The 260,372-nt window shown below is 43.2% G+C and overlaps 2 long non-coding RNA genes across 3 annotated transcripts; both read right to left on the bottom strand.

The window, feature by feature from the left end:
• Window positions 1–9,017: 9,017 nt before the first annotated feature.
• LOC124799293 lies at window positions 9,018–9,418 on the bottom strand. Its single transcript, XR_007017009.1, has 2 exons — window positions 9,306–9,418; window positions 9,018–9,117 (listed from the first exon to the last, which is right to left on the bottom strand). It is a non-coding gene; the product is annotated as an uncharacterized LOC124799293 (long non-coding RNA).
• A 14,627-nt stretch (window positions 9,419–24,045) lies between these two features.
• Window positions 24,046–212,729, bottom strand: LOC124799292. Of its 2 annotated transcripts, XR_007017007.1 has the most exons (3): window positions 212,490–212,729; window positions 140,110–140,168; window positions 24,046–24,145 (listed from the first exon to the last, which is right to left on the bottom strand). It is a non-coding gene; the product is annotated as an uncharacterized LOC124799292 (long non-coding RNA). The 2 variants fall into 2 exon arrangements; XR_007017008.1 differs by lacking the exons at window positions 140,110–140,168; window positions 212,490–212,729 and adding an exon at window positions 24,334–24,446.
• Between the last annotated feature and the right edge of the window lie 47,643 nt (window positions 212,730–260,372).

Genomic DNA, 260,372 nt, shown 5'->3' with positions numbered 1-260,372 from the left:
ACTTCAGCAAACCCTCATCCTGTTCGATAATGGCCATGCAATTTTTACATAACGCCTCCCTCTTTTATACGACAACTAGTTGACAAATTCGGCATTGCCCGGATATTCATTTCTGCCATTTTTTAAATTAGAAACGAAACCTTGTATGTACTGCAGTCGACCCGGTGTGAGATGACACCGGACAGTTTCTGTACGTTGCGTGTCTAAAGTGCGATTTTGTAAACGTCTCTATGGCAACGTCTCTTCATAACACTACAGCCGTCTGCACTGCACGTTTGAGTATTGTCAAAAGCGCTGCCACGTATCCGGTATTTCCTTAAGTTGATTAGACTGTAGCAGCGTCTCAGTAGTTTTAGAATAAATGAATTAAAACTTCACGCATGATGCGGCATTTTTCACGCATATTTATGACGTCATATCTTATGAGCTGTGTGTCCTACCGTGATATACTTTGGTAGAAAAATTCAACGGTAAATGTGGATACTGTCTAGGAAAAATGCTGCGAATACATTTTGTAGTAGAGAAGTAATAAATTTAAACGTCACGCGTTATGCGGCAGTTTTTCAAGCATTTCAGTGTTTATGACGTCATATCTTCTGAACTATTTCGGTTCCGTGATATATTTTGTAGGTTCCTTTAGTTGTATATATGAATACTGTCTGCGAAATTCATTGCGAATGGAGTTAGTAGCTCAGAAGTAATAATTTGAGCAGTAATGACTGAGCAATAATGATTGAGCAGTTTTCCACGCATCTAATTGTTTATGACGTTTTATCTCCTGAACTATGACTGGTAGGTAATTCTTACCTCCACAGCGACTGTTGCCTGACAGTATGGAATATACGTACCACGTTTAGTTGAAATCAGTTCAGTGGTTTTGGGAGCAGATACGGGAAAAACACACACACACACACACACACACACATACACACACCACACACACACACACACACACACACACACACACACACACACACACACACGCACATTCCTACATACCATTTTGTATATGTATGGATTTACTACACAAGCACTCACTCTCTCTCCCTCTCTCTCTCTCTCTCTCTCTCTCTCTCTCTCACACACACACACACACACACACACACACACACACACATACATTCCTTTTTATAATATGTATGGATTAGGCTACAGTTGATGTATCAGTAGCAGATGTATGCGGGATGCACTGCAGTCCCTTCCGTAGAACCTTCACCACTGTTGACTTCGGTAACTGCAACTGTTGGCTGATCCTGCGTTCTGACTTTGCTGCCTTAATATGAAACTCTCCGGACTGCATGGGCTACACGTCCGTCGCGAAATTATCTGCACCAGTTGACTAACGTCAAGACAGTACTCTAGCAAACATCTCCTGAGAGTGATCGGTAGTGCCACTATCTTGTCAAACAGCAAACAAGTACATGTCTCCTTCTGTACACGATGTGCATTCGAATGCTAACAATGAAAATTTGCATTTCCTTCTGTCAGATGATGGTAATGTCACCTATTTATGTTCGATGCTGGTGCAAATACACCATTGTGAAACGATCAATAATCTGTAATCATCATGCAGAATTTCTAATTAATATACAGTTTAAACATTTCAGTTAAAACTTCCGCGACGAGAGGCTGCGATCCAAGTACAAAAACTGCCATTTCATCTACATCGGCGGGAATAATTTTTCAGAGAAATCGGCAAATGCTTGGGGAGGAAGAGAACGTCCGTGAATAATTTTATACTTCGACGACTGCCTGTCAGTCCGAAAGGTTTAAAAGAAGCTCTTTTTTTTTAGTCTTCAGTCTTCTGTCTGCTTTGATGCGGCCCGCCACGATCTCCTCTCCTGTATCAAGCTTCTCATCTCAGAGTAGCAGTTGTACCCTAAGGGCCTACACTCTCAATTACACTACTGGCCATTAAAATTGCTACGCCACGAAGATGTCGTGCTACAGACGCGAAATTTAGCCGACAGGAAGAAGATGCTGTGATACGCAAATGATTAGCTTTTCAGAGCATTCACACGCCGGTGGCGACGCCTGAAACGTGCTGACATGAGGAAAGTTTCCAACCGATCTCTCACACACAAACAGCAGTTGACCGGCGTTGCCTGGTGAAACGTTTTTGTGATGCCTCGTGTAAGGAGGAGAAATGCGTACCATCACGTTTCCGACTTTGATAAAGGTCGGATTGTAGCCTATTGCGATTGCGGTTTATCGTATCGCGACATTGCTGCTCGCGTTGGTCGAGATCCAGTGACTTAGCAGAATATGGAATCGGTGGGTACAGGAGGGTAATAGGAACGCCGTGCTGGATCACAAATGCCTCGTATAACTAGCAGTCAAGATAAGAGGCATCTTATCCGCATGGCTGTAACGGATCGTGCAGCCACGCCTCGATCCCTGAGTCAACAGATAGGGACGTGTGCAAGACAACAACCGTCTGCACGAACAGTTCGACGACGTTTGCAGCAGCATGGACTATCAGCTCGGAGACCGTGGCTGCGGTTACCTTGACGCTGAATCACAGACAGGAGCGCCTGCGTACTCAACGACGAACCTGGGTGCACGAATGGCAAAACGCCATTTTTTCGGATGAATCCAGGTTCTGTTTATAGCATCATGATGGTCGCATCCGTGTTTGGCGACATCGCGGTGAACGCACATTGGAAGCGTGTATTCGTCATCGCCATACTGGCGTATCACCCGGCGTGATGGTATGGGGTGCCATCGGTTACACGTCTCGATCACCTCTTGTTCGCATTGACGCCACGTTCAACAGTGGACGTTACATTTCAGATGTGTTACGACCCGTGGCTCTATCCTTCATTCGATCCCTGCGAAACCCTACATTTCAGCAGGATAATGCACGACTGCATGTTGCAGGCCCTGTACGGACCTTTCTGGATACAGAAAATGTTCGACTGCTGTCCTGGCCAGCACATTCACCAGATCTCTCACCAATTGAAAACGTCTGGTCAATGGTGGCCGAGCAACTGGCTCGTCACAATACGCCAGTCACTACTCTCGATGAACTGTGGTATCGTGTTGAAGCTGCATGGGCAGCCATCCAAGCTTTGTTTGACACAATGCCCAGGCGTATCAAGGCCGTTATTACGGTCAGAGGTGGTTGTTCTGGGTACTGATTTCTCAGGATCTATGCACCCAAATTGCGTGAAAATGTAAACACATGTCAGTTCTAGTATAATATATTTCTTCAATGAATACCCGTTTATCATCTGCATTTCTTCTTAGTGTAGCAATTTTAATGGCCAGTAGTGTATTTATATTTGCTTGATGTATTCGAATCTCTGCCTATCTCTACATTTTTTACCGTCTACAGCTCCCGCTAGTACGATGGACGTTACCCCCTGATGCCTTAGCAAATGTCCTACCATCTTGTCCCTTCTTCTTGTCAGCGTTTCTCATGTGTTCCCTTCCTCAACGATTCTGTGGAGAACCTCCTCACTCCTTACCTTATCAGTTCACTTAATTTTAAACATTCTTCTGTAGCACCACATCTCAAAGGGTTCGATTCTCTTCTGTTCTGATTTCCCCAGAGTCCATGTCTCACTATCATACAATGCTGTGCTCTCAACGTACATTCTCAGAAATTTCTTCCTCAAGTTAAGACTTATTTTTGATACTTCTCCTGGCCAGGAATCCTTTTTTCGCCAGTGACAGTCTGCTTGTCCGCTTTTTATGTCCTCCTTGCTCCGTCCGTCATAGTTTAGTTTGCTGGCTAGGTAGCAGAATTCCTTAGTTTCATCTACTTTGTGGCCCCCAAAGTTTCTCGCTATTCTCATTTCTGCTACTTCTCATCACTTTGGTCTTTTTTCTATTCACTCGCAATCCATATTTCGTACTCATTAAACTATTCATTCCTTTCAGCAGATGCTGTAATTCTTCTTCACTTTCACGCAGGATAGCAATGTCAAAAGCAAACCTTATGATTGATATCCTTTCACCCTGAAGAAGTAAATACCAGCCATGAAATGTAGATGGTGTTAAAGTAAACACTACCCAACCTAGGAGCTGGGTGATGAACCAGTCAGGAAACTAAGCAGATGTACTACCTAGGTATTTTGGTCAGTGGAATGTTATTCATTCCTCTTAATTACTGCAATATTGAGTCAAGCAGAGATATGTAACATACGAGGACAGCACTTCGTATTTACCTGCCATCACGGTAGTTGTGGGGTCATGCTCATATTTAGAGAATTAATCCTCAAGGACTACAAGATCTGCTACATTAACAGCCGTTGCAGGACAGTACGACACTAATTCTCACTCGTCACGATATTACCAACTTAACACTGTACTTGTGTAGTAGTTATGTAACGGAACTGCGGTTCTTAAAGGGCTTTACACATCTTCGGTTTAGCTGTGCTGTTTATCAAATGTGACGTCATATCCGAGTGACAAACTGTACGACTAACGGAAGGAACTGAGCAATTCACGCAGGCCGTACGCCTGCGTGAGAGACGTCTTTTGAAACGATTAACTGTGCAGTTCTCTCCTGTGATAGTACAGTTCGCAGTCTTGTCACCAGTCAAGTGAACCTCAAGCAGCTTTTGTCATCACAATCTCCATTAAAAATAAAGCACTTCTGTGGTGCAGCAAGTCGACGTGGCATGGACTCAAGTCATTGGAAGTCCCCTGCAGAAATATTGACCCACGTTGCCTCTGTAGCCGTCCATGACTGCGAAAGTGCTGCCGGAGCAGGGTTTTATACGCGAGCTGACCTGTCAGTTATGTCCCATAAAGGTTCGATGGGATTCTTGCCGGAAGATCTGCGTGCCAAAATCACTCGCTCGAATTGACCAAAATGTTCTTCACCACTCAAGAACAATTGTGGCCCGGTGACTTGGCGCACTGTCATCCGTAAAATTTCCATCGTTGTTTGCGACGTGAAGTCCACGAACTGCTTCAAATGGTTTCCAAGCAGCCGAACATTTACAGTTGGACCAGAGGACAAAGTCCATTCCATGTAAACACAGGCCACACCATTATGGAGCCACCACCAGCTTGCACAGTGCCTTGTTGACGACTTGGTTCGATGGCTTCGTGGAATCAGCGCCGCACTAGAACCCTACCATCAGCTCTTACCAACTGCATTCAGGACTCGTCTGACCAGCCCACGGATTTCCAGTCGTCCAGTGTCCAGCCGAGAAGTTCAAGGGGCCCAGGAGAGGCGCTGCAGGTGATGTGCTGTTAGCAAAGACCGCGTCAGTCGCCTGTTGCCACAGACCATTAACGCCAAACTGCCCCACATTATCCCACCGGATACGTTCGTCATATGTCCTACATTGATTTGTGGGGTTATTTCAAGCAGTGTTGCTTGTCTGTTAACACTGAGAACTCTACGCAAGCCCCGTTGCTCTCGGTCATTAATTGAAGGCCGTCGGCCACTGCGTTGTCCGTGGTGAGAGGTAATGCTTGAAATTTGGTGTTCTCGGACACGCTCTTGACACTGTGGATCTTGAATATTAAATTCCTTAACAATTTGCGAAATGGAAGGCCCCATACGTGTAGTTCTGACTACTTACACTGCTTTCAAAGTCTGTTACTTCCCGTCGTGCGGCCATAACCACATGGGAAACCTTTTCACAGGCATCACCTGAATACAAACGACAGCTCTGCTAATGGAATGCCCTTTTATACTTTCTGTACGCGATACCAGCGCCATCTGTATAAGTGCTTTTCGCTAGCCAATGACCTTGTCACCTCAGTGTACAACTGTATAGAAGAGCAACTGCAACTGCATTAATAGAAATAAGTGAAGAAGCAACACGGCTGCAGCCATGCAACAAATTACGGCTATCCTTTTTCTGCCACCCGTTGGCTCTTTATCACCACGGACACCAAGAACTGAGAGACCTACGAACGGTACTGCGGAGAAAACTGGATGCAACGTGGGCTACGGACACACGAGCGTGCTTTTCACCCAGCGAGTGATCCGTGTTCCACGCAACACAAGCGGCATCAGTAGTGCGTTGTGCAAGCTACGACAAATTTACTGTGCGCAGTTAGTATCAACTTTGAGTGGAATTTCATTAAATAGGAAAGAGATCCTTGCTTTATGTACTGAGACAGTTGTCTATAGGCGTCGGAAACGATGGCATGAGAACAAAATAAAAAAATGCTGGATTCAACCGATATTAAGCAAGAGATCAAGAGAGGGAAAGTTTGTCATTCTACACAACAAGCTAAAGACAACCCCAGACAAGTTTTTCGAATACTACAGGACGTCGGATAACTCATTTGAAATCTTTTTCATCACGGTCAGGGACGGAATCTCTGTAAGGAAACAACAATGAGGGAGTGTACCAGTGCAGAGGAAAATCTCGCAGTTAACTTTAAGGTACTTGTATTTTTTTTGGTCCTTTGTGACAGTTTATGCAGAAATATTAATTTAATTAGTTTTCGCCAATGTTGAAATTCTTTCCGCTCAAATAATTCAGAAAATTTAGGAGGATGTTCAATAAGTAATGCAACACTTTTTTTCTGAAAGCAGGTTGTTTTTATTCAGTATACAAGTACACCATTTTATTCCCCACTCTATTGGCTACAAAAACCTACTTTTTAACACAATCTTCTTTCGATGCGACGGCCTTACGCCACGTTATTGAGAGGGCATGTAAGTTCACATGGTACCGCTCTATTTGTCGACGTCGGAGCCAACGTCTTGTTGCATCGATAATCTCCCCATTATTCACGTATGGCTTGCCACTGAGTGCATCCTTCATTGGGTCAAACAGATGGAAGCCGAAAGGCGCGAGATCCGGGCAGATGAGGAAGAACAGTCCAACGAATTCTTCTGAGCTCCTCTCGGATGGGCAGACTTGTCGGACGTCCAGTTGAGTAGCAAGGTGTCTGATTGTAATCTGTTGATCACCTCGAATGAGCCGGCCGCTGTGGTCGAGCGGTTCTAGGGGCTTCAGTCCGGAACTGCGCTGCTGCTACGGTCGCAGGTTCAAATCTTGCATCGGGCATGGATATGTGTGATGTCCTTAGGTTAGTTAGGTTTAAGTAGTTCCAAGTTCTAGGGGACTGATGACCTCATATGTTAAGTCCCATAGTGCTCAGAGCCATTTGAACCATTTTGAACCGCGAATGAGAGTCTCCGCACATTCCAAAGTCCCACAACAAATTCTGCATTTTTCAATCGAAATTGGCCGAGAAAAAATTTGTTGCATTACTTATTGAATGCCCCTCGTAGAAGCACTGATCAAAAGTGTGACGAAAGATTATTCATTGGCTGTCTCGCTTTGTTCGGTGCCCTGTGAGACACTGCTTTGATAGTCTTGTGCAGAAGGCTGATTAACTCTGAAAATGCTGCCACTTGGAGAAGACGGAGGAGAGGAAGATGTGGGTATTGTGTATGGCTGTAAAAGCTGAATGACTTTTAATTGAAGAGGAAATTTGTCCTGTTGTTTCCATTTCCTAATCAGGTCTCATCCGCATGAACCTTATCAGAAATACATTGTGCCAAATCTCCTTTCAACACCTGTACCATTTCTCTAAACGGATCCTGTTTTTTCTTTTTTTTTCTTCTTATAATGTGGCCTCAGCGTACTTTCTGTGGATGGAGGTTCAGGTGCAGGTATCGTGTCGGTACTCTGAACACTTCCGCAGTGTTGCTCGCTACTCAGACAGAACAGAAAAGGTTTTAGATGGTGCTGAGTCACAGACATGCAGTATTTTTTGAAAGAATACACCACTATTTGACTACATTTTATTGTATTTTTCGTCTGTACAATGTAGATTTCGGTTTTCACGCCATTATCGAGAACAATGTTCTTACACCATTAATATAATTTTGTTGTCATCCTGCACAAACAAGATAAAAGCTTGTTAATGGGCTGCGAATATTGTACTGGATAATGACGTGAAAGCCGAAATCTACTCATAGATCGTACAGAAGAAAAATGCAGTAATATACAGTCAAATGTCGGCGTATTCTTTCAAACAAAGAAAAAATCACAGAAATGCAACTAGTTTCCCGCACGTGTGTCCTACGTCAACTAGCCCGTGGCGTGCAAAAAACGCAAAACCAATGGAGCCCTTCGCGTTGCGTGAACGCAGTCAGTCCTTGTGGACAGCCCCATTCAACAAAGCGTGGTCTATTCCGGCACAGACGCGCGTGGATAAAATTCTCCTGTGGCTGTAGCCTCATTGCCGGTAGGCCATTAGGTTGCCTATTTGTAGCGTCTCGCGCCGAGTTATTTTGCTGTCTGGCGGCGACAGCGTGCACGCCGACTGACGCAACGCTGGCATCGACGAGTCGTTACCAGGGTGTTGCTACACATTGTCGTAGTGCGTGGGGTGGTTTGTTGGTCGGATGCGTCGCATCTTTGGCACATGAAGTGGATCTTCGTGTCTTGAAATTCCTCTGCGCCGCGATATGTCGTACATATTGCAGCACTTGATTCTGCCGATAACGTGTGTCTGACTCGTTGTAGGTCGAATATGGGCTAAGTGCCGCTCCTTTCGTATACTCCGTGCATTACCAGGCTCCACTGCATTACAGCCAGTGGGGACATGCTTATAGGTGTCATTACTGACATGTCATCAAAGTCTTCGATGTGCTCCTCTGACGATAACCGTAGCAAATGCTGTACATCATACACACATCAAAAAAAGTTTTGCATCACCTCGGTTCCGAGAGTTCCGGAACCTGTACAGAAAATTGGAAAAGAGATCAACATAAACATCATTTCCGCCCTTTTTATTGCTCATGAAAGCCACACATTGCATGTTGTGTCACCACACAGCGAGACCTTCAGAAGTGGTGGTCCAGATTGCTGTACACACCGGTACCTCTTATACTTCATCAAGGCACTGTTGGTCCAGATTGTCCCACTCCTCAAGAGCGATTAGGCCTACATCCCTCAGAGTGGTTGGTGGGCCACGTCGTGCATAAACAGCCCTATTCAATCTATCCCAGGCATGTTCTATAGGGTTCATGTCTAGAGAACATGCTGGCCACTCTAGTCGAGCGATGTGTTATCCTGAAGGAAGTCATTTTGTTTCAATTTAAATTCTTTTGGTAACTATTTAAACTGTGATGAGACATAAATTTAGCTTCATTTAGCCATTCTTCAATCCGCGTTTTTTGACCTGCGGCAAAACAAACATATGCAACAGTCTCTGAAGTATGATTTGAACAATGGAAGAAATCTTTCAACAAGTTCCCACAAAAACATTCCCTAACGTAATACTTAAACCATATAAGACATAATTAATATTAAAACCCAATATTATTTACAAACAAACTGAGATGTGTCTAGAAAATTATCGGAACTAACTTTACGAATCGCGATTAGCAACATATTTCCAAAATGCTTCGCAAAATCCTCACTCTAACACGTATCGCACTCAACTGTACTCCAACTTCGCTACGAGAGCGATGCGTGTCAGAGATTTGTGATAAAATGGGAGCTACCAACATCTGAAAAATGAATGATTCAAGTTGGTATAATGTATGTCAGTTGATTATTCGCTGTGATTCTTGTTGCTAAAGTGAAGATTGTTCATTTTACTCTTAAGCAACAGTGCAAAATGCTCACAAATTACACCCTTAAGTTGCCAAATCCACAAATTCTTCTTACGGAAGTAGTTCGACGAACTAGTTAAAAAGAAACTACATAGTTCATTTTTACTGTTAAAGCACCAATAAATAAGAGTCCTGAGAAAAACCCTTTAACTAATAAATTTGCAGCTAAATTTATCGCCTGCAAAAACTAAATGAACTTTAGGAACAGATCCAGTGTGTGTATTTGTAATAAGTGTTCTTTTTTTTTTTTTTTTTTTTTTTTTTTTTGCACGTGCAATCTTTTAATTAGGAAGGGCTGAATGCATTTAATTATAACCCAAGCCTTTACTTGGGAAGTTGGGTAGTGGGAAACTCTAAAAATTAAAATATTCGCATTGTCACCAAGAGTGTTTATCTGGCGTTTCTTTTCTGACAGGGTCCGGCAAAAGGAAAAACTCATTTAACTGTTAACAAAAATGAATTCTTATGATGCGAAAAAAATATTTAGATAAGGGTACAGTAAATAAAGTGTGCAAAAACAATAAAACTATGTAGTAAGTGTAAACAGGGCTCTAAGGAGGAGAAGGTCGGAATTGGAGCCTGAACTAAGATAAGTGAACTACTGGAGCGAATTTGGTCTACCAGTCTGACACAGTTCAAACTGGAGCCTGAGCTGAACTAAGTGAACTAACGGAACTGTGTCGGACTTCTGATCTAACGCTGTCTTTGGGTTCAGCAAGACTTAAAGTAGGACACACATATAAATAACTTGTGTAGAAAACTATCTTCTGTGTGCTATGGCCTAAGAATTTTAAAGGCTACAACAAGCAAAACAACAGTACAGCAGGCATACTATGCACAGTTCCACTCACTAATCCAATATGGGATCATTTTCTGGAGATACTCAACTCGCAGTGTAAAGGTTTTTAGAATGCAAAAAAGAGCTTTAAGAATAATTTGTGGCCTTAAAAAGATGGAGTCCTGTAAATCCCATTTTACTGAGCTTGGTGTTCTAAATGTTCCAAGTTTATTCATTTATGAAACTATCTTGTTCACTAGGGACTACCTCCTGAAAATAGGCAAACTGCTACAGAACAAAAGTGTACACAACTATAGTACCAGAAGGGAATTAAATATACATCAAAAATATCACAGAACAACCACCTATCAGAGGAGCATAATTAACATTGGTGTAATACTACACAATAAGATACCAGAGGAAATAAAAAATACTACTCATCCAATATTTAAAGCTAAACTAAAGGCATTTCTAATAAAGCACTGTTTCTATTCTGTCAGAGAATTTCTGAATAAGTAACAAAATTAATTGTAGTAGGTACCTAATTTTAATTGCTAATACTATGTATTATTGTAACTTATCTTTGACCTGTCCAATATCAATTGTACAATTTGTGCTATATGATAAAACTGGACCAATAAAAAATCAAATCAAATCAATTCAGAACTGCAGCCTGAACTGTCAAGTCATAAGAATGGTACACATATTTCCATCTCGAGAGCCACAGCCGTCAGCAGGGTGTATTTCTGATACTTCGCTCATTGTCGAATGTCGTCAAATTGAGACCGCGATCGTAATATTTATTTGTAAGTACAGTGATAAAAAATATATGTGGCCGGCTTCCTAGGATGATGATTCTGCCTATGCCTTATTGGTGCGCAGCGCCGGTGACCTGTGGCGGGAATGATTCACGTTTCCGGCTAATGGTAGGAACTGCCAGAATGGAGAGGCCTGTTGGGGTGCAGGAATGTGGCTGACTTAACCGTGTCGTCCTAACTAATACTTAGTATGTGTCAGACAGCTTTCATGATCACGTGGAAATTTGAGAAGATTCATTATGGACATGTGTTTACGCTGATCCATTATTCCCTCCCATGTAAATTGTCCTGTTGTCTGCTTCTGTAAATTTCGTGCCTTTATTTAGTTGAGGGAACATTGAGTGTGGTGTGTGCATCTAACAGGAGAAAGACAGGTGGAAGACACGTTTGCTGGTTCTCTAGACATGAGAAACACCTTAGGTGACTTTGTAAATTATAGGGATGATTTGGAATCTGTTACATCATGGACACTGGTATTAGCCGACCACAACTTTGTACAACAGTTTGAGGGTGACTTCGGTCTGCTGAGGGCGCTCTGGTCACATGTCAGGAGTGGATGACCGCCTGACGTCAAGGGAAATATCTAGTGCAGCGAGGAGTATACCTACGGTGCATGTGCTTATGCTGTCTGTCTTCGCGGTATGTGTACGAGTGTCTGGCAGCCAATAGCTATATGCATGATGCAAAAGGGGCGATTTTGTATGGCTCAGGATACAAATTGTATGTTTCTACATCGACATGATAAACGATGATATATTGCCGGGTTGTATATCGGTTTCACACTCTAATATTCAAGCTTCCATTCTCAGTGGCAGAGCAGTGTAATTGAGCAACTGTCTTACCATATTTGATGATCTGTAGGTCACTTTGCAGCGTTTAACTGTCAGTGCAATAAGGCTATCTGTACAAAATAGGTTTTTGCCGCTGAAAGTCTCGTCTGCAGAAAGAAAAATGCGGACAGTGCTTACACACCGGCAGCATCAGTAAGTTGTCGGGTAAATTCAGTAAGAGCCCATCAGACTGTTCCATTCATTTACAAGACATCCTTTGTGCCAGGACATGGGAGCCTCGACATAGTGGTGAGAATGGTTGCATTTCAGAGATGTTTGTTGAAAGTAGAACTTAACCATTTCCAGGGAGGGTTAAAACGTAATGGATGGGATGCCACATTAGGACCATCAGGGGGGATGCATTCTGCGTTACTCTGGGCTATTTTCGTAAACAAATACTGTTAGGACAAGAATTTTCATGCATACAAGCTGAGACATCATGAAAGCTTCTACAAAAGCAACCATTAACTTTTGTGACACTATACAATTTCCGAGAGATCGTCTTGGCTCTTATTTACATAGCCATGTGACATCAGTATAACAATGTGAACCTTTTAGATGCGCTTGCGATGGTGTGTAGCTACGTGAGCATTTTGCAGTACTGAATCAGCCACACTTAGCTCTAAACGCGTGCATGGTTAGATGCAGCTCGCATGTCCCATTAGTATCACTGGGAACAGTGCAGCCTGTGCTGTTGTGGGACACGTTGGAACAGATTTCTATAGCGCGAGCTGTGACGTCATTACCCAACGGTAGAGGGGTATCACGCCAGCAATGGTAAACACCTGTGCACGCGTATGGGACTTGCGTGAGCCCGCCGCCCGGTGTGTGCGCCTTGGAGTTCTGTAGGGGGGCAATTTGCTGATATGTCGCGATTGACGATAGTTCGAAAGCGGTTTTTACGTGCAGTGAGTGTTTGTACACTGCGTTACTTTCACCTGTTTAAGCGCTGTGAGAGTGTTTGCATAGCATTACACATACTTTATCTTTTGACAATTGTGAATTGTTTTCGTGTCTGTTGCTATATTTTGTGAACAGGTGTCAAGGTTGTGCCATGCATGACTCCGACAGTTGACGATTACCAAGCGTGTTTGCAGAGCCTTTTACCTGCATTATTTTGACAATTTATGAGTTATTTGCATCTCTGCACATCAGTGTATTGCATTATTTCGAGATTTACAAGTAGTTTGAAGGTCTGTAGACTATTTACTGTGACTTCAAGCATGCCGGGGTGAGTGTTTAGTATCAGTGTAATAAATAAACTACGTGAAATCCGTCACTAAATAAACTGTTTGCATTATTTCGATAGTTTATAATTAGTGAGTGTGTCTGTACATCAGTGTACTGCATTATTTCGGTGATTTACGAGTAGTGTTTTGTTCAGTGTAATAAATAAACTATGTGAAATCTGTCTCTAAATAAATTGTTCCAAAATAAATAAAGTACACTCCTTCCTCCCTCCAGCAGCCCAACAGAGGCTGAAGCATTTTCCCGCCATTTTTCCCCCAGACCGTCATGGGATGAATGTGCACTCTGGTGGCAGTACTGTGTGCTAGGTCAGTAGGACTCCAGACGTCATGGTGGACACACTGATCGGAGCTACTGCATCAAATTGTTTAAATAAAGACTGCCTGCAAAATAGAAACTTACCTTCATCCTATCCAGCATTCCAGCACAGGCTGAGTTCTTTCCCCACCAATTCCTAGGAAGAGGTGGCGGTCGGATGGCTTAGGTTAGTGGAGGTAGTCCAAGTGATCTATTTTTCCGCCACTTCTTAGGTTAGTGGAGGTAGCTGTGGTGTGTTGCATTGTCCTCCTGGAATTTGAACATCCCGCCATTATCTTGGAGAGCGGAGAAGGGGAGGGTGTTAGGTTAGTGGTGGTAGCCTAATTGACCTATCTTCCTGCCAAAATTTGAACTTCCGGCCATGTCATCATGGCGACAATGCCATATCCATCGCCGCCATCTTGGACGCCATGCCGGCCGCGGTGGTCTCGCGGTTCTAGGCGCGCAGTCCGGAACCGCGCGACTGCTACGGTCGCAGGTTCGAATCCTGCCTTGGGCATGGATGTGTGTGATGTCCTTAGGTTAGTTAGGTTTAAGTAGTTCTAAGTTCTAGGGGACTGATGACCACAGCTGTTAAGTCCCATAGTGCTCAGATCCATTGGACGACATCTTGAATAAATTTGGCAATAATGGAGAGTGGGGTTACGTGCAGGTTGCGCCACTACTGACTTTGGTTTTGACGTCGACCAGTAGAGTGTTACGTACCATGCAAGCATACAGGGCTTCCCAGTAAGGCTATGTAAGGTCGTTCCACTGAAAGGAGTATGTGTTAAAATATAGGGTTTTGCAGCCAAAAGAGTGGGAAGTAATATGATGTAGTGGAATCCTGAATAAAACCTAGTTGATTTCAGAAAAAAGTATTTCTTTACTTGTTATTCGCACATTCACATCTACAACTAAATTCCCTGAAAGATGAAACTTTGACAATACCAACCATTCGAGCTGGCGAAACATGAGAAAAATCGTCTAACAAACATCGATGAATGCTGCAGAGACTGGCAGTTGATCCTGAACGTAAATAAACGTAACATATTGCGCATACATAGGAAAAGAAATCCCCTACCGTACAGCTACACTATTTATGACAAACAGCTGGAGACAGCGTCTGCAGTAAAATATCTAGGCGTAATTATCCAGAACGACCTTAAGTGGAATGACCATACTAAACGTTGTTCCTAATGTATGGCGCAATTTGCTTTCCAAAGTTAATTATTGTGTACGTCTCTTTTACCACGTAAATTATGGAGTAAGAAGGATTTTACGTTCAATAGCCAAGAACGTTAGTCGTCTAGCAAGTTCAAATTAATAGTAATTATATGGGATCTGCTGGGTAGTCTCGGCGAAGACAAATAGGTCAAACTCAGGTCTTTTCGAAAATGTACAAAACAGGTTGTCTTTAGGTTGTCAGCTATCAATTTCGTATCCTCATATCTGCACACTGACTTTTTTATGTAAATATAATTCCGGCTCGTGACTCACAATCATATACTTCAGCAAACCCTCATCCTGTTCGATAATGGCCATGCAATTTTTACATAACGCCTCCCTCTTTTATACGACAACTAGTTGACAAATTCGGCATTGCCCGGATATTCATTTCTGCCATTTTTTAAATTAGAAACGAAACCTTGTATGTACTGCAGTCGACCCGGTGTGAGATGACACCGGACAGTTTCTGTACGTTGCGTGTCTAAAGTGCGATTTTGTAAACGTCTCTATGGCAACGTCTCTTCATAACACTACAGCCGTCTGCACTGCACGTTTGAGTATTGTCAAAAGCGCTGCCACGTATCCGGTATTTCCTTAAGTTGATTAGACTGTAGCAGCGTCTCAGTAGTTTTAGAATAAATGAATTAAAACTTCACGCATGATGCGGCATTTTTCACGCATATTTATGACGTCATATCTTATGAGCTGTGTGTCCTACCGTGATATACTTTGGTAGAAAAATTCAACGGTAAATGTGGATACTGTCTAGGAAAAATGCTGCGAATACATTTTGTAGTAGAGAAGTAATAAATTTAAACGTCACGCGTTATGCGGCAGTTTTTCAAGCATTTCAGTGTTTATGACGTCATATCTTCTGAACTATTTCGGTTCCGTGATATATTTTGTAGGTTCCTTTAGTTGTATATATGAATACTGTCTGCGAAATTCATTGCGAATGGAGTTAGTAGCTCAGAAGTAATAATTTGAGCAGTAATGACTGAGCAATAATGATTGAGCAGTTTTCCACGCATCTAATTGTTTATGACGTTTTATCTCCTGAACTATGACTGGTAGGTAATTCTTACCTCCACAGCGACTGTTGCCTGACAGTATGGAATATACGTACCACGTTTAGTTGAAATCAGTTCAGTGGTTTTGGGAGCAGATACGGGAAAAACACACACACACACACACACACACATACACACACCACACACACACACACACACACACACACACACACACACACACGCACATTCCTACATACCATTTTGTATATGTATGGATTTACTACACAAGCACTCACTCTCTCTCCCTCTCTCTCTCTCTCTCTCTCTCTCTCTCACACACACACACACACACACACACACACACACACACACATACATTCCTTTTTATAATATGTATGGATTAGGCTACAGTTGATGTATCAGTAGCAGATGTATGCGGGATGCACTGCAGTCCCTTCCGTAGAACCTTCACCACTGTTGACTTCGGTAACTGCAACTGTTGGCTGATCCTGCGTTCTGACTTTGCTGCCTTAATATGAAACTCTCCGGACTGCATGGGCTACACGTCCGTCGCGAAATTATCTGCACCAGTTGACTAACGTCAAGACAGTACTCTAGCAAACATCTCCTGAGAGTGATCGGTAGTGCCACTATCTTGTCAAACAGCAAACAAGTACATGTCTCCTTCTGTACACGATGTGCATTCGAATGCTAACAATGAAAATTTGCATTTCCTTCTGTCAGATGATGGTAATGTCACCTATTTATGTTCGATGCTGGTGCAAATACACCATTGTGAAACGATCAATAATCTGTAATCATCATGCAGAATTTCTAATTAATATACAGTTTAAACATTTCAGTTAAAACTTCCGCGACGAGAGGCTGCGATCCAAGTACAAAAACTGCCATTTCATCTACATCGGCGGGAATAATTTTTCAGAGAAATCGGCAAATGCTTGGGGAGGAAGAGAACGTCCGTGAATAATTTTATACTTCGACGACTGCCTGTCAGTCCGAAAGGTTTAAAAGAAGCTCTTTTTTTTTAGTCTTCAGTCTTCTGTCTGCTTTGATGCGGCCCGCCACGATCTCCTCTCCTGTACCAAGCTTCTCATCTCAGAGTAGCAGTTGTACCCTAAGGGCCTACACTCTCAATTACACTACTGGCCATTAAAATTGCTACGCCACGAAGATGTCGTGCTACAGACGCGAAATTTAGCCGACAGGAAGAAGATGCTGTGATACGCAAATGATTAGCTTTTCAGAGCATTCACACGCCGGTGGCGACGCCTGAAACGTGCTGACATGAGGAAAGTTTCCAACCGATCTCTCACACACAAACAGCAGTTGACCGGCGTTGCCTGGTGAAACGTTTTTGTGATGCCTCGTGTAAGGAGGAGAAATGCGTACCATCACGTTTCCGACTTTGATAAAGGTCGGATTGTAGCCTATTGCGATTGCGGTTTATCGTATCGCGACATTGCTGCTCGCGTTGGTCGAGATCCAGTGACTTAGCAGAATATGGAATCGGTGGGTACAGGAGGGTAATAGGAACGCCGTGCTGGATCACAAATGCCTCGTATAACTAGCAGTCAAGATAAGAGGCATCTTATCCGCATGGCTGTAACGGATCGTGCAGCCACGCCTCGATCCCTGAGTCAACAGATAGGGACGTGTGCAAGACAACAACCATCTGCACGAACAGTTCGACGACGTTTGCAGCAGCATGGACTATCAGCTCGGAGACCGTGGCTGCGGTTACCTTGACGCTGAATCACAGACAGGAGCGCCTGCGATGGTGTACTCAACGACGAACCTGGGTGCACGAATGGCAAAACGCCATTTTTTCGGATGAATCCAGGTTCTGTTTATAGCATCATGATGGTCGCATCCGTGTTTGGCGACATCGCGGTGAACGCACATTGGAAGCGTGTATTCGTCATCGCCATACTGGCGTATCACCCGGCGTGATGGTATGGGGTGCCATCGGTTACACGTCTCGATCACCTCTTGTTCGCATTGACGCCACGTTCAACAGTGGACGTTACATTTCAGATGTGTTACGACCCGTGGCTCTATCCTTCATTCGATCCCTGCGAAACCCTACATTTCAGCAGGATAATGCACGACTGCATGTTGCAGGCCCTGTACGGACCTTTCTGGATACAGAAAATGTTCGACTGCTGTCCTGGCCAGCACATTCACCAGATCTCTCACCAATTGAAAACGTCTGGTCAATGGTGGCCGAGCAACTGGCTCGTCACAATACGCCAGTCACTACTCTCGATGAACTGTGGTATCGTGTTGAAGCTGCATGGGCAGCCATCCAAGCTTTGTTTGACACAATGCCCAGGCGTATCAAGGCCGTTATTACAGTCAGAGGTGGTTGTTCTGGGTACTGATTTCTCAGGATCTATGCACCCAAATTGCGTGAAAATGTAAACACATGTCAGTTCTAGTATAATATATTTCTTCAATGAATACCCGTTTATCATCTGCATTTCTTCTTAGTGTAGCAATTTTAATGGCCAGTAGTGTATTTATATTTGCTTGATGTATTCGAATCTCTGCCTATCTCTACATTTTTTACCGTCTACAGCTCCCGCTAGTACGATGGACGTTACCCCCTGATGCCTTAGCAAATGTCCTACCATCCTGTCCCTTCTTCTTGTCAGCGTTTCTCATGTGTTCCCTTCCTCAACGATTCTGTGGAGAACCTCCTCACTCCTTACCTTATCAGTTCACTTAATTTTAAACATTCTTCTGTAGCACCACATCTCAAAGGGTTCGATTCTCTTCTGTTCTGATTTCCCCAGAGTCCATGTCTCACTATCATACAATGCTGTGCTCTCAACGTACATTCTCAGAAATTTCTTCCTCAAGTTAAGACTTATTTTTGATACTTCTCCTGGCCAGGAATCCTTTTTTCGCCAGTGACAGTCTGCTTGTCCGCTTTTTATGTCCTCCTTGCTCCGTCCGTCATAGTTTAGTTTGCTGGCTAGGTAGCAGAATTCCTTAGTTTCATCTACTTTGTGGCCCCCAAAGTTTCTCGCTATTCTCATTTCTGCTACTTCTCATCACTTTGGTCTTTTTTCTATTCACTCGCAATCCATATTTCGTACTCATTAAACTATTCATTCCTTTCAGCAGATGCTGTAATTCTTCTTCACTTTCACGCAGGATAGTAATGTCAAAAGCAAACCTTATGATTGATATCCTTTCACCCTGAAGAAGTAAATACCAGCCATGAAATGTAGATGGTGTTAAAGTAAACACTACCCAACCTAGGAGCTGGGTGATGAACCAGTCAGGAAACTAAGCAGATGTACTACCTAGGTATTTTGGTCAGTGGAATGTTATTCATTCCTCTTAATTACTGCAATATTGAGTCAAGCAGAGATATGTAACATACGAGGACAGCACTTCGTATTTACCTGCCATCACGGTAGTTGTGGGGTCATGCTCATATTTAGAGAATTAATCCTCAAGGACTACAAGATCTGCTACATTAACAGCCGTTGCAGGACAGTACGACACTAATTCTCACTCGTCACGATATTACCAACTTAACACTGTACTTGTGTAGTAGTTATGTAACGGAACTGCGGTTCTTAAAGGGCTTTACACATCTTCGGTTTAGCTGTGCTGTTTATCAAATGTGACGTCATATCCGAGTGACAAACTGTACGACTAACGGAAGGAACTGAGCAATTCACGCAGGCCGTACGCCTGCGTGAGAGACGTCTTTTGAAACGATTAACTGTGCAGTTCTCTCCTGTGATAGTACAGTTCGCAGTCTTGTCACCAGTCAAGTGAACCTCAAGCAGCTTTTGTCATCACAATCTCCATTAAAAATAAAGCACTTCTGTGGTGCAGCAAGTCGACGTGGCATGGACTCAAGTCATTGGAAGTCCCCTGCAGAAATATTGACCCACGTTGCCTCTGTAGCCGTCCATGACTGCGAAAGTGCTGCCGGAGCAGGGTTTTATACGCGAGCTGACCTGTCAGTTATGTCCCATAAAGGTTCGATGGGATTCTTGCCGGAAGATCTGCGTGCCAAAATCACTCGCTCGAATTGACCAAAATGTTCTTCACCACTCAAGAACAATTGTGGCCCGGTGACTTGGCGCACTGTCATCCGTAAAATTTCCATCGTTGTTTGCGACGTGAAGTCCACGAACTGCTTCAAATGGTTTCCAAGCAGCCGAACATTTACAGTTGGACCAGAGGACAAAGTCCATTCCATGTAAACACAGGCCACACCATTATGGAGCCACCACCAGCTTGCACAGTGCCTTGTTGACGACTTGGTTCGATGGCTTCGTGGAATCAGCGCCGCACTAGAACCCTACCATCAGCTCTTACCAACTGCATTCAGGACTCGTCTGACCAGCCCACGGATTTCCAGTCGTCCAGTGTCCAGCCGAGAAGTTCAAGGGGCCCAGGAGAGGCGCTGCAGGTGATGTGCTGTTAGCAAAGACCGCGTCAGTCGCCTGTTGCCACAGACCATTAACGCCAAACTGCCCCACATTATCCCACCGGATACGTTCGTCATATGTCCTACATTGATTTGTGGGGTTATTTCAAGCAGTGTTGCTTGTCTGTTAACACTGAGAACTCTACGCAAGCCCCGTTGCTCTCGGTCATTAATTGAAGGCCGTCGGCCACTGCGTTGTCCGTGGTGAGAGGTAATGCTTGAAATTTGGTGTTCTCGGACACGCTCTTGACACTGTGGATCTTGAATATTAAATTCCTTAACAATTTGCGAAATGGAAGGCCCCATACGTGTAGTTCTGACTACTTACACTGCTTTCAAAGTCTGTTACTTCCCGTCGTGCGGCCATAACCACATGGGAAACCTTTTCACAGGCATCACCTGAATACAAACGACAGCTCTGCTAATGGAATGCCCTTTTATACTTTCTGTACGCGATACCAGCGCCATCTGTATAAGTGCTTTTCGCTAGCCAATGACCTTGTCACCTCAGTGTACAACTGTATAGAAGAGCAACTGCAACTGCATTAATAGAAATAAGTGAAGAAGCAACACGGCTGCAGCCATGCAACAAATTACGGCTATCCTTTTTCTGCCACCCGTTGGCTCTTTATCACCACGGACACCAAGAACTGAGAGACCTACGAACGGTACTGCGGAGAAAACTGGATGCAACGTGGGCTACGGACACACGAGCGTGCTTTTCACCCAGCGAGTGATCCGTGTTCCACGCAACACAAGCGGCATCAGTAGTGCGTTGTGCAAGCTACGACAAATTTACTGTGCGCAGTTAGTATCAACTTTGAGTGGAATTTCATTAAATAGGAAAGAGATCCTTGCTTTATGTACTGAGACAGTTGTCTATAGGCGTCGGAAACGATGGCATGAGAACAAAATAAAAAAAATGCTGGATTCAACCGATATTAAGCAAGAGATCAAGAGAGGGAAAGTTTGTCATTCTACACAACAAGCTAAAGACAACCCCAGACAAGTTTTTCGAATACTACAGGACGTCGGATAACTCATTTGAAATCTTTTTCATCACGGTCAGGGACGGAATCTCTGTAAGGAAACAACAATGAGGGAGTGTACCAGTGCAGAGGAAAATCTCGCAGTTAACTTTAAGGTACTTGTATTTTTTTTGGTCCTTTGTGACAGTTTATGCAGAAATATTAATTTAATTAGTTTTCGCCAATGTTGAAATTCTTTCCGCTCAAATAATTCAGAAAATTTAGGAGGATGTTCAATAAGTAATGCAACACTTTTTTTCTGAAAGCAGGTTGTTTTTATTCAGTATACAAGTACACCATTTTATTCCCCACTCTATTGGCTACAAAAACCTACTTTTTAACACAATCTTCTTTCGATGCGACGGCCTTACGCCACGTTATTGAGAGGGCATGTAAGTTCACATGGTACCGCTCTATTTGTCGACGTCGGAGCCAACGTCTTGTTGCATCGATAATCTCCCCATTATTCACGTATGGCTTGCCACTGAGTGCATCCTTCATTGGGTCAAACAGATGGAAGCCGAAAGGCGCGAGATCCGGGCAGATGAGGAAGAACAGTCCAACGAATTCTTCTGAGCTCCTCTCGGATGGGCAGACTTGTCGGACGTCCAGTTGAGTAGCAAGGTGTCTGATTGTAATCTGTTGATCACCTCGAATGAGCCGGCCGCTGTGGTCGAGCGGTTCTAGGGGCTTCAGTCCGGAACTGCGCTGCTGCTACGGTCGCAGGTTCAAATCTTGCATCGGGCATGGATATGTGTGATGTCCTTAGGTTAGTTAGGTTTAAGTAGTTCCAAGTTCTAGGGGACTGATGACCTCATATGTTAAGTCCCATAGTGCTCAGAGCCATTTGAACCATTTTGAACCGCGAATGAGAGTCTCCGCACATTCCAAAGTCCCACAACAAATTCTGCATTTTTCAATCGAAATTGGCCGAGAAAAAATTTGTTGCATTACTTATTGAATGCCCCTCGTAGAAGCACTGATCAAAAGTGTGACGAAAGATTATTCATTGGCTGTCTCGCTTTGTTCGGTGCCCTGTGAGACACTGCTTTGATAGTGTTGTGCAGAAGGCTGATTAACTCTGAAAATGCTGCCACTTGGAGAAGACGGAGGAGAGGAAGATGTGGGTATTGTGTATGGCTGTAAAAGCTGAATGACTTTTAATTGAAGAGGAAATTTGTCCTGTTGTTTCCATTTCCTAATCAGGTCTCATCCGCATGAACCTTATCAGAAATACATTGTGCCAAATCTCCTTTCAACACCTGTACCATTTCTCTAAACGGATCCTGTTTTTTCTTTTTTTTTTCTTCTTATAATGTGGCCTCAGCGTACTTTCTGTGGATGGAGGTTCAGGTGCAGGTATCGTGTCGGTACTCTGAACACTTCCGCAGTGTTGCTCGCTACTCAGACAGATCAGAAAAGGTTTTAGATGGTGCTGAGTCACAGACATGCAGTATTTTTTGAAAGAATACACCACTATTTGACTACATTTTATTGTATTTTTCGTCTGTACAATGTAGATTTCGGTTTTCACGCCATTATCGAGAACAATGTTCTTACACCATTAATATAATTTTGTTGTCATCCTGCACAAACAAGATAAAAGCTTGTTAATGGGCTGCGAATATTGTACTGGATAATGACGTGAAAGCCGAAATCTACTCATAGATCGTACAGAAGAAAAATGCAGTAATATACAGTCAAATGTCGGCGTATTCTTTCAAACAAAGAAAAAATCACAGAAATGCAACTAGTTTCCCGCACGTGTGTCCTACGTCAACTAGCCCGTGGCGTGCAAAAAACGCAAAACCAATGGAGCCCTTCGCGTTGCGTGAACGCAGTCAGTCCTTGTGGACAGCCCCATTCAACAAAGCGTGGTCTATTCCGGCACAGACGCGTGTGGATAAAATTCTCCTGTGGCTGTAGCCTCATTGCCGGTAGGCCATTAGGTTGCCTATTTGTAGCGTCTCGCGCCGAGTTATTTTGCTGTCTGGCGGCGACAGCGTGCACGCCGACTGACGCAACGCTGGCATCGACGAGTCGTTACCAGGGTGTTGCTACACATTGTCGTAGTGCGTGGGGTGGTTTGTTGGTCGGATGCGTCGCATCTTTGGCACATGAAGTGGATCTTCGTGTCTTGAAATTCCTCTGCGCCGCGATATGTCGTACATATTGCAGCACTTGATTCTGCCGATAACGTGTGTCTGACTCGTTGTAGGTCGAATATGGGCTAAGTGCCGCTCCTTTCGTATACTCCGTGCATTACCAGGCTCCACTGCATTACAGCCAGTGGGGACATGCTTATAGGTGTCATTACCGACATGTCATCAAAGTCTTCGATGTGCTCCTCTGACGATAACCGTAGCAAATGCTGTACATCATACACACATCAAAAAAAGTTTTGCATCACCTCGGTTCCGAGAGTTCCGGAACCTGTACAGAAAATTGGAAAAGAGATCAACATAAACATCATTTCCGCCCTTTTTATTGCTCATGAAAGCCACACATTGCATGTTGTGTCACCACACAGCGAGACCTTCAGAAGTGGTGGTCCAGATTGCTGTACACACCGGTACCTCTTATACTTCATCAAGGCACTGTTGGTCCAGATTGTCCCACTCCTCAAGAGCGATTAGGCCTACATCCCTCAGAGTGGTTGGTGGGCCACGTCGTGCATAAACAGCCCTATTCAATCTATCCCAGGCATGTTCTATAGGGTTCATGTCTAGAGAACATGCTGGCCACTCTAGTCGAGCGATGTGTTATCCTGAAGGAAGTCATTTTGTTTCAATTTAAATTCTTTTGGTAACTATTTAAACTGTGATGAGACATAAATTTAGCTTCATTTAGCCATTCTTCAATCCGCGTTTTTTGACCTGCGGCAAAACAAACATATGCAACAGTCTCTGAAGTATGATTTGAACAATGGAAGAAATCTTTCAACAAGTTCCCACAAAAACATTCCCTAACGTAATACTTAAACCATATAAGACATAATTAATATTAAAACCCAATATTATTTACAAACAAACTGAGATGTGTCTAGAAAATTATCGGAACTAACTTTACGAATCGCGATTAGCAACATATTTCCAAAATGCTTCGCAAAATCCTCACTCTAACACGTATCGCACTCAACTGTACTCCAACTTCGCTACGAGAGCGATGCGTGTCAGAGATTTGTGATAAAATGGGAGCTACCAACATCTGAAAAATGAATGATTCAAGTTGGTATAATGTATGTCAGTTGATTATTCGCTGTGATTCTTGTTGCTAAAGTGAAGATTGTTCATTTTACTCTTAAGCAACAGTGCAAAATGCTCACAAATTACACCCTTAAGTTGCCAAATCCACAAATTCTTCTTACGGAAGTAGTTCGACGAACTAGTTAAAAAGAAACTACATAGTTCATTTTTACTGTTAAAGCACCAATAAATAAGAGTCCTGAGAAAAACCCTTTAACTAATAAATTTGCAGCTAAATTTATCGCCTGCAAAAACTAAATGAACTTTAGGAACAGATCCAGTGTGTGTATTTGTAATAAGTGTTCTTTTTTTTTTTTTTTTTTTTTTTTTTTTTTTTGCATGTGCAATCTTTTAATTAGGAAGGGCTGAATGCATTTAATTATAACCCAAGCCTTTACTTGGGAAGTTGGGTAGTGGGAAACTCTAAAAATTAAAATATTCGCATTGTCACCAAGAGTGTTTATCTGGCGTTTCTTTTCTGACAGGGTCCGGCAAAAGGAAAAACTCATTTAACTGTTAACAAAAATGAATTCTTATGATGCGAAAAAAATATTTAGATAAGGGTACAGTAAATAAAGTGTGCAAAAACAATAAAACTATGTAGTAAGTGTAAACAGGGCTCTAAGGAGGAGAAGGTCGGAATTGGAGCCTGAACTAAGATAAGTGAACTACTGGAGCGAATTTGGTCTACCAGTCTGACACAGTTCAAACTGGAGCCTGAGCTGAACTAAGTGAACTAATGGAACTGTGTCGGACTTCTGATCTAACGCTGTCTTTGGGTTCAGCAAGACTTAAAGTAGGACACACATATAAATAACTTGTGTAGAAAACTATCTTCTGTGTGCTATGGCCTAAGAATTTTAAAGGCTACAACAAGCAAAACAACAGTACAGCAGGCATACTATGCACAGTTCCACTCACTAATCCAATATGGGATCATTTTCTGGAGATACTCAACTCGCAGTGTAAAGGTTTTTAGAATGCAAAAAAGAGCTTTAAGAATAATTTGTGGCCTTAAAAAGATGGAGTCCTGTAAATCCCATTTTACTGAGCTTGGTGTTCTAAATGTTCCAAGTTTATTCATTTATGAAACTATCTTGTTCACTAAGGACTACCTCCTGAAAATAGGCAAACTGCTACAGAACAAAAGTGTACACAACTATAGTACCAGAAGGGAATTAAATATACATCAAAAATATCACAGAACAACCACCTATCAGAGGAGCATAATTAACATTGGTGTAATACTACACAATAAGATACCAGAGGAAATAAAAAATACTACTTATCCAATATTTAAAGCTAAACTAAAGGCATTTCTAATAAAGCACTGTTTCTATTCTGTCAGAGAATTTCTGAATAAGTAACAAAATTAATTGTAGTAGGTACCTAATTTTAATTGCTAATACTATGTATTATTGTAACTTATCTTTGACCTGTCCAATATCAATTGTACAATTTGTGCTATATGATAAAACTGGACCAATAAAAAATCAAATCAAATCAATTCAGAACTGCAGCCTGAACTGTCAAGTCATAAGAATGGTACACATATTTCCATCTCGAGAGCCACAGCCGTCAGCAGGGTGTATTTCTGATACTTCGCTCATTGTCGAATGTCGTCAAATTGAGACCGCGATCGTAATATTTATTTGTAAGTACAGTGATAAAAAATATATGTGGCCGGCTTCCTAGGATGATGATTCTGCCTATGCCTTATTGGTGCGCAGCGCCGGTGACCTGTGGCGGGAATGATTCACGTTTCCGGCTAATGGTAGGAACTGCCAGAATGGAGAGGCCTGCTGGGGTGCAGGAATGTGGCTGACTTAACCGTGTCGTCCTAACTAATACTTAGTATGTGTCAGACAGCTTTCATGATCACGTGGAAATTTGAGAAGATTCATTATGGACATGTGTTTACGCTGATCCATTATTCCCTCCCATGTAAATTGTCCTGTTGTCTGCTTCTGTAAATTTCGTGCCTTTATTTAGTTGAGGGAACATTGAGTGTGGTGTGTGCATCTAACAGGAGAAAGACAGGTGGAAGACACGTTTGCTGGTTCTCTAGACATGAGAAACACCTTAGGTGACTTTGTAAATTATAGGGATGATTTGGAATCTGTTACATCATGGACACTGGTATTAGCCGACCACAACTTTGTACAACAGTTTGAGGGTGACTTCGGTCTGCTGAGGGCGCTCTGGTCACATGTCAGGAGTGGATGACCGCCTGACGTCAAGGGAAATATCTAGTGCAGCGAGGAGTATACCTACGGTGCATGTGCTTATGCTGTCTGTCTTCGCGGTATGTGTACGAGTGTCTGGCAGCCAATAGCTATATGCATGATGCAAAAGGGGCGATTTTGTATGGCTCAGGATACAAATTGTATGTTTCTACATCGACATGATAAACGATGATATATTGCCGGGTTGTATATCGGTTTCACACTCTAATATTCAAGCTTCCATTCTCAGTGGCAGAGCAGTGTAATTGAGCAACTGTCTTACCATATTTGATGATCTGTAGGTCACTTTGCAGCGTTTAACTGTCAGTGCAATAAGGCTATCTGTACAAAATAGGTTTTTGCCGCTGAAAGTCTCGTCTGCAGAAAGAAAAATGCGGACAGTGCTTACACACCGGCAGCATCAGTAAGTTGTCGGGTAAATTCAGTAAGAGCCCATCAGACTGTTCCATTCATTTACAAGACATCCTTTGTGCCAGGACATGGGAGCCTCGACATAGTGGTGAGAATGGTTGCATTTCAGAGATGTTTGTTGAAAGTAGAACTTAACCATTTCCAGGGAGGGTTAAAACGTAATGGATGGGATGCCACATTAGGACCATCAGGGGGGATGCATTCTGCGTTACTCTGGGCTATTTTCGTAAACAAATACTGTTAGGACAAGAATTTTCATGCATACAAGCTGAGACATCATGAAAGCTTCTACAAAAGCAACCATTAACTTTTGTGACACTATACAATTTCCGAGAGATCGTCTTGGCTCTTATTTACATAGCCATGTGACATCAGTATAACAATGTGAACCTTTTAGATGCGCTTGCGATGGTGTGTAGCTACGTGAGCATTTTGCAGTACTGAATCAGCCACACTTAGCTCTAAACGCGTGCATGGTTAGATGCAGCTCGCATGTCCCATTAGTATCACTGGGAACAGTGCAGCCTGTGCTGTTGTGGGACACGTTGGAACAGATTTCTATAGCGCGAGCTGTGACGTCATTACCCAACGGTAGAGGGGTATCACGCCAGCAATGGTAAACACCTGTGCACGCGTATGGGACTTGCGTGAGCCCGCCGCCCGGTGTGTGCGCCTTGGAGTTCTGTAGGGGGGCAATTTGCTGATATGTCGCGATTGACGATAGTTCGAAAGCGGTTTTTACGTGCAGTGAGTGTTTGTACACTGCGTTACTTTCACCTGTTTAAGCGCTGTGAGAGTGTTTGCATAGCATTACACATACTTTATCTTTTGACAATTGTGAATTGTTTTCGTGTCTGTTGCTATATTTTGTGAACAGGTGTCAAGGTTGTGCCATGCATGACTCCGACAGTTGACGATTACCAAGCGTGTTTGCAGAGCCTTTTACCTGCATTATTTTGACAATTTATGAGTTATTTGCATCTCTGCACATCAGTGTATTGCATTATTTCGAGATTTACAAGTAGTTTGAAGGTCTGTAGACTATTTACTGTGACTTCAAGCATGCCGGGGTGAGTGTTTAGTATCAGTGTAATAAATAAACTACGTGAAATCCGTCACTAAATAAACTGTTTGCATTATTTCGATAGTTTATAATTAGTGAGTGTGTCTGTACATCAGTGTACTGCATTATTTCGGTGATTTACGAGTAGTGTTTTGTTCAGTGTAATAAATAAACTATGTGAAATCTGTCTCTAAATAAATTGTTCCAAAATAAATAAAGTACACTCCTTCCTCCCTCCAGCAGCCCAACAGAGGCTGAAGCATTTTCCCGCCATTTTTCCCCCAGACCGTCATGGGATGAATGTGCACTCTGGTGGCAGTACTGTGTGCTAGGTCAGTAGGACTCCAGACGTCATGGTGGACACACTGATCGGAGCTACTGCATCAAATTGTTTAAATAAAGACTGCCTGCAAAATAGAAACTTACCTTCATCCTATCCAGCATTCCAGCACAGGCTGAGTTCTTTCCCCACCAATTCCTAGGAAGAGGTGGCGGTCGGATGGCTTAGGTTAGTGGAGGTAGTCCAAGTGATCTATTTTTCCGCCACTTCTTAGGTTAGTGGAGGTAGCTGTGGTGTGTTGCATTGTCCTCCTGGAATTTGAACATCCCGCCATTATCTTGGAGAGCGGAGAAGGGGAGGGTGTTAGGTTAGTGGTGGTAGCCTAATTGACCTATCTTCCTGCCAAAATTTGAACTTCCGGCCATGTCATCATGGCGACAATGCCATATCCATCGCCGCCATCTTGGACGCCATGCCGGCCGCGGTGGTCTCGCGGTTCTAGGCGCGCAGTCCGGAACCGCGCGACTGCTACGGTCGCAGGTTCGAATCCTGCCTTGGGCATGGATGTGTGTGATGTCCTTAGGTTAGTTAGGTTTAAGTAGTTCTAAGTTCTAGGGGACTGATGACCACAGCTGTTAAGTCCCATAGTGCTCAGATCCATTGGACGACATCTTGAATAAATTTGGCAATAATGGAGAGTGGGGTTACGTGCAGGTTGCGCCACTACTGACTTTGGTTTTGACGTCGACCAGTAGAGTGTTACGTACCATGCAAGCATACAGGGCTTCCCAGTAAGGCTATGTAAGGTCGTTCCACTGAAAGGAGTATGTGTTAAAATATAGGGTTTTGCAGCCAAAAGAGTGGGAAGTAATATGATGTAGTGGAATCCTGAATAAAACCTAGTTGATTTCAGAAAAAAGTATTTCTTTACTTGTTATTCGCACATTCACATCTACAACTAAATTCCCTGAAAGATGAAACTTTGACAATACCAACCATTCGAGCTGGCGAAACATGAGAAAAATCGTCTAACAAACATCGATGAATGCTGCAGAGACTGGCAGTTGATCCTGAACGTAAATAAACGTAACATATTGCGCATACATAGGAAAAGAAATCCCCTACCGTACAGCTACACTATTTATGACAAACAGCTGGAGACAGCGTCTGCAGTAAAATATCTAGGCGTAATTATCCAGAACGACCTTAAGTGGAATGACCATACTAAACGTTGTTCCTAATGTATGGCGCAATTTGCTTTCCAAAGTTAATTATTGTGTACGTCTCTTTTACCACGTAAATTATGGAGTAAGAAGGATTTTACGTTCAATAGCCAAGAACGTTAGTCGTCTAGCAAGTTCAAATTAATAGTAATTATATGGGATCTGCTGGGTAGTCTCGGCGAAGACAAATAGGTCAAACTCAGGTCTTTTCGAAAATGTACAAAACAGGTTGTCTTTAGGTTGTCAGCTATCAATTTCGTATCCTCATATCTGCACACTGACTTTTTTATGTAAATATAATTCCGGCTCGTGACTCACAATCATATACTTCAGCAAACCCTCATCCTGTTCGATAATGGCCATGCAATTTTTACATAACGCCTCCCTCTTTTATACGACAACTAGTTGACAAATTCGGCATTGCCCGGATATTCATTTCTGCCATTTTTTAAATTAGAAACGAAACCTTGTATGTACTGCAGTCGACCCGGTGTGAGATGACACCGGACAGTTTCTGTACGTTGCGTGTCTAAAGTGCGATTTTGTAAACGTCTCTATGGCAACGTCTCTTCATAACACTACAGCCGTCTGCACTGCACGTTTGAGTATTGTCAAAAGCGCTGCCACGTATCCGGTATTTCCTTAAGTTGATTAGACTGTAGCAGCGTCTCAGTAGTTTTAGAATAAATGAATTAAAACTTCACGCATGATGCGGCATTTTTCACGCATATTTATGACGTCATATCTTATGAGCTGTGTGTCCTACCGTGATATACTTTGGTAGAAAAATTCAACGGTAAATGTGGATACTGTCTAGGAAAAATGCTGCGAATACATTTTGTAGTAGAGAAGTAATAAATTTAAACGTCACGCGTTATGCGGCAGTTTTTCAAGCATTTCAGTGTTTATGACGTCATATCTTCTGAACTATTTCGGTTCCGTGATATATTTTGTAGGTTCCTTTAGTTGTATATATGAATACTGTCTGCGAAATTCATTGCGAATGGAGTTAGTAGCTCAGAAGTAATAATTTGAGCAGTAATGACTGAGCAATAATGATTGAGCAGTTTTCCACGCATCTAATTGTTTATGACGTTTTATCTCCTGAACTATGACTGGTAGGTAATTCTTACCTCCACAGCGACTGTTGCCTGACAGTATGGAATATACGTACCACGTTTAGTTGAAATCAGTTCAGTGGTTTTGGGAGCAGATACGGGAAACACACACACACACACACACACACACACATACACACACCACACACACACACACACACACACACACACACACACACACACACACACGCACATTCCTACATACCATTTTGTATATGTATGGATTTACTACACAAGCACTCACTCTCTCTCCCTCTCTCTCTCTCTCTCTCTCTCTCTCTCTCTCTCTCTCTCTCTCTCACACACACACACACACACACACACATACATTCCTTTTTATAATATGTATGGATTAGGCTACAGTTGATGTATCAGTAGCAGATGTATGCGGGATGCACTGCAGTCCCTTCCGTAGAACCTTCACCACTGTTGACTTCGGTAACTGCAACTGTTGGCTGATCCTGCGTTCTGACTTTGCTGCCTTAATATGAAACTCTCCGGACTGCATGGGCTACACGTCCGTCGCGAAATTATCTGCACCAGTTGACTAACGTCAAGACAGTACTCTAGCAAACATCTCCTGAGAGTGATCGGTAGTGCCACTATCTTGTCAAACAGCAAACAAGTACATGTCTCCTTCTGTACACGATGTGCATTCGAATGCTAACAATGAAAATTTGCATTTCCTTCTGTCAGATGATGGTAATGTCACCTATTTATGTTCGATGCTGGTGCAAATACACCATTGTGAAACGATCAATAATCTGTAATCATCATGCAGAATTTCTAATTAATATACAGTTTAAACATTTCAGTTAAAACTTCCGCGACGAGAGGCTGCGATCCAAGTACAAAAACTGCCATTTCATCTACATCGGCGGGAATAATTTTTCAGAGAAATCGGCAAATGCTTGGGGAGGAAGAGAACGTCCGTGAATAATTTTATACTTCGACGACTGCCTGTCAGTCCGAAAGGTTTAAAAGAAGCTCTTTTTTTTTAGTCTTCAGTCTTCTGTCTGCTTTGATGCGGCCCGCCACGATCTCCTCTCCTGTATCAAGCTTCTCATCTCAGAGTAGCAGTTGTACCCTAAGGGCCTACACTCTCAATTACACTACTGGCCATTAAAATTGCTACGCCACGAAGATGTCGTGCTACAGACGCGAAATTTAGCCGACAGGAAGAAGATGCTGTGATACGCAAATGATTAGCTTTTCAGAGCATTCACACGCCGGTGGCGACGCCTGAAACGTGCTGACATGAGGAAAGTTTCCAACCGATCTCTCACACACAAACAGCAGTTGACCGGCGTTGCCTGGTGAAACGTTTTTGTGATGCCTCGTGTAAGGAGGAGAAATGCGTACCATCACGTTTCCGACTTTGATAAAGGTCGGATTGTAGCCTATTGCGATTGCGGTTTATCGTATCGCGACATTGCTGCTCGCGTTGGTCGAGATCCAGTGACTTAGCAGAATATGGAATCGGTGGGTACAGGAGGGTAATAGGAACGCCGTGCTGGATCACAAATGCCTCGTATAACTAGCAGTCAAGATAAGAGGCATCTTATCCGCATGGCTGTAACGGATCGTGCAGCCACGCCTCGATCCCTGAGTCAACAGATAGGGACGTGTGCAAGACAACAACCATCTGCACGAACAGTTCGACGACGTTTGCAGCAGCATGGACTATCAGCTCGGAGACCGTGGCTGCGGTTACCTTGACGCTGAATCACAGACAGGAGCGCCTGCGATGGTGTACTCAACGACGAACCTGGGTGCACGAATGGCAAAACGCCATTTTTTCGGATGAATCCAGGTTCTGTTTATAGCATCATGATGGTCGCATCCGTGTTTGACGACATCGCGGTGAACGCACATTGGAAGCGTGTATTCGTCATCGCCATACTGGCGTATCACCCGGCGTGATGGTATGGGGTGCCATCGGTTACACGTCTCGATCACCTCTTGTTCGCATTGACGCCACGTTCAACAGTGGACGTTACATTTCAGATGTGTTACGACCCGTGGCTCTATCCTTCATTCGATCCCTGCGAAACCCTACATTTCAGCAGGATAATGCACGACTGCATGTTGCAGGCCCTGTACGGACCTTTCTGGATACAGAAAATGTTCGACTGCTGTCCTGGCCAGCACATTCACCAGATCTCTCACCAATTGAAAACGTCTGGTCAATGGTGGCCGAGCAACTGGCTCGTCACAATACGCCAGTCACTACTCTCGATGAACTGTGGTATCGTGTTGAAGCTGCATGGGCAGCCATCCAAGCTTTGTTTGACACAATGCCCAGGCGTATCAAGGCCGTTATTACGGTCAGAGGTGGTTGTTCTGGGTACTGATTTCTCAGGATCTATGCACCCAAATTGCGTGAAAATGTAATCACATGTCAGTTCTAGTATAATATATTTCTTCAATGAATACCCGTTTATCATCTGCATTTCTTCTTAGTGTAGCAATTTTAATGGCCAGTAGTGTATTTATATTTGCTTGATGTATTCGAATCTCTGCCTATCTCTACATTTTTTACCGTCTACAGCTCCCGCTAGTACGATGGACGTTACCCCCTGATGCCTTAGCAAATGTCCTACCATCCTGTCCCTTCTTCTTGTCAGCGTTTCTCATGTGTTCCCTTCCTCAACGATTCTGTGGAGAACCTCCTCACTCCTTACCTTATCAGTTCACTTAATTTTAAACATTCTTCTGTAGCACCACATCTCAAAGGGTTCGATTCTCTTCTGTTCTGATTTCCCCAGAGTCCATGTCTCACTATCATACAATGCTGTGCTCTCAACGTACATTCTCAGAAATTTCTTCCTCAAGTTAAGACTTATTTTTGATACTTCTCCTGGCCAGGAATCCTTTTTTCGCCAGTGACAGTCTGCTTGTCCGCTTTTTATGTCCTCCTTGCTCCGTCCGTCATAGTTTATTTTGCTGGCTAGGTAGCAGAATTCCTTAGTTTCATCTACTTTGTGGCCCCCAAAGTTTCTCGCTATTCTCATTTCTGCTACTTCTCATCACTTTGGTCTTTTTTCTATTCACTCGCAATCCATATTTCGTACTCATTAAACTATTCATTCCTTTCAGCAGATGCTGTAATTCTTCTTCACTTTCACGCAGGATAGCAATGTCAAAAGCAAACCTTATGATTGATATCCTTTCACCCTGAAGAAGTAAATACCAGCCATGAAATGTAGATGGTGTTAAAGTAAACACTACCCAACCTAGGAGCTGGGTGATGAACCAGTCAGGAAACTAAGCAGATGTACTACCTAGGTATTTTGGTCAGTGGAATGTTATTCATTCCTCTTAATTACTGCAATATTGAGTCAAGCAGAGATATGTAACATACGAGGACAGCACTTCGTATTTACCTGCCATCACGGTAGTTGTGGGGTCATGCTCATATTTAGAGAATTAATCCTCAAGGACTACAAGATCTGCTACATTAACAGCCGTTGCAGGACAGTACGACACTAATTCTCACTCGTCACGATATTACCAACTTAACACTGTACTTGTGTAGTAGTTATGTAACGGAACTGCGGTTCTTAAAGGGCTTTACACATCTTCGGTTTAGCTGTGCTGTTTATCAAATGTGACGTCATATCCGAGTGACAAACTGTACGACTAACGGAAGGAACTGAGCAATTCACGCAGGCCGTACGCCTGCGTGAGAGACGTCTTTTGAAACGATTAACTGTGCAGTTCTCTCCTGTGATAGTACAGTTCGCAGTCTTGTCACCAGTCAAGTGAACCTCAAGCAGCTTTTGTCATCACAATCTCCATTAAAAATAAAGCACTTCTGTGGTGCAGCAAGTCGACGTGGCATGGACTCAAGTCATTGGAAGTCCCCTGCAGAAATATTGACCCACGTTGCCTCTGTAGCCGTCCATGACTGCGAAAGTGCTGCCGGAGCAGGGTTTTATACGCGAGCTGACCTGTCAGTTATGTCCCATAAAGGTTCGATGGGATTCTTGCCGGAAGATCTGCGTGCCAAAATCACTCGCTCGAATTGACCAAAATGTTCTTCACCACTCAAGAACAATTGTGGCCCGGTGACTTGGCGCACTGTCATCCGTAAAATTTCCATCGTTGTTTGCGACGTGAAGTCCACGAACTGCTTCAAATGGTTTCCAAGCAGCCGAACATTTACAGTTGGATCAGAGGACAAAGTCCATTCCATGTAAACACAGGCCACACCATTATGGAGCCACCACCAGCTTGCACAGTGCCTTGTTGACGACTTGGTTCGATGGCTTCGTGGAATCAGCGCCGCACTAGAACCCTACCATCAGCTCTTACCAACTGCATTCAGGACTCGTCTGACCAGCCCACGGATTTCCAGTCGTCCAGTGTCCAGCCGAGAAGTTCAAGGGGCCCAGGAGAGGCGCTGCAGGTGATGTGCTGTTAGCAAAGACCGCGTCAGTCGCCTGTTGCCACAGACCATTAACGCCAAACTGCCCCACATTATCCCACCGGATACGTTCGTCATATGTCCTACATTGATTTGTGGGGTTATTTCAAGCAGTGTTGCTTGTCTGTTAACACTGAGAACTCTACGCAAGCCCCGTTGCTCTCGGTCATTAATTGAAGGCCGTCGGCCACTGCGTTGTCCGTGGTGAGAGGTAATGCTTGAAATTTGGTGTTCTCGGACACGCTCTTGACACTGTGGATCTTGAATATTAAATTCCTTAACAATTTGCGAAATGGAAGGCCCCATACGTGTAGTTCTGACTACTTACACTGCTTTCAAAGTCTGTTACTTCCCGTCGTGCGGCCATAACCACATGGGAAACCTTTTCACAGGCATCACCTGAATACAAACGACAGCTCTGCTAATGGAATGCCCTTTTATACTTTCTGTACGCGATACCAGCGCCATCTGTATAAGTGCTTTTCGCTAGCCAATGACCTTGTCACCTCAGTGTACAACTGTATAGAAGAGCAACTGCAACTGCATTAATAGAAATAAGTGAAGAAGCAACACGGCTGCAGCCATGCAACAAATTACGGCTATCCTTTTTCTGCCACCCGTTGGCTCTTTATCACCACGGACACCAAGAACTGAGAGACCTACGAACGGTACTGCGGAGAAAACTGGATGTAACGTGGGCTACGGACACACGAGCGTGCTTTTCACCCAGCGAGTGATCCGTGTTCCACGCAACACAAGCGGCATCAGTAGTGCGTTGTGCAAGCTACGACAAATTTACTGTGCGCAGTTAGTATCAACTTTGAGTGGAATTTCATTAAATAGGAAAGAGATCCTTGCTTTATGTACTGAGACAGTTGTCTATAGGCGTCGGAAACGATGGCATGAGAACAAAATAAAAAAATGCTGGATTCAACCGATATTAAGCAAGAGATCAAGAGAGGGAAAGTTTGTCATTCTACACAACAAGCTAAAGACAACCCCAGACAAGTTTTTCGAATACTACAGGACGTCGGATAACTCATTTGAAATCTTTTTCATCACGGTCAGGGACGGAATCTCTATAAGGAAACAACAATGAGGGAGTGTACCAGTGCAGAGGAAAATCTCGCAGTTAACTTTAAGGTACTTGTATTTTTTTTGGTCCTTTGTGACAGTTTATGCAGAAATATTAATTTAATTAGTTTTCGCCAATGTTGAAATTCTTTCCGCTCAAATAATTCAGAAAATTTAGGAGGATGTTCAATAAGTAATGCAACACTTTTTTTCTGAAAGCAGGTTGTTTTTATTCAGTATACAAGTACACCATTTTATTCCCCACTCTATTGGCTACAAAAACCTACTTTTTAACACAATCTTCTTTCGATGCGACGGCCTTACGCCACGTTATTGAGAGGGCATGTAAGTTCACATGGTACCGCTCTATTTGTCGACGTCGGAGCCAACGTCTTGTTGCATCGATAATCTCCCCATTATTCACGTATGGCTTGCCACTGAGTGCATCCTTCATTGGGTCAAACAGATGGAAGCCGAAAGGCGCGAGATCCGGGCAGATGAGGAAGAACAGTCCAACGAATTCTTCTGAGCTCCTCTCGGATGGGCAGACTTGTCGGACGTCCAGTTGAGTAGCAAGGTGTCTGATTGTAATCTGTTGATCACCTCGAATGAGCCGGCCGCTGTGGTCGAGCGGTTCTAGGGGCTTCAGTCCGGAACTGCGCTGCTGCTACGGTCGCAGGTTCAAATCTTGCATCGGGCATGGATATGTGTGATGTCCTTAGGTTAGTTAGGTTTAAGTAGTTCCAAGTTCTAGGGGACTGATGACCTCATATGTTAAGTCCCATAGTGCTCAGAGCCATTTGAACCATTTTGAACCGCGAATGAGAGTCTCCGCACATTCCAAAGTCCCACAACAAATTCTGCATTTTTCAATCGAAATTGGCCGAGAAAAAATTTGTTGCATTACTTATTGAATGCCCCTCGTAGAAGCACTGATCAAAAGTGTGACGAAAGATTATTCATTGGCTGTCTCGCTTTGTTCGGTGCCCTGTGAGACACTGCTTTGATAGTGTTGTGCAGAAGGCTGATTAACTCTGAAAATGCTGCCACTTGGAGAAGACGGAGGAGAGGAAGATGTGGGTATTGTGTATGGCTGTAAAAGCTGAATGACTTTTAATTGAAGAGGAAATTTGTCCTGTTGTTTCCATTTCCTAATCAGGTCTCATCCGCATGAACCTTATCAGAAATACATTGTGCCAAATCTCCTTTCAACACCTGTACCATTTCTCTAAACGGATCCTGTTTTTTCTTTTTTTTTCTTCTTATAATGTGGCCTCAGCGTACTTTCTGTGGATGGAGGTTCAGGTGCAGGTATCGTGTCGGTACTCTGAACACTTCCGCAGTGTTGCTCGCTACTCAGACAGATCAGAAAAGGTTTTAGATGGTGCTGAGTCACAGACATGCAGTATTTTTTGAAAGAATACACCACTATTTGACTACATTTTATTGTATTTTTCGTCTGTACAATGTAGATTTCGGTTTTCACGCCATTATCGAGAACAATGTTCTTACACCATTAATATAATTTTGTTGTCATCCTGCACAAACAAGATAAAAGCTTGTTAATGGGCTGCGAATATTGTACTGGATAATGACGTGAAAGCCGAAATCTACTCATAGATCGTACAGAAGAAAAATGCAGTAATATACAGTCAAATGTCGGCGTATTCTTTCAAACAAAGAAAAAATCACAGAAATGCAACTAGTTTCCCGCACGTGTGTCCTACGTCAACTAGCCCGTGGCGTGCAAAAAACGCAAAACCAATGGAGCCCTTCGCGTTGCGTGAACGCAGTCAGTCCTTGTGGACAGCCCCATTCAACAAAGCGTGGTCTATTCCGGCACAGACGCGCGTGGATAAAATTCTCCTGTGGCTGTAGCCTCATTGCCGGTAGGCCATTAGGTTGCCTATTTGTAGCGTCTCGCGCCGAGTTATTTTGCTGTCTGGCGGCGACAGCGTGCACGCCGACTGACGCAACGCTGGCATCGACGAGTCGTTACCAGGGTGTTGCTACACATTGTCGTAGTGCGTGGGGTGGTTTGTTGGTCGGATGCGTCGCATCTTTGGCACATGAAGTGGATCTTCGTGTCTTGAAATTCCTCTGCGCCGCGATATGTCGTACATATTGCAGCACTTGATTCTGCCGATAACGTGTGTCTGACTCGTTGTAGGTCGAATATGGGCTAAGTGCCGCTCCTTTCGTATACTCCGTGCATTACCAGGCTCCACTGCATTACAGCCAGTGGGGACATGCTTATAGGTGTCATTACCGACATGTCATCAAAGTCTTCGATGTGCTCCTCTGACGATAACCGTAGCAAATGCTGTACATCATACACACATCAAAAAAAGTTTTGCATCACCTCGGTTCCGAGAGTTCCGGAACCTGTACAGAAAATTGGAAAAGAGATCAACATAAACATCATTTCCGCCCTTTTTATTGCTCATGAAAGCCACACATTGCATGTTGTGTCACCACACAGCGAGACCTTCAGAAGTGGTGGTCCAGATTGCTGTACACACCGGTACCTCTTATACTTCATCAAGGCACTGTTGGTCCAGATTGTCCCACTCCTCAAGAGCGATTAGGCCTACATCCCTCAGAGTGGTTGGTGGGCCACGTCGTGCATAAACAGCCCTATTCAATCTATCCCAGGCATGTTCTATAGGGTTCATGTCTAGAGAACATGCTGGCCACTCTAGTCGAGCGATGTGTTATCCTGAAGGAAGTCATTCACAAGATGTGCAGGATGGGGGCGCGAATTGTCGTCCATGAAGACGAATGCTTCACCAACATGCTGCCGATATGGTTGCACTATCGGCCGGAGGATGGCGTTACGGCGCCTTCCATGACCATAAGTGGCGTACGTCGGCCCCACATAATGCCACCCCAAAACATCGGGGAACCTCCACCTTGCTGCACTCGCTGGACAGTGTGTCTAAGGCGCTCAGCCTGACCGGGTTGCCTCCAAACACGTCTCCGACGATTGTCTGGTTGAAGGCATATGCGACACTCATCGGTGAAGAGAAAGTGATGCCAATCCTTGCGGTCCATTCGCCATGTTGCTGGGCCCGTCTGTAGCGTGCTGCATGGTGTCGTGGTTGCAAAGATGGACCTCGCCATGGACGTCGGGAGTGAAGTTGAGCATCATGCAGTCTATTGCGCACAATTTGATTCCTGTGGCTGCATGAAAAGCACTATTCAACATGGTGGCGTTGCTGTCAGGGTTCCTCCGAGCCATAATCCGTAGATAGCGGTAATCCACTGCAGTAGTAGCCCTTGGGCGGCCTGAGCGAGGCATCTCATCGACAGTTCCTGTCTCTCTGTATCTCCTCCATGTCCGAACAACATCGCTTTGGTTCCCTCCGGACGCCTGGACTCTTCCCTTGTTGAGAGCCCTTCCTGGCACAAAGTAACAATGCGGACGCGATCGAACCGCGGTATTGACGGTCTAGGCATAGTTGAACTACAGCCAACACGATCCGTGTACCTCCTTCCTGGTGGAATGACTGGAACTGGTCGGCTGTCGGCCCCTCTTCGTCTAATAGGCGCTGCTCATGCTCGGTTGTTTACATCTTTGGGCTGGTTTAGTGACATCTCTGAACAGTCAAAGGGACTATGTCTGTGATGCAATATACAGGGTCAACGTCTATCTTCAGGATTTCTGGGAACTGGCGTGATGCAAATTTTTTTTTGATGTTTGTACTTAGGAAATAAGGCTGTGATCCACACTCCGTAAAAGCTCTGCTGAAAGGCGCAGAATCCAGTGACCATGCGGAATATTGCTTTCAGTCTCAGGTTCCAGTGTGTAAACAAAGCAACAATCGCCTTAGAGTAGTTTTATTGGAAAAATAGCAATGATCCCATCTTTATGTATGGTAAAGGTGTCCTCAAACCGGAGTCCCTGTAAGGACCAGGGAGAACTCTGGGTGTTATACTCGCCCTCATAACCAATAAGTCTGAGGTGCTGTCTTCGACTGAAGCTGAAGCTGTCAGACACACTTCACCTGTTGGATGCCAGGATACATTCTGGTTCGAGCTACCAGAGATGACGGTCATGCGTGCGTGAGATACGCTTTCTTGTGTGAATGAATGTGTGTGTGTGTTTCTCTTCCTTTCCTGATGAACGCTGTGGTCGAAAGCTAACGTGTAAGTTGCTTCTGATTATGCCTGTCTGAATCTTAACGTGCCATCTTTACGGTAAGTAGCAATCAATCTTTTCCTTACATTGGTAAAAATCAGTTGCTGTTGTCGTGGGATCACTACTGTTGTCGGAACACATTGCTTCGCTTCTCCAGTATAAGATATTGAGCTCTGTATGAGTTCATACCTTTATTGTGTGATAAACGAAGTTTCTAGGACTGTTTTCACATTGTGTTAAGTAAAAGTTAATATCGGTAACAAATATAATTTAAAAATCAGTTATATCATTTATTGTTCGTCTCACAATCGTTCTTTACCTTTCGTAGCAAAAAAACGTCGAAGAAGCACATCTGTACAAAGAAACAGGCGCCAGAAGAAGCACTGGAGTTGCTATTTTCACTACCTAGCGATCCTGAAGATTCTGAAACAGAAAGGGAAAAAGCTACACAAGATAAATTCGTTTCGGACATTGCGTAGGACTCTGATACGTGTTTGGTTCCATGGTTCCCGCGCTATTGTCATTGGTACCATAAGGTGACACTGCTGTTTTCGATATGCTTGAAGTTAATACACAAGGAAAAACATCTGTCAATCGTCCATTGATAAAACAGTACGGAGACGGACTACTTCGTTTCTTTAATTACCACTGAGATGCTAGAGTATGTGGTTCAGCAGACAAATCTGTGTACAGAGCAGTTGAAACAAAAGCGCAATCTGGTCAGTCTGTAAGTGAAGCGACAAACAACTTGCCAAATTTATCTGTAGACGAGTTACAGACCTGGGCTGGATTGCATATCTTGACAAGAGAAGTGTACTACTAGAGTTCATAACCTAATTTAAGCAATTCGTAAGCCGTACACTGCCAGTTAAGTGTAGGCTGTGGATGAAAGCATGATATCTTTAAAGGGACATACATTGCTCAAGCAGTATATGCCATTGAAGTCAATCAAACGAGGATGCAAAATGTGGCGTTTAGGAGACTCAAAGATAGGCTATGTCACGAAGTCTGATATTTACACAGGAAAATTAGACGGTGGATCTACAGAAAATTCTCTGGGAGAGCGTGGGGTCATTAGCCTGACTCAAGACCTGAAACATACTGACAGTGTGGTAGCATTTGACAACTTCTTCACCATTGTGAACCTAATGCAATTTGCTGTTGAACAATGGTATCCATCCTACAGACACTGTAAGAACAAACCGGAAAGGGCTCCTTCATTGCTGAAAGAGAAATGTACCTTGAAAAAAGGAGAAGTTCAATTCCAACGCAAACGTGGTACTGCAGCTATGAAATGAGCGAACAACACAACTTTGACAACTTCAAGGAACCGCAGAGAAGCTACACTTCTCTCTAGGAAGAATAAGGATGGGCGCATTATTATTTGCCAAAAGCTGTAGCAACATACAATAATGTAATGTGAGGCGTAAATCACTTCGATCAATTTGGAAAACGTTATTTAATAGACTGCCGTAAGATCTCCTAAGCGATGGCATCGGATTCTCTGCTTCCTACTGGACATGGCAACTGTGAACACTTTTATATTGTACAAAATGAATAAAGAACAAGAAGGATACGAAGATCAATTGAACTTTTGATTACAACTCGCAAAAAATTGATTGATGGCTTCACATCCCACACAAAGAAAGACCGTCCAGTAACCATTCTGATCAAGAAGAACACAGTAACAGATTATGATCAACTGGTAAAAGCAGCAGTTCATATGGCTGTCAGTAACAGATTATGATCAACTGGTAAAAGCAGCAGTTCATATGGCTGTCTGCAAAAAACAAACAAACCGTGCCGAAAGTGTTCTACAAAAGCTCGAGACAAGAGAACATAGTAAATATGCTGGTCCTACAGAGTGCCCCTGTGTATCGAACCATGCTTCCACCAGTTTCGTGGAAAATAAAAAACTGTGACGATCATTTGAACATTTATTTCAGAAAGAGACATTACGCGTATACAGGCATTAAGTTGTTCTAGTTGATGTATACACCACTTGTAAACATGAAACGTAAATATTTTTGAAATAAAGTACAGTATTTCAGAGACGAGTTTAATAATTCTTGACTGCATGTTTAAAGGCATGCGAGTTCTTGGTAGCATATGAGAAAATTGAGGCCTTTAGAGGGTACCTTTTCAATTAAATATTGACGAGCCGAGCGTTCGCGAAGTGTGGCAGGCAAGCGAACTAGTGTAACTACACAAGTTCATTACAGTACCCGTATATCTGGTGGGCCCTGTACACGGTGCGGTTTTCCGTGTGAAAGTTTGGTAGATATCTTTAACCCGTCATATTTTATGCATTTCTCTCAGATTAGATCGCAGCCGTAGAGGTATTGAGATAGGATAGTAGCAACTATGAGGGCATCCTGTAAAGTAATGCTCCAGAAATTTTTATGTGAAAACTTTTAAAGCTTTTTAAATAAAACGAACTCTATTAATATTCTACGTTCTTATTCTTCATGTCTACGTACTTATGTCTCAACATAGTCATCCTGGCGACGAACAAATTTCTCCCAACAACAGACCAGTTTGTTGATATTGTCCCTGTAGAATGTTTTACTTCGTTGACGGAGCCACAACCTCATCGCTACGCGCACCGCTCCATCACCATCAAAGTAAAGTTCTCGAAGGTATTCTTCAAGTTTCGGAAACAGGTAAAAAAGGAATGGGAACAAATATGGACTGTACGGAGGATAATCGATGATAGTGGACATAAGGCGTTGGATAGTTATAGAGGTCGCAGCGCTCATGTATGGTCTGGAACTGTCATGCTAAAGGAAGGGGAACTCCATGTATGGATGAAGTTTTCTACTGTTAGAAACTCGATTATAGCCAGCTGTTTCTCACGCACTGACAGCTACGTCACACACCGTCATGTCCCACGCTACAATTCGGAGTCCTCTAGCGGCAGAGGGCTGCAAATATTTAAACATGAAGAGTAAATATGGAGAATGTTAATAACATTTGTTTTGTTTAGAAAGCATTAAGAGTATTAACATAAAAAATTGGAGGCATTACTTTTCAGCATGCGCCTGTAGAACACTCTTCAGAAATATTATTTAAAACGCAACTTATCTTCCACGAGATTACTTGTTTCATCTTCCAGATTTTGTAAAATGTGCAGCTTTGGCTCTTGATGCTATAAAAAACAACCTTTATGTCATGTGGTATGGAGAAACAAACATTGAGGATGAAAATCTACAAAGGAAAATAGACACCACTACAGAGAAATGTGCATTTATTTTGGAAGTATAAGTACTTCGATACAGTGTTTTGTACAAGACAAATTTTAGTGTATTGGTTTGAGAAAATATTTCCCAAAAAGTGACACACTTTTTCAAATATTTTCATTCACCTCTTTACCACAAGCACACGCCTCAGAAAAGCGATTATAGTCAAGTGTCTAGAAGGTGTTTAAATATTTCTCTATGATTTCCACTGCTTACGAACAATCTTTCAGAGTGATCAGATATTAATGTTTGAAACACTTTGTATTCTTTAACGAAAATTTCTTTGAAATATTACATAAGATTGTTGCTTCTTGAAGCTAATGCACAAATTGAGTAAATATAAATTAATGTCAATAGACACTCGCTTTCAGTGAAATCGCCACTGGCAATACGCACTTTACGTTTATCTTACCTATTAGGACTATTAATAAAAATGCGTTACGAAACCTCTTACACAGGAAGTACATTTATATCATTCAGAGTGTCACCTAGTGTTTCTGTCAATTTGTGATGAGTTTTCTGATATGCAGACACAAAAATCAATGAACAAATTTAACTCTAAGCAGACGATTGCCTTCGCACAATCTTTGAACCTTGCTGAAAGCACGGACTGGTACTGTAAACTACGGAACTTGAAGATTACAGCGGGATTTCACGTAGGACCCGGCCTGGTATGGCACCAGCTTCGTGGCGTCAAGGGGCTATAGCCGATTATGCCCCTGTATCATATACGAATATGTCCATTCAAACTACTTTTGCACGCAAAGTGCGCTGTATTGCCTGTTAACATCGTATGCATCTTATTCCATACGCTGAAGAACGGCCACGCCAAGTACTTGAAATCTGAGAAAAACCAAAGTATGAGCGAGCGGCATTCGATTTTTATATATGGCCATTCTCGGCTCCAACAATATTTTATTGTACATAGGACGCGCATATCAATTGTAATAATTAACCGTTTTTTTGTAAGTTGAGGATCTGTTGAGTACCACACTCTTTTTCTTTAGCATTTGCGAATCATACAGTGAATATACGAATGCTGCACTTGTAGAAAAGCGGCTGAGTACACAAAAAATGGATTCCTTCAATATATTGCGGAAAATCTGATGAACAATAACACTAAAAAAGGGGAAACACCACCATAAGAGAAACAGAAACTGAAGAAGAGGAAGGAGGAGAGGAAACGAAAACCAAACGAAAATCAATTCAATCACTACTATCACTGCCTCTGAACATGTCAAACTAATTACTGAAAAAAAAGAGTTGATTAACATGCAGCGGATGGGGTTCTTCAGGCCATGCAAATGTGGGGTGTTTTGAAGGTAACATGTTTTAGCGTTACTTCGGTAAGTAGCTGTGTTACGAAGTTTCATTTATAGTTCGAAATTTTTCCATTTTTAAAGTAATTTTTTGTAGTTTTTAGACTTTAGAATGTTCTTAAAATTTTATATGTCAGCGTAGAACAGTAAAGAGACAAAAGTTTAAAATGTCATACAGTACACAGCATAGAAAGGGTTTTGTACTACTTTAGTAAATTAAAATAATGTAATTTATTTTAACCCAAGTGTCACTTTTTTCTTGTTAGCAAAATGTTTACCATATTGCTACATTTATTTAGTTAAACTGGAAAAATCTTGTCCATCAGAGCTTCTCTTTTATCGAACCAGACATTCTACATGTTTTGCATTACATATAACACAATAAGCATGCTATACTACATTTAGAAATTATAGATTACAACAGCATAGATAATAGAAACACACATGGTTAGATATAATTGACCTCCAGCAAAAGTGCACTGAAATTGTTACAACAATGATGTCTGTGGATCTTCTAACCGTCAAAATATTTAAATTATCTTTCTTTCCTACATCGCCTTGGACATAATCGGCATTTTATTACACTATAATATGCACTTCATTCACTGTCTAATGATTTTTGTTATCATACGGGATGTTCCAGAAGTCTTTCCCTGATTATAAACATTCACTAGGCATCAAACATGGCACATGGACTAATACTTTTTATCTTGAATTGCCATGACATATTCAAGTTTTTGTATACATACTTACTGTTACTTTGTTTGTTACATGCCCCAGTGACGTAAAAAAGGATCAAGACGGGGTGGGTGAAGTTAAAGGAAACTGGGAGCACCTGTGATCTCCCTAGAACTCGCGGGCATGGACCCACTTCGTAGACAGCTCAGACAGTGAGAGATGTTTACGTGAGAAGTTCCAAGAAGTCAGTCCGCAGAGCCTCACACCAGTGCACTGCACCCTATAGAAGCAGCGTGTTTTCCTTGCATACATAGCTCACATCGTGTAGTCCGTACAACCAACAGATTACAGCACTCGTTATGACTTTGCTGCTACCATGCTACCTGAAATTGAGGAAGTTGCTAACTATTTGAAACCTGCCCTTTTCTCAGATGAGGCCACATTTCATTTGTACGGTGTTGTCAACCGACATAGTGCTAGGATCTGGGCATCCGAGATTCTCAACGCTCTGTTGTCTATCAGAGACAGCCCTATGCTGAACGCGTTTTGTGGTCTTGTGCGGTAATAAAAGCATAGGGTTTTTTACCTTCAGTGAAATGACAATCACATCCAATACCTACTTGATATGTAGCTTGATTTGCTGTTCCACCGCCGGCCGGTGTGGCCGTGCGGTTCTAGGCCCTTCAGTCTGGAACCGCGTGACCGCTACTGTCGCAGGTTCGAATCCTGCCTCGGGCATGGATGTGTGTGTGTCCTTAGGTTGTTAGGTTTAATTAGTTCTAAGTTCTAGGCGACTGATGACCTCAGTAGTTAAGTCGCATTTAGATGTTAGTGCCAATTTGGATACAAAAATTCCGAGAAGATGGATCGGGCGTGGTGGTCGCTCCAGCTGACCTCCGCGATCACCGGTCATAACACAAATGGGTTCTTCAAATGTTCAATGTGTGTGACTTCCTAAGGGACCAAACTGCTAAGGTCATCGGTCCCTAGACTTACACACTACTTAAACTAATTTATGCTAAGAATAACACACAAGTGAGGACTCGAACCTCCGGCGAGAGGGGCCGCGCAGTCCATGACATGGCCCTCAAACCGCACGGTCACTCCGTGCGGCCTGGATTCTTCCTTTGGGATTATGTGAAGGACTAGATCTATCAAACACCAGCATTACAGCGCAGAATTACTGACGTCATAACATCCACCTTTCACGAAATACTGACTAGCACATTAGTGTAGTTGGAATATCGCCTGGATATCCTTTGGGCAATGAAAGGAGCTCACGTCGAAATTTATTAATTGTGTGTGTGTACATAAAAACTTGAATATGTTATCTGCACCTCTAGGTAAAAAATGTGTGTCTTTGTCTCCTATTTTCTGCCTTATGCATGTTTGTAATCAGGCAATGACTTCTAGGACATCCTGTATACGTGTCCTTGGAATTCCATAAAATGCCGGATTTCACAGTTTGCCGGTAATAGGTACACGAAACAACACAGATGACCACTTGTGCATACTTATCACGCGACGGCTTTTGCTGGGCGTTAGGGTACAGTAGCAGGTTAAAATGCGGCCTCGTTTAAGTTCTCCTCGCGTGACTTGGTGACGCTAGGCGACGGCACTGCCTATCCCCCCCACCTCTCCACCCCCGTCTGACTGCTTGGGTCGCGATTGTGGTGGCGGTGCCCACCACCCAGTCCCGTCGCTGCCACAGCAGGTCACGGGGTCTCCTCGCCTGTAAATCGGCATTTACTCTAATCAATAAACTCCTTGCGGCCACAAAACTAGCCGATATAGTCGGTGACTAGCTCTATCCACGATTGCAAATTTAATCTTTTTCATGCAATCAGCCTTTCGACTGCTTACGTGCTGTCCCCGATATCCTCTCTTTAGCACCGCGGAAGTTATTCCCTAATGTCTTCTTGTGCCTCAAGCAATTTAAGAATGCAGCTTGTCGTGTGAAGAACTTAGCATGCTACAAAGAAAAAGAGGACACTTGGATGAGTTACTAGTTTGCAACAACGCTGATTTTCATGGTTTCCTTGATAACTCAACAACTGATAAACATTTGTATTTATTCAAATTTAATTTTATAGCTATAACACACAGGTAAATCATGTACTAAAAGTCATCAAGTCACTCCTTGTGGAAACTTTTTTATATTAAACTGAGTTCCTCAGCAAGGTTTTTACCATTTTAGACCCATTAAAAGTCTTTAACTTCAAAGATTTTAAGCCTTCAGCAAAAATTCTAGTGTATGTTGTAGGCCACCACAAGTAGAGTATCCTCTGAAAATTATAACGTGACTCGAGCATTAGACAAAAAGTTACGAGATAAACTATTTTATAGATATGCGAAATGAGAAAATCAGCTTAGAAGATTGAAAAATGCTTTATTGTACTCTAGGATAACTTTGCGAGCTAAGACTGTTCATGTGAATAACATACTACTTCCTCTTAGTCTTTCCTTGCTTTGTTTTGTAGTTTCAGTCTCTTTCTTACTTACCTTCGCTTCTTGGTGGACCAGTCTGCCCCTTTTTTTTTGTTAAAATTTTCTTCTCTGCATGTCTTCATTTTTCAAACACTTAATCATAATTTACCCCTCACATTTTTTAAGTCTCTCAATAACTTTTAATCTGCCATCCATTCCATCACTGAAAGTAATGACAGCATTAAATGTCGCTATTTGCACTATGCTTCTTCCAAAAAAGGTAGTCTTTGGAATGAAATGACTTATTACCATTTCCTTAAAAATTAAATCTGAATTACAAATAACATCTGTTTTATTTCTTGTAGATTCCGTAGGACAAAAATAAGTTTTCACTTTTCTCATCATAAATATTAGTGTGTGGTCACGATCATTAACATTTCCCAGTAAACTGCCATGTCTGTTTCCTTGAAAAATGTCTTTTTCGCTTTACACGGTGCTTTGAACTTTCCCATTTCTGAATCAAAAAGAAACACCTCAAAAGTTGCACTAAAGCAGTTACAGAAAGTAGTCAGCACACTCAATGACACAACACAATTCAACCAACAAACAGGACTAAGGCGAACTAAGGCGAACTATTGAATGACTGAACTATGCCTAAAAAGTATGAGATTACTATTACAGTGCCTTCTATAACACAGAAGTATGAGAAATACATGCCAAAGTAAAACTGACAGTCCAGAATTAACAGGTGGGAATTAATGGACGAGGTGGGCATTGAATATTCAAATGTCACACGCTCATTAATGTATGATTATACACCGCAAATATGTTCATCTGCAACTCGGCAATAAATAAAAATTTTGTGTTGAAAACCTTGACGTTTACAAAGTAAAAGGAACGAAGAATTTTCTCTGGGACGAATTTTGAAACGTGCAGTTTTTGAATCCAGATAACTGTATCCACCTCCTTAAGGAACTCACAAACATGTCGCTGCAGTGCAGCTAACTATGATACAGCGATATTCCAGCAAAGATGGATCGCGTAGCCACAGAATCAATTTACGCAAGTTCTTCGCTGCCGATAAATCTCTCTGGCGCTTGTGTATCAATAGCTATCAATATTTTGAAGAAACGGGACGATTACTGTAGACTTAATCGCTCGGTTCGCTGAAGATGGCCGAAAGGTAAACGGCACCAAAATATTAGAAAAAAAAAAGAAATAGAATGTATGCGGCTGCATTGCCAGAATTCAATTCATTTATCTTGAGGTAGGGGGAAAGGGAGGGGGGGGGGGGGGTGAACAGTATAACACGGTGCACAGTGTAACATTTCGATTTGTGTGTAAGTTATCATGTGTTTTATCTTTTTACAATTGTGATTTGTTACCACTTTTGGCCAGCGTACTTTGGAAGTGATTAAAGTTTGCATTTGGTGTGCAGCGCAAAAAATATGTTTTGAGATATGTGTAATAAATTTTTATCATACACTAATATTCTCTCTGTTATTTACACTCATTAATTCTGAATATTATGGCTATAGTCGTATACTACCATATCACTCTGCATTGCGAAAACTTCTTAATGTTTCGTATTTTTTTTGAAACTTACAAAAATATGCAAAGCTGCCCCGTGTCGTGTAAACTGTGCAACCCAAGTTCTAGGAGGCATTGACAATGAGGAGGGTCAAAGTGAATCACAGGAAGAACTTTCTACGTAATACACCCCTCAGCCACACCATGCCAAGATTTGATTCTTCCTGATATTTTTCGAATTTTCCCTAAAGCTGATGAAAGAGAGGGCAACCAAAGAAATAGAAGGAGGGGAATAAGTTGCATTACAACAGATAAACCAGTTAAAAAAAGTGTTTGAAGATCATTCAAGACAGTGAGTGGTGATGCAGGAAAAGAAATCTAAAACCAATTAGAGAATTCCGTTTACCGAAGAACATGACTTGCCTGGAACAATGAAATACAAAATGTGTGATCCTTTAGATTACTAAGACAACGTAGATATTAAACGTAGAAGAAGGACAATGAAGAAACCATTAGACCAGGGGCTCGTTTTAGTAGGGTTCCCTGGAAAGAACTCAGATCACTGTACTGGTAAAGTACTTAGGGAAAAGATGATGATAGTTAGTAGGAAGTAACATTTCTCCATTGGGGGACCAATGCTCGTGTCAAAAAATGTGTAACAATTGTTTCTATTAAAATATTTCAAGCTGTTATGCCATGGTCGAAACAATTTCTTGTTGGTTTTTTTTGCAAGAAACTCATCTGGTGAAATTATTTTCAAAGATTTTAGATATGAATTTTGTCTAACATTGTGTTCTGAAGCAGTTGAACAATACAAGTTATGCCAATATGAATGTAGTTTATAATGCCTGTCACACTGTACCTCAGTATGTGTTACACTTTGCCCCACAGTGCGGCGCATAGTAACGGTTCACATTCGTACTCAACTTTCTCAATAATTAAACCAATTTCAAAGCCTCACCGAGCCGGTGAGCTTTAAATGATTGTTAAGGAATCCTTACTGAAAAATACGTAAAAGAACAATGTTTCCACAAATATAATTTTCAAAATTTTAATAAAATAACTTTTCTCTTACAATGTTCTCCAACTATCCCTAATTCTCGCCAGCCGGTGTGGCAGAGCGGTTCTAGGCGCTTCAGTCTCGAACCGCGGGACCGCTACGGTCGCAGGTTCGAATCCTGCCTCGGGCATGGATGTGTGTGATGTCCTTACGTTAGAGAGGTTTAAGTAGTTTAGTTCTAGGGGACTGATGACCTCAGATGTTAAGTCACATAGTGCTCAGAGCCATTTGAACCATTTGAACCCTAACTCTTTTTCTGCATTTGAAGGGAAACAACGCGGCAACAGTCCAGGATGAGATAGTGTAACTGCACAGCAACAATATCCCGCACACGACGCAGACGTTCCCAGTATCGCCAAATAAGTCTGAGTAATGAAGTACGAACTAGCAGACGATTGCTGTGTGAAGACCTGTCAATTGCAACAGAAGTGGAATTCCTTGTGCTCGAAGACTGGCGCATCACAATCGAGGCGATAGTGGAAAAAATGAAAATGGCAGAGGTCATAATTTCTCCACCTAATGATGTGGGCCGGACAAATGCCCAGTGAGCAGGACATTTATAAAAGGGCATTTCCCTGGGAATTTGCGCTAAGCAGTTTTCAAACCCCAAAATCTGGGCATTTATATAAAAAGTACTTTTTAGTTTTTACTGCTGGAATGTATAATTTACCAATTAAAATATGGGGTGGGATGAAACTCCCGATATTAAAAGTTAGTAAATTTTTACACTTAGGCCTACGTATATCATCAATTGCCTTGATTACTAAGAACGAAAAGAAACTTGCGTTTCAAGTTGCTATACCAAGGAAGGGCTCGAAACAGCATATCCAGACACTCCGGGATGATGATGGCATTGAAACAGAGGATGACACGCGTAAAGCTGAAATACTAATGGGGCCCCTTAGGGATATGGCAGCAAGAGAGGGGAAGAAAACCAATGTGCACTCCGTGTGCATACCGGGGGGAGTCATTCCAGATGTGGAAAGGGTCCTTCCGGATGCCATGAAGGGTACAGGGTGCACCCATCTGCAGGTGGTCGCTCATGTCGGCACCAATGATGTGTGTCGCTATGGATCCGAGGAAATCCTCTCTGGCTTCCGGCGGCTATCTGATTTGGTGAAGACTGCCAGTCTCGCTAGCAGAGCTCACCATCTGCAGCATCGTCGACAGGACTGACTGCGGACCTTTGGTACAGAGCCGAGTGGAGGGTCTGAATCAGAGGCTGAGACGGTTCTGCGACCGTGTGGGCTGCAGATTCCTCGACTTGCGCCGTAGGGTGGTGGGGTTTCGGGTTCCGCTGGATAGGTCAGGAGTCCACTACACGCAACAAGCGGCTACACGGGTAGCACGGGTTGTGTGGCGTGGGCTGGGCGGTTTTTTAGGTTAGATGGCCTTGGGCAAGTACAGAAAGGGCATCAGCCTCGACGGGTGCAGGGCAAAGTCAGGACATGCGGGGACCAAGCAGGAATCGGTATTGTAATTGTAAACTGTCGAAGCTGCGTTGGTAAAGTACCGGAACTTCAAGCGCTGATAGAAAGCACCGAAGCCGAAATCGTTATAGGTACAGAAAGCTGGTTGAAGCCAGAGATAAATTTTGCCGAAATTTTTACAAAGGTACAGACGGTGTTTAGAAAGGATAGATTGCATGCAACCGGTGGTGGAGTGTTCGTCGCTGTTAGTAGTAGTTTATCCTGTAGTGAAATAGAAGTGGATGGTTCCTGTGAATTATTATGGGTGGAGGTTACACTCAACAGCCGAGCTAGGTTAGTAATTGGCTCCTTTTACCGACCTCCCGACTCAGCAACATTAGTGGCAGAACAACTGAGAGAAAATTTGGAATACATTTCACATAAATTTTCTCAGCATGTTATGGTCTTAGGTGGAGATTTCAATTTACCAGATATAGACTGGGACACTCAGATGTTTAGGACGGGTGGTAGGGACAGAGCATCGAGTGACATTGTACTGAGTGCACTATCCGAAAATTACCTCGAGCAATTAAACAGAGAACCGACTCGTGGAGATAACATCTTGGACCTACTGATAACAAACAGACCCGAACTTTTCGACTCTATATGTACAGAACAGGGAATCAATGATCATAAGGACGTTGCAGCGTCCCTGAATATGGAAGTTAGTAGGAATATAAAAAAAGGGAGGAAGGTTTATCTGTTTAGCAAGAGTAATAGAAGGCAGATTTCAGACTACCTAACAGATCAAAACGAAAATTTCTGTTCCGACACTGACAATGTTGAGTGTTTACGGAAAAAGTTCAAGGCAATCGTAAAATGCGTTTTAGACAGGCACGCGCCGAGTAAAACTGTGAGGGCCTGGAAAAACCCACCGTGGTACAACAACAAAGTTAGGAAACTACTGCGAAAGCAAAGAGAGCTTCACTCTAAGTTTAAACGCAGCCAAAACCTCGCAGACAAACAGAAGCTAAACGATGCCAAAGTTAGCGTAAGGAGGGCTATGCGCGAAGCGTTCAGTGAATTCGAAAGTAAAATTCTATGTACCGACTTGACAGAAAATCCTAGGAAGTTCTGGTCTTACGTTAAATCAGTAAGTGGCTCGAAACAGCATATCCAGATACTCCGGGATGATGATGGCATTGAAACAGAGGATGACACGCGTAAAGCTGAAATACTAAACACCTTTTTCCAAAGCTGTTTCACAGAGGAAGACCGCACTGCAGTTCCTTCTCTAAATCCTTGCACAAACGAAAAAATGGCTGACATCGAAATAAAAGTCCAAGGAATAGAAAAGCAACTGGAATCACTAAACAGAGGAAAGTCCACTGGACCTGACGGGATACCAATTCGACTCTACACAGAGTACGCGAAAGAACTTGCCCCCCTTCTAACAGCCGTGTACCGCAACTCTCTAGAGGAACGGAAGGTTCCAAATGATTGGAAAAGAGCACAGGTGGTCCCAGTCTTCAAGAAGGGTCGTCGAGCAGATGTGCAAAACTATAGACCTATATCTCTGACGTCGATCTGTTGTAGAATTTTGGAACATGTTTTTTGCTCGAGTATCATGTCGTGTTTGGAAACCCAGAATCTACTATGTAGGAATCAACATGGATTCCGGAAACAGCGATCGTGTGAGACCCAACTCGCTTTATTTGTTCATGAGACCCAGAAAATATTAGATACAGGCTCCCAGGTAGATGCTATATTTCTTGACTTCTGGAAGGCGTTCGATACAGTTCCGCACTGTCGCCTGATAAACAAAGTAAGAGCCTACGGAATATCAGACCAGCTGTGTGGCTGGATTGAAGAGTTTTTAGCAAACAGAACACAGCATGTTGTTATCAATGGAGAGACGTCTACAGACGTTAAAGTAACCTCTGGCGTGCCACAGGGGAGTGTTATGGGACCATTTCTTTTCACAATATATATAAATGACCTAGTAGATAGTGTCGGAAGTCCCATGCGGCTTTTCGCGGATGATGCTGTAGTATACAGAGAAGTTGCAGCATTAGAAAATTGTAGCGAAATGCAGGAAGATCTGCAGCGGATAGGCACTTGGTGCAGGGAGTGGCAACTGACCCTTAACATAGACAAATGTAATGTATTGCGAATACATAGAAAGAAGGATTATATGATAGCGGAACAAACACTGGTAGCAGTTACTTCTGTAAAATATCTGGGAGTATGCGTGCGGAACGATTTGAAGTGGAATGATCAAATAAAATTAATTGTTGGTAAGGCGGGTACGAGGTTGAGATTCATTGGGAGAGTCCTTAGAAAATGTAGTCCATCAACAAAGGAGGTGGCTTACAAAACACTCGTTCGACCTACACTTGAGTATTGCTCATCAGTGTGGGATCCGTACCAGATCGGGTTGACGGAGGAGATAGAGAGGATCCAAAGAAGAGCGGCGCGTTTCGTCACAGGGTTATTTGGTAACCGTGATAGCGTTACGGAGATGTTTAACAAACTCAAGTGGCAGACTCTGCAAGAGAGGCGCTCTGCATCGCGGTGTAGCTTGATCGCCAGGTTTCGAGAGGGTGCGTTTCTGGATGAAGTATCGAATATATTGCTTCCCCCTACTTATACCTCCCGAGGAGATCACGAATGTAAAATTAGAGAGATTAGAGCGCGCACGGAGGCTTTCAGACAGTCGTTCTTCCCGCGAACCATACGCGACTGGAACAGGAAAGGGAGGTAATGACAGTGGCACGTGAAGTGCCCTCCGCCACACACCGTTGGGTGGCTTGCGGAGTATAAATGTAGATGTAGATGTAGAAGGGTGCGTGTTGTTGACGGCTGCTTAGTATTTATAATATCCTTTTTCTTATTACCAGTTCTACTCTTCACTCTTGGTCTCTCTCTCTCCCTCCCTCTCTGTCGCACTCATAGAGTCATACATACATTCATACACACGCACGCACACACACATACCGCGTTGAACAGCTGTGTAGCGATAGCCGGTAAAAAAAAAAAAAAAAAAAAAAAAAACAACCGTATTGTCGTTAGGTGATCGCTTTAAAATGTAACACAGTTTATTATAGTCCATGTCAAGTCTCTGAATATTATTGAAGAACGATTATTGATAACAAAATTATTACTGAATGTATTAAACAGCTGACCTGTGTTTCTTGATGATAAATGTATTCTTAAGCGTTAAATTGTTTTCAGTGAAAAAACAGAAAATACTTTATTACCAGATGTAGCGACATTTGAGACAGATAATAGTTTTCAGTTCTATTCCTTTCTTTATCTACTTTCGTATGACTGCACTGCTGTGGGGTTGTGTTGTTTTGGGGAAGAGACCAAACTGCGAGGTCATCCGTCTCATCGGATTAGGGAAGGACGGGGAAGGAAGCCGGCCGAGCCCTTTCAAAGGAACCATCCCGACATTTGCCTGGAGCGATTTAGGGAAATCACGGAAAACCTAAATGAGGATGGCCGGACGCGGGATTGAACCGTCGTCCTCCCGAATGCGCACTGCTGTGGAGATAAAATTCATCTCATTGAAGATGTAAACAATTATCTTTAGAGTCCAGTTTATTTCCTCTAATAACTCTTCACGAACTATCAAGTAGCTTTTTCAACTTGCTTACCCAACCACTAAAGAAGAAGTTTTGCAAAACACTTTTTCCAATACAAAATATCGGCTTACAATTTTTTTTATAAGTACCACTTCTCAATTAATCTTTAAAATGCATAAATGCACGGTCATTTATTAATTCTGGGCATTTGCCCACGCATTTATCCTGGGCATTTGCCCCAACTTATAAATGCCCAGGCATCTTACACCAATACTCACACCCATTCAAAAACCAACTGTTGGATTACGAATGAACAGTGTTTTTAGAATCCAAGCTGAGTACTATAGAAAAGTTCCTTCTGTTTAAGGCAGGTTATTATCAATAAATTTAAAATATATTCTAGAATCCCCTACAGAGACAGGAGAGTGACCTCGGACGGGAGGCACGTGACTCAGTCATGTTTTGTGTTTTTGTAGGAATGTGTGACAAATGTTTCCGCCAGCCACTAGAAACAATCTTACGCTCGAGAAACCCGCGGAAAACAGCTATTAAGGATGGAACTAATTCACTTGCAAGTCCCGCACACAATTGTTGAATTGTAACTATTCCAGCTGATCTTCAACGTCACTAGGACTGATATCTACATCAGTCATCATTGAATTTGTAAGGCTGTCGCTGTCCTGCAACGTTCCTTTACTTTACTTTGTGAACGAATATTTGAAGACAAAATTCGACAATTCGGGTCTCGTTTTACCACTACCTGCTTCACTTGAATCATCACCAACAAGTATCTCTATACTAATTACCATACCGCTGTCAGCGTTAACGATAACTCACGTGAAGTTTCATAGAGGTTCGGGGACATGTATTGCTCGACAACTTTTGCTGTTGTAACTACAAAAGGCTTCACTCATTGCTTTTGTTGTATACATGCGTGTTTCTATTAATACCTGTCAATTTGAATTCTAAAATTTGTTATTGCTTAGAAGTGACTATTTCTCAAGAAGCTCTGTCAGGAACTTGGTATATGTCATAGGATTCTCACCAGCTGCAAGTAGTCTGTCACGTATCAAAAATGGTTCAAATGGCTCTGAGCACTATGGGACTTATCATCTGTGGTCATCAGTCCCCTAGAACTTAGAACTACTTAAACCTAACTAACCTAAGGACATCACACACGTCCATAACCGAGGCAGGATTCGAACCTGCGACCGTAGCGGTCGCGCGGTTCCAGACTGTAGATTCTAGAACCGCTCGGCCACACCGGCCGGCCAAGATAAATGATCCACCCACTGCGCTCGCGTACAAGATAGAGTGTGGTGTGGCGAAGTCTATATCGGTGAAGCCGGTAGTCCAGTGGCAACACATCGTATACGGGCGTACGACAGCTGCACAGCAAATCGGCAGTGGCGGAACACCGGACAGATTGTGCAGAGAAAATGAGATTGAATAAAAGTAGCTTACTTGCCAAAGAGCCGGGGGCGGTGAAATGCAAAATCAGATAAGCTGCTGAAATATTACACTGAGGTGACAAAAGTCATGGGATACCTCCTAATATCGTGATGGACCACTTTCTTCCTGGCATAGTGCAGCAGCTTCACGTGGCATTGACTCAACATGTCTTTGAAAGTCCCTTGCGGAAATATTGGGCCATACTCCCTCTATAGACGTCCATAACTGCGAAAGTGTTGCCGGTGCAGGATTTGGCGCAAGAACTTACGTTTCGATTATGTCGCATATTACACTGCTGGCCACCGTAAATGCAACACCAAGAAAGACAAGAGGGAGCACAACAAAATTTATTTTGTAGATAACATGTTGACCAAGTATCAAATGATTACGTTTACAGACGTCTGTGACATGTGGTTCCTGCCAGAATCAGTAGCCAGAGTAGCCGCCATTGTTGGAGATCACCGCTGCCACACGTCTCGGCATTGAGTCAAAGAGACGTTGGATGTGTTCCTGGGGTACAGCAGCCCAAGCAGCTTCCACACGTTGCTAAAGATCATCTGGTGTGGCAGCTGGGGATGTAATCTGGGTCACTCGTTGAGCAACCATGGACCACATGTTTTCTATCGGCGAAAGATCCGGAGAGCGAGCCGGCCAGGGAAGCACTTCAATCTGGTTATTGACGAAGAACCTTTGGACAACGCGTGCCACGTGTGGTCGCGCATTATCCTGTTGAAATATGGCTGTGGTCGAGCCCTGAAAGTAAGGAAGGACAACTGGCTCCAGCACCTCGGATATGTAGCGCCGGCTATTTAAAGTACCGGCAATGCGTATTAGAGGCGTGCGAGAGTAATATCCAATACCGCCCCATACCATAATACCCGGTGCAAGACCAGTGTGCCGGTGCATAATGCAGCTGTCCAGCATCTTCTCTCCACGGTGTCTCCACACTCGAATCCGACCATCGTGGTGCTGCAGACAGAAGCGTGCCTCGTCAGTAAAGACAACGTCATTCCATTCTGCCGTCCACATCCGTCTGCCATCACACCATTGGCGACGGAGACGTCTGTGGTTCTGCTTCAATGGTAGACGAAGCAATGGACGTCTTGCGGACAGACCACTCTGCTGTAAACGGCGTCGAATGGTACGCGCAGACACTGGATGATGCGTTACAGACGCAATGTGCTGTGCTACGGTTCGGGATGTCACTGAGCGATCCGTCACTGCCATGCGCACAATTTGCCTATCAGCACGTGCAGTGGTGCACCGAGGTGAATGCGATCGACCACGTCGGTCCGTCGTACCCTCCTGCATCCAACGGTCACATATCCGCATTACAGCTGTTTGGTTTCGTCCAACACGACTAGCGATTTCTCTGTATGATAATCCACAATCTCGGTAAGCCACTATCCTTCCTCTGTCGAACTCGGATACCTGATCAAACGATGTTCGCTGTTGTCTACGAGGCATAACTGATCGTCTTGTGAAACAACCACAAGGTAAACACACGTGCCGAACGTACACTCGTCGAAATCGCCAAGCCTTAAATGGCGCTATGAGGTGGCGCCACAGGCGCGCGTGATGTGCGTCTGCGCTGAAATTCTAATCAGTTGCATATCTCATCGCTGCAAACCCATGGTGTAAATTTCACTTGATTCGGATGCTTCCTTCAGGGTGTTGCATTTACGGTGGCCAGCAGTGTAGTTCGATGGGATTCATGTTGGGCGAAATCATTCGCTCGAACTGTCCAGAAAGATCATAAAACCAATCGTTAACAACTGTTGCCAGATGACATGGTGCGCTGTCACGCATAAAAATTTCCTAGTTCTTTGGAAACATAAAGTCCATGAATGACTGCAAAAGGTCGCCAAGAACACGTCCATAATCATTTCCAGTCAATGATCGGTGCAGTTGGACCAGACGACTCAGTCCATTCCATGCAAACACAGCCCACACCATTATGGAGCCACCATCAGCTTGCACAGTGCCTTACTGACAACTTTGGTCGTGGGTCTACGTCACAGTCGAACCCTACCATCAGGTCTTACCAACTAAAATCGGAACTCGTCTGACCAAGTCACGGTTTTACAGTCGTCTCGGATCCAACTGATATGGTCACGAGCCCAGTAGAGGCCCTGCAGGCGATGTCGTGCTGTTAGCAAAGGCACTCGCGTCGCTCGTTGCTGCCATAGCCCGTTAAACGCCAAATTTCGCCGCACTGTCCTAACGGATACGTTCGTCAAACGTCCCACATTTATTTCTGTGGTTATTTCACTGAGTGCTGCTTGCCTGTTAGCATTGACAACTCTACGTAAACGTCGGTGCTCTAAGTTGTTAAAAGAATGCCGTCGGCCACTGCGTTGTCCTTGGTGAGAGGCAATGCTTGAAATTTGGTATTCTCGGCACACTCTTGACACTGTGGATCTCGGAATATTGAGTTCCCTAACGATTTCAGAAATGGAATGTCCCAAGCCTCCAGCTCCAACCACCACTCCGCGATCAAAGTCTGTGAAACGTTCCCTTTGAAAAAATTATACACTCCTGGAAATGGAAAAAAGAACACATTGACACCGGTGTGTCAGACCCACCATACTTGCTCCGGACACTGCGAGAGGGCTGTACAAGCAATGATCACACGCACGGCACAGCGGACACACCAGGAACCGCGGTGTTGGCCGTCGAATGGCGCTAGCTGCGCAGCATTTGTGCACCGCCGCCGTCAGTGTCAGCCAGTTTGCCGTGGCATACGGAGCTCCATCGCAGTCTTTAACACTGGTAGCATGCCGCGACAGCGTGGAAGTGAACCGTATGTGCAGTTGACGGACTTTGAGCGAGGGCGTATAGTGGGCATGCGAGAGGCCGGGTGGACGTACCGCCGAATTGCTCAACACGTGGGGCGTGAGGTCTCCACAGTACATCGATGTTGTCGCCAGTGGTCGGCGGAAGGTGCACGTGCCCGTCGACCTGGGACCGGACCGCAGCGACGCACGGATGCACGCCAAGACCGTAGGATCCTACGCAGTGCCGTAGGGGACCGCACCGCCACTTCCCAGCAAATTAGGGACACTGTTGCTCCTGGGGTATCGGCGAGGACCATTCGCAACCGTCTCCATGAAGCTGGGCTACGGTCCCGCACACCGTTAGGCCGTCTTCCGCTCACGCCCCAACATCGTGCAGCCCGCCTCCAGTGGTGTCGCGACAGGCGTGAATGGAGGGACGAATGGACACGTGTCGTCTTCAGCGATGAGAGTCGCTTCTGCCTTGGTGCCAATGATGGTCGTATGCGTGTTTGGCGCCGTGCAGGTGAGCGCCACAATCAGGACTGCATACGACCGAGGCACACAGGGCCATCACCCGGCATCATGGTGTGGGGAGCGATCTCCTACACTGGCCGTACACCACTGGTGATCGTCGAGAGGACACTGAATAGTGCACGGTACATCCAAACCGTTATCGAACCCATCGTTCTACCATTCCTAGACCGGCAAGGGAACTTGCTGTTCCAACAGGACAATGCACGTCCGCATGTATCCCGTGCCACCCAACGTGCTCTAGAAGGTGTAAGTCAACTACCCTGGCCAGCAAGATCTCCGGATCTGTCCCCCATTGAGCATGTTTGGGACTGGATGAAGCGTCGTCTCACGCGGTCTGCACGTCCAGCACGAACGCTGGTCCAACTGAGGCGCCAGGTGGAAATGGCATGGCAAGCCGTTCCACAGGACTACATCCAGCATCTCTACGATCGTCTCCATGGGAGGATAGCAGCCTGCATTGCTGCGAAAGGTGGATATACACTGTACTAGTGCCAACATTGTGCATGCTCTGTTGCCTGTGTCTATGTGCCTGTGGTTCTGTCAGTGTGATCATGTGATGTATCTGACCCCAGGAATGTGTCAATAAAGTTTCCCCTTCCTGGGACAATGAATTCACAGTGTTCTTATTTCAATTTCCAGGAGTGTATTTTACTGTGCTGGAAAACCTCTACGTTATTTGATTTTCAAACAGCTGAGCAGAACTGAACGTACTCAGACATTTCTCTCTTTACTTATTCTGATCAACACTAAACTGACACACAATATTTTTAGCGCAACGCAGTCTGACTTTCAATAATCCTAACAAAAGACTGGCCCTGACTAACAATAACATATACTTTTCATGAATCACTTACCTCACAAAAACTACTGAAGGCACTAACTACTGATAGGCATAGTTAGCAAATGAAAGATTTTGATAGAGAACAAACAATGTACAGGGTGTTTCAAAAATGACCGGTATATTTGAAACGGCAATAAAAACTAAACGAGCAGCGATGGAAATACATCGTTTGTTGCAATATGCTTGGGACAACAGTACATTTTCAGGCAGACAAACTTTCGAAAGTACAGTAGTTACAATTTTCAACAACAGATGGCGCTGCGGTCTGGGAAACTCTATAGTAGGATATTTTCCACATATCCACCATGCGTAGCAATAATATGGCGTAGTCTCTGAATGAAATTACCCGAAACCTTTGACAACGTGTCTGGCGGAATGGCTTCACATGCAGATGAGATGTACTGCTTCAGCTGTTCAATTGTTTCTGGATTCTGGCGGTACACCTGGTCTTTCAAGTGTCCCCACAGAAAGAAGTCACAGGGGTTCATGTCTGGCGAATAGGGAGGCCAATCCACGCCGCCTCCTGTATGTTTCGGATAGCCCAAAGCAATCACACGATCATCGAAATATTCATTCAGGAAATTAAAGACGTCGGCCGTGCGATGTGGCCGGGCACCATCTTGCATAAACCACGAGGTGTTCGCAGTGTCGTCTAAGGCAGTTTGTACCGCCACAAATTCACGAAGAATGTCCAGATAGCGTGATGCAGTAATCGTTTCGGATCTGAAAAATGGGCCAATGATTCCTTTGGAAGAAATGGCGGCCCAGACCAGTACTTTTTGAGGATGCAGGGACGATGGGACTGCAACATGGGGCTTTTCGGTTCCCCATATGCGCCAGTTCTGTTTATTGACGAAGCCGTCCAGGTAAAAATAAGCTTCGTCAGAAAACCAAATGCTGCCCACATGCATATCGCCGTCATCAATCCTGTGCACTATATCGTTAGCGAATGTCTTTCGTGCAGCAATGGTAGCGGCGCTGAGGGGTTGCCGCGTTTGAATTTTGTATGGATAGAGGTGTAAACTCTGGTGCATGAGACGATACGTGGACGTTGGCGTCATTTGGACCGCAGCTGCAACACGGCGAACGGAAACCCGAGGCCGCTGTTGGATCACCTGCTGCACTAGCTGCGCGTTGCCCTCTGTGGTTGCCGTACGCGGTCGCCCTATCTTTCCAGCACGTTCATCCGTCACGTTCTCAGTCCGTTGAAATTTTTCAAACAGATCCTTTATTGTATCGCTTTTCGGTCCTTTGGTTACATTAAACCTCCGTTGAACACTTCGTCTTGTTGCAACAACACTGTGTTCTAGGCGGTGGAATTCCAACACCAGAAAAATCCTCTGTTTTAAGGAATAAACCATGTTGTCTACAGCACACTTGCACGTTGTGAACAGCACACGCTTACAGCAGAAAGACGACGTACAGAATGGCGCACCCACAGACTGCGTTGTCTTCTATATCTTTCACCTCACTTGCAGCGCCATCTGTTGTTGAAAATTGTAACTACTGTAATTTCGGAAGTTTGTCCGCCTGAAAATGTACTGTTATCCCAAGCATATTGCAACAAACGGTGTATTTCTATCGCTGCTCGTTTGGGTTTTATTGCCGTTTCAAATATACCGGTCATTTTTGAAACACCCTGTATTTACCTTAATAGTGTTCAAAAATCATAATATATATATCAGTTTATGACATCCAATCTTACAAATTTACTCTTTCTGATGGGCACACGTCCAGGTCATCCGCTCTCAAAACTCTGCCATCTCTCCCCCCACATCCACCACTGCTGGCGGCTCACCTCCAATGCGCAACGCTACGCGCTGTTCACATCCAACTGCCCAACACTACAATAGCAAATATTCCAACAATGCAAACCAGCCACAGACTTCACACAGCACAGTCAGTGATTTTCATCTGATAATTCCCGTCGTGCGGTCCCAATCACGTAGGAAACTTTTTCACATGAACCACCTGGGTACAATGCACTGCAATTTTATACCGTGTGTTCGCGATACTCTAACCATCTTATATGTGCGTATCACTATGCGATGACTTTTGCCACCTCAGTGTAAAGCAACCTAACAATATGAATAGACAGGATGGCCTTAAGCCTGCATCACACCCCATTCGCCGAGGACGACTAATCATGACACATACTTGTAACACGCCCGGGAGTACAGATGGGTGGGGAATGACTGTAAATGTTTGTCGTTTCGGACCGTGCGCCCTGTCAACACCACGTACCTGATACTCCCGCGGCGGTCGTATTGTTCCGCTCTACACCCCTGCTGGCTCGCCTGAAATTATCTGTCGAAATATGCAAGCGGGTTTAGGGGAGCCACTCAACGTTAAAACACAACAGTGTTCTACGTCTGGTATGAACAATTATATTCTGAGATGATAAGAAAGTCGCAGGTTGCACTGTTTACGTTCTAATTCGTAAGTGTTATCCCAATTAATGGATGATTAACAGTCCACAATATCATTCAGACGAGCGTACGCGTAACCGACAGAACGCGGGTGAGTGTTGATGATGCAGAAGCCGAATGATCGCGCGTAAGTTCTTACGCTCGTCACGCATACACAGATATTTGGTACCAGTCCTCCTTGACACTAGTCATTATACAGCACAGTTCGTAAAGTTCATTTTTCAGTTCAGTTCTCATTTGTACGAGCGTGCGCGTAACCGTTGCGGCGCGGCTGATTGTTGATAATGCGGAACGCGATGATCGAACGCGCGTTCTCACGCTCGCTACAAGACACTGGCACCTGACTGCACTCTTTTATGGTAACTAATTTTTACTGATTCACATCAGTTCATTCTGGGAGACCGAACACGGCGCGGATGATTGACACTGTACGCTACGACACGCAACGAGAGGATACACAATATGTCGTGATGACTGGGTGTTGTGTGATGTCCTTAGGTTAGTTAGGTTTAAGTAGTTCTAATTTCTAGGGGACTGAGGACCACAGATATTAAGTCCCATAGTGCTCAGAGCCATTTGAACCACAATATGTTATCGGCGGCGCTGCTCATTTTCAATTACTTCTTGACGCACTTTCCTCTGAACCATTTCCATATTTCATCACTTTACTATAATAGCACTCGTAGCAACGCTTCAACTTCCATACTAACAATGCTTCTGACATGCATAGCTATCCACAACACAGCATAACAGTTCGGTGTCCGCGCTCGACTCTGCAGAGAGCGGCTGGCCGCAAAGATACTCCGCAACCAATCCAGCGATATGACAATACGCTTACATACTGCGAGGGATAAAAGACCCCGCTCCGTCCACCACAGGAAACCATAATAGTTTCTCACTCCTTCTGCCACAGGAGATCAATATCAACAGTTTTAAAACTATCATTACGAAATGTAATTGAGCCTTGAGAAAAACACCCCAGTTAGCCCAGAACGACGACACTGCAACCATACCAGAAGCTCGGTTTTGTCTAGTCGTGGTTATTCTACAGTAGGACGCGGCACCATACCCAGGAAAGTCTTAAGTTGAGTAATACACTCCGCATACCAATACGGCACTTGGCCGCATCTGGCACCACTCTCAGATTGGCGCTCCAAGAGACCGCTAGAGTCGCTGGAAAGGTAATAGTGAGGTGACAAAAGTCATGGGTCAGCGATATGCAGATATACAGATAGCGGTAGTATCGCGTACACACGGTATAAAACGCCAGTGCATTGGTGGAACTGTCATTTGTACATAGGTGATTAATGTGAAACGCTTGCTGACGTGATTATGGCCGCACGACAGAAACTAATAGACATTGAACGTGGAATGATAGAGCTAGACGCATGGGACATTCCATTTCGGAACTCGTTAGGAAATTCAGTATTCGAAGATCCACAGCGTCAAGGATGTGCCATGAATATCCCATTTCAGGCGTTAGTTCGTACCCCAGACAACGCAGTGGCCGACAGCCTTCACTTAATGAGAGCAGCGGCGTTTGCGTAGAGCTGTCAGTGCTAACAGACAAGCAACACTGCGTGAAATAACAGCAGAAATGAATGTGAGACATACGACAAACGTATCCGTTACGACATTGCAGCGAAATTTGGCGTTAATGGGTTATGACAGCAGACGAACGAAGCGAGTGCCTTTGCTAACAGCACGACATCACCTGCAGCGCCTTTCCTATGTTCGGTGACTGTATCAAAAATGGTTCAAATAACTCTGAGCACTATGGGACTTAACATCTGAGGTCATCAGTCACCTAGAGCTTAGAACTACTTAAACCTAACTAACCTAAGGACATCACACACATCCATGCCCGAAGCAGGATTCGAACCTGCGACCGTAGCGGTCGCGTGGCTCCAGACTGTAGCGCCTATAACCGCTCGGCCACCCCCGCCGGCGGGACTGTATCGTTTGGACCCTAGACGACTGGAAAACCGTGGCCTGGTCCACGAGTCTCGATTTCAGTAGGTAAGAGCTGATGGTAGGGTTCGAGTGTGGTGTATACCCCACGAAAACCATGGTCCTAAGTTGTCAACAAGACACTGTGCAAGCTGGTGGTGGCTCTGTACTGGTGTGGGCTGTATTTACATGGAATGGATTTGTCCTCTAGTCCAACTGAACTGATAATTGATTGGAAGTGATTATGTTGGGCTACCTGGAGACCATTTGCAGCCATTCATGGACTTCATGTTCCCGAAGAACGAGGGAACTTTTATGGATGACAATGCGGCATGTCACTGGGCCACAATTGTTTGCGATTGGTTTGAAGAAGAATCTGGACAGTTCAAGTGAATGATTTGGCCAGCCAGATCACCCGACATGAATCCTATCGAACATTTACGGGACATAATCAAGAAGTCAGTTCGTGCACAAAATTCTGCACCGGCAACACTTTCGTAGTTGTGGACGGCTGTGGAGGCTGTATGGTTCAATACTTCCAACGACTTGTTGAGTCGATGCCACGTCGAATTGCTTCACTACGCCGGGCAAAGGAGGTCTGACACGATATTGGGACGTATCCCATTACCTTTGCAACCTGAGTGTAAACCGGCCTTGACTTTGGTGGTGATGGTGGTGTAAATACTTCATGATTTAGGACTTAATCTAAACATCAAAATTTCATAGAATATAATTCTTATCTCTGAATTTCTACAAACAATACATATGGGAGTGTTGCCTCTAGCCAGCCCTTTAGCACAAGTTTGATACATATTCTTACTCCCTTTTGAAATAATGGCATTCGCTTTTTATTAGAAGCGTTGCAACAGAAAAAATTTTGTCAGTACACAATTTAATCGTGTATCTATTGCATTACCACTCTACTATGCACCAATAATCAGTAAGAGAAAAATAATTGAGAAAAAATTTGATGAAAAACCAGTTACAAGTTAAACACATTTTGGAGCTGAAGCTGTTGGAAACTATCACAAATTTCCAGTTTGAAGAGAGGTGAAACTGTTAAGACATTTAAGAAACTCATTTACTAGTATCACATGTTCCTTTGTAAAAGATCTCCGTCTGCTTCAAGGTACAAGATGGCTTAGTTTTCTGCCTGATATGCAACTAGTTCTAAAAATATGTAGTGCTTCACTCACCGTAAAATTCTGCACGTGAAGAATCGGTATGCATGCAACAGCATGCGTACCTAATATGTTCCAAAACGCCGCACATGAAAACAGAAGTTTCCAGTGCTCATACCTCGGGTTCTATTGGTGATAAACGATAGGGTCAAATGTTTTGGATTGTCCTTTGGCTAGGGATCATTTATAGTCCCGGTAGTACAGTACGGTGTCAAAGTATGAGTATTAAACATTACTTCTCGCTTAGACACGTGGAGCAAACCGTTTGGTTCTTTTTGCATTTGATGTCGTCTACAGTCGGTTTGATGGGACTTACAGAGGCTCCATTAGTCCATGGGTAGTTCCTTGGAAAAACCCACAAAAAGGTTTTTTACTATACTTTCGCCGTCACCAGTCAGCTAAACCCACCCGAGTATTCCAGATATTTACGATATATTCCTAAGAACCCGTTTTCGATCAAAGTTGAAAAATTTCTTGGTAATATTTATGCGTTTCCAAAATACAGAGGTTCAAAGTTACGCTACTTCTACACACAAAATCCGGAATGAGGCAGTATCTAAATAACAAATAACCGCAGCACATTGCTCATATTTTAACTGTTTATTCTATAGGCATTTATCTAGAAAAGTCATATTCTCGTTTTCAAAAATCTTTATCGGTTATCGAGAGACACCCCAAAAACTTGTTTTTTGCTTACCACAACCCAGTCGCGGATTCCGAGACTAAACAAAGCAAATGAGTGTAATTTTTATAATGTATTCCTAAGATACCAATTTCGAACAACCCTGAGGATTTTCTTCGCATCTTTATCCGTTTCCGTGGTAAAGAGGTTCAAAGTTACCCTAATTGTAGATTGTAGAATAAAATACGCACGTAAAACCCGGTGTGAGACGAAAACATAGTTTAAAAAGTGACGTAGAACGGAGAAATATGCTGGAAACGTGTATCCGTTATCATCTGGTATCACCACAGTGTAGTAATGACCACATGCAAATTTTTTTAACATAAAATCCTGTCTGAGGTGTAAAATAAATTTTACGTTATTTCAATTTCACGTAAATAAACTACCTAAATTTTACTAACCAATTCATATGTTTTCATATAAGTTACATGCTCTGCAGCAGTAGGAAAGAGATGGGAAGCAGCGGAAAAATGCGCCTAATGAGCACAAAAAAGGCAAATATGCTCCTGTTTATTTAAAATACTCTGACTGAAAAGTGGTTTACCTGCTGCCTCATTCTACCTTCCTCACCACTTTCCCTAACAGTTTGGCATGCGAATATATTCGCGCATTTTTATGCTGAGAGAAGAACACGAAGGCAATGGCAAAGAGACGGAAAAGTAATAAATACTGGAAGGTAGAAGACAGTGGCTGTGTTATAGAAAGAGCGAAGGAGACAATGGCAATGTAAGAGGAAGAGTTGGGCAAATGCCAGGGTGGAGGGGGGGGGGGGGAGGTGAGGAATAAAGAGAAAAAGAAAGTGGAAATGGGTGAGTGCCAGTGATAATGAGAGACAGAGCATACGACAGTGTCAACGAGGAAGAGAGAAATAGTGACAATGAGAAGAGACACCAACGATAGGATGGAAGGAATGAGACATTAGCAGTAAGAGAGAGCAAGAGGGAGACAGCGACAGTGAGTTGAGACAGTAGTAGTAGGGCAGACGATTGACTGTGCCTGTGAGACAGGAGACAATGATAGAGAGACACAAAGAGATAACGACAGTGAGCTGGGCTGAAGGAATGATTGAGATAGGGCAGCTGGAAGTGGATAGGTATGGGCAGTTTAGAGAGATGGACTAGTGGGTGGGAGTCAGTTACAGTTAGAGGAGCTTGTGGGAGTCTGAGGTGAGTTTCATGATAAAAAAAAGCGCGAATACAAACGTCTCAAAAACGAGATTGACAGGAAGTGCAAAATGGCTAAGCAGGGTTGGCTAGAGGACAAATGTAAGGATTTAGAGGCGTATCTCACGAGGGGTAAGATAGATACTGCCTACAGGAAAATTAAAGAGACCTTTGGAGAAAAGAGAGCCACTTGTATGAATATCAAGAGCTCAGACGGAAAACCAGTTCTAAGCAAAGAAGGGAAAGCAGAAAGGTTGAAGGAGTATATAGAGGGTCTATACAAGGGTGATGTACTTGAGGACAATATTGTGGAAACTGAAGAGGATGTAGATGAAGATGAAATGGGAGACACGATACCGCGTGAAGAGTTTGACAGAGCACTGAAAGACCTGAGTCGAAACAAGGCCCCGGGAGTAGACAACATTCCATTAGAACTACTGACGGCCTTGGGAGAGCCAGTCCTGACATAACTCTACCATCTGGTGAACAAAATGTATGAGACAGGCGAAATACCCTCACACTTCAAGAAGAAAATAATAATTCCAATCCCAAAGAAAGCAGGTGTTGACAGATGTGAAAATTACCGAACTATCAGTTTAATAAGTCACTGCTGCAAAATACTAACGCGAATTCTTTACAGACGAATGGAAAAACTCGTAGAAGCCGAACTCGGGGAAGATCTGTTTGGATTCCGCAGAAATGTTGGAACACGTGAGGCAATACTGACCCTACGACTTATCTTAGAAAATAGATTAAGGAAAGGCAAACCTACGTTTCTAGCATTTGTAGACTTAGAGAAAGCTTTCGACAGTGTTGACTGGAATACTCTCTTTCAAATTCTAAAGATGGCAGGGGTAAAATACAGGGAGCGAAGGCTATTTACAATTTGTACGGAAACCAGATGGCAGTTATAAGAGTCGAGGGGCACGAAAGGGAAGCAGCGGTTGGGAAGGGAGTGAGACAGGGTTGTAGCCTGTCCCTGATGTTATTCAATCTGTATATTGAGCAAGCAGTAAAGGAAACAAAAGAAAAATTAGGAGTAGGTATTAAAATCCATGGAGAAGATATAAAAATGTTGAGGTTCGCCGATGACATTGTAATTCTGTCAGAGACAGCAAAGGACTTGGAAGAGCAATTGAACAGAATGGACAGTGTCTTGAAAGGAGGATATAAGATGAACATCAACAAAAGCAAGACGAGGATAATGGAATGTAGTCGAATTAAGTCGGGTGATGGTGAGGGAATTAGATTAGGAAATGAGACACTTAAAGTAGTAAAGGCGTTTTGCTATTTGGGGAGCAAAATAACTGATGATCGTCGAAGTGGAGAGGATATAAAATGTAGACTGGCAATGGCAAGGAAAGCGTTTCTGAAGAAGAGAAATTTGTTAACATCGAGTATAGATTTAAGTGTCAGGAAGTCGTTTCTGAAAGTATTTGTATGGAGTGTAGCCATGTATGGAAGTGAAACATGGACGATAAATAGTTTGGACAAGAAGAGAATAGAAGCTTTCGAAATGTGGTGCTACAGAAGAATGCTGAAGATTAGATAGATAGATCACGTAACTAATGAGGAGGTATTGAATAGATTTGGGGAGAAGAGGAGTTTGTGGCACAACTTGACAAGAAGAAGGGATCGGTTAGTAGGACATGTTCTGAGGCATCAAGGGATCACAAATTTAGCATTGGAGGGCAGCGTGGAGGGTAAAAATCGTAGAGGGAGACCAAGAGATGAATACACTAAGCAGATTCAGAAGGATGTAGGTTGCAGTAAGTACTGGGAGATGAAGAAGCTTGCACGGGATAGAGTAGCATGGAGAGCTGCATCAAACCAGTTTCAGGACTGAAGACAACAACAACAACAACAACATGCCCACATGTCAAAAATTTTAGGAAAATCGGTACCCCACTTTTCTGTCAGAGCCTTTTAATTAAACAGCATTAGCATTTTTTGTTCTTCGATAGGAGCATTTTCCCGCTGATTAAAAATTTATTCGAAAAAGTTTTAACATATTTTACAGCATTTAAATCCGTAGCAAGCTAAATATTTATAGATACTGCACAAATCGCAGCCCCATATCAACAAAAACTATAGAAAATGGGGGAGGGAGACTGCTTACGGCAGTACACGATCCTACACTCCTGGAAATGGAAAAAAGAACACATTGACACCGGTGTGTCAGACCCACCATACTTGCTCCGGACACTGCGAGAGGGCTGTACAAGCAATGATCACACGCACGGCACAGCGGACACACCAGGAACCGCGGTGTTGGCCGTCGAATGGCGCTAGCTGCGCAGCATTTGTGCACCGCCGCCGTCAGTGTCAGCCAGTTTGCCGTGGCATACGGAGCTCCATCGCAGTCTTTAACACTGGTAGCATGCCGCGACAGCGTGGACGTGAACCGTATGTGCAGTTGACGGACTTTGAGCGAGGGCGTATAGTGGGCATGCGGGAGGCCGGGTGGACGTACCGCCGAATTGCTCAACACGTGGGGCGTGAGGTCTCCACAGTACATCGATGTTGTCGCCAGTGGTCGGCGGAAGGTGCACGTGCCCGTCGACCTGGGACTGGACCGCAGCGACGCACGGATGCACGCCAAGACCGTAGGATCCTACGCAGTGCCGTAGGGGACCGCACCGCCACTTCCCAGCAAATTAGGGACACTGTTGCTCCTGGGGTATCGGCGAGGACCATTCGCAACCGTCTCCATGAAGCTGGGCTACGGTCCCGCACACCGTTAGGCCGTCTTCCGCTCACGCCCCAACATCGTGCAGCCCGCCTCCAGTGGTGTCGCGACAGGCGTGAATGGAGGGACGAATGGCGACGTGTTGTCTTCAGCGATGAGAGTCGCTTCTGCCTTGATGCCAACGATGGTCGTATGCGTGTTTGGCGCCGTGCAGGTGAGCGCCACAATCAGGACTGCATACGACTGAGGCACACAGGGCCAACACCCGGCATCATGGTGTGGGGAGCGATTTCCTACACTGGCCGTACACCACTGGTGATCGTCGAGGGGACACTGAATAGTGTACGCTACATCCAAACCGTCATCGAACCCATCGTTCTACCATTCCTAGACCGGCAAGGGAACTTGCTGTTCCAACAGGACAATGCACGTCCGCATGTATCCCGTGCCTCCCAACGTGCTCTAGAAGGTGTAAATCAACTACCCTGGCCAGCAAGATCTCCGGATCTGTCCCCCATTGAGCATGTTTGGGACTGGATGAAGCGTCTCACGCGGTCTGCACGTCCAGCACGAACGCTGGTCCAACTGAGGCGCCAGGTGGAAATGGCATGGCAAGCCGTTTCACAGGATTACATCCAGCATCTCTACGATCGTCTCCATGGGAGAATAGCAGCCTGCATTGCTGCGAAAGGTGGATATACACTGTACTAGTGCCGACATTGTGCATGCTCTGTTGCCTGTGTCTATGCGCCTGTGGTTCTGTCAGTGTGATCATGTGATGTATCTGACCCCAGGAATGTGTCAATAAAGTTTCCCCTTCCTGGGACAATGAATTCACGGTGTTCTTATTTCAATTTCCAGGAGTGTATAAATACAGCCATTGCCTTTGTTTTGAGTTCGCAATGTTGAAATTCTTTTTAGCAGAAGAGTACTGTTTTCGCAGTAGTGGGGGCATATTGTCAGTAAAAGTGAATCCTTGGATGGCAGCGGTTCTGAGAGCTCTTCTTCCCGAGAAACGTAGTTGAAGGTCGGGGCCTCGGTCGTGGCGGCGCCTTTCTCTGCCGCCCCTGGATCGATGGAGACGGGGCGGCGTTACACAGCCTCCGAGTGGCGCCAGTCAGCCTTACGCTCCCAATGATGGGACAACCGACTGCTTTTAACAACTAATTGCCAATAGATTGTTTTCTCGTTGGGTCGATTATTTCGGTCGAATGACACAACCGAAAGAGACTAGTCTCTGCAGCCGCGTCAGTTACATGAACGTTTTTCACTCAGTCTTTGCGATTGAGTGGTTTCAGTAAATGTAAGACAACCGACTGACACAAGTCTCTCACGGTTAAATCACATATATAAATGGTTTTACTCAGTCTCTGGGACTGAGTGATTTCACTCACATACTTTTTCAGCCTTTTGAGTTATACGTGAAACATGACAGGGATTAAACGTTTTAGAGACAAATAACGTATATTGTTTCAAGGAGAGGTGCTTAAAATGCATATTTCTAAAAGTTAAGTAATTTCAAACTTCATGTGTTAAATACCAATTTTTCTTTTTGAAGTAATTTTGAATATTTATCGACCGTGACTGTCTCAAGAAATATGTAAAGGTTTTTTTTTTTTAAATTACCGCTACCAGTCACAAACTTTGTCAACTATTGTATTACTTATATATTTAGCGACATGTTTCGAGGTAAACCTGATCTTCAGGGCTACGGTCGCAGGTTCGAATCCTGCCTCGAGCATGGATGTGTGTGATGTCCTTAGGAAAGTTAGGTTTAAGCAGTTCTAAGTTGTAGGGGACTGATGACCTCAGAAGTTAAGTCCCATAGTGCTCAGAGCCATTTGAACCATTTTTTTGATCTTCAGGCTAAATGGCATTGCAAAAACAACTTTAAAATAAGGCTATACCGATGTTACATAGTCTTTTCGTAAATGCTGTTGTCATCTTTTTTCTTCTGGCGTGGCAGTCTCGTAGTGATGTGCTGGGGTGCGTCCATTTCCGTGTCTCTACTGGTCACTGTTTACAAATTGTCACTAACATAGCAGTAACTTGGAATCACGATTACAAACAGTTCTGTAGTACAGTGGACAATCTTGTCTACTACGAGACTGCCACGCCAGAAGAAAAAAGATGACCACAGCATTTACGAATAGACCATGTAACATCGGTATAGCCTTATTTTAAAGTTGTTTTTGTAATGCCATTTAGCCTGAAGATGAGGTATTCCCTCGAAACATGTCGCTAAATAAATAAGTAATACAATAGTTGACAAAGTTTGTGACGGGTAGCGGTAATTTAAAAAAAAAAAAAAAAAACTTTACGAATTTTTCTTACTTCTGGTGTTAAATATAGGTTCTGACTGATATTAAAAAATTAGTAACTAGTGCTGCATTATAAATTTAGTTTAAATAAATGAACAATTGCTTTTTTATTTGTCTCTTTATTCCCACTGCTTTTCACCCATCACCGTTAATTCTCTTTAGGTAAGTGCTGAGGTGACGTGAACAGAAAGCATGTAAGATGTGGTGTCACCGCCAGACACCACACTTGCTAGGTGGTAGATTAAATCGGCCGCGGTCCATTTAGTACATGTCGGACCCGCGTGTCGCCACTGTGTGATCGCAGACCTAGCGCCACCACAAGGCAGGTCTCGTGATACGATAGAGCACTCGCCCCAGTTGTACGGACGACCTAGCTAGCGACTAGATGTACGAAGCCTTTCTCTCTCATTAGCCGAGAGACAGAATAGCCTTCAGCTAAGTTAATGGCTACGAACTAGCAAGGCGCCATTAGCCTTACAGTGATTGTAATTAAAGTCTCCTGTGTATAGTCAAGAGCGATGTACCACAATGATTAATTAAAGATAAGTATTAATCCAGCTACGTACTTTTCTTCATAGCATTAATTACGTAGCCTGTTCCAGTACTTCACGCCCGTCTGCGTTAGTGTAGCGTGCATTTTCAGCCATCTCGATTTACAAGGTGTTGGCCCAGCTGCCGACACATCATAAGATACAAGTTTTTAGTGTTCCGAACCTCAGTTGGTAAAAACAGAACCCTTGTAGGATCACTTTGTTGTCCGCCTGTCTGTCTGTTCGACTGTTAAGACTCCTTTTTCTCAGGAATGGGTGGACGTATCAAGATTTATTGACACATAGTCAGCACGGTTTCAGAAAATATCGTTCTTATGAAACGCAACTAGCTCTTTACACTCATGAAGTAATAAGTGCTATCGACAGAGGATGTCAAATTGATTCCATATTTTTAGATTTGCAGAAGGCTTTCGATACCGTTGCTCACAAGCGTCTTGTAACCAAACTACGTCCCTACAGAATATCGCCTCAGTTGTGCGACTGGATTCGTGATTCAGAAAGGTCACAGTTCGTAGTAATAGACGGAAAGTCATCGAGTAAAGCAGATGTAATATCCGGCGTTCCCCAAGGAAGTGTTATAGGCCCTCTATTGTTCCTGATCTATATTAACGACTTAGGAGACAATCTGAGTAGCCGTCTTAGATTCTTTGCAGATGATGCTGTCTTTTACCGTCTTGTGATGTCATCAGATGATCAAAACAACTTGCAAAATGATTTAGATAACATATATGTATGGTGCGAAAAGTGGCAATTGACCCTGAATAAGGAAAAGTGTGGAGTTATTCACATGAGTGCCAAAAGAAATCAGGTAAATTTCAATTACGCGGTAAGTCACACAAATCTGAAGGTTGTAAATTCAACTAAATACTTATGGATTACAATTACAAATAACCTAAATTGGAACTATCACATAGATAATATTGTGGGTAGAGCAAACAAAAGCTGAGATTCATTGGCAGAACACTTACAACGTACAACAGGTCTACTAAAGAGACTGCTTACACCACGCTTGTCCGCCCTATTCTGGAGTTTTGCTGTGCGGTGTGGGATCTGCATCAGGTGGGAATGACAGATGACATCGAAAAAGTACAAAGAAGGGCAGCTCGTTTTGTATTATCGCGAAATAGGGGTTTAGTGTCACAGACATCATACGTGAATTGAAGTGGCAATCATTAAAACAAAGGCGTTTTTCGTTGCGACGGGATCTTCTCATGAAATTTCTATCAGGAGTTTTCTCCTTCGATTGCGAAAACATTCTGTTGCCATCCACCTACACAGGGAGAAATGATAATCACGATAAAATAAGAGAAATCAGGGCTCGCACAGAAAAATTTAAGTGCTCGTTTTTCCCGCGTGCAGTTCGAGAGTGGAACGGTAGAGAGACAGCTTGAAGGTGGTTCTTTGAACCCTCTGCCAGGAACTTTATTGTGAATAGCAGAGTAATCACGTAGATGTAGATGTAGAAGTTGAAATTTATGTCACATACTAAGGTCTATGAGCCGGCCGGAGTGGCCGAGCGGTTAAAGGCGCTACAGTCTGGAACCGCACGACCGCTACGGTCGCAGGTTCGAATCCTGCCTCGGGCATGGAAGTGTGTGATGTCCTTAGGTTAGTTAGGTTTAAGTAGTTTAAGTTCTAGGGGACTTATGACCACAGCAGTTGAGTCCCATAGTGCTCAGAGCCATTTGAACCATTTGAACTAAGGTCTATGAACCCTTGGTGATGTAAAAATGCGAAGCTTCCAACTCAATGCAGTCTGAAAGACAAAGCTATTTACGTAACATATTTTCATACTCGCAGACTCACTCACTAAAACGTATACGGCACTTCTCCTTGACCTACAATCATGATATTTGGCAAGAAGCAAAGTTTTGCAGTACAAGTAAAGAAAAATTCTCGAAAATTGTTAAATTGTAATTATATCACAAAGAAAAAAATATTTTTTGCCGTGTCATCCGATTGTCCGACTGTCAGTTTGTTAAGACCCCTTCTTCTCAGGAACGGGTAGATGTATTAAGTTCAAGTTTATATCACATACTAAGTTCTATGGTCCCTTGGGGATGTAAAAATTTTAAGCTTCTACGTCAGTGCAGTCAAAAGATATGGCTATGTATGTCACATACTTTGATATCTTGCCGTTATCGATGTGAATGACAAACGAATGTCGTTGAAATTCACGATTCCCGGGATGGATGAACTGTCTCTGTACATAGTTAATTTCGCACGGAACCCTCGGTGTGGAGTCCGACTCGCACTCATCCGGACGTTTTTGACTGCTGGCGTCTTACTCACTTGCTCTTTAAGCATATTTTGTCATTTGTTGGAAGTACTTGTTTCGCGAGAAATATTTGTCATCATTCTCTAGTTTTCTTCATTGTGAGCCAGTTTGGTCTGTGCTGCAGGCCCATATTGCATACGTGGACATTCACGAAAATCTGTTTCACCAGTTTCTCTGATACGCATTTAAATGTGGGCTCGACGACGGTGTGCTTAGGGCCTTTACGGTTCTCGGCACCTCTGTTTTAGAGTGCAATTCATGTTATTGGTAAAGAGTTTACCCAAGACCTGTGATAGAAAATGCTAACATTCTTTCATCTTCCTAGGCTCAATATCTTCTTCATTATGGTAGGAAATTTATCAGTTTTTTAGACTGACTAATGGAAAATCATAGTGAACGCAATGGCGAGGCAAGGCTAGCGTCGTGTTCTTTATGTCGGCCGAAAAGATGTGTGTTTAGTGTGTGTAACGTGTGCAGTGCGTCGTTACGAGGAAAGAATAAACACCTTAAAATTAGATTTGAAGTTAACTAGGCGAGCAAATAATTACACGCCTTCGGGGTTTTTATCTTTTAATTAGATTTTATTGTTGTATTAAGTTAGCAAATCTAATGTCTTTCTCAAATTATCTGTGGATGGAAAAACAACTAAATAGCTAAGTAACTAATGCGCAATAATAGCAAAACTCAAACGCTTTAACTACATATCCAAATAAGTTCATTCATTTGTTCTAATTATAGTCGACTGTCCTGACTGTTTATGATAGTCAAGTTCATTAGCCGTTTGAGAATAACTGCTCGAGACACACTAATCTAATTTAATGTTGTCCTAATTCGAATCGATGTTTGCAAGCTGGTTAGCAGGCACAAGTATAAATGAACGGCTAATAACTCGCAAACACATGACTGACACGTTTTCATGTTTCGTATAAGAGCTGAACCAGAACTCCACTGACAAACTTTGAGAGGTTGTTCGGGGATACTTCCTGAGTCTTTTTTTATGAGAGAACCACGATCTTCGACGACTCGTTACGGAGTTATTGCATTTTTCTTGCTTTCTTGTCCCAATTATCTATGCATCTCTATTGCACTCAAAACAGTGCACAGTAGAGGAAATGTCGACGGTATGTGCTGCGTGTCTTGTTTCCTTTCGCTCACGTGCCCGCTGTTGACAACAGTAATGCCTTGATGTTCGCATTCAGTATTGCTTGGTTCTGTCTGGGATTTTATTTCCCGGCGGTATTGGTTGTGCGTTAACAGTGATACAGAGCAGAATGGTGGATGGTTACTGATGAAGAGTTGCCCGATATGCAACTCGTATACGGGTTCACTGAATGCAACGTCGGAAATTTGATCTATCCCCGCAGCGATGCCAGTCACGTCAGCTGTACTTAGTCGCCTAAGAGAAACCAAATACTCTGTGTTACGACCAGACGAAACTACAGCCGTCCAGCCAAAACTGTAGGCTCTTTGATTGCTCTGGCAGATGGCTCATTGGAACTTCAGTATGATATATCAGTTCACTTCATTAAATGAATAATAAAGAGATTTACTTAACTTGATACAATCCTTTGCTAGAGCAGTGCTTGAGAATTTACAACTGTCATTGACTATCAAAACATCATTTCATATATTAATTGACAAACTGTTATCTTGAAGTACAATGTTCAACATTTACAAAAGTACATTGCCATCCGAGGCTTGACTAACTCTTTAGTCCTGCTTTATGATGTTGACTGCTTCAGCTGAGGTCACGAACTGGGGCTGAACGTTTCTACGCTCGGCTCTATAGTGACTTCCGTGCGAGGGCGCTGCTATGGTGATCGAGAGGGCGTTTCTTCTTCGGCCTCTCCCATTCATCGTTGCAGATTGTAGCGAGACATCGCTAATGTCTATGGTATCAATGCGCGTTGCTGACGTTGGCGAGGCACTGTGATCTTTGAACGATACCACACACTGTTTTCTGTTGTATGTTTTGGCGATTACATATTACCGGCTTTTTGACTATTGTGAATGTATTTTCTCAGAAACAAAGGTAACTGGGGTAACAAACTGAGTAAATCATTGTTACATTATTAGTCTGTAACGAGCTGCCAGAGACTGTGGATTCTTCGTATGAAAATACTCAGAATGTATCCCTGAACTGAAAATTTGTCGCTGTACCTGACACAATATGTGTGAATGTGTAGTAAACAATTTCACTGAGTTTCAACCGTCGTATTATTAGCAATGTTTCGCTCTCCCATTAGTAAACAATGCGCCACCATCAGAACCAGTGTCTCGGAGATCAAACTGCAGAACGAGACATAGCTTGTTCCGGTAACACATTCGTGTTATGCTATATTAGGGTGTTTTAACTACAATGATGGTGTCATAATTCGCCTACTTTCTGAAGAAAGAAACACTTTGAATGAGTCCTGAAACTGAATATATATTATCTATCTCAGATTTTCTCAACAGCTGGTTTTTCAGTTTCGTATAGAAGTAGTAACTAATGTAGCCGTATTTCAACTAGCACCAACGAGAGAATTGAGAAGTAGAAGAAATAAAACAGTTAATTGCTCTCCGAAATCACCAGTTAACGAAATGAAAAGTGTACAAATTTCACACCAGAGAGGTGTCACACCAATGACAGTCCATAAATAGAAGCGAGATTACATTACTACAGTTAAATTATCTTATTTACCGCGAAATGCTGGTTTATAAAATGACTTTACATACCAAAGAAGAAACAGCACTGTTGTACTTGACCACGGTTAACCTACAGTTATAAAGCAGTTGATACATTTACTGGCAAATAAAACAAACTATAATAAATAATACACATTTAACTGATTTACAGTATTAAGCCATAATGTTTAAGAGCACAGGTCAATAATATCAAGGGCTGATAAACATAACAGGTGAGAAGTCATTCTGCAAAAAACATATAGGTCTAATAATAAAATAAAGGAGAATAGCTTAGTATTACCAGAGGAAGGCACCACTGGTGATAGTACGAGTCGGAAATTAAAACTGCACATTACGAAAGAAAGCTCTGTATATACATGGGGTACTGGTGATAAGAATCCCTTACGGAGATGAGAATGCTGAGCCCATAGAAACTGAATTTTACTTGTCGAAAGAGTGATCTATTGTTTCGAGCATTGTACTGGTTAGCAAACAATAAGGGCATGCCGTTTATGTAAGTACTGAGTTTCGGAGAGGTTGTGTTGTTGGCCCATAGGAGGCTGGATGGTCCTTCCGAGAAGCTGTCCAATACATCGGACATAAGGTACCATTGTGTATGGGTGTTGGTGCTGGTGACGCAAGAAACGTACATATGATACAATCATATTTTTTTCTTTGCTGTTATTAAATGACATCTGAGCGGAACCAGTTACTGTCAGCTACCTTTTATTTAAGGTCTTACAAACATAATACAAGATGTATCACAATTAGCTGCGAAAACCGACGGGGCAAAAGGTACGATAATAAAACCAAAACCTTCCCAGTAAACCAGGGTTTATTCCTTTACAAGGCAACTGCGAATGTCTGGTTACGTGCCATCACTGGCTTCAGTATGAAAGATTGTTTGTATAACTGTCATCTCTTTTCGTCTGCGGTTCTCTCTTGTTTCAATAAGGAATGTGTTAATAGGCCATGGCAGCTAAGGAAAGCACTGATGACGGGGGGATTTAATTTTGGTCCTAGACTGTACGGCTCCTACCACAAGCCGTCGCCATTGAAGTAAAGTCCTGCCGCAAACGCAACTCACACATACATGACCACAGCCTCTGGCAGCTGAAGCCAGAGACTGTGGTCATGTGTGTGAGAGTTGCGTTTGCATGTGTGTGTGTGTGTGTGTGTGTGTGTGTGTGTGTGTGCCTGTTGTCTATTTTTGGCAAAGGCCTTGTTGGCCGAAAGCTTATTTTGTGACAGTCTCTTTATCTCCCCGCTCTATGGTGAGTAGCAACTATCCTTTTCATAAAATTGTTACACCACAGCCATAGTTGTACTTATATATAATTTTACCACCGTTAGCAACATAATATTGTACTTAAGGTTTGCAATATGTCACCCGATTGTATAAACGAGTATGAAATTTAAGCCACATAAGCTTGGCAGAAATGGATTTGTGTACAATTTGAAATGTTTATATTGACGCATATATTCATCAACTCATACAAAGATCTCCACAATGCTTTAAAACTTATTCTGAAATAATAGTGTTGTTTTGATATTTATTCTTCGTACTTCGAGATAATGTCTCTGGTTTGCTGTATGTTCTTTGAACCTACTAGTTTCCAAACACCATCTTTGTTTACAAACTATGTGAGTTTACATGGCATGCATTACGACAGAATAAGGCGCCTGTGACCTTTGGAGGTATCCTATATTATTTGTTTTATTTTGACATTTGGGTAAACTTTTAGTTCTGAGGCAAAAACCTTTCCAAAACATATTCTGAAATGGTGTTTTTGTTTCTCCAGTAGGCAGTGCTACTGGTTATCCCAAAGTCGTAAAACAAAACACACATGTCGTACAAACACATGTAAAACCACATGATGATGCAGATTTAAACATCCGAAACGCGATGTGGATATAAGTAAACACTCCCTGGTAACAGTAAACGTATTGTTGCATTCGATATCAGTAACAGTCACGGTAAATCCTAAGCTAAAATGTTCGCATTTTAAGTTTAGGGAACAACTTAAAAAGACATACCACATTTGTGTCCTTGTGATTTAAAATAGAGGACAAATCGGTTGACAAATTAGCTTCTGTCCCCTTGTCTGAGTACAAAATACAGTCTATTAAAATGTGGAGAACTCTGATCTGTCCTGCCACAAGCACCACACATTAGAAAGTCCTGACGCCGAAGGAAGAATCCATAAGACAGAGGGCCGTGTCCTTTGCGAAGACGAGTGAGAATGACATCCCGTCTGCGTGGCTGGAAAGAGGTACGCCACGGCCGAGTTCTGAACTTTATCAGACGCAGTTCTTTGTCTGTCAAGTCGATCCACTCGTCTTCCCATCGGTGCATGACTCAGTACCTCAACAATGAGGCGACAGCCTACTGGGCGATGGCACAGTGAAGTATCTGAGGATCACGACACGCCTCCTTGGATACAACTCCTCCCTTTCGTTCCCTCACATACACACGTGCCCTGGCACACAGCAGGAAAACACGTCCTTCCCCAGCGTATTTATGTAAAGAACGTTGCATATTAGCCATCCTTCTGTGTCTTAACATAAATATCCTGCACATTTCAACAGTTAAAGTACGTACAAGGAATTGGCAAATAGGAACCTCATTTCAGAAACCTACCTCTAGGAAATGAAGCACTGCAGGAAGTCATGCATCAACACGTAGAATCACTTAGAGTTGTGACAGTTTTAAGAAATTACTACTAGCTGTTCTAAGTTCGTAAAGAATATTGGTTTGTGTTTTGTGTTATCTCAGAGGAAGAAATATCTTGTCTCTATATATGACTGTAATATCAATGAGTCGCTGTTGGAATCGGCCAACTCATACAAATACATGGGTGTAACACCTTGTAGGGATAAGAAATGGAATGATCACATAGACTCAGTAGTGGTTAAAGTAGATGGCAGATTGCGGGAGACTGGTAGAAGAGTGAGGAAACGCAATCAGTCGAGACTGCTTACAAAGTACTTGTGCAACCCATTCTAGAATATTGCTCGAATGTATGGCACCCGTACAAGATAGGACGAACAGGGGATATTGAGCATATACAGAGAAGGGCAGCACTAATTGCAACAGGCTTGTTTGACAATTAGAAGAGTGTCAGGAAGATGTTGAAAGAACTGAACTGGCAACGCTTGAAAATAGACGCAAACTATTCCGTGAAACCCTACATAGAAAGTTTCTAGAACTAACTTTAAGTGATGAATCAAGAAATATACTAGAACCCTCCTTGTATCGATCCCACAGGGATCGCAAGGGGAAGATTAGCTTAATTACAGCACACAATGATGCATTTGAACATTCATTCTTCACGCCCTCCATACGTGAATGGAATAGGAAGGAACCCTAATAACTGGTACAATGGGACGTACCCTCTGACGTGCACTTCGCAGCGGTTTGTAGCATATAGATGTCCATGTAGATGGTGCAATTCGTTTCGTTATATCTGTGAAGGGTTAACTCTAAAATCGCAAAAACGCAGACTTACTCTCGTACAGAAATGCTACGAACTTTATCTATTAGGCTGTTGTTGTTGTTGTTGTTGTTGTGGTCTTCAGTCCTGAGACTGGTTTGATGCAGCTCTCCATGCTACTCTATCCTGCGCAAGCTTCTTCATCTCCCAGTACCTACTGCAACCTACATCCTTCTGAATCTGCTTAGTGTACTCATCTCTTGGTCTCCCTCTACGATTTTTACCCTCCACGCTGCCCTCCAATGCTAAATTTGTGATCCCTTGATGCCTCAAAACATGTCCTACCAACCGATCCCTTCTTCTAGTCAAGTTGTGCCACAAACTTCTCTTCTCCCCAATCCTATTCAATACCTCCTCATTAGTTACGTGTTCTACCCACCTTATCTTCAGCATTCTTCTGTAGCACCATATTTCGAAAGCTTCTATTCTCTTCTTGTCCAAACTGGTTATCGTCCATGTTTCACTTCCATACATGGCTACACTCCATACAAATACTTTCAGAAACGACTTCCTGACACTTAAATCTATACTCGATGTTAACAAATTTCTCTTCTTCAGAAACGATTTCCTTGCCATTACCAGTCTACATTTTATATCCTCCCTACTTCGACCATCATCAGTTATTTTACTCCCTAAATAGCAAAACTCCTTTACTACTTTAAGTGTCTCATTTCCTAATCTAATCCCCTCAGCATCACCCGATTTAATTTGACTACATTCCATTATCCTCGTTTTGCTTTTGTTGATGTTCATCTTATATCCTCCTTTCAAGACACTGTCCATTCCGTTCAACTGCTCTTCCAAGTCCTTTGCTGTCTCTGACAGAATTACAATGTCATCGGCGAACCTCAAAGTTTTTACTTCTTCTCCATGAATTTTAATACCTACTCCGAATTTTTCTTTTGTTTCCTTTACTGCTTGCTCAATATACAGATTGAATAACATCGGGGAGAGACTACAACCCTGTCTCACTGCTTTCCCAACCACTGCTTCCCTTTCATGCCCCTCGACTCTTATAACTGCCATCTGGTTTCTGTACAAATTGTAAATAGCCTTTCGCTCCCTGTATTTTACCCCTGTCAACATCAGAATTTGAAAGAGAGTATTCCAGTTAACGTTGTCAAAAGCTTTCTGTAAGTCTACAAATGCTAGAAACGTAGGTTTGCCTTTTCTTAATCTTTCTTCTAAGATAAGTAGTAAGGTTAGTATGGCCTCACGTGTTCCAACATTTCTACGGAATCCAAACTGATCTTCCCCGAGGTCCGCTTCTACCAGTTTTTCCATTCGTCTGTAAAGAATTCGCGTTAGTATTTTGCAGCTGTGACTTATTAAACTGATAGTTCGGTAATTTTCACATCTGTCAACACCTGCTTTCTTTGGGATTGGAATTATTATATTCTTCTTGAAGTCTGTGGGTATTTCGCCTGTCTCATACATCTTGCTCACCAGATGGTAGAGTTTTGTCATGACTGGCTCTCCCAAGGCCATCAGTAGTTCTAATGGAATGTTGTCTACTCCCGGGGCCTTGTTTCGACTCAGGTCTTTCAGTGCTCTGTTAAACTCTTCACGCAGTATCTTATCTCCCATTTCATCTTCATCTACATCCTCTTCCATTTCCATAATATTGTCTTCAAGTACATCGCCCTTGTATAAACCCTCTATATACTCCTTCCACCTTTCTGCCTTCCCTTTTTTGCTTAGAACTGGGTTGCCATCTGAGCTCTTGATATTCATACAAGTGGTTCTCTTCTCTCCAAAGGTCTCTTTAATTTTCCTGTAGGCAATATCTATCTTACCCCTAGTGAGACAAGCCTCTACATCCTTACATTTGTCCTCTAGCCATCGCTGCTTAGCCATTTTGCACTTCCTGTCGATCTCATTTTTGAGACGTTTGTATTCCTTTTTGCCTGCTTCATTTACTGCATTTTTATATTTTCTCCTTTCATTAATTAAATTCAATATTTCTTCTGTTACCCAAGGATTTCTATTAGCCCTCGTCTTTTTACCTACTTGATCCTCTGCTGCCTTCACTACTTCATCCCTCAGAGCTACCCATTCTTCTTCTACTGTATTTCTTTCCCCCATTCCTGTCAATTGTTCCCTTATGCTCTCCCTGAAACTCTCTACAACCTCTGGTTCTTTCAGTTTATCCAGGTCCCATCTCCTTAAATTCCCACCTTTTTGCAGTTTCTTCAGTTTCAATCTGCAGTTCATAACCAATAGATTGTGGTCAGAATCCACATCTGCCCCTGGAAATGTCTTACAATTTAAAACCTGGTTCCTAAATCACTGTCTTACCATTATATAATCTATCTGATACCTTTTAGTATCTCCAGGATTCTTCCGGGTATACAACCTTCTTTTATGATTCTTGAACCAAGTATTAGCTATGATTAAGTTATGCTCTGCGCAAAATTCTACCAGGCGGCTTCCTCTTTCATTTCTTAGCCCCAATCCATATTCACCTACTATGTTTCCTTCTCTCGCTTTTCCTACTGACGAATTCCAGTCACCCATGACTATTAAATTTTCGTCTCCCTTCACTACCTGAATAATTTCTTTTATCTCGTCATACATTTCATCTATTTCTTCATCATCTGCAGAGCTAGTTGGCATATAAACTTGTACTACTGTAGTAGGCATGGGCTTTGTGTCTATCTTGGCAACAATAATGCGTTCACTATGCTGTTTGTAGTAGCTAACCTGCACTCCTATTTTTTTTTATTCATTATTAAACCTGTAAGTAGGCTGTTTAGGTTTTTTTATTGGTAACGCCACCTCTGTATGAAAATCACTGGCTGTGCTGTGTGCAGTCTGTGGCTGCTTTGCATTGTTGTAATACTCGCCATTGTAGTGTTAGGCAGCTGGCTGTGAACAGCGCGTAGCGTTGCGCAGTTGGAGGTGAGCCGCCAGCAGTGGTGGATGTGGGGAGAGAGATGGCGAAGATTTGTAATTTGTTATGAACTGCTATATTTATATATGATGATATCAAGGTAAATACATTGTTTGTTCTCTATTAATATCTTTCATTTGCTAACTATCCCTATCAGTAGTTAGTGCCTTCAGTAGTTTGAATCTTTTATTTAGCTGGCAGTAGTGGCGCTCGCTGTATTGCAGTAGCTTGAGCAGCGAAGGTTTTTGTGAGGTAAGTGATTTGTGAAAGGTATAGTGTAATGTTAGTCAGGGCCATTCTTTTGTAGGGAATTTTGAAAGTCAGATTGCGTTGCGCTAACAAAATATTGTGTGTCAGTTTAAGCACAGTCATGTATAATTGTTCAAAGGGGAAGTTTCATATGTCGACCCTTAGCCGAGGATACCTCACTGGAATCTTCTGATTTTTTGTTGTAGTTTGTGTAATTAGTGTAGATTTTGTTTATTGCTAGCGCGTAATTGTAGAGAGAATCCCCTTTGTAGTTGTAGTTTTTCATTGTTGTACAGTAAAACAGTTGTGGCATGCATATAGGTTTGCACCAAGTATTTCGCAGCTACGCTTGCAATTAACTAGATATTATTTTCAGTGCTATGTTAATGTGTTCTCTTATTTTTGATCTTCAAATTGTGTTTTTCTGTGTTGTCGTGTGAAATACTGTGACAATAATGGCGTGTGAAAAACGTAATACTAGGCTCCAAAGTAAACTGAGAAATGACAGTGAAAATGAAAGCAGTGTGTTAGCGCCACCGAGTAATGAATTAACTGATGTTCAAAGCAGTAATTTGGTAATTGTGCATAGGGAAATGGAGCGGGCGGCAAACAATGGTGTAGGCAGTGAAACAATTAGTGAAGAGGGAAGCATTATCGATCGATCGGTCGGCAATAGCTCGCCTCAGGAATCCGAAATGACAGGACACAATTTTGCAAATACTGTAGATTCAGGTTTTGCGTCCTCACCGTTTTCCCAAATGAGTCAAGACACGTTTTCCGCTTGTCAAAATGTGAATGTTGCCGGTGCAAATTCACTGCCGAAAAGCACTGAGGAACATGTTTCAGACACCAGTGCATTGTTATTACAGTTAATGCAACAAATGGGACAAAAGCTACAAAAGTTAGACACAACACTTGAACAAAATCAGAAACAAATGGGGCAAAATCTTAAAAAGTTAGACACAATGGAACAAAATCAGAGACAAACACAGCAACAGTTAGACACACTGGAACAAAATCAGAGACGAACACAGCAACAGCTTCAAAAGTTAGACTCATTGGAACAAACAATGTATTTACCTTGATATCATCATATATAAATATAGCAGTTCATAACAAATTACATATCTTCGCCATCTCTCTCCCCACATCCACCACTGCTGGCGGCTCACCTCCAACTGCGCAACGCTACGCGCTGTTCACAGCCAGCTGCCTAACACTACAATGGCGAGTATTACAACAATGCAAAGCAGCCACAGACTGCACACAGCACAGCCAGTGATTTTCATACAGAGGTGGCGTTACCAATAAAAAAACCTAAACAGCCTACTTACAAACCTACTCCTGCATTACCCCAATTTGATTTTGTATTTATAACCCTGTAATCACCTGACCAAAAGTCTTGTTCCTCCTGCCACCGAACTTCACTAATTCCCACTATATCTAACTTTAACCTATCCATTTCCCTTTTTAAATTTTCTAACCTAACTGCCCGATTAAGGGATCTGACATTCCACGCTCCGATCCGTAGAACGCCAGTTTTCTTTCTCATTTATTAGGCGACCATAACTAAAACTGGGCCTTCGCATATGCTTCTTGTTGTGTACTATTTTCGAGTTGGCTGGTTGAAAGGATCACATCACATGTCCTTTACTGTTCCCATGATTTGAAGGCAACCAATAGACCACACAATGAACTGTTATTTTTGTCTGCCAAAAATAGATGGAACTACCTTGAACACAAGGATATCTGTGCAATATCCTAATTTATCGTCTGATATAAGGCCTGTATGTCACAGCGAAGAACTGTCAAAAAGAGTGGAGACGAGTGTAGTGAAGAACAAATTTACTTCTGTTCCAACTGCTCCTGCAGTTTGTCGAACGAGACATATGAGAATTTAAACTGCTACTCGTACTTATCCAGCACGAGAAATACGAATGGCGTATCTGTGGAGATCTCAAAGAAATTTGTAATTCTTCTCGGCATGCACCTAGGGTACACAAAGCACTTCCGCTCTCAATGAGAGTGGAACAACAGAAACAGAAAAAACACTATTATGATAAAAATTGGTTTGCTCTGAATGAACTACTGCCTGGACAGAAGAATGTGGTGAAAGTTCCTCTTGTTGGCACCAAAAATGTGCGTCTACCTCCGTTACACATTAAATTGCATCTCGTCAAAAACATTATGAAAACCACGTAGAAAAGTTGACATAGATTAAGCCACTTGCGAGAGAGGTTCCTAGGGATAAAAAAAAAGACAATTCGTAGGAGCGCAAATTAGGGAATTAATGTCTGGTCAACAATTTTTTTTTGGTGGGTGATGCTGAAAGAATGGCATCTTTGTCTTTCACAAGTGACTGCAAGACATTTTTGCCAATAGTAGGGAAGATAACTACCGCGATATTGTACAAGAACGACTGAGATCATAACATCTTACGGGCTGTAACATGTCACTTAAAGGACATTATTTGAATGATCGTGGATCACAGTTAGTGAAGAACATAGAGAAAGGTTTCACAATGACATTTCTCAAATGGAAAAGCGATATAGCGACATTCACGGGGAAAAGTATCGCAGGAAATCGGGAAGCAAATATTTTAGGTACGATTCTTTAATTTTCTTTACTCTTAACTTACTCATTTCTTTGATATATTTGTGTACTGAGAGCCTTCTTGGTATTTTCATTGAGAAGTGTTCTTGCGAGAGTGCGTCAATTTACCAGATGCATATAATACACAGGTTGCTGTAAACATCTATCGACGCCACTACAGGAGTGTCAAAATAATTTCAGAATTTAGGGGAAAATTACTTTCCAGAAACAATTGTTGATCAGTCTAGCTATTACGTTTCATTTGGTATAATGTGTTCAAAATCCTTGTATTTATACAGTATCTGATCAAAAGTTTCCGGAAACCTAGTAGTGGACATTAAACTAGGGCGTGTCTACCCTTCGCTTTTCTGACAGCTTGAACTCTGTTGGGGAGACTTCACATGATGTGTGTGAATGCCTCCAGAGGAATGGCAGCCCTTTCTTCGTCAATAGCCGAAACCAGAAATGATGATGTTGGTCGCTGGAATACGGAGCGAAGTCGACTTTCTAACAAAGCTCAAAGGTGTGATGTTAAAGCTTTCCCGGCGTACTGATTGTTCCATAAAAACACGGGAGAACTGCCGGATATCAATAACGTCCTGCCACGATATATCGGCGCAGAGTCTTCTGGCCATCTTCAGGTGAGTGCCACTGTAGTAGTACTGTCCACACACCACTGCCCCAGAGACACTGCATAATGACACGTTGTACTGTTATGCTGATGCAGTCATCATCTGCGAACTGTTCCTCTGCTGAACGGAGTACGCGCTGTGGTAAAAAATGTCAATATTTCACCGCATTTAGGTTTTATTCAGCGCGGTAAGACGACCATACTTAACCAGGGAAAGGATCCCATTATCGTTACAACACCACCTCTACACTATGTGATCAAAACTATCACGACACCCCCAAAAACATACGTTTTCCATATTAGGTGCATCGTGCTGCCACCTACTGCCAGGTACTCCATATCAGCGACCTCAGTAGTCCTTAGACATCGTGAGAGAGCACAATGGGGCGCCCGGCGGAACTCACGGACTTCGAACGTGGTCAGCTGATTGGATGTAACTTGTGTCATACGTCTGTACACGACATTTCCACAGTCCTAAACATCCCTAGGTCCACTGTTTCCGATTTGATAGTGAAGTGTAAACGTGAAGGGACACGTACAGCGCAAAAGGGTACAGCCCGACCTTGTCTGTTGACCGCCGACAGTTGAAGAGGGTCGTAATGTGTAATAGGCAGACGTCTATCCAGATCATCACACAGGAATTCCAAACTGCATCAGGATCCACTGCAAGTACTATGACAGTTAGGCGGGAGATGAGAAAACTTGGATTTCATGGTCTAGTGGCTGCTCATAAGCCACACATCACGCCGGTATATGCCAAACGACGCCTCGCTTGGTGTAAGGAGCGTAAACATTGGACGATTGAACAGTGGAAAAACGTTGTGTGGAGAGGCGAATTACGGTACGCAATGTGACGATCCGATGGCAGGGCGTGGGTGTGGCGAATGCCCGGTGAACGTCATCTGCCAGCGCGTGTAGTGTCTACAGTAAAATTCGGAGGTAGTGGTGTTACGGTGTGGTAGTGTTTTTCATGGAGGGGCTTGCACCCCTTGTTGTTTTGTGCGGAACTATCACAGCACAGTCCTACATTGATGTTTTAAGCACCTTCTTGTTTCCCACTGTTGAAGAACGATTCGGGTATGGCGATTGCATATTTGAACACGGTGGAGCAGCTGTTCATAATGCACGGCCCGTGGCGGAGTGGTTACACGAAAATAACATCCCTGTAATGGACTGACCTGCACAGAGTCCTGACATGAATCTTATAAAACACCTTTGGGATGTTTTGGAACGCCGATTTCGTGCCAGGCCTCACCGACCGACATCGATACCTCTCCTCAGTGCAGCACTCCGTGAAGAATGGGCTGCCATTCCGCAAGAAACCTTCCAGCACCTGATTGAACGTATGCCTGCGAGAGAGGAAGCTGTCATCAAGGCTAAGGGTGGATCAACACCATATTGAATTCCAGCATTACCGATGGAGGGCGCCACGAAATTGTGAGTCATTTTCAGCCAGATGTCCGGATCTTTTGATCACATATAGTGTATACTTCAGCATTGGTACTATACATGATGGCAGCTAACGTTCTCGAGACCTTCGCCCAACCCAAATCCTTGCAACGGATTGCCATAGGGTATAGTATGATCCGTCACTCCAAATCAATCGTTTCCAGGTATCCACTGCCCAGTGGCGCCGCTCTTTTCAACCGCCTCAAGCGTCGCTTAACACTGAGTTTAGAGTTGTGTGCTCGACCATTGCATTCGTACTTTTTAACACCCTGGGCATAGTCGTTGTGCTGGCTGGACACTCATAGCACTTTGGAACTCACGAGTGGTTCCTACCGGTGATTTCATGCTATTTTTTACAACCGTCTTCCGCAATGCTCCGCGGTCCCTGTCATGTACATGAGGTCTGCTTGGTCTTGGCTTTAGCTGGGGTTGTTTCTTCGCGTTTCCACTTCACAATCACACCACCGCAGTCGACGTGGACGGTTTTAGAGCGGTTGACGGATTTGTCAGTCCGGTGACATTCGATCAATAGTCCTCGTTCGAAGTCAGTGACCTCTCCTGACCGACACATTCTGTTCAACGCCACACTCACCGCCTCATTTTGTACTAACGGGTTGCCCTCTCGGGACATCTAGTGGTCAGTTCCGCATTATATATGGATGTACTGAGACTTTTGCTCAAATAGTGTACGTATATCCTTAAAAGTTTCTACTCATCCGCAATCATTGTACAGGGTGGAGCAGAGGCAACACATGTTTTTTTGAACCGCTAGTATGCGGAGAAGAAGGGGGTATTGGCCGTGAATGAATGTTGGCAGACTGCCCATACAATGCAGTTTGAGTCGCTATGGAGCGTAGAGCCTCGTGTGTTCGTTGTCGAGCAGTACTTTCGAAACAATGATTCCGTAGTAACAGTGCAACGTTTTTTCCGTCAAAATTTTGCAGTTGAACGTCGAGGTGCAGAGCCTGATCGAAATACTGTACTCCGATGGGTTGCAGCGTTTAGAAGTACTGGATCTGTGATGAAAAAGAAAACACCTGATCTTCCCCATTCAGTTCGTACTCCGGAAAATGTAGATCGAGTGAGAACGGCAGTTCTTGCTAGTCCGAAACGATCGGCCAGACGACAGGCTGTAGCGCTGGGTATGCCACGTCGCTCGCTTCACATTATGATCTCAAGTTTCACCTGTACAAGTTAACGATCGGCCAGCAGCTTATTGAAGGGGATTTTGCGCAGTGCACAGAGTTTTGTCGAGTAATAGACGAAATTCTTACGGAAAATGCAGATGCTACGGTCTTCATGAGTGATGAAGCTCATTTTCATGTAGACTGTTACGTCAATGTTCAAAATTGTCGGTATTGGGCGCCGGAGAACCCACATGAATTACCAAGGACCTCTCCACAGTTTAAAAGTAATAGTGTGGTGGTACATTTCAAAGATGGGGATTGTTGGACCCTATTTTTTTGAAGAGGAAGGAACTGCAGTTACTGTTACATCAGCGCGCTACGTTAAAACGTTAAACAGCTTTCTTCGTCCAGAACTTGAAAGACGTCCAGTGAACATGAGGGAAATATGGTTTCAGCACGACGGTGTCACAGCTCACACGGCGAGAGCATCCATGGAAGTGGTTCGACAAATGATCCCCGGACGTGTTATTTCGAGATATGGTAATGTTTATTGGGGCCCTCGCTCACCAGGTTTGTCGATATGCGATTTCTTTTTGTGGAGATATTTAAAATCAAAAGTCTTCATGAATATGCCCCGCACAATCGATGACCTGAAGAATTCCATTCGTCATGAAACTGCAGCCCTACCGAATGAAATGTTGGAGAGAGCCATGCGTAACTTTCGGGAGAGGATCCAAATTTGTATGCAGCAAGAAGGATGTCATCTCCAAGACATTATTTTTCGAACCTAATTAAAGTATGTATATTTCAAAACTGCATTAAAACATCTATCATTTAATGCTTGTTTTTATTATTTTCATCAACCCGTGTCCCAGTCATTCAATAGCGAAAAACATGCGTTTCCTCTGCTCCATCCTGTACTATTATTTGAAGCTTTTGGAACCCCACTTTGCGCTGCTGACAAGTATACTACTGGCCATTAAAATTGCCACACCACGAAGACGACGTGCTACAGACGCGAAATTTAACCGACAGGAAAAGATGCTGTGATATGCAAATGATTAGCTCTTCAGAGCATTCACACAAGGTTGACGCCGGTGGCGACACCTACAACGTGCTGACATGAGGAAAGTTCCCAACCGATTTCTCACACACAGACAGCAGTTGATCGGCGTTGCCTGGTGAAACGTTGTTGTGATGCCTCGTGTAAGGAGGAGAATTGCGTACCATCACGTTTCCGACTTTGATAAAGCTCGGAGTGTAGCCTATCGCGATTGCGGTGTATCGTATCGCGACATTGCTGCTCGCGTTGGTCGAGATCCAATGACTGTTAGCAGAATATGGAATCGGTGGGCTCAGGAGGGTAATACGGAACGCCGTGCTGGATCCCAACGGCATTGTATCACTAGCAGTCGAGATGACAGGCATCTTATACGTATGGCTGTAACGGATCGTGCAGCCACGTCTCGATTTCTGAGTCAACAGATGGAGACGTTTGCAAGACAACAACCATCTGCACGAACAGTTCGACGACGTTTGCAGCAGCATGGACTATCAGCTCGGAGACCGTGGCTGTGGTTACCCTTGACGCTGCATCACAGACAGGAGCGCCTGCGATGGTGTACTCAACGACGAACCTGGGTGCACGAATGGCAACATTTTCGGATGAATACAGGTTCTATTTACAGCATCATGATGGTCGCATCCGTGTTTGGCGATATCGCGGTGAACACACATTGGAAGCGTGTATCATCCGATATCGCCATACCGGTGTATCACGCGGCGTGATGGTATGGGGTGCCATTGGTTACACGTCTCGGTCACCTTTTTTTCTCATTGACGGCTCTTTGAAGAGTGGACGTTACATTTCAGATGTGTTACGACCCGTGGCTCTACCGTTCATTCGATCCCTGCGAAACCGTACATTTCAGCAGGATAATGCACGACCGCATGTTGCAGGTCCTGTACGTGTCTTTCTGGATACTGAAAATGTTCGACCGCTGCCTTGGCCAGCACATTCTCCAGATCTCTCACCAATTGAAAACGTCTGGTCAATGGTGGCCGAGCAAATGGCTCGTTACAATACGCCAGTCACTACTCTTGATGAACTGTGGTATCGTGTCGAAGTTGCATGGGCAGCTGTACCTGTACACGCCATCCAAGCTCTGTTTCACTCAATGTCCAGGATTATCAAGGTCGTTATTACGGCCAGAGGTGGTTGTTGTGGGTACTGATTTCTCAGGATCTATGCACCCAAATTGCGTGAAAATGTAATCACATGTCAGTTTTAGTATAATATATTTGTCCAATGAACACCCGTTTATCATCTGTATTTTTTCTTGGTGTAGGAAGTTTAATGGCCGGTAGTGTATTAACAGCGCAAACAACACACGTTGCGAGACGCGATTGACGAGGCCGTCTGGACCAGCGAGGTGTTGCGAGGCTCAGGAGGGAACCAGGATGTGGGCGGGGAGCAGGAAGCGTTGCGAAACGCCAGTCATCGGCGCCGCGGGTGGCCGCCTGCCGGCTCGCCCGCCACGGCCAGTCGTCGCTTTGGTCTGCTCCTCTGCTCTGCTGTTCACCAAAGGAAGCGCCTTGTTACAGCTCCTGCAGGCTCACTCCAATTAAGCGTACTTCAGGCAATATTTCTACAACACAATAGTACGCAGACCATTTGTTACAGCAGAACGGGAAATTGGGCTGTGAGAACAACCGAGTCACGCCTTTACTGAAATTCGATTCAGGTAAATGACAGTCTTGGAAATTTCAGAGAAATGGCACAAACGAATGAAATTCTCCAAGTAGACCCCACGAATCCAAAACTGTTCGCCATCTATACAGTGGATGTGATAAACATAACCCCGGAAGGCCCAAAATCAAGAATGTTTCTCTACGAAGATCACATAGAATCAGCATTAAGTACAGAAGGCACTACGGTGACCTGAAACTTGGGCAACGGAAAATGATCCAAAAATAAACCAAGAGAAGGTACTTCACATGACATTCAGGTAGGCAGGAAAAATATCACCCAAATATTTTATGACTCTATACGATGAACCGATACAAATAGTAGCGAAATACCGGACGGTTGTAATTAAAGAGCAGCTATTCGCGAAGGTCCAGTGTGAGCTGCAGTTATCGTATGGCGACGAAACATGGTAGATATGCTAGTGCGTTAATGGCTAACCTATTTACGGTGGCAAAAGTTTAATTTCAACTTTGGCCACCAGGTGCATATCTGGCGCTGTGCAGCACCTCGTCGACGTGTTCAGTGCTCATATTGGACTAAGTGTGTTAGCGCAAGTAATACACTACTGGCCATTAAACTTGCTACACCAAGAAGAAATCCAGATGATAAACGGGTATTCATTGGACAAATATATTACACTAGAACTGACATGTGATTACATTTTCACGCAGTTTGGGTGCATAGATTCTTAGAAATCAGTACCCGTAACAACGGCCCTGATATGCCTGGGCATTGAGTCAAACAGAGCTTGCATGGCGTGTACAGGTACAGTTGCCCATGCAGCTTCAACACGATACCACAGTTCATCAAGAGTAGTGACTGGCGTATTGTGACGAGCCAGTTGCTCAGCCACCATTGACCAGACGTTTTCAATTGGTGAGAGATCTGGAGAATGTGCTGGCGAGGGCAGCAGTCGAACATTTTCTGTATCCAGAAAGGCCGGTACAGGACCTACAACATGCGGTCGTGCATTATCCTGCTGAAATGTAGGGTTTTGCAGGGACCGAATGAAGGGTACAGCCACGGGTCATAACACATCTGAAATGTAACGTCCACTGTTCAAAGTGCCGTCAAAGCGAACAAGACGTGACCGAGACGTGTAACCAATGGCACCCCATACCATCGCGCCGGGTGATACGCCAGTATGGCGATGACGAATACACGCTCCCTATGTGCGTTCACCGCGATGTCGCCAAACACGGATGCGACCATCATGATGCTGTAAACAGAACCTGTATTCATCCGAAAAAAGTTGCCATTCGTGCACCCAGGTTCGTTATTGAGTACACCATCGCAGGCGCCCCTGTGTATGATGCAGCTTCAAGGGTAACCGCAGTCACGGTCTCCGAGCTGATAGTCCATGCTGCTGCAAACGTCGTCGAACTGTTCGTGCAGATGGTTGTTGTCTTGCAAACGTCTCCATCTGTTGACTCAGAAATCGAGACGTGGCTGCACGATCCGTTACAGCCATACGTATAAGATGCCTATCATCTCGACTGCTAGTTCCGTATTACCCTCCTGAACCCACTGATTCCGTATTCTGCTAACAGTTATTGGATCTCGACGAACGCGAGCAGCAATGTCGCGATACGATAAACCGCAATCGCGATAGGCTACAATCCGATCTTTATCTAAGTCGGAAACGCGATGGTACGCATTTCTCCTCCTTGCACGAGGCATCACACCAACGTTTCACCAGGCAACGCCGGTCAACTGCTGTTTGTGTATGAGAAATCGGTTGGAAACATTCCTCATGTCAGCACGTTGTAGGTGTCGCCACCGGCGCCAGTCTTTTGTGAATGCTCTGAAAAGCTAATCATTTGTATATCACAGCATCTTCTTCCTGTCGGTTAAATTTCGCGTCTGTAGCACGTCATCTTCGTGGTGTAGCAGTTTTAATGGCCAATAGTGTAATAAAATCAACGTTATGGTTTTCTCAAAAAATGGTCCAAATGGCTCTGAGCACTATGGGACTTAACATCTGAGGTCATCAGTCCCCTAGAACTTAGAACTACTTAAACCTAACTAACCTAAGGACATCACACACATCCATGCCCGAGGCAGGATTCGAACCTGCGACCGTAGTGGTCTCGCGATTCCAAACTGTAGCGCCTACAATCGCTCGGCCACCCTGGCCGGCTGTCTGTCTCAATTGTTTGACCCTTCCTGCCCACGTCCCGTTCCTAATCCATTACGTATAGCAACATTTCTGTATGTCTTTGTTGCATTCACAGTGCCAGATTTGCACCTAGTGACCAAAATTTGAACTACTTTTTTTTTCAGCATAAATCGGTTCCGTATTAACGCATCAGAATATCTACCAAGTGTCGCTGCCATACGGTAATCACACCCCACACTGGGCCCCTGTGAGTAGCTGCATTTCAATCGTGGTATAAATACCTGGGAACTGCGTTACAGACAACAGCAACAAATTCGGGAAAGAAGAGCTGTAGCCATCAAAACTTCGTGCAATATACCGAACGCAACGAATCTATCAACCAACCTTGCGATGACACTATACAAAGCGGCGGAGGCGCAGATATAACGTATGGAATAGAAAACAAATGGGGAAAACTTAAGATTGTCAATATGAAGAAGAGTAGAAAAAGTCAAGGCCCTGTTCATGAAACGGATGAAAGGAGTGGGAAAAACAGCTCCATCCCGACTTACAAATGAATTCATGAAAGAGACTTATTTAATAGAGGACATAAGATTACAACGCTGGCTACCTTCCACAGGAACTATCACGAACTGATAAACATCGTGGACCGGAAGAAGACGGAGATAGATATAGGATTCTACAACCCACCGGCCATGCTGCAGAGAGCTGAACCAAAGAACCACAGACATGTAACGACGAGACTCTCAGTACATTGGACTCATCATAAAATTCATACCAACAACAAATTCCACGAAACGACTGAAAAGTGAAATGTGTGCAGCACGGACAAGGATGTAAAAAATTCAACACTATTACGTTCGCGAAGACAGCGAAAACTATAACAGATTATATCAGAGATTTAAACTCGTGATACTTGCTTAAACTTGTGCGTTAATGATCAGTGTCAGCGCATTTTTCTCAGTAATAAAAAAAATGGTCTCGTACGAATAAAGACGATGGTAGATTGATGAGTTTGGATAAAAGCCTTAGTAAATAACAAAACACAGTTTTCTTTCTACAATTAAACTCCATTTTCGTCGAAGCATAGTTCAGAACTTTTTTTATTACCTAAAATATAAATTCGTTTCCAACTCATTCAGATGACAAATGATCCCTTCCGTTTAAGAAATTTTTCCCCTCGATTCATTTTTGAGGGATTATAAACAGAAATAGAGCACGTATGACCAAGTTTGGGGACTAGGTTAGTTGGAAAATTGTTTAGGAGCCTACCAAGTGCCGTTTCACCGTCGTAACCGCCATTGTGTCAGAACGTGCATCATTCTGGGGCTTGAGCACTTATACTTGCTTCTAATTCAATTCATTGCACGGACGATTGAATAGTGTCGCATAATAAAATCTTGCCACGGTTTTTCCCTTTGACAGGTGGGAAACCGTGATAATGTCCAGACGGGCGCAGAGTGGATTTCCGTCACTTTTCCAGCCGACTAACGGTTTCAGATATTTACTATTGGCTTTAACCCACTCTTTTGGCGGCATTTCTGGTTCTAGTTTCACACAAAGTCACGTGTTAGTGCTATTTGTCCTTCCAGCTATACATTGACATTGCGGAATACAATTTTGTACGCTGTCAACTGAGTTCTTTTTTTTTTCTTCTTAAGTAAACAATTTTGTTCCTTTTCCTTTTGCAGAGATTCATACCAGCTGACATGAAATAACAGTCATCCAAACAGTCTAACAAATGTTAATGTAACGATCTTGTTCTTCTATGCCCTGTATCGTACGGGTCGTATCTGCAGAGGAACTCCAATCAGATGTCCAGAATATGTCAGAGCTGCAGTGGTTTTGTGTGATTGTGTTCCAATTCGTTTGTGTATCAATAAATAGCCTTGAATGCCAGTGCTATATCGCCATGAACTCCACTCATCTCACTTTATATCTGAGGCCGCTGCTCGCTTTATTGAATAAAAATGTATATCAGCGCACGATACTAGAATTTATCTATTTCTACGAAACTTGGGACACCTACCACTTAAAATAAACTGAACGCCTGTTTGGAAAGATGAAGAAAACTGTTACACGATTCATACTAAAAGTCATACAGCTTCACAAAATTTGCCTCTGGTTTGAAGAAATTCACCACATTTCTCAACCCACTCTCGTACGTCATAGTAATTTATTTTATTGAAACCAAGAGGACCTGTTTGGTTGGAGTAGCCCTACAGCGGGCAGAAAGCAATTTCTTAATAATAGATTGGGCACTGAAACGAACGGAACCACACTTTAGGGCGAGTTTCTTGTCTGTATTTCACGTCCGAAAATGTTATATTTATCAAAATTTTACGGCCTTTAATACAGTAATCGAATAAAATACTTTGATTAGCAGAAAGTGTACCTACGAAAACATGTTTACTGGTCGGTCTTTCAATCAAGTGAGCGATCTTAGAAACATATGAAGGAATGCGCACTTCAGGCCGCCATAAGCAGTTTCCGACTTATTTTACTGTTTTTGTTGCTGGGAGACATTTGTCCGAGCATTACGGAAGTGTTCTATAATATGTTATAAATATTTTGACAATATTGTTAATTCTTCAGTTAAAGAGTTTTATGGAGAGTTAAATTCTGCATATTTTTAAAGCCATGGACTGTTAACCCATACTTCGTCGGTCACGCAGCATCTTATTACTTTGAAACAGAAAATCTCTGTAGTAGGGAACACGTGGTAGGCCTATTTGCAAGGGAACTGAGTTTTTTAACTGTCTCAACAATTTTGTCTCGAAAATGGAAAATTAGTGTTAGCTGCCAATAGCTTCTGTTTCAAAACGTTTTTAACTTGTAACTAATTTTTAATAATACTTCTTCTTAATTTGATTTCTTTTTTCCCTTGATGGTAAGTAGTAGAGTAAGAATGAAACACATGGACTATTAACGACAGTACTGACAAGATTTTCTCGATTGCGTTAGTTTTAAACTAACACTTCACTGTCGTTGCGACACTGCAGACGACTGCACTTTTTAGACAGTAATTAGTACTTACGAAGAATAGTAGAAAGTCAATTAGTGATAAGGCAGAACAATAAGACGTGTGACGAACAGTTTCATTTTCAAATACAATTAGAGCTTGTATAGAGCGTTGCATAATTTTTGGGAAGGGACACCTCATACTTTAGCTCCATACAGTAGCTACAGGAGATAGGCAAAATAATGTGAACACCCGTACTTACTTGGGAATGGTTTATTAATAAGGAGCTGGACCCCCATTTGCCTGTAATACAGCTGCTGTTATTCTTGGAATACTGGCGTATAGTGATTGTTCAGTCTCCAGTGGTTATGCCACTCTTCGATCAGAACCTCTTCCAACTCCTGTAGTGACGAGGGAGGCGGAAATTTGCTCTGGAGTATGCGCTCCAATACCGCCCATAATGGTTCGATAATGTTCAAGTCCGGGGACTGTGCTGGCCAGAGAAGACGCTGCAGTTCAGCTGCATGCTCCTCATATCACGACTGGCTGTGTGAATGGGTGCATTATCGGCCTGAAATATGGCATCATTGTTGGGGAACAATATTTGAATCGTGGAGTTCACCTGATCGCCTAAAATGTTCAAATAATCGTTGGCTCTAACACGGCCTTTGGGAGTAATGATGGGACCAGCAGAATACCATTACATGGCTGTCCACACCAGGACACTATCACCTCCATGTTTAACCGTTGGAATCAAGCAATCAGGCTTGTAGGCTTCTTTTGGCTTTCTCTAGGTGTAAAGCCAGCCCCATGCTGGAAATGACGAAAGCGTTGACTCGTCGGACCATATAACGTGTTTCCACTGATCGGGCGTCCAGGATGTATGCTCATGACACCAAGTTTTACACTTCTTTGTGTTGGTTGTCGTCACTAATGGTTTCAATATAGCAGCTCGTCCATGAAAATACGCTTTATGGAGATCTCAGCTGACAGCGTCGACAGATACGGGCTCTGGAAGATGGCTGTTGAGCTCGCTTTAACCACCACAGTTTTGTGCTGTTTTGACACAGTTCCTGTCACCTTACGACGATCTCTGCCATTTAGTTCTGATTTTCGCCCACTGTTACGTTTACACGATGATGTCTTTCTATGTTTTGTGTAGGCTGTCATGACTGTTGAAACAGTTGCTCTTGAAACATTCAGTAAGTTGGCCGTCTGGGTTACTGATGCTCCAGCTAATCGGGCCCCCACGTCTGCCCTCTTTGTAATTCTGTTAGGTCTTTCACTGCACGTCGACCTCGGCCTCTGAATGCAGATACGAGGTGTGCACTACTCGTAAACAACCAGTACTGATTCCTAATCCGTACTGAACACTCACAGTCCAGCGCGACACGGGCCTTACCTGCGTTGTTGACATCAAACACAACCATCCCATTACCACCAAATTATTTTGCCTATCCCCTGTATATCGAACATACACTGCGCCGAGAGGAAGGGAGGTTAGAGTCCAACGTGACGTCGACCAGGAGTTCGTTAGAGACAGGTCACAAGGTCAGGGCGGCGAAAGATGAAGAAGGAAAACGGCAGTATGCTTTCAAAGAAACCATCGGGGCACTGGCTTTAAGCGATTTAGGGAAATCACTGTAAACCTAAATCTGGACGGATGAAAGGGGATTTGAACCGCCGCGTCCTCGCTAGTGCGAGCCCACTGCGCTACCTTTGTTCATCACTCTGCTGAAGTTCTGAATCTGCTGCTCATGAGTTCACATGTTGCGTCAGCTTGGTATAGCAAATGGAACAATGAAGACTTCATCATGAACTTCTTTTTATTACCTATGGTCATTTGATTTATATTCCACCAGTATTCGGATCTTCTGCTATGTTGGCCAATTATTTCACACAGTCCATTGACTTCTCCGTCAAGTAGTCCAGTAGTAGCAATGTGTATGACGAGTAGATTACTTTTGCAAACCAGATACCATTCATTTTATTTGTCTTGGAATAGTGACGCATGCGAGTCACATGCTTTTAGTGGTACCAATACAATAGCTTCCCAGTTTGAGAGTGTTAAGCGATGACTACGAGAGATGGCCGCTGTGGTCGAGCGGATCAAGGCGCTTCAGTCCGGAACCACGCGGCTGATACGGTCGCACATTCGAATCCTGCCTCGGACATGGATGTGTGTGATGTCCTTAGGTTAGTTAGGTTTAAGTAGTTCTAAGTCTAGGGGACTGATGACCTCGGATGTTAAGTCCCATAGTGCTTAGAGCCATTTGAACGACGGGACAGAGAGAATTTTAGAATAATGGGGTGTCAGATGTATATCTGTGTTATGCTGGTAACTGATGTGCATGTGCAGAAAGCATAGTCATGTTTTACATTGTTGACAAAAAAGAGGAAAAAAAAAAACGGTTAAGTTGTATGCTGGCATGCAGCTGTAGTGGCGTCGGCCAGTGCAAACGCTCGTTGCTGTTATGACTCGCCGGCCCTTGTGGCCGAGCGCTTCTAGGCGCTTCAGTCTGGAACCGCGCGACCGCTACGGTCGCAGGTTCGAATCCTGCCTCGGGCATGGATGTGTGTGATGTCCTTAGGTTAGTTAGGTTTAAGTAGTTCTAAGTTCTAGGGGACTGATGACCTCAGATGTTAAGTCCCATAGTGCTCAGAGCCATTTGAACCATTTTGTTATGACTCTGCTTGCAGTAATCAACTATTGCAGCATTTCGTCATCAAGACCATATGGCTATACAAGCGTGACCACACAGTCTGTAACAAGCAGTGTTCGAAATTCAGGATACTTCAGCAAAGTTGCAGCAAGGGGGCTACGTGACGCTTCGGTCTTCTGTTTACAAACATCCAAACACGCCCGACCCCGACGTGTACTGGCCACCCAGCCGGCAGGAGGCATCGAATCGACGAGCACTGTGGAGTGGGCTAGAGTCTGAGTCCGCGCAGGATACCGTGGCCGATGCTCAGTGACCAGTTTTCGTCAGAAGCGTTGGGCGGGTTCATTCGTTTGTTCGGAAGGGGAGGCCAGCATCGTTTGTCCGCCCGCTTTCGGCCAGTTGGCGACGCACTGCGATGACAGAATCGAGGCGGACGCCCTGTCATTTTTCTCAAACGATTTTACAGAAACAATCATTTTTACGTTACTTATAGTTTCATATGTCAGCTTCATGATGATGTGACCATAATTTGAATGCCGGCCGGAGTGGCCGTGCGGTTCTAGGCGCTACAGTCTGGAGCCGAGCGACCGCTACGGTCGCAGGTTCGAATCCTGCCTCGGGTATGGATGTGTGTGATGTCCTTAGGTTAGTTAGGTTTAATTAGTTCTAAGTTCTAGGCGACTGATGACCTCAGAAGTTAAGTCGCATAGTGCTCAGAACCATTTTTTGAACCATAATTTGATTGATGGTCATAATTAATGTGATATTTGCAATTAAGTAAGACACTATGTAAGGTGGCTATAATTTCGCACCTTACAAGCACTCATCCACATACTTTGCCGTGATCTACAACTACATTAGGTATTATTTGATAGGTAGTACATCGTATATATGAATATTTAAGGAAACGGACATTGTCACTTATGCTTATAAATGATTGTTAACGCTTATTGCATGAAAGGTGACGGAGTGTCTTTATTATCATAGCAGTAGATGTTAAAACGACAGTAGAAATGAAATGGCAGACGGAACTCAAGCCCTGGGTGGAAGGCCCACACAGGTGTGTTGGTCCTGCTTAAACACAGGAAGGAGGAAGACGGACGTCGTACCACCTAAGGGTTGGAGCACAATAGAGTCGCAACCGGCCGATATTGTAGCCGAACCGGAAGGATTATACGTCGGAAACTACGGAAATCTTGGACGCAGGTGAGAGGAACGAAGAAGCGGCACCTCGGAAACCACGCAGGCTGGTTTATTTCCAAAGGAATCGAGCTTATACGAAATCATATCGACAGTATTTCTTCTCACGTACGTGTGAAGTGCGGATGGTGTGGACGTGAATAGAGGTGGTAATGTGACTTTCCCACGCGGAAACCTGAGTCGAAATGCGTACTCAGAGAGCGCCGGTGTGGCTGAACCAGCCACCCGAAACAGCAGGAGGCGGCTCCGGCGAGGGTGGGCGTTGCACTCCGTGCTGAGACGGCGGGCGCCGCTGCTGAGCCGGTATCGGCTGGCGCTAGCACCGATACGCCGCGCGCAGCTGCGTCAGCTGGACATCTTCCAATTACATGCGTCCACCAACCGACAAGCTTCTGCGGCCTTGCTTATGTACTAAGCCATGTCCGCCTCATTTTGAAGGCCGCCACGTGCTGAAAGTAAATCAAACGCAATTCTTTTCAAAGCACTTTGATAGAGTAAAACTCGAAATAACTCTATCGTCAGTTGCTAATGTTTATTCCACAGTTTAAATAATGGTATTAGAATTTCTTTCACCTGCATGTCACATATTCAGTATTCAAAGTGTTACTCTACCTACGAGCCGCCTTCAGTACGTGGAGCAACACCTTTTTTTCTGGAAACAGGTTGATTCTGATCAGGATTTCAATACACCATATTATTCCCCACTCATTTGGCAGCGAAATCCTATTTTTCAACATAATCTCACTTGTATTTGGCTTCTGCATTGTCATATAAAATTTGTAAAACTAAAAGTGACAGACCTAAATATTTGTCAAATAACAAGGTTGTTAAGTGTTGTTATTGTTGTGGTGGTGGTCTTAAGTCCGAAGAGTGGTCTGATGCAGTTCTCCACTCTAATTTCTCGTGTGTGAGCTTCCAAATAACTACTGCGGCTTACATCCATTTGAACCGGTATTCATCCCTTGGTCTCTCTTTACAGTTTTTACCCCTCCATGTTTTCCTTCATTGCCAAATTGACGATACCTTCATGTTTCAGGATGTAGAATATCAACTGACCCTTTCTTTTAGTCAAAATGCCAGAAATCTCTTTTCCCCATTTCGGTGAAGTACGCTCTCACCAGTTACTCATTCTGCCCCCTAATCTTCAGCATTCTTTTGTACCACCACATTTCAAAATCTTCTATTCTCTTGTAGTCTGAGGTGCTTATCGGTCGCGTTTCATCCGTACAAGGCTGCACTCCTGACAAAAACTTGCAGAAAAGACTTTTTAACGCTTTAGTTTGTATTAGATGTTAACAAATTCCTCTTTTTAAGGAATACTTTTCATGTACAGGCAAACCTCAGAGATTTTTATTTCTACTCCATGAATTCTAATTCCCTCTCTAAATTTTTCATCGGTTTACTTTACTGCTTAGTGAATGTACAGACCGGATAACATCGAGCATAGCCTACAACCTTATCTCACTCCCTTCTCAACATAGTTTCCATTTCATGTCCTTCGACTCATAATTGCAGACTGGTTTCTGTGTAAGTTGTAAAATACCTTTCGCTCCCCGAATTTTACCTCTGCTAGTCTCAGAATTTCGAAGAATGTATTCCGACCGATACTGAAAGAAGCTTTCTCTAAATCTACAACTATTGTAATTGTAGGTTTCCCTTTATTTAACATATTTTCTAATATAACTCGTAGGGTCAGAATTGCTACATGTGTCTCCGGAACCAAAAGCGGTCATCCCAAAGGAGGGCTGCTACCAGCTTCTCCATTTTTCAGTAAATAATTCGTGTCAGTATTTTGCAAACACGATTTATTAAACTGAAAGTTAGATACTATCCACACTTGCCAGCAGTTATTTTCTATGGAATTGGAATTACTACATTCTTGAAGTGCGAGGGTATTTCACCGGTCTCACAGAGCTTGCACACCAAGTGGAATAACTTTTTTTCAGTTCTTCCAATCATCTCAGTTATTCTGAGGGGAAGTCGTCTACTGTAGGGGCCTTGTTTCGACTTATGTTTTTCAGTACCCTGTCAAATTTTTTTCTCGTAGTGTAATAGTGCTTTTATCCTGTTCGGTTCCTGGTGTAAGAAGTATTCATCACACGTGCTTAGCCTGAAGGAGGAGCAGGTGTGTAACCAGCACGGTAGTAGATGCCCGCCCTATGTCATAGTGTCTCAAGAGTTAAGGCATGTGACAATGTCACATGATTGGCAACTTGATATTGAAACACGTATGTAACATAGCAGCGATGGCGAGGCATTGTAGCATCTGTGACCAGAGAGTTTGCGCTTGACCGCGCGAGTGTTGCGAGCGGTTCTCAGTCTGTCAGTCAGTCGTTGCGAGTCTGTCAAGTAGTTGTTGCGAGTGTGTAGCTCTGTCTAGTTGAGAGCAGTACTCTAGTAGTAGTCGTCGCGTGCAGTACGCTAATAGTCGTCATGCAGAGCGGTCGGTCAGTGATAGCAGTCCAGTGCGGGTGATGTAGGCGGTCGGCAATACTGGTCAAGATGCTGAATAAGGTATACTGTTAATTAATATAATCATTAGATAATGTAAAAATTTATTTGTTGTAATTATTCTCTAACAAGTGCCCCAATAATAATTTTTATTTCAAAAGCATTTTTTTCAAAAATTTAATTTTTATTGAACTAAAGATTTCGTTGCACTTCCCATTTCACTCCATTTCTTTTAAAGAAAATTTTCAGTAAAATCACAGAAAAAAGGAATATTATCATTTGCAATGCAGTTCCTCCAAGCCGTGCAGAAAGATAAGAGCAGAAATGTGACATCCATTTATTCTGAGGTAAGACTTTAACTCCGATTGTTTTACACAGGGCCAAAGACCGATATTTCGGTTTAATTGAATTTCCTTATCACTGAATGGACTTTAATTTTTTTTGAAGGATTTACATTCGAGTCAGATTGCGTATTTCACATTTTTGTTGCCATTGTCAGTACATTTCATTGTGGGCAGGTTACGCTTACAGCAATGTCCATTAGCATCCCTAATTAAATATTGTCGTGTTTCTTTCTTTCAAATTTTTGTGGGGAGGTTACACTCGGCTCCCATTTGTATTAAATAATATTGTCTTTTTTCCTTTTAAAAAATTACGGTGGGGAGGTTACACTTGGCGACCCTGCCAGGATCGAATTTCGTTGAGAGTCTTTTGAGGAACAGTCAGATATCTGCTCTTATTTGTTTAGATATAATTAGGATTTGGCGCAACGCTTTTACTAACTTGTGACTTTCTTTCCACAGATCAACGACAATTCGTTTGCTCTGTTGTATTTGTGTGTTGTTTTTGCATTGTGCTTATTTATTTTGTGAATAATTTTGACTATTGTTAAAATGCCGCGAAAGACTGTGAATAGTGTATCGCGAGGTATTATGAATGAAATTACCGACCCAAACAACTTTGCCGATAGGACATGCGACACGCAGTGTAATGATGACAATCCTGCGTTCACTAACAATCAGTGCATTCCAACCACTAATGATGACTTTCACCTTAATGATGAACAAACGAACTCAATTGTCTCGTCTGTTAATTTGACGACAATTGATGACGCAGAACGCTCTATTGTAATGAGCGCTGCCCAGCTTAACACACCCGATTCGGGAAACTCAAGTAATGTACAGACAAATTTGTCTAATGAAAATGAACAGGATACTCAAAGTACGATGGATCTATTTAATTCCGAAATAATGTCTGACAGTGTACATCCGACTGACAAACCTTTTTGTAAATCTCAGAATAACCAAATGGTTACAGTAAGCGAGAGAGTTCCAGATCCACCACTAAACAGTACAGAGAGTATAAACGCTAACTTTGGCTTTGAACAAATTTTGGTAAGATTGCTACAACAACAGAGTGAAAATTTCAAACAACTTAGGGAAGATAACAAACACTTAAATGAAAAACTTGACAATAATGCCGAAGATCTCAAACAACTTAGGGAAGATAACAAACACTTAAATGAGAAACTTGACAATAGTGACGAAAATCTCAAACAACTTAGTGAACAGATCAGACAAAAGAGTGAAAGTTTCGACAACCATTTCAAACAACTTAGAGAAACAGTTGATAAAAGTTTCGAACTCACAAACGAAAAACAAGACGATCTTAAAGAACAGAACAAACAAGTTAGTGAGCAGATTACAGCTGTTACCGTGCAATGTCAGGACAGTAAAGGACAATTACGTGTGGATACTAAGACTTGTGCCAATAACAGTAATGAAGAAGTTGGCACTGTTGCACAAGAATTAAGTAGCACACGTGTAGGTACAACAGAATCACATAAAGACAAGACTAATGCAGTCACTGAACAATGTTCAGCAAACGAAACACAGATACACGAAATTAATGCAGTCAATGAACAATGCCCTAAAAATGCAGTACAGATACACGACGAGTTTAATTTCGAGTCACTGGAAGTTTCACACACTCTGAATGCGGAAGTCAATAATAAAAGTGAACGTCAGAACAACCAAATTGACGAAAGTAGTAAAGTAACAGAATTAACAATTATTTCAGTCACCAATACGTCACAGAACCCGCCACTTTGCGAACATTTGTCTGACTCACGCAGCGTGTATAATGTGAACAATTTACAGAGACTACGCGAATTAAAATCCGAAAAGCAACGCGACTTAAAATCTGAAAAGCTATGCAACTTGAAATCAGAAATCACACAGATAAACAGACTTTCACACAAACCTGAACGTATTATCAAACTAAGTGACGAGAACGTAGATTTCGAGCAATTTGCATTTGTAAGAAAATGTAAAGAATTTAACAATGACAGCGTACAGGTACACGCTTTGCACTGTATACGACAATTTATCTTTGTACATTCACCGCTATTGCCTGTAATGCAGAAGCTAGCTTTGAACCAGATGCGACAATTTATTTTTGTATTTACAACAGCATTGCCTATAATGAAGAAACTAGAATTAACTTGGATACAACTATTTGCTTTTGAATTTATACCGCAATTGCCTGTAACGCAAAAGCCAAAATTTATTTGCAGTGCGTAAAAGACCTCAGGGGATTCATTACGCTTTAATGAATATGTGCCGTAGCGAGCATAGGGCCCCGAGCTGTAGTAGTGCTGTTTCATCTTTAGTTTTCTGCACTGCTGCCTTTTCTTCTACTATCCTTTATATCTATCAAAACTGCTCTTTAACTATTGCTCTTTCTAGAATTAAGAAACATATGTAATGAAAACCGGACATGACAAATTTTTTACCGAATGTGACAATTTTCAGTAGGCACTCCCGTAATGACAACTACCGCCGTAATTTTAATTACAGATAAAATCGTAATCATCAGTATGTATGAAATTTTGAGTAGTCGCAAACGCATTTTTTGTAACAATAGATGTTTTTCACCACAACAGCATGAAAGTAAGCCGCTTAGCATACCTAACCAACAATGCAGTCTACAAGGTCAACCAAACTTTAATGTTTCGCCGCGTGCACGTATAGTCCCAGCCCCAACAAATAGTAACGCATGGCAGCAAAGAAATAACTACGTACAGACAACACACCATTTTTAATTCCTATCGCAATGCGCCGTATAGAAATTACTATCATGACAGACATAAAAAAAAAAAATGATGAGCACAATTTTCAGCGTACATTTAATAACAGTCGATCTTATGAGCAGCAACAACATCAGCAACAACGAATAATCATGAATGAAACAGACAATAGGTGTCATCGATAGCGTAACACGTCAGTAAGAAATAACAGAACAGTTCATATAGTGGATATGCCACAGCATCCTCCCGTAAATAACAGCACGTACGGTAGATTTTAACCAGATACAGCACAGATTGCATATTACAGTAACGCAAACATTACTTTTGACACGCAGAATTTTGTTCACGAAAATGTTATTAATTTTGACGCCATCCGACACACGTTTGCATTAAGGACAGAATTACGACGTATGTAGACGACATTCTTATCGCAGAAGCTAACTGGTCTGAACACAATCTGATTCTTGAACAACTGTTACAAACTTTTCATGCACAAGGACTTACTGTTAATCTTAGTAAATCGCACTTTGGCAAAACTTCTATAAAATTTCTTGGACACGTAATTTCAGCAGAAGACATTGCACCTGATCCGGAAAAACTTCAAGCTCTACGTGACATTAGTGTTCCTACGACGAAGAAGCGATTACGCAGTTTTTTGGGCTTAATTAACTTTTTTCGTAAATTTATTCACCACTCTGCTTTAGACACACCCAGATTGTGCCAATTAGCAGGTAAAAACACTATTTGGTCTTGGGATAAGCAAGCACATTCTGAATTTGTGAACCTGAAACATGCTCTGTTGAATGCTCCACTTTTATCGCACCCAGATCTTACTAGAAATTTTTCCATTGCTACCGACAGTTCCAACACCGCTTTAGGCGTACATATTTTCCAGGAAATTGAAGAAGATGGTTCAATAGTAATTAAAAACATCGCATTTGCAAGTCGCATTTTGTCACCCGCTGAACGAAATTATTCTGTTACAGAACTTGAAACATTATGTGTTGTATGGGCTTTTACGAGATTTCGGCACTTTCTTTATGGCAGACATACCACCGTTTACACAGACCACAGAGCGATACAATTTTTACTTTCGGCTAAATTTACTCATGACAGATTAAGTAGATGGAAACTATATTTACAAGAATTTAATTTTACGATTGTTCACATTCCCGGCACACAGAATGTTATAGCAGACGCACTATCGCGTTCTCTCAGCAACAATCAGCAAGACGTAGCAACCAACTTCTGCAAAACAAATTTCAGTGTCATGTACATTCAGCAAGTTGCATTTGAAAACTTTATTTCATCGTCATTACAGGACATAGCACAAGAACAAAATAAAGACAATGTGTGGAAAGAAATTAAACACCTTTGGCAAGATAAGAATAATGTTCCGGTTAGAAACCATTACACTGTACGCAATGACATTTTGTTTAGCCGCTCTCATCCTGACAGCAACAATTGGTTATTATGCATACCTGACGAACTGGTTAACAAATTAATTTGGTACACTCATTTAAGCTACGCACATTACGGAGCACGAAAATGTTTTCTTATACTGAGACAGAACTGTTATTTTACCAACATGGAGAAACGTATTCGACGAGTTTTAGCGTCTTGTAAAATTTGCCAGAAAGCTAAATCAGACACCACTTCACATATTCCTCCATTATATCCCATTATACCTGTTAAATTAAGACATACGGCCGCTGTAGATATTTTTGGTCCGATTCCCAGAACTAACAGAGGTTTTTGCTACATTTTTGTCGCTGTTGAACTCACTTCAAAATTTGTTACTTTCACTCCGTTACGCAAAGCTACTGCTAAAACTGTTTCGAAAGCATTTGTAAAACATTTTCTTTTTCATGTAGGGCATGTGATGAAAGTAATTTCTGACAATGGATCACAATTTCGTAGTAGCGTATGGACACGCATGTTACGAGCCAGAAACATTTCTCCGATCTATATATCCAAGTACCACGCTTCTTCGAACCCCTGTGAAAGATTAATGAAAGAAATTGGTAAACTGTGCCGAATATACTGCCACAAAAGACATATTGATTGGGACACACACATATTCTCATTCCAAGATGTAATTAATTCCATTCCAAATGAATCCACTATGCTATCTGCGTCTGTTATACTGAAAAATGCTGAACCACCTAACAAAATTAAAGAATTAATAACATTTCCTACATCTCGTCGATTACGACACCACGAAATAATTAACATTGCGCTGAACAACATCAAACGTGCCGCAGAGCGCCGGAGAAGACAGCAAAAACAGGTTTGTACACACCGCGTCTTTCACGTTGGACAGAAGATACTAGTACGTACACACTATTTATCCAGCAAATTAAAAGGTAAGTGCAGTAAATTTGAACTTCTATACGCAGGTCCATATCGGATTCGCAGCATCCCTCACCCCAATGTTGTACACGTCGAAACTTTGAGAACCAGAAAATCGAAAGGCAATCACCATATCTCAAACATTAAACCGTTTATTGAGTGAAACCACTGTATGATTCAACACACTATGATGCCATTTACTAACGCAATTATTTCACCTGACTAATTACTGATGATTATCGTATTTTTTTTGGCAAGTGCCCGACAAGGTAAGGTTAGCAGGTCGCTTTTCTTGTCGTTACACATCAGACCGTGCATACTTTTCCAGACACTTACGTATTTTATGACTAATTATGCAATGTTAGCTAATGACATGTTAATTTCATTACATTTTTTTTCATTAAAGTCTTTAATTCTCGCCTCTATTAACTACACTACATACAAGCTGAACACAACGAACGTCACATTTTGTCTTTTTATGTACGATTGTATTCCAGTTTTGTTTATATGCACTGTGAAATAGTTAAGATATAACACACACCAGTCGACTTTGACATTTTTTTTGCCCTATGACATCTCAACATCGTGACTGTTTTACATTTTTTGCTGCTGCATTGTATTATTCTGTGTACATTTTGCATCTGAACACTGTCAACGTCTTTAACATATTACGTTTTCTGTCATGTTATGCTGTATGGTTAATTGTGTCACCATAAACCAGTCATTATTTAGTGGGTATATGATTTAAATGCAAGACATTAATCTTTGTTCATGAATTTCAGAAAGAAATGATGCGTGTAAGAGATAAATTCAACAGAAATGGGAATTTCACCTATGGAATAAACGAAAGGAGATGCAATAACTTTATGAGGAAGAGTAAATGGATCAGGATTAACAAGCATTAACAAGAATATACTATACTCACCGTAGAATAGCAGTCTTAACTAATTTTTTCTTTCAGAATACAAGGTGATTGATGCAGGCTGTCAGACTGAACTACACATCTTAGTTTTAGTGATGAAATATGCTAGGGATAAGGAATAGTTGTATAATTAGTAATGAAGTGATTTTTTTGCAGATGATAATGAATACTGATGAATAAGATGAAGAATATGCTTTTATGAATAATGAAGTTTTTCTTTATAGGTGATGATAATAATGAAGTAATGATAATATGGATAATGAAGTGATGGATAATGAAGTTTTTTCTTTACAGATGAGGATAATGTTGAAGTTATGTATTTATGCTACGTAGTTATTTAAGTATTTGTTGCAGTTTGCTTTGACAGCAGGTGTTACATTGCTTAGTAGGATGATGGAAAGTTTTGGAAAGGACAGCTATGGAACACATTTTTATACACATTTCACTACCTGTTAATTCGAAGTTCACTACTTTTCAGCATAGTGTGCGTTTCTTCTTTCAGGTCAATAATCCATTTTGTATATTTTTTTTTCAGGAGAAGTTTTTCATTATACTTACTAAACCTGTTAGTTATTATACCTGTTCTAGTACTTGCATTTTATTTTTTTTTTACCCATTTGTGTTTATCATTTATAAATGTGATCACATATACTGCCTTGTTACATAATCTTGCTACAGCTGACTCATGACGAATGACGTTACCTATCCTCATTTGCAGCAATAGGTCAAAAGCAAATAGTGTTATGCCTCAGCAATTAATTATCGATCTCAACGCAATGCATTGCTAACAGAAAAATGTATTACCAGTCCCAAGTAGTGATACCAGTTTATGATAATTCTGAATAATACTGATTAGCTCTGAATAGTATGTCACTTCAGTAATGACTTCTTAATGAGGAAAAAAAAAGTATATATTTAAAATAATGCTTTGTCACTAGTTAATAACTGCCACTGTTTATTGTAATGAGACTACTTATAATGCCTGTGATTATTAATGCTATGACTGTGATTAACTGATTTTTAATAATGACTTCGTAATAATCTGAATAATACTGAATGATGATTCTATTCAATACTTGCTGGCCACTGAGTGCCAATAATTAATGTCACTTGAAGAATTGTTATTAATTATGCCATTAATTAGCCCTTTTTTTCCCATGTTGAGTTTTCATGTTTTGGTTAATGGCCAATGAGTGCCAATAATTTGTATCACTCAATGTATTATGTTAATGCTAGGCCAATAATTGACTCTCCTTTTCAACTAAGACTTCTGATGAACATTATTCTGTCATACTAAATATACTTTGTAACTGGCCAAGGACCGCCACTGTTTATTGTAATACGATTACCCATGATGCCAGCTAGTGATTCTTAATAGATTGGAATGACACATAATTAATTAACTATGGTACTGTTTAATAATGCTTTGTAATTAGGAGAAGACTAATAATTCTTACTATTGGAATGACAAATGATTCATTAACGACAAATGATTAATTAACTGTAATTAGACAAATGATTAATTAACGACAAATGATTAATTAACTGTAATTAGGAGAAGGTTAATGATTCTTAATTACACTCTGTAACTGAAAAGAATGCGATTATTTAATAATGCTTTGTAACCAGGAAAAGAAGGCTACTGATTCCATGTAAAACAATTAATGAACATTTTTCTGTAATACTACATACTTGGTACAGAAATGTTCAATAACTGGGCTATGAATGCCACAAACTAATTAAGTCTCTAATTGTCAATATTATGTGACTTGATGTCCTTCACCTCATAAGCTGACTACCCTGAATTACTGCAATGTCCATTTGTCCTGTTTATCCTAGTGATCATGGAGCACTATCTTTGGTTTTGCACTAATTCTACGTTGGTGTGCCTTGTAAGAGCGTGGTGTTGACACGACATGCTGTCCACCACCATGAGCGATGAAGACATTATTATGGTCCCACTGTTTGGTGTACCTAATGTACTGCCAAAATGAAAATATGGAACATTACTACGACAGTTCAGTGTCTTGGCTACACTGATAAATTCTGATGGGAAAAGAACTTCAAGTTGTGTCACTTGGTGTTGTCCTTCTGTGGAAAGATATGGACTTTCAGAGCAGCTGTGTGCAATCTAAAGTGCTACAACCATGATGCAATCCTTCCCTTTCCTATCCTGATTCTTGTCACATAAAAAAAAAAAAAAAAAATTTTTGGTAACATCATTTATGTTCATAAAATGCTAAAGACATTTCTTCAGTGCGTGTGCACTTTGGACATGATATTTTGCCATTATGTTTATTTATTGCGAAAATGCTAAAGACATTTATTTTTTTTGATTTGTTCTGAAGTACAGTATATGTACACTCTTGTCTTTTATATTGTATATACATTTTTTATTGTAATGATATGTTCTGAACTACAGTGCATGTGCACTTATGATAGGTGTTAATATGTTTTCTATTGAACTTCAGTGCCTGTGCACTTTTCTCATTTTTCAATATGATTTATAGTATTCTGTATATTCAATACTTCAATGCGTATGCACTTATGCCATTTGTTACTAATTGTACATACATTTCATCAATTACTGATATGTTCTCAACTGCAGTGCATGTGCACTCATGTCACTTGTCAACATAATATTTTTTGCCTGTCTGTTTATTTGTTCTGAATATGCTAAAGAATTTTTTCAGTGCCTGTGCACTTTGTTATCTGTCAAATAATTTGTATATACATTTTCTGATTTGCTACTATGTTTTGTACTCACATTTTGTCTTTGTCTGATATATTTTGTACTTAGTGCGTGTGCACAACATTTACTTTATGTACTACATCTAATTATTCTGTAAATTGTAGAAGTTTATTAATTAGAAAAAAATTTGCCGCGATTGGCAAGTCCAAATGACTCACCATCGCTGCCAAATTTTTGCCCCCCCCAGTGGTGGGTTATGAAACACGTATGTAACATAGCAGCGATGGCGAGGCATTGTAGCATCTGTGACCAGAGAGTTTGCGCTTGACCGCGCGAGTGTTGCGAGCGGTTCTCAGTCTGTCAGTCAGTCGTTGCGAGTCTGTCAAGTAGTCGTTGCGAGTGTGTAGCTCTGTCTAGTTGAGAGCAGTACTCTAGTAGTAGTCGTCGCGTGCAGTACGCTAATAGTCGTCATGCAGAGCGGTCGGTCAGTGATAGCAGTCCAGTGCGGGTGATGTAGGCGGTCGGCAATACTGGTCAAGATGCTGAATAAGGTATACTGTTAATTAATATAATCATTAGATAATGTAAAAATTTATTTGTTGTAATTATTCTCTAACAAGTGCCCCAATAATAATTTTTATTTCAAAAGCATTTTTTTCAAAAATTTAATTTTTATTGAACTAAAGATTTCGTTGCACTTCCCATTTCACTCCATTTCTTTTAAAGAAAATTTTCAGTAAAATCACAGAAAAAAGGAATATTATCATTTGCAATGCAGTTCCTCCAAGCCGTGCAGAAAGATAAGAGCAGAAATGTGACATCCATTTATTCTGAGGTAAGACTTTAACTCTGATTGTTTTACACAGGGCCAAAGACCGATATTTCGGTTTAATTGAATTTCCTTATCACTGAATGGACTTTAATTTTTTTTGAAGGATTTACATTCGAGTCAGATTGCGTATTTCACATTTTTGTTGCCATTGTCAGTACATTTCATTGTGGGCAGGTTACGCTTACAGCAATGTCCATTAGCATCCCTAATTAAATATTGTCGTGTTTCTTTCTTTCAGATTTTTGTGGGGAGGTTACACTCGGCTCCCATTTGTATTAAATAATATTGTCTTTTTTCCTTTTAAAAAATTACGGTGGGGAGGTTACAATATTTATGAAATTTTGAAACAATAATGTAATAAAAATATGGCGCATTCGTTGAAGAAGGGATACAGAACCACGCTTCGCATACACAGCGACAGGAAGAATCAAATATAACAAATTGCATTCCCTTCTGATGATGTTAATTCGAATGAATCACGGAAAATAATCATTCTTGAACAATAAACAGCTTTTCCCATACGTGTTGCACGATGAACAACATTGAGGCACAGAAATATACTGCATAGGATGGTGCTTTGGCAGATTGTAAAAATTCGGCAACTTTTTTTAGTTGCTTCTGCTGTTACAACAATGCTTGGAGTGTTAATACTCAGTTTCTCAGCTACTATGTCGGACTTCATGTCTACTTCAGGTAGTGTGACGCTTCGTTACGTAGTTAATTCTCACAACCGCAAACTCCAAAATAAAACTATTAACCTTTTGTTACAGATGACTTTTGCTTCCAACCATTGCATGCCAGTAATACTCAAGAAAATAAAACGTCCCTTAAACGAACTGAAGACGAAAGCGTTGTGCTTGCTGTGACTAAAATGTTCCCTCAAAAGTGAAAGACGAATCGGGTAGTTTGGGTTAGGTCGTAAAAAGTAACGGCTCGGCTTGGGTTATATGAAAACTGCACTCACTAAAATTTGAACTCATACAAACATCTGTGATATTCACTAAGTCACGGCCTGCTTGAACCTCGATATTCCTCGTCCACCGGTAACGCTCCCTATTGTTACAGTTACACGAGACACAATTTCCGGAAGGCGAATACCTAATTTCAGAAGCCCTATTCGTTATCATGTTTACGTGTTAAGGCCTGAAGCTGTTTTTCTAGACCGGTCAAATATCGATTTACCGATGGTCAGTTGTTTTACGCAAGTGGTCTCTGGATATCAGCAGTTCCGGTTTCTGATTTACGCAGTGCAATCGGTCTTTCTCTTCAATTTAATGTCGAAGGTAGACTACTTCATGCTCAGTCTATTATTCCTGCGTCTCCTTCGCTGCACCTAAAAGTCACTCCGGATTAACCGAAAAGTTTTAATAACAAGTCGTAGCCTAACAACCCAAGCACGTTTCAAATACGGTTGTGCGTGTACATGGGACCAAAATTCAACTGCGGAAGAAGAATTCCGGCAGCTAAAATAGTGTTTCCATAATCGATATTGGAGTGTTTACATGATCAATCAGAAGTGGTACTGGGAAATCGGTTTACAGAATCCGATTTTGGGAGCCTTATTCTGGGTGATTTACGAGGATATGCAAATATTTTACACGGTAAATGATAACAGCCAAACAGTTGCAGGATAAAGATTTATTGAAATACTTGACCACGGTTTCATCAGAAGCAAAAATACACTAAAATCACATCCTGCAGTGGAGATACATAAAACAATCGTGCCAAAGGCGTTGTCAGTAGTTAAAATTACAATATCACCTCCGTTTGTACAGCATAATTATAAAGTCGATGTGAACACGGCATATCGTAAGTACTTAGCCTGTCACTGATGATATGCCGTGTTCACATCGACCTTCTCTTTATAATTATGCTGTACAAATAGAGGTGATATTGTAATTTTAACTACTGACGACGCCTTTGGCACAATTGTTTTATGTATCTCCTCTGCAGGATGTGATTTTAGTGTATTTTTGCTTCTGATGAAGGTATATTTAGATATACCGAAACCGTGGTCAAGGATTTCAATAAATCTTTATCCTGCAACTATCTGGCTGTTATCATTTACCGTAAAGATTTTTAATAGTTGGTGCTTCAGCCATGTTTAAAATTTTGCAAATATTTTAATATGTTATCCTACAAGTAAAACTAAATAAAAAAGTTCATATAAACATAGGTCCGCAAATGTTTAGTTACGTAGTTACGGCTAATAAAAGCTTTTGTCTGAAATTTAGTAACTTCGCTAATATGAAGCCGACGCAAAACTGTACGAGGTTAAAGTAAAGCAAGATTTCCATTTATTTTGTTGTTACTGATCTGGTGAATCTAATAAAACATGTCCCAGACGTGTATCTGCAGTAATTTTCCAGAACATCCAGAGAAGCAAAGACGTAATTTCGTAAAATTTTTAATTTATTAACTACTTGGCCCAATTTGTTTTTTAAATTCCAAACAAATGCACAAAATTTTCAAAAGAAGTTGTAGAGAATTTAATTAACGGTTGCCAACAATGACCTAAACGTTTCTACGTTCTTAATGGAAAGTAAACACATTTACTTGTATAATAATCTTTGCTTTTCTGGATGTTCTGGAAAACTGTTGCAGATACACGTCTGGGGCATCTTTTATTAGATTCACCAGACGAATAACAACAAAATAAATGGTAATAGTGCTTTACTTTAACCTTGTACGGTTTTGCGATGGGTTGATATTAGCGAAGTTGCTAAATTTCAGGCAAAATCTTTTTTTACTAGTTGTAACTCGGTAACTAAACATTTGCGGACGTATGTTAATATGAATTTGCTCTTTTGTTTCACTTGTAGAATGACATATTAAAATATTTGCGTTTCTTCGTGAATCACCCTGTATAAAAGTAGTGTACGAGACAGAGTCTATCTGCACTCTGAAGATCCTCGCCCACCCAGTGGATGACCGATTTAACGATTATCCTTGGTGCAACTTCTGGCTGGTCCCCTCAGTGAGGTGTTATGGCACCCTGTTCGAGCCGCATCGATGCCTCCTTTCAAATGACCAGCTGCGTAAACGTCCTACCGCCGCGCCAAAAGAAAAGGCAGAGCGCCGCCAATTGTCGACGGAACATTCTACGATATGCCATCTTAGATACGCTTAATGCACTGATTCTACTCATTTCAGCTTTTAAGTACTTCTTTCCCTTCTTTTATGGTTCATGCTTTGTACTAATACGAAAAATCATGTTACACCCTTGTCAACTTAAATTTTAATTTGTTTGTTATTACGTAAGTTATTTTGTAACCCACAGTCTGCCCTTTTAAAGAATATCTTACTTGGTATACATTTTTATAATGTTTGTCTTCCTCTTGGCAATACTAACAGTGATATGCTAAATTATAGTGGTTAAGAAATTGTTTTTGTATTTTGACGTAACATATCATGTTCCTGTGTGGGCCGTATGTACTTACCTTTCAGTTACCATGCCAACGCATCTTATGTACTATCAGGCTCAAAAGTTTCCAAACGCTTTAATTGCGTTCCACTTGATTTGTATGCAACCCACATGACGTAACTGTCTTGCAGGTCCTATAATCTCTTTTCATTTACACAAAATGGTTACTACACAAGACAACAAGAGAACGCTGGTCAGTATGGCTATCAGTCCGGATGCAAATTAATGCCACGGTAATGGAATATCAAGAAACACGCTATTAGAGATAACACGTTCTTTAGTGCTTGTATGGAAATGGAAATGAAGTCCCAGGCTCCTTGACGGAGCGTAGGAGAGCGATGCGTGAGACCCGCACGGCCGTACTAGGCAAGGTCCTAATGGAAGTGGTTTGCCGTTGCCTTCCTCCGACCGTAATGGGGATGAATGAAGACGATCAACAACACCCAGTCATCTCAGTGTAGGTGAAAATCCTTGACTCCGCCTCGAATCGAACCCGGGACCCCGTGCTCGGGAAGCGAGAACGCTACCGCGACACCACGATCTGCGGACAGTATACGCAAATTTATTACCATAAATAACATTTCAGGAAGCAAGTTTCAACTATAAATTATATGGCGAAAATTTTTATGCTGGACTGGGACCTGGGACTCTAATCCAGCAATTATTGTCCCTGTTAACTAACCACGAAAGGTCTTAAATTTGGTTTCAGCTACAACAATTCTGATAACTTTCATGTGTGGAACATTCAATAAGTCAGCGCAGAAACAATTTAAATCCTCAAATAAAAGAATGGTGATTGATAAATGTACTTACAGCAACGTACGTGACAGCACGCCAAACGAAATCTCCACAAAGTTATGCACTAATTATGTTTTACAGGTAAATTTCGCCCTGATAGATTACATACATCATTATTCTAAATATAGTATGGTGCATGAGAATATGTCACTATCTCTTTCCACACGCGGTTGTGTCAGACAAAGTGCGGCTTAAAAAAATAAAGAGAAGAATATGCTTGATATCTGTTTTTTGCGTTCACACTGCGCCAGATTTACCAGTAGACCATAAGTACATACAACACAACAGTAGCTCAAGTGAAAGACAAAACTTCCTACAGAAATCTCTGTATCCTACTGTTTGCCAGTTCGTGCAGCTGACCGCTATGCAATTTTATTTCAGTGGTTATGAAATCAAATTGATAGTATGTAATGCGTAGCCAAGGTAGTTACTGAACATCTACGACGATGAACAAGGAATTGAATGTTTTGAATAAGCTGTAATCTACCTGCAGGGAATCAGAATTGTCATCCACTGTGGAACATCCTTCGTTACAAGAAATCATGAAGCAATCTCATGTGTAATTCGGTGGTCTGTTCGAATGATTGTAGTTTCTTATGCCTAGAGCCTGTGTTCGATTCACACCTCAGGTAACTCCCCTTTCACCGAATTTGAGACCTTTGCGACGATAGAGTTCCATTGTTTCATTGTTCCCCAACGCTGCAAACTCCTCAAGGTCTCCGCGAATGCGTGTATCTGGGTTCAAATCCTAGCCGCACACAAAGACTCTCGTCATGTCATTTCGAGTTGTATCATGCGCACACCAAACTACAGGTGAGAAATAATTATTATGTCTAATGTCTCTCCGTGAGTTGTCAACAATAGCGTTTGGTACCAGTATGGACTCCCAGTCAGACAGAATTTTTCATCGTGTCATTTCGGGTTCAATTATGTCACTCCTAGTTACTGGTGAGAACGAATCCGATAACTAACGTCTCTTCGTGTAGTCAACAGTGATTGTATGTGTAGGGTTCGATTCACAGTCATCACAGACATGTTCGTCACCTTATTCCAGTTCAGGCATGTGGACATCTCGCTATTGATAAAATATACCGATATTTAACGTCTATTCGTGGCTAAGAAACAACGATGATAGATGCCGTGTTCGAATCCCTGTAAGGCAAAACTTTTTCGTCTTGTCATTTCAGTTTCAGTCATCTCGCTAGTGCGAAAAATTTCGATATCTAACATTTGATTGTGCTTAGTTGACAATGCGATTAGCTACTGGATTCGAATTCCCGTCCAACACAAAACTAAACGCCACGTCAAGCTTAAACATACACACGGTTTGTTACTATCGACTGAAACCATATTTAAGATCTTTCGCTCTTGGTTAGAGGGACAAAATGCTGGTCCCAAAGCTCTATAAAAACTTCCATCGCGTAATTTAAAGCTGAAACTTGTTTTGATATGTCATTTGTTGTAATAAATTCGAGTTTACTGACTTACAGACTTTGCTATCTCTAATAAAGTATTTCCTGATATTTACATTATCGTGGTACTGATTTGCATTTGGACTGATAGCCATACGGAGCAGTTTTCGGATTGATAGCCCTTTTTTCCCTTTTGAATCATCAGTCTTCTGGCTAGTTTGGTGCGGCCCGCCATGTTATTCCTCTCCTGTGCCAACCTCTTCATCTCAGAATAGGACTTGCAATCACCTCCTCGTTTACTTCCTGTATGTATAACTGTCTTCCTCTACAGTTTCTACTCTCTACTGTTGCCTCTAGTACTACGAAAGTTATTCAAAAAATGGTTCAAATGACTCTGAGCACTATGGGACTTAACATCTGAGGTCAACAGTCCCCTAGAACTTAGAACTACTTAAACCTAACTAACCTAAGGACATCACACACATCCATGCCCGAGGCAGGATTCGAACCTGCGACCGTAACAGTCACGCGGTTCCAGACTGAAGCGCCTAGAACCGCACGGCCACACCGGCCGGCGGAAGTTATCCCTAATGCTTAACAGACGTCTTATCATTTCGCCCCTTCTTCTTGTCAGTGTTTTCTATGTATTCCTTTCCTCGCCGATTCTGCGGAAAACCTCCTTATTCTTTACCTTATCAGTCCACCTAATTTCCAACATTCTTCTGTAGCACCACACCTCAAATTCATCTATTCTCCTCTGTTCCGGTTTTCCCACAGTTCATGTTTCATTGCCATACAATACTGTGCTCTATACACACAGAGCTGTTTTCTCTAGTTGTCTCTTGTAGTTATCATTTTGTATGATCGAACGACAGTACCGTAAGGAGCTTTTAGGAACTGCAAAAGCTTTACGTTATAAGGGTTCCATGCAAATCAAGCGCAACAGAATTCAGGCCGTTCAGATATTTTTGAGCATGACAGTACATTATACAACTAAGAGCCAAAGAAACTGGTACACTTGCCTAATATCGTGTAGTGCCCACGCGAGCACACAGAAATGCCGCTACACGAGTGGCATGGACTCGACTAATGTCTAAAGTAGAGCTGCAGGGAACTGACACCATGAAACCTCCAGTAGCCGGCCTCTGTGGCCGAGCGGTTCTAGGCGCTTTAGTCTGGAACCGCGCTGCTGCTACGGTCGCAGGTTCGAATCCTGCCTTGGGCATGGATGTGTGTGATGTCCTGAGGTTAGTTAGGTTTAAGTAGTTCTAAGTCTAGGGGACTGATGACCTCCGATGTTAAGTCCCATAGTGCTTAGAGCCATTTGAACCATTTGAATCCTCCAGTGCTGTCCATAAATCCGTAACAGTAAGAGTGGGTGGAGATCTCTAGCGAACAGCACGTTGATAGAATTCCAGATATGCTCAATAATGTTCATGTCTGGGGAGTCTGGCTGTCAGCGTAAATTTTTAAACTCAGAAGAGTGTTCCTGGAGCCACTACGTAGCAATTGTCCTGATGAAATTGCCCAAGTCCGAAGGAATGCGCAATGGACATGAATGATTGCAGGTTATCAGACATGATGCTTACGTACGTGTCACCTGCCAGAGTCGTATCTAGACTTATCAGGGGTCTCATATCACTCCAACTGCACACACCCCACACCATTACAGAACCTCCACCAGTTTGAACAGTCCCCTGTTGACATGCAGGGTCCATGGATTCATTAGATTGTCTCCATACCGGTACACACGTCCATCTGAACGACACAATTTGAAACGGGACTCGTCTGACCAGGCAACATGTTTCCATTTATCAACAGTCCAATGTCAGTGTTCACGGGCCTTGGCGAGGTATAAAGCTATGTGTCGTTCAGTCATCAAAGGTACACAAGTGGGTCTTCGGCTCCGAAAGCCCTTATCGATGATGTTTCGTTGAATGGTTTGCACGCTGACACTTGTTAACGGCCCAGCACTGAAATCTGCAGCAATTTGCGGAAGGGTTGCATTTCTGTCACGTTGGACGATTCTTGTCAGTCGTCGTTGTTCCCGTTCTTGCAGGATCTTTTTCCGGCCGCAGCGATGTCGGAGGTTTGATGTTTTACCGGATTCCTGATGTTCACGGTACACTCGTGAAATGGTCGTACGTGAAGATCCCCACTCCATCGCTACCTCGGAAATGCAGTGTACCATCGCTCGTGCGGCGACTACAACACCACGTTCAAACTCATTAAAATCTTGATAACCTGCCATTGCAGCACCAGTAACCGATCTAACAACTGCGCCAGACACTTGTCTTATCTACATCTACATCTACATTTATACTCCGCAAGCCACCCAACGGTGTGTGGCGGAGGGCACTTTACGTGCCATTGTCATTACCTTCCTTTCCTGTTCCAGTCGCGTATGGTTCACGGGACGAACGACTGCCGGAAAGCCTCCGTGCGCGCTCGAATCTCTCTAATTTTACATTCGTGATCTCCTCGAGAGGTATAAGTAGGGGGAAGCAATACATTCGATACGTCAGTCAGAAACGCACCCGCTCGAAACCTGGACAGCAAGCTACAACGCGATGCAGAATGCCTCTCTTGCAGAGTCTGCCACTTGAGTTTGTTAAACATCTCCGTAACGCTATCACTCTTACCAAATAACCCTGTGACGAAACGCGCCGCTCTTCTTTGGATCTTCTCTATCTCCTCCGTCAACCCGACCTGGTACGTATCCCACACTGATGAGCAATACTCAAGTATAGGTCGAACGAGTGTTTTGTAAGCCACCTCCTTTGTTGATGGACTACATTTTCTAAGCACTCTCCCAATGAATCTCAACCTGGTGCCCGCCTTACTAACAATTAATTTTATATGATCATTCCACTTCAAATCGTTCCGCACGCAGACTCCCAGATATTTTACAGAAGTAACTGCTACCAGTGTTTGTTTCGCTATCATATAATCATACAATAAAGGATCCTTCTTTCTATGTATTCGCAATACATTACATTTGTCTATGTTAAGGGTCAGTTGCCACTCCCTGCACCAAGTGCCTATCCGCTGCAGATCTTCCTGCATTTCGCTGCAATTTTCTAATGCTGCAACTTCTCTGTATACTGCAGCATCATCCGCGAAAAGCCGCATGGAACTTCCGACACTATCTACTAGGTCATTTATATATATTGTGAAAAGCAATGGTCCCATAACACTCCCCTGTGGCACGCCAGAGGTTACTTTAACGTCTGTAGACGTCTCTCCATTGAGAACAACATGCTGTGTTCTGTTAGCTAAAAACTCTTCAATCCAGCCACACAGCTGGTCTGATATTCCGTAGGCTCTTACTTTGTTCATCAGGCGACAGTGCGGAACTGTATCGAACGCCTTCCGGAAGTCAAGGAAAATGGCATCTACCTGGGAGCAAGCGGTGCCGACCGCAGCGTCGTATTCTACATGTTTACATATCTCTGTATTTGAACACGCATACCTAAATCACTTTCTTTGACTCTTCGGTGTATGTGCGCTGGTACTCAGGAATGGACCACATTTTATTTTATGTTCTTTTGGAGTATGCTTTGTCAAATAAAAAAGACAGGATTTTTAGCTGTGTTTCTAGTTCGGTTTTCATGTTTTCTAGTGTAGTTTCTGAAGATCCGGATGTAAGTAATAATTTCGTAATTGTGCAAGACAGTAAATAAATTAAATTATGGTCACTTCCCATTCCAAAAATTTGGCCATTAGATTTTTGTTCAAGTGTTTCATAGTCTTCTTCGTCGGCAGTTGTCATGAAGTTCTCGGCCCCCGTTCCTGCAGGGCAAGTTGTGGAGCTGGGAGGGGGTATTAGCTAACCTCTCCTCAATATTTTCTGGACACAACTTTCACACGGCGCAGTTTACAGGCCACCCTTGGCTTACTCTGTCGGTTGTCATCTCTCAACCTGACTTGGTGTCACTGAACCGTCACGTTATCCAGTCTACATGATCTGTGAAATGAGAACATTATTAGTCAAGTAATCTGTCGCAAACGATCTCCCTATATTAGGTGATGAATGAATTTATTATTCAAAAGTGATATTTTGAAGAGTTGATATTTTATGTTTTGAAGGCTCACTTCTTCCTCGGTCGTCATTTAGTACACATGTTACATCAAACTCCTATTTTTTCCAGCTCAGGCAATCAAATTTGCAGTGCCTGCTCGCAGTGTGTACTTTCAACATGTATTTTCTGTGCATTAGGTTTCAGGATCTGACTGAAGAATGTTTACAGCAGTGTTGTCATTTGTTTTAGAAATAGTAATTTTGAACTGGAATGTGTTTAGAATAAGCTATAATACGCTAATATGCCATACGCTATCGATAAGTGGATGTTCATTTCCTCACAACAATGTGGTGATGCATTTTCTTCGATGTAGTCCTAGGTCTACATTCGGCAACGAGCTATACTTTCACATTCACGTGAGAGAAAGCAAGAAGAAAAAGACAATGAAGAATAAAATGATGACAAAGATGGTGTATTTCCAATGAGGAAACGCCCCAGAATACCAAAACCTGTGCCATCACCAACAACAAGGACGTTCCATACCACATATCTCCCTGAGATGACGAGTAAAGCTCAGGAAAGTCCATTTCAGTTATGGGTTGTCTGCATGTTAAGGTTTCCCATTCTTGGTGTGCGCTAAATGTAAAATACATATTTGTTTCAAAGAAAAAAGGAATTGTTTTCCGCAATCCTATAAAAACCATCAGAATGGACCATGTACTTAGGGTCTTCAGGAACAAGAGTGGCACATTGTCGTAAGGCAGTACACGTTTTGTGCGTCCTTCAGACACAGTTCTGCTGCGGACGGATAAAAGATTGAAACATTTCCCATTTAAATTTGTGGTATTGTTAGCGGTCGGATAATGTAGCAGCCTGACTTTTATTTTAATGAACGTGATTTAATGGATAAGCGCTAATCGGTTTTCATGGCTATTTTTGCTGCTCATTAATGCTATATTCGAAGAACAGAGATTTTTGCATTAATCAAGGACGCAAAAGTTTGCACAAAGTAAAGTTATATGTTATAAGTTCAGATATTTCTGTTGGTGGCTGAATGTAGCGTACTGGACAACATTACATCAGTATTTACGTCATTTGTAGATTAAAAATTATAGCTATTATAAGTCGTAAATGTGGTAAGAGCAAGCCATTAATGCTTATTTTCCCCTGGGCAGCAGGTCAGGTGTTGGAGTGTGGTCGCGTGGGCGCAAAATGGTCAGTCTATGCTCAGAGGCGTAGTCCACTTATTGGTGCAATTCCAACCGCGCAGAAAACGTCAGCTAGTAAGTTCTGCGATGTGTTCGCCGCAGGGAAAAAACAACCAACATACTGATGTGTGTACATATTGAGGTACCACATATAAAAATAGCTGCACTTATTCCCATTACACCTTGTATATTGTTGTTGAACAAAATTGAAGACTATCACTACCACTCTATCTGTACATATGTATTCACGTTTAATCTCGTCACAAGTCAAATGCATTGAAATATCGTCTCACGCTGCTGTAATAACGTACATACGTTATCCTCACTGCAGAGTATCGGCCATCGTATAGAGGTGAACGCGCAATATCGCTACTCCGTACTTATAAGCACTTCGCGGTAAAAACAGTTTGTCACAATTAGGTATAATTGTCACGTTTACTGGGGGTCAATCCACGACGATGGGGACACACGAGCACCCGTTACGATACACTTCCACCCGCTGCACCGTTACAAAACTCACTCTGCGCTGACTCAGCTGCATTTCACAACAATATCACTTCAAAAAGGTTCAAATGGCACTGAGCAGTATGGGACTTAACATCTGAGGTCATCAGTCCCCTGGAACTTAAAAAAATTCTTTATTACAAATTTATAATAATTATACAACCTTAACCCACTTCCTTAAATGATTAGTGGGTCCTAATTTATCCAACATTAATTGCAGCTAGATACTAACTTAATTAATTAGTGCGCTACAGCTATAACTAGATAACAATGGGCAACTAATTTATTTATTATAATTAATGTCAACTTTATATGACCTACGCTTAACTAAACTCTACTGCCTACAGCATCACAGTTGTGTCAGTAGTTCATAAACCTACTTTTTAGAGCCTTGCTCATCGAGCTAATCCCCATGAGCGTGCCCCTGACACTGGGTTGGTTCAAATGGCTCTGAGCACTATGGGACTTAACTTCTGAGGTCATCAGTCCCCTCGAACTTAGAACTACTTAAACCTAACTAACCTAAGGACATCGCACACATCCATGCCCGAGGCAGGATTCGAACCTGCAACCGTAGCGGTCGCGCGGTTCCAGACTGTAGCGCCTAGAACCGCTCGGCCACATCGGCCGGATGACACTGGGCAGGCCAAGGATGTTATTCCCTGCAAGTTCCTAAATTACTAATTTCTTAATCTAAGTCCTACTAATTAGTTCTAATCTAAGTCAAGTCCGGTGTTTTGCCCTGTATCGGTGGTGTCGTACCCCACTCCCCCTAGTCCTATACGTGGCGGATTCCAGACTATGAGGAAAGTCGGCCTGTCCACGCACAGGCGGTATGGGAATAAGGCGCTGATTCAGTGTTTGGTGTGTCTCAAATTGTTAATTTAATTTATGTCCCTCAGGTATTCTTTTAACACTTTTCGTGATACCTCATCCGCCAATTGGTTAAGAGTCTGAAAAGTGTCTTCTTGTCTGGAACTTAGAACTACTTAAAGCTAACTAACCTAAGGACATCGCACACATCCATGCCCGAGGTAGGATTCGAACCTTCGACAGTAGCGGTCCCGCGGTTCCAGACTGAAGCGCCTAGAAACGCTCGGTCACAGCGGCCGGCCAATATCATTTGCTCGGCTCATTCGGCGAGTGAAATATGCGTCTTAGGGTCAGGGACCGTGGATCCCTTACACTCTACATCACAGTGTGGGAAAGAAACGACAGGGCAAAAGGAAACGTACTGAAAAGTTGAAGCGCGCAGGACAGTACGATTCTTATGGGCAGAAAGTCTAAACTGCACACAGATTAACCGTGAAATTCTGGCAGTATGCAATGTCGCGTTCTGCCGTAGTGAAATGGCGCCAGTAACTTGACCAAAGCCGCAGAGACATGGGTGATGCTGACCATGTATGGAGGCCGTCGACGTCGAGATGGAACACAGACGAAAATGCTCAGGAAATCGAGGACCTGATTCACGGCAGTTGCAGATTTTCCGGCGATGAGGACGTTCACACAGCGGTTCTCGAATGTCTCCGTGAGGAAGGAGTGGATTTTACTGTCGAGAAACTAAAACAAAGGTAGAATGTTCCGACCATTGTTTACAGAGACTTGTTTAGTATGTTGAAAAATGATGTCATGTATTTGTGTCACTTTGAAGTACAGCATTCAATAAATGTTACTTCGCCTACATTAATAATGTGTAACTCGAGTTTTGAAGCCATTCGAATGAAAAATGTCCTGATTGCAGTTTCAGATATAATAAGTATATACCATTTTCAAACAATGGAAACTCTCTCCCCGCCCCAGCCTCCCTAACCCCACACAGTTGCCTCTCCCATCATGCACTGCTGCTGCTATTCATAGGGTGGCTTGAGCTGCCGGGGATTATGGTCATATGTGTTTGAGTTGCGTTCGTGGGAGTGTGTGTGTTTGTGTGTAGTCTGTCTGTGACAAAGGCCTTGTTGGCCGAAAGCTTATATTGTGACAGTCTTTTTGTTGTGCCCATCTGCGACTCACCATTTTGTGGTACTTAACGGAAATATAATTGTGTTCTAGGGTTGGATAAAAAGCAGTGGCAATTATGCCGTAACGTGAAGGATATGCGTCCAATGGCAAGCCTGCAGTGTGTAGCTGGCAGCAGAAGGTCAGCTGAAGTAGTGCAGTGAATGGCGACAGCTGTGCTTGAGTCAACTGCAGCGTGTATTTTCTAAAGTGTGGGAGGTCAGTTCAAACGCCATACCATTCTGTTTAGGAAACACGAAAAACGTGCGTGGATCAAGATTGAAGTGGCATATGCTCGCTACGCATAACAATGTTTCCACAGACCGCGTGAGGCGCGTGGTGATGCAGCATTCCATATCGTACGGTGAGGAGACTGGTGACAGCGTTTCGGTATGGCAGGAATGCCATTCACGATCGGCCAATGAATGGAAACGCCCTGGTTCTCCTCGCCCACACCGAGAACCATCTGGTACCGAAGTGATGGTTATTGTGGCGTTCAATATCCATGGGTTAATTCAACATCGTATTGTACCGCAGGGGTACACGGTCACTGCAGCCTCCTACTGCAGTATCTTACATCACATTCGTCCAGCACTCAGAGCAAAGCGACAGCATCTTCTGGCAGCGCATCCCATCATTCTTCATGACCATGTACGATGCCACACAGTAAACACTGTAACGTCCCCTTAGGAAAATTATAAATGGCTGCGCTATTTGATTGTCAAACAGCTCAGCAAACCTCAACGTACTCGAACAGTTTTCTCTTTACTTATTCTGATCATCACTAAACTGACACACAATATTATTTAGCGCAACGCAATCTGACTTTCAATAATCCCTACAAAAGAATGGCCCTGACTAACGATAACCTGTACCTTTTATGAATCACTTACCTCACAAAAATCTTCGTTACTCGAACTATTGCAATACAGCGAGCGCCAATACTTCCAGCTAAATAAAAGTTTCTAGCCACTGAAGGCACTAACTACGGATAGGCAAAGTTAGAAAATGAAAGATTTTGATAGAGAAAAAACAATGTATTTACCTTAATAGTGTTCAAAAGTCATCATATATATATCTATTAATTCATGAAATCCATCTTTACAAATTTCCTTTTTCTGGCGGACACACGTCCAGATCGTCCGCTTATAGCAACCTCTCAAAACTCTGGAAGCTCTCTCTCCACATCCACCACTGCTGGCTGTTCACATCCAACTGCCCAACACTACACAAGCGAATATTCCAACAATGCCAACCAGCCACAGACTGCACACCGCACAGCCAGTGATTTTCATACAGAGCGCTACGTGGCGTTACCAACATAAAAACTTAAACAGCCTACTTAAAACACCGTGCAAGTGCTCCTGCGTACGTGGGGATTGGAGGTGCTGGAACATCCACCGCGTGTGAGTCCGTGCTATTACGACCATTCGCCAAAGTGAATGCACCTCACAACACAAGAGAAGACATCATTCATGCCATAGGGCGGTCCTTGCGAGACATCGACAGCGATGGACGCTCTGACTGTGTACGACGTCTACTATTTGTGTGGTGGGAGGTTATCGTATGCGAGGCGATAATATTGAAGGCATGTAATACGGTGAACAACTGTCAGTAAAATTTTTTGTTTTTAAAATTCAGTCTTAATCACACCACGTATGTTACAAGAACATAGATGACCGGTCACCTATGTTCTTGTAACATACGTGGTGTGATTAAGACTGAATTTTAAAAACAAAAAATTTTAAAAAGTTTTAATCACTGTAGCAAAAATGTTTATTAAAACTATCAGTAAAGTTTGGTATGAAGAACGACATATTGACCAGCGACATTATCTTTTCGTTCATAAAATTTAAGCTCAGGACTGAGGAGGGTAGCCTACTGACCCCTAATTTCATACGGCTCATTTTTACATGGAATTCGAATAAGCTCAGAAGTAGCCCTAGAAAAATGATCAAAAGTTTAGAAAGTGTAATGTAAGAGCCACCCTTATGTGGCACTGTTGATAGTGGTGCCTCCGTCAGTTGGAAATGAAAACTCGAAAAAGTTCAAAGAAGGTCAGCACGGTTTGTATTATCGCGAAATATGGGAGAGAGTGTTATAGAAATGATACAAGACTTGGGCTGGACACCATTAAAAGAAAGGCATCTTCTCACGAAATTTCAATCACCAACCTTTCTGCTCCGAATGCGAAAATATTTTGTTGATACTGACCTACATAGGGAGGAACGACCACCAAGGGAAATCAGAGCTCTTACGGAAAGATATAGGGTATTCATTCTTTCCGCGCGCTATACTAGATTGGAATAATAGAGAATTATGAAGGTGGTTTGATGAACCCTCTGCCAGGCACTTAAATGTGATTTGTAGAGTATCCATGTAGATGTAGATGTAGATGTAGATGTAGACTCTATACCATTCCCTTGCTGTCAGTGGAGACGAGTGGGCCGTAAGCCGACACCGGTTTCTATCTCTTCCCTTCTCTCATTTCATAACAAGTCATAAAGTGACAAGCACAACTCTAAGACGAACATAGCGAGGCATTGTAGGCGTCAGGACGGCCGTTGAGTCCCCTGACGAGGCATTAGGATTTAGATTTCCCGTGATTTGCCTAAACCTCGGAAAGGACATGGTCGATTTCCTTCCGCTTCCTTCACGAGGCTGCGCTTCCTTTTCGTCTGAAATGACCATGTCGACGACGGCATGTTAAACCCTAATCTTCCTTGCTTTCTTTCTATAATACAACCCCGCTCATTACAGCCATCCAATGCAATAGACGCCACGCAAAGGACAGAAGAGAGACTGCCTCATAATATCATTGTTTTTCACGAACATCTGTACAAATAGTGTCACAGTGTTCACGTCACTGACAAAAAAATCTCCATTTGTTTTTAAAACCTACAAAGGAACATGTGTGCACTATAGATATGAAAGTAATTTTTCACTTGCCAGTTTTTAAACATCGGAGTCGTACATTTTTAAGTTTTTTTATTATCTTCAAATACGTGTGGCAAGAGCAAGCCATTAGTGCTTATTTTCACATGGGCAGGATATCAGGTGTCGAAGTGTTGACATGTGGACGCAAAATGGTTAATCTAAACTGACAGACGTAGACCACTTGGTTGTGCAGTTACAACCGTGCACAAGACATCAGGTAGTATACTGTATTACGTGTTTACGACAACACTGGTAGTAGCAGAGAAAAATAACTAGCACACTGAAATAGGTACATATTAATGTGCCAATGATCACAACATCTACACTTAACACCGCTAACACGCTTGTGTTCTTAAAAACACACAGTTGAAGTTCGCTGTATGTATATAAATGTTTTATTTGGCATCTAAAACATTCGCGTGATGTAAAAATCTACTAATCTGAGTGCTGGACTCGACGCCATACATAGCCCAGAAACTCATTAGTTTCTGCAAAGACCTCTACGAATTTTGAGAGATGTGTGCCTTGGGTGAGCAGCCAACTGCGAAGACCTGTTCACGTTTTAGTCATTCTGAATTCTTTGTCCTGGCAAAGACGCGCTGACGTAGATCCACAAAATCATTGCAGTCTTCTTGCCTTACGTCATCAAGTGTCTCATACTAGAAATTTTCAGCTTAAGCTGTACGTAAATTTGAAAACTTGCTAGGTATCTGCGGACTTATCACAGAAAAGTTTTTGATCAGTACTGAACTTTCCTTTCGCCCTGTAGAGTGACACTGGATTCGTATTCTGGAGGGATATGCTTTACTTCCCGATTTCTTCAGCCTGCTTTCAAGTTTCTTGCTGCTTCTCTCGAACTACAGCCAAGAAGGCCATGGCCGATATCCACCTCCGTCCACGTAATACTCTCCCTAATGACCTTAATGTGCCAGGACCTTGAAATCAAATATTTCTTCGTTCATCTTGAAGTCGCTTTACAAAACACGGCCTCTTACGATAACTGAAGTTTCGACCTGACTTTTGTATTTCTTGGATAACTGCATTTACAGTATTCATAGTTTTTTCGGTTTAGTTGACTTACGCAGAGCTGAAGTTTGTAAATCTCTTACACATTCGAATTTTATACCATAGGTAACAAAATTTATTTCAGCAGCAACCATGTGAAGTCATGTCTGCTAAAAGTCTACAACTCTTTCCGTAGTTGCATTCTTGAATAATTTTTTTCTAAAAATTTTGTAATTGAGCTCAATAATATTTTTCCAACATTCCATTTCGTTTCGTAACTGAGATACAGAAGGCCGGCCGAAGTGGCCGTGCGGTTAAAGGCGCTGCAGTCTGGAACCGCAAGACCGCTACGGTCGCAGGTTCGAATCCTGCCTCGGGCATGGATGTTTGTGATGTCCTTAGGTTAGTTAGGTTTAACTAGTTCTAAGTTCTAGGGGACTAATGACCTCAGCAGTTGAGTCCCATAGTGCTCAGAGCCATTTGAACCATTTTTTTTTAGATACAGAATTTCCGTTGAGAGTCTAATAATTACCTCGAATACTTCCCATTTCTGAAATACCGAGTTTAAGTTCGTCTAAGAAGGGGACCACGTCTGTTCATTATTACCGATTTCGTCCACATTTATGGTATATGCAGGACTTGGCCAGAAATAGAAGTGACAGAAGAGGAAGCACCAGATGGCCAAGCCTTTAGAAAAAACAGCATTTTTGACATAATTCGGGCGAGGCATAACCATTTATGCTATCGTAGTTTTCAGGAAGCGGCTGGCGCGGCGGAAAGAGCACAGAATAGTAGGCAGAGGGCCGTGGAGTCGAGTCTGTATGTGCTCAGAGCTATTTGAACCATTTGATAGCGAGGTGTACATATACAGATGGCATTTTTATCGTGTATACAAGATGTCGAAGGACAGTGCATTGACGGAGCTGTCACCTGTACTCAGGTGATTCATATGAAAAGGTTTCCGACCTTATTATGGCCGCACGACGGAAATTAACTGACTTTGACGCGAAATTGTAGTTGCAGCTAGACGCCTGTGCAATTACATTTAGGAAATCGTTAGAGGATTCAATACTCCGAGATCCAAGTATCAACAAAGTGCCGAGCATACCAAATTCGAGGCGTTACCTCTCACCACGGACAACGCAGTGCCCGACAGCCTTCACTTAACGACCGAGAACAGAAGCTTTTGCGTAGAGCTGTCAGTGGTAACACGCAAGTAACACTGCGTGAAATAACTGCAGAAATCAGTGTGGGACTTACGACGAACGCGTATGTTAGGACAGTGCGGCGAAATTTGGCTTTAATGGGCTATGGCAGCAGACGACCGACGCGGGTGCTTTTGCTAGCAGCACGACATTGCTTGCAGCGCCTCTCCTGGGCTCGTGACCATACCGGTTGGACCCTAGGCGACTGGAAAACCGTGTCCTGGTCAGATGAGTCCCGATTGCAGTTGTTAATAGCTGATAGATGGGTTAAAATGTGGCGCAGACCGCACGAAGCCATGGACCCAAGTTGTCAACAAGGCAATGTGCAAGCTGGTGGTGGCTCCACAATGGTGTGGAATGTGTTTACATGGAATGGACTGGGTCCTCTGGTCCAACTGAACCGATCATTGACTGGAAATGGTTATTTTCGGTTACTTGGACTTTATTGTCGCAAACAACGATCCAATTTTTATGGATGACAATGCACCGTGTAACCGGGTCACAATTGTTGGCGATTGATTTGAAGAACATTCTGGACAGTTCGTGCGAATGATTTGGCCACACAGATAGCCCGACTTGAGTCCCATCGAACATTTATAGGACATAATCGAGAGGTTAGTTCGTGCAGAAAATCCTGCTCCGGCAACACTTTTGCAATTATAGACGGCTGTAGAGGCAGCATCGCTCAATGTTTCTGCAGGGGACTTCCAGCGTCTCATTTAATCCATGCTACGTCGTGTTGCTACACTAAACCGAGCAAAAGGAGGTCCGACATAATGTTATTTGCGATGTAAGGAACGTAAGAACTGAAACTAAAGAAGTTTCCACACAGAAACTCGACCCGACGACTCTCGGATTACCGTTCTGTTGTTCTCTTTCGACTGCGCCATTCGCTTGCTAGAAACTATGGTAACATAAATAGCGCATGCCTCGCCCGATCTGCACAAAAAATGCTATTTTGACTAAACGCTCGGCCATCTGGAGCTCCAACTTCTGTGACTTTCAATTCTGGCCAGGCCCTGCGTGTATCATAAGTTAACACCTATCGATGATGACTAGCAGGAGTGGCTCCCTTGTGAACAGAAGACCCTCGCGACCAAGAAAGAATATTGGTAGCCATCTACAAACCTTACCTGCTTGGGGCTTCTTTATTTACTCGTGGTATTTATCACTTGACCTACCAATTAAGTTATCGTCAAACACACGTGAGCTGTATATAATGCTCTCCCTTTACGGCGCGCCAGGGTGAAAAATTGAATTTTGAAGGTTATGTAGTCTTCCAAAATCTTTGTGCCCCCGAAAGTCGTCGCCACAAAATTCATTTTACTTGAGTGTGAAACACAAGTATCTCCCGTACAGTGTTGTGGTACGAGGAATAACAATCATACTTCTCTGTCGCTCTGTCGGCTGTTGTAATGTCCTTAGCTTGTTCACGAGACACATAGAAATTTACTAAACTAAGGGATAAGAGCGTATTGATTATGTATAAATGTGATGTAAATCATTATAACAGTCCCTGGTCACTGTCAATAGCCGCGTGGGGTAGTCAAGTGGTCTAGGGCGTCTTGTCACGGTCCGCGCGGCTCCCCCCGTCGCAGGTTCGAGTCCTCCCTCGGGCATGGGTGTGTGTGTGTCGTCCTCTGCGCACGTTAGTTTAAGTTAGGTGAAGTAGTGTGTAAGCTTAGGGACCGATGGTCTGATCAGTTTGGTCCGATAAGACCTTTCCACAAATTTCCAAATTTCCATTATCAATAATTAATGTAATTTCCCCTATTGTTTACTCCAACAATCTCGAAATATTCTCGTGTGAAACTGATTGAAGGGCTGGATATGCCAACCAAATTATCTTGAAAGGCGTGACTAGGCGGAAACAGTTCCATTCTATTTACATGGAGATTACTGTCTCAGAAAAAATAATTGATTTAGAAAGAATAGTCTGTAGTTATATTGCAGGGTAGCAAAATTAAGTGCAGACCGCCTGTTTTTCATGTCCTTAAATCCAAACATTGTTTGGTGCTGTTGTATCATCATAAGTGGATGTAAATGGTTCACGTTATACGTTCTTTAAAGTAATGTAATTGGGGATAGGATTGAGGTGTTAGAGTGGAGGGATATGATTGTGAGAAGGGTAGGAGAAGGAAGATAAACTAGAGTGAAGTATGGAGAAGTGCAAATTGAGAGTATGAGAACGTTCTGCAACTTATTATAACAAATACACTTAAGCCCAAAAAACTGTTTGAAAATACGAGGGTGTACATGAAGAAGAAAGATGTAAAATATTAACAACGTTTATTTTATTTACAAAGCTTTAAGAGCTGTCACATAAGAAATTCGGAGGCATTACTGTTCAGCACCCCTTCACAATATAAAAGAATGTTCAATAAAAGCAATACCAGCGAGCACATATGCCCGTAATAGCTGTTACGAGACCAGTTAAAGGCACTGCTATATTTGTAAGTCGAAGGTTACTGGATTGGAGCAGTTTAGGCCAGAAGATGACGTAGTGTAGCCTAGACATAAACCTATAAAACGGCGATTGGTATTGTTTTTATTAAACATTGAACAGCTTTAGTCCCATACTCCACCAGAAGATGGAGTTACGTTCATTGAATATAAAACAATGTCTTATTTCTGCCTCACAGTGATTCTTTCATTTCAGGCTTAATGGCTAGACAAAATAATTTTATGCACCTGGCGTCAAAGCAAGCTCTTTATACAATATTGGTAGATTTACTGCAAAGCAAACACACTCGTTCCTGTTACCAAAGCTTTTTCGATGCAGCAACACATTACCTGACTTGTCATCAGTGCAACATAGGAAATTACATCCCTCGCTTTTAACCTTGTTACTCGCAGGAATAGCTTCTGAGCATCAGAATGTCTTCTTTCTATGTGTATCTCCAAACAATGTTACTTTAAAATAAGCATTATACTTTTGCAGAAACCTTTGTCACATGAGCAGTGCAGCTTTATTCGTCCTATTTGCGATCGTTTGTCTCACCTAAATAAGATGTTAAGCTTGTTTAGAATGATGCAACAGAGCCACGCAGAGTCCGTGCAGGATATGGTGCACTGGGCGAGTTCATTCGTTTGTTCGGGAGGGGAGGCCGACAGTGTTCGCCCCCTTTCGGCCGGTCGGCAGTGACAGGACTGAGGTGTGCGCCCTGCAATCTTTGTCAGTCGATTTTACAGAAAGTATTTATACAAAAATTTCATTTTTGCGTTACTTGCATAGCTCTACATGTCAGATTCATGATGATGTGCCCATCGCTTAGTTAATGGTCATAGTTATTGTGATATTTGCATGGAAGTAAGATAAGTGAAATTCGGAAAAGTTTGCAATGAAAATAGGTGTCGCTATGACCTTGCGTTTGGAGTATGTTACATAATACGTTGTTGCACATGAAATTTAGCGAAGATATCGAATTTTTCTTTAGACTTCGATGGAGGTCTCTATCTGCACCAATATCAAGAATATTGATCTGATTTAGAACACTCTTGCGATTGTGCGCGCCAGCAATAAAGTCAGAGAGAAATATCCACAACATTCCTGTTATTACATAAATTGTTTGAGATATCAAAACGAGATCTTGGAAAATATAGCATGCAAAGAAGAAAATATTTTGCTATATGGTTATTAAGGGCTATCGGTAGCTGGTGAAACGAGAAATGCTATGGGTTTTGGAACAACGTAAGTGCAGACACGACACATTTATTTTTGTTCCGAGGATGTGCTTTTTCATAAGCTACTGACCTTACTTTTCCTCAGTTCCTCGAGTAATAAGCTTAATAAACCACCGTTTCAGAATTCACTCACAACTGTGTCTGTACAACATATTAGTGAGGTGATGTAGTGTAAGCTCAAAAAAATGATTCAAATGGCTCTGAGCACTATGGGACTTAACATCTATGGTCATCAGTCCCCTAGAACTTAGAACTACTTAAACCTAACTAACCTAAGGACAGCACACCACACCCAGTCATCACGAGGCAGAGAAAATCCCTGACCCCGCCGGGAATCGAACCGAGTAACCCGGGCGCGGGAAGCGAGAACGCTACCGCACGATCACGAGCTGCAGACAGTGTAAACTCCACTGAGTTTTGGCAAAAGAAGCAAATTTTAATATGGCAACAATAGAAATGTGTAGGTTTTACTCAAAATTCGCCATTTATGACGCTTCTCTGAAAATTTCAAATGGTTATAATCAAGGCGAAAAAAAATCGCTCTTTTTCTTGCGTTTTGAGCGGCATTCTTTTTAGATACTAACCAAAGCAGATGTGACAGACCTTTCTGAATCTTCACCAGGCAAGTGTGGATGTGGAGAGCTCCACTTAATATTTACAAACAATGTGAGTATAGAGTTCAGTTTGTAACGGCACTTTCATTCCTGCAGCGTTCAGCGTTTCTTCTACAGTGCTTTCCCGTAACCTCCACCACTAACGCTCTCCCCAAGCGTGCCATGTTTATTGCGCATCTAACCACCAGCTATATGCGCGGACTCTACACACGTGTTCGCTCAGTAGTGTAGAGAAACGTTCGCCAGTGGGAAACGTTTCCGTTATATTTGTTGAGGGTTTCTCGCCGAGTCAAGGCTCTCATTCTTAAGTTACCGCCACTTGTCTGCACAATTACGCCGCAAGAGCTCCAGACTGGGGATCTCGTTTCCAGCTGTTCCCGTAGCTTCAGTCATACTGAAACTAACCACTAATTGCACGCATGAGCTGCTGGTCAGATCTCTTAAAAAATGCATGTTTCAGCCATCTGGAAACGTATGGTAATCATACCAATGAGCACTAAAAAAAGTGTGCTTGGTAATTTTTGATGTAAAAACAGGTAAAATTGCATGCGTTCACGAGAAGTATAATGTGAAGTAATCTTCTAAAATATAAAATTTAGCATAGGCAAGTTCGAAGGTGGTGCAAAAGCAACGAAGTAAATTCAGAGTGATAAAAATCACTGAGAAAGTTCAGATCTCCAGCATTATTTCTGTACTGCATTTTGCCCCTGCCTAAGGTCTACGAATGCCTTAATATTTAAATGTTTTTCTTCTTCCGTTTATGAGTACAAGACATCATTGGTTATCGTTTACTTTGTATTTCAACAGTAAATCATTTCATGCAAAATTGTTTAGGCGCTCTTACGACACTAAAGTCTTGTCCCAACACGGAGTTTCGGACTTACTTTGAAATGGTCTATTTGTTGACATACATTTGGACGTGCAAGCGCTAACAGCGATGATAGTCATTATCACGTAACACTTGTTCTTGGGATCCAACTATAGAGAAAAATTTCGATAGATATAAATGTTCAATCTGCTTACATTCGTATAAGAAACGTTTCACGTCGGAAGTTGCAGTTGCCACAACGAAGAGAAGTAATAATGGTATTGCCGTCAGAGACGTTTTATCCATACAGCACAGTGGTATGGATTGCTGCAATATCCAGTTTTTCAGAGCAAATTAACCATCGGTGGTTTTGAATTGAAAGCAATAATACTATTTATGACTGTGTAATAGTTTTGAACCAATGTAAGTAATACGTGACTGACATAACTGTGTGTATCTATGAACATTAAAAGAGTGCATTCGAGAAAAAGTGGACTTGCAAGGTGACCATCACACGAAGTTGTACTGCCATCATTGTAAAAAGGGTTAGCATTTCAATCGGGGTATCACATGATGCGGGTTTGTGATACTGTCCGTACGTGTGGGTGAGATCACCAATTAATATGGTTCCATCTAGAATGTTGAATCGTGGAAAACAAAACTTCTGCAACCGTCTGGACGGGTGTTAGGGTTGCTGGCGGAAATGTACAGCCAACAGCGACAGTTCATGCAGAGTGCAAAGACTGTTAGTGATAGGAAAGTTACCGTTGCTGCTGGGAACCGACGATGTCTCCTGGGTCCACAGCAATCGTCTCGTCTCGGGCCTGTAACATACCAAGATCGTCATCAGAGTGGTCCATTTGGTTATGAAATTAACTGCTCAGTGTAATTTGTCGTCTGAGATTTGTTTGTGATTTTTGTGTTGTCAGCTGTCATGGGGTAGCCGGTTGTTTTCTGTTTTCAAAAGGTGCAAATGGCTCTGAACACTATGGGACTTAACATCTGAGGTCATCAGTCCCTGAGAACTTAGAACTACTTAAACCGAACTAACCTAAGGGCATCACACACATCCATGCCCGAGGCAGGACTCGAACCTTCGACCGTAGCGGTCGCGCGGTTCCAGATTGCAGCGCCTAGAACCGCTCGGCCACCCCGTCCGGCGTTTGCTGTTTTGATAGTACAACTGGCAGAGGCAGTCAAGCATTCTATGATACAAAAAATCGCCGACCTAATGGTATGTGTGGTTCTCAGTTTGAACTATACAGAAGTACTCAGTTGGCACTGTTAAAGGGAGTCTTTGGTCTGTTACGCTTCTACATTTGGTTGTTCGTGGTTTCTCAGGTAAGAATGAAGGGATTGTTCGAATGGCTCTAGTTCATGTACACGCGTGGGGCGAGTTTCTTGAATATCTCGAGGATGGTCTCGAGGTGGAATTCATTATGCTCGTCCACAGAACGTGTGTTTGGTCGAGCATTGATTATGATTCATAAAATCTTGGTCTGAAGGACCTGCATAAGACGCAGTTGTGTTGGAACTGCATATATCTAGAGTGGAGCACTGTACACATCATTGGTCTAGTAAAGCGAGCTCTGCATTTGTAGCTACGCTTTATAAAACCACGCTATGGTTCAAATGGTTCGAATGGCTCTGAGCACTATGGGACTCAACTGCTGAGGTCATTAGTCCCCGAGAACTTAGAACTACTTAAACCTAACTAAGCTAAGGACATCACAAACATCCATGCCCAAGGCAGGATTCGAACCTGCGACCATAGCGGTCTTGCGGTTCCAGACTGCAGCGCCTTTAAACCACGCTATGAATTACAAATGCACAGAAGAGTTTTATTTGCATGTTCTGTTCTGGTCTTGTCTGCTGTACGTTGTTACTAACTTGTGAAACAATGTTTCCAACAGATTTTTTGCTACAAATTGTTAACAAAGCTCTCCTAAAAAACATTTGTTGACATACCCTCGCACAGTACGAAGCACATTGCTAAGCGAAACAGCTGAGCAACCAAAATACTCTCTTGGTCTGATAGTTACTCGTTTAAATTATGATTAGTAATAACATATATAGCTCAGTTAGTTCTGTTTTCGCGATCTGTTTTACTTTTCTTTCAATAATTTTGAGTTCAGCCATAGCGTGTCTTTACAATATGTTTTTCTACAATATGTCAACGCACTTCTGAAAAGTTTTTATTCGTGCTTCAATGTTTAACCCGTTCAGCTACGCCAGAGTGCTCCTTCTCTCTGGCCGAGTGTCCTAGTGCTTCCCCCGAAAAGTACAACGTAGATCAGACTTTCCCAACCGTTAAGTTGCGCCATTTTATTTTGTTCGTATTTTACTTGACGATCTACAGCTGTCGAAATATTTTTCAAAATATATTCGCTAAATTTCGAATTCTTGTAGCATCAATTGTACTGAGCATAGCTATGCTACCTATCGATGACAGCTTAGACGCGGTGACAGATTAGACTACGACATAAGCATATGGACAGCGTGACGTGTGGAAGTTTAGGTCAGTCTGGGGAGCGTGCTTGGATAGCCCAAATGGTAAGGCGACTGCTCGCAATAAGCGGGAAACTTGGGTTCGAGTCCCAGTTCGGCACAAAATTTAATATGTCACAGTTGGGAAGTATAGCTCCACCTAATAAAGCTGGTGATAAAAGAATTCGCAGTTTACCGAATATACTTCGAAAAAACTTTTATTTTGTGACAGTGCTATGAAGTCCGTCGCGAAATTTTGTTCTGTTCAGAGACCTAAATTTGTAACACAACATTTCTCTTTTAAACTTAAGCTATAACAATTTTCAATCGAGACAATATGTACAAGCTACTCCTTATAATGGTGATGACTACAATTTAGTGACAGTAGAAAATTGTAACAACGGTTACCTCCTATTATGCAGGTCAGGATGCGCTCAAAGATTAAATTGCTTAGCATTTGTTAGTGTTCAATTAAGTGAAATGAAATTTTACTAGCCATTACCCATTAGGCCACAAAAAAAACATAAAATCAAGCTAACCTGCACAATTACATCTTCACAGTTAATGTGTCTGCTATAGTTTACAGACCTAAAATATAAACATCAATAACGTACAAAAATGGATCAAATGGCTCTGGGCACTATGGGACTTAACATCTAAGGTCATCAATCCCCTAGAACTTAGAACTACTTAAACCTAACTAACCTAAGGAAATCACACACATCCATGCCCAAGGCATGATTCGAACCTGCGACCGTAGCGGTCGCGCGGTTCCAAACTGAAGCGCCTAGAACCGCTCGGCCACACCGACCGGCCAACAACGTACATCGTATAATATTTATTCCAAAAATAAATCGATAGACACTGAAGATGTCACATACATCTTAAAACATCTTTGGGTGGAGAGTAGAAAAAAAGAAAAACATTGTACTTTGCAGAAGGTGGACTTTTAAATACCCAAGTTTAATTCGCAGCCACAGAAAAAACATCTCCACAGGAGCTTCCATCTCTAGCAAGAGGATAATTACCCCCACATACACACATCAAAAAAAGTTTTGCATCATCCCGGTTCCCAGAACTCCTGAAGACAGATGTTGACTGTGGATAGTGAATCACAGACACAGACGCTTTGACTGTTCAGAGATGTCACTAAACCCGCCCAAAGATGTATACAACCGTGCATGAGCAACGCCTGTTAGACGGAGGGGGTCCGACAGCCAACCAGTTCCAGTCATTTCACCAAGAAGGAGGTACACGGCTCTTGTTGGTTGCAGTTTAACCATGCCTAGACGGTCAATACCGTGGTTCGATCGCGTCCGCATTGTTACTTTGTGCCACGAAGGGCTCTAAACAAGCGAAGTGTCCAGGGATCTCGGAGTGAACCAAAGCGATGATGTTCGGACATGGAGGAGGTACAGAGAGACAGGAACTGTCGATGACATGCCTCGCTCAAGCCGCCCAAGGGCTACGACTGCAGTGGAGACCATTACCTATGGATTATAGCTCAGAGGAACCCTGACAGCAAAGCCACCATGTTGGATAATGCTTTTCGTGCAGCCACAGGACGTCGTGTTACGACTCAAACTGTGCGCAATAGGCTGCATGATGCGCAACTTCACTCCCGACGTCCATGGCGAGGTCCATCTTTGCAACCACGACACCATGCAGCGCGGTACAGATGGGCCCAACAACATGCCGAACGGATCGCTCAGGATTGGCATCACGTTCTCTTCACCGATGAGTGTCGCATATGTCTTCAACCAGACAATCGTTGGAGACGTATTTGGAGGCAACCCGGTCAGGCTGAACGTCTTAGACACACTGTCCAGCGAGTCCAGCAAGGTTGAGGTTACATGATGTTTTGGGGTGGCATTATGTGGGGCCGACGTACACCGCTGGTGGTCATGGAAGGCGCCGTAACGGCTGTAAGATACGTCAATGCTATCCTCCAACCGATAGTGCAACCATATCAGTAGCATGTTGGTTAGGCATTCGTCTTCATGGACGACAATTCGCGTTCCCATCGTGCACATCTTGTGAATGACTTCCTTCAGGATAACACATCACTCGACTAGAGTGGCTAGCATGTTCTCCAGACATGAATGCTATCGAAAATGCCTGGATAGATTGAAAACGGCTGTTTATGGACGACGTGACCCACCAATCACTCTGAGGTATCTACGCCAAATATCTGTTGAGGCGTGGGACAATCTGGACCAACAGTGCCTTAATGAACTTGTGGATAGTATGCCACGACGAATACAGGCATGCATCAATGCAAGAGGACGTGCTACTGGGTATTAAGCAATCCTGACCACCAGCTCTGAAGGTCTCGCTGGATGGTGGTACAACATGTAATGTTCGGTTTTCATGATTAATAAAAAGGGCGGAAATGATGTTTATGTTGATCTCTATTCCAATTTTCTGTACAGGTTCCGGAACTGTGGGAACCGAGGTGATGCAAAACTTTTTTTGATGTGTGTATTATGCGAAAGCAAAATAATAAGTTTAAAAAATGTGAACACATATTTCTGAACAGAGGCTCGGTATTTAATCAGTGCTAAAGGTTGTGCGTTAACTTAAACCAGCCTTGACAGCCATAACATTTCGGTAATTTCAGATACCACTCACATATAATATTTTTACGACGTTCTGTGGTGGGACAGGGTCTCTCTTGAATCATATACATGGACGCACGATATTCAAAAATAGTTAAGACTACTTAATGTGAAGAGAGCTGAAGGGCTGACTGAATTCCATTTAGAGTTTACACTGAATACGCCGTGGAGTTAGCTCCTTTCCGAACTTACGTTTACTGAGAATATTTTGCACAGTGAATATTCTCGTGTGAATTGAAGAGAGGGCAGGACACTCCTGTTTATAAAAAGGGTACGAGAACGGATACACGGATCTGTGGAACCATCTTGCTGACGTTAGTCTGTTGTAGGATCCTGGAACACATTCTAAATGTAAACACTATGACGTTCCTGGAGGAAGAATAAATACGAATTAAGAAAAAACTACTAGTAAAACACAGGTTGCTTTATTCATATACAATTTGCTAACAACAGATACAAGTGAACGGGTAGATTCCAACTTCCTAGATTTCTTAAAGACTCGAGGAATATTTTGCTAACAGGGTCCACTACGCTATATGGAAGACGAATCTCGCACAAAAAAATGGTTCAAATGGCTCTGAGCACTATGGGACTTAACATCTACGGTCATCAGTCCCCTAGAACTTAGAACTACTTAAACCTAACTAACCTAAGGACATCACACACATCCATGCCCGAGGCAGGATTCAAACCTGCAACCGTAGCAGTCACGCGGTTCCGGACTAATCTCGCACAAAAACAAAAGAAACGACGGCCGTGGCCCTAGAAAGCCTAACAGTACCTCTGATGTTCACAGTAAATATAAACGAGCTGTCAGACAGGACCAGTGTATATAAACGATAAACTCATCCAGGGAGCCTCCACTCGCGCGAGGAGAAGCAGTGGTAGCCGTTGCGTCTGGCCCATACAAAGAGAGAGTACAATCGGTTAATTTGAATTCCAACCGTACATTCATACACAACGTGAATTACGAATGCAATGAGAACAACTACGGGTCGACTGCGTTCGTATTATGTGTGCTGAAAAAGTTAATACGCAAATTTGCCCTTTTACATGAATTTTATTCGAGATCCCATTCAAAACAATGTGTTGAAAAAGTGTGGGATCATCGGATGATAAGGTCAGAATGAATTTGGGATACTCGCAAAGCATGTTGTTAAAAGAATCTCAAAAGAAAACAAAAGCCGTTTTGCTCCGTGGCCACGTTGTCGTGCAGCAACACGTTTTTGCTCAGTGGCCTCGAGTTGACGCCACAGTGTAGTATCCAAATTCACACCTTGAAAGAGACTCTAGTCCCCACAGCAGGGAAGCAGCGGGGGATATCAGCACAGCCTCCCTTGTAAGGTTGGCTCTGCGGTCTATGTTTCAGGGATGCAGGAACTCTAGCAAGGCGATAAAATAGGCGGATAAACGGTCTCCAGCCCATTCGTACACAGTCTTTCGTCTCGCCTGTGCGTGTCGATCGCTCGTGAAGATTAGCGCAGAAGTCTGCTGACATCTGAGCGTGTTCTAATCTACGTTACCTTGGAGTCGGACGTGCCGAGTTTAATGACGATACCACTTCGGTCTTATCACGAGAAGTTGTGCTCGATTACCGCGGATTTCGCGACTACGTACAGCCACAATCTGCGCTGCGAGCCGACTGCCAACAGCACTCTGAGGCGGTTTTGACAAGCTTGCCGCACACGCTTCCCATTGCAATTAGTATCGATTACTCTCACGCTCAACCAACGTTTACGCTCTTTTTCTCAGAGTGGTTTTACGCGCCCTTTGCCCAGTTAGAACTCTCGAGGGGATTGGACGAACTTGTTCATTTATCACTTGTATTCTCCTTTATATAAATTCTTTTGTCTTGGAGAAAAGGCTATCAACTATCACCACTGACAATCCTACATCGTCGATTGGTGGTTTTTCCACACATTAAATGCCACATCTATTTCGTTTCGTCTTATTGAGACAATTTACAGAAACTGATTGAATTTTTTTCTATCTGTTACTTGTTTGTAATCTTCCTCCTGTCCCTAATTCTACATACACTTTTCGGTTGAAAGACCTGCTACAGGTTCCGATCTTCTACGCTGCCACGGTTAGCGAGACAGGTAAATCGTTCCAGGTAAGAAAATACTTATCTGTAGGTAGAGACAGGAAGTAACTGTTAGAGGTGAAGATCCGTTGTTACCTTCACTAATGTATCATCAATGGGATTTCACCGTTTCTTTTAATTTAATTTGTAATTGGTCCTATAGAACCGATTGTACCACCACTTCATTCATTAACCACCACAAGAGTTACAAACTCGATGACAAATCTTTATACATGCTACGAGCAGCACTATAAGACTGTTTACTAACGCTGCCGTTGGCTGCAGGTAATTAATGTGTTTGGTCGGTCGTAATGAACTGCAAATAAATTTCCAGAAAATTTCCTCTTAGTAATAAGAATGGTAGATTTCTTTAAATGCAGACAAAATAACAAATAGGAAGAACCTGACAATGTCTGACTAAAACATTAGTGGCGAACAACTTGACAACGTCACGTTGTGTAAGTAAATCGAGGTGATATTAATTTTACGTGACAAATTAGTAAGGAAAGGGAAAATAAAATTTTTTAACTTCGAAAAACCGGCGTTACTCAGTCATGCGGAAGTATGAACAGCCACTATCAGGGAAGCATAAACATTTCAACTCGGTAAGGGAGACAGCAATCTCAACACTGTTGGGTGTGACTGCGAGTGAACTCAGCACAAAACGATTAGAAGAGTGCAGACCGAACTGCCTTTGTGAGTCTCGTAACACTGTGTAAGAGACACTAGGTAGGAAGCAACGTGGCTTAGCAGGGGTCTGACTGACCAGAAAAGATAAAATAACAAATTTGTTAAGCAAATGTAGAGGAAATGACGACCACTGATGACTCGAGAAGAGCAAAATCGATTTGGTCATTCCGAATGATGTCGTGGAGCAGAGCCCCTCCTCGACGACATAAATATTCCACGCCGCACTACCCTGGAGCACTCGATCTGTAGGATCGGTGGCGTTCATGTTGCTCGCACTCGAGTCTCTTATACGCTACTGGCCACTAAAATTGCTGCACCAAGAAGAAATGCAGATGATAAACGGGTATTCATTGGACAAATATATTATACTAGAACTGACATGGGATTACATTTTCACGCAATTTGGTTGCATAGATCCTGAGAAATCAGTACCCAGAACTACCACCTGTGGTCGTAATAACGGCCTTGATACGCCTGGGCATTGAGTCAAACAGAGCTTGGATGGCGTGTACAGGTACAGCTGCCCATGCAGCTTCAACACGGTACCACAGTTCATCAACAGTAGTGATTGGCGTATTGTGACGAGCCAGTTGCTCGGCCACCATTGAACAAACGTTTTCAATTGGTGAGAGATCTGGAGAATGTGCTGGCCAGGGCAGCAGTCGAACATTTTCTGTATCCAGAAAGGCCTGTACAGGACCTGCAACATGCGGTCGTGCAGTACCCTGCTGAAATGTAGGGTTTCGCAGGGATCGAATGAAGGGTAGAGTCACGGGTCGTAACACATCTGAAATGTAACGTCCACTGTTCAAAGTGCCATCAATGCAAACAAGAGGTGACCGAGACGTGTAACCAATGGCACCCCATACCATCACGCCGGGTGATACGCCAGTATGGCGATGACGAATACACGCTTCCAATGTGCGTTCACCGCGATGTCGCCAAACTCGGATGTGACCATCGTGATGCTGTAAACAGATCCTGGATTCATCCGAAAAAATGATGTTTTGCCATTCATACACCCAGGTTTGTCGTTGAGTACACCATCGCAGGCGCTCCTGTCTGTGATGCAGCGTAAAGTGTAACCGCAGCCATGGTATCCGAGCTGATAGTCCATGCTGCTGCAAACGTCGTCGAACTGTTCGTGCAGATGGTTGTTGTCTTGCAAACGTCCCCATCTGTTGACTCAGGGATCGAGACGTGACTGCACGATCCGTTACAGCCATGCGGATAAGATGCCTGTCATCTCGATTGCTAGTGATACAAGGCCGTTGGGATCCATTACGGCGTTCCGTATTACCCTCCTGTACCCACCGATTCCATATTCTGCTAACAGTCATTGGATGTCGACCAACGCGAGCAACAATGTCGCGATACGATAAACCGCAATCGCGATAGGCTACAATCCGACCTTTATCAAAGTCGGAAACATGATGGTACGCATTTCTCCTCGTTACACGAGGTATCACAACAACGTTTCACCAGGCAACGCCGGTCAACTGCTGTTTGTGTATGAGAAATCGGTTGGAAACTTTCCTCATGTCAGCACGTTGTAGGTGCCGCCACCGGCGCCACCCTTGTGTGAATGCTCTGAAAAGCTAATCATTTGCATATCACAGCATCTTCTTCCTGTCGGTTAAATTTCGGGTCTGTAGCACGTCATCTTCGCAGTGAAGCAATTTTAATGCCCAATAGTGTAGTATGGTAACATCTTGTCTGTGAGGTTGTTCTAGTGTTGGTCTTACGCTTGCTGTCTTATGAGAAGATCAGAGATCCATAGGCAAGGATAATGCAGCCCAGCGTCCAGTACTGAAGTCAGCACAGCAGCCAGCATTGATCCAGGGGTCTACCAACGCGGTTCCGGCCCAGGGCAGAAGGTGCCCTAAAACTCTAGCGTCGCACGAATCTGAGGGCCCACCGTACCGGCAAGCCAGGTGCACTATGTAGCATGACGTCACGGCATCGGACATCGCGGTCCATGATGGGACGACGTGGGCCGTGATCTGGGAGGAATTGAGTACTGCGCGAAACAGCGTGCGATTTAAGCACACACGTCGCGGTCACCGCCATCTCCAAGCACGGTTACCTACGGGGCACGCCTTCTTCTCGAGCCGGTGGCAAATCGCTACACTTGGCTGTCACCGACTTCCTCTCCGAGTTGATGCAGCGCCGTCGGCAGCCGTGAGTCCCTTCTTGGATTCCTCTCTGGATTATGTCGTCGCAGAAGACACAACAACGGAGGAGGAGGAGCATATTAGTGTTTAACGTCCCGTCGACAACGAGGTCATTAGAGACGGAGCGCAAGCTCGGGTGAGGGAAGGATGAGGAAGGAAATCGGCCGTGCCCTCTCAAAGGAACCATCCCGGCATTTGCCTGAAACGATTTAGGGAAATCACGGAAAACCTAAATCTGGATGGCCGGAGACGGTATTGAACCGTCGTCCTCCCGAATGCGAGTCCAGTACACAACAACGACTTGTATTCTGAGTGATAAATGGAATAATCTTGAATACTGTTTTATTGTGTCTAACGATGCCATATGCGTCCTCGGTATGTAGCCTGACAAAACAGTACGGGTTTCCAGCCCGGCAGAGGGCGATAATTACAGTATGAAGTGCTGTGTAATGTGACGGACAAATAAAATCTGCATTAGGGATGGCGAATGGAGGACTGTTAGAAAATGCACTGCATCTGTAAAGAAAAACTTATATGAGATGATAGTGCGGCCGATTCTATACTGTCCCAGTGGTTGTAATTCTTTTCAGGTAGGCATTGTGAGATATGATTATTATTTTGGTGGCTCGGTAAATTCTGTTTCTCACGTAAATATCGATATACATAGCTCACACAACGGAAAACCTTGTAGCTGAAGTAATCTTTGACTATTGCTACAATGTCTTTGTGTTGCTACACCGCCTCTGGCTATGAGCACTTGCAAAGTTACACGCATTCTAAGTTGCCATTGTTGGGTAGCAGACGTATTTTGAAGAATGGTCAAGAAATTGTTTTGTAAGTGTGTTATGGGATTAATGGAATTGGAGTTCGAATATTTTTGATGCAATATGGAGAGAGAAGATAAGGAGGTTATTTGAGACTGAGGTAAGCACGCAAGCGCGTAGCACTGTTCTGCGTTACTGAGATTGAAGTAACGGATATACGGATTGCTCTGATAGAAAGATGAGATTCCCCTTGGTTAAAGTTATTTCTTGAAATCATGTTATGTAATTTCTATGTGAACATTCACTTGATTTTCAAAGCATTACTTTTGAATATAGAGTTTCATTTGAATTTTATCGGAAGTCATTTGTTACCAGTTAAAATTACCACCCTTCATTCAGGTTATTATGTGCATACGAACGTTGCACTTTGTGTTACGGAATTTTCAGTCGTCTTTTCTTAATGTTGCTTTGCTGCTGTACGATGGCATTGCTTTCGAGAAATCTGCAAAAATGTTTTTCAAGTCACGAGGTAAATGAAAGTACAGTTCAGAGGCAGGAATTTCTTTGTAAGTTCAGTTGCGAATTTATTTCAGAAGTCAGGCTACATTCAGGGCAACATTACACTTTTATAGAAACAGTTGGCTTCAATTTGTAGACAATACTGAGCAAATCATACTAAGTTTCTGTATAATTCAGTAGAGTGAGCGTTTTGCACAGTACACGAGTTTAAGTTAAGAATTTATTTGTTTGGTAATCAGTTTTTGAGAAGTTTTGGTAGATAATCTTAGTATGATTCACTCAGAGAAATGCAGACATGCGGTTAAGCTACAACCTGATAACAGATATCATAAAAATTCAAAGGCCTGCAGTCAGGAGTATAACAGGTCTGTAGAGCCCATACGAAAGTGTAAGTGATATGCTCGGGGAAATCAAATATGAATGTTTGGAAAAAAACACCACGTAGTTCTCGCGTGGCCCTGTCGAGTAAATTTGGAGAGCTTGTATTCGAAGAATGTGTGACCATTGTGCTGCCATCGCCACACATCTTGCGTAGGGATCATGAGAGTAACATAACGGAGATTAGGGTGCGTGCTGCGGCATACAGAAAGTCATTTTACCCTTGCTCAGTACGCGAACACAACAGGAAAGAAAATCGATAATATTGGTACTATGTATCCCCTGCCATGCAATGTACGGTGACTTGCTGACAAGGGGAATTCCCCGTCGCACCCCCCCCCCCCCCTTCACCTCAGCCCTCAGATTTTATAGTAAGATGGCGCAGTGGATAGCCCGTCAGAAACTGAACATGGACCATGCATGAAAATAGGAAGAAGGCTTACCTCTTCACAAAAAAATGGTTTAAATGGCTCTGAGCACTATGGGACTTAACATCTTAGGTCATCAGTCCTCTAGAACTTAGAACTACTTAAACCTAACTAACCTAAGGACATCACACACATCCATGCCCGAGGCAGGAAACGAACCTGCGACCGTAGAAGTCCCGCGGTTCCGGACTGAAGCGCCTAGAACCGCACGGGTACCTCTTCACAGTGCAACACCGTAACCACAGAGCTACGAAATCGTCGCTATTCAGTTTCGCTCGATGTTGCACATCTTGAGCTTGGACCGTTCATTGTTTCGATTTTGCTTCTTTTCTCCCAGTTCGGTACACCTTGTTCCCGTTTTCATTCTTTATTTATGTTGTTTTTAATGGGCTATCCACTGACCCATTTTACCACTAAATCTGTGGGGGGGGGGGGGGGGAGGGGGGTCGATGGGGAGTATGCCAATATATCTGGAGAGCGACATAATTCCATAATCGATTATCAATTAATGAAGCGAAGTCAGTCGCGACACCTAGCGACAGACTCTTTGACCGTAACCGAAATTATTATTGCGTAAATTCTATATTGCCATTTGTAAGTACGTTTTAGGTTTCTGTAAGAAATTCATATTTCGAAACAATTGAATTCATCGGCCTATTTTTGCTGCCATGAACTGAGGATCTATAACAACCGAAAATCATAACAGAATAATAGGTTTCGTGAGAAACCTACTCGTTTCACCAACTCCAAAACTGTGTCACGTATTGTGTTTCAAAAGTAACATTCATTCAACTAATACTAGAGTGTAAAAGATAATGTTTTGCACAAACAGCTGCAACCCAAACTTAACATGTCAATTAATATTAACAAAATATTAATCATAATATTAAGTGCTGCATAAATTCGGAAATATTACAGACTCGCAAAATCTAAGACCAGTTTCGGAATCAGCACAAAAATTTCTTTAAGATCAGACGTTTTACACATCATTTCACAGCTGTTTTTAATTGAGAAAAAATTTTATTTTGCTAAAACGGCAGAGCGAGTTGTGGAAGGAATAGTTGACTCAGATATAGTTGCTACTGCAGTAATAAACATACGACTAATTTAACATACAAAGGAAAAATTCCTTTATGTTAAAACTGATATAAATTAGCAATCCGGCAGCTAAATTCTACTACGAAATACATATTCATACCTCGTTTTGGTGACCTCACACCCCTTAAACTAGTGGGGAGAGCCATGTTTATATGAACATTGTGACCCAAAAGTCCATTAACATTCGAAAATTAAATACCTCGTGCAATAATGTAGACAGTGAAATAAAAATTGACGGAGGTGCTTGAAATCCCATGTGGTTTTATTGAAAGCAAGAAACAGTGCACAAAATGACCGACAGGTGACGCTCCATAAGATAGAAAAGCCATAATTAGCATAAAGGAAATGCTCAACATATCGACCATTTATCAACAATACCAGCATCACTAATGAGGTCGGGCTATCGTAGTAGAGTCGCGACTTCAGGTAACCCCACAGCCAATAATTACAGGCAATGAGGGCGGGGGACATGGGCGGCCAAGCATGAAGGACGTGGCGGCTCAGCACGCGATGCTCACCAAACGAAGTGCGCAGGAGATGTTTCACACCTTTAACAATATGAGATTGAGCGCCATCCTGCATAAAAGTTGTACCTTCCAGTAGCTGTTTATCAGTCAGGCTTAGAGATTATCTGACTCCCTCTCTCGCTACAGCTAATTTTATACACGAATCTCGTGCGGAGTCACTGACTTGTTACTGTCCAGCACCATCTGTTGGCCAGTTTTTGCACTCGTTTTTGGTTTCAATTAAGTCCCATGTCACTTCAGACATGTGTGTCAATTTTTATCTTCCTACCTGCATTATTCAAATGTTGACAGACTTTTGGACCACCCTGTAGATTTGCTAGAGGTGCCAGAAGGCGGTTCATTGTGAGTAGATATTGAGGTAAGTCGGTGAGACCGGCAGTACTTGTATTTTTGTAAAAGCCTTCAAAAAGGAGACTGACAACAGTGTAAAAACCTGGCCGCTGGCTGTTGTTACCGTGAACTGGGTTGGGTTGTTTTGGGGGAGGACACCAGACAGCGAGGTCGTCGGTCTCATCGGATTAGGGAAGGATGTCGGCCGTGCCCTTTCAAAGGAACCATCCCGGCATTTGCATGGAGCGATTTAGGGAAATCACGGAAAACCTAAATCAGGATGGCCGGACGCGGGATTGAACCGTCGTCCTCCCGAATGCGAGTCCAGTGTGCTAACCACTGCGCCACCTCGCTCGGTACTGTGAACTCTGCGAAGTGTCTTTACGAAATACACTGAGGTGACAAAGGTTATGAGGTAGCGATATGCACGTATACAGATGGGCGTAGTATTGCGTACACAAGGTACAAAAGAGCAGTGATTTGACGGAGCTGTCATTTGTAGGTGAGACATGTGATTATGGCCGCACGACGGGAACTAACAGACTTTGAACGCGGAATGGTAGTTGATACACAGCACAATCCATTTCCGAAATCGTTAGGGAATTCACTATTCCGAGGTCCACAGTGTCAAAAGTATGCCGAGAATATCAAATTTCAGGCATTACCTCTCACCATGGACAACACACTTTCCGACGGCCTTCACTTAACGTACGAGAGCAGTAGCTTTTGCGTAGAGTTTTCAGTGCTAACAGACAGGCAACACTGCGTGAAATAGCCGCAGAAATCAAGTAATAGGTCCTTGTAGTAATTCCTGTTGACCAGTCTCATTTGGTGTAATTGAAAATGTATCCACTGTCTTGTACACTGGAAGTCTGCGCCTCCTGTAGTATCTTCTGCGACGGTACGGCATGGCTGTGTGCTTCGTGCGGCTGCCTCGAGTCGAATGAGCCTGCAGCTGCCTCAGAACAGGATGTACTTCCTGCCCCCCACTAGCGCGCACAGCGCCAGCGCGCCTTATCAGTGTTGCGCAATCTTGATTTTCCAGCAACACGGGCCTAGTAATACTAGGGCCCGTGTTGCCCGGCAGACTCGCTCAGCGGCCAAGTCCCTCTCAAGGTCACCCGCCATAGACGACAGTATTCAGTATATGCACACATCCGTCAGTGCAGGCGCGCAACTCTCCAGTGCGACCCGGCAACGTGCGAGTGCGGGCCGGTAACACTCCGAAACGGCAGGTACCGCTCGTAACCGACGCTCCTAAGCACACCTGAGCTACAGCATGACGTCAAGATCTTGTAAGATCTGTAGGATCATGTTCTATACCGACTTAATGATGACAAGATGCATTACTCGAAATAAGCTTCGACTGTATTGTAGTCATGTTTTGAAGTCTGTTTGCTGTCTGACACCTATAGGGATCACACAGGCGTCATTCAAATGTTCATTAGCTGCCATTACGAACAATATACATTCGATAACCGACCACACAAAACAAAAGTTTACACGCTTTGATACTAGCTTAGACACTGCAACTAGACTGAGTAATCCGATGGTGAGCGCGGACGCTTATAAGCGTCAGCCGCACTGGCTCGTGGCTTGTTGTGACGCTTATCAGTGTCAGCCGCAGCGAAAGTGTTAATGGGCTATGGTAGGAGACGACCGACGCTAACAGCACAACATCGCCTGCAGCGCCTTTCCCGGGCTCGTGACCATATCGGTTGGACCCTAGACAACTGGAAAAGCGTGTCCTCATCAGATGAGTCCCGATTTCAATTGGCAAGAGCTGATGGTAGCGTTCGAGAGTTAGTTACATTGATCAGTCTTGCGGTAACCGCTATGTTGTAGAACGTGTCACGTGCATAAGAAACGCACACATGAATTCAAGGTTTCTCTTTTTAAAAAAAACTTAAAATTTTTAATGCCTACCCCATTCCCTTAAATGGTACAGAAGGCGTATATTATATCTTTAGATTTATTTATTCCTATCCAAAAATTCTCCTATGGTATAGAAGCAGGTGTCAAAGAGATTTGATGTCAATTTATTTTTGAAACTATTACTGCTGTCTGTTCAAAAATGGTTCAAATGCCTCTGACCACTATGGGACTTAACTTCTGAGGACATCAGTTCCCTAGAACTTAGAACTACTTAAACCTAACTAACCTAAGGACATCACACACATCCGTGCCCGAGGCAGGATTCGAACCTGCGACCGTAGCGGTCGCGCGGTTCCAGACTGTAGCGCCTAGAACCACTCGGCCACTCCGGCCGGCTGCTGTCTGTCAGACATTTTATTTCATCTGATAATTTATCGAAAAGTTTTAAAGCAGCATATTTTACCCCTTTCTGTCGCAAAGACAAGGTTAAGTAGAGGATAGAGCAAATCTTTCTTTCTTCTGGTATTATAATCATGAATGTCACTTGTTTTTTTAACTGCTCCATGTTGATGAGAATAGACCCCACGAAACGATGGACCCAAGTTGCCAACGAGGCATTGTGCAAGCTGGTGGTGGCTCCATAATGGTGTGGGCTGTGTTTACATGGAATGGACTGGGTCCACTGGTCCAACTGAACCGATCATTGACTGGAAATGTTTATGTTCGGCTACTTGGATACCATTTGCAGCCATTCGTGGACTTCATGATTCCAAACAACGATGGGAATTATTTGGATGACAATGCGCCATGTCCCTGAGTCACAATTGTTAGCGACAGGTTTCAAGAACATTCTGGGCAATTCGAGCGATAATATCGCCACTCAGATCGCCCGGCATGAATCCCATCGAACATTTATGGGACACAATCGAGAGGTCAGTTAATGCACAATATCCTGCACCGACAACACTTTCCCAATTATGGACGGCTAGGAGAGGCGGCATGGCTCAATTTTTTCTGGAGAGGACCCCCAGCGACTTGTGGAGTCCATGCCACGTCGAGTTGCTGCACTACGCTGGGGGAAGGATGTCCGACACTATTTTAGGAGATATCCTATGACTTTTGTAACCTCGGTGCAAACTTCTTATACGAATACATGGTATACATGGTTCTGACTTATTAATATCTGCCGGCCAAAGTGGCCGTGCGGTTCTAGGCGCTGCAGTCTGGAACCGCGAGACCGCTATGGTCGCAGGTTCGAATCCTGCCTCGGGCACGGATGTGTGTAATGTCCTCAGGTTAGTTAGGTTTAAGTAGTTCTAAGTTCTAGGGGACTAATGACCTCAGAAGTTGAGTCCCATAGTGCTCAGAGCCATTTGAACCATTTATTAATATCTACGTAACACAAGTGGATTGCGTGTCCAAAATCCTGCAATCGACAGCAGCCAGTTTAATTAATCGTCTGGTATAAATGGTAGCTGTACGTTGGATTTCTGGCGACAGTTGAATGAGAGTGATTATTTAATTTTTTATTGACCACGATGATGATGATGTTTTCGTTTTTGGGGCGCCCATACAAAGTCCCAACCTTTGCTCAGCCCAATCTCGCCACTTTCATGAATGATGATGAAATGATGAGGACAACATAAACACTCAGTCATCTCGAGGTACATCACTGACCCCGCCGGGAATCGAACCCGGGACCCTGTGCTCAGGAAGCGAGAACGCGACCGCGAGACCACGACCTGCGGACTATTATTGACCACGATTTTAGGAAACGCCACAAGTGTCGGATGTAGGAACTCGTTTTACGAGAGAAACGTGGTGAATTTGGACGAGGCCTAACGACCGGTGTAGTGGTCTGCCGAGTTTCTGCTCGCGTCACTCCTGCGGCAAAGCACAGCAAATGGCGAGTTGAGCCGGCGGCCGTGCCGGCTGGGCTGGTATTGAGGTCTCGTCCTGGGCGTGTGGCCACGCCTCCAGCAGACCAGCCGCTGCGCTGGCCTCTCGCTGGTCCAAGGCCGGGGCCCACGAGAAATACGGGCCAAGCAACGAACATGTGACGTCACACTGCTCGGCTTTTGCGCCACACTTCTCAAACGCTCGGCTCGGTGGAGGGCCCGCGGGAAATCAATACGCAATCGAAAAGGTATTCACTAAAGGTCTTAATTTTGTCGTGTGCTGCGCATTTAAATGCGCAATCGTGAATTATTAAACTCGTCTGAGATAGTTATTCGCTCCCCGCCGGAGACGGCTGCCGGTACTCGGAAGGCCTGCAGTGTCACGTGCTGTGACGTAAGCGCCGCGGCCTTTCTCGTGGACCTCGTCCAAGACGAACGCACTACTATTGGGTTGTTGTTCTCTCCGGCTATCTCGCGTCAAAACACAGTCACACGGCGATTTCTCAGCATCCCTAAAGTAACTGATAAGGCGTCTATATCGTAACACGATGATTCACAACTGGATCACGAACAAGTATGTGACGCGGTTGACACTCTCTTACTGCTCATTGATGAGGTTACTCACTGTCCCTGGACAGTTAAACGTACTCCACAGCCCACCGTATGATGCTTGTGGCAGAGGGTACTTTGTGCAACTACTAGTCATTTTCTTTCCTGTTCCACCTGCAAATACAGCGAGGGAAAAACGATCCTCTATGTGCCTCCGAACGAACCCTAATTTCTCTTATCTTCGTAGTCCTTATGGGAAATGTACATTCTGCAGTCAACAACTTTTGTTTCAGGCAGCTGTGAACGGCATCTATATGCCGGGTGATGAATAAGTCAGTATAAATTTGAAAACTTAATAAACCACGGAATAATGTAGATAGAGAGGTAAGAATTGACACACATGCTTGGAATGACATGGGGTTTTATTAGAACAAAAAAAAAGTATTGCTAAACGCGTGAAAGATCTGTTGCGTGCGTTGTTTGGTGATGATCGTGTGCTCAGCCGCCACTTTCGTCATGATTGGCCTCCCATGTCCCCAGATCTCAGTCCGTGCGATTATTGGCTTTGGGGTTACCTGAAGTCGCAAGTGTATCGTGATCGACCGACATCTCTAGGGATGCTGAAAGACAGCATCCGACGCCAATGCCTCACCATAATTCCGGACATGATTTACAATGCTGTTCACAACATTATTAAAAAAAATGGTTCAAATGACTCTGAGCACTATGGGACTTAACATCTATGGTCATCAGTCCCATACATCTTAGAACTACTTACACTTAACTAGCCTAAGGATAGCACACAACACCCAGTCATCACGAGGCAGAGAAAATCCCTGACCCCGCCGGGAATCGAACCCGGGAACCCGGGCGTGGGAATCGAGAACGCTATCGCACGACCACAAGCTGCGGACACAACATTATTCCTCGACTACAGCTATTGTTGAGGAATGATGGTGGACATATTGAGCATTTCCTGTAAGGAACATCATCTTTGCCTTGTCTTACTTTGTTATGATAATTATTGCAATTCTGATCAGATGAAGCGCCATCTGTCGGACATGTTTTGAACGTTCGTAATTTTTTTTGTTCTAATATAACCCCATGTCATTCCAAGCATGTGTGCCAATTTGTACCTCTCTATCTACATTATTCCGTGATTTATTCAGTTTTGAAATATATACTGACTTTTTGATCACCCGGTACTTGCGGAAATGCGTGATAAACACTGGGCTGTCTTCCTATACATTTATTCATACCGGTTTCCGATCACAGACCAAAAAGAGAGTGGAAACAGTGCAGTAACGTGGCCGATGGCTGTTGTTATTGTGAACTCTACGAACTGTGCTGACGAACTAAACTTCGTATATGAATACATGGCTCTGACTCGCGAACAGAGCGATAGAAAAATGATTGTCGTATGCCTCCTTAGGAGCCCTAATTTCTCTTATGTTAGTGGTCCTCATGCAAAATGTATACGTTGGTGGCGGTCCAATCGTTCTCCAGTCACTTTTTTTTCAGGCAGCTGTCAACAGCATCGGTATATGCTTGTTCTGCCTGAGCAATGATGGGCTGCACTTACTCCTCTTACATGTTTTCATGTTTCCAACGTTGTTTTCTGGTTGGCTAAGCCGGTATTACGGCGCCAAGTATAAATGGCGTATACTTCCCTGGTTACATAGCATTTATGTCATGTGAAGTTGTCACAATAGGTATTTTTCCACTGTGAAGATGGTCCACGATCGAAACCAGTAGACAGTAAATGTATTGTAAGACAGCACAGTGTGTATCATACATTTCTTCAAATCCTTCAGTCGACTCAAAATGCCGGTTCCCTAAATGTTCTCAATAATGTTCTTCGGAAACAATATCGCCTTCCCTCTAGGGATTACCATTTGAGTTGCCGAAACACCTCCGCAATTTTTGCGTGTTGATCAAACCTACCGGTAGCAAATCTACCAACCTGCTCCTGAAATGCTTCGATGTCATTTTTTAATCTGACCTGGTGCGCTACGAAACACTCGAGCAATACTCAAGAATGAAGAATGAGAACATGGTCCAAGTAGTTTGTATTCTTTTTATTATCCGTGCAACTGGCCAACTTCAAACGTGGATCATTTCGAAGTACATATTTTAAGCTTTTCACGTTTATGTGCTTGGAAATGACCCAAGGATGAAGTTGGCCAATTGCATGAGTAATATAAGGAATATAGCCTGTTGGACCATGTTTTCATTCTCGAAACACGTTGAGGCTGTCGGTCTGCACAGAAATAAAATTTTAAAAACTCAAGAATGGATCGCACTAATGTTGTATCACAGTCTCATTTGCAGATGAACTACACTTGCCTAAAATTCTCCCACTAAGTCCAATCCCTTGCTTACTACAGTCTTTACATGCTCGTTCCATTTCATGTCGCTTTGCAACGTTACGCTTAGGTATTTGTCATCCAGTACTCTACAAATACTCTGTTCGAACATTATGAATCGTTTTTCCTACTCATCTTCATTAACCTACGTTTTTTTTATATACTCAGAGCACGCTGCCATTCATCACGCCAACTAGAAATTTTGTCTAAGTCACCTCGTATCTTCCCACAATCACTCAACGACGAGACCTTCCCGTACGACACAGCATTATCAGCAAACAGCCGCAATTGATGCTCACCCTGTCCGTCGGATCCTTTATGTATACAGGGTGTTACAAAAAGGTACGGCCAAACTTTCAAGAAACATTCCTCACACACAAAGAAAGAAAATATGTTATGTGGACATGTGTCCGGAAACGCTTACTTTCCATGTTAGAGCTCATTTTATTACTTCTCTTCAAATCACATTAATCATGGAATGGAAACACACAGCATCAGAACGTACCAGAGTGACTTCAAACACTTTGTTACAGGAAATGCTCAAAATGTCCTCCGTTAGCGAGGATACATGCATCCACCCTCCGTCGCATGGAATCCCTGATGCGCTGATGCAGCCGTGGAGAATGGCGTATTGTATCACAGCCATCCACAATACGAGCACGAAGAGTCTCTACATTTGGTACCGAGGTTGCGTAGACAAGAGCTTTCAAATGCCCCCATAAATGAAAGTCAAGAGGGTTGAGGTCAGGAGAGCGTGGAGGCCATGGAATTGGTCCGCCTCTACCAATCCATCGGTCACCGAATCTGTTGTTGGGAAGCGTACGAACACTTCGACTGAAATGTGCAGGGGCTCCATCGTGCATGGACCACATGTTGTGTCGTACTTGTAAAGGCACATGTTCTAGCAGCACAGGTAGAGTATCCCGTATGAAATCATGATAACGTACTCCATTGAGCGTAGGTGGAAGAACATGGGGCCCAATCAAGACATCACCAACAATGCCTGCCCAAACGTTCACATAAAATCTGTGTTGATGACGTGATTGCACAATTGCGTGCGGATTCTCGTCAGCCCACACATGTTGATTGTGAAAATTTACAATTTGATCACGTTGGAATGAAGCCTCATCCGTAAAGAAAACATTTGCACTGAAATGAGGATTGACACATTGTTGGATGAACCATTCGCAGAAGTGTACCCGTGGAGGCCAATCAGCTGCTGATAGTGCCTGCACACGCTGTACATGGTACGGAAACAACTGGATCTCCCGTAGCACTCTCCATACAGTGACGTGGTCAACGTTACCTTGTACAGCAGCAACTTCTCTGACGCTGACATTAGGGTTATCGTCAACTGCACGAAGAATTGCCTCGTCCATTGCAGGTGTCCTCGTCGTTCTACGTCTTCCCCAGTCGCGGGTCATAGGCTGGAATGTTCCGTGCTCCCTAAGACGCCGATCAATTGCTTCGAACGTCTTTCTGTCGGGACATCTTCGTTCTGGAAATCTGTTTCGATACAAACGTACCGCGCCACGGCTATTGCCCCGTGCTATTCCAATCATCAAATGGGCATCTGCCAACTCCGCATTTGTAAACATTGCACTGACTGCAAAACCACGTTCGTGATGAACACTAACCTGTTGATGCTACGTACTGATGTGCTTGATGCTAGTACTGTAGAGCAATGAGTCGCATGTCAACACAAGCACCGAAGTCGACATTACCTTCCTTCAACTGGGCCAACTGGCGGTGAATCGAGGAAGTACAGTACATACTGACGAAACTAAAATGTGCTCTAACTTGGAAATTAAGCGTTTCCGGACACATGTCCACATAACATCTTTTCTTTATTTGTGTGTGAGGAATGTTTCCTGAAGGTTTGGCCGTACCTTTTTGTAACACCCTGTATAGAGAATAAGAGCGATCATATCACACTTCCCTGAGGCATTCTTGAAGAAATCCTTGTCTTTGGTGAATACTCGCCGTCGCGGACAGTGTACTGAGTTCTGTTACTAAAGAAGTCTTCGAGCCTCTCACATATCTGCGAACCTATTCCGTGTGCTCGGACCTCCGTTAATAGTTTACAGTGGAGCACCATGTCGAGCGCTTCTCTTAAATCTAGGAATAAGGAATCTGCCTGTTGTCCCTCATCTATGGTTGCAAGACACCATATGAGAAAAGGGCAAGCTGAGTTTCGAATTATCGATGCTTTCTAAAAGTACACTGATTTCCGAACAAAAGCCACTCAGTCTCAAGGAAATTTATTATATTCGACCTGAGAATATGTTCAAGAATTCTGCAGCATATCTATATTAAGGATTTTGGTCTGTAATTTTGGGGGTCTGTTTCCTTAATCCTTCATATATATATAACTTAACGCTGGGCTAGAGAATTGCGATAAATTCAAGTTAAGTACGGGGCCAAGGCCGTAGAATACTCTCTGTAAAATCGAATTTGGTTTCCACCCGTCTGGCGACCTATTTGTTTTCTACTGCTTCAGTTGCTTCTCTGCGCCAGGGATGCTTGTCATTCAGCCGGCCGTGGTGGACGAGCGGTTCTAGGCGCTTCAGTCCGGAACCGCGCGACTGCTACGGTCGCAGGTTCGAATCCTGCCTCGGGCATGGATGTGTGCGATGTCCTTAGGTTAGTAAGGTTTAAGTAGTTTTAAGTTCTAGGGGACTGATGACCTCAGATGTTAAGTCCCATAGTGCTCAGAGCCATTTGAACCATTTTTTTATGCCTGTCATTCTGTCCTGAATACGGGAATCTGTGCTACGGTCATAATTCCTCTACGTCCATTGTACTGGAACTAAATGATGTCAATTCACTGTCTAAGTGAGATGCTAGCAACTGCTTTTCTCCTCATTCTAGCAAAAATAGTCGCCTAGTCTTCTTGATTTACTAACTGCAGTACTATCGTCGCTATTTCATCATTACGACTTCTCTCCGTCTCTATACTGACACCGTCGATAAGGTCTAAGATATTTCGATTGGGTGTCATATCTAGGACTAGTTACTCAAGACGTCTTTCGGAAAACGTGTTCAAAAGTACTTTTCAAGACTCTCTGTTCATACCACCTTTAGTGAATCCATAGATGTCCCGGTCTATAACCGGTAGGTTGAAGTCGCCTCGAAATAATACTTCGAGATCTAGGTATTTCCCTGCCACTGAGCGTAGACTTTTTTTGAGTGATTCTAAAACTGGTGCAGCGAAAGCGAGGGCCGGTAAAAACATCCAAAAATTAATCTGATTTCAGTTAGACCTGTCGGACGCAGACAGATAACTTCACACTCGCACTCAAATTCGACCTCAATAGAAAGAATAACTGTATCTTTGTCGACGGCAATGATCACTTCGCCTCCTATGGCGTCTAATCTGTCTTTCCGAGATACTTTCCATGACTCGATAAATGTCTCAGAACCTTATAGTTCGGTTTTCAGCCAGGTCTCGGTCCCGAGAATAATTTGAGGGCGGCAAATTTCTTGGAGGGCAGTAAATTCGAGAAGTTCGTTACGAATAGTTCGACAATTTACTGATAAAATGTTGTGTCTTTAGTCTGAACGCGGTCTGATTTCGCTGTCTGCGTCTCGTCTGGCGAGTGTTGATCAGAGAACTCTAACCTACCGACTAGCACAAAAAAAACCATGTGCATTTCACAAGTACTGTGCTACCCGAATAGTCGGCTCCTTTGTGTATTGCACCCCTGACACTTTAAGGGGAGTCCTAGAATACTCCACTCGATAAAGTAGGTCCAGAGATCTGCAGCCAAGAACGTCACAGAGTTAACGAAGCCTATTGTTGATACCCCCCCCCCCCCTCCTCCTGAACCGTGTATTTACTTTCAGAACCTTTTCTTAAGAATTTGCTTTATTTACTAGCGATTCATCAAGAACATTAACACATGTAATCACACTATGTGACCGTGGAAGTAGTTGCCAGTGGGTAACTGATGAAAACAAATTAAATTTCTTTCAACAAATGGAAATTTTATTCCTAAAAGCCCTTTTTTTTCAAACAGATTTAAAATTATAATCAGAAAGCACCCTCTAAATATCAAGTTACAATTTATTCAGAGGCAGAAAGAACAAATTTTGACAGTATGAGCTTTCGGGCTGAGAACCTTGCCGCTCCCTTTTGACACGGCCATAGTCACGACCGCTCACAACAACCACTGAAAGACTACACTGGTGCAAATCTGCAACACACCAGATTACTTTAAACTAAAATTTTTAACAACTCACACAAGCACATAAACTATGCACCCCGTAGGAGGGATGGAAATGGTACAAAACACTAACGCTAAAAAAATTAACTTGCCACCGAAGGTGCAACTTGATTTTTAAATAAACTCTTACGATGGAAGGGTGGCAACTTTATATACTAAAATGACCATTTAAATAAAAAACCAATGAAATGCAATCTTACATGAAATATACAAACATGCTCTACATTACACATATACCGCCTCTCAAGATGATAGGCAAGATAAAAACATATTTCAGGAATTCGGCCGTTACACTTCAAGCAATAAATTCGTTAACACCGAATACGATAAACATGACAGAGGCAGCTATTAACGTACGGCAGACCGACAGACAGACAGACAGACAGACAGACACTAACTGCCTAACAAATGTGGACGAGAGACAAACGAGCAAGCTGAGGACGAGAGACTGACCAAGAAAACAAGTAGAATTTACCAGGTAAATTAAACAACATATCACGAATCACTTAACTTCTAATAACTGCGATTTCTGGCGAAGACCTTGCGCAGCACCCCCAGAACGCTCTCCCGAACCGTCCGCTGTCAGCCGCTTCAACGGACGCAGGAAGGCGCGCCGATCTCCCGTATCACGGCGTCGCAGCTCGCACCGGCCAGGCCGATGTAGGTTGGCTCCTGTTGCTCTCGTGTCGGCCGCGACGCCACTATCCATCGCTATACGGCGCGGCCCACTGGACTCACGTGGCGACCTCACACGCACCGACGCTCAAGACGGACAAGTCATCTTGTGTCTCAATGCCCGACCGACCAACTGATCGACCCAACCGCCAATGACCATTGCCTGAACAAACTCGAGCAGACTGGCGGCCTAAGACATAATAGCACTCCGGACGACAGACATACTGACTGCCCGACACTGACCCGGCTGAACAACTGACCCACTGGCGAGCTTATAGCGCCCCTTTTCCACCAGAGGGAGACACCAAAGCTGCGACTGCCACCGCCAGAAACGGAGGGCGACTGCTTCACACAACGGGCTGCGGCGCGCTCTTTAAAACAGCAATTTTTAGCACGGCTCACCCCGAAACGGTTCCAAACCAAACTTTGAGAACAAAAGCTGCAAACTGCGGGCTCTGCTTTCACCCTGCGCGTGAGGCCAGCAGCTTTCATCACTCCTGCTAGCCGCCTTCATGAACTGAGGATGGCCTCAGGACTCTAGCGAAAGGGATCACTGGTGTCGATGTGAGCCATAACTTGCATACGATCGCACCCTGCACGCTCGATAGCCGCATGCAAGGCTACCTCCACATCTCGCATGAGGCTCCCCAGCAAACGTACGGAGTGAACATTGGATTTCTTTCTGGCCCTGAACGCTTTTTCCCTAAGGGGCTGTATAAAGCACCTGCCACTGCAGCACCCGCTTACTAGCAAACCTTTCCCTCCGTGTGCCTGCACAGATCTTGCTGAAGAGCGGCCAACTGTCCACTCACAGGGTGAATACGAGGGTTAAATGGCCAGCTTCCACACTGATCCTTCACCGCGGGAGACGCGAAACGTTATCAATGGCCACTCACGCTGTGGTTCGAGCGTATCCAAAATGGTTCAAATGGCTCTGAACACTATGCGACTTAACTTCTGAGGTCATCAGTCGCCTAGAACTTAGAACTAATTAAACCTAACTAACCTAAGGACATCACACACATCCATGCCCGAGGCAGGATTCGAACCTGCGACCGTAGCGGTCGCTCGGCTCCAGACTGTAGCGCCTAGAACCGCACGACCACTCTGGCCGGCTCGAGCGTATCCACCGCGTCGGATACAATGCAAGGTGCCTCGCAGCACCTGAGGCGTCCTATGCTACACGCCAGATTCTCCGCCCTACACCTCGTGGTAGCAGCCTGAAGACGGCTGACAATCGCTAAAACCGCCTTCAGCTATTCGCAAACTGCGGTCACCTCCACCTGTGTCCACATGCAATATTCACACGTTCTATCCTCCCCAGCACGACTTACTTAGGAAGTAAACTATAATAGCACACCGAGAAACAAAAATATGCAAATTTCTACTATTCTAACGTGTCAACAATGGAGGCTGATGCCTTACTGAGCTGTGTAGCTGGCCGTTCAAAAGAAACGACAACTACGCCAAACTTTACACTTACAAAAACGCAACATTATACATTACTGGCCATTAAAATTGCTACACCACGAAGATGACGTGCTACAGACGCGAAATTTAACCGACAGGAAGAAGATTCTGTGATATGCAAATGATTAGCTTTCCAGAGCATTCACACAAGGTTGGCGCCGGTGGCGACACCTACAACGTGCTGACATGAGGAAAGGTTCCAACCGATTTCTCATACACAAAGAACAGTTGACCGGTGATGCCTCGTGTAAGGAGGAGAAATGCGTAACTTCACGTTTCGACTTTAATAAAGGTCGGATTGTAGCCTATCGCGATTGCGGTTTATCGTATCGCGACATTGCTGCTCGCATTGGTCGAGATCCAATGACTGTTAGCAGAATATGGAATCATTGGGTTCAGGAGGGTAATACGGAACGTCTTGCTGGACCCCAACGACCTCGTATCACTAGCAGTCGAGATGACAGGCATCTTATCCGCATGGGTGTAACGGATCGTGCAGCCACGTCTCGATCCCTGAGTCAACAGATGGGGACGTTTGCAAGACAACAACCATCTGCAAGAACAGATCAACGACGTTTGCAGCAGCATGGACTATCAGCTCGGAGACCATGGCTGCGGTTACCCTTGACGCTGCATCACAGACAGGAGCGCCTGCGATGGTGTACTCAACGACGAACCTGGGTGCACGAATGACAAAACGTCATTTCTTCGGATGAATCCCGGTTCTGTTTACAGCATCATGATGGTGGTATCCGTGGTTGGCGACATTGGAAGCGTGTATCCGTCATCGCCATACTGGCGTACCACCCGGCGTGATGGTATGGGGTGCCATTGGTTACACGTCTCGGTCACCTCTTGTTCGCATTGACGGCACTTTGAACAGTGGACGCTACATTTCAGATGTGTTATGACCCGTGGCTGTACCCTTCATTCGGTCCCTGCAAAACCGTACATTTCGGCAGGATAATGCACGACCGCATGTTGCAGGTCCTGTACAGGCCTTTCTGTATACAGAAAATGTTCGACTGCTGCCCTGGCCAGCACATTCTCCAGATCTCTCACCAATTGAAAACGTCTGGTCAATGGTGGCCGAGCAACTGGTTCATCACAATACGCCAGTCACTACTCTTGATGAACTGTGGATTCGTGTTGAAGCTGCATGGGTAGCTGTACCTGTACACACCATCCAAGCTCTGTTTGACTCAATGCCCAGGCGTATCAAGGCCTTTATTACGGGCAGAGGTGTTTGTTGTGGGTACTGATTTCTCAGGATCTATGCACCCAAATTGCGTGAAAATGTAATCCCATGTCAGTTCTAGTATAATATATTTGTCCAATGAATACACGTTTATCATCTGCATTTCTTCTTGGTGTAGCAGTTTTAATGGCCAGTAGTGTACTTTTTAAATACAAAAAAACTCTCAAAATTTAAGAATTGAAGTACGAAGAGAACAAAGGGGAAGCTAAATACACTGACGGAAAGAAAGCGAAACACAAAAAATAATTAATGTAGAGTAATGAAATATCAGGAATATCTTTGTCTGGGTAACATATTTAAGTACTTAACATTGCAAGATCGTAGTTTAATGTAAGTGCGAGATAAGGCATTGCAAGTGTGAAATGCTGATGCATTAATAACCGGTGTAAACACCGTAGGTGTGCTTGCATTGTGTTGTACCGGTGCCGGACGTCAGTTTGTTGGATAGAGTTCCATGCCTGCTGCACTAGGTCGGTCAGCACAGAGTCGGTTAATGCTGTTTGTGGATGACGCCGGAGTTGTCGTCCGATCATATCCCATACGTGGTGATCGAGCAGGCCAAGGCAACATGTCGAAACTGTGTGGAGTATCTTGGGTTACAACAGCTGTATGTGGGCGAGCATTATTCTGTTGGAAAACACAGCCTGGAATGTTGTTCATGAAGGGCAGCACAACAGGACAAATCACCAGATTGACGTAGGGTTTTGTAGTGAGTGTGCGTCGGATAACCATGGGAGTACTCCTGCTATCGCACGAAACCGCCCCCCGCCCCCCAGAGAATTCGAAGTGTATGTACTGTGTGTCTAGCACGCATACAGGTCGATTGCGGTCCCTAATCTAGCCTGGTTGTGTTGAAAATGGCATCTTTCTCGCCTTAAAGGCATTCCTTACGAACAGCAGCTCACCACGTCCAAAGGCAACTAACGCTCACGCCCTTAGAGCGTGCAATTAAAGCAGACCTGATTTGCATTCTCATAATGCAACTTTCAATGTAGAAAAACGTCTACCAACTTTCGTTGATGTCGTGCAACTGTTTCTTGGTGCTGAGATTTTCTTTCCGCCAGTGTACGTAACTAGCCAATGGCGTTGCCGCAGTGGTAACACAGGTTCCCGTCAGACCACCGAAGCTAAGCGCTGTCGGGCTTAGCTGGCACTTGGATGTGTGACCGTCCGGGTCTGCCGAGCCCTCTTGCCTAGCGGGTTGCGCTCTGCCCTTGTAAGGGCAATTGAGGAGCTACGTGACTGAGGAGTAGCGGCTCCGTTCACGGAAACTTGACAACGGCTGGGAGAGCGGTTTGCCGACCACATGGCCCTCCATACCCGCATCCAGTGACGCTTTCGGCTGAGGACGATATGGCGATCAGTCGGTGTCATTGGGTCTTGCGAGGCATGTTCACGCGGAATTTAGTTTTAGTGTACGGAACTAGCTGTTCGGCTGGTGCACACAGACGGCAGCTGGAACCTGATTGACTGTCTAGGCTGAAGAGAACAGCTGCCGGCTCTTAAAAACAAACACATGAATGAATGACAACTGCGCTACACACTGCCTGAATCTAACCTTTACAGCTAACAAAACAGAGGTTAAATCTCTTAAATACAAAAACACGCATGGAATTTAAGAATGATACTACGAAAAAACGCAGATAAAGCTAAATACGTAATTTGTTGCTCGGACTGTGTGTAACACTCGACAACTGGAACCTGGATGGTTCCTCTGTAACGAATCAGTCTGCTATATACACTGCTAGCCATTAAACTTGCAACACTTCGGAGGCGCCAAGGTCATATTGGCGTATTAGGCTTGCATTTATCAAGAATCTCTCGTCCAGTCGAAAATCTCAAGCGATCGTTTGGGATCCCCTTCAGCTCAGATTAAAGGAGGACTTCGAAGCAGTTCAGAGACGTGCTGCTAGCTTTGTCACCGGTGGGTTCGGGTCCCTAGAGGGAAGACCCTTTTCGCGAAACACTATAGAGGAAGCCTGGAGATGGCATTTGCGGACAACACACCTCATGTAAGGACTGCGAAGATAAGATACCAGGAATTAGAACTCATGCGGAAACCAGTCGTTTTTTCCTGGCTCTATTACCGAGTCGAACAGGAAAGGGAAAGTCTTTTTGAAGAGAGCTAGATAAGTAACAGGTGAGCATGGGAAACGCAGTAGCGTATGTTTCACAGCGGCAGCCTGACACGCATCTCGGACGTCGCTCCTTTCCGGCACGAATCGATGTCTGGACATGTCTTGTTCTGCCCTCTCCCCCTCCCCTCCTCACCCCGTCCCCTTCCTTGCCGAAAGCTAACCTTTTCGGTTGGTGAAACGCTGACTGCTGAGGTCAGTAACACTTGGAGCGTCGGCCATCGAGTGGCCCTGATGAGCCTATAGACACGACATTTCTCGCACGACACGCTGTTTTACGCTTTACTGTTTCTCAGTCGATCTTAAGGCTCACACAGAGAAATTCAGCAAAACATTACTGTTTGTTTTCAGAAGAGCTATTAATATTTAAAATGATATTAAATTTACTGTATTCCAGTGATTACGATCTGCAGGATATCACGCGGCCTTCAATTCCATTTCGTTCCGGAACCAGGGGTCAGATCTAGCCGCATCCAACAGTGGCATTAGAACAATCGACTTTCAACTTACAGTTTACCGACGTTTAATCTGTACTGGTTGTTAAATGAAGAACGTCAGTGTATAAAGTACTCTGCCTTGCTTGTGATAGGCTACTCATAACCCGACTTGCCTCAAAATACACTAATCAAGCATGAAATGTATAACGAAGACACGTGTCTTCCGTTGATGTAAAAAAAGTCATCATAAAAGGTTTTTTTTTTGTGGAACATATGTAGCATTTGTATTTATTACAGTTCATTGGATACTTATGTGACATCTTAAAACAATGTTAATATTTGCATCTACATCTACATGACTACTCTGCAATTTACAATTAAGAGACTGGCAGAGGGTTCATCAAAGGAGACCTTTAAGCTACTTCCCTGCCGTTCCACTCTCGAACAGCACGCGGGTAAGACAAACTCTTAAATCTTTCCTTGCGAGCTCTAATTTTTCTTATTTTATTATGAGTATCATTTCTCATTCTTAGGAGAAAGTTTTAAATTTCGTGAGAAGATTCCGCCGCAACGAAAAGCGCCATTGTTTTAATGATGTCCACCACAAATCCTGTATCATTTCAATGACATTCTCTCCCCTATTTCTCGATAGTACAAAACGAGCTGTCCTTCGTTGAACTTCTTCCATGTCCTCCGTCAGTCCTATCTGATGTAGATCCCACACAGCACAGCAATAGTCCAAAAGAGGGCGAACAAGTGAAGTGCAAGCAGTGTCTTTTAGTAGACTCGTTACAGTTTCTAAGTGTTCTGCCAGTAAATCGCAGTCTTTGGTTTGCTTTCCCCACAACATTACCTATGTGATCGTTCCAGTTTAAGTTATCCGTAACTGTAATCTCTAGTTATTTAGTTGAGTTTACAGTCTTTGGTTTTGTGTGATTTGTCGTGTAACTGAAATTTAGCGTATTCTTATTAATGGTCACTTGCATTATTTCACACTTTTAATTACTTATCATTTCTGCACTATACAGATATCTTCTAGATCATTTTACAATTCCTTTTAATCATCTGATGACTTTACACAATGGTAAATGACAGCATCATCTGCAAACAATCTAAGAGGGCTGCTCAGAATGTCTCCTAAATAGTTTATGTAGATAGGAACAACAGAGGGCCTGCAACACTTCCCCAGGAGAATGCCAGATATTACATCTGTTTCACTCGATGACTTTCCGTCAGTTGTTACGAAGGGTGTGACCTTTCTGGCAGGAAATCACGAATCCCGTCACACAATTGGGACGATACCCCATACATATGCAATTTAGTTAGAAGACGCTTCTGAGAAACGGCGTCTTTGTCTGGAAATCTAAAAATATGGTATCAATCCGACGTGCCCTGTCTATAGCACCCCTTACTTCCCGACAGTAAAGAGCTAATTGTGTTTCACAAGAACGATATTTTTTTCATGCGTGTTGTCTATTTGTCAGTAAATCGTTTCCTTGGAGGTGATTCATAATGTTCGAGCACAGTATACGTTCCAAAATCCTACTGAAAAACGCTTCTAGTGACACGGGTCTGTAATTCAGCGGATTACTCGTATTTTCTTTCTTGGGTATCGTTGTGACTTGTGCAACTTTCTAATCTTTGGGCACGGAGCTTTCTACGCGCGAGCGGTTGTATATAATTGCTAAGTATGGAGGTATTACATCAGCATACTTTGAAAGGAACCTGACTGGTATACAAGCTGGACCGTAAGCCTTACCTTTCTTAAGTTTTTTAAGCTTCTTCACTGCACTGAGGGTATCTACTTGTAAGTTACTAATGTTGGCCGTCGTTCTTGATTCGAATTCTGGAGTATTTACTTCGTCTTCTTTTGTGAGGGAATTTCGGAAAACTGTGTTTGGTAACTCTGCTTTAGTGACACGTTATCAATAACATCACCATTGTTATCACGCAGTGGAAGCATTGTTTAGGTCTTCCCACTGATGTACTTTACATACGATCTGAATCTCTTTGGGTTTTATGCCGGATTTCGAGACGAGTTTCGTTGTGGAAACTGTTAAAAGCATCTCGCATTCACCATGGGGAATTAGTACCAACTGTTATTAAGTTATTTGGTATGTATTCCTCAATTTCCGTCCATACTATTTCTCTGAATTTAAACGACATCTAATCAACACTTACATGGTCAGATTGGAAAGAGTGGAGACTGCCTCTTTGGAAGGTGTCAAGCAAATATTTATCTGCTTTTTTTTAAATAGATGTATTTTGCGTTCATTTTTGATGGGTTTGGGTGTTACGGTATTCAGTCCAGCTTGCTTTATAAGAATCTGATGGCGTCTCACTGATTTTCGGCAAATATTGACATTTAAATAACACAATATATTAAAGACAAAGCTCTCTTGATTTATTGGTTCTTTTGTCGTAAGGGACAGGGTTTATACAGTAGGTAATATCTGCCATGCTACTGGAAGAGAGAGTCCGTGAGCTTAGTACTTTTAACTATAAAGTTTATTTCGGACAATCCTCGCGTAAAATTGCTAGGTGGCTATAACGTTATCTACTGATTAGTCCTTTCAATAGCCTGCTTTAGTGACACGTTGTAAATAACATCACCATTGTTATCGCGCAGTGGAAGCATTGGTTGGGTCTTCCCACTGATGTACTTTACATACGATCTGTTCGATACCTGCGTAGGCTAGAAGTCAACGTTTCCATGAGGAACCATTTACAAGACTGTGGTAGGAGCCTTATTGGAATGGGACTGATGACCTCAGAAGTTAAGTCCCATAGTGCTCAGAGCCATTTGAACCTTATTGGAATGATGACTTCTAGCGTGCTGTGACACAGGAATCGGTCAGAAGCTAGTTATGAGCTTTTGGTAATGATTAGCTGGTCGAAACCGGTACAGTTATTAAATAATTTCATCTGAGCATTGTCTGAAATGAATTTTTTTTAGTTATGTGGCCGTTCTGCGGCCACGATTTTAAGTAGGAATTCATTGCATTTTGTAGCCCTGGTACCAAATACTAACAAACGTGGAGGGAGCGATTCCACCGAAGTATAGTTAACTTTTAAGAGAAAGCAAATATCAGTTTTCCTGAGTCTTACTACAACAACTAAACTGAATAATTTCGAACCAGTGAATATTAAACAAAAATAAAATCTTGGCACTAATGAATATTTCAACGGAGCTTAAGTTTCTGAGAGTATGAAGGAGCTTAAATTTCTAGACTCTACATTATTCTTGTGGAAGATCACCGTAAACAATGATATCGCAGTTATGACCAAGAAATACTAGTTGATAATGCCGTATACAAACTACATACGTGACGTGAAGAGCCACGGAAAACATCAATGGCAAGAGACGTGGACATTACAACCTCAAACTGCCACAAGGCCGTGGTTTATGAGTACTCATTTGGACTGGTTAACGATTGCCTCCATTATTCGACTCTACTTTAACCATGCATATTTTCCTCTACATCTACAATGGATCAACATTGGCGGTTCTCCTGCTTGTAGTGTGATTCTGAGTCAAAAGCTGATGTAGACCGCATGTTATTTTCCTGTTCCAAATTTGACCGTGAATTGATTGTTAATTTCCTTAAGAGTATACTGAAAACACCTATAATTTTCATTAGTATTCACATTTTCATATCACTGTATCGCTTATGATTAAATTCTAGCGTTAGTGTGAACTGATAACACAGAAATGTCAATTTATTTATCATGCAACCTGTTAAAAAAATTATCGTGGAAAATTTGTGACGATTTGATTTTTTTATTCTGTAAATATGCGTTTATGTATTCTCTCCGTACAGTTAAGTATATAATGCAGACATGTATTTAGATGACCAAATATAGCGCATATTATGGAGGCCAAATAAACAAAAAAGACATTTGGGCATGCTTTGGAACTAATAACTGGAGTTATCTCCAGGCTGATACGAACCTAAGCATTTTGGATCTTCGGAAAATGGTTAGTGGCCTGCACTGCACGGATCCAATAGCGTAAATACATAAATACCTTAACATTTGACATATCCAAATTTCCGAATTTACATATCTAACTGAAAAGTGGGAAAAGGACAAATGGTGTATCAAACTGACCACCGCGAGGTCTAGTTTTAGGAAAGAAGACTGCTTCGCTTGAAAGTAATGTTGGTAAATTAAAAAAGCTTAATGATTACATGTTTCTTTTTAAAGTTGGGAGTCCCTTTCATGTCTATACCTTATTTAGTTACTACGAAAGAATGTCACCACCCAGAGCTAATTACAACAAAATGAAATTACAAACAATAGTGCTAGGCACACGGAAAACAACAGATCTACATCTGGAGAGTCAGTCAACTGGCCATCAAGAGACAAACCACCTACAGTCTACCACGCAGCTCTGAATTTAACATTCAAATACAAAATGAGATTTTGTTTCGTTAACTAAGGTACAACCACGTTCTGCATATTCAGAATTCTGAACACTTGGAGCCTGACCTTTGGTTTGATATGCCCACTCAACACACAGATAAGTCAGTATGTCCTTTGGTGCATTGGGCAATTCAGATTATTGACAAAGCGAGTATCAGCGTATCCAGTACTTGCTGTAATCCACTATTGTACAGCACGTTTTTGAAATTTTAAGGACTTCTCAGTTTTCGCAGTAGTCCCATACAATAAGAATGAAAGCAAGACAGACTCTCCGTTATCTTGTGTGTAATGTTTATCTCCAGCGAGAGTAAATTCATGACTGTTACTGCTTGATGGATGGGATTACGTAGGCGAGGGTAGGCATGAAGAGTGGTTTTCATGTTCCAGGAAGTCTTTTCCACTGATATGTTACTCCATAAGTCAGTGCTCAATCTACAGATCGTTAAGAGTAGAGGCAGCTTCAAAGATGATTTGCATTAATCACTACAGAGTGCAGCTTTATTTTTTCTTTTTTTTTTACCAAGCATAAGACACCCCCTGTATTGGCCTGAAAATAATCAAACGATAAGTCGACAATTTTAATACGACTAAGATTACTTCAGCATGCGATGAAGACGCCATTTAGCTCACGAGGTCAGCGTCACGCTAGCTGGAACTAGGAAGTCGGATGTGCTCGGGCAGCTCCTTCGACACAGTTAATTAAACACTCATTGTCTGTTTCAAAACTCGTATTTATTAACACAAAATAAAGTTGCTTCTGTGTCCACGGACGATTGTCGAAACAAACGCACAGAGCACAGCAGAATTGTCAGCTGATTGTGCAACCTGTTTGTATTTACTTCCAGTACTTTTCAGGGGATGCTACTGCGCAACAGTTTCGTCGCTTTTCCGGTGATGACCTACCATTCCCGCTCTCGTACTGGAGGTTTCTTCGCCGTCTCATTAGTTACGAATATTTTATGACCTCACAAGCTGTTCCGGTGATAGACTTAACGCCGACTACCCAGGTCGTCACTCCGGTACATGCTAGCTGTCTTACAATTTTTGGCTGCTAATAAGGTCAGTGTTGGAAGAAACATTCCGTATCTCTTAATAAACTCGCTTAACGTTTCTAGAATGTAAGTCGCCCTTTTACGTGTAAGATCAACGTCTACTAGAATTTAAAGTTCAATGTTTAAGTTGGAATTTTGAAAAGTACTAGAGGATATATGGTGTGATTTTTCTTTACTATAGTAAAAGCAAATAAAATCCTCAGCCACTAAAGCGAACGGTAGATAGACATTTAGTGTCACTTTCGGATGTATATGGAAACTCACTGATGATGGGAGTATTTCGCTAAATTAGTTAGGGAAAGTAATAAACAAAAAACAGTTTTTGCATGAAGATGGAACCACACTCCTATACTTTTTACACAGATACGTACCAACAGAAGAGCTCAATTTAACAGTGATAATATCTCTGTATATTCAGCTCCTTGTGAATAAAGGTCTAACGAATTTGCTTGACAGTGTAATAAGGACGGAAATATCACTCGCCAGTCCTGTACGGTCATGCTACTCACATGTCACTCCTCCCTGTTCATTACAACGCTTTATCGCTAAGCTATACCAAAAGAGTCTTTTCTTCTGGAAAAAAGGAGACCAGTTCATCCCTGCCCACCACGACTTGGCCGTTTTCATAGTTCTACGAGCGGTTAATTTCAGTAGTAAAACCACTTTCTGTTGCTTCCCCAGCTCTACACAACCAGTGTAGTGATCTGTTAATGATTCCGTGTAGACGGGCCATTAAATTCTTTCGACTCTGCGCAACGGTCGTATCTTAGCAACCTTATATTTATTCGCTGTCCGGTGAAAAACACAAAGACTGACAGAGTTTCCCCACTGCCTGCATTAAGTCATCAGCCGCCAACATCTTTATAAACAGTAACACACCACGATAAGTTTTACTTGTTAACTCTCGCCATTTCGGTCGACGTGGCTGCATGGTTCACTTCCCAGTGCCACAGTGAGACATGTGGATGTATTTTGACTAGAATTTCATGTAGCTATATTTGGTTATTCACCTTCCCACTCTGAAATGCAGACGAGACGGCAGTCTGTGGAGTAACTGACATGCAGTGTCGAGTAGTGAAAGGCAGACGTATTTCATGACACCGTCTATCGCACGTTGTGCAAAGGGGAATAATCGACATCTTCAGTTATGATTGCAAATGGGCAAAAGATCATAGAGTATGGAGTGTGGACAGTAGAAATGTGTCTTCCAGTCAGATTACTGTTACATAGAGTTGTAAAATTACCGTAGGCTACCGTATGTAATCACAGACTACGGTAATTTTCCTTGTAGCGTTGGTCAGTGAATGTCTACCCGCGTTACCTGTACGTTGGGCGTGTTGCATACATATCGAGCGTTACCTCATAACGATCTTTTTCTTTATGTATACGATCAGTGTCTTTCCACATTCCCATAAAACCCAGAAGAGGTGAACATCTAGAAACTGAGTGAGGGTATACACTATGTGATCAAAAGTATCTCGACACACCCAAAAACGTACGTTTTTCATATTAGGTGCATTATGCTGCCACCTACTGCCAGGTGGTCCATATCAGCGACCTCAGTAGTCATTAGACATCGTGAGAGAGCAGAATGGGGCACTTCGCGGAACTCACGGACTTCGAACGTGGTCAGGTGATTGGGTGCCACTTGTGTCATACGTCTGCACGCGAGATTTCCACACTCCTAAACATCCCTAGATGCACTGTTTTCGACGTGATATTGAAGTGGAAACGTAAAGGGACACGTACAGCACAAAAGCGTACAGGACGATCTCGCTTGTTGACTGACAGAGACCGCTGACAGTTGAAGGGTCGTAATGTGTAACAGGCAGACAGCTATACAGACCATCACACAGGAATTCCAAACAGCATCAGGATCCACTACAAGTACTATAACAGCTAAGCGGGAGGTGAGAAAACTTGGATTTCGTGGTAGAGCGGCTGCTGATAAGCCATACTTCACACCGGTAAATGCCAAACGACGCCTCGCTTGGTGGAAGGAGCGTAAAAATTGGACGATTGAACAGTGGAAAAACGTTGTGTGGAGTGACGAATCACAGTGCACAATGTGGCGATCCGATGGCAGGGTGTGGTTATGGCGAATGTCCGGTGAACGTCATCTGCCAGCGTGCCAACAGTAACTGGAGGCGTTGGTGTTATGGTGTGGTCGTGTTTCTCATGGAGGAGGCTTGCATTCCTTGTTGTTTTGCGTGACACTATAACAGCACAGGCCTACATTGATGTTTTAGGCACCTTCTTGCTTTCCACTGTTGAAGAGCAATTCTGGGACGGCGATTGCTTCTTTCAACACGATCGAGTACTTGTTCATAATGCACGGCATGTGGCCGAGTGGTTACACAGCAAGAACATTCATGTAATGGACTGGGCTGCACAGAGTCCTGACGTGAATCTTATGGAATACCTTTGGGAGGTTTTGGAACGCCGATTTCGTGCCAGGCCTCACCGACCGACATCGATACCTCTCCTCAGTGCAGCACTCCGTGAAGAATGGGCTGCCATTCCCCAAGAAACCTTCCAGCACCTGATTGAACGGATGCCAGCGAAAGTGGAAGCTGTCATCGAGGCTAAGGGTGGGCCAATAGCATATTGAATTCCAGCATTACCAATGGAGGGCGCGACGTTCTTGTAAGTCATTTTCAGCCAGGTGTCCGGATACTTTTGATCACAGTGTATAAAGGTCTGGGTAACTTACGGAACATTTTTGTTGAGTATAATTATTCTCTTGTTTGTCGCTTAAGATTAAACAGCGTTTATAACAAAACTGAAACTGTCAATGTTTAATTCAGGTTCTATTCGAAAATTGATTTTTAACGTGAAAAAGAAGGGTGTTGAAGTGAAAATAAGGAAAATAATACGGATTTATCATACGGCATAAGAAGACACATTTTCCTCAACAAAAAGGTAAAATGGTAAAATAAAAATATATTAAACATCGCTTCAATACTTCGTCGAATTTATATAAAACATGTTTCTGTTATTCACAAGCAACTTTGGCACTTATCAATAATAACAGGAAACTCTTGCCTTTGATCATGATGAAGGACGTTCTGTTGAGTACAAAATAACAACAATAATTATATACATTTTTAATTTTTTACTTGCAAACCAAACTTGAATCAGAAGTAATTGCTTTCCTTACGTAGAAGTACAGGCGTTATGCAATCTACTAATTTTTATTACTTATAGAATACAACTTATAATCTCTGAGGAGACAAAATACACAATGGACTAATACTGAATGATGTGTGGTTCTAATTACGTGCAAAACAAACAGAAGTCGACGGCTCCTATTTCCTCTCTTACACATTCATTATGGTTCTTTCCCTACCAATGCTACTAATACTACCGGTAATCCTGCCATTTACTACTTCATTTATGTGGTGTGTCAAAGCCACCGATCCGTAGTCTTGGTAGAGCGCAATCCTACTGTTATACATCAACTCAACAGTCGTGTCTTCCAGAACGCTACGTACACAACACAAGCTGTTGCATTGGACGCAACCTTGTCAGTGTGGGCAGTGATTTTCTGTGGAAGACCTGCCTGGGTATTCTCATACCTGTGATTCTCAAAGACGAAATCTAGCAGTTATGTCAGTATACTGTATTACTGTTACACCATTTCATGGCTCAGCGGATAAGGCGTTTCCCAGTAGAATGTTTGTTTCGTCTAGAGGAGCATGACATAATGTTCATTAGCGTTTTCCACTAGGACAGTTAACGATACCAGAAAGCTATATGAACATTCGTTAGGAAAGATGGCGATTTAAATCCCCATCACAATATCCAGATTTAGATTTTGCGCGATTGCCGTAAATCGCTTAACGCAAATACCGGATGTGTTCCTCTAAACATCGATGTCCTTCCTCATCCTCCCTCATTCCGGACTCGTGCTCCACCTTCAGTGACCTAAATGTCGACGGGACATTGAACCCTAACCCTCCTTTTCTTCATATGGCTGTAACTACACTACATCAGATTGAAAAGCAAGGCACTGAATGCCAGTTGATACCCTGGGTGCCAGATTTTGCAGCCACCAATACTTCCTGATACATCTACGAGGGGGTTCGTAAAGTAATACAACAAATTTTTTTTGAAAGCAAGGTGTTGTTATTCAGGATTCCAATACACCGTATTATTCCCCACTCTTTTGGCTACAAACTCCTATTCTTTGACATTTTCTCAGTTCAATGAGAGGGCGTTACGGCGCCTTACTGGGAGGGCCTGCATGGTGCCGCTCTATTGGCCGATGTCGGGGCAAACCTCTCGCTACATCATTAACCTCCTCATCATCCACGTACTGCTTCCCAAGGAGTTCATCCTTTATTGGGGCAAACAGATGGAAGCCGGAGGGTGCGACACTCGGGCTGCAGAATGGATGAGGGAGACAGACCCATGAAAGTTTGTTAGCTCCTCTCGGGTGCTCATACTTGTGTGAGGGTTTACGTTTCCTGGAGAAGGAGAAGTTCGTTTGAATTTCTGTGGCTTCAGAGACACTGAAGTCATTTCTTCGATTTCCTGAGGGTAGCACAGTACACTTCAGAGATGATCGTTGCACCTTGAAAGGTGACATCAAACATAATAACCCTTTCGGAGTTCCATAAAACCGTCGCCGTGACTTTAGCGGCTGAGGGTGTGGCTCTGAAATTTTTTTTTCGGAGGAGAAGTGGTATGGCACCAGTCCATGGGTTGCCTTTTTGTTTCCTTTTCGAAGTGATGAACTTGAGTTTCATTGCCTGTGTACGATGCTCGACAAAAATTGTTACGATCAGCCTCGTAAAGCTCAAGCTATTCCGCGCAGATGGTCCTATGTTGCTCTGTGTGGTCTTCTGTTAGGAGGCGAGGAATCCAGCGGGCACACGTATCCCAAGTGGTGGAGCAGTGGGTGAGTACTACCAACAGAGGCGTCTAGCTGTACAGCGAGATGTTTGATTGTGAGCCGTCTATCACCGCGAATGAGAATGTCCGCACGTTCCAACATTGCAGGAGTCACAGCCGTGTGCTGCTGGTCGACATGCGGGAGATCGGATTGGTTTGTGCAATCTTGTTGCGATGATGACAGACGCCTCGACCAAAACGCACCGTGCTCTTATTCACCGCTAAGTCTCCGAGATATCCCACAACGCCTATGAATATCTGCGATGCTCTGGTTTTCCGCCAAAAGAAACTCAATGACAGCTCTCTGCTTGGAACACACATCCGTTACACGCCATTTTGAAGGCTACATATAGCACTACCACCTATGGGAAATTCATGAAACTACAGGAGCTGAAGCAGGAATATTCCACTATGTCCAACAACAAATTCTGCATTTTTTCAATCGAAATTGGCGAAAAAAAGGTGTTGCATCACTTATCGAACGCCCTCGTTACAGGACATGAATCGACAGCGGCTCCTAAATTGCAGTATATACATGAGAAGTGCAAGTATCGTGCATCTCTGGTTTTCTCTCTCTCTGGTCCGGTACCAACGACTAGTGGAGTGAAATCCCTGTCACTGCCAATTGTGACATATTCTTATGCCAAAATTACACATACTATCACGCTGTGAAGTGAAAGTCAACGGCTTTCGGTTGTCTCCCATGGCGCTAACTTTCTCCTCTTCGGGACAAGGCTTTAGAGAGATGAGAAACATATGTATCGATGACAGACATTCTTTACTTGTATATCGCGAAACTGTCTGCAAAATAAATATCCAACTTTAACAATAGACAGCGCTTTACACAAAAGGCACTAAGTCGGTAAGTACGCCATCGCTCGAGATTTAGTTCATGCATCAGGGGCGTTCAATAAATAATGCAACACTTTTTTTCTAAAATCAGGTTGGCTTTATTCAGGATTCTAATACACCATATTCTTCCTTACTCTTTTGGCCATAAGACCCTATTTTTCAACAAAATCTCCAGCCTTATGCCTGCATGGTACCACTCTACTGGTCGACGTCGGAACGAACGTCTTGTTGCATCAATAACCTCCCCTTGATCCACGTTCTGCTCCCCGCGGAGTGCATCCTTCATTGGGCCAGAGAGATGGAAGTCGGAAGGTGCGAGATCCATGCTGTAGGGTGGACGAGGAAGAACAGTCCAATGATGTTTTGCGAGCTCCTCTCGGGTGCGCAGACTTAAGTCACGCGTTGCGCTGGGAGGTGTTTGTGATCCGTCGGCCCCTCGAATGAGAGTGTCCGTACGTTTTAATATGCAGGACTCACGGCTGTGTGCGGTCGGCTGGCACTATAGAGATCGAACAGGTTTGCGTGACCTTGTTGCGATGGTGACAGACGCTTCGACCAACGACTCATCGTGCTATTGTTCACTGACAAGTCTTCTTAGACATTCTGCAAGCGCCTATCTGCGGTGCTCTGAATTTCGCCAAAAGAAACACAATGACAACCCTCTCCTTGGAACACACCTCCGTTAGAGACGCCATTTTGAAGGATACGTGTAACACCGCCACCTATCGAAACTTCATGAAACTACAGGGGTTGAAGCGGTAGTATTCCATGATGTCCCACAAGAAATTCCGCATTTTTCCAACTGAAATTAGCTGAAAAAAGTGCTGCATTACTTATTGAACGCCCCTCGTAATTCGAGATTAACTGATTACTCATACCATACGGCCAAACTACAAGATAATGAAAATGGCAGCTCCAGTATTACAGGAGTATTCAGACGTAAAAAATGGTTCGACAATTCTCCTATTATGTTTTTCGTATCCAGTGGACAGCGAGGTCATTGTTAACAGTGCATTATTTCATTTTCTCACACGGCGTTGGTAAGAAATGACGTGGCACAATCTAAATCGAAATGGATTGCTCTTGCGAAAACAAGACCAACGTCTTATCTCTAGGCGATATTTCACGATTGTATAGGTTCATGGTATCTGTAACTAATGTGATACTGTACTGGAAATAAGGTAATACTATTCACAAATGGTTAACTGATCTCGGTTATTGAAACCAGATATCGAATCATATGTAAAAATGTATTGGAGTAAACATGACAAATGTGAAATAACTGGTCATTGATTCAGATTGTTTTTATTCCGTAAATACACTCACTTAGACTATGGAAATGTTCTTGAAAAAGTAAATAGGAATCTACTGTGGCTGATAAAGCAACAAAAGAAATTACGTCATACTGTTTTTAACACTCAAACCCTATGCACTGGAACAAAAATAACAAGAGGCGTATTACAAGGATGAGTTGCCTTTCTCCTGCTTTCATTATTTTTTAATATCTGAATACTACGGAATAAACAGAAACTTGAGTCATCATAAACATAGAAAAGAATAATTCAACCTGTATATATATTGCCCATAATCTTTACGGTCACAATTACACAGATGGTAGAGGATCCGAAAGAGAGTACTTTGGAATACGGAACTAATGTTCGGAAATAAATATTAAGTTTTTGTATGTCCATCCTTTTGGCAGGAGGTCTCTGGGACGACGGCCGTTTACTATTGTGACAAAAGAAAAAAACACCTACAGACGTCCTTACGATTTTATTTTATTTTGTTGCAACCAGTTTCAACGCTTCCATGCGTCATCTTCAGGCTGTTGTTGATATGATCCCTATGCATATCACATCAGTTGCCAGCATAATGTGTCAGCACTTCAAGTTTCAACTGCCAACTCAGTTGATGGTTGAAGTGCTGACAAATTATCTGCCTATCCAGTAATACTGGCAACTGATGTGATGTATATAGGGATCATATCAACAACAGCCTGAAGATGACGCATTGAAGCGTTGAAACTGGTTGCAACAAAATAAAATAAAATCATAAGGACGGCGGTAGGTGCTTTTCTCTTATCGCAATAAATATTAAGATTTTATATACAAGGTGGGAATTTAAGGAGATGGGACCTGGATAAAATGAAAGAACCAGAGGTTGTAGAGAATTTCAGAGAGAGCATTAGGGAACGTTTGACAAGAACGGGAGAAGAATGGGTAGCTTTGAGAGATGAAATAATGAAGGTAGCAGAGGATCAATTCGATAAAAAGACGAGGGATGGCAGAGATCCTTGGGTAACAGAAGAGATACTGAATTTAATTGATGAAAGGAGAAAATATAAAATGTAGTAAATGAAGCAGGCGAAAAGGAACACAAGCGGCTCAAAAATGGGATCGACAGGAAGTGCAAGATGGCTAAGCAGGGATGGCTAGAAGACAAATGTAAGAATGTAGAGACATATATTACCAGGGGTAAGATAGATACTGCCTACAAGAAAGTTAAAGAGACCTTTAGCGACAAGATAACAACCTGTATGAATATCAAGAGCTCAGATGGAAAACCAGTTCTAAGCAACGGAGGGAAAGCAGAGAGGTGGAAGGACTACATAGAGGTTCTATACAAGGGCAATATACTAGAGGTCAATATTATGAAAATGGAGGACGACGTAAATGAAGATGAAACGGGAGGTATGATACTGCGTGAAGAATTTGATAGAGCACTGAAAGACTTAAGTTGAAACAAAGCCTGGGGAGTAGACAACATTCCATTAGAACTGCGGATAGCCTTGGGAGAGCCAGTCATGACGAAACTCTTCCATCCGGTGAGCAGTGTGTATGAGACAGGCGAAATACACTCAGATTTCAAGAAGAATATAATAATTCCAATTCTAAAGAAAGTAGGTGTTAACAGGTGTGAAAATTACCGAACTATCAGTTTAATAAGTCGCGGCTGCAAAATACTGAAACGAGTTCTTTACAGACGAATGGAAAAACTGGTAGAAGCCGACCTCGGGGAAGATCAGTTTGGATTCCGTGAAAATGTCGGAACACGTGAGGCAGTACGACCCCTACGACTTATCTTAGAAGATAGATTAAGCAAAGCAAACCTACGTTTCTAGCATTTGTAGACTTAGAGAAAGCTTTTGACAGTGTTGACTGGAATACTCTCTTTCAAATTCTGAAGGTGGCAGGGGTAAAATACAGGGAACGAAAGGAAATTTACAATTTGTACAGAAACCAGATGACAGTTATAAGAGTCGAGGAACATGAAATGGAAGCAGTGGTTGAGAAGGGGCTGAGACAGGGTTGTAGCCTATCCCCGACGTTATTCAATCTAAGTACTGAACAAGCAGTAAAGGAAACAAAAGAAAAATTTGGAGTAGGAATTAAAATCCGTGAAGAAAAAATAAAGACTTTGAGGTTTGCCGATGACATAGTAATTCTGGCAGAGACAGCAAAGGACCTGGATGAGCAATTGAACAGATTGGACAGTGTCTTGAAAGGAGGATATAAGATGAACATCAACAAATGCAAAAAAGAGTATAATGGAATGTAGTAGAATTAAATCAGATGATGCTGAGGGAATTAGATTAGGAAATGAGACACTTAAAGTAGTAGATGAGTTTTGTATTTGGGGAGCAAAATAACCGATGATGGTCGGAGCAGTGAGGTTATATAAAATGTAGACTGGCAATGGCAAGGAAAGCGTTTCTGAAGAAGAGAACTTTGTTAACATCGATTGTAGATCTAAGCGTCAGGAAGTCTCTTCTTAAAGTATTTGTATGGACTGTAGCCATGTATGGAAGTAAACATGGACGATAAATAGCTTAGACAAGAAGAGAATAGAAGCTTTCGAAATGTGGTGCTACAGAAGAATGCTGAAGATTAGATGGGGAGATCACGTAACTAATGAGAAGGTACTGAATAGAATTGAGGAGGAAAGGAATTTGGGGCACAACTTGACTAGAAGAACGGAATCGGTTGGTAGGACACGTTCTGAGGCATCAAGGGATCACCAGTTTAGTATTGGAGAGCAGCGTGAGGGTAAAAATCGTAGAGAGAGACGAGGGATGAGTACACTAAGCAGATTCAGAAGGATGTAGGTTGCAGTAGCTACTCGGAGATGAAGAAACTTGCACAGGATAGAGAAGCCTGGAGAGCTGCATCAAACCAGTCTCTGAACTGAAGACCACAACAACAGCACTAAAAAAAAAAAAAAAAAAGACAGTGTACATCTTAGAGGAATAGCTTAAGCTCATGGCACCTGTGGCTACTGCCAGTCTGATTGCGTACATTACAGACCAGACCACATACAGGCTTTAACATTACGAGAAGCCACCTCGTGGAGCGAGAAGCAGTGATGAATGCTTTGACTGCTCACTGCAGCCAGTTTAATGGGCTATAAATGCAGGTAGGACAGTGGCTGAACTCCAGAATGTGGGAATTTTCGCGAAGCTGGAGAATATTAACGTGGTGTAGTCGACACAATGGCAGCTGAAGTGGATGAAATGAAAGATGAATATTATATTTTCAACGAAACAATGTTACAGAACCAACAAACAAGATAACTCAAACACCACGTACGCCTGAAAAATTGCTGCATTGAGACGAGCTCATTGCAACTTGACGCATGATTCTAAGATAAATATTAGGGAAGTTAACATTTTTTAACATTGATAGATCATATAATTAATAAGAGCTGAACCACTGAAGCGGACCGCGGACGGAACGGCTCGTGGGGCAGGAGATATTAGTCGGCCACGCGCCCTCCGGAGCTCAGGTCTTCAGTACACCTGACGACGGCGACATTTCTAATCGTCTAAATATTGTGCCCGTTGAACACTACGAACCAACAGTACACCTGTGGACTATACACCCGTGGATCTTCGATTAACACGAGTTTGTAATCACCAAAATATCATTACATGCCATCTCAACCTGTGAAATTTTACTGCTTTCTTTCTTGCTTTATGAATGCTTCAAATTATTTTTGTCAGTTAGTGTATTTAAGGGCGTTCTGTTAGCACGCATGTGGTGTTTCTCTTTGGTCTTTTGCTGTAACTTTTCGGTTGACTTGGAACAGTTTTGTGAGGGGGAGTTACGTACTTTATCGCCGGACTTGGAATAATTTTTGTGAGTGAAGTTATCACTGTACTTGTATTATTTGACTGCGCGGTTATTTTTGTGCAGTTTTAGTAACTTTAACTTCGTTTACGGGATTCGGAGCCACTGTGAACTGTAATTATTGGATGCAGTTGGCGCGTAATTGGCTTGTTGCATGTTTTCGCAGTAATTAATCAATACAACAAGCTTTAATTTAAACTGCCTCTGATTGTGTGAAACATTACTTTCGGACTTTAAGTGTTTGCTGCTGGTCTTCGTGAACTGACCTGCAGTTAAATGGATTTTGCTCGCATGTGTTTCTGTATTTGCTACACTGCTCGCACTACATACATAATTATTGTTTAATTGTTTCATTTGAATCCTCATTTTATGTGAGACCACCATCCTTACTTGTGTGAGTGTGATTCAGTAAACATTTAGTTTCAAATATAATCATTTAGTTTTGTCTCATATTCTGTCCTATTGGATGTGTCCAATGAGTTCACATAGCTGTAGAGATGTATCTATATTACTAAAAGGCTATAGCGATCACTTTTTCCAGTTGCAGATTGCCTGTCTAAAGGCTTTCTGGGACAAAAAAACTGATATTCTATTTTTAATTTAATTACTGATTGAACTATAAAATTTAAAATGCTTCACAATCTATTCATTAAGTGGTATAATCTTACGTTAAATGTTCAACATGTGTACGTCCTGAGGCAGCGTAACTCACGGCTCGCAGATTACACAGACTATATTTATCCAGTATTTGAGAACGAGAGCCCACACCAAACAATTAAAGAAAAAAGTTTATCGCTTACTACATTTTCGCTGTTCAAGCAGTAAACTTTCAGCGTCCGGCGTGACGTTTTCAAATATTTAACACATTAACTCATCTGTAAAGAAATCAGACGCTTGAAATTGTTTTATGCAAAGAAGTTCGCTTCTTCAGAGAACTGGAAGGGATGACGGAAACATGAGGTACTATTGATGAATTTAGCAAAGAGTTTACATGTGTTGTTTGGTTTTCAGTCCAAAGACTGGTTTGAAACAGCTCTCCATGCTACTCTATCCTGTGCAAGCTTCTTCATCTTCCAGTACCTACTGCAACCCACATCCTTCTGAATCTGTTTCGTGTATTCATCTCTTGCTCTCCCTCTACGATTTTTACCCTCCACGCTGGCCTCCAATACTAAATTTGTGATCCCTTGATGCCTCAGAATATGTCCTACCAACCGATCCCTTCTTCTACTCAAGTTGTGCCACAAAGTTCTCTTCTCCACAATTCTATTCAATACCTCTTCTTCAGCATTCTTCTATAGCACCACATTTCGAAAGCTTCTATTCTCTTCTTGTCCAAACTACTTATCGTCCATGTTTCACTTCCATACATGGTTACACTCCATACAAATACTTTCAGAAACGACTTCCTGACACTTAAATCTATACTCGATGATAACAAATTTCTCTTCTTCAGAAACGCATTCCTTGCCATTGCCAGTCTACATTTTATAACCTCTCTACTTCGACCATCGTGAGTTATTTTGCTCCTCAAATAGCAAAATTCATTTACTACTTTAAGCGTCTCATTTCCTAATCTAATTCCCGCAGCATCACCCGATTTAATTCTACTACATTCCATTATCCTCGTTTTGCTTTTGATGATGTTCATCTTATATCCTCCTTTCAGGACCCAGTCCATTCCATTCAGCTGCTCTTCCAGTTCCTTTGCTGTCTGTGACGGAATTACAATGTCATCGGCGAACCTCAAAGTTTTTATTTCTTCTCCGTGGATTTTAATTCCTACTACAAATTTTTCTATTGTTTCCTTTACTGCTTGCTCAGTATACAAATTGAATAACATTGGGGATAGGCTACAACCCTGCCTCACTTCCTTCCCAACCACTGCTTCCCTTTCATGCCCCTCGACACTTATAACTGTCATCTGGTTTCTGTACAAATTGTAAATAGCCTTTCGCTCTCTGTATTTTACCCCTGTCACCTTCAGAATATGAAAGAGAGTATTCCAATCAACATTGTCAAAAGCTTTCTCTAAATCTACAAATGCTAGAAACGTATAACTTGTCATTTACTCTTATAATGGCATTACTGTTAGTGTTTCCAAATAATTTAATGTCCAGAGTATCGCTTTTAACGGGGTTAAAAGCTGTTTTATACACGGGAGTTCTGTTCTTTGAGGAATCGGGGAGTGAGTTCGGGGTTACTGATTATTCGCTAAGTTATCGACTTGCTAAGCGGGGTAGCGCAATGATTAGAACACTAGACTCGCCTTCGGCAGGCAGGAGGTTCAAACCCGAGTCCAGCCATCCTGATGGAGGTTTTCCGTGTTTTCCCTAAATCACTTACGACAAATGACAGTATCGTTCTTTCGAAAGCGCACTGCCGCTTTGCTTCTCCGTCCTTCCCTTATCCGAGCTTGTGCTAAGTTTCTAGTGACATCGCTGTTGACAGGACGTTAAATACTAATCTCCTCCTCCGTTTACTGTTATCTTCTTATTCGACAGGGTTTGAGAATCAATTATATATTAAACGTATAACTTTAAAGTGCCGGTACATGACAAACCCCTGTGATATAGGAACGAGTCAAGCCAAACAATTAGGTAGTGTATTGCTCACACCAATAGCGACAAACAAAACCGCCGGTGTGCTCGTGAGACGTGGGCTCTGGACTCAGATTAATGAATAATCATTGTTTGTACGCTTTATTTACGGTAGGAACGTAAGAGAGCTTCATCTGGACAGATCACCAGAGCGAGAAGTAAGGGATACTACATCATCAAAGCCTCGCTAGCTCTGGACTTTCGCTGATTGTGGTGTGGAGATTGTACTGTAAATATATCTGTATGTTTAAAATTATTACTGTCCATATCTACTGGCATGGTTGCATAATAGAAATGACAGGAACCGGTACCCACAGGGTAAGCGTGAACGCAGGAACAGGCTAATCGGTGAATGAAGCAAGTAGATGGCCGCTTTGGAAGATGAATAATAGTAAATAGTGGACACGCTAGTGAAGGGTTAAGAGTGTTCCTAAAAGTACATTAAGATCTGGATTCCTCCTAGCAGCTTATTGCAGCTGAAGAAAGTTGTGGTACAATTTCTGAATAGGTGGTGTTGCGTTGAATCAGTTGGGATCCTACGTAAGTCCGTCTGTGACTCTCTTAGATGATAAATGTTGGCACCTGTTGTCATATCATGCGCATAGTCGGTTCTCCTAAAGCACTCCTTCGACTTATACTTCCAGCAAGACAATACTCTGTCCCATCACACCCTTATTGTGTCAGAATTGTTTGATAAATAAGCAGCACAAATGAAGCCACTAGAATGATATTCCAATGGCAGTCCTATTGAACGCATGGAGCGCTGTTTACAGGTATATGAACTCTGCTCCTCTCACCAGCGTCAGTTGTGTTATGTGGTTATGCATTAGCATGGGTTGCCAACTCATCTGGTGTTCTATGGAGACTACACCACACCGACTCGCATCTGATGTCAGGACACAACTACACGCTACGTGAGAAATTTCTCTGGTTCGGTGTCTTCTCAGTGTACACTCCACCAAAATTTCAGCAGTAAATTTCCCAGACAACTGGCTTAAGATATCAAGTACGCGCTGTCCTCCGACCGCAACTGCAATAGAACACCCGATCTATAAGTTCGTCTGGCTGTAAGATTTTATCGAAGTCTTTCACAACCATCCAGAAGTTAACACAACATCCTGTCACTTGCGTCCTCAGAGGACTTTGAGGAGCCTCCTGCTACGCTCCTAGTATCTACTGTGTTAGTATATTTTGAACAACCTGTGCTTGGTGTTTCGTATCTCATTCCTCAGTTCAAATTCCTTGTTTTTATTTTTCTCATTTTCCTCTTGTTTTGTTGTTTCTCTTTGTACAAAATTCTAATATTCTTTCTTTTCCCCTTTTTCTCTTATTTTTCTCGGTCTGACGATTTCAGTGTTAAACTCGCAGATATAATACATCTCTTTCCTCCACTGTTGGCCCAGCTTATAATTAAACTTAAGTTTATTGCTGTAATACTTTCCGCGCCTTTCTCAGCGTTCATTAGCGCCCCTATGCTTAATTCCTTATTGCATTTATTATTAAAATAACATATTTTACAAACTACATTATTATGGTGTATAGCTTAGAATAGTCTGGAGCCTAGGCACGATTGCAAACCGTTAGTTTATCACAGATATGTGGATTTGGTCATTGTAATATTGGCGGTGCTACGGCAAAATTTTACTTACTGTATAAACTGACCTTGATTTGATTTCCCTTCCCTGACCTTGTCGAACTGCACCAGTGCTACGTTCATGATGGCATCTATGCTCACGATGTCATCTCTAACCTAACCTACCTTATGACCGTCCAACGAGATCACGAAGACAATAGCAAACTAATATCAACTCTCACAGAGCTACTAAAGCAGGCCCTCTGCGAATAGAAGAAATCTTAGTATAGGAAAGAAACATATCCATACTGGTTCCGTGACAAGGAGCGCGGAAACAGAAAAAAATGAATCTTCTATGTGGAAAAAAATCGACTCAGGAGTTATAAAAGAGAATAATTGCCAGTAGGAAGTAACAACAGCCCTCACACGTCTAACAAAAATGTAAGCAAAGCTTCAAAAATGTCGGGTCAAGTGAGGAACGGCTACTACACAACGACGGCAGTATTCATGCCAAACGCTACAGTGATGAGGGCAGGTCGGTAGCCTTAGTTACTGAGCGTCACAGCAAACATCAAGCGTGATGTTTTCAGCTGCCATTCCACACAACGTGGCAGGCCAAATTAGACGTATTGAGGGCAATCTGAAGAACAACTATTGCAGGGTCCATCAGAGACTCAATGTACTGTCCCTCCTACAGACCATTTCACAAGACGTATTTCAGATGGACCATAACCGGCCAAGGGTTGGCAAGGAATGCCCAATGACTGGTAACATTTTTTAATTGTCTGGGCTGCACTGTTGTGAAACATGTCGCCCACCGAACATGCATGGGATATGGTTGGTCGATCAATTGTTGGTTATGGTCATTTAGTACTCACACTTCCTACATTGTGAACGCACGGGCAGATCATATGGAAAGAGGTAACCTAGGAACAGAACCAGGCTCTCTTTGATTTTGCGCTACAACGATTGTAGACTCTTGGTGCAGCACGGGGAAGCTTCACACAGTATTGAGAACGTAATGCATCTAAAATGTGTAAATTGAGCTGCAGATGGCAAGCTATAAAATAAAATGAAGAAGGCTCTCCAGAACCTAACGTTCTAGAAAATAACTCTCAAATTACAACAGACAAACTGTTTTTAGGCCTATTTTTAATATAATAATTACTACTTAATCGTGTTTGCATGTTACAAGATTGAATATAAGTACCCACTGAGGATGACGAAAAATGCTGAAACATGTTTTGACATTAAAAAGAATAGTTGTTTGCATAATAGGTGAACTTGAGTTCCAGTAAAGAATTACAAATTGCTGTTCCGCCGTCCGCATTGAGTGTTTATTTCCGGTAGAGGGATAACGGTCGTACCCACGTGACGTGTTTCCCGCAATCCATAGGCTTGCGGCTGCCGAAGGCGGAACTACGACCTCTGCAAGTAAAATTGCCGCCAGTCTCTGAATCCCTCTCCATATCGATGGACTGTCGGGACATTAGAGATGGCATCAGTTCAAAGATTACTTTAATGCAGCTCTCCACTTCAGTCTATATCTATGCGTAACTACTGCTACTACCTGGTTTCGTTCCACCATTCTTACTAATTATCCCCTCTACAAGTTTTACCCCTCCCCACACCTCTCCCAGTTATCCAAACCACTTCCTAATTAACTCTTCCCTGATGCCTCAGGATGCATCCTGTCAACCTATCTCTTCTTTTAGTCAACTTATTCCCTACACTTCTTTCAGCCTCGATTGGATACCTGTTTATCAAGCACCGGACGTGCTCGTCTAATGTTCAGCATTATTCTATATTACGACAATTCAGAAGCTTTTTGTCTCTGTACTGTTTATCGTCCACTTCTATGTAAAAAAAAGTTTTCTTTTTCAGAAATGTGTTTTTTGCTGCTGTCAGTTTGCGTTGTATCAAAAAGAATCATCCGATTTTTAAAAAATCATAACTATTATGTTGTCCGAGATACGTGAGTGAACATCGTACTGATGGAAAGAGCAAACTTCGGGTTTTACACGGTTCCCGGTATGTAGCAGCAGTGTGTGTCCACTTCAGTTCTAGTAAAAGTGTTGTCGGGACAATAGAAAGCGTTTTGTGTTCTACGTTTAGCGCAGTGCGAGTCACTGATAACTGTTCAGAGGGATTTTCGTACTAGGTATGGTGTGGATCCTCCTGCAGCACAGAGCAAACAGATAGTTTGTGTAAAGGCAAAATGCCAGGCCGTCCCCGAATGTCTGACATAGACGTCGAATTCATCCGCCAAATTTTCACAAGGAGTCCGCAGAAATCCGCTGGCCTCGCAGCTTGACAGCTCAACATGCCCCCGATGTCCGTCTGGCGTGTGTTGCGTCGACATTTACACATGGAACCATACAGAACTCAGCTACTGCAAGCTCTTTGTGAGGGTAACAAACAACAACGTGTGGAGTTCTGCAATTTCGTTCTTGGCAAGATGGACGATGACAGTTTTCTTCCACGCTTAGTGTTTAGTGAGGAGGCAACATTCCAGTTAAATGGAAAGGTGAACCGTCATAGTGTGAGAATATAGGACACGGAACAACCACATGAAGTTGTCCAACATGAGAGGTACTCTCCAAAATTTAATGTGTTTTGAGCAGTTTCACGGGAAAGGTGTATGGTCAACCTTTCTGTTACAGGAACCACATTTCTCGATATGCTTGACAACATTCTTTACCCACAGTTGGAGACTGAGTCGAACGACTTCTTTTGCCAACAGGATGGGACACCGCCACCCTGGTATCTGGAAGTGCGGGAATTTTAAATCGAAGGATTACTGAACGATGAATCGGTCTTACTGGACCAAGTGATTCAGCCTTACATTACTGACCTCCAAGAACACCTGCTCTGACTGTATGTGATTATTTCTTGTGGTGATTTATAAAAGACTCTGTTTATGTGCCTCTATTACCAAAGACAATGAATGAACTGAGACTTCGCATAAGAGCAGCTGTGGAAGCTGTAACTCAAGACATGCTCGCTGCAGTGTAGGAACAATCTGAATACAGCATTTACGTACGCCGTGCATCTCAAAGGGGCATACGGAACACCTATGGAAAGGTACGAAAAAAAAACTTTTTAGTTTCCCGTTCATTAAAAAACAAAATTTATTGTATACATTTATTAGTTTCAGAAATATAGACTTGCCAAATCAGATGTTTCTTTTTGATACGCTTTCTACCTCCTCAGTTCTGCAATCATCATTTATTTTGTTACCCAAGAGACAAAAAGCATCTACTACTTTTAGCGTCTCATTCCGTAACGTAATACCTTCAGCATCATCTGATGTGATTCAACTGCACTCAGGTACCCTTTTCTTACTTTGACTGATGTTCGTCTTATAACCTCCATTCAAGTCACGACCCATGTCCATTAAGTTTATATCCTATGCAAAGTTTCTCCCAGTTTTAGTGGTGAACACAGGGCGGAGAGGGAGTGGCCTCCTATTGGCTGAGGCACCTGCCATTGTGGGAACAGAGAAGGACTCACAGTCCACTGTCGTTGACTGTCATTTGAGTGGCGTCTGCAGTAGAAGATGGAGGCCCTTGGGAGATCTGTTCCACCGAAGTTTTGTTTAACAGTAGAGTTAATGCTATGGTTTGGAATGTCGTCGAAGATACGGTTGTGTTGGTTTCTAGTTTAGTTTGGTTCGTTATAATTAATGTGTTCCTTCCTATCTGCTTTAGTTTTCTTGTTCCATAAAGGCAGTATTAATTATTATAGCAATGGAACAAATGAGTTGTTCACTAGTGTTACAGCAGTTTACCAGATTTACAAAATGGCTCTGAGCACTATGGGACTTAACATCTGAGGTCATCAGTCCCCTAGAACTTAGAGAACTACTTAAACCTAACTAACCTAAGGACATCACACACATCCATGCCCGAGGCAGGATTCGAACCTGCGACCGTAGCGGTCGCGCGGTTCCAGACTGTAGCGCCTAGAAACGCTCGACCACACCGGCCGGCCCAGATTTACAGAGGCTGCTTGTAGTTGCAGCGATGTCTCCTTATTGGTTATGTTGTAGACTGATTGATCTTATTGTCGGTAGTATATTACGTTGTCTTTATTGTGTACCTTTCAATAATAATGACTCTGAGCACTATGCGACTTAACTTCTGAGGTCATCAGTCGCCTAGAACTTAGAACTACTTAAACCTAACTAACCTAAGGACATCACACACATCCATGCCCGAGGTAGGATTCGAACCTGCGACCGTAGCGGTCGCTCCGTTCCAGACTGTAGCGCCTAGAACCGCACGGCCACTCAGGCCAGCTACCTTTCAATACAAGTATTATTAAACTACAAATTCGAAGGTTCAGTGTTCAATCATCAATTGTTCCGAGGAGTTTGTTTCTGTCACGTATCGCTTCTTTCACCTCTGTAAACGATGTGAGTAATAGTATATGTGAAAAAGTAATGTCACGTTGAACTGTGACTCAGAATTCATGGTAAACTGCTGACTCCCTGTAGGTGACTAGTTTAATCGGTTCAAACGTCGGAGGAAGGCAAAGGCATACCGCTTCTAATAGTATACCATCGCTGCGTTCGAACCAACCGACAGATGGAGGGAAGTTTCATCTTACCTTACTCAATACGTATGTTACATTCAAGGAAAGCTATTGTTTCCACGTCTATAGGCTCAACAGCAATCCTGTGCATAGGTTCTTTGAGTTTTAGATCCATTTACTGTCGCCGAAGATTCCACCATATAGCCTTCTAGTCCCCTTAAATAACTTTGAAGTACAACACTATTCATCGTCAAGCACGAGGAAAAGGTTCGACTTAATCCAGCCTTGTCTTGGGAAGTAAAATACTTTTCCATTAATATCATACAGACAGAAAACTTGATTTTCAACAATTTCACGATCGCTATGTCGTCCATCAGCTACAGTCTTCAAGTGTTTCCATTTCAGCACACAAGCGGTACTACTTTGCTAATTTTGCTCTCTTCATTTTGATATCACCCTCCTAAATTCTCCTTAGCTGCGAATTATTTCGGAAACACACATTCCTACACAAAATTTGAACCTTATAAGGAACACACACAGTTAAAACACAACTGTATGAAAATTATAAGGTCTTGTTCTGTAGAAGAAGACAACGAGATTGTACCGCTGACGCACAGGGATCACTTCTTACATGAGGCCGAGTTGGATGGAAAGTGGACGTACTATTTCTTGGCCTGCACCATTCACCCGATCTGACTCAATACGATGTTTTTTCTTATGTTGTCGCGTAAGCTGTGTAGTTTACTACACACCTGTAGAACCTGTAGAGTAATTGACGAGAATCATTGACAAGTGTGATCCTTTCCAAATGTAAAAAGATTTGTCGAAACAGATGGTTAGATATTCCGCTAATTATTTGCACGAGTTTTATCGAAATGATGTGCATCAAATCAATTTAAACTCTACATGTTGTTGATTTGCTTGTGCGTCTGCTGCTCATTTACTGTTTACTGGCTTCAATTTAATAAGAGTAAACATATTAGTCTTTAAAATCACTCGCATAATTATTCATACACTTAAATTTATTTTTCTTTTATCTACTCACGTTGTCAGTTTTTAATTAAACTTTCACGTACTGAATAGAGCTCGTACAGAAGTACTGATTTTAGACTACCGTTTAAAGTTTTCTTTACTTCCTGCCGGACATTTTATGTTATAGTGCAAATGACCAACGATTGTTGTAAGTGAAAATTGAATCATTCTCAGAACCTCTTACAGATTTAGTAATTAATAATAAAGGCCATTTTTTCTTCTAGTGTTTCAGTTGTGAACATCACTAACCTTCTTAAATTCTGATTGATTATTTATGAAGCGTATCACCAGCGAAAATACGTATGGTGAAGGAGCGATTAAAACGCTAAATCTCCGAAGACGCGTCTAGAAGGTGATCGTGAGTGAACAACACATTTATTGTCACTGTTTGCTCTTGCGCAAACAATGCTTTCTTTCTAAGTGATGAGTTGCTCAACAAATTATTCCATAAGACACTAATGTTTGAGAAACATTCAAAAATATGAATAAGTAAGATTTCTTTGTTTCCTAACTAGCTAATCATACAAAGAGACGTTAGTTGTTTGAGCAGCTCGGGTAATAACTGTGTCCTTCTTCTATTCGAACTTTTATCAGCATGTGCACACAAAATGTTTTCCCCTATTTACCGGCTACTGTTCATCTGCTACATTAATTGTTGGTGTTATTCTATTTTTTGTCCGAAACTGACCCGAAATTAACTGAGAGTCATTTTCAGAGATTCGGTTATAATGCTTCGAAAAACATTCTTGACAATGTGTTACTTGAAGTTTTACAGGCAGATAATGTTTACTCCACACAGTAAAGTGCTTTAAAAATCTAGCAAGCGATTCACCTGGAGAACGGCTGAAAGGTTGTCAACCGAAATACCGGAAAAAGATTTAATATTATCACGAATGTACTCCCGAAAAATGATGGAATATTGTTTACAATATTTTCTGTTGCTTTCTCACTAATATCATTAATTATAATGTTTGCGTAATCTACAAAAAGGACTAACTGGGCTTGGTGAATGTTAAGTGGGCGGTCACTCACAGCCGGCCGAGGTGGCCGAACGGTTCTAGGCGCTACAGTCTGGAACCGTGTGACCGCTATGGTCGCAGGTTCGAATCCTGCCTCGGGCATGGATGTGTGTGATGTCCTTAGGTTAGTTAGGTTTAAGTAGTTCTAAGTTCTAGGGGACTGATGACCTCAGAAGCTAAGTCCCATAGTGCTCAGAGCCATTTGATTTTTAGGTCACTCACAAATATAGCGTATGGTACTGCACCCAATACTGAACTCTGTGCAACTCCCTTCGTGATATCTCCTCAGTCACTAAAATTTTCCCTCCTTCCAGTATTGCCTCAGTGTAACAGAAATTATTACGATGCATCGACATCGATGTGCTCAGTACTGAACGGGCCCTTCGAAAAATGGAACAACTACTGCCTGTTGGCTGTGGCTTTACTTACAGATCTCGGCAGTAATTTCACGACTCTGAAAGTTTTTTACATCATCAGGAAACATCTCTAATTTTCCTCAGCTTTTGTCAGTAAAGAGTTGTTAATAACAAGTTCTTAACTGCGATGTGTTTCAGAGAACTGGTGCTCTTTCCCAGGCTTTGGACCCGTCTGTCATAGATTCCCCGATTGACGGACAGTATAGGCCGTATATTGTGCAAATACGCCGCAAATACTATTTATAAAACGACAAAGAATATCAAAGAGTGTCTCAGGGCGGGAAAGGAGAAAAGGACCCACTAGCAATGTCGGAAATGTACCACATACCATGCACATGTGGAAAAGTCTATGTTGGACTGACTGGACGATCAGTCAACACCAGGATCACCGAACATAAGCGGCATTGCACGTTGGAGCAGGTGAAGAAATCGGCTGTGGCATAGCACGCGGTATGTGAGACTGACCACAAAGTAAAAATCGCCGACATGAAAGTTCTTGCTGTAGAGAAGAGCTTTCACACATGCTTTTTCAGGGAAGCTACAGAAATACACAAACATGACAATAGCTTCAACAAGAAAGAGGAAAGCCTCAAGGTGAACGAGCCCTGGATTCCCGTGGTGCAGTGAATGACCGCTGCAGTTAGCAACGGGAGAACTGCAGGGATAAATGTAAATTCGTGCGACATAATACGGAAAAGCCCGTGGATGTCGACGCGTTAGGTACAAGCTTAATCTGCGGCAGTGAATTCAACTTCAGTCTACCAACGGCAATGGAGGGTGAAGCTTTGACTCACGCGGGCGAAACGTCAAAAAAATCATAAATTAAACATCGACCAAAGAATCCGAGACAGAAGCCAACAGGCAATTTGTCGTCTTTACAAAGAGATACGAGACAGTTTATGCTGCCGTAAGGATGCTTATGGAGTCAAGACAAGCTTTTCTTTCTCCTGTGGCTCGGTGGGTATACAAACAGGCACGATATTTACCTCATTTTACGACAGATCTGTGAAAAAGTAAAAAGTCAAGGTTCTCTCTTTCTTCATTTGTTCTTTCTAATGTGTCCTTGGAACAACGTATGTAGTGAAATTATAGGGGAATGAAGTATTTCCCACAGCAGGTATTCTGCGTAGCTGTGGGTAGAAATAGATATTTATCAGAATCCGTTTGTATGTTAGGAGAGAATGACCGAATCCAGAAATGACTGAATTTAATTCCAGGTGTCTTTCCCTCACCTGAAAATTTACTGTTTGCATGTTACCGAATTGACGACAGACGAGAGTTGCAACAATGGACGTGAAAGACACTAACAAGTAAATACTTGATAACGTCTTTGTCCTATGTTTTGGAGAAAGGAGTAAATATTCGTCATTATTTCATGTGGATTCTGAACGAATGACACCTGGTATTTGGTTTTGTACACTTTGTGATCAAAAGTATCCGGACACTTGGCTGAAAATGACTTATAAGTTCGTGGCGGCCTCCATCAAGAATGCTTGAATTCAATATGGTGTTGGTCCACGATTAGCCTCGACGACAGCTTCTACTCTCGCAGGCATACGTTCAATCAGGTGCTGGATGGTTTCTTGGGGAATGGCAGCCCACTCTTCACGGGATGCTGCACTGAGAAGAGGTATCGATGTCGCTCGGTGAGGCCTGGCACGAAAGTCGGCGTTTCAAAACACCCCAAAGGAGTTTATAGGATTCAGGTCAGGACTTTGTGTAGGCCAATCCATTAAGGGGATGTTATCGTCGTGTAACCACTCCTCCACAGGCCATGCATTATGATGAGGTGCTCGACCGTATTGAAAGATGCAATCGCTATCCCCGAATTTCTCTTCAACAATGGGAAGCAAGAAGGTGCTTAAAACATCAATGTAGGCCTGTACTGTGATAGTGCCACGTAAAACAACAAGGGGTGCAAGCACCCTCCATGAAAAACACGACCACACCAAAACACCACTGCCTCCGGATTTTCGAATTTTACTGTTGGCAATACACACGCTGGCAAATGGCTTTCATCGGGCATTCGCCATACCCACACCATGCCATCGGATCGCCACATTGTGTACCGTAATTCGTCACTCCAGACAACGTTTTCCGACTGTTCAATCGTGCAATGTTTACGCACCTTACACCAAACGAGGCGTCGTTTGGCATTTATCGGTGTGACGTGTGGCTTATGAGCAGCCGCTCGACCATGAAACCCAAGTTTTCTCACCTCCCGCCTAACTGTCATAGTATTTGCAGTTGATCCTGATCCAGTTTGGAACTCCTGTGTGATGGTCTGGATAGATATCTGCCCACTACGCATTACGACCCTCTTCAACTATCGGCGGTCTCCGTCAATCAACCGACGAGGTCTGCCCGTACGCTTTTGTGCTGTACGTGTACTTCATGTTTCCACTTCCTTATCACATCAGACCTAGGGATGTTTAGGAGTGTGTAAATCTCGCGTACAGACGTATGACACAAGTGGCACCCAATCACGTGACCACGTTCGAAGTCCGTGAGATCCGCTGAGCGCCCCATTCTGCTCCCTCACGATGTCTTATAATTATTCAGGTCGCTGATATGGACTACCTGGCAGTAGGTGGCAGCACAATGCACCTAATATGAGAAACGTATGTTTTTGTGAGTGTCCGGATACTTTTGATCACATAGTGTATATGTTATCTGAAGAGCACGGTACTGTCTTCTTACATTAATGAGTTTTACGTCGATAATACAAGAGTGTCTTTCAAAATAAACGTAACCTTTATGAAACAAAACAGATTTCTTGGTGATGGAATTCGTTGCATGAAAGCTGACCTCCAAATCTTATTTATCTTACAGAAAATGGGTTTTTACAACGGAAGATGTTACGAGTAGAAGAAAACTAACTGCATTATTTTTCAGACATAATAATTTTCATCAATAAAAATCGAGAGATCGAGATTATTTACTGTAAGTAGCGCCAAAAAATAATGTATTGACAGAATAATTTTCGCTCATACACGTGGCTAGGTACAGGATTATTTACTTTATGGCAACAGAACAAAGCCACATAGACGCAGAAAAGTTTTTACGGAACACGATCCTAACTTTAAGGATTTTTTTTAAAAAAAATCTGAGTTCACTGTTAACTGGGAATTACGGTGAAGAAGTGAAGGTAAAAAAAAGTGGTTTATTTGAAAAAGTGAAATTTTAAAACTATTACATAAAAACAAGGATATTGTTGATAAATAAGGGCTCAGATAGACAGCAAAAAAATTAAAACATTGTAGTGTCAGCGTTAAAGTAATAAATCTGAATATGACGATTACGGAGAGAGGTAGCAGAAAAACGGTCGGAAATTTGGCAAATAAATTGGGGTCGGAGAGAGTCCAGGGGGAACAGACTCGACATTTTCTTTTTAGACCACGAAGGTTAGTGTCTATCGTCAAGTCTGACCGGGCGCTGATCACCGCACAGTTGAGCGCCCCACAAACCAAACATCATCATCATCATCGCCAAGTCTGACAGCTGTAGCCAAAATCAAAAGCAAAAGTGAGCCTTCTGAACTCAGCCGAAATGAAAGAAAATCAATGGGAAGTTTACGAAAAATATCACTATTGACTTATGGCTTATCTTGTAAGTCAAGATTTGATAAGAAATTACTGAATGCAACAATTTTATGTGGTAGGCTTGCTTGGGAGTAGCATCGCTACAACTTTCGCCCACGCACAGTAGATTACGTAAGTGTCATTGTCTTCAGAAAGCAGGAAGGTCGTAGATATCTATAGAATAGAACTTCTCACCCTGTTCTTCGACTTGTATTTATGCATGATGGTTAGACGACCTGCAAGCCTTCACAAAGAGTCTTGGCAAAACAGTCGTACCTGTAAACAACAGCGCATCACGTGTCACCGCGTGGCTCGCAGTAAACAAGACACGAACGCCTCCTCCGCACATTCTCCTGCCACCTTGCAGCTGTCGAGTGTTGCTCGTGCCAGATAGCTAAGCAGCAGCAATGCCAGCTCATCTTAAGAGCCCTTTACACCGAAGTGAACACAAACCAATGCGCAATCGCAAGCAATGCGCAGTGAGTCCGCTTGCACGAGGCTTCATTGGCTTGCATCTGCAAATTAGCGTTTACTGTAGAGCGAACGAAGGAGAAAACATAGGATATGTTTTGTTTTTTGGTGCCGGAACGTTGTCGCGGTAAAGTTGCTTAATCTATGTTTAATACCGCGTGCTGGAAAAAAGAAACACAGTTAGTTTATTTTGTATAGGGAGAACGCTGTTGGTCATGAAAGCAAAAAGGCGTAGACAAAGAAAAATGTGGGACTGTGAATAAATTTCAGGCGTGAAAGAAGTGGTGGTTTGTCTCTGGTTAGTGATCTGCATCTGTAGCCATCGCTTGCTTTATTCCAGAACTTCACCCACATGTCGATGGATGATTTTCGCCTTCTTCTAGCTGCAACTGAACCGAAAATTTGAAAACAAGGCACAAATTATCGACGACACGTACCAAAAAGAGAGAGAAGCTAGGATTCATGCTGCGATTCTTAGCAATAGGTGACAGTTACTCTAGCCTCAAATATTTATTTCGTATATCAACCGCATCTATCTTCCAAATAATTCCTGAAGCATCTAGTGCCATATGCGAAACACTCGTGGATTATATAAACGTAAATGTAAAGGAACCACAGTCATTGAAAAATGAGTGATGTAATTAAAAATATACGAAAGACCAGCCTCATCTTTATGGGAGGGAAAACAATTTTCACTTATTCTGTTCCCGTATTTATATCTCGCAAAATAGTAGCTAAACTATGACGTTAAAACAGATACACTATGTGGTCGAAAGTATACGGACACCAGGCTAAAAATGGCTCACAAGTTCGTGGCGCCCTCCATCGGTAATGCTGGAACTGGTTCAAATGGCTCTGAGCGCTATGGGACTTAACATCTGAGGTCATCAGTCCCCTAGAACTTAGAACTACTTAAACCTAACTAACCTAAGGACACCACATACATCCATGCTCGAGGCAGGATTCGAACCTGCGACCGTAGCGGTCAGCGGGTCCAGACTGAAATGCTGGAATTCAATATGATGTTGGTCTACCCTTAGCCTTGATGACATCTTCCACTCTCGCAGGCATACGTTCAATAAGATGCTGGAAGGTTTCTTCGGGAATCGCAGGCCATTCTTCACGGAGTGCTGCACTGAGGAGAGGTATCGATGTCAGTCGGTGAGGCCTCTCACTAAGTCGGCGTTTTAAAACATCCCAAAGGTGTTCTGTAGGACTCTGTGCAGGCCAGTCCATTACAGAGATGTTATTGTCGTGTAAGCACTCCGCCAAAGGCCGTGCATTACGAAGAGGTGCTCGATCGTGTTGAAAGATGCAATCGCTATCCCCGAAATGCTCTTCAACAGTGGGAAGCAAGAAGGTGCTTAAAACATCAATGTAGGCCTGTGCTGTGATAGTGCCACGCAAAACAACAAGGAGTGCAAGCCCCCTCCATGAAGAAACGACCAAAACGTAACACCACCGCCTCCGAATTTTACTGTTGGCACTACACACGCTGGCAGGTGACGTTCACCGAGCATTCGCACATACCCACACCATGCCATCGGATCGCCACATTGTGTACCGTGATTCGTTGCTCCGCACAACGTTTTTTGCACTGTTCAATCGTCCAATGTTTACGCTCCTTACACCAAGCGAGGCGTCGTTTGGCATTTACCGGCGTGATGTATGGCTTATGAGCAGCCGCTCGACCATGAAATCCAAGTTTTCTCACCTCCCGCCTAACTTTCATAGCACTTGCAGTGGATCCTGATGCAGTTTGGAATTCCTGTGTGATGGTCTGGATAGATGTCTGCCTGTTACACATTACGACCCTCTTCAACTGTCGGTCGTCTCTGTCAGTCAACAGACGAGGTCGGCCTGTACGCTTTTGTGCTGTACCTGTCCCTTCACGTTTCCACTTCACTAACACATCGTAAACAGTGGACCTAGCGATGTTTAGGAGTGTGGAAATCTCGCGTACAGACGAGTGACACAAGTGACACTCAGTCACCTGACCACGTTCGAAGTCCGTGATTTCCGCGGAGCGCCTCATTGTGCTCTCTCACGATGTCTAATGACTACTGAGGTCGCTGATATGGAGTACCTGGCAGTAGGTGGCAGCACAATGCACCTAATATGAAAAACGTATTTTTTGGGGTGTGCGGATACTTTTGATCACATAGTGTACCTTGGATGTAAGCCATGAGAGTGGTCAAGTCTTTCGCGCATTTTTCTTTTACATTAATCTACATTATACGCTTATTTTAATGGCAGTTTATCGACTATGGAAATTGCAAGAAACAACTTAAACTGTTGTGTTGGCACCGCCAACACTTTGGCAATTTCTTGTCAAGCATCGTTTTATTTGTTGAGCATTTTATGATTTGGATCTTTAGGATCCCACAAGAACCTATGGGGTCCATACTCTTCTGTCAACAGAGGTACGCTTTCATTCAACTACTCCATCACCAAAATAAACACCAACAACAGATTGCGCTAGGAAAACAGCACACTACGGCAAAGCAAGTGCACTGTGTCTCTCATCGAAGCTAGCGCCGAAGCGAAGAGGACGCGAAATTCCTTTGATGGTTCGATCTAAGGCCGACACACAACGAATCACAAACGAACACTTGCGAATGCGAACCGCCCACGACCGAACCACACACGTCAAGCGTTTACGCCAAACAGCGTTCTCGTTCGCCGCTGCGCGTTCGCTTCGGTGTAAAGGGGACTTATCGCACTGAGGTATCTCAACATTATGCAGGTACCCTACAGGGGAAGACCCACCGCGGCCAAGGTGTCTGACGAGGCCCACGAGACAGGCAGGCCGCGGCATGTCCGCCACAGCACGTGACACTCCGCGAGTGCCAGCAGGCTTCTCCAGCGGAGAGCGAGTAACTATTTCAGACGAGTTTAATCAGTCTTGATTGCGCGTTTAAGAGAATGCAAGCTCTCGATAGCGCACGACAAAGTTAAGACCTTTAATGGGTACATGTTAACAGCCTTGCCGCAGAGGTAACACTGGTTCCCGTCGGATCACCCAAGTTAAGCGCTATCGGGCTTGGCTGGCACTTGGATGGGTGACCGTCCAGTCTGCCGAGTGCTGTTGGCAAGCGGGGTGCACTCAGCCCTTGTGAGGCCAATTGAGGAGCTACTTGATTGGGAAGTAGCGGCTCCGGTCTCGTAAACTGGCATACGGCTGGGAGAGCGGTGTGCTGACCACATGCCCCTCCGTATTCGCACCCAGTGACGCCTGTAGGCTGAGGATGACACGGCGGTCGGCCGGTGCCGTTGGGCCTTCAAGGCGTGTTCGGAAGGAGTTTCGTTTCAATGAGTACCTATTCCTAACATATTGATTTCCCGTGGGCCCTGCATGGAGTCGAGAGTTCGCAAAGAGTGGCGTACCAGCAGACTAGTGTGACGTCTCAAGTTCGTTGCCTGGCCTGCATATCTCGTTGGCGCGGTGGATCTGGCTACTGATATCACGGCTAGCCTGTTGCTGGATCTTAGGCGATTATTTCCGTGAGTAATATGAGTTGACATACAGAGTACCAGAATTATTGACGTCAAAGGTATACAAACGGTAATGGATCCTAAAAAGAGAATGTCGAGACCAAGAGACAGTTGCCCGTATTGAATATGTTATGTGATGCGAGGCCTAGAATTGCGCAACGTTGAAAGAACTATTGTGCGCAGCTGAGAAGATTGTTCTCGCAGGAATGTGGCTGCGGGTAGGGCGATGCGGTCTAAACTGGACAGTACACTGAAACATTTTCATGCATAAATTACGTGAAGATTGTAATTGTGAAGAGGCTTGAGCGACGTCAAGTCAGCCTTCGAAATTACGGGAGAGTGGGATTTTCTCCTCTCATTATTTTCCCGGCGGCTCATCAAAGAAGAATTTCTTCCCTGGCAGGAAAGAATTTTTTTATTTTTACTGGAAGTGCTATTACTGCTCTTTGAAAATAGAAGAAAGCACGAAATGGTTTCGTTGTAGGCAGTACATGGCAAAAAATGGAAATGAGCGTTTGGCGTCATTGGCCGGGAGGCGCCTGACGGGGCACGTCCGACCGCTTTGGTGCAGGTCTTAGTACATTCGACGCCACACTGGGCGACTTGCGCGCCGGATGGGGCTGAAATGTGATGAAGACAACACAACACCCAGTCCCTGAGCGGAGAAAATCCCCGACCCAGCCGGGAATCAAAAAAATGGTTCAAATGGGTCTGAGCACTATGGGACTTAACATCTGTGGTCATCAGTCCCCGAGAACTTAGAACTACTTAAACCTAACTAACCTAAGGACATCACACACATCCATGCCTGAGGCAGGATTCGAACCTGCGACCGTAACGGTCACGCGGTTCCAGACTGAAGTGCCTAGAACCGCACGGCCACACCGGCCGGCCAGCCGGGAATCGAATCTGGGCCCGTAGGACGGCAATCCGTTACGCTGACCACTCAGCTTTCGGGGCGGACAGGCAGTACATGGTACGAATGCGAGATGAGTATGCAAGAAAAAGTATCATATCGCCAACACCAAGTAACCTAAACGACAACAATTCTCAGGATAATCAGTGGGGTTGATATTTAGCGTCACAATTTCAGCAGCTCTCTGACAGGAATAACGAAATTTGTAACAAGACAGCGTAAAGTTACAGGATGTAATGACAGTAGTGTAGTCCAGTTCGAATCTCAGTATTCGTTGAGTACAAACGTATTCAAGGGAGTGAGCGAATACTACGTTCTATGTAAATAACACAGCAATAGTGCTACTACTGGTACTACCACTATCATTCCTACAAATATTGGTTCTTAAGTTCCTCTTCACACACACACCGCCCTCGTCGGAAAGACTGATTAGAACACTGCGTAAATATATTAAATTGCTCGCGTTTTCAGTGGATTGATACTTCCTAAATATTATCAGACCAGTTCTCCATTTGTGTACCTGGTATCAGTAAATGCTGTAGCAATAATTTACTTTATCAGTAGTTTTACTGATACGATGAATGCAACTACTGAAAAATGTTTTTCTCGTTACAGATGCACCTTTCAATTTATTCAGTTAAAACATCGTCATGAGTTCGTATTTTTTCCTGCTTGTGACATAGACTGGTCAGCCAAAACATTATGACCACCTACCTAATAGATGGTATGTCCACTGTGGCACGGATAACAGCGGCGACGCGTCACGGCATGGAAGCCTAAGGCCTTGATAGGTTGCTGGAGGGAGTGGGGGTCACATCTGCGCACACGAATCACCCCATTCCCGTAAATTCCTAGGAGGGAGGCAATAAGCTGTGACACCACGTTCAGACACACAAAAAAAAAGATCAAATGGCTCCGAGCACTATGGGGCTTAACAGCTATGGTTATCAGTCCCCTAGAACTTAGAACTACTTAAACCTAACTAACCTAAGGACAGCACACAACACCCAGTCATCACGAGGCAGAGAAAATCCCTAACCCCGCCGGGAATCGAACCCGGAAACCCGGGCGCGGGAAGCGAGAACGCTACCGCACGACCACGAGCTGCGGACGTTCAGACACATCCCGGATGTATTCGATCGGGTTCAGATCTGGCGAGCTGAGGGCCCAGCACATCAATTGGAACTCGCCACTCTTTCCTCGAAACACTCCGTCACACTCCTGGCCTTGCGACATGGTGCATTATCTTGCTGAAAAATGCCACTACCGACGGGAAACTTTATCGACATGAAGGGACGTACGTGGTCTGCAACCAGTGTAGAATACTCATTGGCCATTACGGTGCCTTATACGAGCTCCACTGGACGCATGGACGCCCTCGCGAATATTCCCCACAGCGTAATGGAGCCGCCGCCAGCTTGTTTGCGTGGGGTAGCCGCGCGGTCTAGCGCCTTGCCACGGTTCGCGCGGCTCCCTCCGTCGGAGGTTCGAGTCCTCCCTCGGGCATGGGTGTGTGTGTTGTTCCTAGCGTAAGTTAGTTTAAGTTATATTCAGTAGTGTGTAAGCCCAGGGACCGATGACCTCAGCAGTTTGGTCCCATAGGAACTTACCACAGCTTGTCGCCGTCCCATAGTACAGGTGTCAAACAGCTGTTCCCCTGGAAGACGATGGATTCGCGACCTCCGATTGGCATGATAAAGAAGGTATCGGGATTCATCAGACCATGCAACGCTCCGCCGTTGCGCCGGCGTCCAGTGCTGATGGTCACGTGCTCATTTCAGTCGCAGTTGCCAATGTCGTGGTGTTAACATTGACACATTCATGGGACGTCGGCTGCGGGGGCTCATCGTTAGAGGTGTTCGGCGCACTGTGTGTTCAGACACACTTGTACTCTGACCAGCATTAAAGTCTGATATTAGTCCCGCCACAGTTCGCCGCCTGTCCTGTTTTACCAGTTTGCCCATTGTACCAGACTGCCCAGCCTACGATGTCTGAAATCTGTAATGAGGGGTGGCCACCCTATCCCACGACGTCTGGACGTGGTTTCATCTTGGTTTCGTCAGGTGTTGAAGACACATACCACAGCACTCCTCGAACACTGGAGAAGTCGTGCAGTTTTCGAAATGGTTGTGCAGAGTGTCCGGGCCATCACAATGTACCCTTAGTGAAAGTCTTGTAGATCGTACGCCTTCTCCATTCTACACATGGACAGGAAGCTCACTGATACTACAGGCATCGTCCGTGTGTCCGACTAACAGGTACTGCTCGCCAGGCGACGTCGCTATCGTCTGGACGAGTTTATAACGATACATCGTCGATGGTCATAATATTCTGGCTGATAAGTGTAGATGTGATTTGTACATTCACTTTTCGCTAGAATTTTCGCGTTTGGCAGTGGAGCAGTAAATAACACCCAATGACGCTGTGAACCAAGTCTAACGGAAAGGCAATATTTTCCGGACTGCTAAAACAGTCCACAGGTAGCCGCAAAGCGGAAATATGTGAGGGACTTAACTGTTTCCCCGCTCCCTCACTCACCCTTCGCTAGCACTCCTCTCAGCTGCCTGTTGTACATGTTTGTAAACTGCTTTTTTTTTCAAAACAGAGAGCCGTCTGCCGTATGTATTAAAACACTGGTGGCGCTGCCTTGAGAACCAACGCATAATCGCCTATGATGTATGCGCGGTAGAGTGAACCATAGTTTACGTTTTATGACTGGGAGTCGAAGATGGAGCATTACTCGTCACAGGAGCTTGCAGACATGCATTTACTGTACGGTGCAGAATGATGCGGAGCATGGGAATCCGAACGAATATATAGAGAAGAGTATAGTAATAGTGATCAATCCAACTGGAACAAATTTATCAGCATGGATAGAAACTTACAAGAAACTGTGGCGCTGAAGGGGTAAGCTATGTTCGCATGTAACAGAACTTCCAAAAGCTGAAAATTTTGGGAACTGTTTTTCGCCGTCGTTTTTATATGTTAAGGCTTGTATCGATTTTGCTAGCTCTGCCAAATATAAGTTTTTCGATCGTCAGTTGTTTTATAGGAATGACCTCTGAAAATCAACTATTCTAGTTTCCGATGTAGTCAGCGCGATGTCTGTTTCTCTTCAATACAGAAAGACGACTTCTTCCTGAGTCTAATAATTCTTTTTATGCTTCATTGCCCAAGTAGTCACTCCATCCACTAGATTAGCAACTATTTTTTTTAAAGGATGGAACTTGATAACCCAGATACGTTTCATTACTGAAAAATTAATTGTGGAACAGAATATTTGTCAGCTAGATACGCATTTGTCATCTCGAAATTGTCTGCGCTGCCTATCAGATGCTGTACTGGGAAATCGGTTCACGAAAACTCATTTTGGGAGCCCATGGAAAAGTGGTAACAGAGAGATGCCCAAGGTTTCCCTAAAGAACTTTTCGGACGGTAGAATTTGAGGAAATTATGTTGGGTCGTATGAGAGAGGGTGCTTCGATAAACACCCGACAACATGCCAGTGAAATGCTGTGCTTAGAATACAGTATCGAAAGTGCTTGTAGACCAACGGTTGCACCCGTATATCACATACAACGTATGAAAGAAAGGGGACTAAAAGACTTGTTTTCAGAGTTAGTTCTATCGGTGGATTATCCTGTGAATAGTCGCTGCGAATCATTGTGGATACACACCTGACCGCCTTCCGCGCTGTACCATTACAACCACCACCGGTGCGCCATCGCACTATTCGGCCCGATGTCCTGTTTTACTTATTTCGACGACTTCCCCTCTTCAGGGAATCGTTGTGGTCGTCGTGGTGAGCTAATTTGACACCGCTTTCACCTGAGGATGCCGTTTTAATGAAGCGAAACCGGTTGCGGCAATAAAGAAATCACCAATTACAGCTGCTCTGCGGTTAATTTTACTTCCATTCATTATGAATGCTGTAGTGGCTTCTCACGCAGCGCTGTAGAAAGTTTATTGCCATTATTACCTTCGCAACACTGATCTGCAAAGCACGACTTCTGTTGGAACTAAACACCACGCTGAAAATTTCAAAAATCTAAACCACCTCGACGTCGGATTCGTATTTTCTTTCAAACGTGTTTCCACTCCGGCATCATGCCCGCAAGTTGAGTAATAGGGTACCAGGCTTGGCTCAAGATCAGAAGACGTATAACGAAAACAAACCTCCGTCGAAGTCAACATTGTTCACGGCAAAAGATCGGGATGAACCGAATGTACTTGCTTGTGATAGCATAAGTCATTTTAGATGATTAATGCCATGTGATAGCCATTATGCGTTATTTCGCTGGTGAATCTATTTCCATCGGGCCTTTTTCCTCGCTTTGTGTATTCATTTCGTCCTTGGTTGAGCTGTAAGTCGTCTTGAAACAGTGTTGTAGTAGATAAAATTACTTTCTCTTTTCCTCTGAGTTTCATTAAATGATCAAAGACTCCAGCTACTGACCGATATTCCACCGTTCTCTGAATGAAACACAGCGAAAAAACACATCAAACAAAATAACAGTCGGCGACAGCATCCACCTCAGAATTATTTAACGCAAAATAAGAATAAAATAATTCCGGGTCAGGAAAATGCTAACCTAGTTTTGTAAAATAGTGATTGACAGAGATATGGCAGTGGATTTGTTTCTCAGTTTTCAGGATTTTGAGGCTCCAGAGGACGGTATGGCAGTTTCTATTCGTTGTTGCTCTATTCGCATCATCCACAAGACACGTGCAGTGTATTTTTGATTCTGAAACCGCGGACGTTGAGCAACGTTGTCTTTGTGCGAAACTGGCAGTCTTCAACCTCCCCCGTTCCTCCTGGACCAAACTTAACAGGGTACTCCGTGTAGTCGGAAAAAGTACTTCAGTTCTGTACTGGTGGCGACTGCTCAAAGTTGTCTGACTGTGGTTAGTGCTGAAATGAAAACCATGGCGCACATCGTAAGGACCTGTCCTGGTTCGATAGCCGAACTAAATCAAGACAAGGGGGAAGGGTGGTGGGTTGGTTATCGACTGGGAGTATATAGGTGGCGGGAATTAGCAGTTCCGACATTTGCCTTACAACCAAAGAAAACCTCCCGAAAATCTTGATGTGTACCATGGTATTGCTGTTATCTTTAAGTTATTTTGCGAAAATACGTAACATACAAACATAAGGCGTAGAGGACTTGTTCATTTGTGTGACTTAGTGAAGTCTTGATGTGCTGACTTGCCTGGAAGTCTTGGACATTCACTTGCGTTACATCGTCAGAGAATTTGAAGTCCTCCAAGGTTGCTGTATTTCAGTTTTCTACTTTATAAACATATTAGTGTTTATGGGAATATATTGTCAGTTTTGCATCATACACTAAACAAATAAACGGTACAGAGAGATTCAATGCTTACTGGTTTCTATCATTTCTAATTTTGAAATAATATTGGAAGAACCAGCTGCTATAATGTTGGGGTCGATATCAACATTATTCTCGTTAATAATCAGAAGTGATTTTTGTATATCATGATGACTGACATCTTTTTAAGTTTCCTTCATTTTGTGCTTCTTAACAATGTGGGGTTTTAAATAAATGTTAAAAAAATCTTAAAAATGCTATGTCGCTTTGACAAGTGTTTTTCTCTAAGAAATATCCTTTTTATTTACGTTAGAACGGATTAATTGATGGCAGTACAGCTGACGTATTCTGTCATCTGTGGCAGTAACGAACACAATATATAAGCAATGTTGAGATATTTTACATTGTGTCTTTAAATAGCCATAATTTTGCATCTGCTGCACAGGAATGCAGTACAAAATCATATACCCGTTGTTGTCAGGTTGCTGACAATGCCATGTGTATGACTTGTAAAATAAATGAAACATTCGGTATTACTACACACGAGCAGTTTATTAACACCAGTTACGTTTTTAAACAGCCATAATATACGCGTATTACGACAGCTAGCTATAGATGCTTTTTTTCTGAACAGGAGCGCAGTGCAGAATCGTGTATCAGTTGCTGCCAAGGTTGCTGACAACGCCATGTGCACACTTGTAAACAGGGAAACACTGGATATTACGACATACGAGCAGGTTATTAACAGCAGTGTTATAGAGTAATCGAAACACGCACTTGGGAACTGCACAACAATATGAGCGGAGAAATATTAAATACCAGTAAGAGAACTGCCACTTTTACCTGCTTTCCCTTCTAGCGTCTTGCTCTCCGCGTGGAAAGAGGAAATTGGTGGAGTGTGAGCGACGGCCACTGTAAAGCTCTGGTAACACGATTTTGTCTGCAAACCACACTCAGAGAAAACCGATGGCCAGGTGCAGGCCTATCCACGTCAGGTGGTCAGCGTACAATGACCAGAATAGTCTGACGGTGTGACGTGGCGGGCAGACCCGTTGCCAAAGCCCTGCCTCGTGCCTCGTGCCACTGCCCAAGGCTCTGGCGAGCGCTGGCGCTGCACAAGTCGCGCCTCGTCTCTCTCTCTCTCTCTCCCCCCCCCCCTCTCTCTCTCTCCCCTCTCCCTTTCTCCCCCTCTGTCTCTCTCTCTCTCTCTCTCTCCCTCTCTCTCTCTCTCTCTCTGTCTCTCTCTCTTCCTCCGACGCTGCCGCCAACAAACAGAACACTAAACAAGGCGCACTATTTGCAAAAAATGGTTCAAATGGCTCTGAGCACTATGCGACTTAACTTCTGAGGCCATCAGTCGTCTAGAACTTAGAACTAATTAAACCTAACTAACCTAAGGACATCACACAGATCCATGCCCAAGGCAGGATCGAACCTGCGACCGTAGCGATCGCTCGGTTCCAGACTGTAGCGCCTAGAACCGCACGGCCACTCCGGCCGGCCTCTATTTGTAAATTCCGACACCTTACTGCCTTCGATTCAAATCTTCTGTATTCCTAATAAAGTTAGGCTCGATTCTTTTTGTGAAACTTTCATCAGGAAAATATTGCAGACTGCTCTCCTCTGCCCTGTCTGCGCGTGTGTCACCCACTTCACCTATTCCTCAGGTCTTTGTTAACCAGTGGCTACTGTGTGACACCACCTTTTTTGAGTGGACCACTTAGATTATCAGTATTCTGATACCAGAACCATGATGCTTACTGGTAGCTACTTACCTCTGGCGGAAACCCCTAGTACTCAATATTCTAATTCTCCATGTTTCCCAGTTTTGAGATTACTGACGTTAAATCACGTTTCTTGTGTGCTCCAGCGCCCATAAGCTGTTTTTTGTTTGTGTTTACATAGCCAAGAAAATTTCAGTTTTTGTTGATGGCAAGTGTTGATTGGTCTTCACCATCATGTTCTACTAGCAGAGTACCCGGCGCTGTCCAGATGTGTTTCTGTTCCAATCTTCTATTCATCTCGTTCTTCCCCCTCTCTCTGTCCTGCTCCTCCTTCCCCAATCTCTGTCCATCTCCTTCTCCCCCCTCTCTATCTCGATCTGCTCAATCTGCTCATTCCCCCCTTCTCTCTCTCTCTTCCCCCCTCTATTTCCGATCCTCCTTCCCTCTCTCTTTCTTTTCCCCCCTCTCTCTCTGTCCATCACCTCCTCCCCCTCTCACTCTCCATATTCTCCTCTTTCCTCTGTCTGTCCATCTCCTCCTCCCGCGTCCGCAGCTCGCGGTGTAGTGGCTAGCGTTGCTGCCTGTGTATCACGAGGTCTCAGGTTCGATTCCGGGGCGGGTCTGGGATTCTCTCTGCCCGGGGAATAGATATTTGCATTGCCCTCGTCATTTCATCGTCATTCGATAAAGTGGCATGACTGGACTCTGTCAAGATTGGGAATTCGTACGGGCGTTCATAACCATGCAGTTGAGCTGCCCACAAACCAAATATCATCATCATTATCGTCTCCCCTCTCTGTGTCCATCTCCCCCTTCCCACTATCTGTCCAGCTCCTCCTTCCCCCCTTTCTGTGCCCATCTCCTGCTTCCCCCTCGATTTCTGTTCATCTCCTCCTGCCCCCTGTCTGTGCCCAGCTCCTGCTTCCCCCTCGATTTCTGTTCATCTCCTGCTGCCCCCTTCTCTCACCAAGTTATTACGCTCGCCCCAACAGGAGGCTGATGCTTCTGACCCCCACAGTATTTCTTTCCATGTTGTAACTAATACGTCTACCAAATTTGGTTGAAGTCGTTCTAAGGCTTTAGGATGAGCTTTTTACCGGTGACTTCGTCCAGATACGCACATGTCAAATATATTTCAAATATGTTTAACATATTTCACATATTTGTGAACGTGTTGCACTTGTATCTCTACCGAATTTTAGCCTGTAGTTTCATTTTCAAGCAACTCTGTGTTTATGAAGTCTTATCTGCTGCACTATGTGCTGTAGAATGTCATAATTTTGCAGGTACATACATCCAGTTGTGTATGTGGCTACATTCCTCAAAACCTTGTGAATTTAGTGAGCAGTAAAGAAATACTAAATTAAAACGTCATGAATTATGAGCTAGTTTTTCAAGCATCTCAGTGCTGATGACGTCATATCTCCTGAACTATGTGTAGTATAATGATATGTTGTTCTAGGTACATTCAGCGGCAGATGTGGATACTGCCTATGAAAAGTGTTGCGAATAGAGTCAGTAGCAAAGAAGTAATACATTTAAATAGCTTGCATGATGCGGCAGTTTTTCACGCACCTCAGTTTGTGACATCATATCTCCTGAACTATGGGCTATACAACGATATAATTTTTATGGTACATTGACTGTTGCATCTGAATACTATCTGCAAAATGTGTCTCGAATACAGGCAGTAATGAAGAAATAATAAATTAAAACGTCATGCATCAAGAGGCAGTTTAACTGCATGAACAGTGAACATGCAGAAGGATAAACTTTTTTCCCTGCATCATTTTACGGATTTCGTCAGCGAGAAACAGCTTCGGTAAGTTTTTATCTACTTTTGTTTTTTACGTTTATGATGACTGACGGCCGTTCCACATTAGCTCGAAATAAAATCGCCGAATGTGAATAACTTGGCGCCAGTTGTATCAGGTCACCAACAGGTGACGCCAAGTTATAATCATTCTGCGAATTTATTTCGATCTAGTTTCTTAAAAGTTTGATATTCTGTGTAACGCCTATTGCTGTTCTGTAAGTGGTCTCGTTATTAAATAATGGATGACCAAAGTATGGGTATTCGCGCGTCGTGGGCCACACAGCTTTCTCACCCAAACCTCTTTGATAAGCAGGTTGTTCTTAGCCGCACAGCGATGATTTTCAGACAGTAAGTGATACGTGTGCCAGGTCTGGTTGAAACCTGTCCAGTGATTTAGGAGGAGATGTGGAACACACTTTATAGCTTTTCTAATATTTAAGGATGTGACCGACGGCATTACTATGAGACAGTTTTATTACTAAACAAGGCAATTACAAGGAATTCAGTCTGTAATTACGGGTAAGTAAGGGCAGTGTCATGTTCTCTTCTCAGCAAAGGAATCTGTATGCTGCTGACATAACTACTGTAAAAGCTATTGGATGACTATGATGTGGTCAGTAACCTTCGACAGTGAAAACAGAAGTGAAGTGGCAGCGTCGTGTGATGTGGCGTATTACTGACGCGGTTGTTGTAAACGCCAGCTTTACCTTCAGTGACGTTAATCTGAGATTAGAATGAATTTGGGGGAGGTTAGAGTTACTGTCATTCCGAGGCTTGTGGGAGTGTCAAACAGAGTGCCAACAACAGGAGAAAATAAAGCATTACGCGCCAGCTGTTACAAATCATACATTCCACGAGCTAAAGAGGCAAATAAAGCAGGACATATGCCAGCAAAGGGAACATCAAGAATGTGTGTATTGTGTAGCACAGTCACGCCACACCGTTCTAACCAGATGAGCCAGACATGTGATGTTGCCCTCTATGTAGGTAGTAGTAAGTCACACGAAGTAATGCGCAATAGAGACCGCTATTAGCAGTTTCCGCCGTTTTCTACATGTTCTTTTGTTGTCAGACATGAAGTTGCGTTTTGCGCAACATTTGTAAATTTTGCGTACTACACATTTAAGTGCGGTATAATATAGCATGTATCAAAATGAATCATCCGATTAAAAAAGCTTAACTATTATGTTATTTGAGGCAAGTGCGTAAACAACGTTCTGCTGGAAAGAGCAAACTCTCGAGTTTTACATGGCCCCGCTACACTGCTGAACGATAGATCGGTCGCAGTGGACCACATGATTCAGCATTACATTACTGGCTCCAAGGTCACCGGACCTGGCTGTATGTGATTATTTCTTGTGAAGGTTTATAAAAGACTCTTTATGTTCCTCCGTTACCAACAACAATGAATGAACTGAGACATCGCATAACAGCATCTGTGGAAGCTGTAACTCAAGACATGCTCGCTGCAGTGTGGGAACAATTGGAATACCGCATTGACGTATGCCATGCATCTCAAGGGGGGCACATTGAACACCTATGAAATGGTATGAAAAAAAACCTCTCTGAGTTTCCCGTTCATCGAAAAACAAAGTTCATTGTATTATGTTTATTGGTTTCAAAAATATAGACGTGCCAAATCGGATTATTCTTTTTAATACACCCTGTATATTAAAGCTATTTGGAGTATAATGTGAAGTCTTCAGGAACAGGACTGTATGGTGAGTAATAACATCCTACATACTTTTCGAACTATTTACGTAGCAAGCGTACTGTTACCCATACTCGGTCGGTCGTGCACCATCTTGTATCTTGAAAGAGAAAGAAGCTTTCTCACATGAATCATATCATACATATATGATACATACAAAAGAACAATGTTTTTTCTAATGTCGTAGTAATTTTACCAGTCTTGAAATTGGATATTTGTGTGAGTTTCCAACTTCTATTTAGCCGGCCGGTGTGGCCGTGCGGTTCTAAGCGCGTCAGTTTGGAACCGCGTCGCAGGCTCGAATCCTGCCTCGGGCATGGATGTGTGTGATGTCCTTAGGTTAGTTAGGTTTAAGTAGTTCTAAGTTCTAGGGGACTGATGACCTCAGTAGTTAAGTCCCATAGTGCTCAGAGCCATTTGAGCCAACTTCTATTTAAAAATTTAATTTCTAACTGGTTCTTCATAATACTTCTCCTTGACTTGATTTCCTTATTGAATATTGAGTGTGTAGCAGAGTAGTAATGTAGTAGATAGAACGATAAACACAGTAATGACATGATTTCCTCGACTGCAATGCTTTTAAATTTCAGTCGAATATTTGTTCCTAGGTACATGACTCTGTTTTCTTATTTGGAAAAGCCTTAATTTTACGGATTAAGTTTTGTATTTTCAGTAAAAGACTGCAGCACATAAAAATGAAATATCATCATTTAAAAATAAAATATGAAAATATATTAAACATTTATTATAGAGCTGCGTAGAGGTGGAAGCCTGAAACGTGTACCAAGGTTCTCTCCTACTATTTTGCAGAATACAATAAGGAATTAATAATCTCCTGGTTCCCAGTGGTTTTGGTGTGAAATCACACACAATAAGATACTATAAAATACTTTTCCAGAAATATTTGTCCTTGCACTATCTGATCAAAAGTATCCGAACACCTGTTAGTGCACATTAAAATGGGGTGCGATCATCCTTCACCTTTATGTCGGTCTGAACACTGCTGAGGACATTTCTAGTGAGGGCTTCCGAATGTAGGCGGGGTAACGACAGCGCATTCTTCCTCAAGAGTCGAAATGAGAGCAGTTAGTGATGTTGATCGCCGGGGTCTGGAACGCAGTCGGCGCACCAATTCGTCGCAAAGGTGTTACATTGGGTTCAGGTCATGACTATCGGCAGGGCAGTCCATTTCATGAATGATATTCACAAGCCTCATAGATGCTGCGTTATGACAGGGTGCATTGTCACGATGATACACTGACAGAAAAAAACTGCAACACCAAAAAATAATTAATGTAGAGTAATTAAATTTAGGGTATACATTTTGTCTAGGTAACATATGTGAGTGGTTAACATTGCAAGATCACAGGCTAATGGAAGCGTAATGCACGTCGTAAACTTGAAATGTTGATACATTAATAATCGGTGTAACAGCCACAACGTTGAATGCAAGCACGCAGACGTTCATGCATTGCGTTGCACAGGTGCGGAATGTCAGTTTGCGAGATGGAGTTCCATGCCTGTTGCACTTCGTCGGTCAATACAGGGACGATTAATGCTGTTTCTGGACAACGCTGGAGTCGTCGTCCGATGATGTCCCGTATGTGCTCCATTGGGTACAGATCTGGTGATCGAGCAGGCCAAGGCAACATGACGACACTCTTTAGAGCGTATTAGGATACAACAGCGGTATGTGAGCGAGCGATATCCGGTTGGAAAACACCCCCTGGAATGCTGTTCATAAATGGCAGCACAACAGGTCGAATCGCCAGACTGACGTACGTATTTGCAGTCAGCGTGTGGGATAACTACTAGAGCGCTCCTGCCTTCAGGCAAAATCGCACCTCTGACCATAAGTCCAGGTGTAGGTCCAGTGTGTCCAGCACGCAGACAGGTTGGTTTCAGGCCTCCTCCTAACCAACATACGTCCATCACTGGCACCAAGACAGAACCAGCTGTCACCAGAAACCAGAACAGATCCCCACATGCCCTCTAATGAGCTCTGGCTTGACACCAGTGACGTCCCAAATTCCTGTGATGTGGGATCAGTGGAATGCACGCCTCACTCAAAGCTGCCCTTGAAGTAAGTGATTTGTAACAGTTTACTGTGTCACTGCAGTGTGAGTTGCTGCTGCAGATACAGTACCATGCGCCATTGCCGTACAACGAATATGATGGTCTTCCCTCTCGGTAGTGCCACGTGGCCGTCCGCAGCTCGGTCTTCTTGCGACCGTACATTCTCGTGACCACCGCTGCTAGCAATGATGTGCAGTGGCTACATTCCTGCCAAGTCTATCTGCAGGCCCGCAGAAGAAACATCCAGCATCTCATAATCCTGTTACATGATCTCGTTCAAATCAGTGGGGTGCTGGAGTCTTCGTCGCCTTGAAGGCATTCTTGGCTGATATCAACTCACCACCTCCAATCTCAAAGGTAACTTAATGCTCACTACCGCTACAACATGTATTTAAAGCTAACCTGATTTGTATGTTTATAGTGCCGCTACTAGTGCCAGTCTTCTGCGACTGGCGTGAAATATTAACAGACATCGTATTTCAGATGCGAAAGCACGCCTACGAACTTCCGTTAATCATCGCACATTTGCACAACTGCTTCTTGGTGCTGCGGGCCGCGCGGAGTGGCCGTGCGGTTTGAGGTGCCACGTCACGGACTGTGCGGCTGGTCCCACCGGAGGTTCGAGTCCTCCCTCGGGCACGGGTGTGTGTGTTGGTCTTAGCATAATTTAGTTTAAGTTAATTTAAGTAGTGTGTAAGATTAGGGACCGATGAACTCAGCAGTTTGGTCCCTTAGGATTTCACACACATTTGAACATTTTTGGTGTTGCGTTTCTTTTTTTTACGTCTCCGAATTATTCCTCTACTGTGTTCAAATGCTACCACATTTAACGTTTTCTAAGCACACTAAGGGAACCGCACCTTAACGTCTAAAAGCACCCCTATACTGTATCACCATCTCCTCCCTACTTCAAAAAAATGTTCAAATGTGTGTGAAATCTTATGGGACAACTGCTAATGTCATCAGACCCTAAGCTTACACACTACTTAACCTAAATTACTCTAAGGACAAACACACACACCCATGCCCGAGGTAGGATTCGAACCTCCGCCGGGACCAACCGCACAGTCCATGACTGCAGCGCCTAAGACCGCTCGGCTAATCCCGTGCCGCCTCCGTGCTTCACTGTTGGTACTAAATGTGATGGCAAGTAACGTTCGTGATTCGCCAAACCGAAACCTTTCCATAGGATTGCCACGGGGTACAGCGTAGTTCGTCACTTCACATTACTCGTTTCCAGTCACCCACTGTCCAGTGGCGTCGTTCTCTACAACGCCTCAAACGTTGGTTGATAGTGACTAAAGAAATGTGTGGATAAAAAAATGGTTCAAATGGCTCTGAGCACTATGGGACTTAACAGCTGAGGTCATCAGTCCCCTAGAACAGAACTACTTAAACCTAACTAACCTAAGGGCATCACACGCATCCATGCCAGAGACAGGATTCGAACCTGCGACCATAGCGGGAGCGCGGTTCCAGACTGAAGCGACTAGAACAGCTCGGCCACAGCGGCCGAAGTTAGGTGCTGCTCGACCACTGTATGCCATTCTTTTTAACTGCCTACGCACAGTCATTGTGCTAACTCGATTACTGGTTGCGCATTGGAACTCACGAGTGATTCCTTTCAACGATTTCCATGCGGCTTTTTACCTTAACACGCACTGGAATGTTCGACTGTTCCCGTCCGTTATTAAATGAGGTCTGCCTGATCTTGGTTTAGCTGTGGTTGTTCCTTCGCGTTCCCACTTGACAGCCACTTCACCAAACGGCAAATTGGGCAGCTAAAGAGGGATCGAAAGGCCCCTTATCGATTTGTTACCCGATGACATGAAATGACTAGTTCACGTTCCAAGTCACTATGTTCTCATGACCGATCCGTTCTGCTATTATTGCATCTCTACTGACAACACGATACTCGTCACCTCCGTTTATACTTGCGGGCCTGCCTCTCGTGACATCTAATGGTCAATTTCGCATTGCATAAAGGTGCCAGTACACTTTTTATCTGATAGTATATGTTAATTTCACATACGCTTGATTGAAACTGCCTTAAGAAAATAATAACTGTAACATATATTTTATGCTGTTAAGAAAACAATAATTGTAATACAGATTTTAGGCTGGTAGGCAAAAGGATAGCAGATCGTCAGTAACTGATACCTAAGTGAAAAAGTTTTCTAAATCAAACAGTCACACTGGTCAGCCAGAACATTATGATCACCTACCTAATGTCTGTCCACCTTTGGCACTGATAACAGCGGCGACGCGTCGTGGCGTGGAAGCAATGAGGTCTTGGTAGGTTCCTGGAGGGAGTTGGCACCGCATCTACACACACAAGTCACCTCATTCCCGTGAATTCCGGGGAGGGGGGCGATGAGCTGTGACGCTACGTTAAATCACATCCCAGATGAGTTCGATCAGATTCACATCTGGTGAGCTGGGGGCCAGCACATCAATTGGAACTCAACAATGTGCTCCTCGAAACACTCCATCACGCGCCTGGCCTTGTGACATTATCTTGCTGAAAAATTCCACTACCGTCGGGAAACATGAATGCCATGAAGGGATGTACGTGGCCTGCAGCCAGTGCATGATCCTCCTTGGACGTTATGGTGCCTTACACGAGCACATCTGAGCCATGAGTGCCCACGTGGATATTCCCCACAGCATAATGGAGCCGCCGCCAGCTTGTCTCTGTCCCGCAGCACAGGTGTCAAGGAGCTGTTCCCCTGGAAGACGACGGATTGCGAAGGCCCATCGTTAAGAGTGTTCGGTGCACTGTGTTTGTGTTCAGACACACTTGTACTCCACCCAGCGTTAAAGTCTGACGTTAGTTCTGCCACAGTTCGCCACCCGTCCTGCTTTACCAGTCTGCGCAGCCTACGACGTCCGACATCTCTAATGAGCGGTGGCCGCCCAGGCTCACGACGTCTGGACGTGATTTCACCTTGGTTTCGCCACGTCACTCCTCGAACACGCAACAAGTCCTGCAGTTATCAGATTGCTCGTGCCAGGCGTCAGGCCATAACAATCTGCCCTCGGTCAATCTCGGATAGATCGCGCGCCTTCCCGATTCAGCACGCTCCCTGATACTCTAAGCACCGTGCGTGTGTCTGACTAGCAGTCATTCCTCGCCAGATGATGCTGCGACGCCTGGACGGGTTTGTATCGGTAGTAGGACGGTGACTGATCAGTGTATATCGTTCCTTGATATTGTCCCGTAAGTCTTTCAATCTACCTGTGTGTTACTGAGGCTTATTTATATTACGTAATCGTTTATTTGAGCTATTTATTAAAATTTTTATGTTTTTCGTAAATGTGGCAGACTTTCACTCAAATTGAACTTCTTTAAGGCGCCTAAACTGAACCCCCGTTTTTTTCAAGGTCCAACTGTCGTTTTACACAATTTTTTCACCCATTCACTATTTGAGGTCTGTCGTAGATAATACGGGAAGACTGGTCGAGAGAAGTGGAGTACGTCTGACATGACAAAAGGATTGTCAGTATTTGAAAAAAAAAAAAGATGCGGTGCAAGAAATCCATTTAACAGTTTAATGTATCTGTAAAGTCACGTACGAGGAGTACTTTATTAAATACAGGGCACCTGAGGAAGCAGCAAAAACAGAGGCAAGCATATTGCTTTGGAGACAGATATGATGATGATGATGATGATGATGATGATGATGATTATGATGATGATGATGATGATGATGATGATGAAGAAGAAGAGTAGATTCAGTATTGTCTTTCTGTGATCGTTTCTTTTCTTTTGGGCTTAGAATAACTGTACAAATACATAAGAAAATATCTTTATAGATCCTTTTATGGACGACATTGCTGGGAAAAGTGGGTTAACCTTTCCAAATAGGACTCAAACTCTACCGGAACTTCCTACAGCAGGGCCCTTGCATTTAGCACAAAATTCTATAAACTCTAAAATTTAATAACGGTTTCTCTCATTTAATCGTTCTCATATATTTTTAGTGTTATTTTGAGTTTTTCTACTAAGGAGTCTTGTTTATGCAACCTTTCTCAGTACTGCATTAAATGTAATGTTTTGGAACACTATTACTATCACTTTTTGATAAATAAAATCAATATAGTATACAGCATTACGAAGTATATATAAGATGCTATGAAAGATCATTTTTAACAATTCTCAGATTAAAAAAAAATTAAAGAGAAATGCGGTGAGAATAAATTGAGTAGAGCTGTCTGGAGGTTAGTCCATCGGGGGAAATGGGATGTCACTATTGATGGGAAATTTAAAAAAAACTGAATTTAATGTAAAACACGTTTGCACGCAGTGAAGCAATACTCATTTATCAAGAAAAGTCTGTGAAACCGTCAAATAGACCACTTGCATAATTATCTGGAACTCATCTCCTCTAAGGATATCGAAGGAGAGGAAACTCCCGTGTTTCATCGTTTGAACTTTTTTATTTAAATTCCATATATTTCTGTAACAAAAACTTAAACGAAATGATAATTAAATGGACACCCTAGCCGCAACCAGGCGTTGATATACTTCATTGGGGACATGTTGAAAATGTGTGCTCACTACGAATGTAGTGTTGTGGACCTGTTGGGAATGTGCGTCTCACGGGGAGCGTGCAAAGGATAAGTCCTTGCAGATGCACTATCGTCTGTGCCTTCGGTGGCTCAGATGGGTAGGGCGTCTGCCATGTAAGCAGGAGAGCCCGGATTCGAGTCCTGGTCCGGGTACACATTTTCAACATGTCCCCAATGCAGTATATCGACGCCTGGTTGCAGCTAGAGTGTCCATTTAATTATCATTTCATTTCTAGCAAACCTGCATGGTCATCAACGGTAACTTTTCTTTCAGTAACAGATACTACCGTCATATATAGTAAAAACTTAACGTGAATTATTTCCACGACAATCCAGCTGCTTTGTTATTAACCATGTTTACCTATTAAATATTTTCGTAAATAAACTCAGAGTAATATCTTCAATCCACGTTAGACTATCCTATGATCCCAGCGACCAATGTCGCTACTCCTTGTTGCAGTAACATCCTTTTGCATCTGGTCTTCAGGCTAACGTCTTACGATTCTCCACACCCGTCGCTGACCCCTTATTTGCTTGATGCGCTATGGTATGTTCGTCTGTGCTTTAGCATCATAATGTCGTTTCTCTGATTTTTTCTCGGTATTCTCTTTAATCTTAGCTTTACCAGTTACTCGTGACATATGACGTGAGATAATAGTGTACAGATTACTGCAACTGAGGTCACCATCTCGTAACGTATGGTTTCCCCGACAAAGTATTCCTGTAGTAGGAGGTGAATATGCAATCGGTGCCCTTGTATATGAATTAATCATAGGGCACACTGGCGCCTAAGGGACGGATCTCAAAATAGAAGATTTCATTCTAAAATTTATCTATGTTGTCTGCGTAAATTCATGTGACTGGCTATCGGCTGTGCGTTCCACATCTCTTACTAAATCGCTGGTCCGATTTCTACCAAACTTGGTACACATCTATGGCTGTCAGGCAACAATCGCTGTGGGCGTAAGAAGCACCAACCTATCATAGGTCAGGAGATGTGTCGTCATAAGGCATGAGATCCATGAAAAACTGCCGCGTCATGCACGACGTTTAAATGTATTACTTCTGTGCTACTAACGTTATTCGCAATAAATGTTGTAGACAGTATCCACATATGACGCTAAATGCAGCTACAAAATTACACTCCTGGAAATGGAAAAAAGAACACATTGACACCGGTGTGTCAGACCCACCATACTTGCTCCGGACACTGCGAGAGGGCTGTACAAGCAATGATCACACGCACGGCACAGCGGACACACCAGGAACCGCGGTGTTGGCCGTCGAATGGCGCTAGCTGCGCAGCATTTGTGCACCGCCGCCGTCAGTGTCAGCCAGTTTGCCGTGGCATACGGAGCTCCATCGCAGTCTTTAACACTGGTAGCATGCCGCGACAGCGTGGACGTGAACCGTATGTGCAGTTGACGGACTTTGAGCGAGGGCGTATAGTGGGCATGCGGGAGGCCGGGTGGACGTACCGCCGAATTGCTCAACACGTGGGGCGTGAGGTCTCCACAGTACATCGATGTTGTCGCCAGTGGTCGGCGGAAGGTGCACGTGCCCGTCGACTTGGGACCGGACCGCAGCGACGCACGGATGCACGCCAAGACCGTAGGATCCTACGCAGTGCCGTAGGGGACCGCACCGCCACTTCCCAGCAAATTAGGGACACTGTTGCTCCTGGGGTATCGGCGAGGACCATTCGCAACCGTCTCCATGAAGCTGGGCTACGGTCCCGCACACCGTTAGGCCGTCTTCCGCTCACGCCCCAACATCGTACAGCCCGCCTCCAGTGGTGTCGCGACAGGCGTGAATGGAGGGACGAATGGAGACGTGTCGCCTTCAGCAATGAGAGTCGCTTCTGCCTTGGTGCCAATGATGGTCGTATGCGTGTTTGGCGCTGTGCAGGTGAGCGCCACAATCAGGACTGCATACGACCGAGGCACACAGGGCCAACACCCGGCATCATGGTGTGGGGAGCGATCTCCTACACTGGCCGTACACCACTGGTGATCGTCGAGGGGACACTGAATAGTGCACGGTACATCCAAACCGTCATCGAACCCATCGTTCTACCATTCCTAGAGCGGCAAGGGAACTTGCTGTTCCAACAGGACAATGCACTCCGCATGTATCCCGTGCCACCCAACGTGCTCTAGAAGGTGTAGATCAACTACCCTGGCCAGCAAGATCTCCGGATCTGTCCCCCATTGAGCATGTTTGGGACTGGATGAAGCGTCGTCTCACGCGGTCTGCACGTCCAGCACGAACGCTGGTCCAACTGAGGCGCCAGGTGGAAATGGCATGGCAAGCCGTTCCACAGGACTACATCCAGCATCTCTACGATCGTCTCCATGGGAGAATAGCAGCCTGCATTGCTGCGAAAGGTGGATATACACTGTACTAGTGCCGACATTGTGCATGCTCTGTTGCCTGTGTCTATGTGCCTGTGGTTCTGTCAGTGTGATCATGTGATGTATCTGACCCCAGGAATGTGTCAATAAAGTTTCCCCGTCCTGGGACAATGAATTCACGGTGTTCTTATTTCAATTTCCAGGAGTGTATTTTATCGTAACACACATAGTTCAGGCGATATGACGTCATGAACATAAATATGTATGAAAAAATGTCGCGTCATGCACGAAGTTTTAACACCTTCATTCTTCAGTACCAAAACACTCCCACAGACGAGTCAGATTAAGGAAATCCATAACACCTGGCAGCGGTTTTGACAACTTTCATCTGCGAACGTAAACGACTGTAGGCGAAAACAGTGGTCGTCTATGGAGCTATGAAGCGGCGTTTCCATTGAGCCGTTTAGAAAATCGCATTGTAGACACGCGAAGCAGCTACACCTTACTTATAGTAATACTATGTTTGTTAATCTATATACTGTACTTATATATTTATACATATTTCTTTGTACAGCTATTTCATAATTAGAAAGGTGTTTTCACGAATACATGGAAATGAAATTTTTTCGACGTTACACTACCAGAACAGTTAATTCTTTTTTTCGTTTCTAATAGAAAATTGGCAAAATGATACACGTGCAATGCCAAGTTTGACAGCTGTACCGAAATAAAAGGCACTTGGACCTTCCTCGACTACTATTACGAGCGTAAGTAACGATTTCTAACATGGCGGGAAGTGAGGTAATAATGGCGATAGACAAGGAATTCCCAAACCTAATCAGCTGTTTTCGACGCCATCCGTTGCATTTTCTTATTTAAATACACAAATGTATTCAGGCTCATACGCTGCTGTCAAGAGCCGTTTCATTTTCTTCTTGAAACAATCAAATCATAATATTCAATTATGTTCACAGGGCAGATCTGATAGAAGTGTGCTGTGGAGATTTGAATCACACCGACAGAGTAGATATACTGCCAGTTACACGGGATAATGGAAATCAGAGTCTACAATAAAAGACAACAGATTATGCTGCCTATGATTTACTTACAAACGATTGGATGTTTGGATACAGAAATTACTAGCGGGAGTAACTGAATCAAACATTTCTTCAGAGAAAACAATGATTTAGGTGTTTCACTGCCCAAGCGGTTTGTATGAAAGTTGTAGTGAAGACGTAAGGAATATAATCGAAATCAATGGCATCCTGATAGCTATTTATGAACTATTAAAGAGAGGATGATGGAGTCAGGGTCTCGTTGTTATCGAGCTAAATAAAGGCCGAGCAATACCTCATTTGAACCAGACTGTGGGGAGCAATCGATCACTGCATTGTCCAAGTCGTCTCCCCCCCCCCCGCATTATTCCTAACCGATTTCGGAAAACAGCCGAAAATGTAAATCAGTTTAGGTGGGCGTTGATCTGAACGCCGCTACCCCTGAGCTCATGTCTAGTGTCCTTGCCGGCCGCTCGGCACACACACATTGTTGGTAATGATATGATTTGTATAGGGCGACTCCGCGTTCACTATTTTCAGATATCACTTATGCAGTGTTACATGGCTTTATGCTTAATAACAGACTTACTATTTTATCAGTTGATTTGTTTTCACCACGTAACGCCCGCTGTTTACGTCCTTCTTCGTTGCTGAGCGATGTATCACTTTTCGTTCTGACGCCGTAAGTCTTCCTTTCCTATATCTTTACTACTTTTTATCTATATAAATGATGAACTATTGGTTTTGCCGTTTAACAACTTTTTAATAACTGTGGAAGTATTACAGGCATCGGGTCCAACCTAATGTGTCACCTGCCTATACGTTTTACATGAACCTTTCAAGACTCGATCGATCTGTTTACAAAGAGAAAGCAGAATATCTCTTCCTTTGACGTTGTCCAACAACGACCTAGGAAGCTCGACGCCCTCGCGGCCCAGGCTCTTCCATGGCTCGCGGTAGTTTGCAGCATTCGTTTTATTCCTTGACCACTTGCCGCTACGTCGAACTTTCGTGGTGATCGTTGGGCAACGTCTTCCACGTTATCTGCAACATAAATAAACTTTCTTCCTACAGTATTTCTGAAAACCCAAAAACAAAAGAATATAATAATAATAACTGTTCTTACAATTATTCGTATAAGTCTTGGTCGATTTAATGAGGGGTGGGACAGGCCTAAGCCTTGTGACACCTCACTTACCAGTCTTATCATGTTCTTAGTGGGAAAACCATGTCTGTGAGAAGTCAACCGAAAGCATTGCACACGGATTCCTTACCCACGAAGTGCGGCAGTTTTGCGGATCACCTTACTTCTCAGATGCTGTCCTCTCGTCCAGCTGGCTTATCTCCGTGTCTATCATTATTATCATTTCAGAGAGTGATTTAGTCTCTGTGTTTGTGTGTCAGGCATCTAATACATATACCTAGGATGTTGTCGTTTTTATGTCTTTGAGCAGTCTCGGGTCCACGTGGAACTGCATGCAGCTCTCCACGTTGTCCACATATTTTCGTTACAATATTTGTCTCTCTAGCTTCACTGTGAATCGATTATCAGCATCTTCATAAAATCAGGACTCAGTTGCGAAGAAGATTGACTATCCCTGGCCGTGAACAAATTTGAGCTTCTCTAGCTCACTGGAAAATTACCTTCTGAGACGTTGTGTACATTCCGTTGATGTATCGACACACAGGCAGCCTTCATACTTGAGTCTGTGTCACAAATCTAGCAACGGCAGCCACAATGGAAGCGCGTAACTGTAGCGCTGCTATGGGGACACTCTCGAAAACTCACAAAAATGGGTGGGTGGTCAATGGTCCATATCATGCTCGTGCACTCATGTTCAGAGAAAAACAGAACGCATTAACCGACAAGAGACAGGACGTTGATATTAATAGGACATGTACATTAGTATGTCCTGCAGAAATGATAAGCATTTCAGTCACCTCGGTTCAGCACGTGTCATGTTGCCTAGTACGCACAGGCTCTACCATGGGCGCTGATAACTTGTTCCACGCGCGATGGTATCGCATATAAGGCGCGAATTGCGTCCTGTGCTATAGCCATCATTGCTGCATTCACCTGGTTCCATAATTTATCTGTGGTAATTGGCAATGAGCCACAACGCTACACCCGTCGTTTGACCAAATACCACACATTTTCTAATGGCGACAAGTCTGGTGATCTGGTGGGCCAGGGCAAAAATCTGGCATCCTTTGACACCAAGAAGCCACCTGTTCGTGCAGCAACAGATGGTCGTTAGTTGTCTTGCTGAAGCATGTCGTCTGGGGTGTTGAGCAGAAAGAGCATGGCTACGGGTCGCAGGATGTCATTGACGTAGGTCACAGTGCCCTGGACAGGCACCAGCTGTGGTATTTGGTGAAACGACGGGTGCAGCGTTGTGATGCATTGCCAATTTCCGCATATAAACTATGGAACCAGGTGAATGCAGCAATGATGGCTATAGCACAAGACGCAATTCGCGCCTTGTATGCGATACCATCGCGCGTGGAACAAGTTATCAGGGCCCATGGCAGAGCCTGTGCCTACTAGGCAACAGGACAAATGGCTAGGTTCAAATGGCTCTGAGCACTATGCGACTTAACTTCTGAGGTCATCAGTCGCCTAGAACTTAGAACTAATTAAACCTAACTAACCTAAGGACATCACACACATCCATGCCCGAGGCAGGATTCGAACCTGCAACCGTAGCGGTCGCTCGGCTCCAGACTCTAGCGCCTAGAACCGCACGGCCACTAGGGCCGGCGCAGCAGGACACATGATGGATCAAGGTGACTGAAATGCTAATCATGTGGTTTCACCAGTAGCACCCCACACCATAAGGCCTTGGTCTGGCGCTGTTATGTCTTGTGCGAATTCAGTCACTCTGATGCCATTCCCCCTGTTTGCGGCGAACCAAAATGCAACCATCATTTCCAAACAAACAGAACCTGGATTCGTCCGGAAACACTATCTGATGCCATTCCTGTTCCCACAGCTGTCGTTCCATACACTGCTGCCGTCTAGCATATTTCTGCACATTCGTCAAAGGTAGGTGGAGAAGTGGACGACGCGCACGTAACCCATGCTGTAATAAACAGCGATGAACTGTCATCGCTTATACTGTACAATGTGTTCCACTGTTGCGCCAGAGCAGAGGAAGACGCAGATCTGTCCTGCAATGCCACTCGGATGAGGTGTCGGTCTTCTCGGGAAGTTCTTGGTCATGCGGCCTGATCCATCTCATCCTGTTCTACGGTCCTCCGTGAACTGTTCTGAATACACCCGTTGCACTGCTCAAACATTTCGTCCCACACGAGCAGCAGTTTCCCAGATGGATGCATCACATTCTCTCATCCCAATAATGCGCCCTCTTTCAAACTGACTGATTTGACAATGCGGTTAGCGCATAAGTCTACGAGACATCCTGCGCGTCTACTCAAGTCACACTGATTCATTACCTTCGGTTTATAGCGACAACGTGAGCCGCAGGCACATTTTACCGGTAGACGGTGTTGCGCCGCGATATCGATGTTGACCTTGAACCCGCGCGACGACATGGCTCAAATGCTAATCATTTCTGCAGAACATACTAATGTACATGTCCTGTGAATATGAACGCCCCATCTCTAGTCGTTTAAGGTGTTCTGTTTTTTTGTGAACAAGAGTGTATATTGTCAGCCTGTACCGTAGCAGTTAGAGGCATTTTGCCGTAGTCAGCTGTTATTTGTTGCGTGGGCATAATCGAAGAATCAAGATTGAGTATGTTTGTCTAAGAAGAAAACTTGGTAATTTACCTACTTTTGCTGTTACTGATCCACTCCCAAGAAGTCTTGCTGTCTAATACAATACAAGGAATGTGATTAGTGTAACATTTTCTGTTTTCTGGAGCTGTGAATCATCATCGTCTTGGACAGCTTCCAGCCTCTGGCCGGGTCTGTATGGAACATAGGCCTCTGCATCGTCTTCTGTCTTGCCACCATCTCTCCGTCTTCACCTTGTTCCAGTCTTCTCCTTTCTTCTGGACGCATTCCTCTTCTCCTTTCAGCCATCTGTCTCTCAGTCTTCCTCTTGGTCTCTTTCTTTCCAGTTTCATCTCGTGTATCCTCTTGGGTATCCTCTTCTCCTCCATTCTCTTAACGTACTCATACGATCTCAGCCTTGATTTCTGTATCTTCTCCTGTAATGGTTCCACCTTCATTAACTCTCTGATTCATTTCTTAACCTGTCTATCTTTGTCACTCCAACAACGTTTCTCAAGAATTTCATCTCACTAGCTTGTACTTCGCTTTTCTCTCTTCCTTTCATAACCCAGGTTTCTGATGCATATGACAGGATCGGGACGTAGTGTGACCGGTATAAGTCCTTTCTACTGATATGGGGTACATCCTTGCTCCATATCTTCCGAAATGCTCTGCCTTTCTCCCCCCCCCCCCCTCGTTTATTTCTCTGTTGTTTTTTCCATCTTCCTGTATCAGGCCTCCTAGGTACTTGAAACTCTCCACTCTCCTCAATCGTTCCCCACCAATTGTTATTCCCGTTGTTCCTCTGTCCTTCTTCCTTGTTGTGGTAATAATATCACTCTTACTTATACTAAATTTCATCCCATATTCTTGTACTGTTCGTTCCCATTCATCCAACTGTTCTTGTACTTCCTCCTACTTATTCCCCCAGATCATCAGATCATCTGCAAACACCATAACTTTCATATTCCTTTCACCAATTACTTGTGCTGCTGTACTAATTATACTGTATCATCCATCACTATAATGAAGAGTAATGGTAGAAGTGTACTTCCCCGCCTCAAGCCATTCTTCTGTTCAATCCAAGCTGATCTCTCTCCTCCCACTTTCACGCAGCTCACACATCCAAGGTACATTTCTTATCCTCCAAGTAATCTGCTTTGCTACTCCTCTGTTCTCCAGTGCTTTCCACACTTCGCTTCTACATACACTATCGTACGCTTTTTCAATGCCCAGGAAGGTCATTAGTAGATCTATTCCATATTCACAGTGCTGTTCCTGCAGTTGTCTTACAGCAAAAATTAGATCCACCGTGGACCTTCGTGTTCTGAAGCCATGTTGCTCTTCTCTCATTCTTCCTTCTAATTTTGGCCGAATTCGTGCTTCCAAAATTTTCGCAAAAATTTTTGCACAATGACTCATCAATGTTATTCCCCGATAGTTCTTGCACTCTTTTAGATTTCCCTTCTTAAAGATAGGGACAATTATTCCATACTTCCAGTCTTCTGGGATCATCTTCTATCTCCACACAGTTTTCATTACTCGATATAGCCGTTGTATCCCCACCACTCCTGCCGCTCTCGCCATCTCTACACTTAGCTCATCCAGACCTGGAGCAGTGATTAACTAAGAAAAAGTCCTACACTGGCCTCTCGAAGTGTGTCTAATCTGCAGTGTGGCAGAAGCGAATCTGAGTAATACATCTCCCTTGCTGCAATGTAGCGACAGCTGTGTTAATATTTCAGAAATTCTTAACAAAATCGCATCTCCACCAGTCATGCTGTTCGCCAAATTTTCGTCTCTTAGACTTGACAGATTCAGAAGGATGTAGATTGCAGTACTGGGAGATGAAGAGGCTTGCACGGGATGGAGTAGCATGGAGAGCTGCATCAAACCGGTCTCTGGACTGAAGACCACAACAACAAAAACACACTTGTTTGCTGACTGATATCGTGAAAGGTAGAATAAACTGGCACATTAGTCACGTTCCGTCACGAAGATAACACAACAACAAGAAGCAAGTCATCTTCGTGGCTCAAAATATTTGGAAACCTTCTCTAAGTAACGGATGACCGACGATGACACTGCAGCAAGGTTTTCCAAGAGCTATAGTCTATAATGTTTGCCACTTTTTTAATCTATCCATGGCATGTATTCAGTTAAAATTTTGACTCATACTAGGTGATAACGTTGTTCAAATGGCTCTGAGCACTATGGGACTTAACTTCTAAGGTCATCAGTCCCCTAGAACTTAGAACTACTTAAACCTAACTGACCTAAGGACATCACACGCATCCATGCCCGAGGCAGGATTCAAACCTGCGATCGTAGCGGTCGCGCGGTTCCAGACTGTAGCGTCTCGAACCGCTCGGTCAGCCAGGCCGGCGATAACGTTGTTTCCGTGATCAATTTCGTTATGGAAAGTACCGAAAATATTGAAAGCAACCTGCGTCATGCTTTTCTGTAGGGAATAATACGTTTATAAGAAAACTCTGCAGTGAAAGAAACAGCTTAACGGGTTGCTGCCAAGACGCACCTGCGCCACACATAAAAGCAGCCACTTAAAGTGTTTACTCGTGCTGTCCAGCCGCTTTGGAATCTGGGAAGAGAACAATGCAGACCGCCCGCACGTTTTGTTGTGAATGTCTCGCAGTTAGCAGAAGGCCTTGCCGACCGTCGTCCTTTCGGCACGAGAAAGGCAAATTGCTTCGCTGCACCTGTCGACCACGGGAACAAGCATGACGGAAGCGTTGGCCGTTACACACGGGAGACAACCTCGTATTTTCTCCGAAAAGCTGAACTTGTTTACAAACAAGCTGCGAGCTGGAACCTTGTGGGACGGAACTTGTTTACAAACATGCCGCGAGCTGGAATCTTGCGGGACGGTGAGAGCCATCCCTGGACAAGTGCACAGCAGTGGAACTCGGGAATGAGAGGAAGGAAAAGACAAGGAAAGATTTTCTGTTGGCCGACACTAACATTCCGCCAGCCACTGGCAAGATCGTCACAGTTCTTTGAATACTAATATCAGTATTCAAAGAACTGTGACTGACGCCCAAACAACAGGCTATGTATAGCGCCAACACCTGTCGGCACCTCATGAAAATTTAGGAAATGAAGAGGGAATATTTTCAACTGAAGGGCCTCGCCGACCGTCGTCCTTTTGGCACAAGAAAAGCAAATGCCACCAGGTAGCAAAATTGTATGGTTGTATTGACGTTAGTAGTTGTAGTAGTAGTACTAAGTGACTTGTGAACTATGCTAACTCGTCTGCGGTGTGTTTCTAGAACTGGCGGACATAGATCTTGCACCTTTAATTCCTTCCGCAGACTAACTAAAATGGCTTCCAACAAGAAGGAGGAGATGGAGTACTACTAGTAGTAGTAGTTTTATTCACCCACAGGCCACTGTTAAGAGGGTATTGGTCATGTCTTTGTACTACAAATTAAGAGTAATAAAAATAACGCAATTCGCATCTTCAGACATTTACATACTTACAGATCTAGTTTGGCAAGGATGGGGTGGATAGTCGGCCGCGGCCTTATAGCAGGAACCGTCCCGACATTTGCCTGAAGTTCTTCGGGAGACCACAGAAAACCTAAATGAGGAAAGACGGATGAAAATGAGAGCCTACACCCTCCCGAATAGAAGGCCCACTCTGTTTAAAGACAGTGTTGCCTCACTCGGTTTGTCCCTAGTGTACAATACTGTTTACAAAAATGTAAAAGACTAGTGCTACACTGCTCATTTATTTCTCACTCCCAATCACTACATGCACATTGTTTCATAATGTAATACTACACAAGCCACCCGCTGACGTCGGCGGGTATTAAAATTAGACTAATAATAAAAGTAACATTGGAATAAATGTAAGGATAACAGGAGCAAATACATATAAGGAAAATTGAAAACAATACTCAAAAGCTTTGCCGTTGTCGTTGTGGTCTTCAGTCCGAAGCTCTCCCTGCTAGGTTAAAACTGTGTGTCAGACCGAGACTCGAACTCGGGACCTTTGCCTTTCGCAGGCAAGTGCTCTACCATCTGACCATATGAAACTTCCTGGCAGATTAAAACTATGTGCCGGACCGAGCATCGAACTCGGGACCTTTGCCTTTTGCGGGCAAGTGCTCACATCAGCGCACACTCCGCTGCAGAGTGAAAATCTCATTCTGGAAACATCCCCCCGGCTGTGGCTAAACCATGTCTCCGCAGTATCCTTTCTTCCAGGAGTGCTAGTTCTGCAAGGTTCGCAGGAGAGCTTCCGTAAGTTTGGAAGGTAGGAGACGAGGTACTGGTAGCTGTGAGGGCGGGCCATGACTCGTGCTTGGGTAGCTCAGATGGTAGAGCACTCGCCTGCGGAAGGAAAAGGTCCCGAGTTCGAGTCTCGTCCGACACACCGTTTTAATCTAGCATGGAGATCTTCAGACTGAAGCTCAGCGTGTTCGGTCAGAGGGCTGTTCGCCCTCTGTAATAAAAAAAATGAGTAAAGGAATCAACGACCAACTTGAACGTGTGTCTTGTGACGTCTGCCCAGGCCAAACGCAACGAACAATAGCGAACAAAATGAAAAAAAAGAAAAAGGGTAAATAAAGAAAATAAAAGATGGTAGAGCACTTGCCTGCGAAAGGTAAAGGTCCCGAGTTCGAGTCTCAGTCCGGCACACAGTTTTAATCTGCCAGGAAGTTTCATATCAGCGCACACTTCGCTGCAGAGTGAAAATCTCATTCTCTCCATGCTACTCTATCGTGTGCGAGCCTGTTCATCTCCGAGTAACTACTGAAACCTACATCCTTCTGAATCTGCTTAGTGTATTCATCTCTTAGTCTTTCTCTACTTTCTCTACAATGATTAGCACCCAAACTTCCCTCTACTACGGTACTAAGTTGGTGGTTCCTTGATGTCTCAGAATGTGTCTTATCAATCGATCCATTCTTTTGCTCAAGTTGCGCCACACTTTTCTTGTCTTCCAAATTCTATTCAGTACCTTCTCATCAGTTGCGTGATCTACACACCTAATCCTCAACATTCTTCTGTAGCACCACATTTCGAAAGCTTCTATTCTCTTTGTGTCCAAACTGTTTACAATCCATGTTTCACTTCCATACGTTGCTACACTCCAGACAAACAATTTTAGAAAAGACTTCCTGAAACTTAAATCTATAGCCGATGTTAGAAAATGTCTCTTCTTCAGAAATTCTTTTCTTTCCGTTGCCAGTCTTATTTTATATCATCTCTACTTCGGCATAATCAGTTATTTTGCTTCCCAGATGGCACAACTCATCTACTACTTTAAGTGTCTCCTTTCCTAATCTGATTCCCTTAGCATCATCTGATTTAATTCGACTACATTCCATTATCCTTGTTTTTCTTTTGTTGGTATTTCTCTTATATCCTTCTTTCAAGACAATGTCTGTCCCGTTCAACTATTCTTCGAAGTCCTTTGCTGTCTCTGACAGAATCGCAATGTCATCAGCAAACTTCAAAGCTTTTATTTCTTCTCCCTGAACCTTATTTCCTACTCCAAATTTTTCAATGATTTCTCTAATTGAGTGTTCAGTGTATGTATTGAATAACATCTGTGGTAGACTATAATCCTGTCTCACTCCCTTTTAAACTAATGCCTCCCTTTCACATCTTCGACTCTTCTAACTGCCGTCTGGTTTCTGTACAGGTTGCAAATAGCCTTTCGCTCCATTCCAGTCAACGTTCCTCAAAAGATTTCTCTAAGTCTAACAACGCTATAAATGTAGGTTTGCCTTTCCTTAACCTATCTTCTAAGATAAGTCGTTGGGTCAGTATTGCCTCGCATGTTACTACATTTCTCCAGAACCGGAACTGATATTCCCCGAGACCGGCTTCTACCAGTTTCTTCTGTAAGGAATTCGTGTTAATATTTTGCAACTATGACTTATTTAACTGATAGTTCGGATATTTTCACACCTGCCAGCACCTGATTCCTTTGGAATTGGAATTATTACATTCTTCTTAAAATGTAAGGGTATTTCACCTGTTTCATACATATTACAGACCAGATGGAAGAGTTTTTTATGGCTGACTCTCCCAAGATTATCATAGTCTACACGGAATATCGTCTACTCCCGGGAACTTATTTCGATTTAGATTTTTCAGAGCTCTGTCAAATTCTTCCCGCAGTATCGTATCTCCCATCTCTTCTTCATCTACGTCCACTTCCTTTTCTATAGTACTGCCTTCGAGTTTATCTTCCCTGTATAGACGCTCTATATACTCCTTCCACCTTTCAGCTTTCCCTTTTTTGCTTAGGACTAGTTTTTCATCTGTGCTCTTCATATACATATAGCTGCTCTCTTTTCTCCAAAGGCTTCTTTAACTTTTCTGTAGACGGTATCTGTCTTTCCCCTTTTGTATCTGCTTCTAAATCCTTACATTTGTCCTCTAGCCATTTCTGCTTAGCCATTTTACACTTTCGTCAATCTCATTTTTTAGACGCTTGTATTCCCTTTCACCTGCTTCATTTGGTGCATTTTTATATTTTCTCCTTTCATCTATTAAATTCAATAGCACTTTCGTTACCCACGGATTCCTACCAGACCTTGTCTTTTTACCTATTTTATTCTCTGCTGCCTTCACTATTTCATCTCTCAAAGCTACCCGTTCGCCTTCTACTGTATTCCATTTCCCTATTCTAGTCAGACATCTGCTGTCTAATGCCCCCTCCGAAACTCCCATCATCATTTAACTGTACAGCAAAGTTGCATGCCCTCGGGAAAGATTACGACTCTAGTTTCCTCTTGTTTTCAGCTGTTCTCAGTGCCAACACAGCAAGGCCGTTTTGGTTGATGTTACAAAGCCATTTCAGTAAATCATTCAGACTGTTGTCCCAGCAACTTCTGAAAACGCTGCAGCCCCTCTTCAGGAACCACACATTTGTCTGGCCTCTGAACAGATACCCCTCCGTTGTGGCACCAAAACGTATAACAGCCCATTAATTAATAAAGTGATTCATCCAAGGAATGTTAGAAAGTGGATGAAGGGACGACAAGGAGGAGCGTATTAGGACACTCAAAAACGAATGTAATTAATACAGTTCACACAGATGAGAGGCAATAATATACGACCTTGTCGAATGTTACAGGCTCTCATATGTGGGAACTGTATTAATTACGATTCTTTTTGACTGTCCTAATATGCTCCCTCCTGTCGTCCCTTCATCCCCATCCCAGCATTCCTTAGGTGAATCAAGTCACTTACTAGTGTAATTTTGCATATACACTCAGGACTAGTTAGAGAGCATTTGTCCACTCGAGCGACATATCATTTGGCGCCACCCCACCATTCCGTTTTTCCACCGAGGCGACATGTTATTCGGAGCTCCCTCCTCCGTTGCCGCCCTACCTCATACGTTAGTTAACGTTCCTTGAGTTCTCGGTAAAACATTTAAAAATAAATCTAAATCTTGCGATTCTGAAAGTAGGTTGTTTTCTCTTTCAAGACTACACTGACATAAATAAATTTCCAAATATTATTCTAGGGCTAAATATTATGCAGAAAACGTAATTTAAGATAATTCCTGAGATCTTTAAAAGCTTTCAATGAAAAAATTATTATTTTGTATACGGGGTGGATCGTAGTTAATAGCGAAAACTGACACTGAGAAGAAATACGATAACAGAAGCGGAAACATTTCGTTAAACATTGGTCCACAAACGAACAGCTTTTCTGTGAAGGGTCACATCAAAAGCGTAGGATACAGCACTCTTATTGATGCTGTTGAAGATGTGCAGCAGTGCATTGTAGTACTGCATTTTGTGAAGGTTTAGGAGACGATGCGGGGTATTTGAAAGAATTCGTAACTCAGTACAGGGAAGAGTACAGTATTGACTCCAAACGTGAAGACAGCAAGTGGAACAGTTTCTTTAACAGTTTACATTTCACATGCTTTTGTACCCTCTATGACAATAGTTGATTACTGAAGTCATGGACAACTCGTAACAACACATTCTCCAATACTTTGCAAACAGCTCATTTGCGGAACCATGTACACTGTAGCGTGTTTGCTTCTACGAGTATTATGATCGACTTTCACCAGCGCTAGTTTTTGCCACTAATTATTTTTCTCGTTGTACAGAAATTTTGCACCTGAGCGCCTCTGGCGCCCCTCTCAATTTGGCACCCCAAATGGCCGTTTGTTTCGCATGGATCTTAAGCCGGCCATGTATATGCCACTTAGGACTATTGTTTTTAATTTTCCTTGTAGACGTCTGCTCGTACTATTTTTAAATTTTGTTCTAATAATGTTCTTGTTATTAACTTGTGCATCTACTTTTAATGTACACTTTTAACGCCATATTTGTTACAGCTGCCTGCGATCAGTTGAGGAGCGACGACGAGAATGTAATTATGGCCACGGCCGGTTCGAGAAAATTTTTCCACACATCCGACATATAATTTGCACCCTCTCTCCATTTCTGTTCCTCCCTCATACTTTATGTGCCGTCCCTTTGGCTCTTGGTAAGACCTTTAAGAATGGTCTAAATCTAAATCTAGTGAGCGCAGAAATACGTCATTTCGCTACTACTTGTGACACAACCTGTACACAAATTTTGTATTTGGCCCCTATCAGCTTGGCGCCTAAGCGGCCATTTGTGTCACTCTGGCTTTAAACCGGCCCTAATTATGCGATACATTACTATGTATTAAGATATTTTTTGTGGTATGTGCATTTAATTGTGAACTTCTTAAGTATTTGTATTCTTGATGTTACTTATACATAGCCCGTGAACTTCCATGGCGTTTACGTATGTAACATATGTAAGGTTTTCATATGTTTTCTGTTATTCTAAATAATTCATCTTTACTGTACTGGGACAAAGATGACTGAGCGCATTGCACGAGTAGTGAATAAGATCATTGGCTCCGTGTTCAGTTTTATCTGTGGTTGACTTGCCAGTCATCCAGTTGTGCAGCGCTGAGGCACTCTTATTTGGAGGGATCGTAGCGAGCTGTTGAGTTTTTCAGAGAATGAGATCTGTTTTTTGTAAATCTGGGAGAAGCTATCTGTAATACTTTATCATGGAGGTAAAAACACATTTATAATACTTTCTCGTTCTTGATACTGATGCAGAAGATTTTGGAGGAATTTTAAAGGTAGCGTGGACATGCACAAGAATGAAATGTTTGTCAAAAAAAATGTTCAAATGTGTGTGGAATCTTATGGGACTTAACTGCTAAGGTCATTAGTCCCTAAACTTACACACTACTTAACCTAAATTATCCTAAGGACAAACACACACACCCATGCCCGAGGGAGGACTCGAACCTCCACCGGGACCAGCCGCACAGTCCATGACTGCAGTGCCCCAGACCGCTCGGCTAATTCCGCGCGGCACATGTTTGTCAGAATTGTAGATCGAAAGAAATCTTTGCCCCTCAGATAACTAATGACTTTCATGATTAGTATTAAATTGATCTCTTTGTTTTTAATTCGTCACAAATAACTCAATTGGTTGAAATGTTTGTAGCTTTTTGTAAAGAGAGAACTTTGTAACTGTAAGAGTCCTCTTATGCTGTGAAGCCTTTTTGCCAATAATCAGAGTTTTATTTCAAAAGAAAGATTTTCTTTAAAGTAAAACCCGCTTCCATGATTAATAGTAAAGTTTTTAAATACAGTGTCGCTTGTGCATTGCACTTTACACCACGCGCAGCAGTGGGTTGTATCTGAAAAGCAAAACAAAATTAGAGTAGATTATTTATATTTAACTGTTGCATCGCTGATTTGTGTTTGCTTTCATTTCAGGACAGATCTCACCTTACATTCTTGAGCAAACAGTGTGTAATCGGATTGTCAGATGTGCTAGCAAGCAGATTAATTTTCAGTGAACAGTGTTGATAATTTCAAACAGTTATTTTCTTCTGAGTTGAGGAGTAATATATTTTTGTGGATATTCCAAGTCAAACATTGCACTTCATATCATGCAACGTTCAAAATGTGCCTCGGTACTAGGCTTTAATTGTATAGTTTTCACTGAGCACAAAGATAGTTTCTTTTGGCATTTAATTACTTTCATTTCTTTATTTCAAATTTTGTATTTCATGAAGTTAAAGTTTTGTTTCACGACACTGTTCACATGCGCAACACAAGGCTGATTAACAGTCAGCTTTGCTCTGCAATCGAATACGATATCTAAAGTACACGTTACATGAGGACAAAGTTTGTGAAATCAGTGTATTTAAGTTTCTGACATTCAGAAAATTATTCTTTATAGAAAGCTTACACATATACCATTTTCTCTGTGTTTTATAAAAATGCTACTATGCAGCATATGATGGTTTTTATCTACGTGTCTAGCGCGGGACTATACTCCTTTCTAACTACCACTACACGTGAGGCAATACTGACCTTACGACTTATCGTAGAAGAAAGATTAAGGAAAGGCAAACCCTGCAAAGGCAGGGACTAAGACAGGGTTGTAGCCTCTCCCCGATGTTGTTCAATCTGTGTATTGAGCAAGCAGTAAAGGAAACAAAAGAAAAATTAGGAGTAGGTATTAAAATTCATGGAGAAGAAATAAAAACTTTGAGGTTCGCCGATGACATTGTAATTCTGTCAGAGACAGCAAAGGACTTGGAAGAGCAGTTGAATGGAATGGACAGTGTCTTGAAAGGAGGATATAAGATGAACATCAACAAAAGCAAAACAAGGATAATGGAATGTAGTCTAATTAAGTCGGGTGATGCTGAGGGAATTAGATTAGGAAATGAGACACTTAAAGCAGGAAAGGAGTTTTGCTATTTGGGGAGCAAAATAACTGATGATGGTCGAAGTAGAGAGGATATAAAATGTAGACTGGCAATGGCAAGGAAAGCGTTTCTGAAGAAGAGAAATTTGTTAACATCCAGTATTGATTTAAGTGTCAGGAAGTCATTTCTGAAAGTATTCGTATGGAGTGTAGCCATGTATGGAAGTGAAACATGGACGATAAATAGTTTGGTGCTACAGAAGAATGCTGAAGATTAGATGGGTAGATCACATAACTAATGAGGAAGTATTGAATAGGATTGGGGAGAAGAGAAGTTTGTGGCACAACTTGACCAGAAGCAGGGATCGGTTGGTAGGACATGTTCTGAGGCATCAAGGGATCACCAATTTAGTATTGGAGGGCAGCGTGGAGGGTAAAAATCGTAGAGGGAGACCAAGAGATGAATACACTAAGCAGATTCAGAAGGATGTAGGTTGCAGTAGGTACTGGGAGATGAAAAAGCTTGCACAGGATAGAGTAGCATGGAGAGCTGCATCAAACCAGTCTCAGGACTGAAGACCACAACAACAACAACAACTAGCACTAATTTTGGAAATTTTGTAGTTATGAAATCTTATGTTTTTGTGTTTTGTGTTGTTAGCACAAAGCTTCCACCAAGACGGCTTGTTATAGTTGTAAACATACAATGAACAGACTTTATTGTACAAGGGCTATCATAACCCTTTTTTTTATTTTAGTATTTTTATCGTTTTGAATGTTTACTTGAGTGTTTAGGATGGTATACTGATCCATTTACATTTAATGTACGGGCAGAACGTAACTACAGCTCTGCCCTTTTGTATGATACGGGACACAACGTACTATACAGATGCCTTACATCAGCTACATTTTGTTAATCTGTCTGTATTGTAGTTGATGTGTCGTAATGCCTTTTATAGTTTCCCTGCGTGAACGTTTTAGAGTACCCCGTGTGAGGCGTCATAGACCTGGTGTACTTTCATTTTTATATTTTATAGCGTATTACGTAGGTTGGAACTTAAATAGTGGCAACACTGCTGTGGAGACACTATGCAATGGAATCTGCTATTGTCGCTGATAGCACACATTGTTGACATACCTACCTTACCTCCGAGCAAATGGACTCGCCTGTCCCACGTCACCGGCGTGCGCACAATCGAGGGAAACACAGTCACTTATGCATAACGGTGTGACTATGTTTTCGAAACAGGAACAACGGAGTTGGATCAAGATTGAATGTGCCAGAGGTCGTACAGCACGACAGTGTCATCAAGGTCTTCCAAGAGGCGCGCGGGGAATCGGCATTGCCGTAGAGAACAATGGCACGTTGGGTAAAAGCCTTCAACAAAGGTCGTCCTAGCGTCTCTGAAGAAGACGTGCCTGGTGTTGCCGCGTTAGTGGACAAGGATCGACGCCATACGATTCGTGAGCTCGCCCATGAAACCGGATTAGTACATACGACTGTGGTTCGCATCCCGAAGGAACGCCTGGGCATGCGAAAAATTGCATCACGATGGGTTCCGCACGAACTGACGGAAATGCAGAAATGGATGCGTTGCGACACCGCTCAGACGCACTTGGAGGGCTATGAGCGCGAAGGAGAGGCTTTCTTATGCCGTATCGTAACATGGGCCACATCGTACGAGCCAAAACTGAAATGCCGATCCAACGAATGGCGTCATTATGGATCGCCGCGAAAGTCGAAAGTGCGTCAAAGCCCCAGTATGGTGAAAGTTATGGTGATTCTCGTGTACGACTGTGTTGGTGTTATCCTAACGCATTACGTTCCTACATTGCAGACCGTAAATGCACAGTATTACTATTCGCTTTTGGAGCATCACCTACGACCAGCTTTGCTAAAGAAGCGGCGATACTTTCTGAGTAACCCACGCATCATTTTGCACGACAATGCGCGGGCGCATACAGCGCGAGCTGTGGCTGCTCTGTTCGGTCGATGGGACTGCGAAGTATTATACCATCCATCATACTCCCTGGACTTAAGTCCTTGTGATTTTGATTTTATTCCGAAGATGAACAAACCACTTCGTGGCATTCGCTTCAGAACTGTTCCAGAGATTCGACAGGCAGTAGACCGCTCAATTCGCACCATCAACCCAAGATGCTCTGCTAACGGTATACTACGCCTTCCCCATCGCTGGCAACGAGTTCTACACAACGCTGGTGACTACTTTGAAGAACAGTAATAGGTGCAAACATGTAACTCTTTTGTATCGGTTGTGAATAAATAGTTGCCACTATTTTGTTCCAACCCTCGTATCATGTAGACTCGTCGCAATTTGTTAATATTGTATTTTACCGGTGATTACGTAAACTGTGATTGTATTACAATAAAGAACTTGAATCCTTTGAAACATGGCGCCACTAGCAGCCTCTGGCGCGGCTAACGTGGCCGCTGCCCTCAAAATGAGTTTACGTTCATGTGTTGACACTATGTTTGATTGTGCTACGTTTACATGTTTTGTGGCCTGTAAGCACGTCTGGTTCTAATACAAGACTTATGTACATGGTAAGTTATCCACCTTGGGACAGTATTAGAATCTTATTTTGTCTTCATGGCTATGTATTGTAACAACCAATATATTTTTCTGCAGGATGATTTGATAATGCACGGGCCGACCGCTGTGGCCTAGCGGTTCTAGGCGCTTCAGTCCTGAACCGCGCTGCTGCTACGGTAGCAGGTTCGAATCCTGCCTCGGGCATGGATGTGTGTGATGTCCTTAGGTCAGTTAGGTTTAACTAGTTCTAAGCGTAGGGGACTGAAGACCTCAGATGTGAAGTCTCATAGTGCTTAAAGCCATTTGAACCATTTGATAATGGACAAGCTGTCCGAAACTAGTCATCAGTGAACAAATAAACTTCCTACGAGACTTAAGACGGTTTCTTTAACAGTTATTGTAATCACATATAAGTTCCAGACCTGTTCAACCGCAGCATGCTTTAGATACAGAATTACGTCTCATTTAGCAGACGTTCTGATGATGGGCTACATCCGAAACGAGCCAGTAGATGCAGTATTTAACAACAAATGATCTGTTGATTTTGTGACCTAATAAAGCACCGTTGTAATACGTGCACAGATTTTTACATAAAGGTTTCAGTTCCCCTGGGCGACTTTATGTCGCAACTTCACACATAAGTGGCATTAAATTCTAAATGTTGTTGCACCGTTTTTCTTTTTCAGGAGTTTGCGACAGGTAGTCATAAACTTTTAACTTTCACCTCGCTGAAATAAAGCAATGTAATTACTTTCTTGGGGTTCCGTCCCTCAATCGGTTATAACGGTACCCTTACAGGATCACTTTGTTGTTTGCCTGCCTGTCTGTCCGCCCTTTAAAAACCTATTTCCTCAGAAACGAGTAGACGTAGAAGGTTGACATTCACGTCACTTACTGACATCTACGGTCCGTTGGCGGTGTCAAGAAAAACTGAAGCCTTTATGCAAACTCACTCGTCAAAAGTTGTAAGGTACTTCCAGTAGGACTAGAAACATGAAATTCCAGAGAAATCAAAGTTTCACGGCACAACTAAAGGAGAAATTCCGAAAATTGTTAATTTTTAGCTACACTACTAGCCATTAAAATTGCTACACTACGAAGATGACGTGCTACAGAAGCGAATTTTAACCGACAGGAAGAAGATGCTATGATATGCAAATGATTATCTTTTCAGGATTGCGGTTTATCGTATCGCGACATTGCTGGTCGCGTTGGTCGAGATCCAATGACTGGTAGCAGAACGTGGAATCGGTGGGTTCAGGAGAGTAATACGGAACGGCTTGCTGGATCCCAAAGGCCTCGTATCACTAACAGTCGAGATGACAGGCATCTTATCCGCATAGCTGTAACGGATCGTTCAGCCACGTCTCGACCCCTGAGTCAACAGATGGGAACGTTTGCAAGACAACAACCATCTGCACGAACAGTTTGACGACGTTTGCAGCTCGGAGACCATGGCTGTGGTTACCCTTGACGCTGCATCACAGACAGGAGCGCCTGCGATGGTGTACGCAATGACGAACCTGGGTGCACGAATGGCAAAACGTCATTTTTTCGGATGAATCCAGGTACTGTATACAGCATCGTGATGGTTGCATCCGTGTTTGGCGACATCGCGGTGAACGCACATTGGAAGCGTGTATTCGTCATCGACATACTGGCGTATTACCTGGCGTGATGGTATGGGGTGCCATTGGTTACGCGTCTCGGTCACCTCTTGTTTGCATTGACGCCACTTTGAACAGCGGACGTTACATTTCAGATGTGTTACGACACGTAGCTCTACCCTTCATTCGATCCCTGCGAAACCCTACATTTCAGCAGGATAATGCACGACCGCATGTTGCAGGTCCTGTACGGGCCTTTCAGGATACAGAAAATGTCCGACTGCTGCCCTGGCCATCACATTCTCCAGATCTCTCACCAATTGAAAACGTCTGGTTAATAGTGGCCGAGCAACTGGCTCGTCACAATACGCCAGTCACTACTCTTGATGAACTGTGGTATCGTGTTGAAGCTGCATGGGCAGCTGTACCTGTACGCGCCATCCAAGCTCTGTTTGGCTCAATGCCCAGGCGTACCAAGGCCGTTATTATGGCCAGAGGTGGTTGTTCTGGGTACTGATTTCTCAGGATCTGTGCATCCAAATTGCGTGAAAATGTAATCACATGTCAGTTCTAGTATAATATATTTGTCCAGTGAGTACCCGTTTATCATCTGCATTTCTTCTTGGTGTAGCAATTTTAATGGCCAGTAGTGTACACCACAGAAAAAAGTTTTTGAACTTCTGTTGTCAGACTGTCAGTCCCTCCGACTGTTAAGACCCCTTTTCGTCAGGAACATAAAATTTATGTCTTATTCGAAGGTTTATGGTCCCCTGGCGGTGTACAAAATTTAAGCTTCTAACTCAGTGAAATCGTAACATATGGCCATTTGTGCCAACAATTTCATACTAGGAAACTGATTCAATACAACCTATTGGGTACTTACCTTTGACCTACAATCGTGAAATTTGGCGAGAAGCAAGGTTTCACAGTACAAGAAAAAGAAAAACTCAAAGAATTGTTAACTTGTAATTATATCACACGAAAGAAGCAGTGCTTTTGTTATTTACTATCCGAGTCCAGAATTAAAACTGAAATATTCTGGAAAGTTTTGGAATTCCCGAGGCCGATATCTTGCCAGTATCAGTGTCGATTGTAGGGATGGATGAGCTGTCTTTACACATAATTAAGTTTCCACGGAACCTTCAGTGCGCGAGTACTATTCGCACCTGGCCACTTTATTTTTTTTTTTTTGCGAGAATGTCCCTGCAGTCATGACACACTGAAACCACTGTGGGACAGTGCTACAGGAGCCAGAACAAAATGTCGCATGTTATTGATAAAGTGGAGTATTATGCGGTAATTTGTTTTCTGATCTTGAAGAGGAAAAACGTTACACCCATCCACACTCAGTCGGTGGAAGTGTACGCCAACGATTTACCATCGCGAATGGCGCAGATGCCTCCAGTGCGGTCAAAAGTGGGCGTAGCAAAATTATTTTGGGTGATAATTACATCTTTATCAGTACATCTCGTATGTCAGCTGGTTGTCCTCGACTGCAGCGTCTGTTTGCTGTTGCCCCAGCAGCTGGACACGCGCTGTGGTTTCCCGGACTGCGCATGCGCCGCGGCCGACGTCATTGCGGCTCCGCAGTCGCTATCGATTCCCGCTACGGGCTACTATCTGCGGTCTTCCCGGCAGTGGCCGTCGGCCTGTGTCAAAGGCTCCCGTCCTTCCACCCTCGCCGCTGTATGCGGGAAGGATACCATTTGAAAGCTAGTGCCAGGGAGAACCTACTTCTGCAGTTCCTTGTCTGAGCTACGTTTTTCTCTACCGTGTGGGTGTAGCACAGCTGCTGACGGCGAACTCACGCGACACTGTGCTTCCGGTTGAGCGGTAGGGGTTACGTTTTTGCCATCCACACCTCACGCGAACCTGCTGACCAGCTGCAGAATCCCGTTTGAAATTTTTTTAACTGCGGTGCTTCTGAACTACGTGGCAGGGGGGCAAGCTCATTCACTCCCTGTTATATTCCCTGCCTAGTCCCTTCATAATGCCTCGTGGACATCAGCACACACATCTTTGCTGTGTAAGTCATATTACGGTGTATGGCCGAGATTACTTTTCGTACCACTATCATTTCCAACCTCTCTCCCTCCTTCCCTGATACATTCGTGAATGGTGTGTGGGAAGAAAGATTGTGGTTAAGCTTCCCTATGATATGTGGAACGGAGTAATATGTTATCCGGCTCCTCTTGGAACGTACGCCCACGAAATTTTAGCAGTAAACCTCTCCTTGACGCACAACGCCTCTCTTGTAACGTATGTCACCTGAGTTTGTTAAGCGTGTCCTTAAAGTTTTCGTGCCGAGTATACGATACCGTTCGAAACCCCCCGCTCTCCATTATATTGTCTATTTCTTCTAGTAATCTAACTTGGTGAAGAACCCAGAGTGATGAACATTACTGTACAGAATCGGTCGAAAGTGTTTTCTTGGAAGTTGCTTCTTCTGTGGATGAATAACATTTCCTAAAATTCTTCCAATGCATCTCAATCGGTCAACCTGCTTTCCTGTACAGTTATAAGGGGCAGTCCAGTGAAACGAGACAGATGGTTCAAAATGGCTCTGAGCACTATAGGACTTAAGATCTGAGGTTATCAGTCCCCTAGACTTAGACCTACTTAAATCTAACTAACCTAAGGACATCACACACATCCATGCCCGAGGCAGGATTCGAACCCGCGACCGTGGCGGTCGCGCGGTTTCAGACTGAAGCGCCTAGAACCACTCGGCCGCACCGGCGGGCGAGACAAATGGAAAACGTAAGTAAATTGTTTATTATTTCAAAAGTAATCGTCACGACTTTTAATACATTAATCCCACTGTGAGACAAGACAGTCAGTGCCTTCCGGGAAAAATGTTTGCGGTTGCCACGAATGTCTTTCTTCAGGGCTCTAAAAACATAGAAATCGCATAGCAGAAATTCCGCTGGGAAACCCTTACACAGGCTCCATGCATCCCGATCTCTCTCCATACGATTTCCATATTTTTGGAGCGCTGAAGAAAGACGTCCGTGGCCGTGATTTGCTTCGAACGAAGACGAAAACGCCTGGGTACAATCATACTTCTGCACAAAACCACAAATATTTTTCCATTAAGGCACTGACCATTCTGTCTCACAGCCGATTATAAGTTAACAGTTATGTCGATTTCTTTCGAAATAATAAACAGTTTACTTACTTTTTCCATCTGTCTGGTTTTCGTTTGACTGTCCCTTAGAGTATAATGTGGTCATTCCATTTTAGGGCGCACCAGCCAGTTGCTTCGAAGTATAGGACGCATAAGAAAGCACTTTCCAACTTTGAAAATTCGTAAGAACTTATTCATACGACTTATAGACGTAACACTGGTGTCATCTTGTTGGAAAATAGATCAAGTTTTGACTGTCTGGTAAGACGTCCGGAGTTTCCTAAATGTCCGATTTCCACTTAAGTGAATGCGCCAATAGCATAGCCGCCACGTTCACTATACCTGACACCTCTTGACTTTATCTTTTCGGAAACCATCGAGGGTACCTTGTATGTTCCACCTCTACTTGGTTCTTCAGTACAGCTCAGAGCTAATATATACCTCACAAATGAAAAAGCCACGTTTGACGCGCTGAAGCGATTTGTGCGAGAAATCTACTCCAGACGGAATGTGTGCCACACAGCCAACGCAAGCAATTTTTAACCTGTTTAGGTACGTGTTAAAAAACATGATGTACACTCCTGGAAATGGAAAAAAGAACACATTGACACCGGTGTGTCAGACCCACCATACTTGCTCCGGACACTGCGAGAGGGCTGTACAAGCAATGATCACACGCACGGCACAGCGGACACACCAGGAACCGCGGTGATGGCCGTCGAATGGCGCTAGCTGCGCAGCATTTGTGCACCGCCGCCGTCAGTCTCAGCCAGTTTGCCGTGGCATACGGAGCTCCATCGCAGTCTTTAACACTGGTAGCATGCCGCGACAGCGTGGACGTGAACCGTATGTGCAGTTGACGGACTTTGAGCGAGGGCGTATAGTGGGCATGCGGGAGGCCGGGTGGACGTACCGCCGAATTGCTCAACACGTGGGGCGTGAGGTCTCCACAGTACATCGATGTTGTCGCCAGTGGTCGGCGGAAGGTGCACGTGCCCGTCGACCTGGGACCGGACCGCAGCGACGCACGGATGAACGCCAAGACCGTAGGATCCTACGCAGTGCCGTAGGGGACCGCACCGCCACTTCCCAGCAAATTAGGGACACTGTTGCTCCTGGGGTATCAGCGAGGACCATTCGCAACCGTCTCCATGAAGCTGGGCTACGGTCCCGCACACCGTTAGGCCGTCTTCCGCTCACGCCCCAACATCGTGCAGCCCGCCTCCAGTGGTGTCGCGACAGGCGTGAATGGAGGGACGAATGGAGACGTGTCGTCTTCAGCGATGAGAGTCGCTTCTGCCTTGGTGCCAATGATGGTCGTATGCGTGTTTGGCGCCGTGCAGGTGAGCGCCACAATCAGGACTGCATACGACCGAGGCACACAGGGCCAACACCCGGCATCATGGTGTGGGGAGCGATCTCCTACACTGGCCGTACACCACTGGTGATCGTCGAGGGGACACTGAATAGTGCACGGTACATCCAAACCGTCATCGAACCCATCATTCTACCATTCCTAGACCGGCAAGGGAACTTGCTGTTCCAACAGGACAATGCATGCCCGCATGTATCCCGTGCCACCCAACGTGCTCTAGAAGGTGTAAGTCAACTACCCTGGCCAGCAAGATCTCCGGATCTGTCCCCCATTGAGCATGTTTGGGACTGGATGAAGCGTCGTCTCACGCGGTCTGCACGTCCAGCACGAACGCTGGTCCAACTGAGGCGCCAGGTGGAAATGGCATGGCAAGCCGTTCCAAAGGACTACATCCAGCATCTCTACGATTGTCTCCATGGGAGAATAGCAGCCTGCATTGCTGCGAAAGGTGGATATACACTGTACTAGTGCCGACATTGTGCATGCTCTGTTGCCTGTGTCTATGTGCCTGTGGTTCTGTCAGTGTGATCATGTGATGTATCTGACCCCAGGAATGTGTCAATAAAGTTTCCCCTTCCTGGGACAATGAATTCACGGTGTTCTTATTTCAATTTCCAGGAGTGTATTTTGCTATAAAATGACACCAAAACCATCACTGTAGGTTCATTCAATAAATCCACATTACTTTTCAAATTCGTAAAGTCCTTTATGAGATACCCTACATTTTACAGTTGTTACTATTGCGTATGATTTTTCACCAATTGCATAGTCGAACAGGAACGGATTTCTTCAGCTGTTTGTACGCAATACATTACCTTCAGGATCAACTACCAACCGCGGCATCAATTGTTGATCTTCTCAGCTCTTCCTGTAGCTCGCGACTGTCTTCTCGTGATGCAGCGTTTCTGTAGACAACAGCATCGCCACCGAGATTCTGATGTGATATATATTACACTGAGGTGACAAAACTCATGGGATAGCTCTTAATATAATGTCGGACCTCCTTTTCCGCGACATTGTGCAGCAACTTGACGTGGCACTCATTCAACAAGTCTTTGGAAGTCCCCTGCAGAAATATTGATCCATTCTGCCTCTATAACCGTCCGTAACAGCTAAAGCGTTGCCTGTTTAGAGAACTGACCTTTCGATTATGTCCCATAAATGTTCGATGGGATTCATGTCGAGCCATCTGGGTGGCTAAATCATTATTATAGTCCAGAATGTTCTGAAACTTATTTATTAAATATTTTACTTAAACTGCTGAGTGAAATTGAATGCAAGTGAACCTACTTTATCTTCACTTATTCTTGTCATGTCAACACTGACCCACAATATTCCAGCGCAACGCAATCTGACTGCTCAAAAAAGGGTAACCTGACTTCAAATAATTAATTCAAAACAATGGCCCTGACTAAAAAGAAATCTTAGCAATAACCTATATATTTCATTAAGCACTTACCTCACAAAAATCTTCATTACGCGAACTACTGCAATACAGCGAGCGTCAATAGTGCCAGCTAAATATAATATTCTAACTACTAAAGCCACTAACTACTAATAGGCATGTGATTAGCAAAGGAAAGATTTTGTTGCAAACCAAATAAAGTTTTTTTTTACCTTAATAATGTGACATCCAGTTCAGACACAAACATAAATCGTCATTGATGTCTAGTAAAATGTATATAGTCATGAATAATATTCAATCTCCAAGTCGAACATGTACAGATCGTTAGCCTACGCTAACACTTCAGACCTCTACCCTCCATCAGTGCTAACTTCTTACATCTAACATCCATCACTGCTAGCTTTTCACCTCCAATTGCCCAACAGTACTTCCATCACTGCTGGCGACTAATTTCCAACTGCCCAACACTATTGACGATTAACTTCCAACGACGAGTCCAACCAGCCACAGAGTCTCTTACAAAGAAAGCGCAGCCAGAGATCCAATGCAGAGCGCTACACAGCGCTGCCAACACAAAAGCAGCCCACCTACAGTTCTTCAAACCAATCGCGAACCGTTGTGGCCCGATGACACGGCGCATCGTCATCCATAAAAATTCCATCGTAGTTCGGGATCATGAAGTCCACTAATGGCTGCAGATGGTCGCCAAGTGGCCGAACATAGCCATTCTCAGTCAATGATCGGTTCAATTGGACCAGACGACCCAGTCCATTCCGTGTAAACATGGCCCACACCACTATGGAGCGACCACCAGAATGCGCAGTGCCTTGTTGACAACTTGGGTCAATGGTTTCCGGGGGCCTGCACCACATTCGAACCCTATTATCAGCTCTTACCAAATGAGATCGGGACAGATCTGACCAGGCCACGGTTTTACAGTCGTCTAGGGTCCAGTCGGTATGGTTACGAGCTCAGGAGAGGCACTGCAGGTGATGTGTTGTTAGCACAGGCGCTGCCGTCGGTCGTCTGCTGCCATAGACTATTAATTCCAAATTTCGCGCACTGTCCTAACGGATGCGTTCGTCGTGGTCCCACATTATTTGTGCGGTTATTTCACGCAGTGCTGCTTGTATGTTAGTCGTATTCTCGGGACACTCTTGATGCCGTGGATCTCGGAATATTGAATTCCCTAACGATTTCCGAAATGCAATATCCCATGCGTCTAGCTCCAACTACCATTCCGCGTTCGAAGCCTGTTAATCCCTGTCGCGCGGCCACAATCACGTCGGAAACCTTTCCACATGACTCACCTGAGCACAAAATGGTAACTCCGCCAGTGGACTGGCCTTTTATGTCTTGTGTCCGTCATACTACCACCATCTCTATATGTGCACATCGCTGTCCCATGACTTTCGTCCCTTGGGCGTATAAACAATAACGGCCCTGTAACACTTACTCGAGGAATCCACGAAATTATCTTTACTCCAATAAACTACACTGCTTGAAAAATATCACAAGAGTAATAAACAAATTAATGAACGGTATAATAGCATGACTGCTGATACTTTGCTCTGACGAATCAGAACCAGACTGCAGCGATGACTCCCTTAGGTGTGCCATACAGAATCCAAGGCGTTACGTAGTGTCAGGCAGATGTACACTCAAGAGCCAAAGAAAAAAATGGTTTAAATGGCTCTGAGCACTATGGGACTTAACATCTGAGGTCATCAGTCCCCTAGAACTTAGAACTACTTAAACCTAACTAACCTAAGGACATCACACACCTCCAAGCCCGAAGCAGGATTCGAACCTGCGACCGTAGCAGTCGCGCGGTTCCGGACTGAAGCGCCTAGAACCGCTCGACCACCGCGGCCGGCTGAGCCAAAGAAACTGGTACACCTTCCTAATATCGTGTAGGGCCCCCGCGAGTACGCAGAAGTGCCGCAACACGACGCGGCGTGGATTCGACTAATATCTGAAGTAGTGCTGGAGGCAACTGACACCATGAATCCTGCAGGGCTGTCCATAAATCAGTAAGAGTACGAGGGGGTGGAGGTCTCTTCTTAACAGCACGTTGCAAGGCATCTCAGATATGCTCAATAATTTTCATATCTGGGGAGTGTGGTGGCCAGCGGAAGTGTTTAAACTCAAAAGAGTGTTCCTGGATCGACTCTGTAGCAATTTTGGACGTGTGGGATGACGCATTGTCCTGCTGGAATTGGCCAAGTCCATCGGCATGCACAATGGACATGAATGGATGCAGATGATCAGACAGGATGCTTACGTACGTGTCAGCTGCCAGAGTCGTATCTAGACGTATGAGGGGTCCCATAATATTTCAACTGCATACGACCCAAGACAGAGTCTCCACCAGCTTGAATAGTTCCCCGCTGACAAGTAGGGTCCATGGATTCATGAGGCTGTCTCCACACCCGTACACTCTATATAATTTGAAACGAGACTCGTCCGACCAGGCAACATGTTTCCAGTCATCAACATCCAGTGTCGGTGTTGACGGGTCCAGGCGTGGCGTAAAGCCTTGTCATGCAGTCATCAAGGGTACACGAGTGGGCCTTCAGTTCCTAAAGCCCATGTCGATGATGTTTCGTTGGATGGTTCGCACGGTGACACTTGTTGGCGGCCCAGCACTGAAATCTGCAGCAATTTGCGGAAGGGTTGCACTTCTGTCACGTTGAACAATTCTCTTCAGTCATCTTAGGTCCTGTTCTTGCTAGACCTTTCTCTGGACGTAGTGATGTCGGAGATCTGGTGTTTTACCGGACTCCTTATATTCACGGTACACTCGTGAGATGCTCGTACAGGAGAAACCCCATTTCATCGCTACCTCGGAGATGCTGTGTCCCGTCGCTCGTGCGCCAACTCTAACACCACGTTCAAACTCACTTAAATCTTGATAACCTGCCATTGTAGCAGCAGTAACCGATCTAACAACTGCGCCAGACACTTGTTGTCTTATACAGGCGTTGCCGACTGCAGCGCTCTATTCCACCTGTTTGTATATCTCTATAATTGACTATGCATGGCTATACCAGTTTCTTTGGCGCTTCAGTGTACATCATACAACAGCTGAAGCGTTGTGTTAGTATCCCAGCAAAAGAAACTTCCAACCATGCATTTTTGACCCCTATCTCGATTACCTAAGTTTCAAAGGAAGGGAAGAAAGTAGGTTTTACTCCAACGTCCTATCAACATCGAGATGAAATAATATTTGCTATAATTACGGCTCTGAGCACTATGGGACTTAACAGCTATGGTCATCAGTCCCCTAGAACTTAGAACTACTTAAACCTAACTAACCTAAGGACAGCACACAACACCCAGCCATCACGAGGCAGAGAAAATCCTTGACCCCGCCGGGAATCGAACCCGGGAACCCGGGCGTGGGAAGCGAGAACGCTACCGCACGACCACGAGATGCGGGCTGCTATAACTACGAAGAATACGTCGAAGGAAACGCAGCATTGGGACGACATTTTTGGGTACATTTAGCTGGGGAAAGGATTGGACCCTGCTCATGTCAAAAGCATGCTACCAACAGACAGTGGCTATTGCAATAATCAAATTTCTTCCAGAACAATCACAGTAAGAAGTAGATAATGTGTTAGTGATTTACTATGATTTTCTTTCTGATAGGATTTTCAGAATTTTAACTAACTTCTGCATTAGAATCTTCAGTGACTCGTAAATGACTACTGGCATTTTGATTTGCGAAAATCGAATCACTCTGTAGCATTCATCCGTCAGAAAAAAACCTGACGTATTCCGACACTATATTACATACAGACATAGTGCCTCAGAAATAGGAAAATTGGGGAGAAGGGGAAAGCGAATTTGTTAGAAAACCGTCTGCTACTGTGACGGCATTTTCCAGGCGTGTTTATTCATATATTTTTCTTTCTTTTCGTTTAACTAATAGTATCTGTTATGCTGAAATGTGTAAAGTTATGCGTATGTCTCGTACTCGTATATTTCCTATCGTGTGAGTGCTATGCCCAGAGAGATTTATGTCTGAGTAAAATCAGAGGAACGTACAGTTGAAATAAGGCGGAAGGAGAAGAGAGTAGCGACAGAGAGTAATGACGTGAGTTTTTCTGAACTTCGAACGTACGAAAACGATTCAAGGAGTAACTAAGATTCCAAATGATTTAATTTACTGAGATTCTGCGAACTATTTTTGAGCATTGGAGAGCTGATGACAAAAGAGTGTGGCTTTTTACTGAATCACGGTGGGGCATGATTGATTCCTTAATAACACTTCTGTGTAGCCGTGGCACACCTAATTGTCTTTTCTATTTAACACAGGGCCACGCACCTGCTATTACATATATGGCGATGCTATGAAATATGAATGAAAATTGGAGATTCTGGATAAATTGTAGATAGTAGCCCCAGCTGGACCTTCCTTCATATACTGCTCCAAATGTGTTAAACTTTTCAGAAAAGCTGTGTGGATCAAACCAATTAGTCGCTCAAGTGAGTAAATAATTATTTTAGTGCATGTCCGTGTCAGATAAAAAAGGGCGTCTCACCATCTTAAGAAACTCAGTGAAGACAACAGGCTGCAGACTGCACCATCACTTACCGTCTTCACACGTCACTAGGTAGGAGAGAGTTCTTTGACAGCATGTTCGGTCATTGAGTACCACTGACAGCAAAATACGAACAAAATGAAAAAGAGTCACGTATACATAACGAGGTCCGCGGCTCGTGGTCTCGCGGTAGCGTTCTCGCTTCCCGAGCACGGGGTCCCGGGTTCGATTTTCGGCGGGGTCAGGGATTTTCACCTGCCACGCGATGACTGGGTGTTGTTGTGTCGTCTTCATCATCGTCATTCATCCCCATTACGGTCGGAAGAAGGCAACAGCAAACCACCTCCATTCGGACCTTGCCTAGCACGGCGGTGGGAGTCTTCCGCATCGTTCCCCTACGCTCTGTCAAGGAGCATGGGACTTCATTTCATTTTCATACATAACGATAACAAACATACAGTTTAAATAGTTCCTTATGTTATATAGCAAAGACAAAATTATTTACTTAGAAGTGATTTCTCGGGGAAAATTAACTGAACACCTGATATATTTATTTCGTTGTACTGGAGCACAGGTATATAAAAACATGACTTACACAATAGCTTGAGGCTAAGAATAAGGCATGGAACCAATAAGAAACTAATTATTGGCATGTAAATTCACAGTTTTAGTCAGGGGAAACTATCATACTTTGCAGAACATACAGATGTCCAATGTTATGTATATCCATCACTCAAATATCTGTTGTGAATGCAATTCTGGCACAGAAGAAAAGTTAAGTAGCAGAAGAACATTAATAAGGAAGCAAACTAAAGGAAAATAGAATAACGATACAGTTACAGTACAAGGCAGTAGATGTTATTCTTAGGAAACCTCAGTCCTCCACTTGCAAGGCAACTTCTGAGGCTAGTTCTGGAAAGAAAATTCTAGACATTTCTACGCTGCAAACGCGACCTTAGCATATCACCAGTAAAGCCCCACCCCAGATTCTTTAAAGAGTCGAACTCTCAAGTATAAAATAACATCAAACGTCTGATTACTTTACAAATCAGTTAAGAGGTATGGAGTTACGTTTAATGTCGCTATGCGCTCTCATTATGAAACACTGGATGAATATAGTCCGAATAATTTGAGCTCCGTTTTAGCAAAAGATAGTATTTCACGCATGTCAGTGTTTTGGGTGTCATAATCTCCTGCAGGTACATTCAGTGGAATCTACATCTACATCTGCGTGCGTGCTCCGCAAACCACCGTGCGACGTGTGGCGGGGAAACCCTGTACTACTACTACTGATGGTTTCCTTTCCTGGTCGACTCTCAAACAGAGCGAGGGAAAACCGTTTTTATGACTACGTATTGTAAGTAGGCTGTTTAGGTTCTTATATTGGTAACGCCGCCGCCACGTAGCGCTCTCTGTATGAAAATGAAATCACTGGCTGTGCTGTGTGCAGTCTGTGGCTAGTTTGCATTGTTGTCTGCCATTGTAGTGTTAGGCAGCTGGCTGTGAACAGCGCGTAGCATTGGGCAGTTGGAGGTGAGCCGCCAGCAGTGGTGGATGTGGGGAGAGAGATGGCGGAGATTTGTAATTTGTCATGAACTGCTATATTTATATATGATGATATCAAGGTAAATACATTGTTTGTTCTGTATTAAAATCTTTCATTTGCTAACTATTCCTATCAGTAGTTAGTGCCTTCCATAGTTTGAATCTTTTATTTAGCTGGCAGTAGTGGCGCTCGCTGTATTGCAGTAGCTTGAGTAGCGAAGATTTTTGTGAGGTAAGTGATTTGTGAAAGGTATAGTTTACTGTTAGTCAGGGCCCATTCTTTTGTAGGGATTATTGAAAGTCAGATTGCGTTGCGCTAACAAAATATTGTGTGTCAGGTTAAGCACAGTCTCATGTATAATTGTTCAAAGGGGACGTTTCATATGTCGACCCTTAGCCGAGGATACCTCACTGGAATCTTCTGATTTTTTTCTTGTAGTTTGTGTAATTAGTGTAGATTTTGTTTATTGCTAGCGCGTAATTGTAGAGAAAATCTCCTTTGTAGTTGCAGACTTTCATTGTTGTACAGTAAAACAGTTGTGGCATGCATGTAGATTTGCACCAAGTATTTCGCAGCTGCAATTAACTAGATATTATTTTCAGTGCTATGTTAATGTGTTCTCTTATTTTTGATCTTCAAATTGTGTTTTTCTGTGTTGTCGTGTGAAATACTGTGACAATAATGGCGTGTGAAAAACGTAATACTAGGCTCCAAAGTAAACTGAGAAATGACAGTGAAAATGAAAGCAGTGTGTTAGCGCCACCGAGTAATGAATTAACTGATGTTCAAAGTAGTAATTTGGTAATTGTGCATAGGGAAATGGAGCGGGCGGCAAACAATGGCGTGGACAGTGAAACAATTAGTGAAGAGGGAAGCATTATCGATCGATCGGTCGGCAACAGCTCGCCTCAGGAATCCGAAATGACAGGACACAATTTTGAAAATACTGTAGATTCAGGTTTTGCGTCCTCACCGTTTTCCCAAATGAGTCAAGACACGTTTTCCGCTTGTCAAAATGTGAATGTTGCCGGTGCAAATTCACTGCCGAAAAGCACTGAGGAACATGTTTCAGACACCAGTGCATTGTTATTACAGTTAATGCAACAAATGGGACAAAAGCTACAAAAGTTAGACACAACACTTGAACAAAATCAGAAACAAATGGGACAAAATCTTCAAAAGTTAGACACAATGGAACAAAATCAGAGACAAACACAGCAAAAGCTTCAAAAGTTAGACACCACACTTGAAAAAACACGTGAAGATTTAACTACTGAGTTACATAACATTGAATCGAAATGTCAAAAAGTCTGTAATGACGTAAAAACACAAATTTGTGAGCATTTTCAACCTATTTTTTCGCGGCATGAAAATGTATTACAGAATCACGAAGCAGCCATAAAAGAACTGCAAACCATTGTTCATGAAAATCACGACACCTTGCAAGCTAAAATTGACTCAGTTGCATCTACCGATTCGGTTACGCAACTTGCAAAAACTCAGGAAAACTTAAAGGACACAGTAGATACTCTGAAACTTGGTTCAGAAAAACATACAGAGGAAATAATTTCACTATCGGATAAAGTAGCCGAACTTTCAGATCAGTTCACTAACTTATCTACAAAGGTAGATGATGATCTGAATAACACAACACCTGTAGCCTTCACTGACACAGAAGAGTATGAACAAATAAGAAAATTCAAACAAAATCAAAATCAAATCAATACACAGTACAAAAGAGAAATCCGGGAAGTACAAGATCAGTTGACGCAGGTAATACAAGAATTACGTATTTCAGAGGGCACTCGCGCTCCAATACGGGAAGAGGGACATAGAAATACGGAACAACCACAAAATAATAACACGGAAATTATAAAAGAAATTGGCAAGGCGCATTGGATTTTGAGATGGAACCGCCGAAACGAAGTAACAATGACCGACATGCGACTCGCCGACATGACGATTTTGACTATAAGCTGTTCATTACTACACGTAAATTCAAAACATTTAAGAATTCTGGCATCGACATTCATCCACAAGCATGGCTCCATCAATTCTCTCATTGTTTTCCTCCCAACTGGTCGTTAGAACACAGATTAGAATTTATGTGTGGCTACTTGGAGAATGAACCAGCTGTAAGAATGCGATCGGTAATTCACGATTGCCACAGTGAAGGAGAATTTTACCATGCCTTCCTCTCAGCATATTGGTCTCAAGCCACACAAGACCGAATAAAACATGGCATCATAATGATGAGACATTTCGAACAATCTGAATTTTCCAGTCTTGTGAAATATTTTGAAGACATGTTGCATAAGAATCAGTATCTTTCAAACCCATACAGCCCCTCAGAACTCATCCGCATTTGCTTAATCAAACTGCCTGAACATTTACGACATATTATTTTGGCAGGACGTTGCAAAGACGACATTGAAGCATTTCAGGGACTCTTACAAGAATTGGAAATTGACACAGACAGTCGCGGGATGCGAAAACAGGAAAACAATCACTACAGGTCACATCCGTCACAATTCCGTGACGACAGAAACAATAACTGGCCACGACAAGCCTATTCTTACAACGCAAATCGTGACCAAAACAGACACCACCCATATGACAACCATTGGCAGAGTAATAGTTACAGAGAAAGATCACATTTCCGTAGTAATGAATATGACGGAGATAACCATAGAAACAGACAATATGGTAATCAGAACTATTATTATCAAGGGAGACAGAATAATTTCAGACGCAACAGTTCAGCGCGCAGTTACGATTCAGGGAGAAATTCTCCACC

This window comes from Schistocerca piceifrons, chromosome 5 (assembly GCF_021461385.2).
Source record: "Schistocerca piceifrons isolate TAMUIC-IGC-003096 chromosome 5, iqSchPice1.1, whole genome shotgun sequence".
Taxonomy (NCBI): Eukaryota; Metazoa; Arthropoda; class Insecta; order Orthoptera; family Acrididae; genus Schistocerca; species Schistocerca piceifrons.
Note: the sequence above shows the minus strand (reverse complement) of the source record. Positions and strands in the feature narration are given on the sequence as shown.